The following is a 214,800-nucleotide window of genomic DNA, read 5'->3' on the forward strand; positions in this document are numbered from 1 at the left end:
GCCTTTATTCCATCTTCCAGATCGCTCATCTGGTAGACATTCACCTCTCACATCTCCTCCTCACCATTTACCAATGAGATGCAACCATTACAAACATCAGGCAGGTTAAAATATTCATTAGCTGTAGCAAAACAATATTAGTTCAATACTAGGGGTATTAATTAGTTGTAGCAAAATAAGACAAATCTTGGTCAAAAAGCAGTGGACAACACGTGAGTTGTTGCAGGCAGAGCTGGCAGGGGCTTATCATTTTTCATCCTACACCTCTACATTCATCTGATCATGAATTATGCCAAATCTAAATCTTTTGGTGGAAAAAATTCTCTTCTGGGGAAATTTGCCTCATGCTAAGGATTTGTAAGGTCTCAGCAGTTTCTAAGCATTAGGTCAGAGGAAAACAAACCCCCTTGCCAGCATATAGATATCCTTGCCTTGTGCTGGGAGCTCATGGTGCCCCACCACTGGGAAACCCCAGGGGAATGAAACATGCAACAGGGGCTGCTCTTGATTCCTGCTTTGCTCCTCCAACTGGGGCTATGGGCTCTGGGCAGCAAAAAGAAGATCCCAAGCCTTTATAGAGAAAACCGTCTTTAATGGCTGCATCCTGACTTTCTGATAACTTGGTGGGCTATTCCTGCTTGGAGCTGGAGGTCTATGGGTATGAGCCGTGCTGCTACCAGCGAGTGTCCCTTTCCTATACATTGTCACCAGTGCTGTGAAAATAAATACATTAAAAAGGCTCAGAAAAGCTTTAATGGTGCTTTGAGTCTTGTCAAAGATTTCCAACCAACATATGGCAGATCCTTGGGGAGCACGTGGGTAAGGTGCCTCCATTTCCTCCTGCCCCCGAAAGCACCACATTAATACCTCTGCTGGGACACCTTCATGCTACAGAGTGGGATATGCAGCATTTATGGCTCTGAGGTGGGAGGAAGGAACACATGGCCCCACTCCATAAACATACCTTCATAATGCTTTCTTTCTGGGCTGTCCCAATGACTGCAGCGATATTGGCTTCTCTAAACCAGAGTCACAATCCAATTCTGCCCAATGGAGCAGAAATCGCCAATTTTCTTCTGAGTTGCAAAGAGACATCCTGAGAAACTCCATGGGCTGTAATGTTTTTTGGAACCCTTCTTTGGCCAAAAGAATTTTTTATCTGACCAGTATGAGAATGCGGTGAGCAACTCTATGAAAAACAGAGCAATATATCACTTCTTACGGGCTCATATTTCTGTGTATCTGCCACCACAAAACATGGGCTATTCTGGCTCCTGTTTGTGAGTGCGACTGACAGCTCCGTAGTTTGTTCTATTTATCTGGGGTGATGGCAGCCACAGCATGTTAAAACTTCTCTATATTCTCATGTGTTGGCTACACGCACCAAGATTACACCCAAAAACACACACAATTCCCAGGGGCTAGATTCCCTCTCACTTGCACAATCCTTTACGTAAGTGCAAACTGACTGCAAAGTGCTGCTAACACAGACTGCTGGCTGCTATACACCCACTCTGTGTTGATGTAAATGCCCATAACAAGGGAGCAGACAATGGAGAATCTGCCTAAACTACAGTGTTGACAACATATCTTTTTTTATGGAGTAATCAGACTACAAGCTATTGGGCACTTAAAATAGGAGTTGAGTTCCAGCGGGTCCAAAGTACACACAGCTAAATTTGATGGCAGTAGGAATTAGGTATGAATGGGGAGTGTTACTTGGTTATTTTTGTTAATGTTTTCCAGAGCTCACACATTCACTCTACATTTTTTAGCCAACTTTATCATTTTGGCATCATGAAATCAGTCAGCGGGAAGGTTTGTTTTATCTGGAGCTGATAGGTGTGTGCAGTTGTTAATAGAGAAAAGCAGCAGCACACAGTAACAATCAAGGTAACAACTCACAGCTGGTTGACAGCAGAGTTAGGAGGATGGATCTAAAATCTGTTCTCATCCAAGAAACAGGACCTGTTTCTGTGTTCAGAACTTTTCAAGACTCTGTTTCCATGGGCAGAAGCCAAAGCACTGGGGTAAAGCTGGTGTGGGAAGGCCTGGGAGCACCTTGGAGACTAACTCAAAGTTCATGGAATGGTTTTGGAGCCCACTGGAGCAGATGATCTGCAGAGTCCAATTGTGAAACTTTTCATAACAGCATGACAGAAAATGCCTTGATGGTTGCACATGGAAATATCATGTAGAACTCAATATTGAATGGAAGAAATAAAGGAAGAATCGTATTTCCTTAAGGCAGATGTTTCCCCTCTTTGCTCCAGCACAGGAGCTGGAGCCTTCCTTTGTGATGGAAACTGCACAGCCCAGAATCAGCCCTTGTAAAAGCCACAGCTGCAGATGGCACCCAGCCCTGAGTGTCTCAATCCAGAGAACATACTGTGCCAACATCCCCCATCAGTTCTCTCCAGAGGTGGCGGGAGTACTCCAATTAGCTCCGACAACAATATGGAGTTTTCTGACAGCACCAAAGTCTCGGTGTCGTGTCACAGAGCACTGATGATGCTTCCATCTGCCCAGGGGATGTTGGCACTCAACAACAAGGACTTGGGAGGATGCCACAGCTGTGGAAGAGAAGCTGACCTGGTCTGTGTCAGCATTTCAATCCGCTCCAGATGCAGCTCTGGGAGGCACTGACTCCTGGATTGCCCACATCTGCCATCTCCATCTGGGGCCCTGGTGGTGGTACCAGGGAGGGGAAACCCACACAGTCTGTGAGATGAAACAAAAAGAGAATGATGTAGGTGAGTGTCTGAGTGGGCCTTCAGTGTGTCTGATTCCATTCACACTCTGCAGCAGTAGTCACCTCTAAGCCTAGTCACTGCTTGGATCTCTTCAGAGTTTGGAAATGAGGGGAATGTTTTCACAGGAATGTAGATTTTGTCATTCTCTGTTGCTTTATATAATTATCTCCCCCCTATCCCCCCGGAGTTTGGTTGAAATGTTCATCTTGAGTGCGTTGTTTTTCTAGAACTTATTGGCCTATAAAGTGACAGAATTGTTCAGAAGAACCTGTAGCAATGGTCATGCAGCAGAGCACAGCCCTCCAGGTAGGCATGGAATCAGGCTGGTAGCACAGAGTGCTGTCTATAATACAATTTCTCCCAGATGGAAGTTGGAACAATGATATCTACTCCACAGCATGTACTGATTGTTAGACTTATGGTAAAAACAAAACAAAAAATAAATCTCAACTGGCATGAAAGTAAGCACATTGATGTGAAATCTATGTGTCACACCTGTATATTAAGAATTACCGTTCTTTGCTAATACATTACGGATTGGGGTTTGATTCATTTTTCAGAACAGCTGCCATTTCTCAATCCTTCCATAGTTTGACTATCTCATAATCTTACCTCACCCCAGTGCTGGAGCCTAGAATTGGAGGTGCAGTGTCAGTGTTGCAGCACATAATCCATAGCCCAGATGTTTCCTTGAACCCAAATCATGAGCTCAGAGCCAAACCCACTGCAGGTGCTAATCCAGAAGTTGATCTCTGGCCTACAGCAAAAAATCTACTGCAAAGTTAGTACAATGAATGCAAATTAGTAGCTGAAGAATATCCTCCGCCAAAAACATGGGGTTTTAGAAATCTGTTCAGACTCACTGGGTACATATAACATTTGGAAAGGAGATGCAGCAGGCATCTGACCAGGACAGAGGCTTTGGAGACATGCCATTGTGGAGAAGACTCACTAATAATAGAATCGTGAGAGTCCAAAGAGATCTCTTGTATAACATTACACATAGTAGATATTAAGTGGAAAAAATACATCTTCATTTTCAAGATCCATTTCTACATTGCCCTCTCTACAATGGTATTTTTTAAACGTGTGTAGTATAACTTCAAGAGGTTTATAAAATCACAAAAACTCTCTCAAAATCTCCACACAAATTAAAATTTCAGGATTAATTAAAACAAGCTAACCAACCTAAATTCTGAGGTCACTCACATTTAATCATTGAAGAACATCTAACAGCCTGGGCGGAGCTAGGAGAACCCTCCCTGCCTTTTGCCATTACATTGTTTCTAGATCTGTTCTCAAAGATGATCCTCTGTGGTCTGGGATGTACTGAAAACCAGACCACGAGTCAAGGAAGGTTCAGTAGGACCAACATCACAGCGTCTGCCTCTAAAACAGCGTACTTCAGCCAAAGCCTTTCTGCATCTCCTCATTTCTGTAGCTCTCAAGCTGCTCTTTTACTGTTTTTGTTTCTTTCAGATTATGTTTTGTATGATACAAGGACTGAATCCACAGGGAGACATGACCTTGCTCTCTATGTATCCTTCACAGCACCCATCTGACACCTGTAAAATATTAAGCTGTAAGAATGCATGTTGAAGTCAGGCAGCCCGGTTAGGTGTTTGCTATAGATAAACCAGCTGGTTTGATAGGGAGCACTGCAACCCTCCAAAACCTCTGTGTGTGCCAACAGTGAGCGAATTCCTAAAGAGTCGGGATGCTCCTGATTGCCATAAAATGGCTATCCCAGTTCCCCTCATTCCTGCAGGCTCACACTTCAAGCATTAGTTAACAGTTATTATGTCATCTTCTTCCTTGAGCGTTGATTAGCAAACTCTACACCGTCAGCTCTTTATGTCATTTTCACCAGCACTCCTTCCAAGCACACAGCTATGGTTGGCTCTTCTTCTCTGAACTCCCTCCAGTTTGCCTTCCTGGTAACAAGGTGCACAGCACTACGCTCACCTTTTCCAGATGTTATCTAGCTTCAGTTCCAAGAAGAGAGGTTTGCTCACTCCTTCGCTGCAGTGTGGCTTTGCAAGCCTCAAAACATACTGATTTTTAAACCATTGCATTACACAGTAAATTCAAACGTAAACTCAGAGTCCTCCGTTCCTAAGCAGCAGTCTTTTTTCTTTTAGAACTTTTCTTCTTTTTTCTTTTTAGAACTTTTTTTCACTCTAACAGAAAAGGAAGATGTGGACCTTGCTTTTCTTACATATGTCATTTTTAGCTTATTTATGAGAACGAGAGGACTGATAGGAAGTACTACCTAATCCCATACTGGTGCTCAGAGCAGCACAAAAACAGAACCGGTTTCCAGTTCTCTGTGCTGAGAACGATTTTCCATTGTCATTCCACATTATCTTCCCATTTGAGTCTGCCCATGCAATTCTGTTGTGCATCCTGTAATTCTGTTTTAGCAGGTTTAAAACAAACAAAAGGAAGTACTTTTTCACACAGTGCATAATTAAACTGTGGAACTCGTTGCCATGGGAAGCTCTGGATGCCAAAAGTACAAATGAATTCAGAAAGACAGAAGACAAATTAATGGAGGATAGGTACCTTGATGAGGATTGAACATAACAGCTCACTTACAAAGTTTGGCTCAGGAAGCCCTTATGCTGCAATTTGATGGAAGCTGGAAGAGCTCTGGCTGTGGCTGTTTCTCACAGATCCCCTCTGCAGCCCCTCTGGTCATGGCCAGGAAGGAGATATTGGAATTAATGATTTGTCTTAATATGGAGCTCTAATGTTCCTCTCCTAATGAGAGATGTGGATGCCCATAAGTGTAAAGAATTAATCTTTAAGCTGAACACCGGCTCCAGCACCTCTGAATTCCTCTTCAGGCAATTTTATCAGATCTGATGCAGGTGAAGATGACGTCCAAAGTTTACAGCAAAGTGTGTTACTGAAATTGGATATTTTAAGGTTTGGTACTGCCGGGTTTGTTGGCCCAGCCAGTGATTGTTTTTGCAGATAATACTCGTTGGATCAACTCTGTTGGGGACTGATGTCAAGAGAAAACCTGTTATCTGTGCTGAGAAAGTTGTATGTGCTCTTCAAGCTCTCTCCCCTCCCTGGAACGCTGCTGAACAAACGTTCTCACCGGCCAGTGTGGTGCCATCTCTTCTTGTTGACTCAGCTCTGTAATTGCTGGTTTATCAGCCTCCTCTCAGGCTTCTCAATATATCTTGACCGAAGAGCAAGATGAGCACGGCCATACACACACATACATTCAGAAATGGGGAGGCAGCAGGCAGGCAAGGGAGGAGAGTCACCCCACAGGCTGCGCAGGTCTCACAGTGTGGGACAGAAGGAACCTGGCCCTCAATCTGACATCGCTGCTTTCATACCTGGTGCCATGTGCTTTGCTGCAGAATGGGTGACTTGATTTTATCTGTATTGCTTTGTCACTAGGGATTCTTTCTGTACAGTTCAGAATGACAGCATCTGGGGGCTGAACTCACTGATCTCGAGGTCCCTTCCAATGTCTGTGGTTCAGAGAACTTCATTTTGGACAGTTTTATTTTCTGATTTTTCCTGCATTCACTCAGGCTTTGTGCTAACTGCCCTACTTTCTGTGGATGAATCCACTCAGAAAATGTAATGAATACGAATAAAGTTATTCACTCCTATTGTGGATAAAACCACATTTGTCTATCTATGCTATGATGCTACAATGTGGCTGAAAACCAGAAGGAAAGCTGTGGGCTGAGGGCTTCTTCATCAAGAAGTTATTGGGAGAGCAAAAGGTCCAACTCAGAGGCATGATTTTCTCTTTGCTGCCATACACCCCAAAGCACAGGACAGTTCCTTAGGTTTTGAAGCATTATTTCAGATCCTTTGGTTACTAGAGTGAGATGGCCTGGCTGCATAGTCTGACCAAATTATCTGTCACATAGTACTATAACTTTAGTACTCTGTGTTATTAACTCCAATCTGCTGAATGTTGGTATAGCTCCTTGTCTTATATCATGGTACATCCTATGGAGTGAAATTTTACACTCAAGCAAAGCATAACCAGTTGTCCATTCTTTCTGAGCATGTGCACTGCTGGGATGCAGAGCAGAGGTGCAGAAGTGACAGGGAGGGAAGGCAAGCACAGCCCACCAGCTCTGGGCAATGGGACCTGGGCCCCAGCCTCTACCATAGTGCGTGGCTAGAGCTCAGCTCACACCACCTGTATGTACCCCCTTGAAAAACTAGAACATCATGTTTCCTCTCCACTAGTTATCACAGCAGTCCTCACTTCTTCTAGTGCCAATTACTCCTGACTGTAGAGACTGGAGTGTATTACACACGATGCAGAATATTCCCTACAAATAACAGGTAAAAATAAACAGTCAAACCAATCCCAAAGGCAAAGAGCTAGTCCCAGACAATGGGAAAGATAATCAAGGAATAACTAACACAGGTAATCAGCAAATCATTCAAATGAATTGATTTGGCTTTGGCTGGTGTCCCTGCTTCTGCCTGAGAGCTCCAAGTGAAACCCAAATAAGTGGCAGTTATCTTCCACTCTCTTCCTGTTATCTGGTTCTAATGACAACAGGGGAGAGAGGGGGAAATTATGGCTTTGAACGGGATCATGGCCCTTCATTTAAAGTAAATACTGCAATGAAATGGAAACTACTTGAAAAATGAGATTGTCCTGGTTTTGTTCTGAGCAGATTAAGTTATGTATTAAAACCAGATAATGTCATATTCTTACAATGGCTTCAGCACTTTCATTGCAAATAACACACAGAGAATCAGAAAGTGCTGCTTATGGCATAAGGTAGCTGTGAAGAGCCAACCTCCAGCCAAGGATCTGTGTTTCATGTTTCAAGAAACGTATTTAACATTAAAAAGTACAATAGGAAAATTCAAAGTGAGTGATGCTTATTCCAGATTTATCTATGCACTTGGAGCATCCAAGTTAAAAGCACAACCTCCTCCTGTTTCCACATACGGGATGAAGGAAACCAAGCAGGGCACCAGGTGCTGAGTTTCCCTGAGGTTCCAATCTCTCTCCCCAGCTTCAAGCAGAGCAGAATGTGACAAGGTTCTCTCCTAGGGACTGCAGCAAATATCACAGGGCAAATCCAGGCTCTGCTTTGCTTTGGGAGGAAAACCTGCCCAGGAGGTGGCCTAAGACCAAGGTGACAGTCAGGATTTTTGTGGATGTGTGTGCAGCAGAAATATAGCAGTAAAGAATGTATCTTTAGAACTTGGATCCTGGCTGCATGGGTTCCTGACTACCTTTGGATCAAGTAGTAGAGCACTGAGCTCAAGAGTTCCACACAGGAACAACAAAGCACTGAAAATACAGTGGACGCAGAATATTTTATAGTAATATTTTATTATTTAATAATATTTAATAATATTTTGTAGTCCTTCTGTTAGAGAAAGCAGCATCAGTAACAAAGTCATGGGACAACTAACCGGCCATCAGTTACAAAGCTACAAAGAGTTTCATTGTTTTTTTTTTTTCCTGAACTAAATAGAAATGAAACAAGTGATTAGCACCTATGTTGCAGCCCAGCAACCAGCAGCCTAACTTCCCTGGTAAGCTTGTGATGTGCTGCTCACCTCCTCCATATTCAGCCATATAGCTACGACTTCTTACCACCAATGGATGAACCACAGAAGAAGTAATCATAGTTAGCTCTACTAATACAAAGATCCAGCCAAGTGTATTTCATTAAAGAACATCAACAGCACCCCCCTTCTGAAACCCCCTAAAGACCATATCAAACATCTGTGCTTACACAACAGTCTTCTTACCTCTCTACTTTCAGATTCAAAATAACAAAGAAGACATGATGAATTTCAAGTCTGTAGAGTTATGGCAAATTTGAGCTAGAAACCAAAGAATAATATTATGGTAAAAGCACATTATAAATATTTTGATAGTACTTACCTTTGTACTGCATAAGTTCCACACTGTCAAATCTTCAGAAGGTACTTCTGTGTGGAGCCAGGAGCTGAATTCAACGATCCCTGTAGGCCCCTTCCAACTCAGGATATTCTACGACTCCATGATTCTGCTGCCGCTGGTTTCCTCAGCTGCTTTCCGAAGGGCTCAACATCCTCAGAATTCCTCCACGTTTTCAGAAGATTGTACCCAGATATATGGATGACATTGCAGGGTGGGGAAATACACATCGTGAAGCCAATACAGCTTAAAAATATTACATAACTTCTGAACAGCCTTATTTTTTTGCAAGGCCTAAATTCTCTTCCTTAATAATTACGCTTTTTAATATTAAAAAAAAAAAAGGAAAAACACCTGAAAGTCAGATTTAATTGTAGATCTCAGACCTGTTTCAACACATTGTGAATAACTTACTGACAAAGTGGAGAAGACACAGAACAAGATTTTGCGGCATAACATTTATATTCTGTATTTTGCTTTACTTCTGTAACTTTTAAAATGTTTTGTCCCCCATTTATTAGAAAGAAAATGAACTGGAAGTGAGGTTTCAACACAGAGAGTTTCCTCACAGCATTAAAAAACAAAATGAAAGGCTGGAAAATGAACTGCACGCTAAAAATATTCAGAGACAATTAAATGCAATGGAAAAAAAGCCCCTATCACTTAACTGAATTTTCGCTGCTAAAGCAGTTCTATGTTTGCTATTCACAGGTACTACCAACATTTATGATAGTAACCTTTACAAAGTCAATTTAATTATCTTTATCTTATTACAAATAATAAATTCAGTTGTCCTACAATGAAAATCAATTGTCAACATAAGCTATGGTTAACATCTAATAAAACAGCCCTCTGTAAATCCATGATTAATAAGATTGGCTTCTGTATTAACTAACAGACATCATAAAATTTCCTCCCCTGCATTAATCTGTATATTCAAGGTTTATCCTGTTAGACTGAGTTTCCCAAAATAAACTGTTAGAATGAACAAGCAAAATTTTGGCGCCTATCATCATTTCATCATAATGATTTAATGAATGGTTTTGAAATTAATGCCATATTTTAATTAAGTCACAAAAGCTGCTGGCTCTAACGAAGGATAAGCGTCTCACTCATTGTTTCCTTCAGCCTCTAAACAGAACACTGATGCCACTTATGTTTAGTTTTGACGGTTAGTGAATGTTAATTGAAAGGTGAAAAAACAGTTTCCCCAAACAGCCTTTTCATACGACAGTGGTTGCTTAAGTTCTTCAGCATCAATCATGCCAGAAAGCTGGTATTTACTCCATCAGAAACATCTTAACAAGACACTGACAACTTAATTCCAAAGTGGAAGTAGCAGTCCCTACATTAGCCATGAAGGTCAGTTCCTGAAAACAGGGAACAACTGCTGTGTGAATCATGGTGCCACATTTTGTAGATAGATTCCTCTTTTTGTGATAAACACAATTCCCACAGATCTTGGCATGATCTTAGGACCACTACTGTCAGTAGGAGCTTCAGCAGACCTTTGATCAAGACATTGAATAGCAGAATGATACAATCATACCCACCCTGAAAGATCTCTAAGTTATTTTACAAAGTAGGGGAAGCAAAATCCCGACTTACCTATGAAAAACACAGAATTAAGAATTAAAGCAGCTGCCACGATTACCTGGAGGAATCCTTCTGAACACCATGAAACTTTTAGTTGCCAGAGAGTAAAGAGGGCCTTGGATTTCTGTTTTTAAATTATCATTACCAAGTTAGTAATGTACTTCAGAGATAAGGAATCTGATCCCTCACCTTACCATTTTTATGTAAGCCAAGAGACTGCTGTAGAATTATCTCCTTATAAAATCAGAGAGCAAACCTCTAAGCAACAGCCATCATTATAACAAGTGGCTGTGGAGAAGGAAAGAATAAATATCTTACCACATACTTCATCTGTTTTGCTTAATACTTGTCTTAACTGCTAAAAGAATATTTTCTTTGCTGCTAATTTTGTTATTTTTCATTTGAAAATGGCCAGCTTAATTAGGCTAAAAAAGGATTTTTTTTCTTTCAATTAACTTACGCCAGTGAAAATACAATGCTTTTTCACATTAAAAAAAATCTTCTGGCAGTAGCATTAGTGCTCTGAACATTATCAGAATGAAATTATAGTCAAAATTATGTTATCAGCAATTGTAGACAATCATATTTAGAAAGAGTCAGAAAAAAACCCTCAAATGTATTTTATATCATCTGTTTATTTCATTCTTGGTAATTAAAAAAATAAAGCATACTTGTCAAGTTCAACATTTCAGTCACTGTGTCTCATTCGCTGACTTACAGTGTTTGGGTTATAACAGGCCAAGAGTCCCCCAGAGTATTTCAAGTGTAACTAATAAAGCCAAGGAAACATTTATGTAAGTTTAATATTCTGGAGAGAGAAAAAACAACAACAGCACACTCCAGTTAATCCCCGTTACAAAATCTAATTTTACACCACCTAAAAGCTGAGTATTTTCATATAGTTTTGCACATCACTCTACATCTGACAGGACAGTGTTTGAAACAGAATAAGCATGATAAATATTGTTCAGACCCCTTATAAAAATGGCAGTTCATTCCAATCTTTTTCCCTGAAGAGAGAACAGGGAATCGAGCATTTGCTCCTTTTTAACATGTCTGAAGGGCACATGCATTGTAATGAAGCACCCTCATTCTTGTAGGCAGGCCTTATAGGAACCAAAGATGATTTCAGATGTATTGTGAACATAGAGATCTAAACATTTGCTTAGCTGCCCTGTATTCCTGCTGAGTTGTGGGTTTTCAACATTTTCAAGAACGAGCATAGAAGTACTACTGTGATTTGAGTTTGTGTTCAACCTTCAAGAGCAGCCTACTTTGCTAGGTGGTCTACACCCCACCTGTAATACTGCACCATATAAACCCTACTAACACAAAACCTGGAATGATTTATTGTTATTTAAGTTCATAAAGCTACTATGTGTGTGGGCGGGTAGCTTATAGAGCATAGCCCTCTACCATAAAAAGCAGTTTCTAACAAGGAAAGAAAAAATAGGAGTCAAAAGGATATAAACAGTCATTTAAGAAGTATATATTTAGCAACTATATATTTTTCCCCCATTTTTAATGTTCTAAAAGATTAGAGCTCATTTTTTTCCCCTTCAGATGCTTTATGATGGAAAAGGAATTTTAGCCTTTTTATATTTTTCCATCTCCTTCTACATTTAAATTTTCTTTTATCACCTGAAGAGTTCTAGGCTCTCTTGTTTCCTCCACTCATTTAACATATGGTTATAGTGCGACTGATGTCTAACAGAACAAAGAAAGGTAGCTTCTCACTCCTCTCTAGTCCCACACAGCGGCTTCTGATACAACAGCTGTCAACTCAGAAGCAGAAAACTTCCTTTCCTCCACTGTCTCTTCATTGCTCCCTTTTAACTGAAAAGAAAGCTGGTGGCTCTGATTATTGTTTCCTGTTGTCTTACCAGTCTCTCCACATTCTACCATATTACATGTGCTTAAGCTCTTCTTTTTCCCCTGTTCATTTTACCATTCATCGTACATATTTGCTAGTTGTTTTTTTCTTTTCTTTTTGATGTTAATTTGAGTGTTGCCCCACCTGGCTGCTAATCTGGAATCAGACGGAAAAATCGCCTGGTTAATTAGAACATGGCTGTACAATCCCAGTCACACCACAACTCCACCTCAGCACAACTCAGTCAGGGTATGACCTTGCTACTTGTTCTGCGGAAACAGCTTCCACACTTCTTATGAACGATACTTTCTAACAAGCAAAATTGATACCATTCTGTAAACTACCCTACATCACACCAATTTCCTCTCTTTGGGTTAAACCCGTGCATCCAGTTAGCCCTGTGTAAGCAAAGTTAAGGAAGAGGTGTTTCTTACAGCTAAACAAGTAGGTTTTGCTTTCTACTTTAGGGAATGCCCAGGCAACAGAGATCTCAGAGAGCATTTAATTATTACAAGCATCTATTGATCCTGTACCAAAGCTCAAGCCACAGGTCTGAATATTTCTCTAAAGCGCAGCTCCTTCAATAAACAAGCCCTCACCCCGGTTTGAATATAGGATTGTTCTAGCAGAAGCATAAAATAAGTTTTTCAAACCCATTCTTGTAACAGATGTCCGAATAAAGCCTCGGCAAATTGCTTGCTCCTAAATCCTGGTTAGCAATCCGTGCTGGAGGTTTAGACTAACACTTCAGCATTAGAGCCACCTAGTGGGAGAAGAGACAATGGCAAGGAAGCAGAGACAGGCTCTGTATCCAAATTTTTCATCCCATTCATCTTTCTGGTGTGACCACTAGGCACCAGGCCCAATGAAAGAAACAGTGATCTGCCATAATATTATTGCAAATGTAAGAAAACATCTCTCTGAAAAGAGAAAGCAAGCAGTCCCAAAGATTCATACATCTGTTAAAGGTTCTCAATATGAGAAAAGCAATCTGTGTCCGCAGCAGGGAAAAATCAAACAGCTATGGACAAGGCTAGTTTCAAAAAGGTTAAATAAGCGTAGATTCTGGCATCATTTTAATGGATGTGATCCTTCCTTGGCACTGGCTGCTCCAGTTTGTTTGTTCACACCGATCTTGTGAACTCTGTATAGAAAATAAAAAGTGAAAGACTTGCAGAAGTGCCTTTTAGTTAGGAAATGGATAGATTACACTAGCAAAAATCTTGTCAGTGTTAAAGAATGTGGTACAAGAACCTAGATGCCAAGTCTTGGAAAATTCTTACGCCTATGATGTTTCTGTTGTCAGAATTTCACAATATACCAACCACTTCAATGGAGACATTTCCACAGACAGAACAGGATTTCAAAACCCCTTTTAGGGTTTCAAACCTCATATAATAGAAAGATCTGGTATATAAGCTAAGTACTAAGACAATAAAAATAAAAAGTAATGAAGCTGTGGACATATAGCTGCCTTGCTCATTTGGAAGAGAATGTTTTTGTCTCCTGCTATCTGCTGCTAAAGAAAAGCAATTAGCTTTGCCCATGAAGAGAAACTAACAGGTAAGAAGTGGTACAGAAATACAGAAAATCAGTCCATCTGGTGCTATAGCTAAGAGAATCACAGTGCAAGGGTATAATCAAAATTATTGATCTTTATCTATCAGCATTTATCTGAACGGTGTTCAGAGAATCTATTTTGCAGAGATAATACTTTAGCTATGTTGTCAAGTTTAAGACTGAAACCACATATGCATACACATCTATACTCTGTGCATCAACTGATTTATTTGAAAGTATCCCGAAGACAACTATCTACTTCATAGTAACAGGAATCAGAGTAAGGCAGGTACAGAAACAGATCACATATTTACAATTAAGAAAACAGCATTATTCCATATCCCTTCCTGCTACTACAAATCTACTAAGAAGCAGAAAGCAATCTATTACTTGACAAGTTAAAAAATGTCACTTAACATACAGCACCATAACCTTCAGATTTTTTTTTTTTTTTTTTAATAAAACTGTTAATATTTGCAAGCCATCATATATAAAAACAGAACAAAGGCAGGACATATTGTGTCAAGTTTTGATCCAATATTGCATCAATATATCACTATATACAGAGACAGAACAACCAGGAGAACTTATGGCTCAGTAGATAACCAAAAGTATTTTATAAGAACCTGCAGTATATATGTACATTTTAGTTCACTGATCTTAACGGTAGCTTAGATTTAGGGAGTAGCTGTTCTGTCATATCTTCAGTTTTGTTTTTCTCCAACATTGCTGCAGCTTTGTTCTCTTTATCTTTTTTGTGACTCCTTTTGTGCTGGAATTTAAAGAAAATGTGTGATAAGTTTTGCACGTTAAGATAATGCAGGTCCACGATACATCGGTGGAAGAGAAAGGTCAAAAGCAAGGAAGAAAATTAAAGTAAAAATAATAATAATAAAAAAAAAAATAATCAAGAAAGCTAACTTTTATCAGATCACTAAGAAAATGTACTGTATTAAATTTCATCTTTTCTATTAAACCACATGCATGCATCTAGCAAGTCATGACATTTTTCTAGGTTGTTAGAATGTTTATTTTAACTGAAGTTTAACAAAGCATATTCTACAGCATTAAAAGAAGTTATGAGACTACACTCAAGGCTATCAGCAAATGATTCTATACTACAAGCCTATTGTAGAACAATAACTTTCTTTCACTGTTCAGAATACCTATGAAAGTTACCTGGAAAAAGGGAATGCCTCCATTTGCATGACAGCTTATGTTTATATCCACTAAGTACTTGTCATCACCAAGGCTTTCACTGGATTCTTGCATCCCTTCCTCCTCTTCCAGCAGGTCCTAAAACAGAAGCATTCACAGAAGTTCACTGAATGTTTGAATTTCCTACATGAATGGAAGTGCTGTATTTCTTATAGATCTGATCACAATTTATGTATTTTTGTAAAACAGAAATGAGAGCCTCTAAACAACTATTAAGGTCTTCCCTTGTTTTTCAAGACAATGTTTTTCTCAAAAGCTAAGCATGCAACTCCAAGTACCACACAGGAAGGCTGCAACAGTGCTGGGTTTCTGGTCAAATTTCCACAGAGATTAAAAGAACACAAAACTCTTCAGAGATATGAAATCTTTGTTGACATGTTTGTAACTCATATACATACCTCATCTGCATTCCCCTCCACTTCCTGTATCACACTGTTCAGCATAGCATCAAGCGTTAATTGCTTTTGCCTCAGTTGTTCCAGTAGAAGTTCCCTGGGTTCTGTTTTCACCAGTGTGACTGGATAAGAGTAGTCTCTTCTCTGTGGAGTTGTCCCTTTAATGCAGATGGTATACAAATGAAAGGCACTATTAAATACATAAAGCAACTGCTTTAATTACAGATTATCAGTTTTACATTAACTCAATACAGAAGTCACGCTTTCTTCAGTCAATCCTTGCATTCACCTTAAAAAAAAAAAAAAAGTGCAAGATGACCAGCTGTATTATGTTCCTATCAACCTCTGAATACAAACTCCACAACTCAGATTGCTTTCCACAAGATTGACTCCTGCCCTACTTGAAATACCTGTTGGAATATCCACTTTAAGATCTTCTTTCAGGAAACCATTAACCTGAGCCAGTCCATGCTGTGCTTCTTCATTAAGTGCCAGCTTCTGTTCCAGAAGTACCCTCTGATCAACTTTCATTCGATCAAGAAGGCCGTTTAGTATCTTCTCCTCAGCACATTTTTGAGTACCAATTTGGTCGGCAATTTCAGCTATTGCTTTATCACAGTTTTCTCCGTTTTTCTAGAACAAACAACAACAGGAAAAAAAAAAAACCAACAAAGCACAAAAACATCAAGTTAACAGGAAAGTTAAGGTTATGGCCTCTTTTCTAAGATGTGGGTGCATGGTTAGTGACATGATCTAAAACGAAACAATTGAGAGACCTCAAATTGAGAAGTTTCAGTGCCAATTTTACATTCTCATTTTGAGAACTATCTTCAGAAGAAGAGTCAGTTTCTTAGAAAGTACGATCATTTCAGAAAGCTACTCTTCAAAATAAAAATGATGCCACTGGTTCAGAACAGAATTGCTATGTGTCTACTCATAACATTGCATTAAATTAGGATTTTTAAGGGAAGTGATAAAATCCTACCAGGACTAGAAGCATTATGTATTTCTAGAGGACAAAGAGGAAAAACAACATACTTCGTCCTTCCTATTGGAAGGAGGTGCCTGAAGTTTTCAGTAGGTATAATAGTTAAAAGAGCGCCTTTCTCAAGACTACAAATGCCTTAAGCAGTTTAACTTTCTTAAAGTTAGCAAAACAGATTGGACTTGTCTGTTCTATTACAGACTACACTTCATCTCTGTCTAAATCTCCCTGGGACACTACCTGTAATTAAGCTTTAGAATTAGAGCTACAAGCTACAAGTGGTAAAAAGCTTAAAGTACAGGTGGAAGTTAGCCACATGGGATTAATCAATACACTTTTTTTTTTTTTTTAAAGTTATTTGCATTGCTAGTTTGAACTCTTACTCAAGTTAAGCTTTTTTATCTCATCAAAATGCATTTATTAGCATGAGTCTGCTGTGATCAAGACTCCATTTTGTACTGATTATAGTTAAGAATTTTCCCCTATGAATTCTCCTGTAGAAGTTTGTCTCCAAATACTGCATTAGACTACAATAGCTACAGGTACCTTTTGAAAACACATAAGCTGTTGTTTCTCATCCCTGAGGGACAATAGCTGCTGATCGGTAAAGCTGGCTATCTGAGCAATTGTAAGTTCAGCACATTTATCAGCATCCTGAGACACATTTCTGAGACTGTTGAGAAGCTGCTGACAGTGGTCAGTGGAATCTTCCAGCATCCTTTTATTTTCACCATTTATAATCCTGAGCTCCTTAGAAAAATTATCCATAGATGCAAGAAATCTGCTGTGATTAGAAGCTGTGCTGCTGACTAGGTCGGTAGTTTTCCTGCAACAACAGACACGTAATAATTCAGACATTTTTGAAAGGTGGATTTTAACACATGTTGCATCAGTTCATACCAAAAGTAATCAGTTCCTTACAGGTGAACATTTTCTTGCACAGCAGTGATGGTGGTCTTCAAGCCTCCATTTTTTGCCAGTACATCAGCTAAGTTCTTCTGAGTCTCCTGAGCAAACAGGTCAAGCTGTCTTTGTAGTGAGGACATTAACTCAGCTGCACTCTGTTAAGAAAAGTTGTATCTTTCAAGAAAGATATAACATAGTACAGCTTTGTTATTCTAAAGCTTAAGTCACATTTTTTCTATAGATGACAGACACTTTGCCTTTGGAGATTTACGTGAAGGCATATAAACTAGATGTGTTTATAGCAAGGGTAATTCTTGTTACTTTCCTACATAAGATACCTAAAGTCACACAACAGAAGTTGAAAAGAATTAGGATCACTAAGTCACTGTCCCACCATTGCTTCTGAAACAGATACCATGGTTTACTGCTAGAGAATTCAAAGAATAACATGTGACACTACGATTTCTCTTCACTCCAAGGGTACCTTTGTATGTGCCAGTCTTGTCATTTCCACTTCTTCTCTTAAATTTTCACAATCATTCTGAAGCTGAGCAAGAACATTAGCTGTTTCTTCCTGTAATTTTTTCAGAGTGAGAGAAAGATCTTCAAAGAAGGTATCCATTTCTTTTTTATGACTTTCCAGCTTTAAAAAAAAAAAAACAGAAGTTTATTCTAAGTTAAATATTTGTTATTAGATAAGAACTGGATACTTATCTGTAGCATGATGGGCAAGAGAGGGGAGAAGAAACCTTTACTTCACAAAAACTGTCGAAGGCAAGTATAGTGGGTGAATGGTAGCAAATAACATGTAGAACATTCAGAAGTAACAGAATGGCACTTAGTATGGGCTTTCCTAAACAAAATTCAGCATGCAAAATACACAAAATAGGACTCAACATACTTGGCTAAGACCAGAATAAGAAGCAACAGCTTGTAAGAGATGTACTTATTGCTGTTAAAGCTTGAAAACTAGCAGACAGCTTTTAAATGAAGTGAGTTTATTTCAGATGAGATGCAATTGACAGAAGAGGGAAATTTAGTCCTCCACCTGGAACTGAGGTTTTTTTTTTTTCCCCCAACAAAATGGCGAGAATGAAAGAGTGGAGCTGCAATTCAAAGACTTAAAACATAATTGCCCAAGGAGATTGTGAAGTCACCATCCCTGAAGGTGTTCAAGAAACATTAAGATGTTAAACTGAGGGACATGGTTTAGTGAGAAATATTGGCGATGGGTGGATGGTTGGACTGGATCATCTTGGAAGTCTTTTCCAACCTTGTTAATTCTATGATTCTGTGATAACATAGCCAAAAAAAAAAAAAAAAAAAGCAAGCAAAGAACTTTTCTAAGTGTAGCACTGTCTATGTATATTGTTATTGTACACTTCCACATTCTCCATAATGAAAATAACTAGGAAATAAAGTTCGGTACAATAGCAGGAGAAATTTGAAGTGATAGAACTCATTTAAGTCAGCTGTTTCAGATTTCTATAATACAGTAGAGACTATACAAAAAATATTATCAAATATCTGTTATACATAGCTTTAAGCATCTACATTTTATTATTTGTCTTCAGCATTTAGGTGAGCAGCTGTGCCAATACAGGTAGCAAGGGGACACAACACACACAAAAATGGAAGTCCAAAAGGAAAAGGAAAAGCTATAAAGTAAAACAACGTAAGTGACAGAGTAAAGGAGATAAAGCCAAACCAGGCATGAAAACACTAGCACTGCAGAAAAGGGGGTATATGCAAGAAAAGCGCAAGAGAAAAATCTGTTTGTTACCTTATCAGCCACAGCTGAATATTTTTTCATGTTAGTCTGAAATTGACAGTTTAGGCCCAGGACAAATTCTACCATTGGTGTCAAGCTATTTAATGCGCTTCCTAATCCTGACGCATGCTCCCCCTAGAAAGAGCAATAGGAAAAAAAAATGGTAAAACAAAATATGGAAGTCTCTTTGGTACTTTTCTAAGAAGTTATTCATATGGATAAGTAAGGTCTACGTGCTCTGCAGTTAGCTTTTGCTGTACAGCACATTACAGCTCATGATGGGATGAGGAGGGAAGAGGTATGTAATCATGGCCAAGTGTTGAAACAGAGAGTCAGGGAAAAAAAAAAAAAAAGATTGTTTATAGCACCTCTTCTGATTGAGGACAATTTCATATACTTCAAATAAAAAAAAATAAGAGTATGTAAATTTACTAACAATTAATCTCAGTAGCTCAGCTTTATGATCAAGTGACAGATTCTCATGTTGTAATACTTTTTCAGACATGCAAGAAACTTCTGTAGACACCAATTCTTTAAGAGAGGCAAAGGATGCTGATACAACTGATGTAAGAATATTAGCTGCCGAAGAACTGGTAGACAAGATGTCACCTAGAAAAGAAATTGCAAAGTGTTACAAAACTTACTACTCTTAGCTGACCATCTGAGACACGTTATTATGCAATTACTACATTGTTTAAAATAAAGCTTAATCTTTCTACTAACAGAGGCCTAATTTAAAATGTTCATCTTTGATTGTACTACTGCAAAATATAAGGATGACCTTCATGTAGAGGTATTACACTTACCTATAAAATGCATGTAAGACATCAACATCTGCTGCTGCTTCACACTGTTCTCATTAACTGAATCTTGTATTTTGTTGAACAAATCAGTCATTTGTTGTGCAAATGTATTTTGGACAACAGCATTGTGCTGATCAACAGCCTTCTTACGGTCCAGTTTTGCGTGGAGACCAGATACATCTTTTGTGGTTTCTTCAACTGTATTAAGCAACTAAAATTTTTTTTAAGGTTATTTCAGTAGATATTTAAATCAGAAGCCAAGCATAAATTTATGTTCAGAAGAACTCTAGTTCTAAGTTGAACATGAAGCAGATATTTCCTTTAACATCAAATTACAACTGTTCTTAATCTTGTGCTATGCCATCTACAGTCTCAGTACAAGAAAAATTTACCTACTAGAGAACATTTGCCCCCAACTCTCAAGTATTAAAATAGAACATCCTCAAGTATTCAAGGAATTAAAATACAATGAACATAGAACAGTAACCAAGAAATTCCCAGTAGCTTCACTGTTTTCTGAAAGATTTGGCAGTAAATATATTTTTAATTGTAGTGAAAGCAAGTGATTTCCAGTATTACCTCTGTGATAATTTAGAATTTGAAAGTATACTGGAATTTGGTTTTGTAGTTAGTGTAAATGATTTCTCTACCCATTTATCTCACACAAACATTCCACATCAACATGCAAAACTGAGCACCCGCTCCCAACCTTACAAGAACCCGAATAGAAAGAACTTTTCATATTGACTAAAGACACGGAATTAATCACTTTGCACTTTAAATAGCAGGACTCTGTCTCTATCAAGTCTGTTTTGAAAATTAAGACCAGTCATAAACACATCAAAAAAAGCACCTAAATACCCTCTAAAATATAGAGACATGGCAATAGTTTCAGTTACTCAGTGAGTATTATTGCATGTCCCTTGGTTCTTGCAATTTCTCTACTCTAGTTATGCATAACTTACTCTGTTTTAAGGTCAGGCTTAAGTGTCTAGTTAGGTAAACTAAACTAGTTATTCTGCAAAACAACTCATAACAATAGAAACTGCAAAGCACTGAAAGCCTTATGAAAACCTTATGAAACGCCAGCTTCCAGACTGACAGTTTGCTGTTAGATACACTGGTTAATACTTCCACAGAGGAAGCCTTGCAATCTCTAAGTGACTCCTCACTACAACAGTTTTCAGAGGGTCAATCATAGTTTTTAAACCTTAAATTCATTTTTGTCACTCACATCATCCTCTAGTGACAAAGACATCTTTGAACAGATTGCTGAACCCTTAAAGAGAGGAAGTTATTGTTACAATTAGATGCCAGGAGAGTGATAACCTTGCTAGCTGTGCCATGAAGTTTTTGTTCAGCATTTTCCAAAACGGAAACCACATATTCTTCTTCAGCCAGATGAACTTTGGTTTCTTGCAGATCTTTCTGTGTTTCTTCCAGTTCCTTCTCCTTGATTTCTAGGTCTGTTTTACACTGCTCAAGTTCGTTTTTATTAACTGTGAACAGTTCAGTCACCTACAGTGTAAGACAAGCATCAGTACAGTAACATTGCTCTTTGCAAGCTCAACTGCAACTCACCATATATCCCTAGTTATGTCACAATACTAGAAAACAGTTTGTCATCTAGATAAGCAAGAAAGTTTCAGCAGTTTCAGCTGTAAGGCTCAGAAATCTTAAGCCTGACTAGAGGCTAGAAGAGCCTTTATTTACTGAAAACATCACAAACCAATACAGTTTTTATTGTGAAAATCCTTCACTTCCCTATTCAAGTCACAAGATCAGGCATTCATTATATCACAATGAAGGAATCCCCACTAAACAAATTTAAGCTGATAGAATGAGGAATAATCAGTAAAACTGATTAAAGGTAAGCCTGTTTAGGCACACTAGTTACATACTCCATTTGTTTAAGAGAAATTTTCCAATTTTTTTTTTTCTGCATATTCTTGTTAGTGGGAGTCATCACCACTCCCCCCCTTCATTCTTTGCTTCTAAGCACACAGCTCCAACTGAGATTATGCTGTTTTACAAGATTTTTGCTGGAAAGTCAAAGAAAATTCAAGGTTAAGTTTTAAACATTGAAAGAGTTAAAAAAAAAAATAATAATAAAAAAAAATCAATATTGCATTCTGCAATTTCGTATATAGTATCTGAAATTCTCAACTTCTAGAATTAGAAAATTCCATCAACTAATTACTAAGGACATTTAAGACCAAAATTTTTGTCACTGTTCAAACAACTCTCTTCCCTCAAGACATCTTCTCTTTATTTGGGGGATTTGAGCTGCATGAGAAATGGCACTTACTCTTTTCATCTCTTCCTCCATGACAGTGATTTTGTCAATATACTCTGCAATTTGTTCTTCCTGAACCGTCAGCTTTCCATTAAGGGCCCTAAAGCAAAGATTAATAAGAACAACAACAGTAATAAATTTGATTTCTAGATCAGCTATTGGTCTCATGCTGCATGTTTAGTCATTTCAAGAAGTATTGACTTCAGCATTTGAATTTTCAGTTAACACAGATAGGATTAAAGACAGCTTATTTTGCTTTGAGAGAAGACTTGTTCATACAGAAAATTTAAAATAGAAGTTTATATAAAAGCTGATAGAGCAAATAAGATATTAAAAAAAGATGAATGCTCATTTTGCTTGTGGCAAATTCCACAAATGAAGTTCTCAGTGCAAGCATATTTCATAGGCTTCTATTTGTGTAATAACTAATTTCTAAAGAAGGAAGTAACTGGTCAGTTAAATCTTCCTAACTTAGCCTTATGAAAATAGATCTGGAAACATTTCTGTTTAAGGATAGGAACCAGTATATGCTGTTAGACATCTTATAGCAATCCTGAAGACGTACTCAAAATTTTCAAGGGAAATATAGACGCCATTTTTCTCACGTGTAGCAGCAAGGTCTCGTTTCAGACGCTCAATCTCTTCAGTATATTCCTGCATCAAGAAATAACCACATTTCAACATGAATAGTTATACTTCATTTTCAAAGTTCTCCTCAACAGATGTGAGACATCTGGAATTATATGGAAATTTTCCACAAGCACAGAAGGATGTTCCAGAATCTAGTGTTTCACTTCTGTGTCCAAATAAGTTCAGTGTAGCACAGATTCAATTCATAACATTGCACATATGTAGAGCATTGAAGCTTCCTATTCAAATTATTGTTTATTCCACATAACAGTTTATATTGGGAATTGCAGCTTCTTTAATAGCATTCATGTTCTTCATAGGGCCTTTTCATTCATAGTTTAGAGTTCGTTGCTTAAATTTAAGCATTTTTGAGGGAATTAAGCTGCTAATGGAGAAATCCAGCAAAAAAGTAATCTACTGTTACTTAGTAGGTCTTCACTACCTGGTGAACAGGTACACAGTCATAGATAATAGCAATCACACTGTCTCCAGCTTTAGTTTTAGCAATAGCTTCAGTATTTGCAGTGTTTAATAGCGTGCCAGCAGAGCAGCTTAGTAAAGCATCCCCTCAGTGATTAAAATCACCTCAGAAATGTGCTTCTGGTAGCCAATTTCCCCATAGTTTCGTAACATTTCTCCTATGCAGGAATTAGAATAGTCAAATGTATTCTGTCTTTATAGTAATCAAATAAATATATCTAGCTTACCTTAATAAGAGCTTTTTTGGTCAGCTTCTGGTTAACTTCAGGCTTGTTCAATATGTTCTTTGCCCTGTGGGCATATTCTAGTGTACTCAGTGTTTCCTGTGATAAACAGATACAACATTAGGTTAAGCTGAGGAGAAAATATTTTTGGAAAAAAAAACAAAACAAACAAAAAAAACCACAAACATTTTGGAATAGGTATTCAGATTAAAATTTACCTCAAGATTTATAGATGCAGGAGAAACTGTGGCAATTATTGATGTTTTTGTTCGTCCTCCAAGAGAATCTTGAAGGATTCTTGTGAGTTTAGATTCCCTGTATGGAACATGTGGGGCTCTTTCTACTAGAGCAGAAATAACTCTTCCCAGAGTCAGGAGAGACTGATTGATATTTCCAGCTTCACGAGCTCTTTTGTCAACTGCCCCAGATCGACCAATGTTCTCACTTCCTGCAAGATCAACCTGAAAGAGGAAAGACACGTGCTTCTATCTCAAATCAGCACAAGGAATGCTTGATCTGTCACAGCATGCATGAGCTAACACATGTATTTGTTCAGGAGATTGTAGGAGTGATGAACGAGACAGACATTTCTAAAGAATGACAAACAGTTCACATTGCTCAGAAAAAACGACAATTTCTTTACCCTTATAAGTGTGTAATTCTCAAGAGAATGAGGTTACATTGTTTAGTTCCTTACTTTAGTATTGCCATCAATGAAATTTAATTCAAATACTTACCAAGTTCAGCTTCCCAATTTTAACAAGTTCTTCTCCATCTACTGTGGTTTCTTTCATATGGATGGTAATTGAAAATACGGAGTGGGAACGGCTATAAAAGAACTCAATTTCAGACAAACATTCTTTAAGCCCAATTATCTGCTTTCTATGAGACATTACTCCAGGTTAGTTATCAGTGCTCTTTATAGAAAATAAATGCACCCCCATTAATTGCAACTTTACACATTTCCAATACAATAAAAATTGTCTATTTTTGTCTGTGTACATGTAAGGAAATCATAATCTAGCAGGCTAGAATACCAATCAAACTTCAACCAGTTGCTTCATTGATGCATCTATCAAGTGAAGCCAACAGAAATATCTCATGTTGATACTTCTGTGTTCTCTACTCATAGACACTTCAAGAGAACTGGCTTGCAGTTTTGTAGCCAATACAATAGGAACAATTTTACAGAACATGAGATTAGGAAATTTAGTACTTCATACAGACTAAAGAAAATCAGCAAGAATCTGAATCCAATATTAAAGATGTAGAAATTCAATTTAGTTTTCATTCAAAACGTTAATTAAGTTTAAAAAAAATACATTAGCTTGAGATTATTTAACAAGCTTTCACAATAGGAAGCTGGGACATACAGTAAACCATAGAAGTTATGGCAGTTTGAAACCTACTTGCTCACAATGACAGACATGAAATCTGCAGTTCAAGAATGAGAAGTCAGTAATAAATACTGAGATTTTTGACTAACACGTCTACCAGATTCTGACTATGAGCTGCAATCATACGACATAGCCTGCATTGCCATACAAAAATCCCTTATTCTTATTTCTGACTTCCACAATACATCTTGTACATTTTCATAAGCTAGCATTATTCTATAAAAAACAGATCTGAACACTGTTTCGTAAGTTCAGTTTCAGAATCCTAATTATATCATTTCCTATTGCTGGTGAGGAGAGGAAGGGAAACTTATGCCTAGATTTTTTCCAGTGAACAGAACCAGAAAAAAAAACAACAATAAACCAATAATACCCCATAATAGCTAGAACAAAGACAATCCATCTCTCTCACACGGGTGTATCTGCTAAACATCATCAACATTTACTGTAAAGATTATTTATTCCACACTTAAACATACAGCATGCTTCAATGATATCCATCAGATTTGTGTTTCCATAGAAATATAAAGTTTTGAGAAAGCTAATTGCTTGATTTAGAGTTATTAATAAATTCCAGTATTCTGCATGCCAGACTAAGAATATTCTACCTCTCACATTGCACCTGGATATGTGGAAATTCAGGACTACCATTTTAATTGTATATTTAAAACGATATGCAATCTTGAAACAACAGTTTTTGTAATCACGTCTTCTGACAGCAACAGGTTTTTAAGAGAGACTTCCATAATTTACAATGCATCTTCATACACGTACTTGAATACATCAACCCACAGAACGCAAGAAAAAGTTTCTTGCTATGGTTTCCTAATCTATATGTGGCAACAAACTATAATATCTAATCTCAAGATCAGGCAGGGCTTACTCTGGCTTCAACAATTTTTCCTTCTTCGGTAAAATCCAGTTTAATAGAACATTAACAAAATAAGTCTCTGAAACACAAGATTTGTACCTGGAATATGCATTCATGTAAGTAGCTGCAGTTGTTCTCTTTGCTGCACCCCTTTCCAGGATCTGATAGACTTCATTTTTGTTATGTACAGTTACCTCCTCTAAGCCTTTAATAATTACACCTCTCTGTCAAAAAACAACAAAACAAACAAACAAAAAAACCCATGTTCATTCAACCTCTTCAAACTGTTCCAGAAGTCTTCATATAACAGATTTTGGAAGACTGCACTCACCTTATTTCGGGGGTCATCAAACATCTGCAGTCTTTCTCCAACATCAGGAGCAGGATTCAGAAGATCAAAAAGCTCCTCATTATATATTTCCAAAAGAGAGACTTTCACTGAAAATTCAGTGCCATTCTCTGTGAGTTTTTCAAATATTTGATGCAATGTACGAGGTATTATACCTGCTAATGGATCCTACAAATTAAAATGAAAAAACAAGTACATACATAGATGTACAAAAAAAGAGTTGGGGAAGGAGTGAAGTAGTAGCAAATTTTAGCTACAGTCTGTTGGTCTAATGGATACAGACAAAAAATACAGTGAACAAAGATTATTTCCTGTGCAATTATTGCTAAGATTTGTATGTATGCATTAATGATGTAAAGTTCTGGTTTTCACAAGTAATGAGAACACTCGTTAATTTACTAATGTTTACCAAAAGTTGGCTTCAGTGTTTGAAAGAAATCAACTTTAGGCTGTCTTTAGCTTTCTGCAATATCTACTTTTGTATTACACAGCACAGCTACAAGAGAAACCTCATGAGTAAAAACGTACCTCTTCCCAAGTGTACTCCTCGTTGGGGGACCGTTCCCCTTCCATTGTGAAAGTCTTACCAGTACCAGTTTGGCCATAGCTGTTAAGAATGAAAAATTAAGATGTAAACAAGAAACAAAAATTAAAGTGAGATTTTCTAATAGTAATACTGGGATACTTACGCAAACACTGTACAGTTATAGCCCATAATAACTTCATCCAAAATAGGACACACAACACTCCGGTATACATCAATCTGCTTTGCCTGAGCTCCAAAAACCTGTCAGAGCAAAGACAACTTGTCCTATTTACCAGTACAGTAACATATTGCACTGTGCATACTGCACAGTGTAGACATCAGACTCTATTAAGAGAAATTTGCTGGGTTACAGCTACAAGTGTCCAGCTTGACAAGCAGTTACCATATCAAATGTGTAAGTCTTTTTTAACATCTTGTCTGTGACTCCTCCAGTGCGGACGCTGACTTCTTTCCGTGCTTGATCACAGTCTACAACAGCATAGGAGTTTGCTTTACGTTCCGAGGCATTAAAAGGCCTAAAAGCAGAAGAGTATCAAATTAATACAATTACAACAGCAACATGAAACGGTCCAGAGGAAGGCCACTAAGATGATCAGAGGGCTGGAGCACCTCTTCCACGAAAAAAGTTGAAGGAACTGGGATTGTTTAGCTTGGAAAAGAGAAGGCTCTGGGGAGGCCTCATTGTGGCCTTCCAATATTTGAAGGGAGCATATAAACAGGAGGGGGTGTGACTGTTCACAAGGGTGGATAGCGATAGGACAAGGGGGAACGGTTCTAAACTGAGACAGGGGAGGTTTAGGTTAAATACTAGGAGGAAGTGTTTCACGTAGAGAGTGGCAATGCATTTGAACAGGTTGTCCCAGAGAGGTTGTGGATACCCCACCCCTGGATGCATTCAAGGCCAGGCTGGATGTGGCTCTGGGCAGCCTGGTCTGGCGTTGGCAACCCTGCACATAGCAGGGGGTTGGAACTGGATGATCACTGTGGTCCTTTTCAACCCAGGCCACTCTATGATTCTATGATTTAAGAATCCACAAAATGATAACCGAGCAAAAGGAACTTTAACTGATTTAAGTTAAAAGCTTTATATTTGTTTAAGGAAAACTGACACAACTTGCTTTCCAGACATTGTTCTCCTTCCATTTGCCAGGACAAACCAAGCATCTACAGCTTTTCATGCATTTACATGGTTAGCTGTTTGTTGCTGTTTTTAAATAATAGTGTCCATAAATACATTTATGACTGCTTAGCTGCATGCATATTTAACTTGCATTTAAAAATGTCTTTTTTGCTAGAGTTATCTAACCAATGAGTGAGGGGAGCAATTAAATGCTGCAAAGAGTTGTATGAATAAGCACCTCGAGAAAAGGAAAACTGTATATACAATAGTTAAGATAACAGTGAACCAAATCAATGCACTTCAGAAGTTCCCTATTTTTCCACTTAGACAAACAGTGCAGCCCACACGTCTCTTGTGAATGACAACTCCCTAAGCACCAGATATGCTAATACAGCCCACAGCTAGCAGAACAGTAGACAGCAATGCTGGAATCTTTATAATGCTGACACACTTGAATAGAATCTGTGAATTCTGAATAGAATTTTATAAGACAGAAAATAATGCCTTTGGGTTTGGTGAACAAGAAGCCCATGCACCTTTTTATTACACTTTTAAGTAAAGTTTAACAGAGATACAAGAAAAAAAAATTTCAATATTTTCTTTTATCACTAGGTTAATCCAAATGTGGCACATAAAATTTTCCTTATGGGGCAGCAACAATAACCCCTCATAAATAAAAAAATTAAAAAAAAAAAAAAATCACATGCTAAATCACAAAATGTGTTCTTATATTTCATCCTGCAGTGTTACTGAGCTGGATATCTGTTACCCATTCAGGAACTCATCACTGTTGTGGCTGACATTTCCTCCTCATGGTAGCACTGAGACTGAAGTGTTAGATTCTAGATAGGCCACTCAATGCTTCAGCACAAGACAGTGAATAGAGTCAGGTTGCTGTGGTGACAGCCAATGATTACAACCATCTTGTTCACAGCAGCAAGTTACAGCTTTGGCTTTGCTACTTCTAAAATCGCAAGAAGCTGAACAGTAACTGTAGTCTTCTTTGCAGCAACAAAACAGAGAACCAGATGAATGCAGACCAGAGAATCAAAGAAATGGCCTTATAGTCACCTCATGATAAAGGGGCAATTCAGTTAAACTAGAGCAAGTGCCACTAGGCAAGCAGCAACTTGGCACGCAGCGATAGCATTTGGTGACACATTCATTCCCTTAAGTTATCAAAAGGACATTAATATATAACAGAATAATAGAAAACAAGTTGCAAGGGACCTTTAAACACACAGTAGCGTACACATTCAGAAGCTCCAAACTCATATTTTATTGAAACATGGTGAATGTGTGGCTTGAAGTTTTTGAATCATCAGGCTTCAGAAGCAAATCAGGGGCCACTGAAACAATTGCATCCATTGATCTACAAAGTGAGAACTCGAATGCTGCAGAAGGGAACGGGAAGGAGCTTTTGCTGCTCCAAAGTATCAGTCACAACAAAAGCAAAACACTGCTCCACATACAATCCTGATGCTGCTGTATTGCAGAACACAATCTTAATCGAATAGACACCACTACACAGCCAGGCTGCAGCACAACGGTGCAGCACTGGACAGATGGAAAAGAAGCCAATTGCTCAACAGTGTTTCAAATACAACTGCTCCAAAATCGTCTTTTGCAACATTCTCGCCTTTCACCAACACTTACACCCAGCCTCCTAACGCCCATTCCAGCACCTTCTTACTAACATTGAAAGAATAAAAGCGAACGCTGCTTTTAATGGTTATTTTCAGCGTGGGTTTGTTAAAGTACAACCTCCCACCAGTAACAACTTGGTAAGCCGGCGTCCGTACTGGCACAAAGAAACCTCGCGAAGGCAATTTAGAGCACGGTATCATTACCTACGCTACCTCTCGTTCAGCTCCCCTTACCCGTCCTACACAGCCTCGCACCGAATAGTCACCGCTCAGCAGACGCCGACCCATCCTGCACGGACCCGCAGCTCAACCCGGAGCAGCGCCGACCCGCCCGCGCCCCGCAGCCCGGAGCGCCCCCCGGCAGCAGCACACCCCGCACAGCTCCCCTTCCTCGAGCCCAGGGCTCGCAGCGCCTACCTGCAGCGCACCACCACCTGGATGTTCTTGCCCTTCTCCTCCTTCTCCTTCTTCGAGCCGCCGCCGCTCTGGAAGCTGAGGGAGGCCATGGCGCACTCGGACGCGAGGGAGCCGAGGACGACGGTAGAGGCACCGGCCGCGCTGCACGGGCGCGGCTCAAGCTGAAGCCGAGACTCGGAACCAGCCCAACGCCTGCGAGCGCCTGCCGCCGCCGCCGCCACCTTCGAACCGCGCGGCGCTGCCGCCCGACCAATCAGCGGGCGCCCGCGGGGCACCATGGGACCTGCTTTCAAATTTCGGGTGACGACGAGAAAGGCACGGCGGAAGCGGCCGATCCTGCCGTAAGCGCTGTGCATGCCGGGAACTGTAGTGCCGGCGGGGCACCACGTGACAGGAAAATGGCGGCTTGCGCATCCCCCCCGAGGCCCCGCCCCGAAACCGAGCCGGGAGGGGGCGCCAGAGAGCGGGCCTGAGAGCGCACCGCTCTGCCCCGCTGCGGGGCAGCGGGGAGCGTTTCGCCGAGTGTGGCCTTGACTGCGGGCAGGTCCTGCGGCACAGGGGAGGAGCGGCTGCCACCGGAGATATAATCGGTCCGGGACGGTTTGCTCTCAAGAGTCCATATGGGATCCTTACACGTGTGCATAGCGTTATCTACTGCGGTGCTTTTAGTTGCTGTTTTAGGGCCTTTCCAGTTACCCAAAATAGGATTACCACCTATAATTCCACAGGTTCCTTCCCCACCCCTTATTTTTTTTAAATGGATGCTTTGAAACTTATACCTCCTCCATGGGCTCTGAATCCCAGCCTGCAAGGCTTGTGGTCCTTTTTGTGACAGTGCCACGAAGCAGCAGCACGTGGTGCTCCTTCACCATTTACCTCCAAAGTTAGAGCAATGTCAGAGCTCATCACTTTCATCGCAGACGTAACGGGGAAGGACACGAGGTGCTGGTTCTTGGTGTGCTGGAAGCAGGCATTCATTCAGAGAACACGAGATGTGTCTGACATTAAATACGGGCTGAGGATGAGGCAGGATAACAGCTAGGAAATCTTCAGTGCTTAATAGCAATGTTCATTAGCAGCCTCTCTCACCCACTGCCCGTTCTTTGTTCCACATAAGACCTTACTGATTTTATGCCACTGAAAACAATACCAACATATATGTAGCAATAATACATATGAAATAAAGCAAATATAATAAATAGCAAATACTACATAGAATATATATACTACATGAAAATAGAATTACTTTGCAAGAACAAACGTTTACAGGTTTGTAACCACCAGATGAACTGCTGCCTTTCAATACCCATTTAAATTGTTTGGGCTCTACCCCAGAAAATAAGGCAATGAATCCAAGCAAATGCTTGTAACAACAAAAAAAAAATCTTTTAATTCATAAGCACAGAAAAGTACAGAATCTATGATTTCTACCAGTGTTGAAGCCTATCTTTGCAACCACAATGACTTTGGTGGGTTGATGAAACACTTAAAAATCTATGGGCCTCTAATGAAACACTAAAATCACAATAATACATTTTGTTTCAGTTAAAATTTAACTAAGTAGGAAAATTAATACAAAAGCAACAGCAATTGCAAATTGAGACCACAATCATTCTTACTTTTTTTTTTATTATTATTATTATTTGTGTGCTAGGAGTGAAAAATAAATCATACTTACAGTTGTACTGGAGTTTCTGTTAGACTGGACAAGCTGAATGCAGGTTATGTAAACATTCTGAAACTTTACTTTTTGCTCTCTCCTCCCTCATACAGATCATAGACAAGAAGGCAGCACTGACAGACAAGATGTCTTTTCATCTCATTTCTGCCTCTCTGTTCTTTTCTAGTATGAAAGTATGATCTGCATTAGTCAGAATTTTGCTTAAAATGTGAACACATCTGTCATTAACATACAAGAGATCATACAAACTTGCATTTAAATAACAGGAATCAATCTAATTACTAGGAGCTAAATCTGTGGTAAATGGAAAGCAGAAACTTCTGGTAATCAAGGTAGCTTAACAATTGCAGTTTAATAGCTGTATCTCTGTCATACCTAGTCGATGGATAGCACAATGGTCATACATTTCCTGAGATTAGGTTGACCCTAATACAATAAACACAAACTGAGTAACAGGGAGCTGGCATTTCACGAGCAATAAAAGTAAACATGAGAAAGAAAGAAGAATATTTAGGATAGTCTAAACAGTAGTTAGGAGAACAACCTTTAGGAATGCATGTACACTGTACTGTGAGAAATGTTTTATTTTTTTCTTTTTAGGAAAAGACAAAAAGCCTTACAGAAAAATAATCCACATAGCAATACACACATCTGCCGTAACAATTTCAGTAGAGATTACTAATCCCTACTTATTGATAAAAAATTTTCAATAAACCTTGAAAACAAGCCCATGTTTTATATATGAATGTTTCAAAACTAACTCAATAAATCAAATCAGATGACCTGGATAATTATACGTATGGAGGCTTGGCAAATAGAATTGTTGACACTAAAACATGATTAGCTAAGAATTAGGAAAGTGATAATAATGGAGAGATATAATTATAAGCTTGGCCAAGACTTCTTCAAGGCTCAACAAAACCTCTTTTAGCTACCAATATGGTACACATCATATAAGCTGAAATAGGCTACAGAAGGGTCTCCACATGCAATCACCGCTGAAGAATTAGCAGCAAGTTTAACTCCAACAACGTTTAGTAAAAAGAGATAGTTTTGGTCACATCCTGTTTAATATTACCAGTAACACAGAATAAAATGTACTGATTAATTGTATGACATTAAAGAGGAGATGACCCGTAACTCAGATTTACGTAACACAATCTCCACCTCTTGAACAACCAGCCCAGCTGGCCAGCAAAATTCTGAACTCTTTGTTTTCCACATATAGAAAGTTGAACAATAAAAACTTACACACTGTGCTGGTGTATTTCATGCTGAGGACAGCAGTTTCCTTCAGTCACGGTAATAAAAAAAAGCTGTTTCACTGGTATAAATGGAAGATAAGATGTGATAAACTAAATACCTCATTGTAAACATTTAAGGACTTAATGCATTTGCAACATCAGTAAAAAGAGAATTGGTTACAAATAATCAGAGAAAGTACACAGAATAAAGGTCTCTTTTTCATATGTATGTGCCAGATCACGCACTGTTGGGTGGTGGGACTTCTAAACTTGTTAGAGGCAACATAAAAAAAATCAACACCATACCTACAGGATCACATGCATTTGTATAATCACTTCAGAGCAAAGCTAAACTTTCTCCTTATACTTACTTATTCTCAATTAGGACATGCAGCTAGATGATATTTTTACATTAAAAAAAAATGGATGGGAAAACTGCAAACATAGGTTTAATAGGACCTACTGAAGTCAAAAAGAAGTGTCTCCTCAACTTCTCATTATTTTCTGAATTTCATATTTCAAAATATTAATTCATTTTATTCATTTCATTGTTTTTAAACTTGGTGCAGAAAACAGAGAAGCATCCTTCGTCAGGAATATTATGGTATCTTTCCATTACATGAGACTGTTGTATCTCAGTGACTGCATTTAAGTATGCGTCGCACAGAGTAAAGAACATCTTTTTTTTTTCCCTTCTGTGTCTGAAACAAATAATAAAACAAGAAGTTATGGAGCATCAGATTACATTACAAATTACACTTACACCAAAACTTATTAGGAAAACCCCAGAAACAAAACAAGTTGAAAAACAGAAATGTGTCAAGGCATCAGTGAATATTATTTTAAATAGGAAAGCTGTCCTGAATATACAAATAAATGTATCATATACTAAGAAAGATGTTTATACATACCTGTATCACTGAAACTGGTGAAGAGTGGTCATATAGAACATTAAGCTCATATAGAACATTAAGCTTCTGACAGCTGTTTGTGCAACTATAATTATTCTATTTAGCTGTGAAGTTTGGGAGATTAAGAAAGTTTAACAGAGAAAATTGAATTGTACTGGCATAAAAATGTCTGACCTTCCTACAGACAATCCTTTTCTTCAGTGTCTAAACATATGAAAATAGGTCTCTCAACAGATGAAATTATACCTGTTAAACAATACCTGTACAATTACAGGCATTAAATGCTTCTGTTAACAAACCATTGGAGAAAAACAATTTTTTTTAAATAAAGATATGGGAGATATTTAGTACGTCTAATCTCAATTTTCTAAGAAAATGTACCTGAGTATTGTAACATAATTGCAGTTCAATGTATCACATTTATACACGACTTCTCTGATGTAAAAAGGTTTTGTTAGGGAATTTACAGTTATATGCACAGGTGTTGTGGCTAAACATATTCCAGCAGTGATCAATAATGCTTTTTACACCTACACCTTGTTATGAAGCTATCTCTATTTATTTTAGCGTGGAAATAACCATAACCTTTGGGATTTTTTTCAGCCTGAGGCCAGATTTCTTCAGAGGCATTTTATAAGAGCTGCTCCAGAAGTAATGCCTCTTGTTCTGTTGGCCCACAGTGTCAGAAGCAGATGTTGGTGGTATAGAAGTAGTGGTTGAACCTTCCCACCAATATTCTTTATGTTTTGTTGCCATGTGACAGATGGCAGCAGAGGGGCAGTCTGACACAGTGGCGTCAGACAAAAAAGTGTGCATGAAGCATGGGTGTGTCACTGAATTTCTCCATGTGGAAACAGTGGCACCCATTGACATTCATCAGCACCTGCTGAACATTGTACAGAGATCAAACAACGAGATGGTGGGTGGTGCACTTTAGCATTGGTAGCAGTGGTCACCTCCACTGGTACAGATTTTTATGAGGATAGCATGCGGGCTCTTGTTCATTGCTGACAAAAATGCATAACTAATGGTGGTGACTATGTTGAAAAAAATAGTTTTATAGCTGAGCATTTGCACTGTCGTATAGTGTTACTGTGCTCTTTATAGCTGTTGTAGTTTTCATGGAAGTAAATAGGAGGCATTACTTTTGGAGCAACCCACAGAAATCCAACTGCAATTTTACTTGACTCCAGAATTTTAGGTAGGTGGAAAAATGAGCTTCTATTAGAAACATGACAAGACTGTAATTGGAGTTTAACATTTGTTCCCTCAGTTTTCAACAGGAATAGAAAATACCTGTTTATCTAGACAGTTTTGAACCTGACTACCTTTAGGATTATTGCTCTTCTTGCACTGTACAGCCATGTCACATATCCTGAAGAGAGATCTGCTTCTTTATGAGGCTTCTTCATGGGAATTTTTGACAATTTCCATAGTGACTCCAAATCTTAAGTCCTAATCGTTTTTGACAACGCTTTTTTTTCTCTAGAGCCGATAAGAAAATCAGCACCAACTGCCTTGAAGCAATTAAAGTCCTATAAGGAAAAAAAAATTAAACAGCTGGGCTGTTTAATAGAGAAAGTTCTTCACTTTTGCTAATAGCATTATATTAAAAATTCTTGAAAAACATGCAAAATATGTCCAAATTTTGGATAAAGGTGGTTTCTGGTTAGTATATAAACTGAAACAGAGAGTAGTTAATTATAATAATATGCATTCCAAATAAATATCAGTGCAACAGCATGGCCTCTAAACAGGGAATAGAGTCAGTAAGACAGGTGTAAAGAATAGTAGGTGTGAACTATATTGTGTTTGACGTGTGAAGATGTGATCTTTCATCATCACAGCTACACAAGGAGAAGCCCTCGCTCTAGTTGCGACTACTCCCAAAATCCCACAGTTCTGCTGATGTAGTAAGTTCCATGGTTTTATGATTTTTGGTTATCGGTATTCCACATCATAACATCATGTAGTGCACTGGGAGTTAAAGAGTTAATGCTCCAGGTCCATGGGTAGCTCCAGGTACTTGGCTTTCAGAAGAGAACAAAACAACATACTACATACCACAGAGGGCTTTGCGTTGTTTTGTTTCTGTTTTCCACTCAGAGGGAAAGATAGAACTGTTTGCAGATCACAAGATGTCTCTCTCTTTTGCCCGGCTAGACATCTTGCCTTCAGCATTAGAGTAAAGCCTTTGGTTTTTGTACACTCTCATTTTATTTGATTTATTAGCTTCAATTCCAATTATACTGTATTATATTGCGTTATTTTGCATTCTGATATCTTTTTTAGTAAATTAGCCTTCCTCCTCAGATTGTTGCCACTGTTTTGTTTTTAGGCCTATCTCACTACCCTTTTTCCCATTCCCTTTTCCCGGGGCATGGGTCCATATGTCCCACCACCCCATTAATCACAGAACCGGGCTGAACCAGTTCTTAAACTGTTGACGTATATATACATAGCTTAGGCAAGATCTATAGAGAAAGGTAGTATTTATCAGAGCAACTAACAGCTGAAAAAAACAGGGTGCATTAGGGTAGAAAATTCTTTAGGACCTGAAAAAGGAAAAAACCGCTTGTACATTTTTGCATCTTTCACATGAGAGCTGATACGACCCATCTACAACTTTTAATAGCAAAAGAGGCAGAAGCATTTCTTCTACTCCAAATCCCAACCTTTTAATCCCCTGGTTGCTTCAGGAAGAAAGCAGATCTATCACTAAAAAGCAATCAGTTGGCAGTATTACCCTTTCTGATGCACAGGCAACGGTGATAGGATAGAATTAAGATTAAAGATCTCATCACTTATCCTTTCCTTTTTCCCTCTGTCCTTATCTTCTCTTTTACATACACTAGGAAATGGAATAAAAGCAGATTACCTCAAACTAGAATCTTATGAGGACAACGTGACACTTCCTTTTTCCATGATGTACCATGTTGTGTTAAAACTAGGCTCCCACACAATTCTAAATCCAACCAGTTAATTTAGGCAAAGAGTATTGCTTTGCTCTAACCAGGTTTAGTTAACTTGTGAGACAGTTCTGTATCTAAACTGAGACCAGAGTGTGGGTGTGCTTGATACAGACATGACTACTTTAAATTAGGAAGCTCAGGTACAGATAGGAACGTCTCTATAGCAGCCCAGGCTTCAATGGGAACCAGCAGCTGAATGTCTACCAAAACTTCCTGACAGATTTTGTTGACCATCTGGAGTACCATGCTCCCATTCTAAACAGCTAATTTGACCAAAGACAACAGGTTTAAAGCTCCATCAGATACATCTCACTCCCATCTATGGATACAGGAATAGTCTGAGCTGAGTCACTGGGTTCTGAAGGACAGCAGGGTCCTGCGAAGCGCTTCCAGCTGTGACCTACCGCCTGTAAGGACACGGACTAAAAGTGGGCGCCAAATGTAACAAATTGAGATATTTTCAGTATTTTTAAGTTTTGTGAAATAGGACAGTCGAAACAAGCTACATCTGAAGAAAGCAAGTTATTAGAAACACAAACAGGTGTTGTGGTGATATTTTTAGCGTTTTTTTCCTAAAAATGAATTTAAGTAGCCAGCCACAACCACCACCTTCCCACAGGCAAGTATACCAACAGAAGAACGAAATATCTCCCCAGAAATCCGGAGGCCCACAGTTACAGCAGCAGCTGATCCAGCCCAACACTCGCACGTTCTGAGGCAACCCGCAGCTCACGGGCGGTGCGCGGAGGCCACGCGGCTGCTACAGGATCGCTCCCAAAGTTTAATTCCTCTCCCCGCGGGCAGGGAGGGTTCAGACACCGGCTCCACGACGAGAACTGAAATCTCAGCCGCTCAGGGCGGCACCGAACTCAAATTAAGAGGCATCCAATTACCTTTTGTCTCGGCTTTCGCCAGCAGGGAAACGGCCGGGCCCTGCGCGGTCCCTCAAGGCGGCGGCGGAGTGCTCCCGCTGCCCTTCGCTCCGTCTGCCTCCGCCGGGCGCGGCTCGGGGGCCTACCCGCCACAACGAGTGTCGCCCCGGCTCCCCGCCCAGCCACCCACCCCCTCTGCCGCCTCCGCCTCCTCCCAGAGGCCCCCCGCCCCCTCCCCAGCCGCAGCCCCCGCCCCGCCGGCAGCAGAGGCAGCCCGAGGTGCCCCCAGGTACGGGCCCCGTTAGGCCCGGCGCGGTGAAAGCGGGCCCGCCGGGCGAGGAGGGCGGACGGGACCCCGAGGGCGCCGGGGAGGGATTGGCCGGGCTGGGAGGGGAGGCGGGCGGAGAAGATGGCGCCGCCGCCGACCGCGGCGCTGAGCTGAGCTGAGGAGCGGCGTCTGCTGAACGGGACCGGGCTGGGCCGTGCGGCGGGGAGAAGCCGGGCGCGGGCGGCGGGGCTGGGATATGCGGCAGCGGCTGCTCCCTGAACTGAGGCGGGCTCTGCTGGGCTGCGCGCGTCCTTGGGCCGCCCCGGCCTCGCAGTTCGCCCCTCGGCGCGGCTTTCTCGGGTACGGTGCGTGCGCGTGAGGCGGGGGAGCCGGGCGGAGGGGAAACGGCGCTGCCGTGAGGGGCCGGAGATCCGCCTGCAACCCCCACGTTGTGTGAGGGCCGGGGCGGAGGCGCGCTGTGCGGCCGGGGCGGCCCCGGCTCTGTGGGGAACGAGGGCAGTCCGGAACGCGGGGCCGTGAGGAAACCGTAAGGGGAGCGGGGGGCGGGCGGCCTGCGTGTGCCCTGCTCTGCGCCGCCGGTACCAGCAGGGTGGGCGTCCTTTGCGCGAAGAACTCCTTTGCGTGCCTGGTGGGCTTACTGGTCGTTGATTGTTGTTGCGTTTTTTTGCCTTCATTTTCCTTTTAAAAAGGAGTTCTGATGTTGCTTAGCTCGCCCTGCTCTCCTGAAGCGTAAAATCCCAAACGGGACAGAAATAACATTGCTCCGAGTTATCCAAAGTTGACAGGAAGGAGAGGGGAACTTTGTTCTCTTCCTTCTGTAGGTGCTGTGCCCGTTACCCTGATGGCCAAAGCTATGTTTAACGGCACAAAAGTAAGACGGCAAAGTAGCTTTTCTTTTCTTTGGGAAAACAAATGACTTATGATGACTCATGCTGTCAACTGCTCGTGTGGCAAACTTTGGGCGCACCGTTATTGTTTGTGATTGCTGTGTGCACCACGACATGAATGTACCCTGTCTGTTGGCTGCTGTGAAGGTAATCCACAGTGTGTGCTCTGAGCTGCTGCTGTCGTTCCTTCTGCTGGATTACTTCTCTTGGAGTGTTTGAATGTATAGAGTATTTAGATTTTGGTGTGTGTGAGTAGGCCTGTTGTGTTTTCATACTGCCTACAACCATGAATTAATCATCCATTTGATTGTGGATTAGGATCTAGATAAATGATAATGAAATGAGAGGGGGCAGAGGAGGCTTAGTACTTCACATAGTTTGTTGTTGTTGTTGTTGTTTTTTAAAGATGGAGAACTTGTGAAAATTAAGACTCTGGTAACAGATATATTTTAATAATTGAGTAACGGGGATAATTTCCAAGTTAGGCCGCCTTATCTCTTCTCATCTTGCATACAGCGTTGGAATTAGCTGCTTTAGCCTCAATTAAAGAGCAAATTATACTGGTGTTGGGATGTCCCTACAAGTGTATTTACATGTGTGTAAGACTGTGGCAGAGTCCCTATGTTCAGGAACTTTATCAGAGTGTCAGCAATACACCTCATATTGCATGTGAACACAGTAGTAGTTCCCTGCTCTGCTACCTCCAGAGAAGGAGGGAAGAGGGAAAAAGGTTCCTTACCTCTAGCGTTTCAGTGAGCTGGAAGGTGTTAGCACATGGTTAGGGGTCACTGCAGGTGATGGTTGCTCACTGAAGTCATTTACTAAAAATACTATCAGAGCATTTGGGAAGTCATATTGGGTTGATTTTTGTGATATATTAATTCTATCGTATTGGGTACTTTCATAATGTTGGTCTTTCTAACAAGATAGCAGAAGGACTCTTTGTAATGAGAATGTCTGAAGAGGAATTAATTTAATTGTACTATGCCTACAATGATGTAGGGCTGTATATTTTCGGTCAGGTGATTTTTGTTGAGGCTTGTTCAAAAGTTGATTCACTGTAGCTCTCTATTTAGAAGGCCTGACCTTCTGCAAGTTGTTTTTAGAATGAGTCAGAACTGTATCTTGTCTGAAAGATTGAAATGGAAAAAATTGCTCTAAGTTGAAGATTTATTCAGGGTGTTAGCAGTAGAACTTGAACTGAATTGTCTAAAATCATAAAAATTAGAACAAAAATAGGTAAACAATCTGGAATTCCTTTGCTGAAACACCACAGGACACTGCTCATTGTTATAGCTCTGTTGGTTCTGTCAAAGCTCTAGTGTTAAGTAAGCAGTTGTTTTTAACAGGGGATTACAGTGCTGTTCATGATACCAAATCCCAAAGTTCTTTGTGGTTTTGTTGCTAGATCAGTTTTTCTTGCCAGTTCTTATATCTTTCAATGCACTTCTGTTGTGCAGTGTAAGGAAAGTTTTAGTCTTTTTATATATATATATATATATATATATATATTGTTTTTTTTCTTCAGACCTCACAAGTTTTTAAGTTTGAGGGTTTGAAACAGATGGTTGCATAAAGTGTTAGGTGAGTTGGCTTTACAGACAGTCTTGGACAATCTGATGTGTTAGTTGCTGACAAAATGTATGAAGTACACATCCCAATCCATTCTAGAATAAAGCACAGCAGTCTCTCCTGGCACATGCAGGGCTGTGCTGGCACTGCTGCTGCCCTGTAGCTGTGGATCATGCCCTGGAATGGTGGGAAATGTCAGGAAGGGAGGAAGGGTGAAGGGGAATCCTGCTGGCTTGTGGGGATTTGATGCATAGCACAATGAAATGAATTCATGTGAATGTTTCTGAAGAAAGTAAAATACACTTTTCAAGTACATAAGCATATGACATGGAAACTGTTATCAGTCTTGTTCTTAGCATGTGATTTGAGGCTGATGCGTATAATGATGCAATGTAAAATACTGTGCCAGACGTAGGAAGTCATTCTGAAGAATCTGTATCGTTATAATTGTCTGAAGACCAAAACCCCAGATAATTTTGCTTAAATGTTTAAAAACAAAACAAAAAAAAAAACAAAACACCCACTGTATTGTTCAAGCATTAGAATTTGATATTGCCTAATTGAAGCAACAAATACTGGGGAAATGATTGTTTCATTTGAACCTGGATAAAATATTTTTTTATCCTGGAAGATGTTTAATGAATTCTTTGCGGGGAATTTTTAAAGAGAGAGAATGTAAGCTAAAGTGATTTAGAAGTTTAGGAAAAAAATGGTTATCCTTTACTGCTGTGTCTGCTGGCAGACTGTATAACGTTCTGCCTTTTTCATTTTTATTTATTTTTTCTTTTTTTAACCTTTGGAAACCATAAAATGTTCAAGCAAAGGAATATAATTTTAAGGCACTGAGTTAGCTTTGGTATCTTGAGCCCATCCTGTTTCACCAAGCCAAGGCTGCTGAAAACATGATGTTTTGCTGTTCAGGCCTGAATTGTACAGGTGAAACTACCATGGTCCTTGATTTTGCCAAGTTCCCAATGTGCTGTCATCTCATTAATGCTGCTGGTAATCATGCCCAGTTTTACAGCCACCTGGCAATGAAATCTGTAGCAGACTGAGCCTTATGGATGTAACATAGAAGCTGCAGAAGATATGGACCCTTCTGAGAAGAAGAGCAAGGAAGGCAGCATCTGCCCTGGCTGCTGTCATTAAGAGGGAGTTTTCTGTGGGTTCCAGACCTGGCAGAAAGCTGGAGGCTAAGGTTCTGAAAATGCTTTCTTGTAGTTAGACTTCAGAATTTCTTCAAAATGAACTACATGACGAAGCCTTATAAATATTCATCGTCCTCAAACTTGCCTGATTTGGCACGATTAGTTGTTTTTAATAACTTGGGAGCACTGATTAAGTCATGGTTTATCTCCTTAGTCAGTCTGTGTATGCAATCACATTTATTCAGATCAGCATCAGGAACGTGTTGGAATCTGAGATACATTCTGTATCTTCTTGACAAGTAAATTCACAGCAGATTGCTGCAGTGGGTTATGTATTTTGAATCACATAAACTGTTTTAATCTCTCTGTGTGTAGAAGAATACTTACTAAGTTGGGCTACTTTTGAACCACGTAACCTGAATGGTTTATGATGATTATTCTTAAGCATCCTTTATGGCATTAGTTGCCTGGGAAAATTTAATTATGCTTGTTGAGATTACTTGCTTTCTGTTCAAATTTGTAATATATTGATGGTGTATATGGAAGTGTCTATATGCCTTAATAAAAACAGCAGCCTGATTTTAGGAAAACAACTGTTCTGAATACAGTTTAGTTTAAAAAATAAACTTTTAATTGTGGTGTACAAGTGAATCAATGAGCTGAGAGAGCTGGTCAGTTACAGGTTGGTTTATTGCTAATGTCACTGTTATGCTCATAAAGATGTCACAATGCTGTCAAATGCTGCTGCTGCCGTGAGGAATGGCAGATTTAAAGGAGATGAGGGTTAAAGACATGTGAAAGAATGGAGATTTATTTTATAACTGCAGAGCCACTAGTTTGTAGCTAAGGAAGTTCATGGAATCTTCCACAGTGCTTCACTCAGTGATAATAATTCACTGCAGGAAAGGAGAAAAAACTTACTGTGAGTTCTCTTGGCTGTAGCTCTGCAGCCCCAGGCCTCCTGCTGAAGCACACAGCTCTTTTGCTTCAGGCATTGCCAGCTGAAGAAGTTTTTGTCTAAGTTACTAAGGACTGTAAACCACAAGGATTAGTAGGTAATACAGGCTGCTTGTGTCAGTGCTAGATCCCTTACAAGACAGAACAAAGAAGTTTGGACTCGAGAAAGGTTTCCCTCTGGTAAGTGGTAGGCAGTGAAATTTGGAATTTAAAAGAAAACTAAAATACAGGTGGGCATGCAAATAAAATATGGATCCTGAAACAGATAGAAAATGAGATTGGGTGTTACTGTTGTCAGTGTGGAGTTAGAATATTTGTATTGCAGCCAGCATGACATGTGAAGTGTAATCAGAACACATGAGACATGAATTGAAGACTAGGAACAGTGCGGGTTCTAGTATATGCACTGTAAACTTACAGCGAGCACATCAATGCTCCCACAGATATGCATAAAAGAAATTCAGGTTCAGTTGTATGAAAGCTTCAGGGAATCCCAAGTTTTAAGACAACTGATATATGTTGAAAATAGGCATGGAAATCTGCAGAGATGTTGGTCGTCCTCCAGCTGGTTACTTCAAGCTGATGAGTGTTTATAGCCATTTGTCTGGTCAGACTTACTTATCAACATTTGAGTTCAACTTGTGCAGCCTGTTGTAACCACAAATCTTGAAAAGTGCTTTGGAGTTTGTGCTTTCAGGGTCATATTTTTATTAGCTAGTTACATTCATGCAATGAAGGCATCTCTCAGGAGTTTCTGTTAATTGGTTTTCAAATATGGTCTTTAATTGTTCAAACACTAAACTTAGGCATGACTGCGGTGGTTGATTTTTAATTACAACAAGTTTACTAAAATAACTTAGACTAAAATAAGTAGGAAGACTCACGTATCACTTAATCCCACTCTTGTACTTTGCAGGTGGAAGCTGGCTTTCCCAGGAAGCCTCACTGGTTTTGAGGGACTGCCTCCCTACAACTTGTTACAAAGATGGACCTTAAATAATAGAATATCACTTTACTGCAAACTGCCTTAGACTTTTCTTGTACAAGTGAAGTCATTTTGATGGAAGAATGTTAAAGATTTCCCAGTCACTGAATAGGGACGCGTCTAGTTTGTGCATAAATTTCTTTCCTACTGGATGTCAGCACCCAGTGCTGGCTGTGATGATAGCATAGCAAAGTAGATATAGCACCAGTACTTTAGAACAGGCCCTCAGCATAGCTTAAGGAATTAGACTACTTCTCAAATAAACTAGAAATAAAAAAGTTTGTTACTTATTTTTCTTTTGTCAAAAAGCAGTTGCGAATGAATGGAGCTTACAGCTCGCTTAAGAAAATGTCACTGTAAAAATATTCTGTCTTAAACTGCATTTTCTTGTCTAACCGTTGTGTTATAATTGCATACCACCAGAAGGAATAGTGCTTTAGCTAGAAAGTATTGGACCTGTGTGTTTTGTTTTCTTTTGTCATGCTGCCTTTCAAATATATTGTGTGGTTCATCTGCTCTTGCTTCTGCTAGCACAGTTTATGTAGCTTTCAAGGAAGTAATTCTGGCTTAATTATATGAACCCTCTTGGAGCTGGGGGAGAATCTTACATTCACAATGCTCATGAAAATAACAATCAATAAAGAGAAACAGAATTAAGTCCTTAGTTGGAAGGCTTAATCATTTGATCTTTTGAGAATGGTAGATTTCCTGTTCAGAAATTTGGCTGCTAAACTAGCTGTGAAGGAGGAACAAGTAGGGAATGATGATAAAATGAGGTGGAGGTGTGCATCTTCACAAGGCATCAGTTGAAAACTGTGAGGTTTCACGGAAGCTGTGTAATTTGATGAATCACATTGGAATGATGAGTCGTGTGAACAATCAACATTCTGTGACTCAATGAGGAGGTAGAGAAATAAGGAGTTACCATGTGACGAGGAAATTGTGTAGTGTATGAAACCTCCCAGATTTGAAATTTTATAGTGTACCTTCATCTTCTGTTTAGTAACTAGTATGTTAATGAGGCAGAAGGCTTTAACTGAAAGCCAACTGATAGTTGTGCATTAGTAGAGGTGAAATCAGGAAATACAGAAATGGCTTTGTTCTCCTGAATGCTTACACTTGTCAGTCCAATAGAACCATGTAGAAGAGACAGTGAAATGGAATTAAGAACAGCTTAGTTACTTTTTCTATGAAAGGTAGTATCATTTCTTCCTTTATGCTTAGATATACACTTACAGTAGAGTTTTTCTACTTCATACTTTGAACTTTAAATGAAGAAACATTTTTATTCCACAACACATGTTGTTGATGCAAACAAACAAGTCTCTGTGCTTGGAGTACACTCTGATTGTGAATGATAGGTGCACTCTGCATATAAGGTTAAGCCAGTAAATGTATGAGAGATGTAAATTAGAGCGTAGACATTTAATTTCAGCATCCAAGTGGGGAAATAGTTATTACATTTGACTGAGCTTAAAAAAAAAAAAAAAAAAAAAAGAAAGTATGGTTAGTAATGGAAGTATTTCCTTCTGAAATGCACCTTGCAGCACATTTACAGGTGCTATTCTGTATTGTTTATTATTGGCTCTGGCTTGGCAGTGTTCAAATTCTGACTATTCCTTGATGCTTTCTAAACTCCAGATTTTTTTTACTTGGATTATAATTCTTGTTGGTAATTGTGCTTTCTTTCAGTCTACTTGAAAATTCCAGGTAGTCTTTTTACTTCTTCCAAATTTTTTTCTAAGATCAAATGCCTACTCTGCTGCTTTGCTTTATAATGATCCACCTTCCATCTGTAAAATAGTAGAATTTTATACATATGAGGCAGTCTTTGATCATGGTGATTCTTCTGTTTGTATGTTTCTGGCAATCGTGTGAATGATGTTACCCTCTCACATCTGACTGTACAAACCCAGTTGCCGTGGTGTTTGTTTTAAACCTGAGACTGTGAAGTTACGGCATACAGAATATAACGACCAGTTCAGAAGCTTCAGTGAAAATACTTTCCCAAAGCCTGGAAGTATATTCAAGATAGCAACGTAGGATTTATTTCATTCTTATCGTAGTTGAACAGGGACATGTTATTACTTTGCTAAGTTATTTTCTAATTACTACTAGTGAAACTGTGAACATTCAATTATGTGATCAGCATTTTTTTTTTTGCATTGCTCAGTCTATTTTTTTATTTTACTTTTTTTGCAGGAATCTCTCAGGATTTGAGCTATGGTATATGAGTGTTGTGCAGAACTAAATTCCTTGCTGTCTCTATCACCCGCAGCTTATTCTCTAACATAAATGTTAATCTATGAACAGCTCTTACGTAAAAACAGTAAGTGATTTCTCTTTTATTTTCCTTAAGCCTTCAGAAGGAGACAAATAACAAAATGAACAATCCTGCTATTAAGAGAATAACAAATGAAATTATCAAATCACCTGAAGATAAACGAGAATATCGTGGACTGGAATTGGCAAATGGCATTAAAGCACTTCTCATCAGTGACCCCACCACGGATAAGTCTTCAGCAGCACTCGATGTGCACATAGGTATTTAATGCAATTTGTGTTCATTAAACAATTATTATATCATTAAAATTCTTTAAATTTTGGTATGTTAATTGCAAATAAACAGGCAGGAGTAATATCTAGTTGCTAGCCTGGTCTTCTACTGAAATTTAGAGCTTAATTCTTTGGTGTACTAAGTTGAAAATTATGAGGGCTAATTAAATTCTCTTGGTAAACTGTGTTTACTCAAGTGTAGAAATATGTCTTTTAATGAGTAAGTTTCATGTTATGAAAGCTCTTTTGTAAGCAGGAAAGGGGCGGGTGTGAGTACAATTATTTCAGATGGCTCCATCTGTCACGTCAGACTTTTTTTTTTGTGAAATTGTTGATGAGTTGAGGTGAGAAGGTGCTGTAGTGCTGGAGGAGGTGGGGAGGCACACCCTAGCTGCAGTGATGCTTAAGTTGCAAACAGGAATACAAGGCATAGAAAGGGAAGACGGTATCTTGAAGCTGAGGAAGCCTTTTCTTTTAGTGGAGGTATTTCTCAAAGTGACAGTTTCTCACTTCCAAAGTGTGATGCATGCACACATTACCCGAGCATCTTTACTCATCCTCTTGCAGTACATATAGTTGGGAGCTCTTTGTGCCATTGATGTTAGGACACAAGTAGTAGAGTAACTTTGTAAGCTTCTGGTACAAATCATTATCTGGTTCAGAGGATCCAAAATCTGGTTTTCTTGGATACTCTGACAGTAGTAACCAACGTATGTCCTGTTCCTGCACATGTGCTGGAGGAAATGTCTGTTACCTCCACCTATATTCTCCCATTGCTCACTGTTGTAAGGTCCAAAGCAGAACTGCCAGATTCGAACGTCATGCTTCTGCCTTACATTCCAGGAAGCCTTTGTTGTCTTCTAGAGTGTCTGCCTTCTCACCTCCTCACTGACTTCCAATAGCTGCTTGTGTCCTGGCAATTATTCACAGGTTATTACTCATCCTGTAAACCACAGGGGAAACACCTCCTTAATTGTGGCTGTCAATTGCTGCCTTTTAATGCAATGCAGTTATTAAAATCAAACTATAGAAGACAGAACATTGTGATCTGCCAGGTCTATACAGATTATGAATCATGAACTTCAATTTAAATCTTATTTGTCTGAAAAGCAATCAATGCAGGCTGATCTGGGAAGACAGTTTGAGGCAGTAATTGGTTCAGTTACTCATTTTACATTTCCTTTTTTTTTTTTTTTTTTTTTTTTTTAAGACTGATTTTAGTTGACCATTAGCTGCCAAGTGTCTACTTATAACTACAGAATTTGTATAATTGGCTTGGACAACATACTGTGATATAAAGAACTTCAAAAGACTTAAGATTTGATCATTACTTTTTGTCAGTGATTTTTATGACATTTTTCCTCCTGCAGGGTCTTTGTCTGATCCGCCCAACATTGCTGGACTTAGTCATTTTTGTGAGCATATGCTGTTTCTGGGAACCAAGAAATACCCAAAAGAGAATGAATATAGTCAATTTCTCAGTGAGCATGCAGGGAGCTCCAATGCTTTCACCAGCGGAGAGCATACAAACTATTACTTCGATGTGTCACACGAACATCTAGAAGGTGCACTAGACAGGTAAACACACTTCTGTTTAAATTATTGCTGCTATTTCAAATGGCTTAAGAGTTCTTCCTCATGTTTTTTCACTATGTTATTAAAGAAAGGGTTCAGAGCGTTGTCTTTTGTTAAAACTGATAGTAGGTGACTTCAGTTTAAAAAATATTTCTCAGATTTTTTTTTTTTTCAGCTAGCAGACTTCTTCACCAAGGGAGAATTTTTAAAGATTGTATTTATATGGAATATTTTCAAAAATGTGGGGCACAGAATGTGACAGTGAGCTTATGCATTATGCAAGTGCTCTGACTGTATCATAAAGTACTATGCATGCCATGTAAACCTTACTTCTTTGACAGCATAAGAATGAAGTCTAGAAATAAAATTGGATGTCTTTAGTAAAGGGAAATGACTGAAACCTCCGTCTTTTGTGGGAAAGAGCAGAAATTTAAGGGCGTGTAGTCAGTGAGATGGACAGTGGATTTTTCCCTTTGTAAGAAGTATTCTAGGAAACTTTTTGGTTTTCTTTTTAATCCTTTGCTTATGCCACAGAATTTCTGCATTTGTGATCAAGTTGTTCATACTTATAAAGGCTGAGCTCTTTGCTCTCAAAGTTTGTTCCTTGTTTCCTCTGTATGACAAAATTGATTTGATTCACAAGATTAAGAACTTCTTGCAGCTAAACTTCTATACAGTAGAAGTTTTCTGTGTGTTATTTGTGACACAAGATTGATTCTTTGTGGTGTGAGTATGTTGTAGTCTGTATTTATAGGTAAAGAAATTGAGAACTAATGAATCGGTGTTAAAGCTGTTGTGGAATTTGTGAATTCTGCACTGGAAAGTAATCAGTTATTTTCAGGAGGGATACTTCATACTATTAATAAATGTAATGGAAAGTTGATCTGAAAATTTTCTGTTTAGATTTGCCCAGTTTTTCCTGTGCCCTTTGTTTGATGAAAGCTGCAAAGATAGAGAAGTGAATGCTGTTGATTCTGAGCATGAAAAGAATCTGATGAATGATGCCTGGAGGTTGTTTCAATTGGAGAAGGCTACTGGAAACCCCAATCATCCCTTCAGTAAATTTGGAACAGGTTTGTCAGAAAATTATTATTCTTCTGTTAGAGTTCTGTGTAGTGTATGCAGTGTTATTATATGGAGTTGATCAAGACTGGAGTGAAACAATTCTGATTTTGTTTTTTTTTTTTTCTGCTCCATGCATGTTTATTATAGTGCTTTATTGCATTTTCCACATGGTAGACCAAACCAAGCTAGACAAAACATGCAGAATAGAGTGATACAAGACTTGCATGATAGTGATGAGGCATTCTTTATGATTTTGATAATTACTGCAATGGATGCTGTTTTCCAGTGATTCCATTTGTCGTAATCTGGTACTGTGTTTCTTTGTGCATGGTAACATGGATGGACTGTGTTCTAATCATTCTCAGTCACGTTGTTTTTGCTAAGTAGTATTCTGTTAAGACTGGGTGACAGTGACTAGGTCAAATCAGAAAGATTAGCAAAGTAACCTGGCAATTACTGAGTAAGAACATGAAAAGAAAATCTGAAGCGTAAAATGCAGCAGCAGATGTCTAGGTAAACTATTATTGAACAAATCCCAATCCTATGGCTGATGGTGTTTTTCAGTCTTTATTAATCACAGAGTGCTCAGTAATGAAAACTAAAAAGCCTCAATTTAAAAAGCATGAAAGTAACAGGTCATGGTTATGCTTAAAACCAAAGCTGTTATGTGCTTTGGCGGAAGTTTAATTGGAGGTTTTGCTGAAGTTATTTTATACATGAGTTGCAAGTTTATTTTGAAGCTGTCAAAGTATTAGTGCCATTAATTTGGGCACTGCACTATCTAACCATGAATGTATTTTGTGGCTGGGTCTGTTTGCTGAGTGAACAGTTGATGAAATATTGCGTACAGTAGGGAGGTTAGAGAGCAGGTAATGAACTGTAAGGACTGGCTTCTTCCTTTGGCTCAAGAAAGAGGAAAATATTTTTGCACTTGATGAAGAGGCTGTTCTAAACAGGAGAAGTTTAAACTGTATTCCCCAAACAAATGAATTTGAAAGCAAGTCTTGGAAACTGCAGGTGAGTATCTGAAGTATATTCTGTAATCTCAGAGGGGTGGAATTTGGCCTTCCTGAATCAGCAAATAAAGTTTTTGCTTTTACTGAAGAGATTACTATTTTTCATTTCTATGCAGCTCTCAAAAAATATTAGTGGATATTGCAGAAATATTTTTCTACAGTTATAGGAAGATTTTTTTAGCTGACAAATGAAATGTTTGCGCAGGGGGAGAATACTTGAGGTTTGCTCAAATTCAGCAGAGCGTAGCCTTCCTGCAAATCTGACTCAGCAGAGCTAGCGCCTGACTTTGGTTTTTATTTGCTCAGGGTTGCCAGCTGTGATGCAGACAACTGCAGTTGACATCCTTATTGTTTCCTGTTGGCTGAGCTGAGCTGTTAGCCAGTCTAGCAGAATATAGGAGTGCTCCCATTTGATGCTTTAGATCACAGCTTATCTCTGCAGAGCCTGTTTTGATAGTGAAATTTACGTTATTCTTTCTATCCAGAGAAACAGTTGTACCTTAATACTTAATACTTTATTTGTTCCTTTGTCCACAGATACTCTTTATCCATCACTGAGTAACTGCCTGTAACAATAATTCCTGGCACTTTTGTATTGTCCATTTTCCTATCTCTACAAGCTGTCTTCTGACTGTTGGCTCTTAATTTATGCTAGTACTCTTAATAGAACAGTTATTAAGCTAAAGTTTTAGATCTTTTATTTTAATTTGCCCTTTCTATTGATTCAGGGGCACTCTTCTAACTTCTGTGTTTCTGTTGTCTTTAGGCACAGATCTGTAAGATCTGATAAGCTGAGCAGTCATAATTAACAAACCATTGTTATGAAATTAATAATCATTTTTTAAAAATTAAAATATTAGGCTGTAATTTTTGTCACGCTGTGCCTTAAGTAATTTCACACAGTGGTTCCTCTGAAGGGTGTGTGTATGCAGGAATAAAATCTGCTCTAGTTGTGCAAAAGAGCCTTTTCCTTCTGAATTAAAGCCTGAGCTCACTTGTGTTGCTTTGAAATAGCCATTAAAATTAGAATATTAATTATGAAGTCTGAAGCATTCTTAGATTCTTGAGAATCTACGCGCAAAGAGGATGGAAGTGTTTACAACAATAATTTCTACAATTATATTTTTGCAGTATAGAACAAATACACTTCATTATGCACAGTAATCTTAAATTGACTGTCAATCCAGACAAAAACAGATTCATTATTTTTCTTTTTTTTCTTTTTTTTTGTATATTCATAAACCACGAGTATACCTGTATCAACAAGCTCTACTGCTATTTTGTGTTACAGGGAACAAATTCACTCTGGAAACTAGACCAACCAAAGAAGGAATAGATGTAAGACAGGAGTTACTGAAGTTTCATTCTACTTACTATTCATCAAATTTAATGGCTATTTGTGTCTTAGGAAGAGGTGAGAGCTCAAAAGTGTTTTTCGTTCTTGTTGTTTGTCACGTAAGACTTTCAGTGTGTTTATGTTCATAAAGAGGAGAGTAAAATCTGAAAATCTACAGAAGGGGAAAAAGTTAAGCTTTTACAGACTAACCAAACCTAATGTTACGTTTAGTGACATCTCCAAAGCAACTTGCAGTGTGTAAATGTAATTGTTCATAAGCTTACAATACAAAAGCTAAGCTGAAAATCTGAATCCGGTATTGAATCACCAGTTGCTGTCATATGCTTGTTTTTTGAAGACTGACACCTCAGATGTTGGGAGAGCTTTTGATGCTGTTTTCATATTTGACGTTTGTACATATTTCCACTCTAAATATGTCTGCATTGTTAAAGGATAAACCTAATCTAACATTTAGATGAAAAGCCTTTACTTCTCTTTATTTATTTTCCCTAAAAAGAAACGTTCATTTCTCACTCACTTGTTTGTTCAAGCATCAGAATCATGCAATTGCTTTCCAGGAGGCTTTATATCCTACGAAATGTTTTGTTGTCTTGTTGTTTTGTTTTGTTTTCTTCTTTTGAAGTCATCCAGAATCAGAATTGAAAATTGATAAGTTCCACATTCTTTTTGATTTAATTCCTTTTGATAGTGGGGAGCTCCACACATACAAATCAAGGTGCAGAAAACAAACATTATTAACACAATTCCATAATTTTTTTTGTTGAAAACACCTTGCTGTCAGTGTAGCAGAACTTCTAATTGATAGATAAGCAAATAGTTGGAAATGCTCTAACATTTAAATAAATAAATTAATAAAATTGCTCACTGCAGGTCATCTGCAATCTCCCTGTTGTGCTTTCTGAAGTAGGTAGACTTGCAAAGCTGTGTGCAGCCTAGTAATTCTCTGATTTTTTTCCCCTCCACTTTATATATACAATGTGCCTCAGTGAAAAGTAATAAGTGAATCAGAACATCTCTGGTAAATACTGGCAAATATAACTTTGCTGTAATTTTGTTGTAAAATTCATCCTGCAAAAATAAAATTAATCAAAAGAAAAATTCATGCAACGATTTCAGTATAGCAGTTCCTATGTAGACTCTTAAATTCTTACCTTTTCAGTAAGAATCACCCTAGCAACTGGAAATCTGTCCTAAAGAAAACCATGGCTGTAGCTGGGAAGCTTAAATGATTGTGTTCTTTTCTGCCTGTATTAAGGTGGCATGTTTGTTTTTTTTGTTGAGTGTTACGTAAACTTGAGTAGGCAAACTTGAATTCAGACTTCTTACATTTTATGTAGCTGAATTGTGTACTCATTAATTGCTAAGGAAGCTAATCCATTAACCAGAAATGTTACTGTGAAGTTCTTTGTTGGCTGAAGACAAAGAAGTTGTCCGTGCAATGTAATTTTGATATAAATGTTTTTGAAGATTTCCCCCGTGGAGTTAAGTGCAGTAGTGCATTCCTATTTATATATTTTAACGAAGAAGCAGGTGTATAAACTTTGGAGAGGGGGGAAAAAAATGGAGTAGTTCTTTGGGAGTAACAGTTTATTAACTTGGCCTTCAGTAGCCAAGTTAAACAGGGTAACACATTGATAGAAGGCAACTGGTTTTCTTTTTAGCGCAGAAAAATGTACACTTCAGCCTCGACCGGTGTTCTAATGAAGTAAGCCTGGAACTTTCTGCATTTCTTTTTAGTGTTACTGAGATGGTTTTAAGCCAGAGAAAGCCTTAATAGTATCTACTGAATTTAATGCCCAATGCTATCTCATACTGTAGGTGCATTCTTCAATACTTTTTTTTTTCCCAGTGTGGGGAAAAAAGATAAAACATGGGTCTCTAACAGAGTTATATGCACTTCACAAAGTCTCTGTGTGAGTGACTACTTTGGTTTCTGCTGTTTTAATTTTTTAATGCTTAACATCTGATTTACTACTTCTTCCATTCCACCTTAGATTTAGATTCATCAGTTTATTTTAAATATGTTTTTTCCTTTCAACAGGATTTATATGAATCATGGTTGAAACCTTTAATAAGCATGGTGCTTATAGCATATTATATTTCAATACTGAAGTGTTACATATTTCCTTTCTGAATCGAATAACCATCATATCATTAGAATGACTGTTCTGTATAATCCATATCTTCCCTATAGAATATTGAAAATCTAAGTTAGGTAGAAACATTAGATAATGATTAGGTGCTTTCTAATATTTCTTTATTATAGAATCCTTGGATGAGCTGACTTCCCTAGTGGTGAAGTTGTTTTCAGAAGTAGAGAATAAAAACGTCCCTATACCAGAATTTCCGGAACATCCTTTCCAAGAGGAACATCTCAGGGTCAGTATAGAGTTGTATCTTTTGGTGGGCTTGTGTACCTCAGGTGATACTTCTCAACTACTCATGTTACAGTAATACATTGTATACTTGACTACTTTTGTAGCAGCATCTCTGTTTCTTTCCTCATATTTTCACCTACCTGTCCATGAATGTATTTAATATAGTTTTTAGTAAAGATGTATGTTTGGTTGCAGAGGTTGGGATAATTAATTTTGTGTATTTGCATAATGAATGGTTCAAATGTTGCCGTGGTTCTTCTATACCTTTACTTTCAACCCAATGTTGTTGTTATGTACATAAGAGGACATGATATTTGCTATTGAAATGAATAGATGAGATTGGGTGAATGTCTGTTTATGGATCTGCTTTTTAATTTTTATCTTCAGCAACTTTACAAAGTGGTACCTATTAAGGACATCAGAAATCTTTATGTCACATTTCCTATACCAGACCTTCAGAAATACTATAAATCAAATCCTGGCCATTACCTTGGTCATCTGATTGGGCATGAAGGCCCAGGGAGTCTTCTGTCAGAGCTTAAAGCCAAAGGTAAGTAATTTGAATGTAAAGAATTAAAAATTAATCAATTGTACATTTTTTTTGAAGACCTACCATAAATGGGTCAATTTTATGTGAAGCTTTTTTTTTTTTTTTTTTTAATTTGAATTCCCCAGCTATTTGAGTAATTTGAGTTGTAAATCATTTTTACCCACTTCATTCTTGTTTCTGTGATGAGTAAAAATGAATAAATAACAAACGCCCTGACTTTGGAAGCTACTATTTCTAGTGCTCTGCTTCATTCAGCCCTGCTTAGAGACGTGTGAGCTTTGAAATACTGTTTTGTCTCTGTTCTGTCACTGACTTAGAGGCTATTGTCAGCTCTCTTAATGTCTGGAGGAATAGAAGAGTGTACCTCAATGTTGTTCACTGTATTACTGTGTTCCAAACATAAATTACCTGGTGATCAGTTGATGTTGCAATTATTGCATCACAAGATCAGATGGGTCAGATGCTGAACTTATTCTTTTGCTGTAGATGTTGAGATAGACAAGGTGAACATGTAAAGTAGTCAAGATTTTCCAGAAAAAGAAGAAAAAAAAGTATTGTTGCCAAAGCATACAAAGAAAGTGGTGTATAAATCTTTACAGGCTTGCTTATGCAGTAAATTTTCTCTTTGATTTCATAGGATGGGTGTATACTCTTGTTGGAGGACAGAAGGAAGGTGCTAGAGGTTTCATGTTTTTCATTATAAATGTGGACTTGACAGAGGAAGGACTTTGTAAGTGAAGCCACTATGTCTGCATTCCATGTTAGTCCTGATCTAATGGGCTTGTTTTTGTCTTCAGAGAGACTAATTATATTTATAGCTTGAAAGATAAACCCAGAATAACCAGTTAGTTTAGTATATTAAATCCCATCACTGTGCTAACACTCTTCATCTAACGCAAGGAGTGAACTTATTTGAGGGTACAATTGAAATATTTAATTAAGTATTTTAAAGTAAACTACTCTAGAAGAAAAGCTGTTAATACCTTTGTGTGCTACTTATTCATAGTATGTGAAATTAAATTATATTATAAAATTTTATTACACAGCATGTTCAAAGCAGTTCTCAGAATTAGCTTGGGACCTAAACAGTTCATGTCTGTAAACAATCACAGTAACTTTTTCAGGGGGATTGTTCATGTAATCAAATATCTTGATGTAATTAAAAATACAAACTTTCCTATTTCTTTTCACAATAATTTTGTGTGTTTGTGTGTAGAATTGAGCCAATTATTAAGCAAGCTGTTTTTTTCTTTCCAGTGCATGTTGAAGATATTATTTTGCACATGTTTCAGTATATTCAAAAACTACGTACAGAAGGACCTCAAGAATGGGTTTTCCAAGAGTGCAAGGTACAGCGATTGCTACTTGAAATAAGCAGTGGTAGTGTTTTCACAATTTATTGAATGGTAAAGAGAATCAGAACTCTTGCTATGGAAATAGGTTTATTAATTGCATGATGAATAAGTTTTAAAATTTTAAAGGTGTGTTTTCTGTGGCATGACGCAAATGGCAAATACACTGAGAATACATCTTCAGTATAAATGTGAAATGCACTTACAGAGCTATGAGTTAACATTGCATTGTGGCTTAATGAAAGTTGAGGAAGAAGTAGCTCACCCTGTCTGTAAGTATTTTGCACTGCAACAAAATTGGTTGTATCAAATTTGGGATGTTTTCCCATTATCAAGAGATCTGCTATGGGGAGATCTTTTACTATGAATGTGACTTTAAAAGCTACCCATCTTCTTCAGCACAGAGTTTCTTGGAAATAAGGTTTTATAATGCTTTATGTTGTGAGACTGTCTGAAATTGCTCACGAGTTTTGTGCAACTCTTGTTTTATGTGCCTGTCTCAGACTGAATACTACTATAAAATAGTTTTTAAAATAGTCTTTAATTATTCTTAAAATGCATTTCACTACACATTTCAACCCTTACGTTGTTTCGTAGGATCTAAATGCTGTGGCCTTCAGATTTAAAGATAAAGAACGACCACGAGGTTATACATCAAAGCTTGGAGGAATGTTGCACGTGAGTGATATTTTTGCTTGTTTTTAAAAAATCTTGTATTTTAGATAATATATTAATCATGTACCAGTATGTTTAACCGTGCTCCACATTAATGCAGGCATTTGCAAAGTTCTTTCCTACTTGAGTTTAGGAAGTTAATATGCCACGTAGCTCTTCCCATTGATACTCAGCGAGTCACATTTTCTTCACACTCTACCATTTTATACTGTTGTACCTGGTAGAAGTGATATTACAACTGGAGTTGCTATTTGATTTGCTTCAGTGTTTTTTAACACACAGGTATTTTGTCATTCTCTGCCTACCTGACAGCTAAATGTTCTTTAGAGAAATAAAATTTTAATGTAAACCCAAGTACTGTAATAAATGCTTCTATACATAATAATGTTGGAATACTACAGTAAGCAGAAGTGTTAAGATAGCAAATTTAAAATGTTTGACTCTTTTAACATTATTATGTGTTGGTACTGAAAGGATCTTAGAAAATTCACTTCCCTCTTTTTGTGCTGAAGTAAGTTGGTTTTGTGTTCAGCAGAACTCACTGTACAACTTCTGTAGATTGCAGCCATTCTCCATTGCACATCTAATATCTACGCATACAGAGAAGCGTTTTTTATTTCTTTGCAGGAGTTCCTGTGTATTTCCTATAGCTTTCATTTGTAATATTTAAAATATTAGTTTTTATTTTAGAATTGTCTTTCTGTTTACTAAAAACATTAAACAGATGTTAGCATTTAGGTGGATATTTTAAAAAGCTCTTGTATGGGATGCCATTTCTTGATTTTGCTCTGCTAAATGCAGAAAATGTCTTTAAGAAGCGAATTTTTTCTGTCTCTAAAACAGTCTTTCAGTGGTTTTTATATGTTGGATAATTTCTGATCGATTTCTGATTACTGGCTTGAAAAATCAGGTCAGGAAGTTGACAGCAGTATTCCAAAGATCAGAATAACGAATCAGGACAGTGTTTTTTATCTCTTGCAGTGCTTTGCAGTACAAATGGTGATGTTAATTCTGGTATTAATTGCTTAAGCAGAAATTGAAAAATACCTGTTCTGATTCTAATTCTGTGCTTTTTTTCCTGAGTTCTACTAAGTTCACATTACGAAGTAACCAAGCTAGGTCTATTGCGTGGTGATTTCTTATGCTTACAAAAAAGTGTTTTTCATAACTTGGAGAACCTATGTAAGTTAGTGTAAGGAAATGCAATGTTGTTATACGTTTGTCAAAAGGATTTAGGAAAAAAAAAAAGTAGAAGTTCTATGTGAAAAAAAAAAAAAAACAAAAAAACAAAACAACAACAACAACAAAAAAAAAACAGTTGTGGTTGTATAATGAATCACTGCTAAACTCTTCTGTTGAATTACATTTCCTGTTTGTCTTATAAGCTTCATGCTTTCCAGATAGTTGTTCCCTGGCTCGCTGTACTCTTGGAATTTTTCTTTTCTTTCTTTTTTTTTTTTTTATGTTTACCATTTTTAAGATTTCATTTGAATTTGATGCATGTAGGTCAATTCAGGTCAGAATATAATGTTCCCAAAATAAAACAGACTTTCTGAAACATAATCAGAGAGTGGTTGAGATTAGGAGGAGTGTCTGGAGATAATCTTACCATTTAATTCTAATGCTAGAATTAAAATTGAGTAAATGTGTATTGTACTTTTAGATATTTGAAAGATGCTTTTCATAAATTATAAAAACTCTTGAATTCTTGGGAAAATTCTTAGAAAAAGACCCTTTTTTTTGTTTGTTTGTTTGCTTGCTTCATTATGTTTTGCTTTCCCAAACACTGATTACTTGGTGTTCTTCGATCTTTAAAAATATCCTCCAGGGGTCAGCATTTACCATGTTATTTTTACTTTAGTTCAAAACAGTATTTAGAGATAGGTGACTTTCTATATTGAAACATGCAATATTTCAAGAGGGAAATCTAGTAATACACATTATGTAAAATTAACAGTGTAGGAAAAATATGATCTGCATAATCAGAATATTCTCACTCTTGTTTAGTTTTAAGAGTGATTTAAAGAGGTCTTTGGAAGTTTGAAGTTGATACGGGTTAAAGCTACAGTTTTAATGTCCTTTACATTTTACATTGCTGTTCTTTTTTTTGTGCTTAGTTTTTTATTCATCTCTGTGTTTGTTCTCTGTTTTTCAGTATTATCCCATAGAAGAAGTATTGGCTGCTGAATATTTGCTTGAAGAATTCAGGCCTGATTTAATAGAGATGGTATTGGATAAACTGAGACCAGAAAACATTCGGTAAGTTTAATTGGGTCATATTTTAACCCAAGTCTTGTGAGAAAGGCAAAGAAGTAATGGAAATACAAGTTCTTAGGTGTCTCTTGCAGCTCCAGAGTAAATGTTGCTGTAAAAGAGACAGCAGTTCTGTGTGTTAATGAGCCTTCTTTCTGCTCTCCATTGGAGATAGGTAAGTGTCCTGTACAGCCAAAACCATCCTTTTGGTCTTTTCTATGCAGGATGTTTTCCTCAGACTGAAACTGTTTTTAGGAAGATAATTATTCAGAATAGCTCAACTGTTACTGAGGAAAAAGCTTAGTAAAAGTTAACCTGCATCACTTAAATTCTGGGGTATTTTTTAACATAATGCTGCAGTCCTTTTTATTTAGACCTATTTCTGGAAATCTGTTAAGAGGATGGCTTTTATCTACTGTGCATGTGTTCCCAGGCTTTGTGCAGACTAATAGAGCCTCTACAAGCAAATCAATTTACGTGGGTAGAAATAGCTGCATCTTTAGCTGCTAAAATCTCCCAGGCTTCCAGAACATCTCTTTGATGCAAGTGACTGTGCTGTATGCGCGCTTTCTTTGTAGCTTCAATGTGTTGAAGTATGGATTCCAGGACTCAGCAGATGGTCAGATCAGGTGTTGAAAGGAAAGGAAGAAGCTTCTCTCTTCTGTGCTTTAGAGGACCTTCTGTAATCACCCAAGCAGAGTGAAAAAGAGAGGCTTCATAAAGAACAGACGTACTTAGTGTATTTGAATAGTTGAACAAGAGTGGTATGATACAGATGAGAGAAGTGGGTGCACTGAAACACATACTTTGACAAAAGATGATGTACAAATGGGGGAATCTGGAAGTGCCAGAGAAAAAAAATTGGGGGGCTAACAAAGGGAGTGTTCGTGGAGAGGGAGGAAGGGCATTTGCCAGGGCAAATGGTTAACACTGAGAGGAGAAACTTGGGACAGTAAAGGTGGCAATGGAAATCATGGGATAATTTGAGCAGAGTTATAGGTAGGTCTTGAGGACTGTTACCTAATTAAAAGATGAAGAAGAAAGGCTGTCTGCTGAAGAGATGAGAAGGGAGTAGGAATTGGTTGTAGTAGGCAGAGCTGGACTTACGAGAAAAGACTAAAAGAAAAGTATATATCAATACTCCTTAGCAGGAGTATTAAAGTGAGAGTCATGAAAACATTGCATAGAGGTGTCAGAAAAGGAGACAGATGGAGCAGCAGCAGAAGTAGTGGGACCAAATTTGGAGAAACTGAACAGAAAAACATATGCCAATTGTGATACAGTCTATGAAAGGCAAACTTGTTAAGCAAATCTTGCTATTTTTTTCTGCTTTCTGTAAACATGTACTTAAATATATAAATTATTACCTTTTTCCCCGTACAACTTCTATTTCAATTCTTAAGGAAGAGAAATCCTCTAGAGCTACTTAATAAGATGCCAGTGCCACATCTTTGCTTGATCTACCAATGCAGTTGGAAGTTGTGTGATAAATGTAAGGTGCTGTATGATACAAAGAAAAAGGTCTTAATAAGCATCTGAAATGAAATTCTCGTAAATTTCTTCATGCCTTAGCTTGCAATCTATGAAAATCATGTCAATTCAAATCAATTGGGATATTTTAAAATATAAAATTAGTTGCTGTAGCACTGAGTGCTGTGGAAATAAAATTTCAATAATTCTGCTCATTTAGAGAAGGATCTAAGTATTGGAAAGAGAAGATCAGGTTGTGCCTGGAGTAAAACAGACAAAATATCAGTTGCTTCTCAGTCATCTGTTCTGTAATATAGCCATTTATCCACATAACAAATTGATATGTTTGTGACTTAATGCAATCTAGTTACGAGAAAGGGAGAGAGCATATCAAGGCTTCATGAGCCATAATCATACTAGCACTTTGGAGCCTGTTTTTTTTTCTTTTCTTTCAGTTTAGCTATAATAAGTTGTTGCAACATGATGTTGCTTATGATTCTGTATGTCAGTGTTACAGTTCTTGAACACCTTTTAGAATGTTTTAGAAGCTAGTCATGTTTAAAAAAAGGTGATTTTTTTGTCTTTTTGAGTGTGCTTTGTATACAATTCTTGAAGTGATGTATGTAGAAGGACAGTGAGGCACACGTTCATATATGACAAACTCCCGTGTATTCATTTAGTTAATGCTTTAAATTAGTTTATTTTTTAAAAACAGTATATTTGAAATCATTGGATAAACTCTAATAGAATTGAATTATCATCTGTATTTGCAGATACCATGGGGTTCTGCTGTTTCTGGGAGTATACTGGAAATGATAAAATAAATGGAGCTGCCTGTGTCGGTGACAGCAGTTGCCATAGTAATTAATGCCCTTTAAAGAAGCGCCAATGTTTTTGTATGTGGGTGTGCATCTATGTGTAATGTGTGTGGGATACTACAACTGAAGGTTTAGTACTTGGAGTGAGTGCATTTTGAACAAGCAAAACTTGAAAGAAAATATCCAGGTTTCCTTTTCTGTTGTATTAAATACTTCTATTTTGAGTCTGTTTTCATGTTCATCCTAATTCCTGAAAATTAGATACCAAGGCTTACTGTAATACAAAGGCTGCTTTTACTAAGTGATGGGGAGTATGTAATACATCTACTCTTAAAGCTTAGCCAGAATTTCCACACAAATTTGAATTCTAGTTGTTCTTAGAATTTTTGCTTTGTATAAACTGTCTTGCAGTGGTTAAGTTTTCCTTGGTTTGACACACTGCTTCATGTCATGGATTTATTATTTGCTTTTCATAATGTTTTTGGAATTTACCTGCATTAAGGACTTTTCTTGGCATATCTATATTGGGGTAGCTGTGTTCATAGAGACTGCTTTGAAAGAAAATAGTTTAGATTTTTGACCATGTTATTTTCTTAACAAGTTGAGTTTTTAAAAAATGTGGAAAGATAACTGTACTCACAGATGGTAGCAAGTATCCATATGTTCTTCTGTTTGATTGAGCCATAACAGGAAATTGTTATATTCTCCTCCTGCCCCCACACATTACTTGATGCATTTAGTAGCTTAATTTCCCCAAGAGAGAAACCTTTTTAAGAACCAAGTATAATTTTTACTTGTTCAAACTGCGTTGGGTTTTGCCAGCCATCTGTGAAGATAAGGCATGTGTCACAATCTTAGCTGAAAAAGATAATTTTCCTGTTGTTTCCAATACATTTTTTCCCCATCATCTGCAGTATAAATGCTCTTATTAAAAGTTAAGAAGTTAGTGACTCATCAGGTTAAGCAACTAAAGAACTTTTCTTCTGGATTATACATAGTCTCTTTTTCTTTCTTGATATCCAAAGAGCAGCATTAGCAGAATCCTAGAGTGAAGAAAAATAAAATGAGTGCCAAAAACGTTGATAGAGAAATTTCTAGGGGACTGAATTTCACATTGAACAAGTAGTTGTTTCAGAACAGTTCCTGATATTCATCCCTGCAGATAAACAAGTTAGAAATATTGTGTGTATGTCAGAGTTGTTTGTTTGTTTGCATTAAGTTTGATGAAACATTTTGAAAATCATAATGTGTTGTGTCCCATCACAAATTATGCTTTCATAGAGACACAGCACGTGACTGAGTAACTGTGAACTTCAACGGATTGCATATTCAAGGAAGTACATAGAGAAGGAAATTGTGTTGTAGATTCAGCTGCATTTGTTTTTCATGAGTGGCTCACAGTTCTGATTGTACTTGTTTATTATGAACTGCTTACAACATACTTAATCTAAAGGTTGCCTATTTTACATTTCTGGTGAGCTTCAGCACTGTCTTAAACCATAGGATGTTCATCGTTCAACACTTCATCACATCACAGGAATGAAAAGGAGTGATTGGGAACTTCAAAGATACATCATGATACATTTAAATGACTGCACAGGATTCTATTTCTACACATGGTGCTTCTTTCTCCCCTTTTTCTGTCCTGCTGTTCTTTGCTGTAGGTGCTTGGTTTAGGTGCTTGAGTTACAAGCACATCAAACACTTTTATGTTTGTTTTATGTGACTATGGGCTTTTTTTTTTTTTTTTTTTTTTTTCTTTTGCTATTTATTCCAATGGTGACTCAAGGTATAGGGAGGGCAGGAGGATCCCATGAAGCAGCACTACTGATAAAGCTTGCTGCTACAATTTCATTTTCTATACATTGACCAGGTAGAATTATTCTTAGCTCTTTAAAGCAGCAACTGTATGGGTTCTTATATTGTTACTACATTCCTCACTCTTACCCTTCTCCAGGATACTGATGATCAAGCAGTAGCATGAAAGACATTTGTGTATTATGGCACACCTTTGTCTAGCTTCTCAATCCACATCATTATTGGAATTTTATCAGGATAATCTTTTAGCTTAAGACTTTGTTTGAATTTCAGGATGGCAGAAAAGGCCTGGTAGGTAGCTATGAAATTTTAATGGATGTTATGTTTTTTTGTTTTTTTTTTACAGTCTCTTAGCAACTTCATCTATACGGGCTAGAGCTTTTGCTCACCAGCTGTCCAAGTTAAAATGCAGAGCAGAGAATATTCCTATGGCTTTTTTTTATGTAAACACCAATCTCTGTAATGGATTTTGCCTTGTTCACTGAGATGGTGTCTGCTATTCTGCAAGAGTAAATATTCTCTGGAACTAAAGTGCTTAGCTCTTTGCTGAGTATTTATAAAAAAAGAAACAATACCAAGTAAAAGAAAAAATAGATATAGCATGCAAACACTTTAGAAACTGTCATAATACGAAGTTGCAACAAAAATGTTAACCAATTCTATTGCTGTTTACAATGAGACATGAAATATATCTTTCTAAGATGAATGTCCAGGTTTGGACATCTCAGCACTGTTGAAGAAAAGCAGGGGGCTTTGTGTAAAAGCTGTATTTGTGTCTGTTCACATACTCATGCTAATCATGTGGCTACCCTGAGGTAATTGTCTGTATCACTGAAACATGAGATTTGATTACTGCTGTTTAGTGTGTCTGTTTCAAAATAAGCAGCACAAGTCCTCCTTCAGTTCAGATCTACTGCTAGAGAATGTTTTTAAATCCCATGTCATTCTGAGATGCATTTCTCATTTAAACGCATCTAATGCTAGCTATTGTCTAGTGACTTTTTTATCCCACTCCCATCCTGCTGCTTGAAATGCAAAATAGAGGTTAAATTACAATAATTCGAAAATCTTGCTAATGGAGGAGTCTTGAACTTAATACAACAGGATTCTTCGACCTTGTTGGATCATTTAGCCATTTACGTATATGCATTAGATGAATAAGGAGGAATAAGGAGATAAACATTTACAGTATTAATATTCCATGTATTTAAACTTTTCAGAGTATTGCAAAATTCATCCCAGATGTATTCTCCAGTAGAACATTTATAAAGTCAAGTACTATAGCTTGAGATATGTCCACATGAGTATTTGATTTCTGCCCCTTTGCCTTACTCGTTAAAAATACACAACAGAATGTTCCTAGCCTGTGGCTACTGTGCTGTTGAAGAACACTTGTACTGTATAAGTTTAGACACTTTAACATGTGCTTTAGCCATCTGCACAACATTTGACAAAGTTTGTTACTGTGCAATCCAGCATTTAGTGGTCACCAAATGTATGTGGGAGATAACTGTGTTTACCTCTTTCTGGCCATCTCAGAATTCTACGTATTTCTGTTGAGTACTCTTTCATGTTGTTATAGGCAGCTTAAAAGAATTCAAGGAGTGTATCATTGCTTGGTACCTGTTCTGAAGACTGTACACTTCCGGTTTTCTTTATTCTGGACTTGTAATCTCACATTTTTTTTCCTCTGGGTTTCTAACAGTGTAATCCTGTAGTATTTATTGATTGTGGAATATGTTGACTTCATCTTCATAAACAAACAAAACAAATGTCAATTTAAAAATGAAAACCACCATTAGTCACTTCATTCTTTCTGAAGAAGGTCTCGGGGACTGTTTTCCTTGTTTTCTAGAACAAGGACAAAGCCTAAGAAACAGGAATGGATTACAGCAGTCGTGTGTAACTCTAGGTTGTAACGCTTGAAGAAAAAATGGTGAAATTAAATTATGCTGATGGCTATAGTGTGTAGTTCTGTGTATTTATCGTCACTATCTAAATTGTCCTTTAATTGTCCAGGGGCCATTTCCACAAATAAATGCATGCTAATGATGGAACAGAAATAGTGCTTTGAATAATTTCTCAGTTTTTCCCAGATACATTCATGCCAAAGTGCTTTGTCTTTTTGTTTTTAGAGTTGCAATAGTGTCCAAGTCTTTTGAAGGAAAAACTGATCGAACTGAAGACTGGTATGGAACACAATACAAGCAAGAAGCAATTTCTGATGAAGTTATTAAGGCATGTTAAAACATTTAATGTATTCCACTATGTCCAAATGAAAGACAGTGGTGAATCTTAGTCTAATTTTCCCTCTAGGGGAAGGAAAAGCCCTGAAATCTGCTCTGTGTATAGTACAAAAAATATGCAATGAGTCTGTTTAACTGAGGATCTTATGTTGCTCTTTACATTTAAATTTCTTACGTTGAACATACTCATTTTAATGGTCTTAAGCCATATAAAGTTTTAATGTGGAGAATGTTACACAGTTTTTCTATGAAAAGTCCATAATATGCAGTGGCTACTTCTAAATTTTAAAAACTTTGTGCTTACATCTGTTAAATGTTGATGAACTATTCTGTTAAGAAAGGGATGTTTTTACAACTGTTGTATGTAACTGTTTCTGAAATTGATCTTTGCAAGTTACAAAATGAGCATATTAATTGAACTTATAATAATCAAAGCTCTATCAATGAAAGTGAGCAAATCCTTATTGAGTCTTGCTACTGATTACTACTTCTTCTGAAAGAGAAGACTAAATACGCTCTAAAGCTATACTGGACCTGCCTAACATGCTTTGAATAGACCCTGCTTGGGAACGTATCACTTCGTGTAGGTTGATCATGCCTTTGTTCTTGATTTAAAGTTTTTGCTTATGCATTTAGTGTGATGCCTTCACTTAGTAGTAGCAGAAAAGGTGAGACACAGAACCCTTGTACTAGAAACTTTAAAAAAAATATTTTTTTTTTCTTTTGTCACCTTCCTGCTGAGCTCTTCATCCTACCCCGTTCCCCAGATTTTTGTTTTTTCCAGTTACCTTGCTAGAATTTACACACCAGCTAGTGGAGTGTATTCCTCAGTCTTCTGTTACAGCAGAAAAGCAATAAGTGTATGTAATATATGTATGCATACATATAGTATATATGTATGTTATATATATTATTTAAACAGAAATTTTTCTTAGCCTTATCGTTCTTACTATTTGTCTAGAAATGGCAAAATGCTGACTTGAATGGGAAATTCAAGCTTCCAATGAAGAATGAGTTCATTCCTACTAACTTTGAGATTTTACCATTGGAAAAAGATGCAACTCAGTACCCTGCCCTTGTCAAGGTAAGGTATCTGTATCTTTTCTGTTTGCTTGCTAACCTTCAGGAAGTTAGCAGTTAAGTTTGCAGTGTGTTTTTTAAAATAGAAGTCATATCGTATGCCAGAACATAATTTAAAAAATAGAAATCTTCTAGGTATTGCTAGACAATAGAAAGTCCTTTTGTACTGAACTTTGGGTTATGGCTGCTTGGGTTCCTATGAAAATGAATCTTCAGGCAACTTGAACTCTTGTCCTTTTGGAAGTGTGTTAAAAGTTAATAGAAATAGTATTGAAACTGTTGATCCAGCAGAAGGTTGACTGCCCATCTTGTATTTTTTGAGCAGTGTTCAGTAAATTGAGGGTGCAGACAAGGCTATCGGTTTGTAACTGTGCATGAGGAAAGCTTGCAATTGCATGGAGACAGAAAGATGTAAACATAAATATCACTCCCCAGTCTCCTGGAAATTTTATCATCATTTAATAATCTCAATTTGTCTAGCAAATCTCAGTATTTGAAAAATTAAGAACTACTTCAAGATACTGGCATGTACTTGTCTTTGCTGATAATGCTCATCTCTGCTCTGGGCTTAGTTGGAGGCTAAATAGGAAAAGCTCTTCAGTTATGTGTCGTGCTTCAGCTTGAATACTAAATTAATTCAGAAACACTTTTATGCACATTAGATTAATATAAGTCTACTTTAGTGCAAAGAGATCCTTCAGGAAAACATATTTGTTCTGCACAGGGCACTTTAGGCATATACTTGAAGCACTCTTATTAACAGAGGAGGACTTTGAGTTTATATTAATGTTCTTCCTGAACTGAAACCCTAAACCTCAGCAGGGACAAATACTACAGCTCTAGTAAGTAGCACTAATTGGTTTGCTACAGAAACTTGATGGTCCTTCAGTGTCTCTGTAGCAACTAAGCAATTGATTTGCACAAAAGCTTTGCTTTCATTACTTTAGAAATGTATTTGCTATTGGTTTTTCCTTTGCCTTTAAAATACTTTTTGAGGGGGAGTGTTTTTAACCTTCTGTACTTGATAAAATAGCTATCTCGTATATTTTGCCCACATCTCTTCTATTTTGTCACCAGCTGTATGTCTGTGCTGTTTTCTTTCTGTGGGCCCTGGCATTTGTCTGACCCCATAGCAAATCATTACAAGAATTGGATCAGCAGAGATACGCTATTGCATCAAGTCTCCAGCACTGTAGTCAGTTTATGCAATGTGTCCTACATTGTGTAATAGAGTAATAGTCGTTTAGTAGAAGAAATATTTGTCAGAGAGATAAGCTGTAATCTTGCTGCTTAGTATGAGTGGAATATTATGTGCTGTGCTGTAAGGTATGGGACTTAGTTCTTTAAAGTAGAAAGGAGAAGGAAAATACCATGGCAGATCTCTGAGAAGCAAAGAACATCTGCTCAAAAATATGAGAAAGAGAAATATCTTTATACTTAAAACATAGAGCTCTCACGTGTGGCAATAATAGAAAAGATGTTAGGGAGATGAAGTTAGAATAGACAATGTATTTATTTCATAATGTTTGTGGGAGAAAAAGGAATAAGCGAGGTTGTTCTGATTCTTTTTTTTCTGCTGGGAGATTTCTCTAAATGTTTTTGGTGATAGATCTTCTAATTTCCATCTAGTTTAACTACTCTTTAAAATACATTGCTTTTTTTCTTACCATTGCTACTTTAAAGCAATGTGCTGTGAATTAATCACTTTTACTAAGAGCATTAAATATACAATTACACCCTTTGTATAAAACATGCATCAATGTGCTGCTGTAATCTCCTCGGTGTTGTCCCCATGATGGCACTTCTTAATGTCTGCAGCAGCAGACAGTTCTGTTTGAGCATTCGTGCTCTGGAGCAATTGTTCCCAGGATGACCATAAGCTCGTTCACAATGTTACAGCTGTGTAACTGCATGTGAAAGTGCTTTATGGTTAAGAAGGTAGCCTTAATAAGTGATGGGTGTATATGCCAACTGACATAGAAAAAATGTGAATTTAAGGAGACAACACTGACATTTGAAGTAATTGACTTTTTAAAAAAATTGTTACATGTATTACAGTTAGAATTTAGGTGACTTAACCTCTTTTCTTGACACAGGACACTGCTATGAGTAAACTGTGGTTCAAGCAAGATGACAAATTCTTTTTGCCGAAGGCTTGTCTCAACTTTGAGTTTTTCAGGTATGCAATGTTAAATAATTAACAAAAATTTATCTCAGAAAACATCTTATTTGTTGTGAATCTGCATTTCTGTGATTAAAAACTCTTCCATGTACTGTGGCTTTAAAGTGGTTGTCCTTACCTGGTGTAATGTGCAGTGAGAGTGAGACAGCAGGAAGGCCCATGAAAAGAAATTTTGTTTGCTATACCTAAAATGCGTCTGCTAGTAACACCTGCATGGAGTTTTGCAATACAGCTTTTTAAGAATGGGTGTGGCTGCTTTTTTGCACTGATGACTAAATGAGAAAAGTTCAAAGGTAATATTCTTTCTAAAATGCTATTCTGATATTTTTATTAGTATTCAAGTTCTGTTTCCACTCGCATAATGCTATCCAGTATAAAGTTTATAATTGTTGGATTTTGCTTAATTTACATCAGTAACTGTTTGGATGAACACCTCTGCATTATCAGTGAATGTGTGATTCTTACTTCAGTATGCATGACTGAGTGCTGTAATGTTAATTCTGGTCTTGCATTACCCTTTTTTTTTTTTTTTTTTTTTTTTTAAATTAACATGAGAACAACATAACTTCTCAGTGCTCTGGATTGTTGGGAGTAATAATTTCTAACTTTTGAATTTAATGTGCAAGTTCACTGCTGTCCTCAGAGTATAGTAATTTCTGTGTTGGATTTTGGAAAATGAAAATAATTTCAGGATCTCTTCCTTTGGCCAGGTTACTGATATTGCTGGAGCTGCTGTTATATGGGCTCTGATAGATTCTCATAGATGAGCTGTTGAGTCCTTCTTCTGAGTGACACCAATTCGTTTTTCCCTACATGCCCTTGGCAGAATTTTATACTGAGGGTTTTTTCAGAGTGTCAGAACTAGTGCTAGGAAAAATGGGTTGTGTAGGCATTTCCTCTTTCATTTTTCTTTAGAAACTACAGCACAAACATTTTGATTGTTTTGACTTTGGTATGTCAGGGCATGGAAGATCAAAATGGTGTCTGCTTGTATCTTATTCAGGGAACAACAATACAATACTTCTGTTCACACCCAGTGGATTTTCACTGGACTGTGTGTGGCTGAAATCCAAAATAGGATTTTATTGATGGAGGCTGCGTTTGTGTGTATTCCAACAAATTTCAAATGAGCTATGAAGGATTCAATTTCTAAAGCAGTTTTTGGCAGATTAAAAGATAGTAACAAATTTTATGTAGAGCACACAAGGGTATAAGTATGTGCACATATGCACAGTATGGTGACAGCTCTTCTCAGTTAGACTTGTACTTTTGTCTCACACCACAGACTGCTTCAGTAGGGTAGGAAAAATGACGGAGATTTCTACTGCCTGTCAGCCCTGATCATCACAGATCGTTGGAAGAATTCCTGACTCAGATGTTCCAGCAATAACTGCTGTGTAGATTTCTTTTTTTTTTTTTTAAAGATGAAGTTGATGAGGATGACTTCTCCCTCAAATGTATAACTTCATTAGGGGCTGTCTGAATATATCAATCTTCTGAAGTTGCCAAGTTTGAAAACTGAAAATCCTAAGGTAGGGGCACTGTGCAAGGCTTGTATTAAAGAAACAAAACAGTGAAGTCTTCTGACATGGGAATTACTGTCCAGCTTAAAAGGCGATTAAAAAGCTTTTGCTTTCATGTGAATTATGACTTGAGAACTCAACGCGCACCCCTCTTTACAAAGGTGCAAAACAATGTTATGCGCAATTGCTGTGAAAACCTTCTAAAGGTTATAACACCTGCCCATCATTTCTCATGTTTTGGAGAGATGGATGTTAAAATACAGCGCTAATTATATTTGACCTACTTAAGCATATGTGCTATCTTCCAATTTAAAAAACATTTTAAATAATTTGAGTGCCTTTGATTAAAAACAGTAGCTCGTAAGATGACCTTCTATCAACACTTCACTGTTGACACTGATTTTGACACATGCAGCTTGCTGAAACAGGAAAAATATTTAAGATATTTTTCAATCAATCTATGTTTATGGCTTTTTCTTCCTCAAGTCCAGTTAAAAAAAAAAAAAAAGGTAGACTAAGAATAAGCATTTATTTACAAAGTTATCAGTAATAAAAAAACAACTACCAGAACAGTGTTGTTATAATTGCTTTCTGATATTTTTCATTGAACAACTATTTAGTAGTCTTCATTATTTTTGAAATTCCCTGTTGGCCATGGCCAACTAATAGAAAAGAATATAATGAGTTTGTGGGGGGAGTATAAGATAGGACTGTCCTACATTTTGCTTTGAATTCAGTCTTAATTAAAAATAAATAAATCTGTATTAATTGGATTTGCATCACTGGGCATAAAAAAAAATTGCTCAGTTTGGAAAACTTACTTTAGGGAGAAAGCAGATAGCAGAGTCCTGTTCTTTTGGTGACATTTACTTCAGTTATTGAAGCCCAACCCAGAATAATTAACACAGTATTAGTAAAACAGCATAGCCTACATCTTAAAGTTATCAGCAGGTACAGTGCTGGTGATGTGATCTGTCTTTGCTTTATTTTGTTGATACTGTTGAATGCTGTCAAATATCCAGTCCTGATAGCAATTGGTCTTCAATACTACAGGTTATTTTTGGGAACTTGGTAATGAATTTACGTGTACTTAAGAAGCTTTAGGAACAAATACCCAACAAATAAGTTGTATTGACTTTGCTAATCTTTAAACATCTCAGGTATTTAACAAACATCAGTACAGTTGAAGTATGGCTTGAGTCTTTGAGTTGCATTTCTTCTTGAGAACTTTGTAACAGTAGTGTATGTGATCAGATTCCACTGAGTCAAAAGTAGAGTTTGTATGGCTGTTGATGTAAAAGTGGTATGCAAAACTTCTTTCCTGAGTTGAGATTTGCATGTACTGTGAATTGCTAATGTCTTAGTTTCTGTAAAAACTGGTTTATTTTCTGATAAAAATGTTAATGTTAAAAGTATTAATCAAATTAATGTTCAGTATGTAGGTTTTCATTTTGATCTGTTAAATAATTCATTCAGGTTGTGTTTATTTTACTCGTGGTGAGTTCTGACATGCAGCAAAATAAATACAACGTATCTTCATTTATCAGCACAAGTAAAGGAATATTTCTGGAATCTTTAAGGTATTTAGCATCACTGAGACCATAAGTGAGCTAAGTAGTTATTTTCAGGCATATTCATATTTGGCTTCAAAATAGGAAACCTTCATGATGGGATCCCTCAGCATACCTGCAGTAAATATTGCTTCCTTCAGATCAAATTTAGAAGGGCCAAAAGAAAATGAGAAGTAATTTTAAACTGCATGTTTTACTTTCAACACTTTCTTCCAGCCCATTTGCTTACGTGGATCCCTTGCATTGTAACATGGCCTATTTATACCTTGAACTACTCAAAGACTCCCTCAACGAGTATGCATATGCAGCAGAACTAGCTGGCTTGAACTATGATCTCCAAAATACCATCTATGGGATGTATGTAAGTACCCATATCAAGGAAGAGATTAGAGACTTAAAACTACTTCCACTCATCAACATTTTTATATTGATTTGGTGGAAGAACTTTTATTTAAAAAACAGCTTTTTCCATTGTGGGTCTAAGGCTGTTACTCCTTTTTGATCTTAATTATTAACCATCCTTTCTTTGATTTGAATTTTAAGTTGAATTTCGTTCAAAGTCTACAACAATCTTTCCATTCATATTAAGCAAATTTTCTTCCTTTTCTTTTATGTCATTCATGAAATGCATTAGTTGTAAGATTTCTTCCTCCATCTAAAAGAAAGAAAAAAGCAATCTAATGCAAGTTTTTATTTCAGTTTGCCAGATATCTCTTAAAAACTTTCTGACTGATGGGGTAGAAGACCCCCTTTTCATGCTATTATATAAATGATATACTTCAGCTTTCCTTTTCAAGAACTACTGGTCATGAGGCTGCATATACATACTCTTCAGTCATGTTTCTTCATCCATTACTTTGTCACTGCTTGAGGTATCAAAGCATTTCTTTTGTTTTTCTTTTTGTTAGTCGCTACATTTATGCTGATCCTCTCCATTGCAACATGACATACCTGTTTATCAGGTTGTTGAAGGATGATTTAAAAGAGTATACATATGCAGCACGCCTCTCAGGTTTGGTCTATGGCATTGCATCAGGAATGAATGCAATACTTGTAAGTAAGAAAGAAACACAGGAGGAAATGAAACAGCTTGTGAACTGTTTAGCTTGGAGAAAACATTTGACTTCTGCATTTCTAAATGAGGTGGTTAATGTTTTTTCCCTGGCGTATATATCATGAATTAAAGGCAAAGCAAAACAATGCATTTTAATCAGTGCTGAATGACCTCTTTGAGATTGCAGTGTCTTGTGAACACGTGTGCAGTGCAGCTGTTGCATTCTAGTTGCATTCATTTTTACTTGCTTGCATGGTAATCTTGAGAATACTATTGCTAGTTTCTACACGAAAAGATTAAAGTTTTTGAATGAGTCTTAGCTCTACAGATTTTGTCATAGTCTTCTAATTCTGCTGTAGTGAGCTGTGGAAATGGATGGTGCATGTGCTCACTAGAATTCAGTGCTGGACATTTTTGGCTTTTCTTTAGTGTGCATTTTTATTATACGTTTTATAACGTATTTTCAAGTGCTGACTATATTTACTTCAGAAATAACGATGATATGATGTGTGGTTATTTCTTATTTATCTTCACCTCTGAGATTTATGGAAGAAGGTTTAAATAGTCTTCCTTGAAGTTCTGTTGAATGCTTTTGCTGACCATCATTATATAACAAGATTTATTTTGAAATTTCCTGTATTATTTTCAAAATCTCTTTGTAAGAGAGTATATTGTCCTTGTATTTTCTGTATGAAAAAAAAGTACAGTGTTTTTATCCCTGCAGTTTCTTTTTTTAGCCAACACAAATCTAATATCTCATTTCCTGGTAGCATTCACTTAAACTTCAAACACGATTATCTGTTCTCAGTCTCAAAGCTTGCTGATGCTTCATGGTCAGAGAAGGGGGGGGTAATCTTTCTTCATTTGTAGTCACGGTTTGGAATTATAGAGTTATTTTAAATATGAGATTTATTTATTTATTTAGGACAGGACTTTTCATTCCTGTTCTTTAAAGACTATATTTTAAAATACTAAAATCAGTTCTTCTGTTTTGGTATCAGGGAATTTCCAGGATTATTTTCTTTATGTGAGAGATCTTTGTATTCAGTATGTATATCTGTATTGTCTTGATAACTTAAGCAGGGTTACATGCTACTAAGAAAAATCACCTACATTTTTATAAAACAGGGTTCTCATGCTAATCTAGGATGTCAGTCTTTTGCCCTAAATCCATTTATCATAGCTTTTTCCTCAAATTCAGTGTTTACATGTGTTTCTGTAACTGCAGAAGAAAAGCTTTTTCCTAGTGAAAAGCAGGAATTGACCTGCATGTTTGGTTTTACCCTAATAATGATACTGTACTAATCTAATTAAACTTCCTTTCCTCCATACCAAATTTTGAAGCCTTTTTTTTTTTTTTTTTTTTTTTTTTTTTTAACCCAAAAGGTCTTCTAAAGCCCTTTTCACTGGGCAAAACTTTCTATGCCTTGATGGGATCATACAGTAATCTTTGTTTTATTTTTGTTTTTAATGACCTAACTTACTCTGTGAATGCTTTGCAGAAAATTTGTATGATCAGATCTATAGCTCAGCACCATTGCTTATTATAAATTGCATAGTTCTTGGCAGGGCTTCCTTTCTAGGGCTTCTGCTTACTTCCACTTACGTAAAACGTCTTGTTGCACAAAAATATAAACATGAAACAGGATTAAACATAGACTGGGGACAATTTCAGAAGGCTGTGAATCTAATTTCATTACTGGCATGCAAAACCTGGAGTAAAACCACTTCAGTACTCTGAGCTTGTTTACTAACTGAACTCAGTACTTATAAATGCAAAGTACCGTTATTCTGAGAACAACTTGGTTACATCATCTAGTTTTACATGGATTCTGTGCATTCGTAACTCTTGGACAAATACACAAGATTTTATTGTTCATTGAGTCCTGTGAGATTCGGTAGTTATTTTTTCATGTTATGCATTTAAAGCTAATTATGCACTTTTTTCATAGCTCTCTGTGAAAGGTTATAATGACAAGCAACATATCTTGCTCAAGAAGATCATTGAGAAAATGGCTACTTTTGAGATTGATGAAAAAAGATTTGAAATTATCAAGGAAGCGGTAAGCTACATGAAAAATTTGCACCTTAGAATAATTTAATGTTTGACTTGAACTGTAATCTTGCGGGCTAATTATCCATCTAGACAAAGTTAAATTCTGTCCCACTGGGACTCTAGAGGCTTTTTTCTTTTCTTTTTTTTTTTTATATCTGTGAGTTTCCCATTGTATCTGTATTACATTCTTAGGTTAAAATAGCCTAGTGAATCTACTTTCAGTCAATCTTTCTTGGAATTGGCTAAGAGATTGAAGCTTGCTTTGATAAGAGTAGAATTCAGGAAGGAGAAAAAAAAAAAAATTATGTATATTGTTTTACAATTTAGAAAATCTTCAATGTGATCTAGACATAGCATGAAGGGAGAAGGGAAGTTTTGAGATCTGCAATATTTTTTCTCACCAGAGGTGAAGAGGAGCTCTGCTCCTGGCCTAAGACCATTCAGTGCAGAAGTAATCAGTTGTTCAAATACATGTTGTCTTCTGGAAACTGAACTTCCAAAATTGAATGACTGATTTCTATATATGGAATATAAATTAGGAGGTTGTAACTGGGTTTTACAAATGTGAAGCTAAAACAAGTCCATGCCCAACAACAAAACAAAAAAAACCCACAAACCCACGGGTCTGTGAATGATCTGCTTGGGGTGATTTTCTTTTATTTCAAGATGTTTCTGTATTTATGGTCCACTTAAGCTTTGTGTCTGTATTTACGCATGTTTTGTAGATTTCATTGCACAGACAATTTGTATAAAATAAGGACAGATTAGAGAGGTAACAGCTTTCTTCTGTTTGGGACAGAAAGGGATGCGTCCTCAGCAACTTAACAGTTGCTCTTTCTCACCGGTGTAATCTGAAATGAACTTCTCTCCTGTAATGGATATGATATGCTAATTAGCATCTCTGTAGAACCAGATTTCAGCTTGCTGAAACTATTATTTTCTGCTTTCAATTCTTCTCCAGGAGAAAAAAGGTTTTGTTTTGCAAAGGACTGGGAAAGTTCCTTTGTGGCGGGCTCACTGATTATTCTCTTGTATTTTATCCAAGCTAAGAATGCAAAGAATTTCCTAAATGAATCTACATTTTTCCCTATGCTCAAATGGTTAGAAAAAAACCTTGTCTCCTAGCTTGTTTGCTTTTTTTTCCCCACTGAGCAAATATCATAGAATGTATGTTTCCTACTTACATCAACTTCATCTTGATGTTTATTTAGGATTAGAATATAACAATTTTATTGAGAAATTTGGTTTCATTCTAGTACAAGCAACATTATAATAACTACTTAATCTGTAGCCTCATGATATTACTTTATTACTAAAATGACTTAAACCAATTTTAAAACTGCTAACAGGCAAAAGACAGTTGTTGACATTCAGAATGTACTTACTTGATGATACACGAAGTTGAAAGGACAGAGTTAATATTTCATGTGTAGGAATGGAGCTCTGTAATTTGAACTTATTTTGTTTCAGTATATGAGATCACTTAACAACTTCAGGGCTGAACAGCCTCACCAGCATGCAATGTATTACCTGCGACTCCTGATGACAGAAGTTGCTTGGACCAAAGATGAATTAAAAGAAGCTCTTGATGGTAATGCTCTGCCAATTTTAAAGTTTGTTTTTGTTTGTTTGTTTAATTTTTTTTTTTTCTTATGGAAGATGCCCTCCAATTTCTGGAAAGTTGAATAGGTCATCCAAACGACCGTACAAAGGTACGGACCCAGTTTGATCTGACTCTGCCATTAATCTGATGCAGCTTCTTGCCAGTGCTAAGGTAGCCCATTTTGTGGATATGAGCCTGAGTGTGGCATAACCAGCACTAAATTCATTTGGACTCCAGCTGACACCTTGCAGATACATTGGAATGTATCAGCTGTATTGTACTTCCCAACACACATTTCCATTTCTGTAGAAAATAATTAAAAAAAAAAAAAAAAAAGGTTAAGAATAAAGAAGACTGTGGTTGTTAACAAAAAGCAAGTGCCCCCACTATGTGGGGAGAAGAAGAAATTACAACTTACAAGATTTAAGAACTTAACATTCAGATGTGATGATGTGATTCAGAATTCACATTCTTACTTATCGGACTGGCACATACCATACTGTCTGAAGTTCTGGTGCTTAACATTGCTTCATTAGATGCCTGAAGCCAGCTGCACAGAGGTGCAGGAGTTTTTCCTTGGATTACTCCAAGATAGAAATGCAGATGTTTAGCTGTATGGTCTCTTGAATGATTGCAGGCACCTTAGAGATTGTGGAGTCCATGTGAAAGCTAATGCCAGTTTTCATGGCAGTGAGTTCAGCTTAATGACTGTTGAATTTCAAAGCCAAACAGATGTTGTGTTTCTTTTCTAAGTCATCTTTACAAAATTACTTTTACTCTATTCAGCATAAGAATGTTTAAAAAGAATGCTGGAGTGGAATGCTGTCTGCTTAGCACTGCAGGAAATCTGCTTGAAATACAGGGAATTCACGTCTGATTTTATTTTCCTCACATCCTCTCTCCTTCAAAGCAATTTATCTTTTTTTGTCTATAGACTTATTAATAGTGCTCATTAATAGTGCAAGTTAAGATTAGGATTATGCAACAATAAAAGGACCATGTGCTCTTCCAAAGGTTTTGTAATGCACATTTAAGATAAAAAGAAGTAGGGGTTCATGTAGAGTCAGGGAATTAACAACGTATTTGTCAGCTTTAGGAGGAACCTCTCATCCACTCTTCCAATCCTCTCTCATTCCATTGATTCTGTATGTTGTATTTTGATTTATATATGAAAACTGCTTTACAAAGGTAGGCTAATATAGAATGCATGTGTGTGTGTACTTTGGGATATATTGCAAATAATATTTTTCTTGTGTATTGTTTATTACAGGGATAGCATCAAAACACTATTTCAGTTGATTTTTTTTTTTTAGTCAAGATAGTAAATGTACAGTGTGTTTCTCAAGCATTACAAATTGCATTTTTCTTATTTAGTTAATAGCTTTATTTTGGAACACCACCTAAATGATTACTACTGTTTTCTCTGGAGAATGAATGTTTGCTTGGAATGACTGGAAAGAAGACTTCAGAAGGCTCTTTTTTTTTTTTTTTTTTTTTCTTCTCTTTTTGGAATCTGGGTCAGACGATACATGAATTCTAAGCAAAGCAAGCTATATGATGAGCACTGCTATTTAGACCTGGAAGCTTTCCAGGGTTGCATTTGTAAGGAGAGATTCAGGTTTTTTTATGACAATGTCTTTTTGCTCCTGTAAGAAATATACCACATCTAGAAATGAATTAGGTATTTCTTAATGTAGAAATGCAGGTAATTGATTTAACTATCCTGATATCTATTCTAGATGTCACTCTTCCCCGCCTCAAGGCCTTTATATCTCAACTGTTGTCACGGTTACACATTGAAGCTCTTCTCCATGGCAATATAACTAAACAGGTTGGTGTGATACTTTCTTTAATAACACAGTTTTTATTTAAAAGTAGCATTAAAAATGAAAGGCTAGTTTAACCTTCTCATATCTTAAAGCAGCTTTGTCTACATAATTTTAGTTTACATAATTTGACGTACTTCTTTTTTTCTTTATGGGACAATCATGGTGTCATTTTTTCCACTTCTGATTTATTAGGCTGTGTGCTCCCTTGTATTGCTCTTGGAAATTTAATAAAAAAACAGCTTAGATCTAAATATTTTAAAGTCTGTGCTACATGTTATTGCTGTAATGTGATCAAGCTGCATAAAGAATGCTGCAGATCCTGCTATTCCATTTGTAAGTACCAGGCTAACTAACAAAGCTTCAAGAATCCATGATTCTGCTAAATGAATTGCTTTGTATGAAGCTGAGCAGGAATGTTAGTCCATAAAAAATAGCCCTCTGCTATCAGTTGTGTCTTTGGGAGTAAAAAACAGAAAATGTTTCTTTTGTCTTCAACAAAAAAAGTTACAGTTGTAATTTGTGTCGGAAATTTAACCAAATACTTGAAAGTATGTACAAAACCAACGCCCAATATCTTTCTTATACGTAAAGTGTATACGTTTTTACTTTCTATTTGGAATACTGGCATAGCAGTATTTCTCACAAGATGTTGTTATAGTAGCTCTGTGATGTTTCACTAGCAGGAGATGCTACAAAACACTGCTAGTGACTACTGAATGCATGTAGCACTTGGTTAATGACAAGGGAAAAAATAAAGTTTTTTTCCCTTCCTCATTTTAACACACTTGTATATGGAAGTCCTTGTGTTTTCTCTTCAAGGCTGCACTAGGAATTATGCAAATGGTTGAGGACACTCTTATTGAGCACGCTCATACAAAGCCACTCCTTCCCAGTCAGCTAGTGAGATACAGAGAAGTGCAACTTCCTGACAGTAAGTTAAATGGTTACTTCAAATTTTTTCGTTGTACATGAAATCTAGGTTCTTGGTCTGCTAATGGCACTTTAAGATGAATAATACTCTCTGTTGCTTGGACTTTGTTTCAAAATCAGATTTATTTCAAATTATTTTAAACCGCAGATGTAGCAAATTAGGCTGTAGTTTTATGTAAGTAAAATTATACACAAATATATACATATATTTTTGTATATTTGATTTCATTTTTAATTCATGTGCATAAGTTGACCTTCAGTCTTAATTCACTCTGTATGCTTAATGGAAATAAAATCTCTCACGTTGTACATTACGTGTAGAAGACATATTTGAGTAAGCATCATTCTTTGAGCACTTCCAGGTATTAAGTGAACATTCAGTGAAGGATTGTCCAAAAAACTCCTTTTATTTGGAAAAATAAAAGCTTTACACAAGTATATATTCTTTATTTCTGATATCTTTTCTTCTCATAGTGCTTTTATGACTTCTATTGTGTGGAAAATGTTACATTTAAGAAATGAGCTTCAAGGAATTCTTGGGAGCTACACAGGAATGATGACATTTTTGGCTAAGCAGCCAAAATCAATTATCCATAGCTGATCAGCAATCTGAAAGCTACCATGTAACCGAAGAAACCGTTGTTACTAAATTATTTTTAATATTCACAGAATGTTTATGATGTTTATGTTTGTCTTTAGAAACTGCATTCCAGGCAATGCAGTTTTGGAACTTCAGTTCCAAACTACTTGCTTGAGAAACAGCAAGCTTCTAGTTACCTTCTGATGTGTTCAAGCTATGTCATCTTGATGTATTAAAATAATGTTTTCTTTTCCTGTTACTTGAAAACCGTGCATGATCTGTTAGTGGAAATTCTGCTTTAAAAGTCCTGAAGCATTTATTTTAATTGGATTCCACAAGTGATAGCCATTTTTAATACTGGACAATAAAAATATATGCTTTCTAAGTAAACAGTATGTATTTACCTAAACTGTAATCTAACTGTTTTATGTTTGTCTTTTAGGGGGATGGTTTGTGTATCAACAGAGAAATGAAGTACATAACAATTGTGGCATTGAAATATATTACCAGACAGATATGCAGAGCACTTCTGAGAATATGTTTTTGGAGCTCTTTTGTCAAATTATCTCAGAACCATGCTTCAATACTCTGCGCACTAAGGAACAATTAGGTAAGTATTCCCATAGTGATTATTGTCTGTATAAACCCAGGCATGCATATTCACACACTTGCATGAGACATGATGAGGTGTTCTTTCCCTGATCAGTGAATGCCATTTAAAGGACAAATGGTAAATGCAAATCATTTTAACTGCTGATGACTCAAAGGAATGTTACTGTTCACACATTCTAAACTGAGAATAAGCAAGCCTAATTCTTAACATTAGTCTTAAATATCTGAAATCCTCCCTAGTTTAAAAACAACAACAACAGAACAACTGTGCAGAATTTTTACCAGAAGGAGATAAGATCAATTCCTAAATTTTAGATCTTCTTAAAGAATCAGCAGCAGTTTAGTCTTTTCTGCTTGTGATCCTACTTCCGAGTGGAAGGATTTACAACCTCTAGCTTAGGAATACAGCTGTGTGGGCAATGGTAAGCTGCAGTACTAACGAAGTAGTATTAACATGCATTTCAGGTGTGTTAAGAATACAGCTGTCCACTAGGAAGAACAAACAATCATTATCTGAACCAGTAAGTCTAAAAACTGGTCAGGCTATTCCATATTGGATAACTGAAAGAGACAAGGACTTGCATAACAGTTTGCAGGATTGAAATATTAATAAGTAATACCATCAGATTTTTAGGGTTTTTGTGTTTGTTTGTTTAGGGTTTTATTTTTTTTCAAATGTGAAAGGCAGAGGGATGTTTCAGTATAATGACTGAATGGAAAAAGAACATCAGTACCATTACAGAGTTACGAATTACCAGGGAGATTGGGCAAGATTAGATTTCTTGTAAGCTGCTAGAAGAATCTCACACATCATATCAGTCTAGATATCTCTTGAAAGTAGGGCAGGACCCAGGTGGTTTAGCCAGTTTTTGGAATGTGTTGGTGGCAGGTTTCTTGTAGAAGTTGGAGATAACTGTTAAAAAGAACGTGGGGGAAATCAGTGAGGAAGAACTATGCGCGCATGTCAGTACAGAAACCAGTGTGGCGTGATTGCCAAAGTAGGGAGTTTACAAGACTTAGGAGGAAAGACAGCAGAAATACCAGCGAGAATCAGTAAACTCAATGAAATTGTTAGTAAGATCTCTGAGAAAGCTAAGGGAGAAAGACTGATAACTCTTGACATTCTATTGGACAGTAGAGAAAGTACCTGGCACTCATTCAATAAATACTTCAGCAGTACAAGAAAAACAAAGGAAGGGAAAAGTAGTAGCTTTTTGAAGAGTTCAAGTATGATGAATTCTGTATTTCAAAAGCAAAATACTAGATACCTGGAACTAGAAATTGTAACTGAGAATTTTCAAATGGTAAGTGTGGTACTGGGAAAAAAAAAAAAAAAAAGATACTAAGTGTTAAACATTTCTTTTGGAAATAAAAGGGCAAGAAAATTACAGATCTGTCAGTTTCATTCTAATTCCTAGAATGCTATCAAACCAGTTGCAAACTCATAGAAAACAACTGAGAAACGATTACTAGGCAAAGTGGTGTCAAAGTAACCTTTTTTTTTTTTTTTTTTTTTAAATACTTTGCCTGCCTGACTGGGTGGTAATGGCACTGTTGTGGATCTCGCCTCGATAGTATGAAAGAGGTGTAACATTCACAAACAAGCTGAAGAGAGCACCTAAATTCAAAAAGCTTCATGTTTGGATGGAAAGTTGTGATCAGAAAATTAATAAGAATGGTTCTCTATTCATCCAGTGTCATCCAGTGTTACTTAGGATTTAAAATGTACTCAATAGAAGAGTTTAGGCTTACTAAATCTTCAGATTTCTAAGATGGAAGAAGAGGCAAGTGTGTGGGAAGACAGAATTAGAATTCAAACTTAGTTTGACATTTTGAAAATATGGCTTGAATACAGATTAGATGCAGTTGGGAATGTTTTGGCAGGAGTAACAGAAAACAACTGGCTGCGTAGCAGTTATGTAGAAAACAATCACTAGGTTACTGTGGATCAGATGTAAAACATATATGAACTGTGTCAAGCTGCTGTTTAAAAGAAGAACTGGGATAGATAAAAAGAGCTTCCAAGATTCACAATATTTCTGTGCTCTTCAAATAAGGATTTTGAAATACTATGTCCAGTTTTGACGAAGAATCAAGGAATGATTAGAGAGCTATAAAACAACATCTACAAGACTGAAACGTGACAGATTTGTTACAAAAAGGGGAGTAAGACTAAAGAAAGGGTTATGTTCCTTAGGGAAGGCTCAGATAAGGTAAAGCTGCAAGTAGAAATGAAAGGATTAGTTTCCTTATATCAAATTGTTAGGATACAAGAAATAGTGCAAAGTGAATTCAGATCAGACTTTATGGAAAAATAATAAGTTCCTGGTGTCGAGTCCAATTAAGCACTATAGTACAACTTGATTTCTGATTACCTAATACCAATGACAAATTTTCTTTTCTTTGTTAGTATGCTTCCTTTCTTCCACATCCCTATCAAAATTGCCATGTTTTGCAGACTTAATGCTTGAACAAGGGATTTCTTTAAATCTGTTACTGTTCTTGTTTTGCTAAGGTTACATTGTGTTCAGTGGTCCACGTCGGGCAAATGGCATACAGGGTCTGCGATTTATTATCCAATCTGAAAAGCCACCACATTATTTAGAAAGCAGAGTTGAAGCGTTCTTAAAGACTATGGAGAAATGTATAGAAGATATGACAGAAGAGGCCTTCCAAAAACACATCCAAGCTTTAGCAATTCGTCGTCTAGACAAACCAAAGAAGCTGTCTGCAGAATGTGCTAAATACTGGGGAGAAATAATTTCTCAGCAGTATAACTTTGACAGAGGTAAGAAAGATTATAATTCCCTTCAATTCCAATGCTGTAGTTTAGATATGTTTGTAGTCTATGCATAATTTCTATATATTTTTTTGTGATTTCAGTCCTGTAGGCTACATTTCTTCATTCTGAGCTGAGAAAAGTATCTCATTTGTGCAGCCCATGCTCTCAGCAGTAGAGCATTTAGTAATAGAGGATAATCCTGCTTCCTGGTGTTTACTATATGACAGGGACAACAAGTATTTCACTGACTTCAGTTCTTTCCTTTAAGCCTCTGTGAGACGAGGAGTAGGTCAAGGATTGGAAGTGGCTTGGATGCAATTGTTGATGTTGTATAAGCTTAACTTTCTTTCTGTGATGTTCAAACACCTGTATTACGTATGTGCCTAACATTTGACTGAGATGCGTTCAAATGCACTTTGACATTCCTGACAGTGTAGGCATGAATTCGAATCCTGATTACATTGTGCAGTTCTGTCGTGAGAATGAGATGAAATCAACAACAGTGGCAACAACAGACTTAGCCAACACGTGACCTGTCTCAACTTAGAGTAGGCCTAGTAGAAACGTGAATTATTCTTTTAAGCCAGAATGCTTGGATGGTTATAAGCTTGTGGAAGGTTGATTGAAATCCAGCTTCTGCTGTTCTTACTGAAAATGGACAGGCAGTTTTTTACAGTAATATCATAATACTGTGATCCTACATGCTGCTGAAGTTGTATTTTCCCTTTTTTATCAGTGTTGGAAAATTTTAAATCCTAAATACCTAGATATATAAGTAATATTCTGAGTTAGCTTTTATTTTCTATCACTAAATGATATATTTTGAAACAAATCTAATTTGATTTTCTACAATAAATAAATGTCTTTTTTTTCCTAAAAGGTGATGGATAGGAGTTTTAAATCTAGTTTTTATTTAGCTCGTTATATGCTTTCTAAAATGTCTTCTGTGAAGAAAGAAATCAATGCTTAAATGATTTTAGTTTCTTAACATGAAAAAATACTTACAGATTTAGATATAGATCAGCCTTTCATCACATTTTCATGTCTCAACTCTTACTTAAAGCTATAATTTTCCATCTCTCATGCATAATATGCTGCCTACATAAGACTCACTCTGTATCGTGACTTCTCTTTTGCTTTACATGCAGAGTGTCAGCCTTTCATAGCAAGTTTTTTTTTTTTTTGTTATACTAACTGAACTGTTGTAATAATGAAAAATTTCAAATTGTTGTCTGGCTTGGTTTTGAGAGAATGAGAGATACTGACAAGATTTCATGGCTGAGTTTAAGGACTGGTGTGAGAACTTGAGTACTTTTTTGTGTCTGAAATAATGCATTTTTTTCTCTGCTTTAAGTCTTGCTGTTTTTACCCTACTTGGATCCATCTTCTCTCTCTAGAATTTCTTACTGTTAACTGTAGCCATATCTTTCACATCTGAATTCCACTAAACTTACTATTTTGCTTGAGTATCTTTAATTCCCTTCTGCCCGCTGGGAATTTGATTTCATTAAATGATTCTCAAATGACTATATTTGTCAAAGCAGAAATGCGTATTCCAGCATGAAGAAGTGAAAAAGTTTTTTAGGTTTTAACATTATTATTACTTCTGCTGTTTTACATCAGACTTTAAAATACTGTCATCATCCTGTTTTGCTGATTTTTGAATTTCCTCCCTTTAGAACTTTGTATGAACTACTTCCTGTATGCTTCACCAACATATTAGCTGCGTATTCTTTCACACACTTTCCTTTCTTGACCTATCTGCTAATCCTAAGAAATGCAAGCATACCTATAACAAAAACACTCATTCTTGAGTGATATTAAATTTCTAGTTCATTACAATTGAATTTATGTAATCTGATGTAGCTACTGAGACACACTTGTCATCAAATATCTGAAAGGTGGTTGTTCCTTAAAAAATATGATTTAGGCTGTCACTCTTCTTCATGTTTATTTTCAAAAATTCATGCCATCTTTCCTAACTGTTAATAAAAACTCTGCAATCAGTCTGCATTAGAAATAGGTAACACTGATGTGAAGATGACATAGAAGAGTAGACGCATTTTTTAAGTACTGAATAATATACAATGCTGTCAGTATTCTTCAAACGTGCATTTTTTTTTAGTAAGTCCAATCACAAAGGATGTTAGTTAAAGTATAATTTTTTTCCAAGCTTCCATTGACACTTTTAGTGGTACAAGTGTTAGCTTTTAAGTTAAGAATGAAAAGCATATCACTTGCAGTTAATTGCAGGAAAGAATAAATACTTAGAATTAGTGTGCTAATAACCAGCTGTGATTTGCAGACTTGTTCTAATTTTTACTACTGTGCAGATAACATTGAAGTGGCATATCTCAAGACCCTGACCAAGGATGATATCATACAGTTCTACAAGGTAAGTTAGTCATGTAGTTTAATACTATTTGGAAATTCAATTCAAAATTGTTTCACTTTTGTAGTCTATCTGTGTTTATCCATTTCGCTACCAGGGTCATTCTTGCATTAGCTTCTATCTGTGCTAGAGAACCAATCTTACTGCTTTGCGCAGTAGATGACAGTGAACCCTAACGTGTGTTTTTCATAGTATGGTGGCATGGGTGAAGAAGCACAGCAAACATAAACTTGGAAAATGGAATTCCAGTAGCTTGATAACTTCAGCAAGTATGCATGTTCTATGTTTGTGGGAATTGATACTTTTTTACTTACAGTAATGCTCAATAAATGATTAACCAGTACTCCAGAGTAGAAATAATTCTAGATTGGTGAGCTAGTCCTGCTGAGTTTAATAACTGTGCTCAGGGTGATGTACTTCTGAAAGTTTTGCTAGGTTTTTAGGTGGTAATCCTGATACTTTGATAGTTTATAGCTGAATTTGCTACTTCCAGGATTTTTGTTGGTTGTTTTATGTTTGAATGGTTTGAGTCCCAAGTAGTACATGAATTTTGTAAACAACTTGATTCTAAAATGATTCAAGGTATGGACTACCTTTAATAATGCTTTAAGGGATGTCTCAAAATTCACCTTCATGTTAAAGCTTAAATTAAAATGTAAATGCTGTCGTTCTTTTAGAGATTATATATTTGTGATGGATACTTTCCACAACTGAACTAATTGATATTGTTTACTCTAGGTGTTGTTGGCAATTGATGCTCCCAGAAGACACAAGGTTTCAGTACACGTCCTTGCAAGGGAAATGGATTCCTGTAAGTACTGTGCTGAATATAGTATTTAATCAATTTGTGTTCAAGCAAGTCCTAGCTAAAAATACTCTTGTCGTGTTATACAAATGTACTTCAAGAAAAATCCAGCTTTGGAGATTGCATATGTTGGAAAGGAAAAAGAATTTCTTTTTTAAATTTTCTTCGTATAGGTGCTTCAAATTTTCTAGTTGACATCTGTGGCCAAATTCTTCAGCCATTCAAAAGCATATTGATATCATTAAATAGAACAATATTTTGATGTACACCTAAAACTCCGAAGTTATAATTTGCAGTTATCAATAAAATGATTGCTTTCCTAACAATCAGAAAAGGTCCTCAATTCATTATTCAAGCACTCTTAAAGAAAAAGCAAATATAAAGTAACCCTCCAGGAATGTCAGATGTTGCATTTAATATAACTTGAGGAAGTCTGTTTAGGTTTTGTTTTCAAATATTTTAGATTATCTGTGCATTGTAGACTCTACTACTCCATTTTAGAATTCCAAGAGGAAAAGGCTAATGGTGTTTCCAGTTAATGAACAATAAATAAATACATAGAGAGTGAAAAACTTACGTTGTTTTGTGCTAATTTTTTACCAGTTCATGCTAGAATTAAATTTTGGCATGCATAGCACTGGTGTTAGAAATAGAACAGAAGGAAGCAGATAGCTGTGTGCCTCTTATGAAACTCTTTCCAGTATCAGAATGATTTTTATGATACCACGGAAGTCATAATTCTTCAGCTGAGTAAAGGAGACTTGTTCCAAAGTATCTATCCTGGGGAATCATTGCTAGCTAAATAGAATTAGCTCTAATACCGTGACTAACTTTAGAAAACTTTATTTTTAGAAAGTAACTATATTGCCAAGTGGTTTATTATTCACTCGGAATGGTATCTTCTTAAGCCAAGAGGAACATGGGAGGAAGCCTAACAACTACTTAACTCTTACAGTGGTTATAGTAAAGCATAGCCTTCTCTCCATGTATTCCATATCTCCTAAGTCATTTAATTTGACAATTGGTCTCTTTTTCTGCCTTGAAATAGAAGCCGGGACTTTGATTAATTTCCTGTGAGTCCAAGTGAAAATTCTTGGGAAGAAATGCAACTGCTGAACAGGGTAACATGAAGGAGGCTGAAAAGACTCCTAGGGAGTTTCCTTCCTCATGGAGGCAGACGCATTTCCACGGAGAGTAGAAAATGATTAGAAGCAGTAGAGATGTAGGAGATGAGGATGCTGGAACATTTTGAACTCCCAGTGTAAAAATTAGGGTTGAAACTTGAGTTTGGAAATTGAGGAAGGAAGATTTAAGGAACTGCATAACATACACACGTGAGACAGGCTTATTGGATTTAATAAGTTTGTGTGGGACTGGAGTAAGTAGAGGGTGCATGGGACAGGCAGGAAAGACTTGGGGTTGCTAAACAGGATTTGGTATATGGAGTAATCTCCATGTCTCCATAAGCATGTCCTACTGAAGGATTCTCTTTGGAACACAGATGTGCTGTTATTGCATATATCATTGGCATTTAATACTGTTCACATAATTTTTACAGAAATATAGTTTTAAGTATTTATTTTCCAGTACATCAGCTCTTTTTATTGCTACATTCTCCGTACATATAAGTAAAATGAAAAAAAAAAAAACCAACAAAACACTGCCTCAGCATGTGTTCTCAAGTAAAATCAAGGATTAATCTGCTTGTATTTTTAAAGGTAATTACGAGTATAAAAGCAAAAGCTTCAAAAAACTTATTTAGAGATAACTGAAAATTATTGTCATCCTGTGTTTTATGTCTTGATCTGTCCAATTTGCTGTATGAAAGGCACTGATTGAGTTCTGGTTCTAAATTAATTTTGATGATATTAAATAGGCCCTGTTGTTGGAGAATTTCCATGCCAAAATGATGTGAACTTGGCACCAGCACCACCACTACCACAGGTAAAAAGAATCAACACATAAAATCCCAGGCTTTATTGAAGGAAGTCTAGAATTCTTGAATACAATTACAGGGAGAAAGTACAAACTTCTTGACATTTATACTTTCACAGGTTGTTTTTTTTTTTCTTTTTTAGCTTTTTTTACACGTGCATGGTTGTCTTTAATAACAGGTTTTTATCATTTTTTTTTTTTTTTTTAACCATCTATGCTATTAACTTTGTTCCTTCTGTTCGTAGAAATGAAATCTAATAGAAGTAGGTAGCTCTTCTGAGTGTCTACACTACAGAATAAAATACAGATTATGATTGTCTGAGCTCGTGTGTTAGGATGTGTGAAGTGTCAAGAGAAGGATGGATATGCATCAGTAAACTTATCTGTTCAGAAAACGAAACACCTAACTGTCTGGTCATGATCTTAAATGATGAAATATTCCTGTGAATGTGGATTAATATACCCTGTGAATGAAGCAGTTTGGGGAGGTCTATTCATAGAAGTGTTATTGACTCAGTGTTGCTGTTCATGTAAGTAGATGCAATAACACTGGGCCATTCCTGGACCTCAAATGAGGTTGAGGTGAAATTGCTTGAAGAAATGTGTTTGTCCCAGTAGGTGATTCTTTTTGCAATGCAGTTGTAGATCTCTGTTCTTCTTAGTCAGTGCTAATAGGTGAGATAATCACCATGATAGAAATTTCTGTGTGAATTAAATATGGGTATACTTGTTTTGACTTAAGTGTTAAAAAGTGACTTTATTGCAGCAACTACAAATAATAGCTCATTGGATTGCTGTTATTTTTACAAACTTAACTCTGCATTTTCTAAATTACGTGATGTAATTAATAATGCAACCGCAGCATTACAGTTACTGTTTTAAACTATTTGGAGTAGATATTGAACCATTCATTTCAGAGGTAATGCCACTTTATTTGGGAAAATTCTGTAATATGAAATGTTGAATCACTGAAAGAAAACAAGACCCGTGTATATTTATGTAGGTGTAGAATAACTTGTGGGGAATTTCTCGCTCTTCTGATTAAGGATAATTGAACAGACTTTCTTGCATACGCTTCTTTGCAGCCAAGCGTGATTCAAAATATGACAGAATTCAAGCGCAGTCTGCCACTCTTTCCACTGGTGAAACCACATATCAATTTCATGGCTGCAAAACTGTGAAGAACCTCAATGGATGAAGAAATGCAAATGATCAGCACTGATGCGGTTTCAGGGGACTTCATGATGAACAAAATTATTAAAGACTGTTAGGATAAATGGTTCTGTCCATTATGAACGTCCCAAATTCCTTCTTGGTTCATTTGACATTAGATGTGTGTTAGGCATAGAGAGTATAGAAAAATCAGTTGTGGTCATGTGTCATTTATATTACAGACAACCTGTTGAAAACCAAAATCAACTGAAACAGTAATAATAATAACAACTTGTAGATGCAGTATATTTTTGAAATAGTGAACCCCTTCAAACTTTAATTTTGATAAAATAAGCTTCTGAAGCAAACAATTGCTTGAAATATCCTCATTATTCCTGAAAAACAATCAACAACATTTAGTAGCCCCTAAATAATCTTCCTGGGATCTGGAGGAGGGTGAGAAAAGAATGGGATGGGGTCAACAATTTTTCTTAAAATAGAGTTTCACATTTTTTGAAGTGCTGTGTTGAATGTGACTTTTAAAATTGATCCTTAATGCAATCAACATAACATGTTTTCTATTTAAGTTTGGTGAAAACCAGTGGAGGGGTAAAAAAGAGAAATTGATAACATAGTAATAACTGAAAGAATTGTCTTAATGAAAATAACTGAAGATATGGACATGATTTTAATCTTTATATATAAATTTGGGGACATTTTATATTAAAGCTCGTGAAATGCTGGAAACACTTCAACAGTCCAACATAGCTTTGTTGTCAAAAGTGTTGTCCTGGTATTGTCTTGATAATATCAATATCCTCTTCAGTTTTTCAGTGTTATTCTGAATTGTTTCCATATGACGTATAAGATACTTTATTTGGTGTCATTTTTGTTTTCAGTTGCGCATAGACTGCATGATTTCTCCACCAGTACAATTTGCCTTTCTTGTTATTAGGTCTCAGTCAAGTACTTACTAGTGCAAATAACTTTAAGCATGAGTTAGTTCTTGACTGCAGAACAGACGAATGTCAAATATAGGCCCTGTAAGGAATCAGATTCATTATTTTTATGATACATCTCTGTGGGTCCTTTTTGTCCTTCAAGAGGGCATTTGAGATGGAGCGGTGCTGGTACAGCAGTACTGGGTTAGCAGAAGTCTTGGCAGTGATGTGCAGTTCAGGTTACATCACAGAATATTCCTTCCTGCTCCTTTTAAGAAGATTGTATGAAGCCCAAGGATGAAGAATAATGCTGAAATATTGTATAGATATTTCATAACTTAGTAAAATGTTAATACAGTGTTCAGTCTTCACCAAGTCCACTGCCTTCTGCAGTAGTCTTCCACTTGGGACAGCAAATCAGGGTAAACTCCCCAAATAGAAAAAAATAAGGGAACATCTTACTAACTTCTCTTACAAGTTTAGTGCATGAAATTGAGTGTAATTATTCAGACAGCATGGAGGATGAAAAGCACTCAAGATGTAAAATCTGTTCATAATGAGCCCTTGCTATATCAGAGGTGTTAGTGAGAGTTTGCTTCCTACTATAACCTAAAACTGAGGCCCCGACATAGAATGTGTGTCATGTGTGTGTACATCAGAGTCCTGGAATATTCAATAGGGGTGTTCCTGTCGTTGAGTCAGTGTTGTAGTAATGCTGGCTTTGAAAGCAGTTAAATGAATGCTTTAAGGGCTTTAAGCTTTGTTTATTTGAGGCTGTACTAGCTGAATTGAGTGTATTTAAGGTGATTTTAAGGCTAACAGGACATGTTTGAACATCTCTTTAATAAATTTGATGATAGTTTGTGATGTAACCTGTTGCCAGGAAAGTCCACTAGCACTTTTTGTAGCCTGAGGTGAAAAAAAAATCAGCCATGGTATAAGCAAAAACAGTACAGGTGTCTTTGTTCACCATGTTTTTCGTGGATCTTCCACGTAAAACAGACTTTTTACTCTTTTGCTTTTGTTTATAGTTTTCTTTTAGTAAAAATATTTGTATTATATATATATATTAAAACTTCTGACAGCATATTATAAAAATATATATTTTGGGAATTAGTGGTATTTAAACATACCACTCTTATGGTGAATAAAATCAAATTGCTTCTGTAAAAAAAAAAAAAATAATAATAATAATAAATATATATTAGTGGAAGTACTATCAACTCTTAACAAATGATATAAATGAATTGGAATGGCAGTGTACTTAGCACAAGCTCACAAATAACATTTTCCCCAGGAAAAAATGTGGAATTGTAAAGTTCTGTGACTGGATGTGGAAGCACATATAGTTTTCCAACAACTCTTAATTGCTTTTAAGTGTTCTCCAGCATTTTAGAGTTTCTGAGTTTGATATAGCAGTAAATTTTGATAAACTCAGGCATACTAATGGGTTCATCATAATGGATCCAAAGCTGCAGTGTCTACAAGCAATAAAAAACTACCTAGGATACACTGTAATTCAATTTTAGTGCTTGTTAATTAGTTTATGTAAGAAACCATAAATTATTATTACATAACTGTAATTTTTGCAAGTGCTATTTTAAGCAGTTGATGTGGAATTGGGTGCACGTGACACAGCCAGTATGACAGAGTGCTAGAGTTATTCTGTTTACAATAAACAATCTGAATTTAACATTTGGAGTTCTTTTTTCTTTTTTTCTTTTTCTTTTTTTTTTTTCTTTTTTTCATACTGGTAATGGTACATCTCTCATATTTGAATGTTTTTTTACTATACGTTATAATGCAGTTTTGCAGTTTCTTGGACTGGTTAGGCTGAATGGAATTGCTGGAGAACTGTTCTCCTTCACTTCTATGGTGTTTCAAAAGACTTGCCCACGTGTCTTCCCACACCTCTAAGGCAGATCACCTGTGTTGCTCCCTGAGTGAGAAAGCTTTATAATATGGAGTAGAAATATTTCCATAAGACCAGATTTTAATAATCAAATCTGAAATTGTAAATACAGATCATCACTGCAGCCACATTTAATCTCGGCTGGTGCAGATTTACTTCAGTGTTGCTTTTGAGAAACTACATTCTTAGGTCATCTTGTTTTATGCACACCAAAGGATTACTTGCAGAAAGTTACAGAATAAGTGTGACCGTTAGAAAAATAAGAACTGTGAATTCTGAAGGCAAAGAGACAGGATTTTTTTTTATCCTTGGCTTTGGCAAGAAGTGGCTGGTAATTTCATCACTGGAATCAAATGCTTGCAAACCACCCGGAAAATTGTTAGTACCTAAAATGAAGGCTCTTGAACTACACTGTTATTGTTAGAGTACAAATTGGTACAAATCTTAAAACATCAGCTTTGTTATCTTTTCTGAAAAAAACAAAACCCAAGCCATCCAAATATAGACTGTCATGTTTAGCCAAAAAAAAAAAACACCCAACAAATAAACCAAAAACTTGAAGTGTGTTGATGTGTACAGACCCTGTATTCATTTTATTGCACTCAAGAGTAATCATAATGTGTGAAGATATCATTATGTAGCTTTTGAACTTCATTTATTTCTAGCTCCTGTTCTAATACAAGACCAGAATTCCAGTCTTATCATCTCTCTACCAGTATGCTTTCCCTGTAGCTCCACTGTAAAGTGAAAAATCCTTATATTCTGTCTTTATTCATACACTTTTCCATGCTTTTTTAATAAATGACCATTGAACTTATATGGCCAACTACAATTATACCTGGATCCTCTCCTTGAGCTGATAACTAATTTGATATTCAAATCCAATTCTGAATATATATATATATATATATTAATATTATAGATACATGCTACACACTACAGGACACATCTTTACTATTTAAAGGGAAGAATTGCTTAGGTACCTTTCTGACCTGGTTGCCAGGAGACGTTGTGGATGCCCCATCCCTGGAGGCATTCAAGGCCAGGCTGGATGTGGCTCTGGGCAGCCTGGTCTGGTGGTTGGTGACCCTGCACACAGCAGGGGGGCTAAAACTAGATGGTCATTGTGATCCTTTTCAACCTAGGCCATTCTATGATTCTGTGACTTTTCATGTAGTTTAAAAAAAAGCCTAGCCTATATAGATTCTGCTGAAGCATTTCAGAGTCTACTTACTATTAAAAAATGTAAGTAGTAGTATATATTTTTGGTAGAATTTAATTTCAACAACATGTGAATCCTGAATTTCAAATGGAAAGAAGCAAGCGTGGTTAAAGCCAAAGGCACAGTAACATGGGAAATGTCACAATTAAACCCATGTAGTTGAGCTCAAGCATATAAAAAGAGTTTTAAGATTTAAAATATTTGACTGCTTAAATTAATATTTTTAAGGCATCCTAGCAATATGAACTATCACTAAAAGTGAAATGTTAAAGGATGTAGACACCACTGTGCTGAGCATTTGCTGCTAGTAACTTTTAGGATCCCCTTTTTTATCATGCAATGCAAAATTCAGAATCAGATTTCTTTACTATTTATGCAAGGTATGGGGAGAGGTACAAACCTCTGCATAGCCTTCAGGTTATTGTTATGTTGAGTGAGGAACTAACCGGGATAGACAGTAGGAAACTGCAGGAGGGATCCAAGTTCAAATCCTGCATCTTTCTGAGAGTTTACCACCGTTCTGTGTGTTAGAGATGCTTCATTCTGCTTCAGGTTTACATTACAGCTTTTCACTGCCTGTCCAGCTTCTCTTTCAGCTCAGCTTCTCTTTCAAGAAGGGAGCAAAGAATTCTGATGCTTCTGTAGTGACAGCCACTGTGTCATGTAGGATGTTACAGACAGGTAAACAGTGGAGCAGCAACTGGAGCTCAGGGCCCCTTCCCCCCCCACCTGTGCATCAAAGTGGGTGTCCCATGGTAGGTGTGGACTCAATGTGTGTGTGTGCTTACTCTGCAAAATTAGAACAGTTCCAACAGAGGAATCGGGGAGTCCCCAGACTGCACTGCTAGTCTCCTGGAAGGTGAGAATGATGACCTGGAGAAAATGGGCATTGTTAAGGCTGAGTCATTCAGGGCGTGCACAAAGAGGGCATTTTGGGAAATCTGTTAAGAGAAAAACCGTGTGTACAAATGTTAACAACACCTGAGTGTTGGCATTAAAGATATATATTGTTGATATGTGCCTTTTAGTGGGCACAGCTTTTAAAAATATGCCATCTAGCTATTGAAGTGATGCACTTTACAAGACAGTATTAGAGTTGGTTAAAATACCAAAAACATGTAAATGTTCTCACAAGTAGTGCTCAAAAATATCTTATTTGGTATTTTCAAACTTGATTGGGAGTGAAGTAACCTTAGCAGGACAGGTTTCAATCCAGAGGTTCAGCGTCAAGTCTCAACATGTTTTTTCATTTGTGTATGTGTGTAAAGCAAGGGAGGATGATAGTGGATTAGAGCCTGACAGTGCATCAGAGTCAATAAGCTGTCAAAGGGTTCAGTGCTTCCCAGCTTTATCTATTTGTCATTTTGGTAACATTTAGCCTTCTGATACTTGTACTCCAAGCCTGCCGCAATGCTGAAAACAAAGTATTTCCTAAGTAATTGCATTCTTACTGTAAATGACATTCTGTGTTTCAACTGTGAGGTACCAGTACCATTCACTCATACATATCTGTTAAGGGTGAAGCTTCAGGAATCTGAAAAAATCTGTATAGATAATTCCCCAGTTCACAGGTTTGATTGATATTTCCGGATGAAATTGTCTGCAGGATTAGAAGTATTTTAGGAACACAGGAATCTGTACTTATAACTGGATCCGGCATCCCCACAAACTGATTGTTTAGTTCCAATGATCCTTGTGTCATCTTCTAAGGCAGATGCCTGCAGTTCATCGTGCATTGACAGGTCTGACCCAAGTGAGAGGACCAGGGTACTCCCATTGTCATGCCAGCCACGAGCGTCATCAGTGTCCCTTTAGCACTGCCATGCACTAAGTGCAGGCTGCATGCGTGTTCTGCGACATTTTTTCATTATTCATCTTCTAATCGTGGCAAGCTTTATTTGTAACATGATGCAAAGGTGGCATCTATGTGATGTCTTGGCCTGGAAAGCCACGTGACTGCTATTGAAGCTCAGCACAGTGGGACACTTAACCAAGTATTTCAGACATAAACTGAAAACAGGTGCTACTCAACCATAACAGGAGACTGATCTGCTGTTGTATGCACAGTATGGTTTAATTGCTGTAAGTAATCTAATAAAAATGTACCTTATATACAGCCTTTTCTTGGAAGGCATATTTGAGTGGAATAGCATGTAGACTTTGTGTAACTTGAAGAATACATATACAAAGAATGCTTGTAGTTCTGATTTTCCACTTGAATTTAAATGTCAAACATCATTAGTTTTAAGATGTTATGAATGTTAAAAATCAAAAGATTGTATTAAGCTCAGTGTATACAAAATGTAAGAGTGATTTTGGGTGCTTTCTCACAGTGAGCTACTCAATAAAAATAATGTTGAAAAGGAAGATTATGCAGATAAGTTGAAAGCAGCTAGTTGCATGCCATTTTACTCTTCTTGTCTAATGATCATGTCTGTCATATCATTGTGTGTAGGTTATGAATTCCTGTGAAAAGGATTTGTGTGTTAATGTCTGTAAACTACCAATGCTCAAGTGTATAGTTGATCATTTTTATTAGGCCTTTAAAATGTTGAGTAATTAAAAGTCAATACGATAACTTTTTTCAGGACAACTTGCAGTGTCTGAACAGTCTGAGTTTATTTGAGCTTTGGAAGCAGCAGAGTAGTAGGTAGCAGAATCTCATGAATTTTACTAACTACATTTTCCACTAAAAAGACAGAAAAAGAAAAAGCAGTTGAGATAATTTGGAGATTAAACCATAACGAAGAGCTTGAAGTAACCAGACAACTGGAATAAGTGTGATGCCCTGTAGCATTTTGATAGTTCGTCCTAGATTAAAAAATAGGTATATTGTACACTGATTGTGGTATAAACCCTGACAAGTCATTTCAGATAATTGTAAATATTTTTGAGAAGCTTAATAGGCCTGGAATTCGTTAAAAATTCATTCTTTTCTTTAATCTGAGATCCAGATTGTTGGAGCAGGCTTTAATTCAGCAGTGGTCCTACAAAGTTCTTTTGCAATAGATAATTAAAAGATGCTAGAGCTCCCTGCTGTTCTCCAGGAGCCACCACACATAATCCATGAAGATAAACTTAAAACCCAAGATAACGTTTATCTAAATTTGTAAAAATCTGTATGTTACATTTGTAATGTTATTAATCCATCACTTTTTCTAAAGTTAAAGAAAATATGTTTGTGGAAAGATTTTATATACCTGATTGTTCAGTAGCTCAGGAGGAAGTAATTGTTTTAGAAAAAGAAAAAAAAAAGTAACTGGAATATAGAATCCAAACTGGGTATAGGTTTATGTACATAATTAAGTAGGACTATAAGGGAAGGCACAGTTAGGGTCAGGAAGCTTAACTATTTTTACTTGTTCTGTTGGTGATTCTGGTCTCAGTGAACATGCTGAGGTGCCCTCGGATGATACCAGAGATGTACTGGCACCAGTGTGCACAGTCCTGACAGACAGCTACTGCAGCAGAGATTGCACAGTGGGGAGGCACATAATTAGGATGGTTAGTACTGCAGAATCCACAGGCCAAGAGCAGCTCTTTGCTATTAAAAGCAAACAAAACAGCCCCACATTTGTAATGTTGTTTTCTGGTTCTGAAAGTAGATAAATGGTAGAAGGCATCAGGAGGCTAATCGCATCTTTGTTGACCCTTTGCAATCTAAGATGCACTATCCTTGAGCAGCAGCTACATGGAACTGTCTCCTTACTCAACAGATGCTTTCACTTAGTTTAACTCTAAATGTTGCAACCTCTTTCTTGTTTAGGTAAACGGAACTTCATTTCTAACTTTTGCAGTACTTACAGTGTGCTACTTAGTGCCACTTCCAACAGTTTCCTGTACCCCAGGTAGGGGATAGGCCTATTTATTTGAAAATTACATGTCGCATCTAGTCCCTAATCTTTGTATTGAGCAAACGAGCAGTACTGGGTGTGTTATTTATGGTGATGCAAGAGAGTAAAAGACTATAAATCTGAATTTTTGGTCCCTTCCTAAGTCTGTAGAGCTGGCACTTAATATTTTGTAACCTAGAAAGCCAAGCAGAAGCAATGTAAGTGACAGTAGATGTTAACTCTATAGTGTTATCTTTATAATATTAAGAGTGGGATTACATGGCTTAACTTGTGAAGGAATGTTCAGATTCATGCTGTACCTTAAATAATTCCTGTTGTTTGGCCAGCTTGGGATAAAGGGTGACAAGGCAAGGAAGAATTAATTTTTACTTCTTTCAAAGAGTAAAGAAAATTTGCTATGCAAGAAAACAAATCAAATTTCATAGTTCAATTCTTAGAAAGCATTACCTTTTTTAAGGTAGTTATATTTTATTTGTAATGCAAAGTTTAATTTTCATTGCTTAGAAAAGTGTGCTTTAGAATCCAAATGTCACCATAAAAGATTTGCCATGAGGAGAAGCTTTTATGGCGTCTTTCCTTTGCACTGTAATGGAAATTCTTGGTGCTACGATACAACATTTGCTGTTGTTCCTTATAATAATGTGAAGAGTTGTGCATCTCATCTTTGTGCATGCAAATTATTTCCTCCTGATGAGGAAAATCATATTTGTTTGACTCCAAGGAAAAAAGAAAACATAATGAAAACTTCAACTGCTTAACCTGGAAAAGAATAAATTACTTTTAAAACACAGAAAATGTTTCATTATTATTACATGCAGCAAGGCTGCCGATGAGTTTCTCATCCACACATTCAGCATCTTGCTCGAGAGAGAGAAGTCTTGATGCACCCTGGCACCGCAGAACCGCCGCCTTCCTCCTCGCAGCTGCCCGGCGCGAGCCGCTCCGCTTCCCGCCTCGCCGCTTCCCTCACGCGGCGCCTCAGAGCGCGGAGCGCGAGGCCGCGGCCGCCGGGAGCCGCTGCCGAGCCGGACCGCCGGCGGGGAGCTCCGCGAGGCGGTGAGAGGGGCCGGGGCGGGGTGGAGAACGGCTCGGGAAGGCGAGTGACGAAGGGCGGCGGGAGGCGGGCGTGGTCCCGGGGTCGCTCTCCTCGAACGGCCGCAGGGCTCGGCGTGTGCTGCCCGGCCGTCGGCAGCGCGTTTACGACGGGCGCGAGAGCAGAGGTAGCTGCACGCGGCCGTAGGGGCCGAGCGTTCAAACCCGAGAGCGATAAAGGGTGGCGGTGGCAGCTTTCCTTCGCTGATAGGAAGGCGGTTATCTCGGCCAGAAGCACGAGGCGTACCGCACGTGCCAGCGGTGGGCCGCTGCGATAAGCCCGTGGCAGCGGGACCCGCCCTGCTCCGGCGGCCGTCCTCCATCTCCTCGTCCTGACCACCTCTGGGCTGAAGTCCTCCCTGCCTCCTCATTTCCCATTCCCTGTTCCGAAGTTTGAGACTATGGGAGACCTGCCGCAATACCTCACCAAACACAGAGGAAATCTTATGTGGTTATTCCCTGCGGGCCACGTGCTCAGCGTGCCAGCACGGTGCTTAAAGTTTGACGAGGATCTTAGCAATTGGAAGCGTGGTCTTATTAAAAGAAATGTCAGGCAACCTGGTGGTGGTATCAGCCTTTCGTCAGGTGGAGGAAGGAACCTTTCTTTGCAAGGTTCTGTAACTTAGGGCTGCCTTACGCCTAACCCTTGAACCTGCCCTTTTCTGGTTCTTCAACACACAGGGAAGCTTCCATTTTCCCTGAATCATGCTCACTGCTGGCTGTGTCCATGGGCTGCACTTAGCTCCCACAGCTGTCATACATCTGCTTGAAAGAGCCGCCTGGCTTGCAGCATAAGAAGATAAATTGCTTATAAGTCTGTCACAGAGAGCAAAAGCTCATTGGACAGGTTTAACTTCAAGGCAAATATGAAACAACGTGGTTGAAGGAGATAGAATGGACTCTCAATCAGCTGACTTGTTATTTAAGGGCTTGCTCTGTCTTTCTAAAAATACAGGGTGGGGTTTTTTTTAGCTTTTTTTTTCTAGTTTGGAGAAAAAAAGATGAGTGATACACTGGCAAGAAGTGCATACGCTGACAGATGAATAAACCATACTCTTGAGAGCCGTAAGGTTGAAAAGAACATTCCAGAGATAATGCACGCTTTTGGCTTGGGAGAACTCTCGTGCATCAGAAACACATCCCTCTGAAGATGGTTCTGAACTTTAGAGCTTTCAGTTGAATAATTGCTGTGAGATTTGATATATTTTGAATTATTTAAATTTCCATTCACTGCAAGTGAATAACATTGCAGTTAGTGATTTTAAATGTAGTTGAATTAATTATCACATTTTGTTAAGTTCCCTTTAGTCTTTCCTTTGTCCTTTTTTTAATTTCAAAGGCCTCACTAATGCAAAAGGCCCCTGCACAGAGGAGAGATGAGTCAGAGCTTGAATGGCCTTAGACCTACTTCTGCCTATTAACCACCATGATGCAAGTTTGAAGCGATGTTACTTGCATATCAAAGAGCAAGCCTAGGAAAGCTACAGCTTCCTTTTTAAGCTCTGTTCTTCTGACCCTCTCGGTTGCAGCCTTTCATGGAGAACAAGTCAGATTCACATACACACAGCTGTAATAAATTACCTAAATCTAGCAACAAAGAGAAGGGTGAATTCATGTAGGCAAGGGGGCCAGTCTGAAAGTGAGCTTTATGAGATGGCTGTGGCCATACATCCTTACATGTTAATGAGAGCAGTTTGAATAATGGCATTAGCCTTGAATTTACATCCCACATATGACTTAAAAATACCCAAGCAAAAGCTGTCCCCAGACTGCTGCATGCGTCAGGGCTGCCATGGACTCATCTTCCTCTGCCCAGGGCCAGCACTGCGAGCAAGACAGGTGCCCATAGCCCCTGTCCCTGCCAGCTGGACACACCCTGAGCTCAGGCACTGCACTTTGTGTCAGAGCTCGTTCCAATGTTGATGCCTCATGCCATGGGCAGTCATAAAGCCTGTGATCTCCAAAAAGCAAACCAAACATGCTGCCCATATTAACAGAAGAAAGGCCTGCAGCTATGACTTTGAGAATGTATGATGGGAAAAGAAATTACACTCTTTCTGATAATAAGCCTGTCAAAGCTGCATGTTGGTCTGTAACTTTTCAAATTTCACCTGAAGGCAAATTCCTCCCTTGCCTGAATCCAATAGCTTATTTTTGTGTCATCCCTCTGACTCTAGTTTTCTCTGTCGTGCTCTATTGCAAGCTATATATAGGAACAGAGCAACTGTCAGCTTGGAAAAGTACATGGCTTCTTATGTACACAGCGTGGGTTAGAAGGCTATTAGAAGGTCGCTGTCCCAAAATGGGTAGCAGTATACCCATACATGAAAGGAGAAATGATGTGCATCTTCCAGTTACTTTCCATCCTCTGTTCTAGTACTGAAAGTCTAATTTTAGGATTTTGTATTCACTTTCTGGTTTAGGCATGTCATATTATGTACTCACACCATCAACACTAAACAAATGCTTTTTTACTCAGATTTCCAGTGCCTAATGTTATAGTTGATTATTAATTTTACATTGTAAGAGAATTGTTCTTGCAGTATAAAACCTCCTGAGACGATGGTTTAAAAGGGCAAATGTGTTTGGGTTTTTTTTTGGTCAATTCTGTGATTTTTATTTCTGCATTCTTGTCTGCTCTTTACTGCATTGGAACAAAATGTGTTTCTTAATGGATCAGACAAATGTTTCTTGCATATTTTCATGTACCCTTTTATATGCTTTTCATTAACTCAAAACATCTTTTAATGAGAAAGCAAATCATAGGCTAGACAGTAATCATCTACAAATCACCTGTCCTTGACAGAATAAGGCATGCTTACGATTTACTCACCAGTCTGTGGTGGCAACCACTTCATGGTGAGACAGAATGCCAGTGTTATGAGTAATGTCCAAAGATAAGCAGTTCTTTAGGCAGGACTCCCAAGAGCACAATATGAAAGTTTTAAACAAAAAGTGAGTTTATATTTTGGGCTTAGAAAAAATGGCTGAGGCTGGAACTGAGAGCAATAGCAAACATCTCCTGAGAAAATCAGTGCATGCTCATCACCTTGATGCTTGCAGGTGGCAGAATGTCTCAGCTCAACAGCAGGTGCCCACATGAAGGAAAAACCAATCTTCCCCCACGATTCAGTCCCCAGACTAACCACCACCTGTTGGCTTTTGAGAGGAGTTATCCTTGGAACACTGCATCAGTATTGTGTTTGCCAACCTCAAGGCTTAGCACAGGACAAAACCATGAATTTAGCAGAAGTACCAATTCAGATAAGTACAGGCTCAGCTGTGGCTAAATTGGCAATTACGAGATGATTGTCTCTGCTCCTTGTCATCGTCAGCACTGGAAGTTTTGTCTCAGTTCAGTGAGAATTCTGTTTTGCAAGCTCTCATTTGTCTTCTGTTTGACAGCTTAGAGTGCTTTTTTTTCAGCTGTACTGATGAATTGCTGTCAATGGAAAGACCTCCAACACCAGAGGCATACCAAAGGATTAGCCAAAATCTACAATTCCTACATAGCTGGAAAATGCAGAGATTAATTATAAAAGGACCGGACCAGAATATGAGATCATCTTCTCAAATGCTACTTGTGTTCAGGATTACAAATCCACGTCTATCTTTATCTCTGACCTTTAAGAGTAAATTTTCAGCACAACCACAACTAGTGGCAGGAGCAGTAGAAGCAGGAAAAAGATCACTGAGTGCTGGCCAGCACTGACTTTTTACCTGCTGCAGGACTGAGCAAGTTCTGCTTTCAGATAATACAGAATTTTACAATTCCAGCATCTGCTCTAGGCTTGTATTGCAACCACAGCTGTGAGGAGGAATGATGTTCTTGACGCGATATAAAATTGATGCTTTCTGCCAAGCAGTTGGTATGCTTTCAGAATCCTGCCACGATTCTCTCATCTTTGTGTTTTGCTATTTAGAAGGCTGAGGCTAACGTGACCTCTGTGAAACTTGTGCTGTGGTCTGGCTGCATTTTGGTGTCAGAGCACTGTAATGTACCACAAAAGCAACAGCATGGTTTAATAATATCATACCTACTGGGAAGAAGTGAGTGTGAAGCTCATTCAGTAGCTCATACTAGACTGAAGCCCATCCTCATTGAGGCAAGTAACAGCTAAGTAGGTCAGCAATCTGCATTTAGGCTCCATTTTCACTGTATGTGATTGCAGGGAGCACCTCATGCCCTCTTTGTCTTTGACTCTACAGCATGACTTAGGCCTTTCATATGCCTGAAGAGAAGTGACTTGGCTCTAATCCCAGAGGAAGTGAGAGGTACTGTTCTGCCAGGCTGGCTGCAGTACAGCCTCATTACTTTCAGGTCAGCGCAGAGCTCTGTAGTTCCCTGCTGTCCCAAGAACAGACTCAATGCAGAAATGCAACAAGACGACGTCGTCTCAGATCCCTTTTTGTATATATCATTAAATAACAACTCTGTTCCAGCAGACATTAACCTGTTGTGCCACTGGAGCTGGGAGCCTGGCTGAGCTGTCAGCAACAGAGGCGGCCAGCCAAAAGGATGGGGGCAGTGCTGTACAACCCAGCCCACAGGCAAGAGCGTCACTGCCTCACCAGAACCAGCAGTCATGTGGAAGGCAGGAAGGGGCAAAGTCCAGTACAACTTGGTACTGTCCGTGGCTCATGCTGACACAAAGCTGTGGTACACGTATCCTCTCACCCAGCAAAGACAGTAGGTGAGCCAGCTGTGTAACCACACCTTCAGTTACCTTTCATCTGCAAGAACACCTAGCTCTGAGAAACTTGTCGAGCACGTTCAAGAAACCCCATTCCTGGGTTGGGATTGGCAGTGTATGGTGTCAAGTGATTGCTGGAAAAAGGAATCTGTAGGACTTCAGAGACTTAAAAATCAGATCACGCAGATGGAAGTGAGCCTGCAGCCCTTTCCTGTTCTATCCCTCACACTTCAGTCACCACATGACTTTGTTTCAGCATTATTACTTACTTATATAATAGGAGGCAAGTATTTCTGCACATCCCTCTCGCTTTCAGTGTTCACTGCTATATATCCCCAGGCAGGTGAGACCCCTGCACATGAAGAGAACACTATTCAAAGGGCCAGACAGCTGATACAGTAGGCTGCCACTCCAGTATCTGTTTGGTTTGGAATCAGGATGATTTCTGTGTGCCTGTGTGATGGGAGCAGTGATTACAAACTGATTAGATGTTTTCATTTTTAATGCCAATAATGATTTCTAAAACACCAGATGCCCTTCCTGAGGCATAGCACCCAGTTCAGCTGTTAAAGAGTACAAGAATTTCATTACTGAACACTCTTCCCAGCCTTCTGCTTCCTTATGTTTTGGACAGAAGGACATCAAGTCACGTTACTGTATTTTGATGGTGATACTGTTCCTTTAATCAATTAGTAGAGACTTGACTTTCAGAAAAAAGATTATTACAGAGAAGAGATATTTTGAGGCCATCTAATTACATCTCAAAAGTGCAATAATAAGGAAAAAAGCTGCTCTGGGAATACAGGAAATGTTAGGATGCAAAAATACACCACTCAGTTTTACAGTCTACTTACCATGCGCTACGTAATTGCAGTGCATATTTGATTTATACTAATTACATTTCAGTGGGTTGATTTGCTTTCTGACGGGAACAGAAGTGCCACATTGTGAATTCAGCTTGCTTATGCCTTTTGTGCACAGTGTCACAAGCCTTGTTCTTTTAAAAACAGAATATAACCAAAACTATAAAAGCCACCATCCAAGCTGCACATCACAGCTGATGAATATACTCAGTTTCTCTTTGTCGTGTTCACTTGTATGCAAACAGATTTTAAATTTGGCTCACTGGCTACCATTCATAAGAATATATTTTAGGTGGAAGAATTATACAGCTTCTCAGCTGATGATTATGCAGCTGCCAAAAGCGATGAATTCAAATCTCACGCTCTGCTTTTTATAACATTTTGATAATTTGGTCCTGAGGAATATTCCAGATGCAACTAATTATCCTGTAATGAGGCTCCTAAAGCTGACAGACAAACTGTTGAAGGTGTCCAACTTGTTATAAATAATGATTTTATTTTCTCTTAACTCTTCTTAGGTGGATGCTACCAATGGTCCTATCAGTGAAGAGAAAGGAAGGAAAACACTGTAAGGTTTATGCAATTTAATTGTTGTGGCTATAAGGACAAACAGGATAACCAGAGCAAAAGCATTCTGCTAGTCAGTTTTCAGTCTGCAAATAATTACTTCCTTCTGTAACACTTAAGTGTCAGCTACAACAAATTAAGTAAAGTTGATCAATACCCATACGCCCTTTTTCTGCTCTTCTTATTCCTTAGTTGTAGATAAAGACAATATAATGTCTGTGGGCTGCTAAGTGTTATGTAGAAGAATTCCAACACACAGCAGATATGATTAAGCTAAACTAGAACTGAAGTGCTTTGACCAGGAACTGGAAAAGAAAATTACAGATTGTCTGTAATCACCCACTCTCGACTCTGTCCAAAATAGCAGAAGACCTGAAGGCATAAGAAAAGCTTTAAAAAAAAACAAAACAAAACAAAAAAAAAAAAACAACCACACACACACACAAAAAACCCAGCAAAATCAAACACCAACAAGAATCCATAGTTTTGAAATTGCTTGCAAATTATTAGTGTTTATTTGCATTCTCATTTATCTTGGAAATGAGATGGGTAAGTGAGCCCTGGTAATAAGTAAGGGGGTATGTGACTTAAAACGCGTAGTACAGTATTACACCTGCTGGGAAAGGCTGCACTTGGCAGTGGGGGAAGGCTAGTTACAGCCTTTAGTTTATGTTAAGTAGAAAACATCTTCATTTTTATAGTACCTTGAAATTTACCAGCACTCGGGGGGGGAGGTAGGGTTATAGAATCCTGCAGTTAAAAGATACCTTTTTTCCCCCAAAAAAGCCACTAACAGAATGAAAAGCCATAGCCTCACAATTAAAAGGCACTAAAGGACCTAAGACAGATCTGAAACTTTTGATGAAATTCAGACTGAATTATCCTTACACATTAGCAACAGTTCTCTGTTGTTGCTATTGTTTTCTATTGACTGCAGAGACTGTCTCTCTCTGCAGAGAAAATAACTGCTAGCGTATTGATGGTGAGAAATGCACTAATGTTCATAGCTCAGTACTGAGGGGACTTAGGAAAAAATGCCCTTTTGACTTAATGAACAGACTTGGACCCATCTCTAGAAATGACGCTCTGGTTTTTATTCCTTCAGTTCCCTCTCTCCAAAAGGCTTTCATCATGCACTTTGTGTTCCATAGAACTTCTGCAACTTCACTCACCCAGAGGGACTTGTTACAATATGTATTTAATTAGCATCTGTCTTAAATTAAGAAAATAAATCCCTAAAGTTGAAAAGCAAATATAGTGGAGGACTGTCCTCCTGCACTGTACTCTTGTTATCTGAAACAGAATAATGCACACAATTTGTGCCCAAGTAACACCTCACACTATCACTTGTGACAAACCCAATTATCCCTGGGATCTTAGCCTAGAACTATGCAAGGGATGTAAGGTGGTAGAGATTTTCTTCTTTCAAATTAGTCAAATGCTTCTGAACCAGATATGATTCTGCTGGAAAAGGAAAAAGCCTTAATTGTGAACAAAAATCAAGAAGCTTTTGATTCCAGGCTATCTTAGCTCTTCTATCTTCTGAGCATCAGAAATGTCTGGAAAACTACTATCAGAAGGCTCTTCCAGAGGTACACCAAGTAGGGATATTAGCTTCTTGTTATGACCCATGGCAAAGCAATGGCAACTACTCCCCAAATCACACATATGGTAAATAGAGAAGCGTGTTCCTTTATTGGCTTCTGTTAGCTGCAGCAAAATGTTCTTCCACTCTTCAGTAACAACTAAAAAAAAATACAAACCAGTCCGCTATGCATACTGCATCACCAGTAGTGCTCTGTAGGTGGAAATAAAGTTGCATAATTTTTTTTTTTTTTCTAAATAAACAAAGTACTTCCTATAGAGGCCCACTGCTTAGGCAATTGCTTTTCCATGGCTTAGTCATCCAGCATTAAATGAGGTGCCTGCAAGATATGTTTTGACAGGTGCTGCTGAGCTGTTTAGTTGAGGCAGTTTCAAGTCATGACTGCTATTTGCTTTCACTGGTTCCAGAATGGAATTTTTCTACTGAAGTACTTATTGTGGTACAACCAGAAATAACTCCTTTGTGCTTATAATATGCAGAGGTGCAAAAGAAATTAAATAAACCAAGCACAGGAGTAAATAACAGGCAAGAACAAAAAGGCTACACACCTTAAATTTCAAGTACAGGGGGCCATGATCTAATGGATATGATTGGTCCCTGTTTACAGAACATTTCTCAACACAAGATTTTTTCCCCCCCACTTGCAATATATTCTTTGCACACATCTTTTGACTTGCATTTCTGGGAAGCAAGCTACCATACTCAAGCTCTTGAATAAGCCCTTGAAATAAACTAAGAAAGTCTACTTTAGAGTAGTATAAATCAGTAAGCAGAAAGAATTTAAGTAGTTGAAATCCTGGGCAACCTCTGGCACAGGTACTTCTCCAGTAGCGGAACCTGCTAAACAGCAGCAAAGAAAAGTCTAGGCCTCAATGTCTACAAGAACTGAGACAACTACATTCTGATTTCCCCAGATTATGCTGGAATGCACTGAAACAGGTTTTTTTTTCCCCTACAATCACAGCATGTGAAGTCAGGGGAGAAGACGTCCATTTTCAATCAACAGGTTTACAGTATGGCAGTTCAGTTACAGCTGCCACTGTAAACATGCAACAGAAATTTGTCAAATAGAATGGTGCCCTCAAAGATGGCTAATACTGTAGTCAACAATACCTACCTACGTATTCAAGCAAGCACAGAACTATTCCAAATGCTTCCCTGGAGTGGGGCCCCAAATAGCAACATAGATCCCTGACTGATAAGTCAAAGGAGACAGCTACCTTTAGAGAAAAAAAACACAGGAGATGAGGGAATTAGTGTAATTCAAAACAGGCAGCTCAAAGAAACTGTTGCAAATGGGAACTTTTACAGGGGAAAGAGAACAAACAAAAGAAAAACCATTCAAACAAATGTAGAGATCCTTTTAAATCCAACAATTTAAGATGGAAAATGAGTGAGAAGGGGAGAATCATTCCTCATGCATTACCATAATTGTAGTTCAGCTCTTGCCTAAATAGGGGGGGAAAAAAAAAACAAATTTTGGATAAGAATGGTTGAGAACTCTTATATTGCATTGAGAAATGCTACATTACATTTAATGCTACTTCTGTGAAGGTATCAGAACATTAACCATTAGTGGAAAAAAAATCATTCCTAAAGTCAGTATTACCTTTCAAAATGAAGAGACATCACTGTATTCCCCAATAAAGCCGGCACATCAGCCAACCCAGAGTTACCTAACAACTCCCAATCACAATTCTGTATTAACAGAGCTCTGTCACATTGCAACAATGTTTTGCTTTAAATGCTTGACAAATGCATTCCATCATCTCATTCACTAATCATAAACAAGCAAGGGAAAAAAAAAACAACGGATAGTAAATTTGAAGTGTAAGGTTGAAGTCTCAGTTGTTTTTCCTTTACTGCAAGATATTTCTTTGACCTATCAACTTAAAATTGATTGTATAGCTCCTCAGATACACATTAAAACACATTCCGTTGTTGTTGGCTTCTGTTCAACTGACAAAATACACTACGGAGCGTAAAAAATATTTATTCAGCCTAATTCAACATAACTGTAATTCGTAATACTAAAAACAAGATTTACAACATAGTAACCAAAGTAATGACTTTCTGCCACCACTTTAATCATCATATAATCCAAACAGTGTTTCCGTAATGATATTTTTACAGTAGCTTCAAGTTTCAGTGAAGACAATTATCTCTTCCCATAGAACAAGTTTCAAGACTGGTAATTTGCATCCTTCCATTCTTCATGAGACTTTAAAAAACAGTAATAAATTGCCTGGAAATATATACAGTGAAGACCACTGAAAAGCTGCTTTCTCAAAATGAGGAATTCCATAAGAAATATGTATATGTTTCAAGGCTATCTTACATAAAGCAGCAACTTTTCAAGGTTGCCACTCTATCTAAAGTTTATATAAAATTGAGCCCACTCAAAGACAAATATAATCAGCAGACTTGCAAGATTGTAGCAATTCTTCAGTTACAGCTCAGAGTTTCAGTTACGAATCTCAAAGTATTTGATATGGATCAAACGTATAATTTTCTATACTGTAGTTTTTGAATAGTAGGTGGCCATTATATACAATTTATACAGTTCTAAAATATTACATCTCAGTATTTAAGACAATTATACTATAGAAAAGGTACCATATTTCAAGGTTTTTTTTAACATACATTATTGCAGTCAAATCTCTCATTTCCTTCATTTCTGGTGAAAAGAAATAGTTACTTATGAGTACTTCCACTAATTTTTAAATTTTTTTTTAAACCTGTTTCCATGCATTTGACATCCTATTATGAAGAAAAAACCTTTTGAGAGCAACAAATTGTTGTAAAGAGAACTTCCAGTACTAACTGGAGGTTAGATCTGATAGGAATATTAAACGGCCATGTTATATTTGTCAAAATGTAACTTTGGAAAAGTTAATTTCTGTTAAGTTTTTAAATATCTGGAATAACTGAAGTGCCAGTGTCCCCATCAGCAGGCTACTTGGAACATGTTATAACAGTAAAGCTGACTGTGCAAATAAACTAACTTAGTTTATTACACATTTAAGATTTGTCCTTAGTCCTTTACAGAACAGAACCAAGTTGCATTCAGCTGTCTATACTGCTGGCAATGTCTTAAACTCAGTCCTCCAGTGTAGCATTGCCCTTTCTTTCCAGCTGTTGTTCCTGGCTATCCTGCCAATACAGATGGCGTGGGCAGAGAAAAGACTTGTCCAGATACAGGAGCTGAGCCGTGCCCCCAGATCTGAAGTTGAAACTGAAAATTAGAGCTTTCTTCTAAATGTAACTTTAGCATTCATTGTTTCCTCATATTTTTCCTACTCTTTTTACTTGTACAGATAACTTACATAATCAAAAGGAACATGAGAACTAAACAATTGCTCTAATACGTAAGTAGAAAGTAATTGAAATTCACTTCCCCCATGTCATTATTTTGCTGTGAAGAAAAAAAGAAAGCTATCTAGTACCAGTTACAAACCAGTCAAAAAAAAAAAAAAAAAAAAGCCATGAGAAAACAGTAGGCATTGCAGAAGATACAACAGGACAATAAAAAGTATCAGTAATACAACAGTCACCTGGAAGCCACGCTCATTTCAAAAGCTTGTACTTAGGTGGCTAAAGCTGACACACCAGTCCTGTAGAATGATCTTTTTCTCTGTCCAGCCATTTGTGTACTGTGCACTCCCTGTTCCACACCAGCAAGATACAAGAAAACCTTTATTGCCTGATGTCCCACAATTATTTTCCCTTAGTAATGACTCATTTCCTTCCTTAAAAACAAACAAACAAACAACCTTCATTGTGTGAAGTACTGAAATGGATGACAGCCTGGGTATGAAAACACACTATTAGAAAAAGCATCTGAACACGGCCTCTATTAACTACACAATTTGAAGCGTTTTTGTTGTGTAGTTGGTGATTTTTTTTTCCCCACCCATTCAGCAAATCGGCTCAAAGAAAGTAATTCCAAAGCCTGTTGCTCAAGAGAAATACTCCAAAACAATGAAAGCAAGTCACATTCTTAGGTTCAGTGATTACTGAAAGGATATACCCTGCCACAAGACAGTGCTTTATTGTACTTAAAGAAAAAAACAGGAGCAGCAACTTATCACAATTCTCCACTACTGTGCAATAATGATGGAACCAATACAACATGAAAACCTGTTAGGTGAGACTGTATGACATCAGATGATCACAGCCTTATGCACCTTCTTGCTCAGGATAATTTAAAATTTTGCGGTGAGCTTGGCGCAAATACTGCTGTTGTTTGAAGTAAACCTTAAAAGCTCCTTTTATAGCAACAAAAGCAATTCCACCCTGAAATAAAAAGAGATTTTGAAAGCCTGCAAAGTTCAGCATCTTATCATTGCAAATGTTCTTTGTAAAAGAAAACTTACTTAATAGGGTGTACTTTCTAATCAAACAGCTTTTTCTTTTCAAGTCAGCTAATTAGGACAATTCCAAATGATTATAACAGCTTTCTGTCACAATATAGCATTGCAAAGGTTCAAGTTACATATAAGGAATTACAAAATAGACCTACAGGTATTTTAAAACTTTCATCTCCTTGGGAGTTCAACACATATTCTAAAAGTCTATTATTCTATTTCAAAAACTTATGTCAAACAGTTATTTATCTGCTTTTTTTCCCCTTCTCTGAATAATTATAGATGGCATAAACAATAATGTTTTTTACCATTCCATAAACAGACTGTGGTAGAGGTTACTTGCTAAAAACAAGCATAAGGTGAAAGAAAGACAATTTATTATTTTTATAGTTTTACCCTGTGTTCATCTCAAGTCTTCAAAGTAAGGCGAAACACTAAGAAACCTTTAGCCTGAGTGAATGGTTGTAACTGCTGTTTCTTCCACTTGCTAGAATTGGGAAAAAAAAGACTGAAGTGACAGTCACATCTACCAGGGATGCAGTTCATGAAACTCAATCTGCTCCCTCTTGAAAAGCTGCAAGCCTGAGAGGTTATTCACAAAGGAGATTTTTCTCATCTACCATTCTTCTGCCTTCATTTAAGGTGTAAGAAATATATCTTTTTACTCTTATTTCAATAAATTGACTCTTCCAAGGAGTCAACAGAAGCTAATCTGAAAAGGCTGATAGTTCTCTAGTTTCTAGCCCTAGTTCTCACTTGCAGAGCCTGTTGTTAGAAAATACTGATTGTTCATCTACTGGTAAGATTTGCTTAGCACAGTACCAGACACAGGTTTCAGCCTTTTCCAGTTACTTTCAGTCATAGGGGAAAAAAAAAGTCTCTCACATGTAATCTCACCCGCTGCCAAGGCAGACAACTTCAGGAAATCTCCTCTACCCTTAATCAAATGCCACTCTGAAGTTCTGGTTCAATTTACACTTTTTAGTTTCCTCCCGCTCCACAGCACTTTACAATCCTATGTAACTATTTGTATAGCAAAGAATAAAGTATCTTACCAAGATTGTCCTTTGTAAATTTGAGTTAACACTGCTGAACATCAGCTTGCCCACTATTGTGGCAATAGTAGGGAAAACCAGAGCTCCACACAGAATACGTGTAGCAGAGACGTGATCAGCCAACGGGTTGGCCTCTGCTGGAATACGAGGAACAGGACAACCAATGCCTGAAGGGATGAGAGCAGAAGAGGAGAGAATGTAGCCACTGCCTCAAACAGAACATAGGAGGAACTAGTCCTGCCCTCCTCGGCTTCATTATAAATACACAGTGCATCAGCATAGATATTCAGTGTAATTACTTTGATAACTCGCCCTCTTTTCAGCAGATATTCCATTCCAATTAAGGGACTATATTCATTTCTACTTTCAAATGAGAAACTGTTATATTTAGTAGCTTCTTTTCATTACCACTTACCTGAAACCACATTCCTGCTTCTGCTGCCCCACCTGCCTCACTAGGTACTGTATGAGCACAATCAAAATAAAACAAACATAATAGAGGGAAAGTATAACTACCCATACTTAAGGATGGTAAAAATTCATATCCCTGTCTCCTAGACAGAGAAACTCAAACTTGGTATTTCCTTTTAAAATTAATGCACATTACCTGGAAATATGCTGTTCAAAATCTGTAGCTTATTAGAATATTTGCGCCACAGTCTGAGCACATAGTCCTCCCAGCGAATCATCTTGCCCAGTATTAGCATGACTGGGATAGTGGGAAGTCCAATCAAAAGAAATAAAGGATCAGCTCTCTCCATAACGTCAAGACCTTCTTTGTGACCCACCACCTGATAAATATGTATATAGTGGACAAACAAGAAATACAATTTTAAAAGTTTGCTTTGGGGAGGGACCGACCATGCATTTTAAGACAATAAAAAACCTTTCAACTGATGTACTCATTCTTCCTTTTGCATCCTTGGCTGTTTATCAAGCATAATGCAGACAAGTGAGCTTCTTGCCCTAGTGTGCGTGTCATTAATCTTGCAACAGAAACCTGTAACACAATTCTTTACCATCTCAGCAAAAGTTTCATGTCTCTCTGCATGCATGAGTAGAAGCATAAACATCTGAAGTATGAAAACAGAAAGCTTTCCACAATGCACACAAAAACTTAAATTTTTGAATGATTAATTCTATAGTCAAATTGATTAGATCTTCCTCTTTAAAGGATAAATTGTATTTCAGGATGTTTTAATTAAAAATCTCATAATTAGGAATCCTCTATGTAAGAGAGATCACACTGTGTGCAACTAGAGGAAAAAAATCTAATTCTTCAAACCTAGGATTTAGCCAGGTATTTATAGCAACATGGGTGTGAAGCTGTAACCACGCAGTTGCTTAACTAGACCCACAGCTTGCCTTTGCTTAAGGCCAGATTCTCATTTCAAAAGTAAAGCAACCATAGAGAGGAGTGTTTAGTTTTCCATTTTGTTATGTAGTTCTAGAGAAGCTATAAAAGATCATACAAGTTACTACGGAAAAAGGCTCAGTGTAGCAGTTTTCAGAGAGATAAGGATTAGTACATTTCACTAAATTCCAGTTTTATCCCTACAGATGCCTGCAGTGCCCTTGTAAGGGCTACAAGAACAGGATATGAGATGAGGAAATTCACAGATGTTCAATTGTGTGGTTGGGAGTGTCATCCACCGGAATGGAGGAGGTCTTGTAAGTCATTTTATATCACTCCTATATCGCCATTTGACACTGGTAGCAGGGAGACTGCATCAACTCATTTGGGCTCAAGTTAAAATAGTTATATTTTTGCTACAAGTTCCTATACAAACAGAACCAAATACCATACAGCCACATTTTAAGCTAAGGGAAGAAAGGAATCTTATTTTTTTTAATTTAAAAGTCCTATTTAAAAGCCTTGCTTTCAAGGCTTGTAAGATCTAGAAGAGGAAATAGACACGTACCTGCATCACTGTCACAGCTCCATATGTAACTGCTGTCCAGTATATGGAGCCCACCATTATTCCAGCTGCAGCAAATGGACATGCCTTTGAGATCAGTCGATCTGCAAGATCCAAAACGTAAACAACTGGACCTATGACAGAGGAAAAGTAAGGTTTCAAGATGCAGCTATAAGCATACTGAAGAAAGCTCTCAGCAACTGTCACAAGAAAGCTGTCACTAAACTTTATCCCACTCTAGAGCAAAAAAAAGCAAAGATTCATTCCACTGGAAAAGCGATAGGTTGCACTCAATATTTTTAGGGCTACCTCAAATATTGGAGGAAAAAAATTCTTTTCATTTAGAGCTGTTGATAATACAGTTTCACTGTTTATTGACAAATCCACTTTCAAGACTTGCACACAGCAACACATTACTCATGCCAACTTTGATAAGCAGGGCATACTCACATCTTTTCTTTTGAAGACTGCAAGAGAACCAGCAAAGCAAAAGCCACAAGTTGAAGAGTGTGAAAAGTATGCATGGAACTGAAAAGTGGCTACCACTATGACCATGATCCATGCTACTTTTGTGTTTGCCAGACTTCTAAGTATCAGTAGAACAGCAGCAATTTCATTTTTGTGTTTTACAACAAGCTCTTTAGGATATTACATGTGTTGTCAGAAAGTAAACAGTTGGTGACTACTTTTTTTGCATACTTTTATTGCTGACAAAATTGTGATTCCCATTCCATGATTTAGTTGGCTCTGCAAGAGAACAGTGGGTGTGCTTTCAAAAAAAAAAAAAAAAAAAAAAAAACCACACACAAAAAACCACCAATAAAAAACACAACCACCCAATAGCAACACCAATTCTAGTCAGCCGAAGCCAGCCAATGAAAACAAGTAACAGGGACATCTCAGTGAACTAGTAGTAATATTTATCAACACTGACATTCTAGAAAAGCACTCCCAGACGCAGAGCAATATTTTGTACACCAGTTGTATGGTAACACTATCCAGAGACCTGATGCAGGGATTGCAACTTTTAACTGGTGTTTGTGCATGTATCATACTGAAGACTCACAATTCAAACATATCTGGCTTATATGTAGACTTGACATAAGTAATTGTAAATAAGGCTAAGCTATGTAACAATCTAGTAGACAGTTTTGTGTAACTAACTTGGGCAGAAAGTTGATTAGCCTCTTAGTCCAGCTCTGGCACAGAATCATGTTTTACCCTACTAATATACTGTAAGTTAGTTACCCTTCCATGCATCTTCTAGAACAGAATGTGCTGTTTTGATAAAAAGTCCTAGTTTTAAGGGCAGGAATCTTCTTCCTTCGCAACAGAAAACACCTCATCAGCACCCTGCTTCAAATACACCAATTGATGTAAATTAGTCATTCAGTAGCTGACAAAGTTACAGAGTTAATGTACTCTCAAGTTGAGCAACTTATTGTTGAATAGGAATGAAATTCAGTGGTTTTTTGAAGGAATGCTTCACTCAAAATATAAACTCATTGAACAACCAGTTCAACTGTATTAACAATTATGTTTAACTTTCCAGGACAAATTTAAAAGATTGCTGAGATATTTATGAGCATATTGAAATAGCAACAAGGTCATAACTGCAAGTGCTAAATACACAGTCATTGGCATATCCTGATAGCTTCCTACAGTCGCTGACAAAGTTCAGTGCACTATTTGGAAAATTTACATCATTCTATTGAAGGAGGTAAAGACAAGAGACTTCTCCACCACCTTCCCCTCCCCGCCCGGCCCCCCCCCAAAAAAAAAAAGCATCACCACAACTCCTCAAAAAAACATGTATAATCATCATATGCTGCAAGTCCTGAAAGGTAACTTGGCAAGGTGGTATGGCAACAGCAGAAGTCTAAGATAAAATGTTAACAGATTGCACCCACTGATCCCAATCATGAAAGGAAGCACAGTACAGAATTTTGAGCTAAAAAAAAAAAAAAAAAAAAGCTCCACTAAACTTTAATTATCCCTCTAGGGTGAAAATAGTAAGAAAGAAAGGCAAAACATATCTTTTAAGATGATATTAAAGAAGTACAAAAATGAAAAAATCTGACATACATGAAAGAACAAAATACAGCAATATTTTTCACGTTTCATGTGTTAAAAACAATCATGCTTTAGTAGAAGTTTTTCTGCCAAGTTTGGTTTTCCTATTTATTAAAATGAAATAATAATAATGAAACCTCTGGGTTTTAAGCAGTTCTTTTAGTATTTAAAAAACAACAACAAAAAAGGAGATACTTCACTAGGAGGAGTTTTTAGAAAGTACTCTTTCATGGAAACCTTTTTCCAGCAGTACATTAGAAGAGTCTTAACATAGATTACGTTTGTAAACCAGGGTATGTCATGGAAACTTGGTTAGCTGCTATATCTTACCTGCTCAAGAAACTTTAGTTTTTTGAATGGCATGACAAGTGATGTGTTTGCTGCAACACAAGAAGGGGCTACTGCTAAGACTGCTTGAAATCTTACTGTCTTAACTTTGCCTTGTGGGACCTTGATTGACTTACAGTAGAGTTCTGATGTAACAGTTCTGGGTTACAAAAAAGAGCTGCAAAAGGGCACAACTGTCCCATGTGCTTGAAGGACCTGAGGTCACAATGGAGGTTTGATGAACCCCAAATCATTTTCCTGGTCTGCTGTAGACTTGTGTAAAATTACATATGCCATGTTATATTTTATGCCTCCCTCGTATCTTTACCATGGAAAATGCTAGTATTGAGAGAGAAAACATATCAAAAGATGCCTGCATGCAAGAGCTGAACAGAATCATGCAAGAATTTTATGCCAGATTTATCAGAAGCTAGGAACATTAGTATTTAGGCATCTTAGCATTCAAACAAAGGAAGCCACAAATTGCAGGAACAAATGAAAAAGCCTTTTTTTTTTCCCCTGTGCATGCATCTTAACCAAACTACAGGCACTTCTTTTGCCCACTGCCAAAACCTTCACGTTTTGCAGTATATCTTCACTGTCCAGATATCAACCCCACACACCAAAAGTAAAGCTAATTATCAACATTTGATGCCTTCTTCATAGCTGCCTTATAACAAAAGTGACTCAAGGACTGATAAATCAATGACTTCTTAGCGAGTTATCATGCTGTTTTACATTTTCTTGACCATGGACAACATACTAGCCAGTTTTCTTCCCTCTTAGCAATATGCATTGTTACTCAGAAATTTCCTTTCAGCTTAATTTTTTCAGCTCAAGGTTGTCAATAAAACAGAGGCTCCAAGCATTACAAGAAAGCAAAGAATTAGGAACAATGTACAGAAACAACCCATTATATTATGATTAAAATGATACACATCTTACCTAGCTTTGGAAATACTATTAAATATTCTGCATTGCACTGAGGACAAGCAACTCTAGCAGTACTGTTTCCTCTTTGCTTTTCATCCACCCAGCGCTGTAGACAAGTCTGATGAACCCACTTCGTAGAGCCCCTGCACCTGCAAGGTCTCACCCACTCTGCTGTCCGATCATCCTCATCGGTAGCAAAACAAACCCAGCAGCTTCTGTAATTACAGGAAGAAAAAAAGATATTTTTGCTACTTTCAAGTGCTAAACTTTCAGATGTATTTTTAGAAAAAGCATATCTAGAAATGATGCTCGTTGCTTCATTCCTAATCACCAAATACATAGGTTGTTTTTTTTTTTTTAACCACAGGCTTGTCCTGTGGTATTAACAACATAGTATCACAGACAGCTAAGCAGATGCTTTTAACACATTCTGAATTACTAATTTCAGTTTTTGATCATTTATGGGTTAAAAAGCACTGCAACTGTACTTCAGCCCTCTAATAATTAAACGCATTAAATGTTTACCTGTATTATCAAGTATCTCCTTCCACACTGAGCATTTTGTAATTTTTTTTTTAATGAGAAATGTAAGATCAATGCTGTAGTTTCAATTGGGAAAACAAATCCAAGCCTCTTACATGACAAAACCTTAAAGCAAACGATACAACGTTACAAACCCTGTAAGTAAATGCATCTAACTGCGGTTTTTATGTAGGGATGTGTAAGGTGGTTAACAAAACTTCTCCTCTCCTCTAAAATTTATTGTCAGCTGTTGACCTTCTTCCTCCCCCTTCAGGTCTCCTTGAAACAATTTCTGCCACATCACAGCTGCTCAACTATATCTCACCTTTACTGCATCACCCTCTCTTGTTTCCATCAGCCCCTGCACACTTTCTGTAAACCAATACACTACTACTCACAGCATTGTTCATCTTCCAGTATTGTTCTTTGCTCCTCTAATTCCACATCCAATTTAATCCTATATTCACAACTTATACTTTCATTTTTCAAGCTAAGAACTTCACAACAGAGCTAGTTAAGTCTGTGGCTGCCTATGAGGCCAAATGCATTAAAACCACAGAAGTCTAAACCATACTCAAATAATGACAGATTATTTAATTAGCAAATATGTCCATGAGCACCTCACAGAATAAATTACGTCCAGTATTCTGTTAATAAGAAAATCCTCATCTTTTCCTTAACTGATTCATCTAATTTCCTTCCAGGTAATCATAACTGAAAAAACTTGAAAGACTTAAGAGACAATAACAAAATCCTTTACAGTCTTAAGCCTTTAACAATACATGAATAATGAATAGTAAATTTCTCATGTTTTTGTCATCAGCTTTATCCCTTTCCATGGACTGCATCTGTAGCAGAAAGAGCTAAAGACAACCATTTCAAAACAAGCACCTTGGCTCCTGCCACATTTTCCATTTTCTTGTACTGAATAAAATATGACCTTGATTCTTACTACTGAATGGGGTTGCTACTCAGATGACCTGAAATAGAAAAGGCTGGCAAGGCAGAACAAAGCATTGTTTCTGATAGAAACAGAAACCTTTCTTCCTTGATGACTTTTCTACGGAGCCAAATCAATAATACTAATGTATTTTTCTATACTTGTATGGTGGAAAAACAAAGAAGAAAAAAAAAAAAGGCAATTGAGAGCAGCACAAAACACGAAAAGCAGACCAGCATCATTTCAGCCTGGAATATAAGATTACAAATGCCTTTTAGATATTGGTCCCCAGTACCTAAAAGTTGTCCAGACTAAAAAAATTCTATTCTCAGAAAAACTAATTGCATCCATTTTATTTTCTACTAAATTCCCTTCAGGAAACCATGCATATGAAAAGCAAAGTGGATAGATAGAAAGCTGTATCAAAAATCAGAGAGCCTACACTCCAAACGTTATACCAGTAATCTAAAAATCCATACCTTGCCTGAGAAGAAGCTTCTCCAAACCATGAATTCTGCATCACTAAGGAAGCTGCTCTCCTACAGCTTCTGATCCCCAAGGATCAGTGGCAAACACACATGAACTTCAAGTACAAACAAAAAACTTCTGAGAAGAAAATTCTTGCAAGACTTTTAGCAGGACTTCGCACGTAACCACGAGCCACAAAAACCATTTTCCTCCCATTACAGATCTTTCATAAAATACAAGAAATCTCTTCAGGAAAACGTTTCTGCGCATTATAAAGTATACCATTTTACCTTGAAGTACAAATTCGCTGTTACCTTAATATCAGAACAAAGCATCCTTACTCTGCCAAGCACTGAATACTTACTACAATTGAATTTAACATCTGAAAAGAAAAAAAAAGCGAAAAGGCTGCTGATAGCAATGACAGCATTGTGAGCCAATGCAGTAACAGGTGAAAGCATGTACTGGGAGATGTGACTGAAAGCACTGCAATAACTGGCCATGAAAAGGCACTGTTCCAAAAGAATAACCAGAGTCGCTATTTGTAAAGCAATTTTCCATGAGCTTGTAAGTTTTTAATACATAGACAATACTGACAGACAAAATATTACTGATTAATAGTAATAAGCTTCGAATAAACCTACTGACTACACTCTAAATACTGTAAAAGCATACATAAGTCAGAAGACCAAGATTTCAAAATTAAAGGGAGTTATGTAGCAGCACACAACATAGGCAAGCTGCTTTGCAATTCATTTCAGTAGAAGAACTCAGTAAGCTCTTTTCTCAAGAGGCAGTGAAACAATATATTGCAAGTACTCTGCTAAGCACTTCCTTTTCCTGAGTTGGAAGAAAGCAGCAGGAAGGTCTTGTGCTAGAGGGTCATTCTTTGGTCACAAGAGACTGCAAGCATGGCCTATGTTTCTGATAAAAGCTATCAAGCAGTAGTGCCGCTTACCATGAGATATGCTAGCTTAGTAATGCTTCATGGGGGAGAGCAAGAGTTAGATGCACTCAGCTGCAAAGCCTAAAGCATCATGAAGACTTCAGCAGCAGAATACATAAGACCTATGCAACACGATGGTTGAAGCTAGTTAGCAGAGGAAAATTGAGATTGCAGCAGGATTAGAGATGGAGTGCTGCTATCTCCCCTGTACTTTCCAGTTCTCCAAGAAGAAAATGCTTTCATTTTCAACCTGAGTTCTGTCTGTCAAACTCCAAAAACTCTCAGTGTCTTAAGAGAGAAAGAAGGACTCACACCAGTTGAAGAAATGAGCCGAGAAAGACAGCAGTGCAAAGCTGCTCCAGTGCACGACACCAGCTTTATATGCAGCATCATAACTTCTACCAATCTTCTTTAAGGCAGAGTGGCATAGCAGCTATGTGCCAGCTGGGATCATCCAGCTAGAAAGCATGCTGTCCCCTTGAAACTAAGTGTAACTACTAAAGGAAGTTCCTGAAGGTCACATCTCTTAATATCCTGCCATCCCCGGTCAATAATATGGTGTAATGCTAAATAGAAGATGACATAACCTTTAATAATAAACTTTTTAATACAAAAATATTTTGTCAAAAAACAGCCAGGAAAGCTTAAATAGATAATATCAGAAACAAATACATGGCCACACAACTGTGGTATCCATATAACAGCTCTGACTTCCTCTAGCCAGAGGATGGCACTGCTGAAACTAGATTTTAAGAGGCTTTTCAATAATACATATTTTGTCCTTTTAAAAAAAGCCCACAGATGACTAAAACCCAATAAGCAGTCAGGGAAATGCATAGAAGCAAAACAAAATAACTAGCTAGAAACCATAGCAGAGTCTATCGATTAAGGGAAGTTAGCTTATTTCTATGCTGTGAATAATAGCTCCGATTAAGGAGAAAGTGTTTACTCTTGAGCTAACCAAACTATATAAAGGAAGAGATATAAGTAAAGGAAGTTCACAAAATCCTGCTGGCAACTTTCTAGCTTGCAGATAAAATTAAATCTTGGACTGCCAGCCACCATCTATTGTGCTCCAATCATGCCTTACATGTATTCATGGCCTTTGCTTCTATTTAACTTGGACTAAGAAATTCCCCACAGATTTAGTTATCATACATTCAAGTACTTTTAAGTTCTCACTGGGTTTGGGGAGCTATTTTACCAAAGAATCTACACTACTGGTTGAAGTAATAACCTGCAGCCTTGCTGCGGGTCTCTAAATACACGAAGAGCTGTTGCAAACATTTGTTTTATTGAAGTGGAGAGGGAAAGCAGGGCTCTCCTAAAACCGTGCAAAGGACAGATCAGGCAAAACTACTACTCATAACAAGCATCTTATTACCGAAACATAACACATTTTTACTAATTAAGCTGTCATTATTACTTTTTAGCAGCCTAGCACACACCTCCAGCGATCTAAGACACTAAGCAACGGCTAGGGGGCAGTAGCATGTGAATCTCACCATCAGGAAATAAAACAAACAAATAAACAAACCCAACAGTGGGGGGTGAGGGGTGAGATCACAAAGCTTGCAGACAAATTACTTCCAAAATTGAAATATGGGTTGAACATTATTCAAAAAATGAAGGCTGAGTAAGGAGTAGCAGTAATACATAGTATTACTAATATGTAATGCTACTACTGTAATAATACATGGCAAAACACCTAGCAAATTATGATTCTGAGATTATTTAAAAATACTTCCTTAGTATTCCTTTAAACATCTTAATCATGTACTAATTGTTTGCAATGGATGCAACATAATACAGCAGTATGTCTGAAAGCTCTGATTAGGAAAATGAAAACCAGAAAAAATTCTTTGTCTCAACTTCTCTCAGTGCTGAACTGCAGAGCAGCATGATATGCATGTATAACAGATATAGTAAGAAGCTAGATGAGATAGAATTTGTATACTAATATTTACTCTGGCTATAGAAAGCAAGGCAGGTAGCATGCTCAGGATACTACAAGAACTCCAGCTGGCAAGAGGACCACACAGTGTTCTCCAACTGATAACACAACCTGCTATTAAGGTAGAACACCCAACTCCTGACAGGCTGAACTACCTAATTTTTATACCAACAAGAGACTGAGTAAGACTTCAAAGTAGATTTAACAGTCATTCTTCCTGTAATTCATCTGCAATCTACTGTATTGAATTCTTACACCAATGCCCACTCCCCAGGGACACATTACAAGCTTCACTATGTGCTAAACTTTGATTTTCAACTGTTTCCATGGCTTCCAATGTACCAAATTTACTTGCCAGACAATAAAAGCATAGCAAAACAAGAAATCATATATCTGTCAAACTTCAGTCATTTGAGGCTCCCTGGGAAAAGCATTTTCAACTATACTCTTGATCACAGTCATCATGACCTGGATTCTGCACTTTGAGGAAGAAAAAAAAATTGCACCATTGCTTTCAGCAGCTCAGTCAATACACTCTCCAGTTAGAGGATTCAGTCAAACCAACACATAAAAAATGTTGGTGAAAAAGCATTTAATAAAGAACAATGCACAGAAAATAACTCATGTAACTCTCCATCTTATAATACTCAATTACTACAGATAAAGAGAGGATAGAGAAAGGTTTGACTGAAAGGAAGTGTCAGTGCAGGCAGCAGAAAATGGATCTGAGACTCTAAAACACAGGAGGCTGTTTCTTAGTAAGAAGGAACTCAAAGCATGCTAAGATATTCTACTTAGATGCTCCTATTGTTTAATTACACATTCAGAGGATTCCCTAGTCAGCGTTTCCAGAAAACAGCTTTCTGACATTACCGGAGAATTAAAAATATTAGCACTGAGGCAAACCTTGATAACCAAGCAATTCTGTTTCAAGAAGCTTGCTTGGAAGTGCTGTCCGTGCACCAGGGATGGGGATCAGTGCGCAACCGCTTCATGCTTCATCAGAATCCTGTTAGCTGCACCCCCGTACGAGCAACAACTATATTCATTTATCCTCTAGTATTGAGGAAAGAAACACTGAGTTGACTTAAAGGAATTTAATTATTATTCCTTCAAGTTCTGAGTCAAAGGATACCAAATGTATCTCCCAGAAGACTTACTTTTCCATAACAGAAGGTTAGCAATTACTTACATTCCTTTATCAAGCACTAACCATATCTGTGTGTTCTCAAAGATTGGTATCAAAGTATTTTTAATATGCTGTTTTAAACTGGAATGTTAAGTACAACTGTCAGTCTCAAGAATAAGATGAAAACATGCCTTTGCCCTTTTTAAAAGGCATTACATTATGTACAACAGTTTAATTTGCACTGGAGGAAGTACAAGAGAAACTGCATGACAAGAATACCAATACTGGTGTTTGTGGTACATGTAAAAATTAGGTGGTAGGTGTTACAAACATCAGAAGCAACATAGATAGAGAACAGAACTTTGACATTCCTGAAATTGTAGCTGTCTCAACATTAAACCACTACCGTGACAAGCAAATGATAAAAGATAAGAAATACAAACTTTGATTCCATTCACAGTCTGCATTTTAAGCAAGTTCAAACTTCTGCATCAATTCTGTTAAATATCTGAGGTGTGGGGGCATAGTGGTGAGGCCAGTCTCTTTTCAGTGGTACATGGAGACAGGACAAGAGGAAACAGACATAAGCTGCAGCATAAGAAGTTTCGCACGAATGTGCGCAAGAACTTCTTTACGGTGAGGGTGATGGAGCACTGGAACAGGCTGCCCAGGGGGGTTGTGGAGTCTCCTCTGGGGATATTCAAAACTCGCCTGGACGCCTACCTGTGCGACCTACTGTAGGGAACCTGCTTTGGCAGGGGGGTTGGTCTCGATGATCTCCAGAGGTCCCTTCCAACCCCTACAATTCTGTGATTCTGTGATTTTCCAGCATCACACAGCTAATGTAAGAATGAAACAATCTTTGGATACAGTACAGTTAAAAGCAAACATATTAGCACTACCTTTATCAGTTAAAAACCGAGCTTATGGCTGTCCACATTCCATTCTTAGTTCCATGATTAAAGCAGTTTTTTCTATTATGTTCTACCAAACAAAGCAGAAATAAAATAGAAAGTGGGGTCTCAAAGCTGCAAAAATTGGCAGGAAGTCTTCAAGCAAATGGCTTTGAATTCAATAGCTTATATAACAGATGCTATTACTCAAGTTATATTTTCAGTTTATAACTTCTACTTTTATTATAGAATTTACAGTATGTGAGAGAGCAAACGAAAAGTCCTAGAAGAGACAGTCATCTTTTATCTTCCTAATATTCATATTGAAAATTGAAGAATGAAACTTTGAAGTCACCAAAAAAAAAAATCTCAATTCAGTATGGATTTTAAACCCCAAGAAGAGAGATGGCTGGGAGGCAATGGCTTTAGGAACTGCTACTCATATTTGGCATTGGTATTGAAAATCTGGAAGAATATTTACTAAATGCAAACCAGACTTCAAGGTGTCTGAACATAACATTAAGTAACTCTCCCCAGCACTCTCAAGCTGACTGCATGACTCACCAGCAGAACAATCATAAGCACTCAGCACATGGCCTTCCTAATAGCATCCTTCACAGAAGGCTACCTTATGCTAACCTGTTTCAATCCAACATAAAATGCTGACTTTTAAACAAAGTATTCAGGTGTCAAGTGGAAGCTTTTGTTAACAGGAAAAACAAATGAGGGGAGAACAGAAAGCAACTAAAGACACTACAGCTTTAAAAGACAAGGACTATTTCACATTTTCATGCATAGGACTCCCTATCCTCTCTACAGCAAAGCACCAATGAACATTTGATATATTCACTGCCACTCAAAGTTTTCTTTCAAAAACCTTCTGAAAGTAGTACTTTAATCTTGTAGAGTTGGTTTTTTTTTCCCTGAAATTATACATATTAAAATAGTTACCTAGTATATTTGTATTAGTTGACACAAGTTTTAACTTCAACAAGCATTGCAAGCCACCATACCAAGGGAGACAATCACAGCTAAGCACTATTACAGAGATCTAAGAAGCTATCAATAAGATCTTTCATTCAGCTTCTTAGATGCAGTAGATGAATACTGTTTGAACGCCCTGGAAATATATATGAGGTACTAAGATTTTCAGTACCAAAGATGATAAATAGCATCTTGGGAGTTTCCTAACCCTAAAATCAGAAAGCTAATTTCCTACTGTCTGCAGGTAGAAATAAGCTGTTAAGCCATTAAGTTTAAAATATTCAAGTTTGTATATAAGCCTATCAAAGCAGATGTCAATATGGAAATGCTACACACATAAGACAGAAGTCTGAAGGTTAAAATAGTTTAACATCCTGATGCTTTTACACAGATGGGCAAAAGACCTTCTAAAGGTCTGCAATCAGTTTTCATTTATCTTTGCTGATAAAACAAGGAAGCATTGCTTTCAGAGCAGTCCTTGTATACTGGAGGAAGAAGTGGTCTTGAAAAATAGCATTTTGCAGCTGACAATTTGCTCTATGAAATAGTGCTATTGTGTGAAATAGTGTTATTCTGCACGTGTTACATTTTCCATGAAAATAAATAGGAAGCACTGCTTTCAGAGTGACCTACGTGCTTAAAAGATAAAGTTACTAATCAAACTTAGTCCAATCAAACCAAAATCTGACAAAGTTCAACTGCTTATCTTCCAACATTAGCTAGGAAGAACAAAAGAGTCTGAAGCATGCACAAAGCAGCCAGAACACCTAACAAGGGATAAACAAGGCAACATTTACAAGTGTTCAGTTGGAAGAACTACCGTTAAACAGTGCCAAGACAGGAAGTTCATAGTGCCTAACTGAAAGAAGAAAAAAAAACCTTCCTTCTTCTTTAGCCTATTTTAAAAGTGATATTTAAAAAGACAAAAAGGACTCAGTTTGCAATACTGGCATACCAAGTACAATACTTCCATTGTAAATGTTCAAGACCCTCATACCACTGTGAGTACAGTACTTCTGTGTTATTTCCTCTTGCATTCATGGTGTAGCAACCCTTCACTTCAGCTAATTATAAAGTCCTTAGCTAGAAATTTCAAGTAAGGAATTCATTACACTGTGACAGCTTTTTATTAGAAAGGTATCGTTTCTTAGAAATGTGGTTCAGACTAAAATTATGCAGGAAAAACACCAAGAAGAATGCACAAGAAGAATGCCACACAGATGTACAACCTAGGAGCCAAGTAAAGAAAGCCAGATGTTATCTCTCACAAATACATATTGAAGAACTTGATTTAAGAGCTATCACCCTTGCATACAAAGTAGTGCATACATTCAGATCTACAGCAATAACTTATTCCTGAGACAACAGTACTTCACCATTCTCTGCGAATTCTCAGTGATACCACCTAGGTATCAGGAAAAAAAAAGAAAAAAAAAGAAAAAAAAAGATCTCTCCTCTCACTGAGAAGTGTTAGACACCAAAGAAAGCCTTATTCACTGAAAAGCTATTTTCTGCATCCTTCACTACAAGATTTCAATTTGATTTAAGAGTACATGCTCTGTGTGCAATGACAATACATTAACTCATAAGCTTTTCTGTATGCACTTGTTACTGCTACCCAGCGCAATAACTATCTGTCATTAGCATCAACAATAACAGCATGAAAGAAAAGGAACTTCTGCCCTTCAGAATCCCTACAAAGGAGTCATTCACAGGTTATGTCCTCTGATGTGAAATACTGAAATGTTTTTCTTGATCATCACTACATACAACATAAAAGCAGTTATGCATGATCTTGAGAAACACCAGATGAAGGAACAAGAAAGTTTCTTGTAACGTAACCACACTCCATAACACCAGTATATAATAGAAAACTTACTCACCCTGACTGCATTTTGAGGTCTTGTTTACTCCAAGATCCTTCTACTTGTACTGTACCGAGTCCTGAGTTAAATACAAATCCTGTATACTCGGCACCTTCTTACCATTCCCATCCATTGTTTCCCACAGCGCTGTTTCTAAAGCTTCCTATACTGAGTGCAACAAGCTTGCATGAAAGCTGTGGTCTTTCTTCATTCCTTCCTCTATGCTTCCTAAGTACTTCAAACTTTTTCCCTATTGTCCTTGTTGTTAAGCAAGCCATGAACGCCTTCCAATTATTTCAGATTATCAACTGTTATTCCAAATTTACTGGGAAGTATTTGGATACATCCTTTCAGCTTTGTGAAACTGTAGTTCACAAGAACATGAAACGTGCATCAAACCACAGATATCCACATCCAATTGAAGAACGGTGAACTGGTTTGGCTGCTAATTAACCAACTTCCTTTTTAGTAAACGCTCACCTAAACCTTTCCTTACTTTTCTACATGCCATTTGATTTTGACAGTTTTTCATGAACAGTAAGCTTTGCTAATACTGGGAAGACCCTAAAGGGGAAAAAAAAAAAAAAAAAAAAAAGACATTTAAAAAAAATCTAAGCTTGAAAGAAAAAAACCTGCAAAGACATCACAAAAGATTCTAGATTCTTGCGTATCACAGTCCCAAATGCTGATATGAGCACAAAAGAAAAGCTTCAGTTTTATTAGGCAGAGTCATCTAATTACATCAATTTACTGTTTGCCACACAGATAAATACCACCTCAGACATTTCCTACTGAATTAGGGCCTCATGTTATGTTAAAATTGCCACAGACAGCAGGGCAGCCATTCAGAACATAATGATTTGTTAGACATCCAAAATAACGAAATACTACATATCATCAGACGATGAATTCCAGGATGAAGATGAAATTTAGTTTCAGGTGTGCAACATTCTTCCTGATCTTCCTCGTTCTTTTTCCTTTCTACACAACAGCTTTACCATCTTCCTCCTGCTCATTTGTCATCCTTAACCATCTTCCTTTTTATACTTGATATTCACAGGAAGTAAAATAGAATATCTCCCTTACAGCACTTCTAAAAAAAAACCAAAAAACACACAAAAACAATAACCAACCTATCTCCTGTCTGTTACTTCTTGCAAAAATGTTTCCAGTTCCTGACTCTCAGCCTCCTTAACAACACTTCCCAGATTTCTAAAACATCAACAATAAGTTTTCCTCTTCCTCTGTCCCCCCAGCAAATCATTTATAGTTTTTTGTTTTGTTTGTTTGTTTTTTGCATCGGACTGAAGTTCCTTATCCTCACCTTCAAGGCAGAGCAAGCTCTGTCCTTGCCTCCCAGAGTTTGTCCCTCCATCACCTGCCTGATGACAGCCTGTATTTTACTAAAATCCTCTTTCCTTACAGAAGTAAAATAAATAAATAAATAAATACATCAGAGTTCAGTGAGGTCTTTCTCCCTTTTCCCCGGATGTTTGTGATGAAAAGCGTGATGGGTTTATCAGTAGAGGATAGATTCCTTATGGGCTCCCACCTTCAGAAGCACTGTGCTGTTGTGTCGCCTATACGTGCAGCTCTCAAGAGCTTCCTGGATGACTCAATGCCCCACAGTGGGAACCTCAAATTCTCAGCAGAACAGGGTGAAAGTGCTTCGTGTGCAAACACGAGGAAGCAAACGTAATAAGAGCGAACGCCTTTTCTCCCTTAGAATTAAGTCAGAGGAGTTTACAGGTCGGACTTCTTAGCAACTCAAAAAAGAAACTACACGCTCCTCCAAAACAGACAAAGGTAGTAACAAAGCCCACAAGGCCCGGCTAAACACACGTCGCCTTTCAACGCTTCGACGAACGCTCCCGACGCCGCGTTACCTCCCGCAGCGTCAGGAAGCGGGCAGCCCCCTGCACCGCGCCGCTCTCCCCGCAGCCCGCTCCAGCCCCGCCACGGCCGAGCTTAACGCGGCCCGCACCACCCGAGCATCAAAAGCCACGGCGAACCCACACACACGCAACCGCCCCCGGCCGGCCCGAGCCTCCCGGAGCCGGTCCTCCCGTACCTGTCCATGGTCTGCGGCAACGCCAGGCCCGTCTGCTCCGACATGGCTCCAACAGCCGAGGGCCCGCGGCCTGACAAAGGGGCCCAGCGCGGGGGAAGCCGCGCGTCACGCCGGGAGAAAGCGGGGCCGTGCAGCGGGGCCGCCCCCCCCCCACGCGCCTCCCTCGGCGGGCGGGACGCGGCGCGCGGAGGGCGCTACGCACGCACGGCGAGGCCCAGAGCCGCCGCGGCGCCGAGATGAAAGGCAGCGGTGCCTCTGTGAGGTAAAGGCCGAGCGCAACCGCGACGCCCGTCCCCGCCCTCTTCCCAGCGCGCCTGCGCCCAGCAGGCAGTCGAGACGGCCGGGCACGCCGGGAAGTGTAGTCCCGCTGCCTCCGGGGGCTTAAAGGTCTCGCGGGGCGCCGCATCCCCCTGTCCCTCTCCCTTTCTATGCCGCTTTTTGCCTCTGCCGCCTAACCGCTGCCCGGCACCGCGCGCGAGGCAGGTAGGAGCCGCGCTCGCGTAGAGGGCTCCGACGGGGGACGGTCAGCGCCGCGCCCGGCACCGCGCCCGCCGCTCCGGCACAGGGTCACCGAGCGGAGGGCGGCGGGAAGGGCCCTTGCGCCTCCGCTCTCCCTCGCGCGGAGCGGCCGTCGCGCACCGCAGCCCCTCCCTCACGGCGGCGGCTGAGGGTACCGCGCGGCGCCGCTGCTGCGGGAGAGGAGCTGGGAAGGAGCTGCCGCCACCCGGCCGGCAGGTGCAGCCTCTGCCCCGGGGGAGAGAGGGCTCGCGCGGTGCTGGGGAAGGGCTGCGATCGCGTTGTGTGCTTGTGGCGGCCGTTGGCACCCTGAGCGAGCTATGGGGCGGCTGGTGGTAGTGCAGCGCTTCCACTGCTGCTCGTAACCGTGGAGTGTAAGTCCTTAAGGGCTTTGAAAATCCATTCTATGTTCTGAAGTCGATATGCAGTAGCGCAGCATAAGAAGCTGGAACTTCTGAGTCCGAAAAGCCTTTATGGAACAAAGGGACAGACAGCACCTGAGGGTTACTGCTTCTTGTCCCCCTGGGGCCCTCTCCTGCTCTTTCCTCAGCCCAGATGTGCACATATTGGCACGTGTGGAGAAGTTCTGCATGTTGTGCTTCCCACGCAAAGGGCAGAGGTGTTGTTTGCAGAAACGCTTACTACAGTTCCAATTCTTAGGAAGGTTGGTGGGTAAAGATCAGATTTAGGTCTTTCTTCTCGAGTTTTGATGGGTGTGTATATACATATCTAATAACTGCTGTGTGTAGCCAGTCCTCAAAATCTTGTGTCAGTTGTATCTTGCTGTGTTATGCTTCATTTGCTGTGCAAGGTGGTGGCTTTCTGGGCCAGTTCCACACCTGTGCACCCTCTTCAGCACACTTCAGTTCTTGCTTGAGATGAGCAGAATTTGCCTGGTAGCTCTGTGCAGCTGCAGAGATCAGGTAGGACAAGAAGGAGCCTGCAGTGAATGTACTTCATCCTTTGACCCTGCTGTCATAGCTAAGGGGAAATCAGTCTGGTTTTGAGTCTTTGATGGGAGAAAAATACTGTAAAATATGTGTTTAAAAAAAAAATAATGGAGGGCTGCACTGTTGTCAGATTACAGAACAAACGTGTAAGTTGGTTATGCAGTTGGACCCAAATTTATGTACGTTATTCTGTTTTTGCTATTGCTTTATGCCTGATATTATTTTTCTCAGATTTTATTTTCCATTTTTCTTTTATTATCTGGACTTAGACTTACAAGCTGTATTCTATACGTAGAATAAGGACAGTGTTGTCTGTTTTCTGATTACCAAAGCTATCATCAGCAGGAGTGCCAAAGCAGTTACATTTTGGTAATTTTTTCCTACAGAAAGTATCTACAGAAGCAAGTAGGAAGAGGGCAGCATGCTGACATCCTGTCCAAGAAAATTTATTTTAAACTTTGTCTTAGGACAGTAAAATTCAATTTTACTTGCAGTACTGGGAAGTCTTGTGCGTACAGTAGGCTGAGTAAACCATGTAGGCGTGGCTTCCTGGAAGAGAACCTAATACCCACTTTCCCAATTACAGCTGCTTGTGAAATATTAGAGCAGTACTGGTTACCAGAGTCTGTGATTCCTGGACTTCATCTGGAACAAATGCATTGTCTATTGGCCAAAGTACTGATCAGATAGGCCAGACAAATGCTTGGGTTTTATGTATTTATTCTGAAACCTTACAAATGAAAGGAAGGAAGTCTATTTTATTTCTGGGATTTGTACAGCTTCTGTGTTTTGGTTTTGGGGCTGGGAGGATAAGCTAGTTGCCTGCCATTTAGGATAAGGCTATGAGGTTGTGATCAGCAGTAATGACTTTGGGCAATAGTTACCCAAAGAAATGTGACTGGAATCCATCATCACCTGGCTACTATATGAAGCTTGAGAACAGTCTCTCACAAAGAAGGCTTCTTTGCCCCCTGCCAGGGAGGGATGACAAAAGCGGTTGAGACATGTGTATTGGGTCACGTGGTAAACACTTGGCAGGTGTGTACATCATATTTCCTTGTAAATATGCAATATAGAAAAACATGACAGACCTCATAACATCCTATGAATAGCTTAAAAATCCCCAAATCTAAAAACTGATTTGTGTCTTTTTCAATCTTCAAGACTTTGTTGGGCAGCTTTAGGTATGGAATCTCAATTTGTCCTCTCAGAAAGAAAATGTGGTATTAAAATACATAAATAACCAACAGTTTCTAAGTTTGAAAGAGCTCTCCTTATTCCCCGACAGAGCAAAAGTTGTCATTCCATCCTCATCTCTTCCCTCTACCAGGACTGGATATGCAGCTGCCCCGTTCAAATGCTTTCTTTATTCTCCCCAACAGTCTCCTTCAATTCACTCTCCCTATCCCCCTTTACTGTTTCTTTTCTTTCTACTTTTTATTACAGTGACAGTTTGTATCTTAAACCTCAGACTGGCTCTTGCAGCTTTTTTTTTTATTATTATTTTTACATTGTTGTTTTCCATACCATCCCTAAATGGAGTTCTCATTGTTCTGTCTCTCTGATGGTTGTGCTGATTCATTTGGTCCTCTCTCGCCTTCACCCGATGGGAGCTGCATTTGAGCCTGGAGGGGACTCCCTGAGGAGGACTCCCTTTTGCCAGTATGAAGTGTAGGATGAGGACTGCTACCACTTGGGATTTGGCAGAACTCAGCCTCACTGGTGCCAGCTGGAGGTGGCAGCCATTTTGAATTAAATAAGACCACACACTTGAAGAGAAGTACAGAATTAAATGAAAACTATGAAAAATAATATAAGCTGCTTAGAGCTATCAGATTTATACCAGAAAGTCACATTTTAAAACATTAAATTGTTTGATAACAAACTTGCAGAGATTTCATTAAGCTTATTAAGGTAACTGATAAACAATTAACATTAGAATAGCATGGAGTATATTAAATATTTACCTGTCCATTTCAGCAGCACTGCTTTAGCACATTCTTTTCATTTGACAACACTGAAGCTGTTGGAATTATTCACTAATTTAAACAAAGCTAAGCAATCTAGCAATATGAAAGCATTCTCTTTATTCAATAGTGCATTATAACTGCATATAAAAAGTAAATTGCAAGATCACTTTATATTTCATATTTGCTTGATTCTGTCTTTCTAAATGCAAGGAGCCCTCCATTAAATTCAAATGAGATATATGTAAACTGAGAAAAATGTTTCTACAATAAAACTAAGTTTTTCAGTAATGTACTTTAACCTTCAAGTTAGTTGGAAAATTCACTTTGTGACAGAAAGACTGGCATGGGTTTTTAGCTATAGAAGGCATAAATTACTTCATAATGAATTTCATCAAACAAAAACGCACTCAGTACAATCTTAGCTAAGTTAGCTAGGCTTACTTGAGCTTTTCTTACATTTGTTTCTTTGGAGTTGGCCCAGGTCAAGAAATTCAGGTATCAGATTGAATGAAGCTTTTGTTTCCTGATACAGCTGTTACTATCTTTTAACTTCCAATTACAAAACAGTTGGCTGGTAGGAAAAAAAAAAAAAAAAAAAAAAAAAGCTTCTGGTAGCTATTGGATCAAAAGACTCCATTAAACCTTGAATTTCTTTGGTTAAGTAGCATTTCTCTGTTTGTGACTGTCATGATTACTTTCATTATCTTAATATTTGATCTGCAAATGAAGCTGTCTCCTGTCTCCTTTCACATCAGTCTTCACAGCATCTGCAGGGAGCAAGAAGGGACATAAAGGAGGGCTGCACAGTGACCAGGGCTAGCCCTGTACTAGCTGAGGTTTCAACAAATGAGACATTTTCAGCTGCTGTCAGAAAGCAATTTTCCTGGCCTTTAATGATTCAGAGCAGTGCAAACAGGTTAGAGCAAGTGTTCAGAGACTCTTGATTACAGCATTAATTCAAGGCGAGTGGACCACACAGTCCAACATAAATAGACAGCAGAAAGCAAAATACAGGGGTGATTTAGCAAGCCGTTTTCAAATACCCTCATTTATCTTTCTCAGAGTTCAGCCACAAAGCTGGGCATATTTCATCTTCGAAAAGACAGCCTGAAACTTTACGAAACGCTGATAGTTTCACATTTCAGATTTCTGCTATGTGATTTTCATACAATTGTTAGCATTCCTTTTCCAGAATTATCGATATCATTGATTATCCAGAACAATTAATGGATCAGCATAAGATGGAATACAAAGGCCTGCAGACTAAATTCTGAAAACCGTCTGACCTATAACATCAAAATAAGATTCATTCCTTTCAATCTGTGTACTGAAGTAGGAGATATGTGGATGGTGGTTGTGGAAGGAAGGTAGCTAAAATGAGGAGCTGCAGTATGGAGTGGATGTGGTGGTAAATAGCAAAATATTTGTCTGCCTTTTTATTTTTTCCTGAGTAGGGTTATTACTATTTTCCTTCTTTAAAGGATTTGAAGTTATAACAGTAGCTCAGTAATGAAGAAACAGTAATTTGCAATTTGGAAGGTATTCATATCATACAGCCCACGTGCTGATTTTTGTTTTGAAATTTCATACTTGCCCTATTTCTGTTTCAGTTGGAATGCCTTTAGAACTGGTGTTGTGACAAGTGGCTCATTAATGTTTTCTACATCTAAGTAATGTGGCACCATCCCGTTTGTAATAGTGGTGATGGTTTTTCATAGATGATAAGCCTTGTAAATAACTCCTTGTACGTAAATTTGGAGATTTGAAGGAAGTTGGGAGTCCTGGAAGCACTCCTTTGGCTAGCGATTGCTGCTCCACGTAGCTGTGTGCTCTGGCCATAAAAACGCTGCGTGCAGCTCAGCTGCCGTTGCGCGCTGTCAGCTCCGTGCGGCACGCGCTGCGTCTGTCCGAGCTCCTCTGGGCAGCGGAGCGCAGCAGCCCGAGCTGAGCTGAGCTGAGCTGCCCGGCGCTGCAGGCCCTGCTTGGGCAGCCAACGCCGCCCCCGTCGGACTGCAAAACCCAGAATGCCGCGGCAGAGCATGCGCTGACAGCTCCCAGTTGTCAAAGTGCTCTTGCCAGAGTGGCCGACTGTTTGTCACACCAAACCCGAAAGGACAAAATAAACACACTGTTTTATTGAGCTTTAGATACAGAAAATCCAAAGGTAACTGTTCCTTAAGAATTTCTGTGTCGACTGCATGGGTTACTGCATGCAAGCAGAGGCGGTATTGCTGTGGGGATATAGATTTCCTGTTCTGGTTTGTGTATTTGCTCAAATACTTATAGCACCTCTTGATTATTTGCTGTGTATAGTCCAGTGTTAGACATGGGTGGCCTCTCAGTCTTTCTTTTTTTTATCCAGTGTTTTTCCATTCAGACTGGCTTTGCTGTTAAAGGTAGGTCTTGACCTTGACAAGAGAATTGAATTGTGGTGATTTTACCTTTAAGAAACTGTATGAAAATGAATGTGGATTACAGTCTTTAGGATAAAGTTCAAAAACAAATGGCCAAGTCAAGGTACATATGTGAAACAACTGCTGTGCTAGCCACTATAGATAACCTGATGACTAACTGATTTAAATATACTTTACTGATGGCAGGACTGTAGTATTTCAGCTGCTGTATTTTTTTCTCAATATACTTTTGTGCAGGGAAGGGGTAAACAATTATGCTTTTTGTCTCTGCTATAAAATTGTCAATAATTTTCTGCAGTCTTAGAATTAATGGTGATGTTGCTATAAACGCAGATGATGGAAAGCTACATGAAGCTTGGTGTGTTCTGGTTTTTCTACAGCACTGCTTTAAGCTGCCTCCACGTTTCCCCTGCCCCATTGGCAGCAGCAGGGCTGCTGGCTGGGTGTGATAGTTTGCCCCATTCTTGGGAACTTGCCCTAATGTTGTCTCACAGCATAGACTTGCATGAACCCTTGCTGTTCGTTTTGTATGGAGAGGGGAAATACTAGGGAGCAAGCCAAGTAACTTACAGAAGAAATGTATCCTTACATTCATTTAAGGTAAAAAGTCTGTGAGTGACTATGTAGGAATTAAAAAATAATAAACTAAAGGTGTGTATAGGCCATCTCAAAACCGTTGTCAGGAGTCACTGACTTTGCTCTTTGACACCTTTCTTAACCAGATAATTGGTTTGGCTGGACTTTACTTTGTTACTTTGAAACAGCAATCCTAAAAACAGCGTGGCCAAGCTGTTGTGATTAGCTCAGTAGAAATGCAATTAGGCATTTGGTGATCACCATCTTTTACATACTTCAATTGAGAAACTGGTTTTGGCTCATTCAACGTGCTTTTGAAATGTATAATAATCTCTTCAATTGACTAGAAGTCTGTGACATGTGGAGGATCCTGTTTTAGTTCCATGCAATGATGTTTACATCTGCATTACTATTATGGTGTTTTGAAATATTGATCAAATTCCAGTACCTGCCCTCCTTTATATGAATCCCCCCTTCTATCAGGTATAAGACTCAGTCATGCTATGTACACTCGCTTCTAAAGCGAGTTTAAGCTTACGTATCGATGTAGCAAATAAATTCCATCACTAGTCCTTGTCTTGTGCATCTAAAGACGGCCGTGTCTCTACTTAAAACATTCGACTTAACCTCATTTTAATTTTTCACTGTGAAAGCATCGGGAGCGTTACAGCCAAGTAGCACCTCCCCGATTTGCTCCTTTTGGCCTTATATTTCCCTACGAACAGATGACGGACGGTTTTCTGGAGAAGGCAATAGAGCGGGACGCCTTTGCGGCGAAGCAGCGCTGCGCCCCGCAGTGCTGCCGGCTCGGCCACGCCGAGGGTCGCTCCCCGTCCCCGCGGCCCCAGCACGGCGGTGCCGGCCGGAGAGCCTGGCTGCTTGCTGGGGAAATGGGTACCGGCTCCTTTAAAGGTGCCCTCATCGGAAAGGGGGTGGAGAAGAGCGGAGACTGGTGTCTCTTTAACCTTGCTGAAGGACGCAGCAGTATTTATTGACGTATGCAAATAGCCAGGGGGAGGAGGTGGAGGAGGAGGAGGGTGCTTGGAAAAACAGGAACCAGAATCAGTTTCTCATTGCAGGGTGAGAGCTCTGAGTTCCGGTGTAAGAGAAAAGAGACGTGGCGAAATTGCTGTATATCTCTGCCCTATAAGCACATCTCTCATTTAGACTGAAGGGAAACAAGGCATCAAAAAGGGTGAAGCATCTTAAAAAATATTTTCAAGACAATCTAGCATGATCAAAGCTTACATGTTCCTAAATGGGGGAGGGGGAAGATTACGGGTTTGCCTTGCAACTTGCTGTAGCATATAGCACTACTAATAGGAGGAGATTTTTGACCGGCAAATGATTAAAGCAGCCTCATTTGTGCTATGAATGACAATGCTAATAATCTGTCTTTGTGGTTTTTTCCCCTACTGTTTCAGCTGTGCAAACCATGCAGGATGATTTACTGATGGACAAAAGCAAAGCCCAGCCCCAGCAGCAGCGGCAGCAGCAGCAGCAAGATCCAAACTCAGCAGAAGCCCCCTCTACGCCCATCTCGTCAGAGACGCCCAAGCCAGAAGACAGCAGCTCAGTGACTAGTATCGGCACATCGGCTCCTTCCCAAAATAGCAAGGAGAAGATGCAGATGGAGTCTCCCATTTTGCCTGGCTTGAGCTTTCACCAGCCTCAACAAGAACCTGCAGCCGGCACCTCCTTGTCTCCCTCCTTCGGCAGCACCTGGTCGACGGGGACCACAAACACGGTGGATGATAGCTTTTTCCAGGGGATTACTCCGGTCAATGGAACAATGCTTTTCCAGAATTTTCCACACCATGTCAACCCTGTATTTGGTGGCACTTTCTCTCCTCAAATTGGCCTAGCTCAGACTCAACACCATCAACATCAGCAGCAGCAGCAGCAAGCTCAGCAGCAGCAGCAGCAGCGGAGGTCTCCTGTGAGCCCTAATCAGGTGCCTTTTGCCCAGAGAAATGCTGCTTACAGCCATCAGCCCATCATGACCAGCAAACCGTCTTCCTCTTCTGCATCCTCTTCTTCTTCCTCCAGCTGGAATAACCATCAAAATGCAGCTTGGAGTACACCTTCCAACCCTTGGGGTGGGCTGCAGGCTGGTAGGGACCCTCGAAGGGCAGTTGGAGTGGGGGTTGGCGTGGGAGTGGGGGTCGGTGTACCCTCCCCCCTCAATCCCATTTCACCCCTTAAAAAACCATTCTCCAGCAATGTCATTGCCCCTCCGAAGTTCCCACGGGCTGCACCCTTAACCCCCAAATCCTGGATGGAAGACAACGCGTTCAGGACAGACAATGGCAACAATCTGTTGCCTTTTCAGGTAAATGTACCTTCTACATAGTGACAGCTATCACAGTTGTATTTTATTGCAGGGATATATTTCACTTTACTTTTCTATATGAGAGACATCTCCATACTTCATGTCTGCACTGAATAGTCATCCCATATAAAAGAAATAAGCTTGGTCCCAGGGAGGTGCACACTCAGAGGTTCCAAATTTGGGCTTGGTGTTAACAGTCTCCTTGTACTTATAATCTGTTCTTAAACATGACGGGGCTTAACCTTGTTGTTGTTGTTGTTGTTTGTTTGTTTGTAGCATTAGAAAGGTAGTAGCCTTCCTACGTGAAAGGCAGGTTTGGCAGACTGTGTTCTATTGCTGCTCTGTTTTTTTGGTTTTTTTTTTTGGTTTTTTTTTTTTTTTTTTCTCGTGTTTTCCCATATGAGAAGAGCAGGAGACATTAAAATTGCTTGCTTCAGTATTCTAACTGGCATGTTAATTTTAACCAAAGGTGCTTTTGAACTTGAAATCCAGTCGATTATTTTATCACTATTGAAATAACTGCTTGTCTTTATGTTGGGGCATTTAACAGGGGGATCTGTTCATGTAAGGTACATATAGGAAAAGCTGTGTATGTCTGATATATCCCCCTTTGCTGTTATATTCATGGTGGACGTTTTGAATATGTCTAGAAGCAGCGTGGGTGTGTATGGAAAGAGTGGCGTCTCTGTCCTTTCCAGTAAGGAAATACCCAATACAACTGGTGTGATTTAGGAATGGCAGGGAGGTATTGTATAAAATAAACTAATTTATGCTGTTCAAAATATTTGCAGAGAAAAGAGACAATAGGACACGACCTTCAGAGCCATATTGCAATGGAGTCTATTTACTAGCTACATAGCTCTGAAATATTTAAAGCTGCAGTGCCCTTCAGTGTTTTTTTTTATCTATGACGACAAAGCAGATCAATTGCAGCTGAAACTGGGCCACACAGAAGATTTGCAATTTTAATGCAGAACGAAACCTGTCATGGTGTGAAATCCATTTTAAGTTGAAAGAAGCAGGGCATGCACTTGCGGTTTTATTTATACAAGGTGAAGTGAATCACTCTTTTCTGCCAGGCTAGCTTTTTTAGTCTCAGATATGTCAAAATTTCCTGTTTTGGAATGCAGTGAAATCATTTGTGTACGCTTTATTTTAAGGTACTAGCTTTCTCAGTATCTATGAACTCCCAAACATTTGTAACAGATCAGTTTTGTATGAATAGTGTTTAGCTTGACATTTAGTGTCAGAAACAAAGCAAACAAACAAGAGACAAACCCCACTCATTACTTTAAGAGATTGTTGAAGTAAGATATATGCATTCCTGTGCACTTTTTAAGACCCATTCAAAGAGAGTATCTTATAGTCTGCCCTGATATTTCATTTTGCTGCTTCATTCTATTTAAAGGGAGAGTTGCTCATTTTTTATTGGCTACCCTAAATTAAGGTGGAGTGTCTGTTGATTAACTGCTGGGCAATGTCTCTAGCTCTGAAGACGGGAGAAAGGTTATATTTCAGATACAATATGCCTAGTGAAGCTATTATGTTGCACGGAACTCTCTAGCACAAAAGCCAGTGGATATAGCACTCAGTCACTCCTGAAGGAGTGTCAAATGTTTCAGTTTACAAGTGCTCTTTAATTTATCACCCTTTAAAAGTTATAAACTTGGCTAAATTTAGTAGGACTAGCAATAGCAATGATCTTATTTCTGCGCTTCTGTCAACATGATACATGAAGTTGTATATTCATTAAGGAGATATTTATTATTGCGACTAGAAATTGTCACAGATTAATCTGTCTGGTATTTAGTCATCATGGTGGGAAGAAAGGAAATAAATGCTTTGAAGAGAAGTTCATTTCATTTTTAAAGTTAAGGTTTTGAAAATGTAAGTTATTAGTCAGTATATAAATTTGGAAATGTTTTCTTCTCTTTGAACGTGATCTTGTGTTTTCAACTGAAAGCAAACACTTAGACTAATTTCAGCACCAGCTGAAGTACCAGTCTGATTTCAGAGACTTGGAAAGCTTGTGGTTTTTTTAATTTATATTGTTGTTGTACTATAAAAAACAAACAAACATTCTTTTTAGTACAAACTGCTGAACTTTGCATATGAGGCTGTGATCTGCATTAATGCCAATTGCTCTTATTCTTCACAAATTGCCAAAGAAATCTTGAAACTGTACTTCTGTTAGGAAGCAACTGTTTACTTCAAATTTACATTGATAAAATGATTTTCATATGAGTGTAATATTTGCTGCCTAGGTTGTGGTTGCGTTTGTTTGTTTTTCCTCATAGAAATTGGGCAATATGTTGACACAGTAAGTACTGCTTGTCAGCACTATCAAGTAATTCTGGCAGGTTTGTCCATGTACATCTGCCACCCTTCAGAACTGAAGCTTCTGTTGTTGTTTATAACTTGCTTCAGAAATACCTTTCAGTAAACTTCCCATGCAAATAAAAATTAGTAAGTTCCATATACTAACCCTTTATTTTTACCTTTCATTGAATCTTACAGTCTTTTTACATTTTTAGTTGATCTTGAATTAATTAATTATTAACGTGTGAAGCTCAAGGTGTTCTGAGTCAAAATGAAACTAATGTGTTCACTGTTGGAATGAACAGTGATACTTTTTTTTTTTTTTTTTTTTTTATTTTTTTTTTTTTTTCAGTTCAGATTTTAATCATCAAAAATTTGGTGTAGAGAATTTCTGTAGTCCAGAATCGTATTCTGAATTTGTTATATTTGAAGATAGCTGGTATCAACTTCTGGTTAATTTAGTTCTGAAGAAAAAATAGAATTGCTTGATGTTTCTCTAATGAATATGTGTATAGAGAAATAAGCTAAGGGTCTTTATCCCTGAATTTGAGCAGTAGATTAGTGTGCCTTGTACATAAGAGCCTATAAGGTGGCTGCTTGGAGGACCTGTGCTAAATTACGAGAGCACATAAAGTATCAATTGAGAGGAATGCTGTTGGAATCTGAGTCATGATCAGTGCTGAGAGGCAACTAAAAATGCTTTGAAGGAAACTGTTTTAGTATGCATACTGAAGAAAATGGCTTGTGTTGCATTAAAAAAAACTGAAGGTACAAAGCTGATAGCTGTAAAGAAGAACAAAAAAGGCAGTTGGTATGGAATGAAATGTACTGTAGCAAATAAGAGTTGGAGATAAGATTGTGGGAACAGATGTGGAACAAGGCCAGATCTGAAGCGTAGAAATGCAGCCAATCTGTTCTGAATGTTCTTCGGCTTATGGGTGGTTCAGGCCAAATTCACCTGTTGTGTTTGCCATGTGATGAGCAGCAGTGTTTGCCGTTATGCCAGGTTATCCTCATTTCTGATATTTGAGGTTGGCATTAACTGATTGTCCCTGGGACTAGGGCTGTGGCTCAATTCCTTTTTACAGTAGAGCAGTGGAGCTTGAAGAGAGCTATTGTCATCTCATGCTTCTGAGTTGCTCCCAGAACTCTTTTTTTCTTTCAGTTCTCTCAGGTAAATAGTGTATTTCTTTTGGCTTTTTCCTTTCGGATGTATTGTGATGCAGCTTGTGGGGTTAGGAGGATTGATAGTGCCTGAAATAGATCCTTGAAAGAATGGACAAGAAATTATCTTTACTGTAGAGAAGGAATTAAATATTTGGAGGCCAGTATGTTGATTAAAGAAGTCTACCATGTGGGATTTTAGTAGAACAATAACACTATAGCAAATAAATGAAAGATTTCTCAGAATTTATACAAGTTTTGTTAGATATACTTCTTTCCCAGTAGTGTTCTTTAGAAAGCATCAAAAATGCATAATAGCAAACTATAGATTTAAAAACTGCGCAGCATATTCAGTGCTCTGAAAATTCTGGCATGTATCAAGTCATTCTTGACAGCTTTACTGACAAATACATCCCTAATAAAAATAAACAATGGGGTATTTACTGTAGATAAAGATAATTTTAACATGCCTTCTTTTTCAGAGCCTGTTAGTAGCCAGGGGTCAGAGATAATAATGACAAAACTTCCTTGTTTTCTATTTTTGAAAAAGGAATTTAAAATTTGAAATAGCAATTTGTTAAAGACCTAATTAATTTCAGTCTTGAAAACTTGAAGACTTCAAGCCTAGATTTTTTTTTTTTTTTTTTTTTTTTTTCTGGCTAAAAATTGCATATCATATAATAAATGTATTTGAAGACTTTTTGAAATGCTATTTCCCTGTTCTAAATTTGACAGTCTGAGTGCTGGCTTATTGACAGTATAGTAACTATACTGGTAACAGGAGCACTATTGCTGTCCTGAAAACTATTTCTTCAAGTGTAGTGTAATATTAATTTTCCTTTCTGATGCTACACAAGTACTGACAGCCTGTGACTGTGAAATAAGCAAACAAAATGGCACAGAATAACTTAGTTGGATTTTCTGCTCTTCTCTCCTGCCTTCTGATGTGCTTCTGGTGTTACTGTGTCACTGAACATAAATAAGGCCTGAATTCTGAATATTCAGGAGTGAGAATTGAATTTCTGTGTTTTCAAATAAATTAAGCAATAACACAGTATGGAATAACAAATGCATTGCTGTTTCATATTAAAAGTGTGATGATTTGAGCACTAATCACTGATTGCCTTTGATTTTAAGTAAACAGTGAGTCCCGTTTAAGCCCTCACTCAAAATTAATGAAGGTGGAATGAAGATGTGAGTTCAATATGCAGGTGAAGGTCTCAGGAAGTCTATAGATAGACAGAACTTCCTCAAAGATGTTGAAGGTCTTAATATAGTACAATGGATCGATGATTTTGTCTTATGCTAAAGGAATTATCTGCCTTTGGAAGGTAAGCTGGAAGGTGAAGAGCATGCTGTTTGTTATGCTGTTTCCTTTCTTGGGTTGCATTCCCTGGGTTGGTTTGTTTATTTATTGACCAAAGGCAGCTTTTGTGAATTGAATGTCGGATAGAGAGATATGGAAAACTAATGCTTTCCTGGCCTAGATGATTTTCAAGGAGAAAATCTCAAGGAGTTTGCTGTGTGGATGATGAACATTTCCATTTCTTCACGTTTGGTAAAGTAGTTCTTCGTTCCTTAAGATTCTTTGAATGCTTCCTGGATGAAGCGCATCAGAGGGGAAGCTAAAAGGTAGCACTGCTTAATTTGAAGTTTCTTAGTGGCTTGAAACTGTACAAATCTGATTTTTGCTTAGGCTGGGTAGATGAATGTGCTTTCTAAAACTGTCAAGTTAGTCTGAAGAGAAAAGCATCATCATCAAAACTAGCCAGGGATGACCTGTGAGAGAGATTTGAAGATACTCTGACTTTTTTTCTTTTTCCAACTGATCATTTGAGATTGTTATGAATTTGAAAATACTATTTATATACAAAAGATCATTGTAAAAGCCTTTACAAACTTCATTTTTTTTCTTCCCTCAGTAAGCACGCAGTTTTGCTTTTGTAACCCGTAATACATTATTTAAGAAGGATCTGCTCAAGTCTGCTAGCATAGTGGTAGTTACCAGACTTTGTGTGCAAAATGTATTCTTTTCTATTTCCCCTGCTTTGTCTCTCAACTCTCTGTCAACAGGAATCATTATAAAAATAATATTTTTTTTTTTTTTTTTTTTTTTTTTTTGTATATTGTTTGCAATTACCTGTTGAAAGTCGAAGACAACAGAATCTGCGTAAAGAAATTCTGTACGATCTTGAAGTGGGACAGAAGTGGAAGTAGGTAGAAGGTTCTGCCTATGCTCAGGGATGATCAGTTTTCTTGTCTATTGCAAGCCCAATTAAGTGCTCAGTTTCACAATGTACTGCCATTGTAGGTTTTTTCCACTTCTTATCTCAGCCTACTTATTCAGTAAGGTGCGATGGAAGTGAAATTTCAGAAAGGGCAGGAAGGAGAATTTTCTAATTCCTGTTGACTCAGCATCAAGTTAGCTAAATTTCCTTTTGGACTCCTGCTGCTATGTGGGCTTAGGACTTCCATTCTACAGGGGAGCTTCCTAAATGTGTATATTTAGAGTTTTTTTTTTTTTCCTGTGGCCAATGATGGGAGTAAGTGAAATGTGTAGTATGGGAGAAGTAAAGAATGCATACTGCAAAGCTTTAGGCAAGTTTTTCATTCCTAGTAATGTTAGCATTTTGAGTATAAATACACATAAAATACATGTGTACGTATCTGTGTTTGAGTATGTATAAATAATTCACTTTCTTCAGAAAACAAGCTCTGATAATATTGAATGGCATCTGCCTGAGAACTGCTTTGATAAATAGGTTTAGCTGTTATTAACATAATTTGCTTCTTTTCATATTTACTGTAGAAAGTTTTGTGCAGGTGGAAGTATAATTGTTCACTATTCTCATTGCCTGGCAAGTGCATCGGAGAAATATCTCCATTCTTTGGCTTTTAGGCTGTTGTGACATGTGTTACACTTCGTAACTAAATTTGAGGTCCCACTTTTTTCATTATCCCTTCTTTATTCAGTTTTCCTGTTTCTTTTAATGGAAATACAGTACAGAAGCATTGTTTTTAAGCAATTGTTATTAGAATACCACTTGTATATATTACTAATAAGCAGGTGTTTTGAAGATGGGTGAATGTATTATTTTTGCTCATAGAAATAGGACTTCATTTGTGTCATCTTCTGATTATTACTTGTAAACTTTAGAATTTACAAAAGGCAAGTGGTGAAATGCTGCAGAAAACATGCCTGTGTATCTTGAAACATTTTGTGTTCATAAACTTTAATTATAAGGGTCCATCCTTTCTGTTAACAGTAACATTGGTCAAACACAGCTAATTGATACCTTTTCCTTGTTATTCAACATGACTTCTTATTGTATGCCTTTCAAAATAATCTCAGATTAAAAAAAGTCAGTTATTCTTAGGTTTTACAGAAGAGAAGCATTGTGCACTGTCTGTATGAAGACTAATGCTGATCTCCTCTGTTCCATTAGTGCTGAGAGAAGAAGAGGTGGATAATTTCTGTTCTAAAGATGTAAATAAAAGGCGCTGCTTGGAGAAATAATTTCCTTCTCATGTTCAATCTGAGAACACTAAGAAGCTGTTATTCTGAAATACTTAGCATATTGCTTTTTATTCAAAGCAGAACATCCACTGACTGCCTTTGCTTGCTGCTTTTTTTAATCCCAAGCTAGTACCAGGACGTGAAGAAAATGAACTGTCACATGTGAACAATTCTAGTTGAAGTTAAGGGGTGATTATTCAGGAATTAAGAACTCTTCATTAGAGAAAAGAAGAAAACTAGCTTATTTCCTTGAATGAGATCTACTCTTCCTTCAGCTGTCTGTGGTTTCACTATGCATCTTCCAAATTGTGCATGTGACAACTTAAAGCTTCTACAGGCAAACTGTAGTCAATTTGAAGGTCCACTCAGGGCACTGCCTGAAATAAGTTGTGTTGGAAAAAATATTTTTACCATATACTTAATTATTAATGCAGAATGGTACAATTTAAATTGCCCAAGTGGTCTTGCTTCTGTGCTATCTTTTTATATGGCTTTACAAAATTCAGAGCTCTCTTACATGTTCTAGAGCAGTGTAAAATGTATAAGCAAAACCAAAAATAGTCTTCCGTTTTATGATGATATTCACATGATTCATCAACCAAATTGTAGTCCTTTGGTCAACACCACAGATTGTTCTAGAGTTAACAGGGTTAATGAAAATAACGTATGTGGTGTGGAGTACATACTTGCCACAGGGTTTTAGAGGCATTTGATGTTTTGGGTTCCTGTCAGGGCTTTGGGTGAAGTGTGATTTTTGTGGACATAACTCCTTGTTCTTGTTTCATCCCATCTTGAACAGTTCAACTTCATTCCTTTCAAGCTTTCCTTCTTCTTTCTGTTCCTGCTTTTTGTTTCCCTTTTTCTTACTGAAGGTTCCCATTTGAGTTGGTCTTCCCTGTTCTGCTTGATCTGTCAAAACTTAAAGCTACAGTGCAAGACCCAGTAATCTTCAGTAGTCACAAGCTGAATCATTGTCACTCGTTCTATGAGAGCTTAATGTTCTCTGGAATGATTATGCATTTTCTACCTCATAAGAATTAAAGACAACCTACTGAATGTGACTTGCTTTTGAGAATTAAAGTTGGAATTGTAACTAAAGAATCAGTACTCTTCCTCATTGCTACTGTCTAGTTTATTTACACTGTATATGTAGATGAACTAAATTTGGGAACTGGAATTGGAACAAAATTGCTCTGTCAAATTACTCTATCTAAAAGCAATGCATTGCATTTAGATCATCTGCCTTCCTTTGTCATGACTGCCATCACCCAATCATTCCTTTTCTCTTTTCTATTGGCCTTCTCTATTTCTAACTGTCAATTTTTTTCCATCTCTTTCCCATTAGCTTGGGAAAAAAAAAAAAATCCAGACTATCCCATGAAGTATTAAAATGGTAGCGTTAGGTTCAGAAAAAATAACTGGGAAGTGTAACCCTTATTTTTCTAAGCAAATGTTTGTGCTTTAGTTCAAGGAACATTTTTCATATATTCAGTAACATTTTCATGTTATATGTACAAGCACAAGTTCTTTTTGAATCACTGAGCAGTTCTTTTTTGTATGTTATCATTGTGCATCAACTAAGGTCCAGGTGACCTTTTATCTGCTTAGTTTATTAGATAGACACCTAGAATTGAAAGGCAGAAATCTGAAGCTTATCATGTGTTAAGCAGTTGGAAATGTGGTAGAAAATGAGCAGCGTGGCATCGCCTGACTACCTCTGTCTTTCCAGTGGCATCCTTCAGAAACATTAAGTGTAATATATTATCCTACTGTTCTTGATGTGGTCTCACAAGGAAGTGTTCTCCACTGAGAACAGAGCTTATTTTAGGTGGGTCCTGTAACACAGTGTTTTACTTTGTGAAGGAGATTTGTTAAATGCATTAAAGAATGAACCAGTGGGCAGCTATTTTTATTTCAGTTTCTACATGACCTTTACAGCAACTACTCATCTGTAAAGAGTTAATAAATGATTAATGTATTATCTGATTATTAGGGTAGAGCACATTAACAGATGGCTTGTAAACAAATTTAATATCATCTTTTGATGTGCTTAGTAACCACGATGATCTATAATAACCAAATCTGTCAAATGTTTATAGTATGCTTTGTGTTGCTGACATTTTAAAAATAGTTTAGAGAAAAGAAAGATACCCTTTAGTCTTAAATTAATGATCACAGTAATAGTTTGGTGAATTTTTTTAGCTTTAGGAGAGTCTCGCTTGTGTACTCTTTCTAGGCTCATTTGTTTCTTCCTGTGTCATTTAAAAAAATACATAATTCAAAACAATGAAATATCTCACAGTAACAGAAAAGGCTTTTCTTAAAGCTCACAAGGTCTTTGGTAGTAGGTAACTGAAGTAGGGAGACTAAAGCACAGTGAGAGAGTGAAGGAAAACTTCAGGGATGAGAACAAGTAGGATTTTAATAAGGCAAAATGGAAGTGAAGTTGCGGTGTGTTCATATATGGCTATCCAAGGTGACAGTGTAACTCATTGCTTTCTGTAGATGGGTATTTCAACTAATGAAATATTGCAAACATAAGGTTGGATTTCACATTGCGTTAGGAAGGGTCCTCAGCTTGGTGATCCCTGCTGCTGTCTGCTAATAAATGAAACTGCACCTGTGATACCTGAGAAATTGAATCAACCAACGTTGTCAGCAGAGCTTAAAACGAATGTTTTGTTCTAAGCTTCTGTAGTGAGCCTCTTGGCCCTTGTCTAAACAGGATCACATTCTTCTGACATGGCTTCACAAAGTAGAAATAGAAGATTGCTTATATAACTTTTTTTTTTTTTTCTTGTTAAGCAAGGCAGAAGTGACTTCCTGCATTCCATTTACAACTACTTTAAAATGGATTGCAATAAATTTTACAGTTTCTTTGGAAAGGTTCATTCTTTTTATTTTTTTTAAAGAAACTGGAAAGTTTTCTTTCTTTTTCACCTTGCTTGAATATAAACTCAAACTGGTATAGGTTTCAAAACATAGGTCATTCCTTAGCTCAGTCGGACATGTAGATGAATGGGAATAATAGAGAGTATACAATGATAATACATTTATATACATATGATACATAAAATATGAATGCAGATGTAGACTGATGCAAATATACCAGAAGTACCACTTTTCATGCAGCCTGGATTTTTATTTTTTTTTAACCTTTTCACATTTCCTATCTGTGGTTTGTAGTTGTCCTGAAGTTTACTAATTAACTCTTTCTCCTTTGTGTCCTTCTTTCTTGTTGCTGAGGTCTCAGTTTATACTGATGACTGAGTCCTTGATCTTATGACCTTGTAGTTAGCAATATTAAATATCATCCTGCTTTGCTGAGTTCTTCAGATTCATTTAGTTGGTTCTGTATGATGAGGTGGTCTGCTGTACACTGATGAGATCTTGCAAATATAGTTAGTGTGCTCCTACTTGAATGCTATTACCTGTCAATATGTTCAGTCTTAAGCTTTGTTTTTGATTTATTTTTAAGAAAATTCATTAGTAACTCTTCTTTAGATGATACATGTTCAGCGCTATCACTTTTTTTCCTTTTCTGGCATCTTTTTCATACCCCAATTGCACCATTTCCTGCTTTTTTTCGTTTATGTTGTTACTTTTGCTTGTAACACTGGGTGAAGTGCTACACTGTAGTCCTTCTTATATCAACTTCATCATACTCTTTCAAGGGTGTATTTCAGGAACCAGAAATCATACTTTAGAATATTGCATAGTTACTGTACAATGCTCTTAGCTCTACTTTTTCTTTCTTAAAGACAGCTGTGAATTTCAATTGTAAAAACTAATCAGTCGGATATACACATTGTCACATTCCCATAATACTTCTTTAATTATTTTGTCCGTGTGCCATATTCCAAAACATTTGTTGTTTGAGTTATTAACACTGAACTTGTTACAGTTTCTCCAAGTGTGGTTAAGTGGCTGAATATCCTGGTTCCTTCCTTATAACAGAATCTGCTAATGTGCCTGCCAGTCCTTATTAAAATAGGAGAGCTGCAAACTGGATGGCTTTTATCTGAAAATCTTCTCACTGTCCGGAGCAGTGTTAACTGAATTTCCCCTGTACTGAATTAGTTTCAGCTCAAAAATAAATAAGTAAATAATTACATGTCTCTTGCCATCCCTGGGTAAATTGGTTTATTTTAACACAATTGTTCTAAATTATTTAAATCATTAAATCCAAATGTCTAGCAGTTATTTGAATGCATTTCTCACCTGCTTGGTTGCATATACACCGCCTTCAACAACTTTGAAGTTCATTACAACGTTGACACTGAATGCTTTTAAATGATATTTTTTAATATAGCATAATAACAGTGTTATAAAAGGATTGCCTCATTTCTCAGTGACTATAAAGGAATCCTCAACTCATGGTTAGAAATAAGTGCACAGCTGGAGAGAGCTTGTGGTCCTCTTTCCCCTAAGAGAAGATGGCTGTGACAGCTTTGGCTTCTACAATAGGTTATATCCTGGATGAAGGCCCAGGATGGAGAACATTTGCTGCCTAAACTATTTTCAGTCTCCATTAGGAAGAGCCTGACTGCCTGGACTTGTGTGTACCTCTTCGTAAGCAGGTTTTTAATTCTTGTGTCACAATTTGTCATGCATATTAATCGTGCTATAATAACATAATGGTAGGATATGGCCACTTACACAAGCAAATTCAGTGAAATGGCAGCTAATAGGTTAAATGTCTTGTTTAAGTCCTGCTGAATGCAAAGTGACATCACACTGAAAAGGTCACCTTCTTGTCTTCTTTGGTGCTGGTTTTCATTGAGAGTGTTTGTGTCCTGTTTTAGGTCTGTCAGTAAGTGACCTCACTTTTCTTTTCTTAGTGAACAAGTATTCCCACTTTGCTTTTTTTTTTTTTTTTTTTTTTTTTTTTTCCCTTCATTTTTTTCTTCCTTTTAAAGTAAAGGACTGAAATGGCAAAATCCTTCTTTTCTCTAAGAGTAGTTCTTCAAACCTGCAGGTGAAAGTACTGTCCTGTAGGAACAGAAGAAATATCGCCTTCCTTTTTGGTGGAAATATCTAGCCAGAATTCTGGCACTTACAAGTTGTTTTGCTCATGAACTGCTATCTTCTGAACATAGCAGACATGGAACGGGAGCCTGGCTTGAAATATGACAAATATTATTTCAATTGCAGTGTTTTTTTTAAAAGCACAATGAGTGTGAGGTATAAGACAGTATTTCAGGTGGTTTTTTTTTTTGTTGTTGTTGTTTTTTGTTTGTTTGTTTTTTGTCATAAGGCTTAAACATTGTAAACATTTCAGTAACATGCTTCTTTTTTTTTTTTAAATATATATATATATATTTGATCTTGGCAATATATATGTCAGTGATTATTGAAAAGTAAAACCTATTTCAGTTTTGGAGAAATCTTTGAGAGTCCTTTACTGAGCAAAGGTGATCAGCCATCTGACAGTTACTACCTGCATGCTTTTCTATCCCGTTTTGTCTCATTATCCTATGACAATGTGCGATAGACTTCTCAGTTTGTAAATATTTTTGAGAGCTTCCTTATACTTTGTCTCTACTCTCATTTGCATTATGCACAGCCTAGACTGTGAAATATGGTCATTTGGGTCCTTTTATGCTGTAGCATCCCCAGTACTCCCTTGTCCATTTGCAGTCTGCATTTCTGTAGTGCTTTGATTTTGTGATTTTAGGTTTGCACTTCAGTTGTGCTCATTTTTAGTGAGTACAGGAAGTTCTTAAGTCAAAGTTTACCTTTCCTTAGTGTATGTAGAATACAGGGGTAATTCTACTGAACACAATGGTAGAAAACCAACCCTGATAACTTACCTTTGAAGTTTTGTACAGTATGCCATTGAACCACTTAAATGATGTCCCTTCGATAACTTAAGGTTTTAATGAATGGCCTGGTAAATCCTACTGCTGACTTCCTACTTTTTCATTTGCTTGTTTTTCTGAATTGCTGGTTGTCTTGGGGGTAACTATTTTAATCCTATACTTTGGAGTGGTTACAACCATTTGTTGCTGGAATCTGTAACTATAATAGGAAGTGGATACATCAGCTTTTTGAGATGCATTCCTAAACTGGACTGATGAGCAGATTTTTATCTAAAACATCACGTGGAACAAAATATGGCTGAACATGAATGCTGCCTGTGAGTGCTCAGACAGTTGTGTACAGATCACTCCTTACAATGGCATAATGAGGTATTAGAATAATGGCTGACTTGTGGATTCTTTTTTTCTTTTTTTCTTTGTAGCACACTGTCTACTTGCCATTATTTATTGGAGAAAGGAATGTGTTTGGAAAAATTTTAAGTGCATTATATTGTTATTTGCTGGTCATAAACACTTTTCTAGTTCAAGTACTACGTTACACAGTTAAGTGCTTCACTGAATGATTTATTGCCTTTGAATTTGAGGTAGAGGAGTAATATTAGTAATGATGTAAGATGTGTGCTGAGCATATCATCAAAGTATGTGCTGGAAGAGCAGCAAAGGATCATTCAAACAGTGCAGTAAGTAGGTTGTTGCTTAATAAGGCTCTGCTGAGTAGCTAAAAGAAATGATCAGTACAGTATAGAACAAGAGGTAAATATATTTAATTTGTACCCAGTAATGCTATATTTTGGTCTGTTCTCTATAATTCCAAGGTATGAATTGCTCAGACTCAGCCTGCCCTAGAGCCACCACCTCTGAGAAAAGATTGGGTAAACTGCTTTACCTTCTTACTCAGAGTTTGCAAGCAAATACTCAATATTTAGTAGCTTGTCAGAATATTTTGTTGACATTGCGAAGCCTTATGGCTGTAAAGACTGAATATTTTTCTATGCAGTTTGAGTACATACAAAAAGAGAATCTCATCTTTACTGCAATGCAAAATGAGTTTTAAAATGAAGAATATGACTAGGATTAGTTTCTCTAATTCAGTGTAAAGCCTGTTCTATCTCTTCCTATTTCTGTGCTTTTTGCAAATGCAAATTGCAAACATTCCAGTGAAAGTTTTTGGTTTCCTTGTGACATTTTAGGGCTCATAGTCTATAAGAGGGGTACCTTTGTAGATGTCATTTACCTTTTTCTGAAAAGCTGCTGGAGTCAGTCAAGTACTCAAGGCTTTTGGATTTCATCTGAATTCTTGCATGTTAACTGTGAAAGTTGTACAGTACAACTATGTAGTGAAGATGATTAAATGCTCTTATCTAGAGGTCCAAAGTGTCATTGCTCAAATGGTATTAAAATGTTTCCCTAATCTGTATGTGATTAGATATTTTTTATATTGTTTTCTTTTAAGCTTCCTCATTTTTCTTAAAGTCTTTTTGAATAAGCTAGGGGAAAAAAGGGCAAAAAATTCACCTTTTGCCCAGTGAATTTCTGAACATGTAGGAAATCAAAATTGTGCTGTAGTTGGTGATGAGAAGAAAGAAGGAGACGAGAAGTTGATGCGTTTCTTCTGTGGGCAGAGAAAGAAAGTTCAAAAAAGAAAGTAGAATTAAAATGAAGTTCCATTAAGACTTAGTACTATTAGCTCTGCTGTAGTGTTCTTTACCGTGCACGTGTACAAATTTACCCTGTTTTCCCCTCCTGTCTACATTGTATCCCTCGTTAGTTGTTTGGTTTTACTTAATATTTTTATGAAATTCAGTATAAGGAAAAAAATTACTGAAATTTCTGGTTGTGCTGGTTCTGTCCATATCTGTGTTGTCAGTCATGTTGCTATTGGCAACATTCCAGTGCCAAGCTGCAAAGGAAGTAACACTTGCTATTTACAGGGTTTTTTTTATTCTTTCACAAAGTGATCAATTTACTTTGCCACATGGCCTTATTCCTCAGATTTCACTTCTGTTGAAGAACGTATCTATATCTGTATGTTGTATCTATGGAGGGTGCAAGTGGGATTGCATCAGAGGAAGCTGCCAGGAGCACACGATTGCTCAGCAAAGTGTTCAGAGCTTGCTAGCTGCAGTCGTTCACGTGCATTATCACAGCAGACTGACATGTCCCAAGCCAAACTTCCATAGTGCTTGCTTTTATTTGCTTTTTTTTTTTTTTTCTTTTGGATTGGGATGCTGGAGTGAGACAAACTTGTTTTCCTTGCTTTCTCAGCAATAACCTCTCCTGCAGGTGCTAGAATACAGTAAGTGAGCCCAGTTTGAGACAGTGCTGGCATTTTGCACTGTATTTATCCAAAGCTGTGCTTCCATTGACTTCAGCTTTAGTTGGCAATGCTTAGCAGCGTTATGCAGCCAAATCCAAACTTGGCTGAGCGCAGGCACAGAAGGGTAAAATGCATCAGTGATGATGGTGAAGGCGTTTGCATTAATATGAAAGGTTTTAAACCGTGAGAGTTTTACCCATTCCTCAGTATCTCATTTCTTTCTTCTAATCTACATGCTGCACGTGATGTCCTAGAATCTGTGAGGAAACTGCCTGAGCCTAAACACTGCTTGGTATTCCCTTAGAAACAGTGAACAGCTCTATGAGTGGAGGCCATCTTGCTGCTTGGCAGTCATGCTGTGCTGTGCCATGACATGTGCTGGTGCAGGCAGCCTAAATCTAGGGCAGCAGGAATATATAGAGCACTGAAATGAATTACTGAAACTGAGCTACTGTTCAGAATATAGAAAACATAGCAGGAAGTCAGTGAGTAGATTTTTCTGAAATATATAAACACAAGGAAACGTCACTGGAAGAGTATAGGTGACTGAGGCTGCTCGCAAGCTACTCTGCTTGTATCTCACAGCTCAGTGTGCATTTTGTGTTATAAATGCAGATGACCATGCTGATGTGAATTCAACACATGCGTAAATAAGTGGTTAAAGATTTTGACTATGTGTGGTAGCTATACTTGGGAAAGACGTGTCAGATTCCTGAAATGCCTTCTCAGGGTAAATCTTTACTCTTTTCTGACTGTAGTTCAATCAGTTCAATGTCAAGTTTCTTCTCTGCTGCAACCCACTGCAGAGACAATAGAGAAAGATGCAACTTCATCTTTTGGACCAGAAGTGTGTCTCTTCTTTTTTTTTTTTTCCTGTGGGATATATTGGCCATTTCCTTTATTAGTTCATTAGTTCTGGTTACTTTGAACTACCTGTCGATGTTGAAAGGAAGCCAAGCTGTATGAGAGTCCATTTAGAACCACTTAAGGCACAAGCTGTAGATCTGGTCTTGACTTTGTCATCCATAATTGTTGGAGTTTCAAAGGGTTAGTTAAAACATGCATTTTTGTTGAGCTCTCCAAAATAGACTTTAGAGTAGGGTTGCAAATTCTTATTGATTTTTCTTTTTGAGCCCATTTTCTCCTTTCCCCTTAGCTGAAAGTGACCTTAAAAAAAAAAAAAAATCTTCTAACCCACATGACATTTCTCAAAGTGTCTTGGTTTTACTTTCATCCAGAGATGAACTTGCCATATTAGCTCATGCTTCCAAGATTGAATCTACTACTGATTTATCTTTGGGAATTGTAAGATGTAATCTTCCATTGTTATCAAAATGCAGCTTGTTGCAATGCAAGTCAAATGCAGCACTGCTGTGAGAAATGCCTAGTAAAACAATGATGTTGATTATTGTTTACATTAAGAATTCCAAGTCTGTCTTGGATAAATTTGGACAAGGAAAATTCTTTGAAAGCATATGCATGTGGTCTGTCATCCAAAGATTGTTTGGAACTGTCATGCAGGTACTCACTGTCCATGTGCTGATGTGCTCTTTTCCCCATCCTCAACCTTTCCCTCTTCAACAGTAAGGTGCTCTGTTGAGGGGCAGTGCTGGCTATGTTTTGCCCTTACATGCTTTTGCTCTAAGTTGAAAGGCAACAAGACAGCTCGCTATATCACAGGGTATGACAAAAGGGAAGATTTATTTTGATTTCAAATGATAGGATATATGTGCGTGTCAATTACATCTTTCAGAGAACTTCAGGTACTGCTAAGTAATCTTTGCTTCATAATTGAAGTATCCTTTAAGAACATGTTTTCCCATCCTGGAACTTGGTGACAAACATATTGTACCTCAGCTAACTTCTGTAATATGCAACAGAAGCATCAGTCTTAGGGATGAACAGACTTCTTCAAAGAGTTTTGATTCATTCCTAGACAAGGTTCTTTATGTGTGCTGGATGGTGACTGGAGACCTCTGAAAAATTACAATGGTTGTGTAGTTAAAGATGAGTGTGATACATATGCAGAAGAGTGTAAGATGCCAATTATTGCATTTTCTCATTTTATTTTAGCATTGTAACACTGCAAGTATTTTTTTGGCAGAGTTACTGTTTGTGGTTATAATTAATTAACAGGAAATTTGTAGACGTTGTATTGTGAGACATTTTCAACGAATTGTAAGATATCTCAAGGTAGAAAGCTGAGACTCAACTTCAGCTGAAGGTCCAGTTTTGCTTTGTGATCTTTCAAGAATTTGATCCTGCGTATGCATTTATAATTTTTTGCTTTGCATAACACAGAAACTTTGAGGAAGCCTATTCAATGGATGAACTTAAAGGTAGCAGACAAACTGAGAGCTGACGTTATGGGACCCATTTTTTCTTCAGTTCTTATTGTTAAGCTGCTCTTCTTTCAAGATGAGAGCACTGTAAGAACAGAAATATGCTACCATGTACAACTAACAGGAAAGGAGCTGTTGTCTGTGCAAAGCAAAAGTACAATCCAATTTTGGCAGAGTGGACTTAATTTTCTCCTGGCTTTTGGTGATTGCTTTTTCACTAAATGCAGTGCCTTATAGCTGAAGGTTTTTTTTAATCTGTGATTTAGGTCTTTAGTTTAGATCTTTGTCTCATTTAGGCCTGAGCAGATTTTGCAGACTTGCAGAATTATCGATCAGCTTTTCCAAATTTTTTTTAGTGTGCTTTATCATTCTGTAGCATATATTTTGATTTCTGATCATGGTCCTATTACAAATCAATTTGCAGCATTTTCATGTGCTGCTGAGGGCCTTTATGGATTGTTTCCATTGCTGGAATTGTTTGGCACCACATGGGCAATCTGATGAAACCATGCAAAAGGCAAAGCTGGGAGACAGAACTGTATCAATTCACAAAACCAAGAGAAACTGTTCCTGCTAAGAAATAAGGAAACATCACCCTTTCTGTGTGTGCAGGAACACAAGGCTTCTTGGAAGAAATTACTGAATATATGAAGCAATATGTGCTGAGTAACAAGTCTAGTGGAATTAAAGCTCCTGAGAAAAAAGCTAGCAGCCCTTAGGAGCTGGAATGTTAGCTCTGGTTTGTTTATCACCCATTATACAAAACCTGTAGTGAGCATGCATTATACTTAAGTATAACAAATTAAGTATATAACTTAAGTATACTCATAAAAATTAGTGAAGTCTAAATTCCCTTTACTTGATTTAGTTTGATGTACTGTGGGAAGTGTAAGAGTTTTGATTGACTGATCTTCCTCTGTCCAATGTAGGTGCAATTTCACCTTGAAAATATGTGGCAGGCTTGTACTCCTCTTTAAGGCCAGAAGGGTTCTGCATTCTAACAAATCTGCCCCGTATCATAGCCTTGCCTTTTGTTCCATGATCTTTTTCCCCCTTCCTTCTCACGTGTGTCCATTTGCACAGCTCCCTGGGAAGTTTTACAACAGGACCTTCCATAGATTTGCAGCTGCATACTTACAATATAACATTCGTGTTAGTACAGGACAGTTGAAATCAATTTGTAGGCTTGGTCCTCTTCTGAACTCTTTCCTTCTGACTTCCAAGACTGTAATCTTGGAAATGTTTAGATTTGGAATAAACTATCACTGTGGCAAAAACATCAGTCCTGCCTTTGTGCTCTCCTGACGCTGTTGGGTTTGCCAGCTAAGCTCTCTGTGCAGTAAGCCAGATCAGGAGACTGATCTGACTGAAAAATACTTCCTCTACCTTATTTAAGATTTAAGCTATATGTTAACTTCATGTATTTTTCTCTTCCTAAAAAAACCATGGTTAAGTAACTTTGGAGCTCCTCACAGTACAGAATATTAAAAACTTAGAAGAAACAATTTGTGGTGACTATAATTCTTACTATTTTTACTTTGAGAGGAGTAATGTAGACCCTATTTAACACTCCTTAATGTATCACAGGAATGTGGGTGTTTTTTGTTTTATTCTTTTTAACATCCCGGGAACAATTTTCAGTCTGGCCTCATATTTTACAAATACAATAAAATTCTTCTAACCTGCCGCACATTGCAAAATATTGGATTGCCTTATACCAAAGTGAAGTATTTTGTTAGATATATCACTTTTAGATATGTTTGATATAACACTTTATTTTTTTTACCCACCCCCCAAGACTTTTAGTCTTCCTGGGCATAAATTTTCTTTCATATGCTGTGTTGACACGCATGTATTGATCCTTTTGGGAAGGTGAATAAATTCATTTTTAAACAGCATACAAACATTGGTTTTCTCAGCAGCAGTCAAAGGCCTTTGGGTACTGCTGCTTCTGGTATAAAGATTTTAATTTTTATTCCCCCAAGCAAGAGTATTATCTTGTTTCAACCAGCATGTGGAAAACTGTTCCGGGAATTTTGAGAACACAAGCATGATACTGAAGGTTTTAGCATCATATTCTGAACTAAAAACCCTGTCAAGTATCTGTGATCTTTTACATACTTTTGGTTTGCCTTTTTAACGGTAGTGATGAAATTAAGTAATGTTTTCTAAAAACTGTCTGACTACAATGGGAAGATGGGCCATTTTGTTATGCTGTCCCACTGCATTCAGCACTGTAGATATCAGTGAGCCAGTCATCAGTAAATCTCTGTAAAATTTTTCACAAACTTTTTGAAAGTGGTTATTTTTACAGACCCATTGTATTTTTATTATTTTGTAATTACATGAAAACAGAAGATGAACTGCAGCAAAACAGCAAAAATGAGATATTCAAACAATACAAACCCCTTACTCAGGTTTTTGAGTACCCTATTCTGAAAGCGTGTCATCTCCTATCTTGTATTTTGTTTTGACTTGCTTCTAATGTATTTTTTTTTAAAGCACTGAGATTTGTGTTAGATGTATGAAAAATATGTTGGTACTTTCTGGGGCAGATATACCTGCTGGTTTGTTGAGCATTGCTTGCTTCTGCTCTGTGTTATGGAAGCACTGTGACAGACAGCAGATGATAAAGCTGAAAAACAAATATATCTGAACTCTGAAGTAATGCCACTTCTCCAGTAGATACATTATTACATCTGTATTTCCAACTTACTTAAATATTAATATTTGCAATTAACTATTTTTTATATGTGTATTTTCAGAAATATTGCACAACTTCTCTGTCTATGCTGTTGAGAGCAGTAGTTAAAAATAGAGTATAATTTTAACAGCTGTGGAGGCTTATCTTTATAAATTTCTTCTGTAATATAAAAAGAATGTATCAAAAAGAAAAATAGAACTGCATTTTGGAGTTCTCTAAAATGAGAAATGAGCCTGTGCTAGCAAATGATTAGTCTGTAACAGTCTCTTTCCTTTTTTTTTTTTTATTTTATTTCCTTCTAGGACCGGAATAGGCCCTATGACACTTTTAACTTGCACTCTTTGGAAAATTCCTTAATGGATATGATAAGGACTGATCATGAGCCTCTGAAAGGTAAACACTACCCTCCCAGTGGCCCACCAATGAGTTTCGCTGATATAATGTGGAGGAATCATTTTACAGGTTAGGAATATTCATATGTCCATGCTTGCTTGGTTTTTAAACAAAAATCAGCTTTTCAGTGTTGCTATGAACTTTCTGCTAATGAATGAGTTGTCAGCTATGTAATACTTCTGTTTCCCATCTTAGGATAATCATCTCTATAGTAGGAAGATAAGGTGAAATGTGTATCGCTTGGTGTAAGTGCGCAATCATAATATTATCTAACAACTGTCATTTCTGAAACTTTGTGCATCACCGAATCGCACTGTTCAGTTCACAAAATGAGTAGTATGAGGTGTGCAACTGGAGTCCAATTATATTGAAAAATCTTGTACAGCATTAATGTTACTGTTGTTTACAGATCATCAGCTAATATACGGGGATCTGAAAGTGTCACTGTGTCAAGCTTACTCTCCATAATTATTTAAGGATGGTTTTTAAAAATGTATCTTGATTTGGATTTCAGAATGATAGGAGGCACCAACAAGTATTAGGTGTTGTTCAGCATTAAGAAAGTTTGCTTATTTATGCTACTGAAGTGTATTTGTTCTACCAGATGTAGCAGTGGAGATAAAAATTATTTCTAGTGTTTAGCTGATACAGAATAGTGAAAAGTTGCACAAGCATTTAATGAATCCTAATTGCCTGTCACAGTTCTGTCTTCATCTTTCATTGGTTACATTTCAAAACAGGAATACATTCTTGCTCACAAACTGCTAGTTTTTTTTCCTTGAAGGACTGAGGCTGATAGTAGGCTGTGTGCTAGGGGACACTGAACTAGAAACAATTCCCGAACTTTAACATACTGGAACTGATAGAGAAGGAATTGTTTTGTATAATTCTTCCTATGCATACACATACCTTTCTGATGCAACAATTACCTCAAACATTCCAAACTCAGGTTAAAAGAGTTGAGACTCTGTAGCTGTGCTTTCCTCAATTATTCTGCGCTATAGCCTTCATACTTCTGCCTTTAACTATTATTCATCTGTCTAAAATGGCAAGAAATATCCACATCTCTATTCTGATCGTATTCCTCCAACATAAATGTTAATTTTAAAAAAATGTATATATATAGAGATTTCTGCTTTATACACATTCCATGACTGGTATTTTCCATGTACATTTTAAAATGAAGTAAATTCATAATCAACAGCAAAATTACTATGAAGAAGATTTAATTGTTCTATTGATTTGATTAGCTCAACACAAGTGTTTTTACTTTAAGTATAAATTTAAACATATGAATTGAAGCTGACTTTTTTAAAGGCTGAATTTTCGTATGATCCTGAGAAAGAAAAAAGTGAGGAAGACTATTAGAAATTGTGTTACTCTAGAAAAACACTTTAAAATCATAGAAAGCAATATGGCCTTTACTTTATTATTGTCCCTTAACAACAGTTTTAAAAACGTTTTAGATAAGAGTATTAGCCAATGAAATAACAATGGTACAAATACTTAAGTATTTGGTCTTGTTGACTCATTCTATCACAAAGCTGAGTCCGTTAGTGTTGGTGCTTTGTTGTTGCCTCAATGCATGAGATAACATGAGATTCTTGGCTTTATTAAGCATCTTCTTGCTTTTCAATCAAAGTAGCTTTTTGAAAGTAAGTAAATAAATCATTTTCACCTCTTTGAGGTTGTTGACTTGTGTAGGAGGCTGTACAGTTTAACAAGATACTTGGAAGCAGTAGGAACAGTTTTCCCTGTACTCAAACCAGTAAACAAAGGAGTTGGGTATTAACTGTGAAGTTTTAGTTGATCTGTTCCACTTGCCAACAGGATTGTTACCTTTACTCTAAGGAGAGTTTCTGTCGCTTTCTGAATGTGATCTTCTTGACATATTTTCCGAGTGCTGCTCACCTGTTTCAGCCCTCCTGCCTTGTTACTTACTGCTCTTCCAGGCCAGTAACTTCTGGAGAATTCTTGTTTACTATTAGATCTCTGATTCCATCTCTGCCCAGCTGTTGTTTTCCCATTGATGTAGTTAATTCTTACCCTTGCTTTCATCTTCTCCTCCCTCCAAGTGCAGGAATGACTTTGCTAACCTCCAGCCTTTGCTTTACCTTGTGTGCACTTCCCTCTGCTCCAGTTCTCACACTGTGCAGTGCAACTGACAATGTTTGTAAGAGTGGCTGTTTCAGGACATGATCATTTTATCCTCCTACAAGTGCTTTCTTCCCCTGTGTTAAATAGCTCTGCAGTACTATTTTAACTGATTCCTTTTTGTTTAGAAACAAAAAGCAATAACAAATAAACCTGCAAAATTATTCTGCTATTGCATTGTCATGGTCTTTTCAGTGAAAATTGGTCTTGACTCTTCTCCTGCATCTCCGACTTTCTCCTTCTCCACATCCACAGACAGTGTTTTCAACTGTCCTTCTCTGCTCCTCCCTCAGATTTCACTTCATTTTGGCTTTATTCTTATCTATCCCACACTCCTCTTACTCTCACACACTATCAACACACTTTAGTTTGAGAAAATAACTGATCAACTTTGCTTGCATTTGCTTGTTTCACCAGCCACTGCCCCATTTTTATTTATTTTCATCTCTTAAGTTTTTTGAATACTGTGTTTATGTACTTCAGTTTGAATTTTCAGTTCCTCATAGGCATTCCTCTGTGAATGCTTCTTTGCTAAATTAAAACTGCTACTTCTGGAATTTTAGTAATCGGCACTTAGAGCTACTTCTTCTTTGCTTTGTCTTTCATAGTGAATTGTGTGTTTTAAAATTTTCCCTTCCTCTAAGATCTGTGACCGTCTTTTCTTAGATTTTGCACAGTGTTTTCATGCATGTGTAGAATGTAAAACAACCACAAAATAAGTAAATAATAATAAATAAAATAAAATAAAATAAAAACACCAAAAAGCAGAACCACAAACAGTGTTCATTTTTTGGTAAATGAGCTTTGTTTTCTCAAACAATTTTGGCTATCTGCACTTACAAGTCAGTTGACCTTATTAGTTGTTTTAATATTTACTTTTAAAGGTTTTTAAATGGAAGAAATAAGGTGAGAAATGGCAAAAGCCTCTGCCTTGGAAAACATGGGAAGGTTTCATTCTAGAAAAGCTGTACAGTCTTAGAACCTTTAATGTGAGTTACGAAGTCAGTGCAGCTATTTCAGGATCATTCCAGCCTGCTGCTGTCAACAAATATCTATTTATAAAAGTATTCTGTGTACTATTTATTAATTAGTGGAATATTGCCAGTGATTTATCTGAAGTTTGAAACATTGCTTAGATCATAGCCCCTCTTGGCATGTGTGCCCCCACCTTCCTCTCCCAACATCTTAACAGACACTTGAACCAAAAAAATAACTGTTATGTAACAAAGGCTCTTAATTAGAATATGGATAGGAAAGTTAACAGGGAAAGATTCTGACGTGAAGAGCAGACTGAGATGGTTCTGGTCTCTTGTTATTTCTGAGTAGGTCAGTTCTGTGTGCTCCACTTTGTTCAGTGAGGGAGAAGTTCAGGGCTGTGAAAAGAAGTCTGTCCTCTTATTTATAGTAGTGGAAGCTTCATTGGATTTAAAGGTGTGTATATGATCAGATTTTATACTGCAGGCCATGAAAGTCAACAGTTTATTTCAAGGTTGTTGAAGCAGGTCACTTTTCTCAAAGCAGGATCCGCTTGGCTTTGAGATAGCATGTGATTTGGTGGCTTTTTTTAGTGTTGGTGCAACTATGGAATAAGAGAAATGCTGGAGAATTTTAGTGCAACAGAAATGAAGTGATCCTTGGTCTCACAATATTCAATTACTTGACAGAGTACAAATTCAATCTGATTGGCAGGCTTGCTTGGTCCTCTCCAGCTAGGGTCACTTAGTTCTCTTCGGGTGTTTCATGCTGTAAGAGAGATTTGATATCTAACTCAGAGGTTCCTGGACTTAGGTGAATTAACAGCTTATCCTTCTATGTTGCAATTTATCTTGAGCCCAGCCTTGGAAGTTTTCCAGCATCAGCTCTTGCTGTTTTTCTGTCTGAAACCAATTCCTCTCCCCTCACCCCCAGCTTTTCCCGCCAGATAGGAATACCTTGCTTGTAGGGTTCTTCCTCAGTCTGGGAGCTGTGTAAAGGCTGTAAACTCTCTATAAAGAAGTTTCATTTTCTTCCTCATCCAAGACACTCAGGTGGGCTACCTTACCTGCTTTCTCTGCTGTCAAATTTTTTTTCAATATTTTTTTCCTCTTTCCATCTATATTCAAAAGATTTTTCTCTTTTTGTAAAAATGAGGGAAAAATTAGGCAAAAGGTAGAGCAAGAGGACTGATGAGGTTCCTCTGGTTAAAGATAAATTACTGCATATGACCAAGGACATCCGGCTTTGTGTCAGTCATGACCCAGCCTATGTGGCAGAAGCAGTATTTTGAGAAGGCTTTTTCTGAGTTGCTTGTCTTATTTTTCTGAGCTACCAATAAAATATACAATACCAAAACACAATCTTTATTTTTTACAGAGGAAAAACATATTTGCAATAGTCCATAACCTGTTGGTATACATGTCCTGCTTCTACCTAATTCACTTTTGCCTTACAGTGTTATCAGAATGTGAGTAGTTGCTACTTATTAGTGGCTAAAATGTTTCTTTCTTCAAAAAGTTCTTTCTTCAGTCAGAGTCTCTCCTATGGTGTAATGTGTCACTGTTGCAATATGTTTATCTGTGTCAAAATATTACATTGCAACACAGAGACATTCTAATCTATTAGATATATTTTGATCAGTAGTGACTAGCAGCTGCCTTTGTTCTATTTTTAAATAATTAAAATATTTCATCTGTTCATATGTTATGCACATGTGCTCCCACAGATCACGAAACTGAATCAAAATATGAAATTGAGGGGGGACATCATAGCCTTGTTAAACATTTGTTTTTAATATTTACTTTTATGGTGGAATAACTGTAATATCTGTCTTTTTTCTTAGTAAGACATTTTGCAATATGCAAATCTCCAAGTAAGCAAAAATTTGGAGGCTTTATCCAGTAATGGTTGATGTATCTCCAAGTATGAGTATTTGGAGACAACACATGTACAAGCAGAATTTCCAGAGCAGGCTGTATGTATTTACTGGATATCAAGCTGCAGAAGGATGCATAACAAAATATGTGCCAGTTATGTGATACTCTTTCAATAGAATGAGCAGCTTCCTGGCTGTTGTAGCATTTGTTCTTCTGAGATTGTTTGATGTTGTATATGGAAATGTATAGTAGTTCAGAGGTACAGGTAGCATCTATGTTGGAGTACTTCATCTTGCTTGCCAGCATTTAATGCTACCCGTATATTTGCACAACAGAAAACTGAAGTTGCTACCTGTTTATCATTCTAAAAAGCACACCAGATCACATGAAAACAAAGTAAAATTTGAGATTTCTGCTTACGTTTAACTTAGTGATATTATTGCTAATGAATTTGACAATAGTATTTGAAGAGTATGTGTGAGTTTTGTAATACATACAGAATGGGCATTTACTTTTCCATCTCGATCTTCAGTTAGCTTGAGTGCATGCCAACGGATTTTGTTCTGCTCTAATTGTTTATAAGCTTTTTGTAAGCAAAGCAGTAAGTTTGCCACATGACCTGAGAAAAGTGAAGGTGAACGATCGTATTTGTGTTTGCAGTCAGCAGCTGAACACAAAGGTCGTGCAAATAGAACAGATGTTGTCATCCCAGTTCAAGAAATGGTGCCACTCAGAGCTTTTTGCAACACTTTTATATAGAAAAAGTGCACAGTAACAGCCTTTCTCAAATTCTCAATGCTCACTGAGCACCTTTCTGTCAATGCACATGAAAACCAGAGTGAGCAGACAGATGTGTTGGCACATCTATTTATGTGTAAAATGAGGCCACCCAAGCTAATCCTTTTAAAGGAAACATACTGTGTTTCCTTTGGCTTTTAATCACTGCTTATTCAAGAAAATCCTCTTTAATCTTTGTTTCAGGACAGAATATGACTATTAAAGGCTACATATTTCTTACTGCTTGCTTCAATGATTCTATAATCTAACCATGCATCTTTATTTGCTGTTGCAATCCAGCATGTCCTTGTCATTGACTTGCTGAATTTGTTTTGAGCAGGACTGAGGATGTTGTTCCCTTTAGTTTGTTAATAGAACTGATGATATAGATATACATATTTTTTTTCCCTTCTTTTTAATTCCATCTTTATATTGTACTGTTGAGAATTGGCCCCATAAAACTTTTTTCCTCCTTTTTTTTTTTTTCTTCACTTCTCTACTTCTTTGAGTATTTTGTGTGTTTTAATATGGAGTGCTTATAAGAGGTCTGCTTTCATAGCGATCGATTTTTATTCCTGCAAGGCTGCCCAATAAGAATACCAATTCTTGAGTGTATTTCTAGAGCTATAGGTAGAATAGGTGTATATATGTGTATGTCCTTGTCTGTGCCTCATAGGTAAAGTCAGGTTTCTTTTTCTGTTCAATAGCTGTTTTTTGAAGCTAAAAATGTTTGTACTACTGACCTTGGTGTTTTTATTGGAGCAATACATTTCATTTAGAAAGAATGCATTTCGTTGTCATGTATATTCTGTTTTATTTTATAGATATCTTTCTCTTCTGATGGCATAGGCTTGCTTAGTCAGTGGTAAGAAGCTAGTATCAGCAAGTTTTACTACTGATAGCAGTATAGCAAGCTTTGTTTCTGATTCACAGCTGTTAATTAGACACTTCTGTTCGCTTTGCTACACTATGTATCTGTACAGGAAAATTATATGGTGTGTGAACACAGTAATCTCAATTTTTTTGTTCTGGCATACAGTAGTATTCTTGTTCTTCTGCGTATGTTAATGTTTGAAGAGTACCTGATTCTCAAGTAGGTGTTTAAATTATAGATGTGAACAAATTGTAAATAGACTTTAAAAAGCAAAGACAAAACCAACAACCAAATTACCAACTGAAACTTCTTCATGGAGTTACCCTTTATAATTCTCTATACGCACCCTTGCTTACATAATTAATGCTTTTAAAATTGTTCTGGTTGCCTTTATTTGAGTTAATGCAGCATTGTTGCCAGATGTCTATAGTTTGAGCTGGAGAAGGGGAGAGAATAGTCTGAAGTCTAGCCAGATTTACACTCTTACATACACACACACACATTTCACACTCCTTGACCTCTTGTGATTCATGGTTAAGCAAGTTGTGCTTGTGTAGGCTGCAGAATATTTTGACTCTCATGCATTCAGTGGTCTAACCTTGTTTCAGGAGTCTGAGGAGGTATATTGATCTTGCTTTGACTTTTGAACCTCTACGTCTAAACTTTGCTCTACCCTACTTGCTATCTGTCTTTCCAAATAACTATTGCAGTTTTGTAATGCCTTATCTTGGCACCAACTTCGAAGTCATATGATAGAAGAGAGAAGAACAATAAAAGAGGTATTATTATTAAGGAAGTATAGTTGACCTTGTCCTGTTGACAATTTCTTTTGACATTGCCGCTGGAGTTTGTAGTGAAAACTTGTGACTGATATCAACAATGATCTTAAGAACTGAGGAGAAGTTCTTGATCTCAGTGAGTTCAGGACCAGTTAAAAGCAGGCTGCCTTTGTTATTTGGTAACAAATGTCGTGCCAAATACCAACTGCTGAATTTAGTGTAAGTGGCTGATCTTGGCAAAACCCATAAGGTACAACAGTGCAAAAAGTCTTACTCAATGTATAACTAACTTCATCAAGTGAATGTGCAATCTAGGAGTCGATTAGGATTTCAAAATTCAAAAAAACATTTAGGAAGAGAAAATGAATGCAATTCAAGAAGTGAAATACTTACAGTTCTGGAACTTAATCACTGGTGTTTCTTTCAGACACAGGAAAATAATGTAATAATGAAAGATCAGATTTACACAGTTGTAAAGATCATGCTCATGAGCTTGGCTGTCTTCTAAGAGTAACGAATTTTAGAGTTGAGAATGAGGAAACCTCTATAGGCTCTGGACACTGAAAAAAAAAAAAAAAGAGGTAATAGTGGTAAAAACCATGCCTTGTATACATATTTATTACTTTTATTACTTCTGGAGCAATGTTTTTTCTCAAAATTGTTAATGTAATTCAGACCTATTTAGGTAATAATAATAAAAAAAAGGATGACATGTTTGTGAAAGTTATACTTCTTTAAATTACTGGAAAGATTTTGGAACTGTTTCAAAATCATTATGCTTTTATGTAGAGAATGGGATGAAGTTAAACAGCAGGGATGACATTATATGCAAAAACATACAAAAAAATACAAATATTGAAGTTGTGAGTAGAGATAGAGACAGTCTCTTCTATTTGTAATTGCTAACAATGCTTTCCAAGAAAGAACAAAGAGCTTGCATATCAGAAGTATTTCTGGATTTAATAAGTTAGATCTAAATTATTTTGGTGACACGGCATTATTTCAAGACCTATGCAAGCAATTATCCAGATATTGCATATAGAAGGGTAGTGGAAGAACAAGTTAACTAAGGAATCTGAAACTACTAGCTCAGGTAAGTAAGTCTGGGTAGATGAAGGCAAATAAAACACGTATTTGGTACTTTTGCAATGAAATTAATTTGGAGCACGTAAAAAGAAATTATTTGTATAAATTGGGAGGCAACAGTTGGTCTCATGAACTTAAGCATATTTCCTTGCTTAGAATTAAATTTAGCTTCAATGAAAACATTTCCACCAGTTTAAAGTGATCATTGTAAGTGACAAAGTATAGACAGAGTTCTGAAATGCCTTCAAAAATTAATGCATTAAAATAACAAGATATTGGATTTAAATGTTTAATGTAAAGTAATTTTGTCTGTCAGAGACAGCACCTTCTTATTTCCTGCACAATACAGAAAAGACAGTGCATATTGTTGAGATGTGCTCTGAGAAAGGAATTGGGCTCTCTGCCATAATAAGCATATTGGGCATGCAGCAGAGAACTAAAGAAGTGCAGCCAGAAAAATCTCTCCAACTGCTGCTAGAAACAAGAATTTAAGGCATTTATTGACTTAAGAAGACTTGCAAAAAATACTAGTCTGTGATATAAGAATGGTTAAAACCATTATGCTCTAAAATGTTAAAAGAGCAAGAAGAACTGCTTTACTACTACTGCAACTGGATTCAATTATTATTAATATATTTTTAAAAAATAAGTATTTTAAAATTGGAAGGACTTATATGTAAGAGTGATTGTTACTGACATCTAACTGCAGTGATAGAAAGTACAGTTATAAAAGTGTATAATTGGATATATATTAAGCAGGTAGCTATGAAACCAAGACAAGTAAATTGAAAATGGCGGGTGCACACTGAGTACAAGTAGTAGGGTAGTTGTTATGGAAAGGGCTCTTATTTATGACTGAACTGCTGGAGTACCTAACTTCTGTGCTCTGTCTTCTCTGCATTTCTGCTTCTTTTCCTTCAGGTTCTTGAAAAGTAGAAACTTTATCAAAGTGCTCAATACGAAAAGTAAAATCGTAAATACTTGCTTATATAGACTCAGTAAAAGTCTAGATAGCATACATGTGCTTTCCTAAAGTAGTTTCCTGATAGTAATTTCTATGTTTAACCCAAATATTTCTTTGAGAGCATAGGTTTCTAATTGTATTTCAATTCTTTTGCAACTTTTGTGCTCTCTTCTCATTCTTTGGATAATTATACAGTTTTGTGATCTTTGCTTCAGAGTAAAAATGTTAAAAGTATATCATTGATCTAGGAATATACCATTAATATATGGAAGGCCATCTATCAGTTACAGTTTTGTCTTATGATTGGTGTACAATCAGTCCATTTTGAATGGTTTTAATACAAGTGAGTTTGGACAGTGTTCCATTAATACATCCCTGTAGATTTGCTGTAGGGGTCCTTTGAAGATGCATAGAATTATCCCTACTACTGCTTAGCTCAGTATGTGAACATGCCCTTCTGCTTGAGCTGCTCTGTATTTTCTGCTCCTCTCAAAAGATAGCTGACAAGAACAGTTTAAAAATAGCAGGCCAAGGGCAGGTGACAAAATGTCATGCAAGCAGCACCTGGTCCAGTGACTGCCTGGAGGGAAGAAAAAACCAAACCCAGATGTCACAGATACGATCCTATTTCTGAAGCTGGGAAAACAGCAGAATTTCAGCTTGAGCAAGGGAGGATTGAGAACTCTTCCAAGCATTATGCATTTGATTTCTACTCTTTTTTTCTTCGTAGCAGTCATCTTTATTCCTTTACTACAAGACTTAATTTAAAAGTGTAGGTTATTATATATGCCTTTTCTCATAATAATAATAATAATAATAAAGATATACTTGCTACCTCATGCTTATTCAGTATGCTGCTAAGCAAAAGGAATTACTCTGGCAAGATTTCTGAAATATTTTAGCACAGGCTTATACTAACTGAACTAATAGCAGCTCTAATGTTTCTGCAGTGCCAGATTAATGTGAATATATATTGTGAACTATAAAAGATTAGGTCTGTAATGAGAAAATCTGAAGTAGTTAATGAAGATCTCTTTAAGAAGCCTTGCTCAAGGAGCTAGAAAATAAAATGGAAATTTTATTTGCCTCCTTTTTCTCCCACTCCTTTCTGCAGGCGCCATTTCCTTCACTATACTCTTATTGTGGAGGACTTCTTTGTAAAAGAATGAGAAAATGATAATGTGAAGATTTATTTGCTTTTCTTAAACTGCTTGTGACTCTAGTTTCAGAATTGAACTGAAACTTTGTGTTACATCTGTTCGGAAAGAGTATTAATTACAATACAGCAGTCTCTGTGACCTGAAATAGAAAGCTTTAACATACTGATAGGAGCTAAAAACGTTGTAGAAGATCTACTTTGGCTCTGTTTTGTCATAGCGTTTTGTTAGAACTTGGTTTTGTAGTAGTAGAGAAAAGAGTTTGCACCAGAGGAACTTCCTGGTTTGTGTTGTTATATTGGAGTACCAACTTAGTGAATAAATGCAAGCCTTCTACTTCTTTGCCTCCTAAACTTACCCACAAATCTAAAGATACACAGAGCACATAAAAACGATTACAATGCTTGTAGGTAACTGATGTTTGTAATGGAAATATTTTTCTACAGGGCTGTAATAACCTTTTAAATCCTTTTCCAACCAATGGCTGAATCAATTATATTTTTCTAATTGCAGTGGTGGTAGTGGGTGGTTACTGTAGTAACTAATGTTACAAAGTTTCTTCAGAGAATGTGTTTAATGCTTTAAGTCACTTAAGACTGGTCTTAGTTTCTAATACTACTTAATATTTATCAAGTTAGCTCATTTATTTTTTTGACAGTAAAAATAGGATTTTGTGATCTAATTCTCCTCTAAAACAAGATAAATATCGGAATTGTTTCCCATCCCCAGTTCGTATAGTCAGTGAAAATCTTCTTAAGCCAATCTTTAAACTGTTAGTACTATTTTGCCTCTCTTCTGGGACTCTTGCCACCAGCAGAGTACATTTGACTTTCTTAATGAGCCTGCTGTATGTCATGGCTCCATGTTATGGGTCAAAAATGCTTTTCAAAGTGCAGATGAGTTTCTGTACTCCGCTAGAACAAAGCTTTGTCCAACACAGTATCTTATCTCAAACAGTGAGTAATAGCAGGTTGAAGCATAAGCATTCTAGCCACCAGTGATCTGTTCCTAGTGTCACAGGTAGTATGGAGAATTGTGACTTATTTTTACTCAGTAAGGAGTGTTTATGTAATGCTATTTTCATTTGAAGCCTATAATAAACTGCAGCAAGTAGAAGGCTGAGCGTTGAGACCTTATTTTGAAAGGGTAAATGTAATACTTACCTAGTACAAAGCAAAGGAGTTTGTTAAATACTTCTCACTGTTCTGTGACTCTTCTGTATTATAAGAACATAACGTTGGGGGTTCTACAGTGTTACACATCTTAAAAGTGTGCTCTGAGGGGTTATCTGCAGTAGATGGAGGCTTTGGCTACCCTGAATGTTCACCACCTTCAGTAGTTTTTCACATTAATAAATTGCATCCAGTTTTGAAATAAAAACATTAAAAATAGCTTCTATTTGTATTACAGGGCGTATGGGAATAAACTTCCATCATCCAGGAACGGATAATATTATGGCCCTTAACAGTAAGTAGCTAATACATAAAATCTGATATTACTATGTTGAATATTCTGATATGTTTATTGCATACAATAATTGTGATAGCTAAATATCTGTAATCTGAATGCAACATAGATTATAATGGAAACTTTTGTCATAAATGGAAATCTGCAACAAACATATCCACAGAAACATTCATTTAACTACATTTTTGCTTAGAATGCTATATTAGTCACAGGTGTTAGGATTAATTTACTCACTACTTTTTTTTCTTCTTTTTTACTGTCTGCATAAATCATGTGGTGTATTATTGATAGCTGCAGATATTTGGTCTTCACGTATGTTAAAAAAATAACTGTTACATGTAAAGAGTGGAAAACTTGTAACATAAAAGGTGCAAGCATTTTAAGATTTTGACTTCTAGTGCCAGGCTTTGGAATCAGTAAGGCTACTTGTGCTCTCATTTAGTTTTACACATTTAACAATGAGATGTTTTTGCAGAGTTTCTGTAGTAATGGTTGGAACATGTGCCTATATCAAAATGAGGCATATGTTATAGGAAATCATGTCATTAACTGGGGGAAATGCTCCTTGTAATTAAGGACATGACTGAAGGGGAAAGCTGGCTGCATGTGGGTGCAAGTCCTACACATCCCAGTGCTGTTGTTTGACAGGAATTGTGGTCTCAGTGCATTTGTTCTAATGTGGGCATTTCAGTTGCCAGTTGTAATAGTAAAACTAATTGTGAAGATGGGAGGCTATGATTGAATTTTGAGTTATTCTTGTTTGAAAATCAAAACCAAGTGCTTTTGCTATGTAATACATAGAAACATTTCTTGTAGAACTGGGAGTTTTGAAAAACAGGAATGGAAAAAGCCATACAAAGCACTGTTTTCTGCCTTACTAAGAATGCAGAAGCCATATTAATTGTTCTGTGAAACCTGTTTATTTTTGTTCTTAAAACTTTGGAGAGTTGAATAAAATCAGGTTTTGAGGTACATAAGCTTAAAAAATTGGCTTCTGTTTGTGATTTTAATCTTAGAACTACTTAACCCCCATATGATCTATTATCTTTGCCATTGGGAAATGAGCTAAGAGAAGTTAGTCCAAGAAGAAATTTACCTTCCTCTGCTGAAACGATTGTGATCTGGATTTAAAAAAAATAATCTCAGTGATTTCATTCCAGTAAATTTTGGAATTCGCATAACTTCTTTAAATCATAGTACTTAAAATGTCTGCATGCCCACAGTATTTCTGAAGCTGGATGACAACTCAGGCTCATGCCAACAGGAGCACAAAACCTCTTCCCTACCGTGCGTTAAATATTTTAGGGGATGATTGCCTCTTGAGCTTCTTCCCATCCTTTATAGCAATTCCCATCCTTTATAGCTTCTTCCCATCCTTTATAGCAATTCTCAGTTGTTGGTTATACTGGTCACTGGTTACTGTCTGTCACTGTTGAAGGAGGCTGTTTTGTTTGAGGCAGTGTGCAACTTGCTGCTTAAAGGACCTTAAAATCTCAGCCCCTTAGTTGTCAGGGCTTAAGTACAGAACATATAGCCACCAAATTGCTCATCCCCAGGCAAAAACAGTGTCATCTTGAAGCATCTTGTTCTGAAACAATAAAATTAGTGAGATAGAAAGATTTCTTGTAAATGCGTAATTATTATGAATTTATTGACATTACTGGCATTACTTGTATGCAGACAAGTTGTACATGGGTACAGGGTAGAGGTGCTCAACGTTCATAATGAACATTAGACTTTCACTGAGGAATGTGCTATTCAGTCCTAAAGACTGTTTAGGAAAAGTGAGATGAGAATGTTTACATTTGGAAGCATTATACAAAGGGGAAAAGCTACTGTTTGTCTATATGCTAGTGCTCAGATAATTTGGTGATTACAAATCAAATTGTCTTTGTAAATATTACATTACTGTATCCTCTACTACTACTTAGACAAAGAGTGTTTTTGTTTATTAGTGTATGATTAGTTTCAAAACGTAACTGTTATACTGCTGAATTGAAATTCTCATTTAATCAAGAAATGATATGTTTGATTTTCTAATAATGTCATTGATATTGATCTAAACAGTCAATAGAAGAACTTTTATGAACTTTCATCTACAGTATTTTATTAAGTGCAATTGACAGTGTAATTTCTAGGGAAAATGGGGCACAAATGAAATTACAAATATCTTATTTGCATAAACACGTCTGAAGTTATAGAAACCAACAACTGACCTGGATACTTCTTGTTAGATATTTGCAATCCTAATTTAAAATAATCTTTACAGTACTAAGAATTGTATGTAAATTAATCTGTTTGACCAAAATGAACAGGAAGGTGTCCTCTGTCCCCTTATCTTGCTGGTATTCATTCTTATTTTTAGTCATAGCTTTCTGCAGCCACTGCTCTAATGGGAACAGTGGGCTTGGGCGTTCCTTTGAATTAACATATGCTCCTTTTGAATTTAGCTATACTTGGACTGAACAGTCAGCATGGGGACACAGTTACCTGTCAGCTGGGTGGTGAGCCGTCCTTAGAGCTTCTTGTTTTTGCTGGAAAGCCAGCAAGTTCAGTGGAAGGGAAGTAGACAGGGTGAAAAAGAGAGTGGTGTGCATTCTATTACTCCTTGTCTTTGTTTAAGGAAACACAGTATTGCTGGGTTACAAAGCTACCTTTTGTAAAATGAATTTAGACTAAAGGTAATTGAAAAACAAACAAAAAATACCCGTCAACCAAAAAACAGCCAACACCTTCCCACTCATTTCCTCAAATAAATAAATAAACTCACACCTCTGAAGCGCTGGGATTTTGTTTTTCCTGAAGCTGCTATGCACAGTGACTTTGCAGTGCTGCTGGGCTTCAAATGTTCCATCTGGTACCAATGTTCATTCTTATCTAAAAATGTATTGTCTGTGAGGTCTGGTGCTGTTTGCTTGTGATTTGACTATCTTTTCATTTCTGCCATTTAGTTCTATTTGTCCCTAATAAAATAGCTTTTAAAATATTAAGGTGGTGCTTTAGGGCACGTTTTTAGGTGTATGTATAGAGTTTGTTTAGATTTATTACAATGAATAATAATTATGGGGGGAAATCTTCAAGCCATGACAGAAAATGGAAGCAAAACAAAGTATTTTCATGTTCCTAGTGTCTTCTTACAATTCTCTTGTCTCCTTAAGAGCTATTGTGCTTTTCTTTTTGTGTGTTCTGATGCAATGTATCCAAACATGTCGTATCTAGACATAACAAGCTTGCTGAAATATCACTGTATATTTAATCTTCTGCCAGTGACATACATATACCTTGAAATGAACTCTTCTGAATAGAAAGTTTATTGAATTATTTTTCTCTTGCAAAACCTTTAGTTGACAGTGTACTAGGTTTGTATAGAGAGAGGGAGGTTTTTGGCAGTGAGAATATTATATTCTCAGAAAATATGCAGCGGACTTCTAAGAGGTGTCAGGCTGTCCTGACAATTTTGATATCTATCTATTGGAATTCTCTGACCTTAAGCCCAATTGTCACATCAAGCTGCAATCAATTACTGATTCATTTGCATATGAGGAATAATAGAAAAAATAAAAGACACTGAGAAAGCTACATTAGGTCTGTTTTTACAATCCTTATTAATCTAAGAGATCAGAATTGATTTAATGGGAGGGGAAAATGAATGATGGAAAGTGTGACACAGCAAAGACAGCAGTGCTATAAGAGTCCCAGAGGGTGTGACTGTTACTTCATACATAACCTTGTTACCTTTTTCAGAATCAGCTGTACAGTTAGGTTTGATGCTACCCTGGGGACTGTAAGATAGTTATAGTTATATCAAAGTTCCTTCTATATTTGTTTAATTAAAAAGAAAAAATGCAGGCAGAGAAAAGGTATTTTTTCTTTTTCTTTTCCCTTCAAGTTTCTTTCTATATATTTGTATTTTCTGGGACCTAATTTAGCTGTCACTAAGAGCACTATTGCTTATCAGTGATTGCCAAAGTATCTTTGTAACAGAGGAAGATTTCTTTACTTTTCTTCCTTTTAGTTCCACTTGCTAGCTCTGTACTACCTTATTTTTTCCTCACTACTTTTCCTGCATCTAAACCTCACCAATGTGAGGTTTTCTTTCAACCGTGTGATCCTCTATTTTGGGTGCATGCCATCTGTTTCTGCAGCATTTCATGATCAAGATTTGCCAGGCTTTTTCAAAAGCATTATATATGGTGCTAGAAGAGATGGGACTGCAGTCCAGAAATGTTTGGTAGTTTGGAAGCAATATAAAGAAGTTTCCATCAGCTTGGCTGTTAGAAATGTGAGCTTTATCATTAATCTACTTTTAAAATGAAAACTAAGAAATGAAAATAGGAAAGTCTTCTTTCCTGCACAGATGCCTGCTTACTAACTGTCTCTGAAGGAAAAAAAACCTGAATACAGCTTGCATATGGACTGTATTATTCTGAAGGTGGTATTCAGTAGCATATGTATGCTAACATACTTTACAGAGAGATTTGTTGTAGTAATCATTTGCAGTGTGTCATTGGAAAGAAGTGAACCAGAAGGGGCTGTCATACCACTACATTATCACAACACCAGTCTGCACATCCAGCTCTCAATCAGTGGAAACTAAGAACTATCTTTTGAACCACTCTCAAATAAAAAGCTCATCTCAATTCCAGAATCTTAATTATTTGCATTGTATTTTTTTTTCTTTTGAAGACCTCCTTTAAAAGGAGTGGAAGATGAAGATCTTGCTCTTTGTCAACAGCTTTTTCAGCCAAAGAAAGTGGAAGAAAATTGTTTTCTTAAACAAGCTCATCATCATTCAGCTCTTCAACAATGAAACATGCAGAAGTAAAAATAATTTTAAATACCCCTAACAAAATGGGGAGAATAGTCTGAGGGTGGCAACTTAATATATAGAAAACTTCATTTGTAAGCAAATAGATTTCTGCACATGTAAAGATCAGTAGAAACATCCGGCAGGGAAGCCAACATTTAATACAGTGAATTAAACTGAATACTTTTCTCTCAAATATAGTTCTTAGTTTTCCCTACTTTTGTGCACATACTGAGTTTTGTCAGATAGTGTTCATTTGTCAGCTTGCTGCTTATGTAGTTAAAATCCAGAAATGTAATCGATGAATAGTATTTTATATAATTAACTTAATGCTGTTTTTATTAAACACTGGCCTCATCTTATATACAAGCTGTTCTTGTCAAGCTTGCCTCCTATTTTAGGTTGTAAAATTGTTAAAATAATTCTAAGTTACATTTATGTGTACATAATATTATTGCTTTGATTGCTATTAAGTTACTCACTGTTTCACCTTTAGCTACTGTCTTTCATAGGCTTCCATCTGTACAGAAGCCCAATTTTTAAATAGAACCTACCTTGCCTACCTCTTATTCAGGGATTTTTTTTCACATGTTAACAACAGTTTATTGAATAGCCTTCACCAATTAGACAGAACAGGATGGACTGACAAAGTGAACAATGGAAACTTGTCTTGCTGGAATTGCAATGATGGTTTTTTCACTAGGTAATTTGAGACTGGTTGGTGAATGGTAGATGCTTTTTAAAAATCAGAAACATGTAAATAAATATTATGTACATTATAGCAAACAAATTGACTTAAAGAAATTTCTGCAAGGGAATCCAGAATACTTGGTCAGCCTCTGTTGAAATCTGTGAAGATCTTTCACAGCTTGTCAGCTTTATATTGCTGTTAGAACCTGAGTTAAAAGACAAGCTGACAAATTGATTTGGCAAGATTGTCTCCTCTATGAGCTTACTGGAAATACTTGATCTTGCCTGTAGACTTAAGTTATCAGTTTTCAGTAAGGTTTGATGCATTTGAAAAGGTTCTCCAGGAGTCTCTTCTCACCAGTTGTTAATATGGCCATAACAAAGCTGTTGAAAGCTTCTGATCTGCTAAATATTGGTGAACAACTACTTGAGTTTTTATAGGGACAATTTTTGATGATAGTGTTAGTAACATAAATGTGTTTCTATTAAATATCAGTTTCTAAGCCATAGAAATTGAACTTATAACTGAATATCCACTCCAGCATTTGAAGCTGATGATTTCATGTCGTGTGGAAATAGTAGATGTTACCCAAGTAGGGTGTTTTGGTTTTGCCAATGTTTATTAACCTTAGAAGTCTTGGTTTATAGGGATATTGAAATAAAAGTTAGTGTTTTGCCTTCATGTACTTATGTATTATGTCAGCATTTAAATTGAATCACTTCAGATGGTAAGCATTTCTAGGTCGAACTTCCACATAGTCATCACTGATGTTTATTTTCACCAGGTGCTGTTGTTTGTTTTTTTTTTTCTGGTAACTTATAGCTGAATTGTGCTGTGACTAGTGCCTATACCATCTTCATAACAGTACAGCAAGACCAGCTAGCAGTGTGACTTGAGACCAGAATGACAAACAATTAAGAATGCAAAAGCATAAGTTTTTGGGGTTTTTTTTGTGTAAAAATGTTCTTATGGCTTCTCTCATCCATGGGAGTAAGTTAAACCAGTGAGAGCATTAAACTTTGGGTTTTGGAAGCTTTCTCTGTAGTCTCAGGAAAAGCTAATGAGCCTAAATAATGAACATCAGTTCCACTGTTGTTTCTGTTTTCTTTATTCCTTTTGAAAGTTTAGATTTTTATTCATTTGTTCGCTTTTATTTTGTTAACTGTGCTCCTTCCTTATTTCATATTAGCTCAATCACTATTAGAATATAATCTTCTGTGCATCTCAGAACTATGCTTTCTTATAATGCATCTCTGCTGTGACTGTACTGAATTACCAAGAGACTGAAGAAGCTGAAATGATTCTGTTTGGTTAGAAGAATGTTGAAGGTGAATGTAATGGATCCTTACAAAAATCACAAAGGTGGCAGATGAAGGGGAATGTGGAACTGCTGTTCTTCATATCCTACAAGTCTAGGACTAGAGAAACGCTTGGTAAAACTTCTAGTAGGTCCATTTAAAAATGCTCAGGAATTGCTTCTGTAGTTCATTTCTGGAGCTTCCTGCCACAGAAACTGTGTAAAGTAGATATAATATCAAAAAGGCATTCGAGAAATGGTAAACAAAACACTTCTAAGAAGATATTAGAAGCAGGCAAGAGTGTGCCCCCTAACATTTTAAACATATTTACTTTAAATGCCAATGGAACAGGAGGAAAAACATACAGTGGCTAGTCTAATACACTCTTTCTAGTGTCATTAGGGAAAACAGAACATTCATCTGCGTGGATCAGTGATCTTGGCCAGTAGAGCATTGCATGTCAGCTCTCACAGGTATTCTAGATGAGCTGTATGATTTCTGTTGATGTTCTAATGTGCACTAGGTAATGAGTAGTTGATGAGAATGTTTTAGTCAATCCTTTATTTTCTATAGCTTTTTCACTTGGTTTCATCTCAGAAATGAATTGCAGAACACCTGCCTTACTAAAAATAATTCTCAGAAACCTTTTGTGCAATTCTGGTGTCTGTTTACAGGGTTTGCTTTTATCACACAAATTACACAGTGTCCTTTTTTGAGTTGGAACTTTCCAAGATAAACAACAGTAGAAACCCAAACTTATTCCCAGCATAAGAAGTGAGCAGAAGAGTGAAGGTAGTTTTCTTATTGTTATATGGTATGAAATGTTCCTTTGCTTGATTGTGTTGTTCTTGGTTTTCAGAACAAATGTTAAAGGAGCAAGAGTAACTTTTAACAGGGTGACTTCCTTGTCCTTATCCCTTTTCTCTTGCTGGCATTACTGCACTGTGGATGTCTGCTCCACTGCCTTCCCAGGACCATAGGCAGGGGCTTTTTCTCAGACTCTGAGGGCTGTGTTTTGTGGATGTGCTTCAGTGTGTCATGTATCATATAAACCATGTTATCTTCAGAGTTTTGTAGCTCTTCATCTCAGTTTGCAAAGTCATTATTATGCCAGCAGTGAATTCTCTCTCCTTTGACTGCCAGATAAAAGTTATAAAAATGCAAGCCTTCTAGCTCTTTTTCATCCACTTCATATAGCTTTTCTTGAGATGCAGTTAAAATTTCCACGTATCAGTTCATTGCATTTTGATATGTTGCAGCAGTGGATATCCTTAGCTGCAGACTTCCAAGATTCCCAACAGGGCTATATTTACTTAATTGCATTGCATTAATTGGTGTTTGGAGAGTTTGTTTTGCTCATCTGTAAAAAGCTTAGAGTTCCATTCCTTAACATACAATTTCATGTTTGTAAAGTTCAATTAACTCATGGAATTGAGACGGGTTAACAGTTTCAGGAAAGAAAATAAAAAAAGACTGTTGTTCCTTGAGTCGATGCACTCTAGGATGTGGTGGCTCTGCAGCTCACTGCCTGTCAGAGCTGAAGAAAGTTGCAAAGGGGTGGGAGAAATAGTGGCCAGCAGTGGTCATGCAAGGCAGGTGCACAACTGGCCAGGATCTGCTTGCAGCTATCTCATGGTGCGTGTGGTAAAATGTGTTTGTGTGTAACATTCTATGAGGCACCTAGGAAATGACACTTCTGTGTTAAATTTTGGGACCATTCAAGGAGTTGGTTTTCTGTGCAAAAAGGTGCTTGTGTTTGGTGTAGGGAGCAGAGTATGGAGGAGGCTTCATCTCTGCCAGGAGCCCCCCATCTTTTTTACTCTTGGAGTTGACTGAGAGAGAAATTAACCTTATGTATATATAACACTAATAATTTCATTGTCTGTTCATAGTGCAATTGTTTTCTTATTGGTTCCCAAATATCTTAATTCTAAATACCCACATATCTTAAATTTCTAAATTTTATTTTCCAAAATAATTACTCAAACCGGGGGTGTTATGGAATTTACCCCATGAACCATTATTTCTGTTAATTCTGTTGTGCTCTGATCTTAGTTATAGCCAAAATGGATATTTTTAAATTGTCTCCAATTACACATCCTTATTTTTCATCCTGTGTAGATGAAAAATGAAAGGGTATGTTGACATCCCTTAGTTGCTTAGCTGAGTAACTCTTGGCTTTTTTTGGAAAAAGTAGTTTTGAAACAATTCCTCATCAAAGGCCTTGAATAATAATAATAATAATAATAATAATAATAATTATTATTATTATGTAATTCCTCTAATGAGGCAGTCAGGTAATTATTTTTTTGTTGCCTGACTGCTGGGATGATGAGGAGAGATGACACAGTTGTGTGTTTGCCAATGCTGCATTTCTTTGGGGCTTGAGGAAGGAACTGCTTGTGCAGGATTTTACCAGCAGGTCCTTGGGCTGCCAGGGTGGCAGTCATGGGCTCGTTCAGCAGAGGGGGGAGCCAAGGAGGAGGAAGAAAAAGCTATGTGCATGGTTGGACATCTCAGGACATGCATTTGTGTGGATGGAAATATAAAGATGGGAAGAACGGGAGGGTAGGGGATGCTTGGAATATAGAGGGAGGAGAAGAAGCTGGATATCAAGTGGGTTAAGGGGGTCTTGGGAGAGAATCACAACTTAAGCTTGAATGTGCAGGGGAGGACCTGAAGGCATTGTGTTAAATGCAGAAGCAAGAGATGGAGTAGGAGAGAGGAGGAAGGCAGGCAGTATTGCACTAAAAAGAGGGACAGAACAACTCTTCCTCCTGTTATCTAAGCTGACTTGCTGTTGAAAAACTCTTCCGTGATCCCTGGCCTTCATGCTTGATTTCCTTTGAAGACCAAATATATATTTCGTTACATTGAATTCTGTATATGGAAGACACTGTTTTCCAGGTCATTTTCTGGTATTCTAAAAGTTCAAATGAAAAAATGGTTCTTGTGTAGTGAATTTTTTTGTACAGCTCTGTGGCTTCTGCGCTTGTACAACGCTGTGGATTTGCCATTGATGCATAGCTCATTGAAATGCTGCATTTGGTTCTCATGAATTTGCCAATCTGTTTCTATCAGTCTGAACATTCTGGCTATTGAGTTCATATGATTTTGGTAGTAGGATTTTAGTACTTGCAGATGGCTAATTATTTAACTTGAAACATAATTGGAAAACATTGTCCACAAGCTAATTAATGAAATGCAAAATGAATTATTTTAATTAGGATTACTGTTGATAATGTTTATTACTTCTTAAAAACATAATCCTAAATTAATCATCTGTAGTACTGTAAGTCTTATGTGTCTGATTTTTTTTAATTAATCTTGATGTGTAGAAAACTTGCACAGCAGGTATGCGGTTTTTTGTTTTTCTTTTTTTTTCCCTGGCTGTGTCATCTTCAAACTTTTTCTCTTGTCTTGGGTTGTTTGAATTTCATTTTGCACACTTTTCAATGCCTTTTCCTTCTTTGTGGTGGGAGGGGAAGAGAAGATTTAGAAGCTACATTTTCTTTGCTTTTGGAGCTAAATCTAATGACAGCTGTACCGACAATTTTCTTCTGTGTTTACATGCAGCCAGGAGCTATGGGCGGAGAAGAGGTAAAAGTATTTACTAAATGTTTTGTTTGCTAAATAGTGGGAGATGTAAATATTTAGTTCTCTTATGATAATGTTACCAATTTTAACAGTATTTGGTTGATCAGTTGCTTCTTATAAATCAATTTTATATTCTTCATTTTGAAAACATCTCCCTTTTTATAACAACTTAAAGCAGCGATGACTTGAGCAGGTAACTCAGTATGTTGCTGTTACTACTGGAGAATGGGTAAATGTTAAGATTCTTTTTCATGACACATATTTGTGATTTTAAATGTGTGGTGTTCCAGAAATGAAGATTGTTTTCAGATGTTTTTTGTAGACTTTTAATGTTTAGCAAACTTATTGAATTACCTCAAGCATACGTTTTTTTTCTTGGATGAAACTTCTTTTGTTGAAGATTGCACTTGGGGACTGCATCAGTTTACCCTAGGTAGAACATTGTGAATACCAATACTAATAACTGTCCTCAGTGGTGAATACTGATAATCAAGAGAGGAAATAAATTTAAAACAAACAAACAAACAAAAAAAAAACATTTGAGGATGTTTTAACTGTATTTCATCATTTAAGCAACTCTTAGAAAAGCATTATACAGATGTTGTACAGAGCTGTGTTTATGTTTATTCTGAGAGATTAATGACTGTGGACAGGAGCAAACATGCTGGTTACCAAAAAAGATTTTTCTGATGTACTGTGCTGTAGCTGACACTGACTTATTAACTGAGAAAATAATGGTGAAGATTGTGGCATTTTACAGCTAGAATTGGACAGTGCCATCTGTTTGGGGTACTTTGGCATTACATTTCATTTGATCTCTCTTTTTTTATATATATATGTTCTGTGGCACCCATGCACGTGACGTTGCTTGGAAGGCCTCCTTTTCACAGTGTAGAATTTGGGGACAAACCTAGTCATATGAGTTACCCAATAGCCTCTAAGTAACTAGTAGTTTGCACTTGTGTGGTTAAAATAGTAGGCTGGACTGGTGCTGGTTCTAACATAAAATTGGAGCTGATTTGATTCGAAGCTGATGGTGTTTAGCTTTTAATTTATAGATAAAGGTAAACAGAGATTTGTATTTTTAAAACTTAGATTTTATCCACAAACTTACCTTGCTATTTTTCCCTACTTCCAGAGAACAGTATTGTTATCTGGTGTCTAAAGCACGTTAATATTTTTCTTTGGTGCTCTCATGGTACTTGAAACATTAAATATCATAAGCTCTGTATGCATGTGAGCATAGGATGGTGCCAAGTGTCTCCAGATTGATTAAATGGCAGCAAAGTAGGAAGGGAGGTGGAAACCATCTGGGCACTGTTAACTTCCAGTAACTTGTGCTGACTTGTAGAAGCAAAATGTAAGTGATGTGGCAATAGTAATCGTGGTGTGTGCAAGATAGGCTGTAAAATTCAGTGTAGGCTTCTTTGTAGAAATTGTGGTGATGACAAAACAAGGCAAACAGGTTCTGGATGTGCTGGACTTTCAGGATTGTTTTACTCGGCTAAAATGCATGCTTCCCTCCATAGTAATTGTTGCCTATGTGAATTTGTCTTTTCTATGGTAACTAGTAGGGGGGTGTGTGTGTGTGTGTGTGTGTGTGCGTCTCTTGTCATCGGTGTTAGGGATTTTGTGACGTGCCCTACTCATACAATATTAACCTCTCTGATATCCCTGCTTTTTCAGTATATTGAATTGCATAATGTTGTTTTGAGCTTTCTTAACCTGAAGAACCACACATTTCTTAAGTTGTCTGCTTAAAAAAGATGTGTTGTTTATCAAACGTTCTCATATTCATTGCTTTTACCACTTGCATTGCAGTAATAATATGCAGAGAACTCAGAGGCAAGTCTGTGCAGGGACTCATTTCATGTTTATTATACTGGAGTCTTTTAATTAGTCTTTCACTCTGTCACTGTGACTAAGCATCTTCAGTGGGAAGAGTGTCGTCAGAAATATTTTGGGGGTTGGTGCAACCTATCAGCTTTCTACTTGATCCTTTGTTTCCTTTGTGAATTAAGCTGAGCTTTTTTTTTTTTTTTGTAGAAATCACACTTCAGGTTGCTGAGTTGCGTATCCTGAAAACAAGATCTGTATCTGGTTTTCAAATTTTATTTTACTTTTTCAGATATGGGTGTAAGAGTAGCTATTGAAAGTCTTTCCTCTTGCCTTGACAACTCAGAGGTGCCAGGGAAGGGCTGCAGGCATATAAAAACAGGGCACTTACTAATGCTTTTCCATGATACTCTATAGAGGCTTGCCCTGGGTGTTTTCTGATGTGAGGTTTCAATAGCTAATGCTCCAAGATGGGTTTTTCCACTGTTCTTGCTCATTCTCTCTTTCAGAAATGATGGGAACTTTTTAGCATCCTAAAAAGCCTGCGGTAATGGGTTCCATAGTTTGGCTTTCTTTGGATTTATGTATTTAATGTACTTGAGCAATTGTTCCCTACTCCATTTTCTCTGTGCCTTTTGTTCTATTAAATACTTGCTTTATACTCTTAACTGTATGCTTCACTATAAAGCTTTAGGTCATCATCTCTTGAATTCACTTAATCTGAGTATAGTGCCTGTGAACTGTCAAGCATCTGACCATCAGAGGAGGCATCTTGCCTTTTAAGCCACTATGCATTTTGTTCGATTTCCATCAGAAATCAGCTCTCATTCAGCCTCCTCAATGGACCTGCATTTCAGTTGAACAGCTAAATATTGATTCATTTGATGTGTGAACTTCCATCTTTTTTAAGAAAGCATGTTTGTGGGGGGAAATAAAATATTATTTAGTCTGTAAATAATTTGATATTCTTACATGTTTACTTCTACCTGTTATTACTCTCATTCATGTGCTCTCTCTTCTGCTAAAATGCATACATTCATATATGTGTATAACCTCTCCATGCATTACCAGAATATTTATCAAGTCCTTTCTGGCTTATGCTCTAAAGCTGCCATTTCTGACAGCCAGCTGTGCTAGACTTTAAGAGTAGCATCTCTAAATCCTTCTCTGTTTGTGACATTTGCCCTGTTTCTATATTGGTGCTTAAAAGCACAGTAGGATTTTTACCTCTGTGGATTTTTGCATTTGTGTTCTTTGCCAATGTTCTGCCTTCAGTGTGTTCTTCCTACATAAAAATTGAAGCTCATGCTTTGTGTCAGTCAGAACGTCTTTTCTGTTGGTTGTTTATCTTGTTCCTTATATGTAGGTTTGCTGCTTCTTTTTGTAATGTAGCCTTTACTGTTCAAGGCTCTATTACTGATCATTTCAGTATATACATTTTTTTCTGACTAGTGTCAGTCTGTGTGTCTTTGTTTTCCACCTTGCCCCTGGTTTTCCTCCCTTTACTTCTGTGTGCTGTAGCTTCCTCTTCTTTGGGTCTTCCTAGAAGTCAATTTCATGTGATCAATTACCATGTAATTTATTTTTCCTGCTATTTATATTTATAGTTAACCCCTTTAGAAACTGTTTGTATCAATTAATTTTAATTCTGTCCCTGGGAGCAATCCTGCATGATATGAGGGGACAAGTAGTTTCTTCAGAGTTGAGATGAGGTTCCCATTTATACATCTTTTCACTTTACAGGATTTATTTTTCAACTCAAGTATAGGAAATTAAATTCTAAAGCTATTTTGAATATCTTCTATTTTCTGGGTTAATATATCTGTTCTTAAGATAAGGTGCGTATACTTTGGTAATAGTAGCAACAAGTTATTTGAATCAGGTGATCACAATAATTCACTTTTCATCAAATAACTGAATAGAAGTCATTTGTGTTGCTTTCTGTTCATTCATTTACTGAAAGTGTATTTTAATACTGAGTAACAATTTGACACTGACGTAGCTAACAATTTTTTTTTTAGTGCAAGTATTTGTGTTTTATTTAATAAGTCTTTTAAAGATTTTTATCTTGTTAGCTAAGCTGTTTGCTTCACCTACACGCTTAACATCCACTACTCAGAGCTTTTCTGTGTTTATTTTGCTGTTTGCCCCCTGCTCAGAAATTTGCCTCCACTCACTCAAGGAGGAAGCAATGCAGCTCTTGAGGTTAGGGTACTGTCAAGCATTCTGAAGGAGGCCATCCTGCCCCGCAATGCCATGGCTTAAGTGATCTGCATTTTTAACTCGTTTCTTTGAGATCTGCTATGGAAGTTCTTAAATCAAAAAGGATTGGCTTGAAGTGTTCAAAGGTGCTTTCTGCAGCTATGACAGTTTCTGCGGACAACTTGTTGGCTTCCATTTTCATTCCCAAGAGTTTCTGCTTTAAACTAAATTAGGTTTATTGTCTTCTAAGAATAACATAGTTACAGATTTGAAAAAATAGGAGTGATACCAATGAATACCATCTGAATAACTGATTGCTTGGCTAGACTTCTCATTAGAAATTCTCTTAGAAGCAAAACAGTGTTTTAGAAAAGGAAATTGTAAGTTTTGACTGAAATATTTAATTGTCCAGGAAATAGCTTTAACTACAGATACTACAAAATCTGTTACAGGTCGGTCTTCACTCTTTCCTTTTGAAGATGGCTTCCTAGACGACAGCCACGGTGATCAGTCTTTATCATCGGGTCTCAGCTCTCCAACACGCTGTCAGAATGGTGAAAGAGTGGAACGCTATTCTAGAAAGGTGTTTGTTGGAGGTCTTCCTCCTGACATTGATGAAGGTACTGTGAATAAGTTACATTGGTGAGATATGGGAATTGGCTTTCATATAGTTACTTAGGAAACGACATTTTGTCATAGAAACAAATGTATTTTTCCAGGTGTATCGCTTGTAGCGCTTGTGGCGTTATTTAAAACATCCTCCTCACTTTGTCCCACAACACCTGAGAATTCCCATGATATTCTTCTGTACTGCAGATTAGAGGAGATGAAGACAGAAATGCCTGCATAGCAGGTCTTTTAATCTGCACTAGTAGCATGTGTTCTCACACATGTAAAATAGGAGAGCTGGAAAAAGGAAAAACAGTGGGTACTGTCAATCCTCTGTAGGATTTCCTTTGTTAATAGAAGTTGTTGACTTATGGACTTTGTTAATGCAGTACTTATCAAAATAAATTGGTTTCCTATGCAGCATATATGTAGTGTTCAATTCACAGAAGTAGAGCATTTAATATGGTTGCAACAGTAACCAGCATTTAGTAGGGATGGTCAGGTTTTTTTCTCAGTCCATATTAACTCTGCATGAATGTACACACGCACATTTGGACTGAAACCAAAACATTACAGTTTGGGGTGTATTTTTCATATTGTAGCAGGAATCCATCACTACGTAGCTTCAGTTGGCATATACAGGACATTCAAGGATGCCTTAAAGGGAGGAATCTTTGAATCTCATCACTACTAAATCTGAAGAATAAACTATGGTGCAATTTCAGTTAAAAGAAATAAAAATAAGCTGGATTGCCAATGAATGGTTCACAAACAGCTACAAATACAGTTCCCACATCACATCACCAGTTGCAGAGTTGTTGGTGCGGGGACAGCTGGGTCATCTGATTCTCCAAATACAAGCAGCAGCAGGCCAGCAGGTACAACTGATGTGACCACTGCTGGGACACTTCAGATTTGAAATACATGCCCAGCCTGTCCTGAGAGGAAATAAGAAACATGGCTGCTTGGGAGCTATTTCCCTCATACATGAGAGATTGACTCTAGTAACATCATCTTCCTTAAGCTTCTGATTTGTGTGTTCTGTGTTTTGTGTCTCTTGTTGCTTGAAAAATTTAACACGCAGCTCATGGGGATCAGGTGATCTGGATGCATCTCAAGTAGCAACCAAGAATTTGGAAAACCACTGCTTTTTTTCTTTTTTTTTCCAACCTTTCTTTCTGATGAGCTGTTGCTCTGATCTATTTAGCATTGCATTAGCTATAACTCTAAATTACTACTTCCTTTAAAATGCATAAATGCATTGAAAAGTTATATGTATTTTAAAAACTTGAACGAATTTGAGGGAAAAAAAGAATTTTCTTAAAATAAAAATTGTTTTATAGGATAGTTTCAGGGATGGTTTCGGATGTTTGCTTTCTGGTGTTTTTAAACTGATACTTTAAAACAACAACAACAACAAAAACAAACGTGGTGATTCAGGGCAGATTTTCCAAGGAGACTGTGGAGGTGAAGTCCCCACAGACACATGGCCTGATGCAGCCTGCTTTCTGGATCGTGCTGCAAGGAGTGGCCATGCAGACACTTAGCTTCTCCATCAGTCCCCATGTGGCAGCATCTGACCCTGCATTGTGGCTATAATTAGATGTAGACCACAGCTGAAGCATATTCACTTTTGATAGATCATGTTTGCAGCAGGATTAAATGCAGACTTGTGTTAGTGGAATGCAAAGTTCCTTTTTTAAGCAGCCATGTATATTGCAGAACTAAAAGAACATTTAGGCATTATCAATGTACAGTATTGCAGTTTTTGTTGTTCTTGATAGGAACAGAAAATGGACTTTTAAAATAGAAATGCTTACCTTGCCACTGTCATTCTTCAGTCTTTCTCTAAGGTGCCTCATTTGTTTTTTGTAGATGAGATCACTGCCAGCTTTCGTAGATTTGGACCTCTTGTGGTGGACTGGCCTCACAAAGCTGAAAGCAAGTCATATTTTCCACCTAAAGGTAATTAGCTTAAAATATTTTTATGCAGGCTGTTCTGGTAAAAGGAAATTATGTCTACAATATGGCAATCTATTAAAAAGAAAGGATTTGATTATCAGTGATGAATTTGCTCTTTCAACAAGTGTATTTTCAGCAGTTACCATGATGGAAAAAAAGAGCTATTCAGTGAATGAAACGTAGCCTTGTATTTCAGCAAGCACGGAGTCCTTAATTCAGTGTTTAACTTATACTAGGCTTAGTTTAGAAGGAAAGTTTTTGAAATTTCCTAATTCTGTTGTGGTTTGTTTATTGTTGAAACCATAAGAATAATAGAATATGATTTGTCATGGCCAGAAGTCATTGGTGAACTGTATGCACAGTATTTTGCCAAGATGCATGAGCCTACTTTGCGTGTGTGCTGACCCAGGAAGCTGTGATCCTGCCCAGAACCAAAAGGTTTGCAGCAGGGTCTGCTGCTGCTGAGCTACAGCAATGAATTCTGCTAAGAGATGGAGTCTTCAGCTTGGGCAGGTGTCAGGCACCGTGATCACAGAGCTGCTAGGCCGGAACTGATTCGTTTCAGAGTGGCTTAGAGTTAAGCAGGTGGGGCTTTTTCACACCCATCAGCAAAATGCTATGCCAACTTATTTAGGGTTTATGGAAAAACTAGCTGGGAGAGTTGCTTGGTTAAACTCGATTGCTCTGTACTGTATCTTCTGCTGTGATTTTATTTTTATACCATACAGTCTATGCTCAGTCACACTTGCCTCTTGCGTATAGTTTGGGAGTTCATGCATGATCTAAAACTGCAGCATAAAATTAGGCACAAAATTTCTGATCTATACGTTAAGATTTTCTACTCTCACTGGATCTCGAAGTTCTTAATGGCTCATTAAGGCCACTGATTATCTTGGCAGAAGAGCGGGCTACTTGGTCACTGAACTAGCTAATCCTGCAACATTTCCATAGATATGGTTTTGACTGTAACAGATAAGTAATGAACAGCTTCTGTGGAATCTTGAGTGCTGGAGGCAAGATAGCTCCGTACAAAGGCTTGTTCTGTAAACAGCATTTGGGGCACTTGCTTTAAAACAGAACAACACAACATACATGCTGTGTCTTTCCTGTCCCATTCTCACAACTCAGCCTTGCTGTCAGGAGTTTTTATGCAACATCTCTTTCTGAATTAATAAATACATGAATAAAGCACATGTTCTTAAGAACAGTTAGTAAAATATGCTTTTTTTTTTTTTTTTTTTTTTTCACTATCACTGAAAAGTTTAAAGAACAGTAATAATATAAAGCAAGTTTCTCCTTGTCCCTAATATCTCTTGGTCCTCTCCGCTCTCACAGTTTTCATTCTCATTAATTCAGTAACTATTTAAGGCAGATCAACATGGGACTTCCAATTATTGTTGAGTTTGTTCTGTATGTGACACTGGACTAGTTATGCCTCAACAAACCTGTGAAAATGTTTTCGAGTAAGATCTATTTTAGCAGAAGACAAGGGAATGCAGGCTCGCTTCTATTTTTGTCATGATTCTAATATAGGAAACGGCTTTCAAAGCCCCTGCCAGTTGCCCTGAATGTCTGTCTGAAAGTGCTAAACAACAGTCAATCCCAACTGTTCCAGATTTATTTATAACTAACTTCTTAGTTATCAATCAGGACTGCAGCGTTATGCATCCTGCATTCCTGCCTTTGAGGTTCTCTCAAGAGCTGTACTGAGCTTGGTTGGTTGAATGTACGTAACTGACTGTGGTTCTGTGCTGGAGCATCTGCGTAAAAGACCAGGAGTCAGAAGCCAGGTTTGAACGCCTGTTGTATTTTTTTTCAGATCTTTTGCATCTATTTTAAAGATAAAGAATACTCCTCTTGCAAGGGTATTATGGAATCATTGAAAGAAGCACTGCAATAAAATGCCTCTATTTCTGTTTTTCCATAGAGGCTCCTTTAGAATTAAAACATGGTATTTATTTGTTTAGACTTGTTTTATTTTATTATCTGGCACTCGAGGCCGCACCTCGAGTACTGTGTTCAGTTTTGGGCCCCTCACTACAAGAAAGACATTGAGGCCCTGGAGCGTGTCCAGAGAAGGGCAACGAAACTGGTGAAGGGTCTGGAGCACAAGTCTTATGAGGAGCGGCTGAGGGAGCTGGGATTGTTCAGTCTGGAGAAGAGGAGGCTCAGGGGAGACCTCATTGCACTTCACAGCTTCCTGAAGGGAGGTTGTGGTGCAAAAGGGTCTGGCCTCTTTTCCCAGGCAAATAGTAGGACCCGAGGAAACGGTCAGAAGTAATACCAGAGGAGGTTTAGGTTGGACATTAGGAGAAACTTTTTCTCTCAAAGGGTGGTCAGGCACTGGAATGGCTGCCCAGGGAGGTGGTGGAGTCGCCGTCCCTGGTAGTGTTCAAGAGGCGCCTGGATGAGGAGCTATGAGAGATGGTTTAGTAGCTTGTGGTACTGATAGGAATGGGAGGGTGGTTGGACTGGATGATCTTGCAGGTCGTTTCCAACCTTGTGATTCTGTGTGATTCTGTGTGTGACTTATTTAAAAAAAAAAAAAAAAAAAAAAAATTAAATTAAATGGAAAGAGATGCTTGAAGTTATGCTTTTGCACAACATTCAGTGACATCCAGCTGTCAAATAGTAGTGATTTCAGATGTTTTCTCCCTTTTTTCTACCTTTTTCCTTCCATGTCACATTATTAACCTGTAGAATTTCTGACAATTTCAGTAGGGTTATTTCAGATGGAAAATCTGTCCAAAATAAAAATAATAGTAATTAAAAAAAAAAAAGAGAGGCTGTCTGGACTGTGGGAATGCAGTGGGATGATGTGGAGGCTAATCTTTGTTCACACGTTAATAAAACTGATCTCTGAGGCTTCTCCCACCTACTTGAACATGCCTGACTGGCAGTAATGTTGAACCCTGCTCTTTCTGAAAAGAGGCTGTCGCCTCCAGATGGACTTTAGTGGCCTTTTGATGGATAGGCTTTTTTATTAGCCCTTTATTTCTGTAGGTCAGGCCAAATGACTATGACTTAGAATGAAAGTTGTTTTTTGTTTGCTTTGATAAGCATTCAGTTACTGGCTTGAAGCAGATAGAATCATACCATTGGGTCAGCATAGTCAGCAGAGTTTCACACTGGGGCAGTTTCATCAGGAATTACTACCTTCTAAGTGCAGGTGATGTCACCCCTTACAGTTCTGAGCATACGGATATGGACTTTCCGCATCTATTGTTCAAGAAAAATGCTGTGCCTTATTCATAATTGCATGAATTTGTGAAATGTGTTCAACGCTGCAGTAGATGAATTCCATTTAGTTGCTTTATGTTAGGAGGACTGTCTTGATATCCTTAAGACTAGGAACAAAAGGCTGCAGGAGCTATTAGCCATGTCTAAGCTGATCAGGCATGAAATCTGAAAGATTAAAATAAAACTACAGTCTAATAACTTTTTTCCCCTCCTCCCTTTATCTGGTGCGTTATCTGGTTAGTTTGGTGGGTAAGTCAGACTGCAGATATGCAGTCTTGATCTGGCAAGACATATTAGCTAATTTATTAGCTGGTATGGTTGATTAGCTTAGGTGCAGTGTCACATAAGCTGCTTTCAGGGCTGAGGTCCAGAAATATTCTCACAATGCTGAGCTTGAACAAAGATTTTGGCATTCTGAGAATGGTGATGCTACTGGCCCTGTACAGCCACTGCCTTTGCTTAAACACATCAATTAAGATCAATTAAGTGTAGGGCCTGGTGAATGTAGACCAGTTTTGTGTGACATACACTGAACTGCCATCTCCAGCATGGTGAGTCACGCAAGGCTTATTGCAATCTGATTTTGGACCTGGAGGACTACAGATCAACAAGGATGTGTCTGTGTTGTACTACTAGGGCGTGCTGCGTACTGTGCCATGCAGGTTTTCCTGTTTTGCAGGTATTCTAGGTCTTTGTTACCTATACCAAATCTTACCTGACACGATGTGTTTGAGGAAGATCTGCTTGATCAGTGGTTAAATTTTGGTTATTACCACAACAAAACCAAAATTACCTGGAAGATCAAAACAGCCCTTACAGGAAACACCAATGAGTTTGGCATTCAGATTGCCGAGAGAACGCTGGTGGTACCCAGCTGTTTTGTCACTGAAAGTGTAGATTATTGCACTAGGGCAAGAGAAGTTGATAACAGCTGACAGAGTGGGTAAGAGGCTTCTATTCCTAGTTGCGAGCATCTGCATTATTGCCTCAACATTTCTTTTTACCTCTCCTATGCATTGTAAAGCTTAGCACTGTGTTTTTATGTTGGTGTCATCCATGAGGTGAATTTAATGCTTTGCTTCTGAATAAGGCCAATTCATTACGCTGTCTGAAGCGTCTTTGGATTATTTCCTTTGGCATCTGCTTGGATGCATTAGTAACAGAGCTGGCAAAATGTATAAATGCCATGTGTTGGTCTCGCTAAGCAGATGCCCAGTTTGTAATGTGTTTACTTGGCTTTCACCACAGAGTTTTGGGAACTGAATGTGGCTTGTGATTAAGTATTTTCTGAGTACCTATGAGGTGTTGAGAAATAATTAAATATGCACATAAGTAAGTTATCAAATGTAGTTACACATTTTCATGGCAGTTTATTTCACTCTGGCAAAACCAAGATAATTCAATTTGTATTTGATTAAAATATGAAGGCTTTCTGATTTACTTACTGGTCTGCTGAGTTAAGCCATGTTTATGCTAACTAGAGACAATTTTTTTCCTACTTCTTTTATTAAACAGATGGTGTCAACGTTTCAAAAACATTCTCCTTTCAGTTTTTTCAACACATTGCTAACTTTAAAACAACACCTTTAAGGAAGAAAAAAAAAAAAACCCAAAGAAAGCTTTTACAGATTTATTTTTCTTAGTGATAACTATGATTCTTCTAGCACTCACTGGAACATGTATGACATTTTACAAGGACAAAAATTACTGAATTTTTTCTATTTCTTTTCTTGTAAGAGGAAAGATGTTGTAGATAAAGAAAATGAGGTGGGACAGAACTTGAAGACAAGATGCATTTGGAAAGGAGGAATGCATTGACGTGATTGATTAAGACGTGTGGTACAACAGTCCGATCCTCTTGTATTTTCCCTGTTTTTCAGTCATTTATTGGATTAAAAATAGATGCATTGTACCTACTGCTTACAGAGGGCGCACAGAGATGAGCAAGATCTCAGGAAGAAAAGAATGCTATATAGAAAGTTGCATAAAGCAACACTGGGAAGTGATTTCTTTCGTTTAAAACCACTGGTGCAGCAGACTTGTTTGAGCATTCCTGATGGTCTCCAAGGTAAACTAGCTGGGAACGCTGTCATGGGCAGTTGTCTGACCTTTGTTGTGTGACTGAGATCCCTTTGCATGGTTAATTCCATTGCCAGTGCAGTAGAGATGGTAGTTTCCACAAGAGCAGCAGCAGTGAATAGTTACAAGGATAAAGCATGGTGCCATAATTCTAACTTCACCAACTAGATTCAGAAATGGGCATCTGGTTTGTCTGAGCGCAGTGATATGTTGTACAGAAACTAGTCTCAGTATTTCAGAGAAGCTGCGGATGCCCTGGAGGTGCTCAAGGCTGGGTTGGATCGGGGCTCCAGGCCCTGATCTGATGGGTGGCACCCAGCCAACAGCAGGGGGTTGGAACTGTGGATGGCTTCCAACCCATCATTCTGTGATTTTTTTTTTAATTTATTTTCTGTTAGTTTGGTCTAAATGACGTAATATCGTACTGCTGAAGTACGTCAAAGAGTGCCTGGCCAGTTTTCATATCTTACAAGCTGAAGCTGGAGATTATAACGTTTTCTAGAATGGGAACTTAAACACTGTATGGCAAGAAGCAATGAAAGTGCTTTTTGAAACTTTGTGTATGTTCCCACACAGAAGCACGCAAGATCAGTCCTTTAACCACTGATCTCTCAGGCTGTGTATGTAATTTGGAGGCCCTATGCCTTCCCACAGCAGAAAAGCGCGATTCCAAAGCAATGCAATTCACAACGTGTGTGGCAGCAGCATGCAGCACATACTAATTTGCTATTTAAGGTTGTTTTTAGCGTAGAAGTTGCTTTTAGATTTTCAATTAATTATGTTTAAGCCTTCCTTTTTAAAGATCTTCATGCTACTTCCTATCCAGTGCTTGATGAGTCTTGGTGGTGAAGTGATAATGATTGTAAAATATCTGTCTGATAACTGGCACAGCAGTCTCAAAGAGCATTCAAGAAGCTGCTTCATGTAAGAGAATGTCTGTCCCTAGAGCAGTGCCATTTGCTGTTTCTATTTCTGAGAGTAAACAAGAATCTGATGAGGCAAAATAATAGTTATTTTTGTGCAATCAAACCTAGGCAGGGCAAATTGCATTCTGAGGTGGCTTTGCAGGATTATTCTCTACCGGCTTTCATGTTGCCTTCAACAACAAATGCTATTTCTTTTAGAATTGCAGCCTAATTCAGCTTAGTATCTTATGTACCTTTAGACTTTTCATGGGTACATCTTGGGTGTTCTCTTTTCTGGTGGTACAGAGGTAACTGACTTCAATTTTTGAATATATCGGGCAGCTGATGTTATAGAGCCATACTTGTGCTCATGGGCTTTAAATCTTAATGTTCGTAAAGATGATATTAAAGAGAAAGGAGGTGCTCTACTTACCTTCTTAATAGTTGAAGATGAATCATTACTTTTCTAATTCAGGGACAGGGCAAAGGTGGAGAGGGGATGCAGATCCTCTTCGGCAGAAAGCTTTGTGTTTTGTGAAACAAGCACGTCGAGCTTGATGACTGACTGCACCATGTCCTAAAGAAGAACACTGAGTTGTACGCCCTCAGGAGCATGCAACTCTGTCATTTTTGTGGATGATAGATATTGCTGTGATATATGCTACAGTAGTTAAGCATCCAAGTATATTACACTGTTTCTATCAGACCGAGTCGCTGAGCAGCTTACACATCACGTGGCTCACTCGGGAGGGCTGGCGTGCATTTTCACTATTTGTAGTGACTACAGAGTGTTGGTACGGGAAAGAAAACATGAGTTCTGATTGTGAATTTTCTTAGAGATCATATATTTTAAATTTAAATGGATATTTAACTAAAACTAAGTTATATTAAGTAATTTTGTGTAGCTATACTGAAATTTTGCATTAGATAATGGCTAAAAGATTCCTAAGCAGACTGAAAAATGAGTTCCCAGTGTCACTTTATGGTCCAACTAGGAAAGAAATGCTAGTGATTCTATTTGAATGACTGCCTGGTCACAGCATCTAGCCAAATTCTCTGTCACGTGGATTTCTTCATTTTTGATCAGTCTGCGGCGGGTTCTGGTCACAACAGCAGTCAAATAGCTCCATTCTGCAACCTAAAACCACCAGGATGGACTCTACCAGGAAACCAGTGTACAAGATATCTCAGTATGGAAAAAATAACTTGGAAAGAAAAGTGTAGGAGAGAGTGAAGGAGTCTGAAATTCCCCTGTGGGAAAATGCCATAATTGAGATTAAGTTTTTTTTTTCCTTAGTCACCCTTAGCACTACATTGTTCATGTTACATTTTTAAACAAATACAAAAAGCCCAATAATATTAAAGAAAAAAAAAGTACTACTTGCAGCATATTTTCTCCTTCAAACTCATAGAAAGGATGCATCAGGGTAACTTAGTTACATTGTGCAGCTTCTCTAGATGAATGCTGCTCACGGAGGACAGTGACAGTACTGAAGTGTCCGTACTACATATTCAGTACGCAGTTGTAATCACTTCCTATGTCACCTCCACGAATTGTAGAAAACAGGTTATGGTCAATACCAGAAAGAGTGTGGAATAAATATCTTTGCTAGTAATGTACTCCTTATTCTTTCATACACGCTTATATAGAAAGGTCGCTCACCTTTCAGTCACGTTAGCAAAGAATTTATCATAAAAACTTCCAATACAAATTCAGTCTGAAGTTTGTGTACTTGTTAAACATCTGTTCTCTCCTGAAATAGCTCAAAAGGTAGCATTTCTCTTTCTTACTTTGCACAGTTTTCAAATCAGAAAACATGCATATTTGTGAAGCTTAATGCGTAAAGTCTCACATTTGTGAAACTTAACGCGTAAAGTTGCTATTTTTCCAAATACTTTCTTGTGCAAATGTTACTGCTGTGTCAACTGCATGTCAGAGCATGTGCAGAACACCAGTTCTCAACCTTTCCCAGCACATTCATGATGTAATGAGGGAGGAGAGACATTTGACATTGACACACAATCTTTATTTTTATCTAAAGCAAAGGTCAGTAAAGCCCTTCTTAATTGAAGTCTCCCAGAAATAACCATTGATCCTTCTTTAGAACATACATACTTGTCAAAAATAGATTTTGGATCCAACAAAATTTTAGATCACTAAGGGACATTAAATGTGGGGTTTCAGAGGGTTTTCTAGCCAGTACTTGAAGGTCTTCAGTGATTAAGGCACTAAAAAGATTTAAGGCAGCAATCACAGAACAAAGAAGTTGAAAGTATTACTTGCTATGTGAACATACTGAAGTATAGAAAAAGGACTTTTGTGTCAGTTAATCCTAGGAAAGAAGCAGTCTGCTTTGGTCAAATGAAAGCAGCTAAATATTTGTCAGATTCTCATAAACTGTGTCTGAAACTACATCGATTTTACTGATGGTCTGCTTTTTTTTTTTTTTTTTCCTCCATAAATTGTTTTTCTACCATAGAAATCTAAATTCTATTTTTTTTTGCCTTTTCTGTTGTTTTATAAACGGGAAGATATGGATTAATTTGTGTTATGGGCTCCAGGATAAAATCAGTTTTATGAATAGGGAGATTGAGGTCTCGATAACAGCAGTTTGTGCTTTGCTGATAACTTGAGCAGCATCTGTTGCTAATAATATAGGAACCATCAAATTCTTTGAAATTGTTGAGAAAAGTTGAAGGGGATCATTGGTGAGGACCAGCCCTGCAGTGGGTTCACTTTTTCTGGAAGCAGTAATCCAAAAATAATTTTTATTCCTCCTGCACCCCCTGGTAAGTTGTGATCATTTCATGAGTTACAAATCTGCGCTCCCTAGAAAGTCCTGCAAGCAGTAATTTATACTGTCCTGTTCCTAGAATCACTGTAGTGATGCCCACCATTCTACCCCTACAGTAAGTATACAGCAATTTCAAATCAGCCCTGTATCATCTGAAAACACACACCAAGAATTTTTCGGAGGCAATGAGCCCTATTTTTATTCTCCCGAATCAGAGTTTAAGACTGGAAGTAGGGATTCACCACGTGTTGGAAGATGGTACTCGGGAGAGGATCTGCTGCGCTCAGGTTTCAAAAGCTAGGAGCAGCAGAGAGCCGTTCTCTCCGATGTCCCACTGCTGTGTTTGGCAGCAAAATCGCCCCCGTTTGGGGATCTATGATGTGTGTGGGTAACACCATCTGCGTATGATCACTGCCCTGTTACATCACAGTGGAGGCTGCGCAGTTCTCAGTTAATAAAGTGAGAATCATAGTGGTTTAGAGGATTTGGTAAATCCTACGATATTTTTTGTAAAATGTAGCATTCTGATCTCCCAGAAAACTGCATGCTAAGTAGAAACTTGGAGAGAGAAATTTGTTCAGCCAAAATGACTTAGATGACTTTTGGAAAAGCTTTCTGTCATTGAGGCCTTCAAGGTGCGTCTCTTCTATACAGCCAACAGAGACGAGAGACTTGAGCAACCAGAGCTTAAAAACACATGAGAGTGAACATTCAAACCAGTTATTATTGACCTGCAACTCACAGAAATTGACACAATGACTTCTTATGATTAAACTTAGTGCTGAAGCAATGTTGTCAGCAATGGAAACCTTCTTATTAAGGGAAAAACTGCTAACAGCACATCTTCTTTGGAAAGAATTAAATACCAAGTAATTTGATGTTTTAAAATTATCTTTATTTTAGTTAAGCTGTAAAAACGAAACAAAAAGAACCTTCCAAGAACATTTACTGCAGAATTATTTCACAAAATATGTAATATTAGATTAGATAAAATGCCTTAAAATGCCAACACACAAAATATGTTCTGAGTGCTGCAAGGAAGAGATCTTTCTTACTCTAAGCTGAAATTGCTCAATTCTTTACACTGTTCTGTCCAAAAGGAAACAACAAAATTTCTTTCATTAGTTTTTTGAAGTACTGAATTAATCTGCATGGTATCCTCAAATAACGCTAATTAAATTTAAGTACTATTAACTGGAGAGACATGGACTAATGATCTAAAATATCCTCCGAATGTAAACTGTTATGCCTTTTTCTTTTTTTCTGCCCTGACTGCTTGATACACTGTGCATACGGTGTCCTTTATGTGGTCCATTTACACCACTCCCCTGATCTGTAGCTTTGGTGTTTTCAAGCTATTTGCAGACACCACAGCTGAAACCATCTGGATAGCAGATCGGGGAAAAATTCTAGCAGTGAATTTCACATGCAGCCCTTAAACTATCAAATGCTCCAGCACAGTACTAGCATTCTGTAGGTATTTATTTGTTTTCCCTAGCTCATCCTTATGGATAAATGATAGTGCCAGCTCTGTATGTGTGCAGGAAAACGAAGGAGAAGGGATGGTTTTCAGATATGGATGATCAGTGGTTTTAATTGCAAGGAATTTGTTAGGAAAATTCTTTTTTTTCCTTTGGATGAACGATGACTAACTGTTCTGGCTGGATTAGAGTCAGTAGTGTGCAGTGACCCTGTAAGACAACAGAAGGTCTTCTCTAAGATTTTGGCTTCCTACGCAACATTTCTATTGGAGTGAATGGCATTGGTCTAAGGGTAGATTCCTTGAGGTAAAGGATGGAGAACACAGCCTGTCTGAACAGTTGTCTTTCCTGGTTTTCCCCACCTCAGAACTATCAAGCCCAGCATCTGCACTCTGTCTTAAAAAGAGTCTTGCAATTTCAGTTCCTCTACAGAGAGAGTTACGAAATCATGGTGAAGTGCAAGCTGTGTGTCTGCACATAGGGCTGTTGGAATCACACACGTGGGAGAATGTCTTGCTGGCTTCTTGGTCTGCATAAATGATGTCAGGTGCTTTTTGTTTGAAGATCTTTGAGAGAAGCTCTTTATATAATTTCTGATTGGTTTGTGCCCCATAGCTGCAGGAAATTCCCTTTCTTCTTTAAAAATAAAACTTAACCCATAATTTAAAAGGTACTATGTTGTAAGATCCAATATCAAAATTTTTTAACTAAAAATAACTGACTTCAGCTAAAAAGCAGTCTGGATGTTTGGGTCTCTGTCTTCTGCCATGAAAACTGTATGTCATCAATTCATTTTACCTCCTGCTGAGGTAAGGAATAGAAGGTGGAATCAAGCAGACTACTGACATATTTATCTAGAATTTTTCTATATTAATACTGCAGAGTAGAATCTGAAATTGGCTTATTGACAAACAAGGATAACTGGGCTTTCCCACAGACTTGAAGGCTGGTTTCTTTTCAGCCATCTGCTCAGAGTTAAAGCAGCAGCAGCAGACCTGAGTCCTGTGGAAGATGAAAAAGAGCAGCAGTGATTTAGTACTGCAACCTGAAATTGACAAATTCACTTCTGAATTTAGTTGTGGTTTTTTTCGTGTTGATGCATGCAAATGCCTGCTATTCCATGCTGCCGACCCAGTAAACTTCACAGAGATAGCTCTTGCCTCATCAAAAATTTACTCTTTGTCATATAATTAATTCATGTGACTACTATCATAATTATAATAAAGCGACTTGTATGATATAGCCTTTTTTTATACCCTTTGATTCTGATTTAGAGCTGCTATGCTTTCATAAGTCTGAAGTTTTAAAATGGTGGTGACCTTTGAAAGAGGAGACAAGCATACAGATTTGCTCTTGCAATGTTTTGCACACTGTGGAAGTAAAATGCCACATAAAAGTAGGGGCTTCGATTCCCTTTCAGAATATTTGCCATGGGTTTATTGCTTTTTTTTTTTTCTTTTTAACGGAGGGGGTGCACTTCAAAATTTCTTCAGAAAATGTGGGGAGAAGCATCTTTACTACAGGAAAAATTGAGATGGTATCTGGATGTCAGTGTTTTCCCATAAACTGTAAAGAAACCGCAGGTAGCAATGACCAGCAAATCCCTTCTGCTTCTTGGCATGTTTTAGAGGTGAAAGGAGTCTGTAAATCACTACCAGTGTTATTCACTGCATCGATATTGAAATGCTGTCCTCTCCATGAAGCAGTGAAGAGGAAACACTAGGGCTCCTTTCCCTTGTCCTCGTGGAGCAAGTGGATGTGCTGTGAGTTTTGTGGTTGGTTTGGTTGTTTTTTTTTTCATTTACACTGAAGATGTGGAGAAGATGTGGGGGGAAAAACTTTTCCATAGTACTTATGACAGTGTAGGAAATAACTGATTTTTCTACTTGGGGTACGTTAAGGTCATTAGCAGTGAAGGTGAAATGTTTACCTTTCACTCTGTCGGTAACCTCAGTGATATGGCCTATTTAATAGTAAAACTGGGATTGTGAAGACATGCAGTTCGTTTCACAGAGGCTACTGATCCAGAATCTGTTCTCATTAAACCCTTCCATATGATCTGCTTGATGCACATCTTGTCTTCCATTTAGCTTCATTTAATTTTTACGTGACCTTCATTTAATTACTCTGCAGATTCAAGGTTCAGTTTTTTTCACAGCTGTGGAACTGAGGATATGGAGAACATACCTTTAATTAAAAGCAAACAAAAAGTACTCCAAACTGTGACTTTAATGTGGCACGTGGAGAATTTCTTATTTACCAGACTACTCAGACTCAATCTAGTACTCATGGAAAAAAACCAACCACCATAAAGCAAACAGGAGTCTGGCTGTAACATGCTAAACTGCTCACATTTCTTACCTTAAGCTTTTTTAGATAAAAGAATCAGCTGACAGCGTCATACACTTCTATTTAAAATTAGACTGCCTAAAAGAAATCTTTGCAGCCCTGACTAATACATAATTTCACTCTTCTGCAGTAGCTAAGTGAGATTACAGTCATTTCTATTTTAAGGTTTCTTAAGTATTTAAAGCCTTTGATGTCGTCTTGAAAATCCAGCCGTGTCACTGCAACGTTTAAAAGAAAATCTGTGGGTTTTTTTAACACCCTGGATTTTTATTTTTCAAAAATGAGTTTCATTTTTAATAGTCCTTTCATCTTTGGATTTAGCAATGTGTTTTATTCATGGTCAAAGCATCCTCTAGTAAGATTACTAGTGGTGACTTTGAGCAATGACCCTCTGTCATCACGTTAACTGATTTAGTAAGTTGGCTCGTACTGATTCCAAATATTCCTTTACTGTGGGCTTTTAAAACAAATCTATTCAAAAGTTGTAGTTCGTACAACTGCAATGCAATTTAAATACTTTTTTATTTTTTAATCCAGAAAGAAAAATGAGAGTGCTATTTATCTTCCTTGAAAAAATTACATCCATTTAAAGCTACTTTTTGGAGCAGCCATCTCAACCATATAAAAATGAAGTCACAGATATTAAATTAGAATATTAATTTTCTGTGCAAGTTTAAGTCCATATTATTTTTTCCTTAATAATATAACATATTGAAATGTTATGTAAGAGATCATCGGTGGATGACAGATTTTTTTATTGTCGTGTTGGATTCTATAAAACATCAGAAAAGACACTGTCTAAACTTTCAAAAGACAGAATGAAAGAAAATGTGCCTCAGAAGTAGTTCAATTTTTTTCAAGTGTTTTTTTCATTGTGCATAGGAGATAAATACACGTGAATACGCAAAGACTGTTCTGACTTGCTATACAGTATGCAAGGAGAGAGTCCTCCTCTTTACACTGGGCTCTCCTCACTGTCCAAAATTAGTGTTATAAAACTGAGAATATGTGCCCCTTTGAATACAAACATCTGATTTTTCCAAGTGGGCTGAGTTTGGGCAATCAGGTACTTGATCTCAGGTACCGAGGAAATCAATCGATTAAGTGCAGACCTCTGCCATAGGTACGTGTTCAAATACTCTTTGATCTTGTATATAGCTCTTCATTATATATGATTTTCTTTATTTGCAAAGTAGCTATGATCCTAATAGCCAGAAATAAGTTAATCTTGCCAGCTTTGTATTGGAAAATGGAACTCATGGTTTATGCAACTGATAAACTGCTGTCCTTAAGTACTTAAAACATTTATGAATTATTTCTTGTAGATACAAGTTGAGCATAAAGTGGTAAGCTTGTGTTAATATGAAGAGATGAAATGAACTCAGAACTAGTTGAAATCTCTGAGAAAAACTTCAGACTGAATTCAATCCCCTCTAGAGCACGAGTGAGACATCTCCACAGTTACTCTGTTAGCACCTTTCTAAAATATTCCTGTACCATGAAGTAAAAAGACTGTTCAGACAACCTTAGTGAAACAAAAAAAAACAACAAACACTACTGTGTTTTAAGGAAATTGATGCACAGAGGAATGTGCTGAAGCACATGATGCTGAGGCATCTGAAGAAGCTTTCGGCATTTGCTCAATTCATGCTTTTGGAGTAACGTATTTTTGTTTTGAAAACTAATGTTCTTATTAATTCTACCTCACCCACTGTCCTTGTAAAATAAGTTTCCTTTAAACCTTGAAGTCATTATAGTTGCCAATTCTAAATGTTAGAAGTTAACAGTTAGAAGTCTGCTGGCCCAGAGTTTTTTGGGAGGATGAGGCTCATCTCTCACTGTAGTAGAAACAGGGATTAAAATATTCAGCAAAACAAAATACAGTATCTGAAGTAGGTGTTTTGAGTTTTATAAAGTCATAGCCAAACTTCGCAGTTAAACACAGCTGACAGGAAAAGATAATTAATAAAAACTAAGAATAAGTTACAGTTTAGATTGCTCTCTTCATTAAATGATGAATGAAGTTATTGAAAATGCTGTTTTCTTCCTATTAGGAAAACCCCACCATTATTAAATTCTATCAGTTGTGAAGTAATTCTTTTTTGCAATGTCAGTTTTAGCAGGTATATTTTTCCACTTTCATTGTTTTTATAATGCAATCTGAGTTCAGAGTGCATCTTCTGCCACGAAGTTCACTTCAGATGTTCCCTTTGTCCAGGGAAGCAGGCACACGCCTGTATGAACAAGCAGATGCAGGCAGTGGCACTGTGGAGGCTCGGCCATCAGTATTAGCAATCATTGCACATTTCTTGAAAGTAAGAAAAAATACTTCCAATTTTGGCAGGTGTCTTTCTTGCCCATATTAGTTACTTTTAATTTCTCTGCAATCTCTGTTAATCCTGACTATGCAAAGTCCTTAAATAACAGGAACAGATGTGCAGTCACCAAATTCTTAAGTAATGCTGGACACTCTGCATATGTACTTTGCCAGTCCAGCCTGCTTGCTTCTCTAGATCAACAAAGCATTGCTGCTGTAATCTCCTTACCTGACTGACTTCAGAGAGCCTACGGGGACTCCTTAGCAGGCAGGCCAACGTGTTCCAGTCACAGAAGTCCAGAATCACGAGTTGTTAGCTTACTAAAGTTCACAGCTGCTGTTGGTCTCAGGTTAGAAAACAGAATTAGTACTAATTTTTACTACCCTTGTAATTAAGCAGCCAAAATTAGGTTAATTTTATCTAGCATGAGATTTCTATGATCATGCAATTCAGTGTATCCAAAAAAAATGCCTGTCAGTTCCATCTACTACTGGTGCAACTTTTTACTATGACCCAAAAAACCTTGGAAAAGTTCCATAGGAGAAAGAAGCATTTCAAGCAGTTTTCCATGTTTTTGCTGAGTGATTAAGCCAAAAAACACATTTACCAATTTTGATTGACTACACGCTAAAGAAACTTCGGAAATGTTGCTGGTTTAAGATTATGAAAGTCTGAAATAGGCGAAGTTCTGGTGCTAATGTTTTTTTTTATGCCTTTGAAAACAACCAGTCATACGGAAGTCACACGGAACTGGAGATGACAGGGAAAGAGGTGATTTGGCAGATAATACTCTACAGAGGAAAATCCTTTGGCAGTGTCCTATTCATTTTTCTTTTCTAATAAATCAGAGTTGTGCAATATCTATTTAAACAGACAATACCAAATAATATTCACTCAAAACTGCAAAGGTAGGGTAAGTTACAACTATTTTTATAGCAAACAGGCTGTGTAAAGCTATACCAGAAATTGTCATAATGTAAACAGTGAGTACCATTGGGTGGCTGCTTAGTTGAGTCTTAGGCAGATAAAGTCTTGGAGTCCTTCCTTAAACTCCAGCTGCTTCTAATTGCTGCAGACTTTTTGAAAAGAGGTGGCCTGTAAGACATGCAGCTGCCAAATTAGAAAGGTCAAAGCCAACATGTTCATATTCAGTGACAAAAACAATTTGTGCTGATTATGGAGCAAAAGAGCATGCATGATAGAAAGCCCTTTTCAGTGTGGCAGCTGTGTTCAGCCTGGCGGCCGATGTTTAAATGGCTCTGCTGCTGCAGCGTGTGCTGCGTTGGTTCGCTTCTGATGTGGCACAACATGATTGCTTGGGTCAGATCTTTAAAACTGAAGAAAGCTTTATTGATAGCTGCATTCACAAGAGCACGGAATGCCACGTACACTTAGTTTCACTGTCTAATTTTAAGTCCTAAAATTTGGAATCACTTGGGAGTAATTTTTGTTGGACTTTCTTCTTCCTTTTGAACTGTTGTATTCAAATATAAATAACAGCAAGTCTTTTGACTCTTCATAAAATGCAACAAATGTCATTCTTTTTCACTCTGGCTTGTTGCTTTCAGGTAAGCATTTTTTTCTTCTTTTTTTTTTTTTCTTTTCAGATGAAGTATGTACACATAGAAACACTTAAACCCTTGCAGAGCTTAAATGAGCAGCTATTTAAAGATTTACTTTGTACTTTGTGAAGTTTGTCTCATTTCCTGATGTACTCTGCTGAAGTTAACTTTTGACTTTAGAGTGTCACAGTGTCTTATTAACAGCATGTTTGTGGTTTGTAAGGTAAAGCAGTGATCTCTCCTTGGGTGATAACCTTCCTGTGGAATGACTGTGGTTTTGATTGTTCTCAGAGTTTCATAACTTCAGAGTTTTAAAATGCTTACCAAAAAAATGTAGAAATTTGTTCCAGGTGATTTTGCTTAGAAATAATTTGTACTTACAAAGCAAACATGTAGTATAACCATAATTTATATTTTTATGGTGTTAACATCTCTGTCCCAAACTGGCTATTTATCTGTTTATGGTTTTTCTTTTTTCTAATATTCATTCTTTGTATATAATAACCAGAAATTCAATACTCCCACTGTGAGATCATAAGAACTTACACCAGCATGTATCCACTGGCTGGATTAAGGATAAGAACCCCTTAGTTACCAGCCTATATTCTCTCTCAAATCATTAAATAAAGAAATAGACATTGTCATATCCTGAAAGTGTTCTTTTTTCCATTCTGAAATCAATACTGCATGAGTGTATGATATATTAGGTGAATTTAAATTCATGAAAATAAACTAAGAACATTGAGTTACCTGTAATTTTTATATTATTCTTTTGGTGGGTTGCTTTCTTTATTATTAAAAAAAAGAAAAAAAGTCTTTTATAAATTAACCTGTTCTTTTTTTCTTCCACTTTTATCCTTTCCAAGGTTATGCCTTCCTGCTGTTCCAGGAAGAAAGCTCTGTACAAGCTCTGATAGATGCCTGTCTGGAAGAAGATGGGAAACTTTACCTGTGTGTATCAAGTCCCACCATCAAGGATAAACCAGTAAGTAGCTTATGCCATGACACCTCTGCTGGCCGTTATCCCATTTGCTGTTACTCTTTTCAGCTAAATAAATAAATAACTACTTACTGTTAACTGACTTGTCCATTTCCTGCTGCTGCCCTTGGTGTTGCATTGAATTGACTTTCTGTATCAGCGTAACACAGTTTTAACATTTGCTTCTTTCTGATAAATGCCACATTCAATTAACTTTTGTATTTGGTACTTCTGGTGTTTCACAGGAGTATGCACCCTTTTACAGTGTTAGTTCTAAAACAATTAGATTCAGCATTTTCACTCCACATTATTTGAAAGAAAGCTTTATGCAATGAAATGAAAAATTTAACTATCTCCTCTTCTTTCCCTCCATTAAATACCAGCTGATTTCAAATATCCCCCTGTAATCCATTATTTTTAATTATTGTTTGTCCTGATTGCAATTACCAAGACATTTATAACTTAGGTACGTCCAATTTGCCATATATAAACTGAAGGGTAAACACAAGTAAAGCAGAAAGCTATGGTAGAGCATACAGTACCTTGTTTCTATTGCTAACATCTCTAATACTCTTCAAAGCTACTCTTTTTCATGGCTATGGATACATACAGATTAAATGGAAACTACAAATAAATTCAATTAGATAAAAATATGTTGACTTCTTAAAATGCTCTTGAAAAGCTTACACAGATAAATGAACGATCTAATATTACAGCACAGTCAGTGTGTGCATGTACTAACAGCGACAAGTGGATATGAGCAGCTTTATGTCCAAATGACTTGAGAACAGTTTCTCTCTACATAGTTTGAAAATTTCTTCTCAGCTGCTTAACAGAAGTGAGCAACTGCACTGTCAAAATAAACTCTTTTTGTATTTCAAGCACAGAAATTTATCTCTTTCCATTCATCAGTGCTTAAAAATGTGTGGTTTCTTGAATGTGGAGTCCAGACTCCATCGGTAATTATGCACAGGTGATAAAATGTTCTGGAAGTCCTTTCACAGATTGCTTGTTATAAATGGCAGCTGGGGGCAGGGAACAAATGAGGTAGGAGTTTGCTATGATGAAAAATTTAACTCAAGCCTGGCCTCTAGAGGTGAAAAATTAATTGTCCTCCTCCTGTCAAACACTTAGATAAGCTACGTTCTTGGCATTTTGGTGCACACACCACTGATTCACTGCTTTTACTAAATTGTATTGTTGATTAGAGCATGATTTAGTAACTTTTTCTTTATTTTAAGTTGTCAAGTCCTCTACTAACTATAAACTCTAATTCCCTGTACAGGTGCAAATTCGCCCTTGGAACCTAAGTGACAGTGACTTTGTGATGGATGGGTCTCAGCCTTTGGACCCAAGAAAGACTATTTTTGTTGGAGGAGTTCCACGGCCCCTCCGAGCTGGTGAGTAAAAGGAAAATGCTGGGCATGTAATGGAGTTTTCAGATTAAGCAGAACACATTAAAAGTAGAAAAGATGTACAGCATATGTAAAAGAAATAGAATAGAATACAGAAAACATATCCTGTATTTTCTCAGGATCACAGCTCACTTTCTAAGTCAGTTAATTTCTTTTTGTCTACAAAATACAAAACCTGAATTTTTATCTTCTAAATAGGTTACTGATTTGGATAATAAATAGAAACAGTTTTCTTCAAATTTGCATCACACACAGAAACTGGCTGATTTTCTGTATATATCCACCATCTCAATCCTAACCCTGATTTGCTTGCTGAGATGTGGGCAAATTTCCCTGCCCTTTGACTAGAATACAAACTTCTCCAAGCTCCTTTCCAACTCTTTAATTTCTCCCTCTTTCTGACCCCTAACTCTGACTTTCCTGTGGAGCTATGGGTAAGGCCTCAGCTTGTGTTCAGAAGAGAGATTTCTCCCTGTCCAGTTCTCTTGTAGCCCCACTCTGTGCTGAAGGCTACTTTCAGACCCACTCCTAGCCCCCTGCAACTGTAACTCCTTGCTTTCCCTTTCTTCCAAGCCCAGTCTGATCCATAATTCTGAGAAGCTGTATGCAAGATCCTCAGTCATTGCTCTCAGAAAGATTTCTTTCTCCTAGCCCAGGTTTCTTGCCAGCTTCCATTTTCCTCACCATCTTAAAATAAGATATAATTGTAAGAGAGGATAATTATGTAACTGATAACAATTAAACATCACCTCACTTCTAATTATAGCACTTCACAGAACTGTATGTCATAGATTGTTTATGCATTACATTTAAAAACAGGTAGTTATGTTCCAAAGCAGACAGTGAGTTTCCAGCTCTTGTCTGCAACTTTCAAGGTCTCATTCAGACATTTTATGTAAGATGTCTGAACACTGTGTGGTTTCTTCCTCCTGGAATCATATATATTCCTTGTCTATTGGCAAGAGTAACTTGCTGAAATTATTTTAAATGCTTTTAAAAGCTCTTGCTTATTCCAGACTGTTACTTTCTGAGATCATTACCTAAATAATGGTTACAAATCGCAGGAAAGCAAAAGAATATTTTAGTCTGTATGTCCTGGAGGTAGTTTCCCCTTACTGTTTGGAGTATGAATTTGATCTAGTTTGGTGAAATGGCTTGGACGTTTGTTTGCTTGTTGCAAATGGACAAATTAGCATTTGGTCTTTCCATAATGTGACACGTTTACACAAACGCACGTTTAAATAATTAAACATATTCAGTTAAATAATTAGCTCTATTCTATATGTAGTTAACAACTTTTGTGAGAATTTCAATAGTTTAAATATAATAATTTTTTCCCTTCATCTCAGATTTCTGAATTTTAGCTTGCTACCAAAGGGTTTTCACATGTTGGAATTAAAAAAAAATCATTGACTTGTCAGGTCCCAATGCCTTGCTTTGAGTGTTTGTCCTTCATCCATCAAATTTGTTTTACTATCAGCTTATAGAGAGAAAATGTCTCAGCAACTGTACGTCTTCACACACTTTACATGCCTCTGCTCCATTTCCTTCAACTCTTTATCTTCCCCTTCTTTCTGTATGTTTCCTTAGCCATTCACTCACACTGTCTTCTGAGTGAATGTTTATAACTTTCTTTTGAGTTGTTTATGTCAGGAAAAACAGCAAACCATTTTAAAAGACTCAAAATCAAGTTAATATTCTAGAAATATAACTAATTAAATTCACCCTAAATGTTGGCACGTGTTAAATATAACTTCTGGTGTTTCACCAAATTTTGTTTCGTACATGAAATACTTTCTTAATGTCTTTTCAAACTCCTAACATGTAGGCTAAAAGAGCAGATTCTAAATAAAGGAGTATATTTGAGTGACCTTATATTTAAACTACTGTTAGCAAGCCTTGCTGGTGCTGGGATAAACCGTGAGTGCTTAATCTCAAACATCACAGTTTCAATTTGCTATATGATAAATTCCAGAAAAGTTGATCTGATCCCTGCTCTCACAAGGTCCATTCTTTCTACAGTTCAACCACTGCAAGTTTCATTTCTAGTCTTTATGTTTTACTGTAATTTATAGAGTTGTTTCAAGCTGCTTAAAACCAACGTATAGGTTTGCAATTTTAGACTTTGGACACAGTCGTACTAAGGCAAATACCACTACTTTTTAACCCAGCAAACCAAACAAAACTGTTATTTATGTTGAATCCGTATTTTTAAATTGCCTTCTTGCAGTTGAATTGGCAATGATTATGGACCGTTTATACGGAGGTGTCTGCTATGCTGGCATTGATACAGACCCAGAGTTGAAATACCCAAAAGGTGCTGGCAGAGTGGCTTTCTCTAATCAGCAGAGCTACATTGCTGCTATCAGTGCTCGCTTTGTCCAGCTCCAACACAATGACATTGATAAACGGGTAAGTAAAGTGGTACGAAATGATTGTTACTAAGAAAACTGTACAGAGATTAAAAACATCCTTATACTAATGCTGTGTTAGAAAACAGTAACTTTTGTTCTTTGGTGGATAATTTTTAATTATTTAGACTGTAGTGGAAAAAGTAGACTTTTAAAATTGTTACTTGAGATTTTTAACGCTGAAATCAGAAAATAGTTGATGGCAAACTCAGTTTAGTCTCAGCTTTTTTGTTTTGAATTCTAAAGATCAAGCACTGTAGAATGAACCCACCTTCTTTTGAGTTTAGATGTTTGCCTGTTATGCATCAAGAGATTTTATTTCTGGCTGTCCATGTGGCTTCTGGCTACTTGTATCACTTATGGTGATTCTGTAGTTAGGCAACCTTTTCTCTCCACAATGAAGGTCTAGCCTTAAAATTCCCCAAATGCAGGTATTATTGTAGAAAATAGTAGACAATGATGGCCTCAAAATATTGGTTTAACCAAAAAGAGATGCCAAAAAAATGCTTGATGAGTAAATGGGAGGGGAAAAAAATGAGGTGTTTGCTGCCTTTTATTTTTTTCTTAGTCTATGTGCTCTAAGGGTTTTCCAAGTAGAGGATGAAATGAATGTCTTTACTAAATTCTGAGTTGAAGACATTAAATGAAAAAATTACTTAATTTCCAAGTCATATATCTTCAGACTTTCTATTTTCACCTCTTGATTACATGTACAAATAGCACCCAAGCTTTTGAGGACTTAGCATTTAAAATTATTCAAAAGAACACGTACCATGCAGTATGTATAACTGCATATACCATGCTGGTATGTATAACAAGAGGGATGGCTGTTTTTCTACCTAATCTATTATGAATTGTTTATTAAGAGTCAGCTTGATGGGTACTGAGCATGTCCACTATATGCTGTATGTAGTTAGAAATACACCTACAGAGCATAGTCCAAACTGGTTTTAGTTTCTCTTTAAAAATCTGGACTAATTTTTTGTTCTTGTCAGATTAGATGAGGTCATAGTTGCATCTCCTCAAACTAGTTTTGTGATGCTGGTGCGTGTTGTGATTTTATCTAAGATGATGTTCCTTAGTCTATTTTGTGCACTGAATTCATACAGTTTCTACTGGGAGTCTAACAAAATGAATTTAGGAGGATTAAATCTTTTGAGGGTTATGTATCACTTGTGCTTGAAAACCTGTTTTCTTCCTGAGCTTTAAGACACATCCACAAATGATGCTAGTTGGTAGTTGTTTTCAACAACTAGTACTCATCCCAGATGGGTGATGGAGAATTTAAGCTTACTTCATTATCTTTTATCTGTTTTTAATGTAGGTTTATCTTTGAGTTTAAAGAAGCATGAATTCATTTAATTCTGTCCTCAAATTTTTATCCCCAATAGACTGAAATCTCTGAATTGTGCAGTACCCATTCTTAAAACTATTTCACTAGGAAATGTGAGTAGGTGGAGATCTAGAGATATGCTGGACATTGGTCCTGCTTTCTTTCTTCCGATTTCATTTGAGACAATGGCACGGTATCTGATATGCAGATATCTTCAGAGTCATATCAGCAGCACAGTGTAATTAAAAAAGAACAAGCAAAAAAATCTGTTCTATCAGTACCATAAGCCATAAATATTACTTGCCATATAAGCTTTACTTCAAATGAGTAGCATTTGTTGACAAATTGAAGTAAAATTCACCATAAATATTTCTGTGCAAATTTCTTGTTTTTCAACTTGCTGTTTTGTTCTCTGTCTAATATTGCAACCATTTAAGAGTAGTTACTGTGATCAAATTTTCTATGCAGCAAAACACTTTGTTACAGCAAAATTATTTACTAAGTACACATCTCATCTTTTTCTAAGTCTTTTTTTAAATGTAGCTAACTGAACTTAAACACTTTATAAATAGCATCACAGAGACATAAGAATTACACATGCACAAACTACCGACTTCTCCAGAAGAAATAAACAGTCAGTAGAAATGTTATTTAAATTTAAATAACATCTAAATTTGCCATTATTCAGAGGAACAGAAACAGGAGAGAACTCGCATGCTGTCAGCTCCTGTAGCAGCGTTATGGCAGTGCCTGGCCACGCACTGAATGCTGCTGTGGTTGGCACAGGTGCTTTACAAGACAACAACAACATCCCTGCCCTTGGATGTTTACAGCTGAGACTAGGACAACAGTCCACTGCTCCAGCCTATTTGTAATTGATTGCAAGACCACAGTTACAACAACTTTGAAATCTTACCACATGTCTAGAGCTAAATGCAGAAGTTAGACAGTGATTTTTGCAAGCATAAAGCAGAGTATTTAATGCTAGTGCATTTAATTTTATTTAATGTGAATCATTTATTCATCTGTAAGCTTGGTCCTGCATTTTTGCAGTTCACAAAAAACAACCAACACCAAAAAAAAAACCCCAAAACCTCTGAAGCTCATCAGACTCTCAACTCTGAAGTTTAGAAATACAGGTTTGTTTTTATCAGTCAGTTTCCTTCATACGTGCCGCTTGCTCTGCCCTTGTAACAACTGTATTCCCACAGCTGGAAGCTTCCTAGCTGCAAATTCCTCGGTGGCACTATTTTTGCCATACTTTGATCTTAGTACTGTTCTAAGAAATGTTAAATAGCTATCCTTGAGATTTTCCGACAAGTAATCTGGTTGGTATGAAAATCTAACTGCCGAGCCCTTTGGGTTAATCCAGCATCAGTTGGAAACCTTCAACAGAGTCAAAAGAACTAAGATATTGTTCTTCTATTCACACTTAGCAAAACTGCGTAATCGACTTACAGTTCTTTCTGTCTTTTGATGCAGGTGGAAGTGAAGCCATATGTGCTGGATGATCAGATGTGTGATGAATGCCAAGGCACTCGGTGTGGTGGAAAATTTGCTCCGTTCTTTTGTGCCAATGTTACCTGTTTGCAGTATTACTGTGAATACTGCTGGGCAAGCATACACTCTCGTGCTGGGCGAGAATTCCACAAACCACTGGTAAAGGAGGGAGGTGACCGACCCCGCCACGTGCCGTTCCGCTGGAGCTGAACCCCAGGCCTCCCCCAGCAACAAGTACTGGAGTAGATAAAATCGAGGGAAAAAGAGAGCGCTGCCTCAGGGCTTAGTGTTCTGGAAATTTGTGCATTCGTCCTCGACTTTAATGAAGATATGGGTCTTTTTATTACTATTATTATTATTTACAGTCACATTACTGAACTCAGTGTCCAGTATGATACAAACCGGCAGAGTGTAACTGTACTGATTTTGCACTTTGATTCACACAAACATCTGCTTGGTACCTTAATTTCCTACACAAGACTTGTCACTAGTGACATTATGTAGACTGCCATTCTCATCAGCCTTCACTGGGTTGATGTGTATGTGATGAAGATTTTTTTATTATAATTATAGTTATTTTTATTTTTAAACTGGAGCATGCACTTATTTTCAGAAATTTAGACTTGCCCCTAGCAGATGACTTACCAAAGGTAATATTCACAAGTAGGTGGCAGATGTAGCAAAAACTTATCAGATATTCAGCAATTGTTAGTTTGGGTCATTTAGCGTAGTAATAACCCTTAAAGAAAATAAGCCTTTAGTTGCTCTCCATTTTTGACTTGTAAGGATGATACCTCATAAGCTGGATCAGACTTTTTTTTTTCTTTTGTTTTGCTAAGGGTTTTTCTTTTTTTTTTTTTTCTTTTCTTTTTTTTTTTTTTTTGTTAGGTCTTTTAGTGTTATGTAAATGTATGCTGCAATAGCTTTTGCTGCTATTAAAATGGTATTACTAATACCAGAATACTCTATTCAGGCTAGGGTATCAATTAAAAAATGAATATGTGATTAAAATAGTGATGGCTGCTGAAAGGAGATCAGTATAGCATACAGAAAAGCTTCCAAGGAAGGTCAATATTTTTTGACTGCATGTTTACTTAATCAGGTTGCTGCATGCAATAAATTTTATATATGTCTAATATAAAACCTGCCCACAATGCACAAATTACGAGTCTACTTAGGTGACAAAATATTGAGTAACAAAGAAAAAAAAACTGATTACTGACTGGAGGAAGGCATGCCTCAGTAAATGTAATGCTTCTGAAATTAGGATCAGCCCATTACAGAATGACCTATACTACAACAGATATAAAAACTAGCTGTAGGATATTCATAAAACAAATTTGTGGATGGTAGATGAAGTACTTTGCGGTGCTCTGTTATATATCGTGCAATTTATTTTATATAGTAAGGTGATTATGTCTAGTACTGTGATCAAACTTAACTGTTAAAGCCTCTGTATCCGACATTAACACACTCTTGACAGTTCATAACAGGTACATAAACAGAAATGAGCTCTTACTTACAATCTCTCTCCTAACGCTTGCACCAGTTACGTAGTTGCAGACTTTGTCCAGAGAACCAAAGAGCTCATACTAGCATACATACACTACCAACTAGATAGTCTGTCAACCTAATGAACTAGGCACATTTAAGAAAGTTAGAAAAAGAAGTGGTGCTAAAGAAATGTCTGCATATAAAAGTAACATGAGATGTCTGCTCTGTGGATGTGGCGTTATCTCTCTAATCCCTGGATGTATCCTGTGAAGCTTGAACACAATTAAGACCTGCTAACACAGTGGACATTTTTTTAGCATGAACTATGGGGCTGCAGATAGCATATAAATATAAACACACTTGGTATACTAACGATTGTGAGAATGTGTACACTATTTTTTTTCTTTTTTTTTTTTCCTTTGTTTTTGCAGTTCTGGGGACAATCTGACTGGATATGACACCGCATAGTAGATGTAAATGTTCTAGGTTTTGTTTGTCGTGATGTCCTCGTTTGTGTCTAATTTAGTAAGCTGTTTTTCCCAGTGTTTAGTTGCGAGTATTGGCTTTGAAAGGAACTTTTCTGTTTTTGAAGAAAAAAAAAGAAAAAATAGTTTTTTACTGGTTTAAAATGCTAATTATAATTATCCCTTTTGAGGTTACTTCTGGGCATTTTTGTGATATTGCTTTTCCCAGCCCAGGTGTCTTTTCTGTTTTTTCATCTGTACAAGACATTTTGTTATGCACTACTTTTTGTATCTAGACAGTTTTCAACAGTCGGCTGATGATTTTTTTTAAAGAAAAAGGCATGCTTTCTGACTGACATGATCTTTTGCAATACCTCAATTTTGAAATATAGGAAAGAAAATGATATTTTCTAAGTAAGTTTATTCAGAAAAATATATATTAATTTAATTCTGCAAGAAAAATGATTTAACAGATGGGTAACTTTATTTTTTTCATGCTTATTTGAGTTTTTTTGAAAATGAAGAAGTTAGAGCTTTATAACTGTAATATTAAAGATCATAGCTAACCTACAGAAATCTACCTAATTATGTGAACGAAGTAAACCCTTTTGAAGAAATACCCCTCTTTCATGTACAAACATACCCCCAGAGAGTGTGAGAGAGAGAGAAAGAGAGAAAGAGTGAGAGAAAGAGAGAAGCTGGAAGACGTACAATACAGCGTAACGTTGGGTTAAAACTAAAAAACAAAATTATCGTGAAAAACAGCTGTAAACAAACTCCATTTGGTGCTGAAAGTTGTGAATAGAAGGTGGAAAAAATATTTTCCCTTAATTTGTATATTTATAATCAAGCGTGATTATGCACGACTGACCAGAATTGTGAGAGTTCTTCTGTTTGTATTTTTTTAAAGAGAACTTTTTTTAGTTTATTAAATTATAACATGCTCCCTTTTGTTTTGTAAATGAATGTGCCCCTGAGTTGTTAATATGTTATTATTAAAAGAGGGTCCTTCAAAAAAAAAAGTTATTTTTTAAAATAAGGAGTTCTGAACTGCAACTTGACTAAGAAGCCCCTGGGTACAACAGGTCCTATTGTGGCCTTTTCTGATGTGAGACTTGAACTAGTTGATTTTTTGAAGGCTAACCTAACCTCGACTATTTGTTGTTATGTGCAATACTGTTTGTACTGTTTGTATAAAAAAAAAAAAAGAAAAATGAAAAGAAAAAAGGCATAAATCTTTATTGCAGATTTATTTTCATTGCAGACTTTAGACATTGTGATTCACTAAAATCATTTTTCTACTGTCAAATATGTACCTTTTCTTCATGCTGGTATTTTTTCAATAGTAATGTAGCCTTTGTACTGAGACAAATTTTCATTGTTATTTTTAGAAAGATTTTTTGCTAAGAAAAAAATTAAACATATTTACATATTTTTCATTTTTATTTCGTATTTTCTTTAAGGAGTGCTTTCTCAACCATTAATATAGTTGTTTCTGGGAGAGACTTTCATATCTGGTCAATGTCATTAATATTATTTTGTATTTTTACTTGGAATAAATTAATTTTATGATGCTAATTCTTTAAAAGTTTATTTTTTTCATTTTCAGTTATTTTTGAAGCTAAAATCTTTGTAATATTGTTACTAAAGTGTCTAGTTTTTTGAAATGCAAAGCTTTATGTATTAACTTGCTGATGTGGTTTACAATAGTGTGGCAATGATGAAACGGTTGGTTATGTAAAGCGATTGGAAAATTGTAACAAAGAATTGGGCAATAAAATGACAGAATGAAGCAGAAAAAATGTGATATTTTGAAAAGCCTTTTCCTTTATCAAAATGATTTAGGGAGATAATAGGGATGTCACAGTACCAGTTCGCTGTCTAGATTTATACACCACCAGTGTTGATTCAATCCGACTGCCGTTACAGTTAACTAAATCTATTGAAATGATGGGTTTTTGACCCTGCCCATTCAGCATAATGCTCCATTACTTTTCTTGTCATTAACTTTTCAAAACTCTTTTGATAGCCTTAGGCCGAATCTCCTAAAATATATATCCTTCATTGTATTTTTGCCACCCTGTTATTTATTTATTTATGAACTAAAATGACCCTTTCCTGCACAACTTCCTTCTTGCATACATTTATCAGTGGCAGCATGGAGCAGACCGTAGGTACCCACATCATTTTCTAATGAAGTTACCACACAGTGTTGGTAGCTGCCTAGTTAATGCAGAATAACGTACGCCCATTTCCTGGTAGCAATGCAGTAACCCATATTGCCACCATGTCTGAACATTAGTTCAGCTTCTTTGTCTTTCTCTGTTCTTCTCTGACTCT

General features: G+C 37.4%; 4 protein-coding genes and 1 long non-coding RNA gene across 13 annotated transcripts; 2 read left to right on the forward strand and 3 right to left on the reverse strand.

Annotated features, from left to right (window-relative positions):
* Positions 1–13,923: 13,923 nt before the first annotated feature.
* On the reverse strand, positions 13,924–30,186 carry KIF11 (kinesin family member 11). The gene is given in 23 exon segments (XM_042863281.1): positions 13,924–14,474; positions 14,882–14,998; positions 15,319–15,473; positions 15,726–15,948; positions 16,847–17,126; positions 17,222–17,361; positions 17,691–17,849; positions 18,990–19,112; positions 19,414–19,586; positions 19,784–19,991; positions 21,110–21,298; positions 22,089–22,176; positions 22,642–22,730; positions 23,414–23,509; positions 23,629–23,871; positions 24,148–24,238; positions 25,778–25,902; positions 26,010–26,195; positions 26,556–26,634; positions 26,717–26,814; positions 26,957–27,089; positions 29,758–30,071; positions 30,073–30,186. Coding segments are annotated over 23 exon segments (3,534 nt in total). The 5' UTR covers positions 30,172–30,186; the 3' UTR covers positions 13,924–14,348.
* Positions 30,187–32,004: 1,818 nt separating this feature from the next.
* LOC122175542 lies at positions 32,005–37,564 on the reverse strand. The gene is made up of 3 exons (XR_006177432.1): positions 37,459–37,564; positions 34,922–35,128; positions 32,005–33,383 (listed from the first exon to the last, which is right to left on the reverse strand). It is a non-coding gene; the product is annotated as an uncharacterized LOC122175542 (long non-coding RNA).
* A 149-nt stretch (positions 37,565–37,713) lies between these two features.
* On the forward strand, positions 37,714–91,124 carry IDE (insulin degrading enzyme). Of its 3 annotated transcripts, none has more exons than XM_042862936.1 (25): positions 37,714–37,726; positions 45,635–45,819; positions 47,202–47,409; positions 48,310–48,479; positions 50,779–50,901; positions 53,111–53,223; positions 53,610–53,772; positions 54,410–54,502; positions 55,030–55,121; positions 55,722–55,802; positions 57,955–58,058; positions 64,294–64,396; positions 65,366–65,488; positions 67,581–67,663; positions 70,977–71,121; positions 73,767–73,877; positions 75,341–75,461; positions 77,213–77,304; positions 78,122–78,233; positions 79,255–79,422; positions 81,940–82,212; positions 84,540–84,601; positions 85,337–85,409; positions 87,280–87,347; positions 88,424–91,124. In XM_042862936.1, the coding sequence occupies exons 2-25, from the start codon at positions 45,660–45,662 to the stop codon at positions 88,517–88,519; spliced, it is 2,937 nt and encodes a 978-aa protein (XP_042718870.1). In that variant the 5' UTR covers positions 37,714–37,726; positions 45,635–45,659; the 3' UTR covers positions 88,520–91,124. The 3 variants fall into 3 exon arrangements, with proteins under 3 accessions (XP_042718870.1, XP_042718869.1, XP_042718868.1); XM_042862935.1 differs by lacking the exons at positions 37,714–37,726; positions 70,977–71,121 and adding exons at positions 37,971–38,065; positions 71,669–71,813; XM_042862934.1 differs by lacking the exon at positions 37,714–37,726 and adding an exon at positions 37,972–38,065.
* A 16,094-nt stretch (positions 91,125–107,218) lies between these two features.
* On the reverse strand, positions 107,219–127,814 carry MARCHF5 (membrane associated ring-CH-type finger 5). Its single transcript, XM_042862863.1, has 6 exons — positions 127,688–127,814; positions 115,928–116,130; positions 112,586–112,716; positions 111,271–111,454; positions 110,664–110,830; positions 107,219–109,537 (listed from the first exon to the last, which is right to left on the reverse strand). The coding sequence occupies exons 1-6, from the start codon at positions 127,729–127,731 to the stop codon at positions 109,421–109,423; spliced, it is 846 nt and encodes a 281-aa protein (XP_042718797.1). The 5' UTR covers positions 127,732–127,814; the 3' UTR covers positions 107,219–109,420.
* Positions 127,815–128,067: 253 nt separating this feature from the next.
* Positions 128,068–212,922, forward strand: CPEB3 (cytoplasmic polyadenylation element binding protein 3). Of its 7 annotated transcripts, XM_042863032.1 has the most exons (11): positions 133,236–133,287; positions 133,486–133,519; positions 135,538–136,445; positions 156,933–157,092; positions 169,077–169,133; positions 184,017–184,184; positions 186,049–186,138; positions 203,731–203,849; positions 205,129–205,243; positions 207,489–207,670; positions 210,485–212,922. In XM_042863032.1, the coding sequence occupies exons 3-11, from the start codon at positions 135,549–135,551 to the stop codon at positions 210,710–210,712; spliced, it is 2,016 nt and encodes a 671-aa protein (XP_042718966.1). In that variant the 5' UTR covers positions 133,236–133,287; positions 133,486–133,519; positions 135,538–135,548; the 3' UTR covers positions 210,713–212,922. The 7 variants fall into 7 exon arrangements, with proteins under 7 accessions (XP_042718964.1, XP_042718967.1, XP_042718963.1 ...); XM_042863030.1 differs by lacking the exons at positions 133,236–133,287; positions 133,486–133,519 and adding an exon at positions 128,068–128,170; XM_042863033.1 differs by lacking the exons at positions 133,236–133,287; positions 133,486–133,519 and adding an exon at positions 128,523–128,577.
* Positions 212,923–214,800: the final 1,878 nt, after the last annotated feature.

Source organism: Lagopus leucura, unplaced genomic scaffold, assembly GCF_019238085.1.
Source record: "Lagopus leucura isolate 7727_CA_CO unplaced genomic scaffold, USGS_WTPT01 Super-Scaffold_739, whole genome shotgun sequence".
Lineage (NCBI taxonomy): Eukaryota > Metazoa > Chordata > Aves > Galliformes > Phasianidae > Lagopus > Lagopus leucura.

Bases quoted from the DNA above. Each gene is read 5' to 3' on its own strand.
- MARCHF5 (XM_042862863.1), bottom strand. From the start codon at position 127,731: ATGTCGGAGCAGACGGGCCTGGCGTTGCCGCAGACCATGGACAG. The intron at 116,131-127,687 runs GTACGGGAGGAC...CTGTAATTACAG, and splicing joins TTGCCGCAGACCATGGACAG to AAGCTGCTGGGTTTGTTTTG. The intron at 111,455-112,585 runs GTACGTGTCTAT...CATATTTATCAG, and splicing joins GAGCTGTGACAGTGATGCAG to GTGGTGGGTCACAAAGAAGG.
- IDE (XM_042862936.1), top strand. From the start codon at position 45,660: ATGAACAATCCTGCTATTAAGAGAATAACAAATGAAATTATCAAATCA. The intron at 45,820-47,201 runs GTATTTAATGCA...TTCCTCCTGCAG, and splicing joins AGCACTCGATGTGCACATAG to GGTCTTTGTCTGATCCGCCC. The intron at 53,224-53,609 runs GTCAGTATAGAG...TTTTATCTTCAG, and splicing joins TCCAAGAGGAACATCTCAGG to CAACTTTACAAAGTGGTACC.
- CPEB3 (XM_042863030.1), top strand. From the start codon at position 135,549: ATGCAGGATGATTTACTGATGGACAAAAGCAAAGCCCAGCCCCAGCAG. The intron at 157,093-169,076 runs GTTAGGAATATT...TTTGTATTACAG, and splicing joins GTGGAGGAATCATTTTACAG to GGCGTATGGGAATAAACTTC. The intron at 205,244-207,488 runs GTGAGTAAAAGG...GCCTTCTTGCAG, and splicing joins TCCACGGCCCCTCCGAGCTG to TTGAATTGGCAATGATTATG.